Source organism: Malaclemys terrapin, chromosome 6 (genome assembly GCF_027887155.1).
Source record: "Malaclemys terrapin pileata isolate rMalTer1 chromosome 6, rMalTer1.hap1, whole genome shotgun sequence".
NCBI lineage: Eukaryota > Metazoa > Chordata > Testudines > Emydidae > Malaclemys > Malaclemys terrapin.
The window spans coordinates 78,574,699-78,822,170 of record NC_071510.1 but is presented as its reverse complement, the minus strand read 5'-3'; the positions used below and the strand labels follow the sequence as shown (position 1 = coordinate 78,822,170).

General features: G+C 39.1%; 3 long non-coding RNA genes across 10 annotated transcripts; 2 read left to right on the top strand and 1 right to left on the bottom strand.

The window, feature by feature from the left end:
• Positions 1-8,678: 8,678 nt before the first annotated feature.
• Positions 8,679-37,391, top strand: LOC128839480 (uncharacterized). Of its 2 annotated transcripts, XR_008445448.1 has the most exons (4): positions 8,679-8,797; positions 30,185-30,389; positions 32,399-32,454; positions 36,110-37,391. It is a non-coding gene; the product is annotated as an uncharacterized LOC128839480 (long non-coding RNA). The 2 variants fall into 2 exon arrangements; XR_008445447.1 differs by lacking the exons at positions 8,679-8,797; positions 30,185-30,389 and having other exon boundaries at positions 32,333-32,454.
• Positions 37,392-47,826: 10,435 nt separating this feature from the next.
• Positions 47,827-217,749, bottom strand: LOC128839478 (uncharacterized). 7 transcript variants are annotated; one of them, XR_008445439.1, is made up of 6 exons: positions 217,631-217,749; positions 198,314-198,362; positions 146,124-146,229; positions 129,951-130,024; positions 54,642-54,789; positions 47,827-49,582 (listed from the first exon to the last, which is right to left on the bottom strand). It is a non-coding gene; the product is annotated as an uncharacterized LOC128839478 (long non-coding RNA). The 7 variants fall into 7 exon arrangements; XR_008445440.1 differs by lacking the exon at positions 217,631-217,749 and adding an exon at positions 211,209-211,336; XR_008445441.1 differs by lacking the exon at positions 217,631-217,749 and adding an exon at positions 205,496-205,596.
• LOC128839479 (uncharacterized) lies at positions 203,457-221,704 on the top strand. The gene is made up of 3 exons (XR_008445446.1): positions 203,457-203,687; positions 217,444-217,687; positions 221,528-221,704. It is a non-coding gene; the product is annotated as an uncharacterized LOC128839479 (long non-coding RNA).
• Positions 221,705-247,472: the final 25,768 nt, after the last annotated feature.

Genomic DNA, 247,472 nt, shown 5'->3' with positions numbered 1-247,472 from the left:
TATTTTATCCACTGTACAGATTGGACAATCGAGGCACAGAGTTATTAAATTATTTGTTCAAAGTCACACGGTAAGCCAGCGTTAGAGCCAGAATTGGAACCCCAGTCTCCAGATTTAACTTCAAGGCAGCACTGTTTTCTGTGGCCTGGTCTACACCCACAATTTGCACTAGTTTAATTAAACAAATTTTAAAACGGATTTGTTTAAACCAGTGTAAAACTGTGTGTTGACACACACACATTGGTTTACAACTGACCTATATTAGTTTAGCTTACATCAGTACATTTACTTACATTTACATCCTTCCCTCTGAGAGGGGCTGAGGGACCTGCTGCCAAATTGCCGCCGAAGACCTGGACATGCTGCCCCCTTCCATGGGCCGCCCCAAGCACCAGCTTGCTACGCTGGTGCCTGGAGCTGGCCCTGTATACAGTGCTGCTCTGGCAGGATTATGGAGGTTTCTGAAACACAAAACACAGTGAGGGCCACTAGATGACTCATAGGCTATTTAAGGGGATACTACCCCATTCCTATACACTACAATACATAAAATTGTTATTAAAGAAGTGTAAGAGGGAGTTAAATAAATGTGTGATTATGTATGTTTAGACCTAGAAATTGGCTTATTTGGAAATTTTCTAGGATCCTGATCAAATTGGTAACTATTATACAATCCATTTGGAAGGTTCTTTAGAATTCTCACAAAGACATTATCTGCATGTATAGTAACCATAAATTTACTTTGGATATTTTTAATAAGGCACTGTTCTTTGGACTTTTGGCAGAACAGACTCTTTCAGTGAAAAAAGGATGCCTTTCAGCACTGGGGTCAAAAAGACCAACCTTTTCCTGACTGACTCACCAGGCTAAAGAAAGAAGGACTAGGATTAGCCAACCAGTTTGTCCCATGGTACCTCATTAATAGCACCTGTTCCTGTCTCCTGTAAAAGTTCAACCCTATTCTGCTGTGCATCCCTCTTTCTTTTCTTTTTACCATTTCTGTCCTATCATTTTTTCTTCTTCAGGACTTCAAGTCTGATCTACCATTCCAACTGACTAGAGGGCTGTATTCTGGCTGTAATAAATGAACCCAACCTGATCCCGGTACAGGAAAACTGGTGAGGGAAAGGAGAAAAGACTTTGGTTTCACAGCTGCAACCCAAACAATATGACTAGTCATGCCAATTGCTGACCTGGGTGAGAAGAAAAAGAGAGCAGCTAAGTCTCAAACTGCAGAATCCTGAGCCTTCTGCTGTCAAAAAGCTAATTATGAAAGGGACTTTTTCTTCCTACTTTTCTATTCCCCCAGGTGTATGTATGTCTAAATGTAACTGGATCCACCCTTTTGTAAATATTTAATAAATATTTCAAATATGGATATAGAAAAAAAGCAAAACCAAGTCCCTTGTGCAAACCTGTGTACCCAAGTTAGCTGCCAATTGTGGAATATAAATTCAAAAAAGCCTTGAAAATCCTGGTACTAGATAAATACAACAATGTGAACAGGAACAAAAAATAATAAAAAACTTATTTTAATCACTAATGAAAGCAGATATAATTGTGAATACATATTGTACTACAGCTACAAACATAAAACCCAAGGAATTGGGCTGTAGGCTGATGAACTGTGGAAGAACTGGGGAAATGAAATCCCTTCCCCAGCTGACAACAAGGGAATGGGGTTAATGTGCAGAACTCCCAGGTGGCTATTCCAGCCTCTAGATGGGAATAGTAGCCACCAGCCCCTTCACATCACATAACCAGTGTTTTGTGTCCACTGCCCATTTTCTTGCATGCAGCACCTGTTCGGGTCTTAAAGGATGCACAGGCGCTCTCTACTGCAGTGGAATTTCATCCAGGGAACAGACCTGTAGTTACAGTGATGCCATCTTTATACAATGTTGCCACTTTTATAAACATTGTAAATCATATTGGGTGCCTTGGTAAATGGTGTCTGATTTACATACCTCAGGCTCACTGTAACAAACTTACAGGAGTGAGAAGATGCTGTGTTTGAAAATGATTGGACACACACAGCTGAGACAGTTATCTCACGGCATTTTTAAATTCTGTTTTCTTCTTTTTGTCCACCTCTCCTGAGTATTTTTGATCTTTACATCTGCATGAATGCTTATGTAACACTTATTAATAGTGCATCACTTAAAAAACTCATGTAAGTTTTTCAGCAACAGCACTTTCCTGATGCTTCCATTATGCTCTAAGATTACAATAGCACTAGACCTCATTCCTCCATTTATCTTTCATTCTAATGTCCTGAAAAAAGCAAGAAGAGACCTAATAACTAAGCACTAATTATTGTAACAAATCAAACATTAGTCCTGGGAATTGAGTCACAATTTCTTATGGACACTGAGCTCTTAAAACTCTCTCTTTCTCTCTTCCTCTGTCATGTTCAATCATCATTGCCATATACTTTTTAAAAATTAATTTTCTATAAGAAAATGAATCTAAACAGAGCAAACAATGGCCTTCTTCTGAATATTAGACTTAACATGGGAATAAAATTACATGTTGCCTTTTGATGTCTGATCCATATTTACTGTCAACTTCAAGTCACATTTATATAATATGAATATTTTAAAACAAAGTCATTACTATAGCTGAGTACTTACTTGAGTAAATATTTTACAACCCTCTCTTCCACCATATTCTTTTAAATGTATATGTTTGCTGATTAGCCATCTGCCCATACAGTGGATGAGCAGAAAATCAGATAATAATGGGAAACTAAAGTGATTAGATGGCTTTGTTTTGGATATTACCTATTCCATAGCAAGAAAGATTCTTCTGAGTTTACTAGCATAGCACTTGTAAGAGTTGGTATTTTAAAAATGGGATGATCACCTTCCCATTTTTACATTTACATCAGCCAAGGTGTCTTTTGCCTTACAATTGCATTAAGTACAAGACAAAAGATATCTTGTTATAGAACAAGGTAAAGGTCTGGGGAAATGCTGAAACATATGAGGTCATTTTTGGAGCTTTAAAATGAAGTTAGATATATAAATGAAAGCTACAATTACAAATGTTAAAGTAAAACTGATGGTTCACACTTAAAATTATCTCATATTTATGTTTCCCTTGTTTCTTCTTGTAGTTGCCTAGGGGTGTATTACTGTGTGTGTCAAAAAGGGACTGCAGTACATGTACTACTAGGCAGTCAGTCAGTTATGGTCACTGAATTTCATATCAAATAGAATCATAGAATAGAATCATAGAATCATAGAATCATAGAATATCAGAGTTGGAAGGGACCTCAAGAGGTCATCTAGTCCAACCCCCTGCTCAAAGCAGGACCAATTCCCAGCTAAATCATCCCAGCCAGGGCTTTGTCAAGCCGGGCCTTAAAAACCTCCAAGGAAGGAGACTCCACCACCTCCCTAGGTAACGCATTCCAGTGTTTCACCACCCTCCTAGTGAAATAGTTTTTCCTGATATCCAACCTGGACCTCCCCCACTGCAACTTGAGACCATTGCTCCTTGTTCTGTCATCTGCCACCACTGAGAACAGCCGAGCTCCATCCTCTTTGGAACCCCCCTTCAGGTAGTTGAAGGCTGCTATCAAATCCCCCCTCATTCTTCTCTTCTGGAGACTAAACAATCCCAGTTCTCTCAGCCTCTCCTCATAAGTCATGTGCTCCAGACCCCTAATCATTTTTGTTGCCCTCCGCTGGACTCTTTCCAATTTTTCCACATCCTTCTTGTAGTGTGGGGACCAAAACTGGACACAGTATTCCAGATGAGGCCTCACCAATGTCGAATAAAGGGGAACGATCACGTTCCTCGATCTGCTGGCAATGCCCCTACTTATACAGCCCAAAATGCCGTTAGCCTTCTTGGCAACAAGAGCACACTGTTGACTCATATCCAGCTTCTCGTCCACTGTGACCCCTAGGTCCTTTTCAGCAGAACTGCTACCTAGCCATTCGGTCCCTAGTCTGTAGCAGTGCATGGGATTCTTCCGTCCTAAGTGCAGGACTCTCCCTATATACCACATGGCTCTCCCTATTGGCCCTAAAAGGGGAGTTCACTTTTGTTTGTTGGTGCTGGATCAGCACCTTTGAGTAGGTAGAGCAGCGTGAGACCAGATGCTGTCCTCTGCCTCCCTCTGGCAACAAATTGTTGGTACCTCCACCCTGCCATGCCGCATCTGACCTGCTCAGAGCTCCTTACCCATGTTCTGGAGAACCCATTGGTCAGAGCATGTTTCATGTCCCCTTTTGGTTTTGAATGTGAGTCTATTACAGCTACCAGCTAAAGAGCCTGACTTTGTAATTCAAAGCTGTAAAGGCTCATGTTTTTAGCTCGAGGTCCCCTGTTCAATTCCCAGTGTGTTAGCCAAGATGACTGCCACACTGGGTTTCACCTATAACGCGGTAAGATTTTTTGGTTTCCGAGGACAGCGTTATATCGGGGTAGAGGTGTAAACAAAACTCTGTACAACTGTTCATGAGTCATGTACCCGAGTATTCAGATTCTAATACCTAAACTGTATTGTTAAATCTATTCACCTAAATTTGGGTTATTGCTGATTATGTACTCTATGTATTACATGACTTTTAAAAACTAACTTTGTATTTGTGGCTAATCTAAGCACTATACCCAGATGTACAGACAATCTTTTCCCAACCTATATATTATATATTTTTTTAAAAAATTAGCTTTAATAAATATTTTAAATACTTCACTGAGTTTGCACCATTTCACCATTATGTTGTAATTTTATATTTATTTATTAGCACATGTTGTTCTTTCTGTTTATTTACCATTGTGTGCTGGATTATTGTTCATCTGTTCTTGGAGCTTGGAATGCTAAATTAGAACAGTCACTGCACCGGCCATGGAATCCAAGAGCAGCCAAAGTGGCTTTCTGTTCTGAGCACAGTTTGGCTGGACTGGAGAATCTGGGCTTTAAGGCTGAGCCTGGGTAAGAACTTCAGGATTTAGCCTGACATCTCTATAGAGAGAAAATGTTTCTTTGTGAAATATTTACTATTCCAGTCCTGAGAATAACACTAATGCTTGATGAAACTCTGATCCAGCTAAGAGCCTCAGCTGCTGACATCATAAACTGTTTTCCCGAGAAAAGAGGAGTGTGAGAGCTTCAATGGAATAATGCAATGGCAGTGGAATTCTGAGATCCATTTATTTCTTGGGTGTTTAGTCTTAGATTAACTATCAGTGCTTGGAAGATCGTCCCCAGCTGTACAGTAAGAATGGCAGACTCATGAAACCACTGGGGAAGAACAGTTTTCCTTGTAGGTGCTGAGGCAGGAGAAGAAAGCTTATTGAAACATGAAGGCTAGAGGAGGGTTTGGTGGAGGAGTTTTTCTTACTAATGGTAATGGCTGTGACTGGGGGGGGGGGGGGCAGGGATGAGCTATTGAACCTGGAGGGAAGGGCTATTGAATTTACTACTCAAAAAAATCCTGTTGCCTGTGTAGGGAAGAGGAGATTACAGAGCACGTGACGCAGGGGGAGCAGGAGGAGGATTTTCTTTGGATATGACGTACCAAAAGGATTATTGGACCTGTGACATAGTAGAAAGCAGATTACAAGGAACATTAAGAAGCCTTTCATGGCAGTAATACAATATAGGCATTGCATCATCAGGATCCTAGAGACCTTAGGTCTCTAGTGATCTCAGTCTGCTAAGAGGTGTTTTAAAGAAATATAAAGAATTAAGGAGAGTGACAGTGCTTTAACGAGACAAATGTTTGCCTCGCAGATGCCCCGCATCAGCGAAGATTAAACTGTGTGAGGATGGTGCTGTGTCAGTACCGGAAGAATGTGGAGATGAGCAAATCGACTGTTACAGATGATTTGACAAATTCTGATTTGCTTGTAGGAAAATGTCTGTTAATCCTATTAGGGAGGGAGAGACAGAGCGAGTGAAAGTCAGTTACTTGGAGCAGCTAGAAAAGTTCGGATCACAGGTGTATTTGATTTATTTTCACGCGAGTTTTTTGTTCTTCCGATGCTATTCATCAAAATCCCTGTAATTTCAGATGTTCGATCAAAGAATCGGTTCCTCTAAACTTCTCCAGCAGGTGCAGGAGTTGTGTACCGCCAGCCACTCCCTCAGGAGATGTCCGCTCTGACTAAAGAGGAATAGCATTCTTCCGTTCTTCCCGTTCTCAGCCTAGAGGGAGGGAGAGGGAAAGCGGACCTCTTTCCCTTTGCGCGCTTGGGAAACGTTTGTTTTAACACTCCTTCCCCAGTGTACGGCTGTTCCACCGGCAAGAACTGATTTAGAACCACTACTATGGCCTGAGATGGAGACACATTAGTTCTAATGTACATGTTTATTTCTATACGCACAGGGCGGGGGGATGCATTTTACCCTATTTAAGGCTAGTTTTCAGTATCAAATGTTATCTACATCTGACTTTCAACGTGGGAGTCAACACTGCTGGGGTTGCAGGCTGAAGCTTTGCCCGGTCTATGATGATTGATAAGATCTTACTGGGGAGGCTTATATTCCCCTTGTGTTAGTCCGTTTGGTATTTATGTGTGTTGAGTCTGATAGAGCAATGAGGCCTTTAGGTTTTTACATGTCTCCTGCCCCCTTCATGCCTTAGCCAACGTGTTGTTTGTCTTTGGGGCTTTGTCGAGAGGTGGTTAAGGTCAATCCTCAAAGGTGTTGGTTTTTTTTTTTGCACGATTGGACTAAATAATAAAAGGAGCAAAACAGCCGGATATTTCTTTTTTAAACGTTCTGATTTCGGCTTGATGTTTAAAGAGCGGTCAAATACATGCCCCCAGCCTGCCATTTCAACGTGGGCTGTACTGTGCAAACGCTGTACATTTAAAAATAAAATCCAGGCCAATAAGGACAAGGTAGACTCCTCCAGTGAGTAATATACAAGTTTGTGCACCATTAGGTAGCCTCACACACAGCTCCTGGAAGTGGTGCTATAACTCATTTACGAGGTTAAGGCAAAGAGAGAAAAGGAGAGAGGGACCAGCGGTGTTTCATTTTAAAACCCAATCCGCTGATCTTTTTGGAAATTGAAGTTAGAGATTAAGGACCCAACACTCTCCCTCACCCCATATTTGCCCAATTGTTCCGATGCCATCAGTGCGGCTATGTACAGAGTAAAGCGCTACTCCGTGGGAGTCAAAGTGGCAGAATCTGGCCTTACATTTTCGCACAAGAACGCGCCAGCGTTCGCTATTTGGGGACTGAGTGGGTTGTTTGTGTGCGTTTGGGATTTTTTTTTCTCCCCTTTGGGTCTGCCTGGCATTTTGCATGTTATGGAGCAGAGTAATCCCATAACTTTTAAAGTTGTGCATTCAGAGCCTAGACCAAAGAGAAATCGCCCATTAAAGTGAAGTCGTTTATTCCGTGCTTTCACTCTGCGTGTGTATTTACACCTACAGATATCTATAGATATGGACGCACACTTTGAACTAATCCCTAAGAAAGTTCCCTGGAAAAATAGGTAGCAACTGTTCTGTTTGTAACGTTTTGCTGCCTGTTCTCTTGCTAGGCATTCAAATATTACATTAATTATTGCTAATGCCTGTAACAATGTGGACTTCATTACAGTTCAGGGGATTTTTACCCACCTTCAGCTAACATCCATAGAAAAACTAGCTGCATTTTGTACACACATAAATTGATGGATCTCTTTTTTGTTTTGTTTGATAAAGGCTGATTTTGAACTGGAGGGACATTACAGTTGTCTTGTCAGTTAGTATGATTTGAAAGTGAGTCTGTGTAGTGCTTTAGCATGCCCTCAGCAATCAGGCTTTAGACTCACGAGGCTTTGATTGTAGGAGTTGCCTTATTTGCATTGATGAGGATGAGCCAGCTGCTGGAGCATACAGAACTGCACCTGACACAATCACTGAGTTCAGGATTAGCACAGGGAATCAGGAATCCACTACGCTATATGGCAATCTCAGCCCTACATTAGAGTCACTCATGCAAAATGACCCAAATTTGCAATGAACACAATTAGCAATCCAAAAATGCATGTTAATTTAGGGGCTGACATTTTCTTGCGTTTTACTTATTAAATATAACGATTATGTGCAGTTTAGTATGCAAGGCTGAGAAAGAATATTAAGCTTCCACCCCCCCCCCCAACCCTAATAAACATTTGAACTGTTAGATTCCCCCTTATATTTGGGAAGGCACTAAACTTTGTATTCTGCAATACAAAGGCTCTTTTTCTGTTATTTGCTTGCAATAATAAAATAAGGAACAACCGGTTTTTAAAGGATCATTTCAGATTTATAAGATAAAAATCCTTCTGTACAGTTTTCCTCCTGTGTTCAAAACCTACACACACTTAAATCACTCACTACTCTTCTTCATAACAGGAAGATGTTTCATCAAAGTTAAACTGAATGTGTTAGAGTCTAACAAAGTAGGGTTTTCTTCCCCACAAGATTGTTGAGTGTATATTATAAAGAAAAACCCGAGGTATGTTTCTCCAGGAATTTAGTGTAGGTAGGTATTGAAATTCTTACCTATGCTTTGAAAAAACATTTTGCAAAAATTGAATAAGTGATAATTCGGAGCAAAAGCTTGCAGTTCAAAAGCTAAAGCTCCCATTGGAGAACAGAAAATTTAATGAGCTTTTAATGGAATGCAATGCTCAGAGTAGTAAATTATTTGTTAGTTGACGATGCAATCAGCATGCTGATTAAGGTTGCTTGGTTTTTTACTAAACATTAACTGAATGAAAACGGTTAGTCCTTGTTGTTCTGCTTGGGGGGCTTTGGTGAAGCAAATGGACTTTCAGAACAGAGATTGTCAATAAAGGTGAGTGCACTCCAGGTGTCATTTGAATATGGTGATAAAATACTTCTGATAAATATTTAAAAGCATTTTAAATCCACAATGTTCGCCTAGTGTATTGTGAACTCTGTTTAAAGAAACAGTGGGCCTAGAAAGGCCTCAGGACAGATCCTGTTTCTTTCTCTAGATATATAGATAGATTTTATATTTCATTGCTAATTTAAAAAAAAATGCAAGTTTAAACATAAATATATGTCAATCATAGATTTTGTAGAAGTGAGCCTGCAATAGGAAAAAAAAAATTACTAGGACCCTAAAGAAAGAATGACTATTCTCTCCACAGAGTAGAAGAAAAAGTATAAATAAGCAATTTTAAATCTACCTGAATTTTATATGTAATAAAATAAATAACTGTGAAAATATTTAAAATTTTTGCTAAAAAGATGTTATTCTGAAGGAAACCCCATTTTTATATTTCAATTATATGTCTTCTTTTAGTGAAGGGGGGGAGTGGCATTAACACCACAATAGAGAGGCTGTTTATTGTTCTCTTATGTCTGTTGACTGTAAATATTTACTCCATTGAATTTTTAGACAAGTCTTAGATTGCATAGATCATTTCATGTATTGACTGTGCTTCTGTTTTGAAACAATGTTCATCCTTTTGGTCATCTGTTTGCTTTGGTCTGTAGATTTATGAGAGACAAAGGGGAATTTAAAAAAAAAGAATTATAGACGAGGGGCTTTCCATTTTATGTTAACGATTACAAAGTTCTTCTATAAATCCCAATTAGTTTAATCATCGTGTTGTCCACTAATAATGATCAGGTACGCTTAAAATCCAATAAATAACTATCTATGTGTTTTAACTATTCCTGTTTATGACCCAAGAGGTTAAAAGCCTTTGACTGGCATTTGACTTCTGACCTCATATAAATGTTATCTTATCAGTTCCTGCTTGTTAGCTTGTATTGAGTGCTTGTCCCTGATGGCTTTTAGATAAAGGGGGTTTTATTATATTTCCTATTGAAACTGAACCATTTGCTTTGTTCTTAGTCTGTAGTTTCAGCCCACATAGAAACCTTGTAACCTAACAGTTTTGCTGAATGGTCTAAAACCCAACTATTTACAGTTTATATTCAGTCTTATTTTTATCTTAGTTCGCTGGGCTGAATCTAATGATATTGTCATGTGGCCATTTTGTTTTGTTTTTATTAATCTTAAATTTAGATCCTACCTACAAACTGAGTTCTGAATATCAGAGATTTTTTTATAGAGAATTTAAAATAATTGTAGGTTTGGTCAAGGTGAGATGAGTTAATCATGTCTGGAAACCCAAATCTCAGCAGCTTAATGAAAGAGCCATTCGATATATTTTTAAATTCTCAGATATATTATTTTAACACTATATTTTATAAGCTTTTAAAAGAAAAGAATGGTGTAATGTTGCCCACGTCTTTCCTTGTGTACTGCATAATAAAGCCAGGATCTCTTTTTCTTGGCGTGTTTTTCTGTTGAACTGTGTGTGTCACACGTACACACGTATAGAGTCGTATATATCGGTATGATGACTGATAGATACAGTAGGCATTGCTACTGTCATACACATATGTAATGTGCACTTGTATTTATATATACCTAAATGTATTTAATACTTTTTATTATCATTACTTGCAGGGGTTTTGGGCGGCGGTGGGGGGGGGGGGGCGGAAGGAGAACAGCTCTAGTTCCTCTATCTGATTTGCAAAAGAATAATGTATTGCTAAAGAATAGTTTAGATTGATTTTCCTGTAGAAATTGGACTATAATCATAGGGAAAGGATGAAAAGGCAGCCATCTTGTGGGTGTCATCTTGTACTTTTTATCCTTAATTCTTTTCCAGTCAGCCTTTCTTTGCCTGTGATATTGCCTTTCACCTTAATTAGTCTCGAAGATAATACATGATATATAAAATATATCTACATCATTCCTTATGCTAGAGGAAAAGTTGCCTTCCCCTTTGGCACTTCAAGCAATCACTGTCTAGTGGTTACAAGAAAACTACGTCTGCCTTGATATTTACTCATACATATGAATGAAACATCATTTTTGCATTGTGAGGATCTGTGTTGAAACGGATTTACAAAAAGCAAATATGTAAGCAAAATTTTATTCTTAGGAACAAGATTAATTTGTCTGCAAACTAATATGCAGATATACCACTCAAGAAATAGGAAATCTGCAGCATGCTCCCATTTCCAAATTAACTTTGGGGTTTCTGATTTTATGATACCTATTGCTGGATTAATTAGTTATTGTTTTAATTGTTAATACGTCCTGCGTTGGCACTGATCAGCATGAGTGCTGTCAGTGTAGACTGTATTGAGATCATATTTTAGTAAAAAGTATACTCACTCCCAATTCCAACTTTATATTTCAACTATTATATTTTTAATTTTGGACATAGGTTAAATATATCAAGTGCAAAAAGAAAAATATTCTAAAAAATACTGGTTCCTATGTAAATTAAGATATGATCAAGTGTTACCTTCTGCCTTCATAAACAAAAATTCTGCATTCACTGATACGTTTTTGTTAAAGACGAAAACCAGAAATACTAGCTCAAAGTTATACCAGTAAACAGGTGGAGATATTCATCAATGGAAAAAAATGTAGTCAGTGCTACAGTCATTTAACACGCAGACACTTTGGTTCAGTATAAATAGCCACAGAGCGTATTGATTATTGGCAATTTACAAATAAACTGTAAGAAGTAGCATGAAAAGTGTCGGTGGGTTGTTTGGAGACCTGCAAAAATATAGTGGAGATTAATTTTTAATTCTTCTTTCTAAAAACTAGGCTTGAAAAGCAAAACAAAATAGCAGCACTAATTAGTGTTTGTTTGTTCAGCCCTTTGTAAATGCAAAGCTCTGTCGAAGCGCTAAGTGTTATTAATAACTCTGAGTACACAGATAATTCGTGACTGTGGAGTTTTCAGAATAATAACATACACACAGAGTCTACTTTCCATCCTCCGGGGAACATAAACCAAACTTTTGTTCCTTCTATTTCGGGGGGATTTTTAGAAAGGTTTTGCAGACAGTAATTGCAGAGATCTATTTCCAGGAGGAAAAATAAATGCGGATTAGGAGGCAAACAATGATACTTCCCCCAAGTAACCACTTTCTAGTGTGTATTAATAGTGTAATAGACAAAAGTGTCTTTTTACACTTTTACTTATCAGATAGTCCCTCTGTCTGCTTTGATATGGACCATATTCTAATGATACTTAACCATAGGGAAATGGTTTGTTTAATTTCTAGTGAATGTGGAATTAAACTAAATACGTTTCACATCTATATTTCATCTTATTCTGTTATGCCACTAAAAAGTCACTCTATTTCATCAGTACCAAAAACTGAGAAAGTGTAGGTCTAGACAGAACTCTTTAATTACTACTCTTACTGTGTTCTATTACATCCTCTATCATAGTACAAATATACAAAGAGAAATCCTTCAACTCTTTTTGTCTTCAAACACTAAATTTACTGTTGTTCTAGAGATTGTTGTGCAGTGTTCTTGTAAACGTGTCAAACTTTGCAGTACGTTATGCGCTTGCTTTTTATTCATCAGCTATGGTATTAATTCATGTGGCAGGCTCTCCTCCTTTCTTTCTTGAATAGGAACAGAACACCCTACAACGGATTAATTTCCTTGTATGTATAAGGATAATTAACTCATTCTCTTCCTTTTAATGGTATTAGTATTAACGTTCTGTAGGATGCATGTGCATATTTCTCTGAATCTGTTCATATTCCGACTCCACGACCAAGATAGTCTCAACTAAGTTCAGATCGCTTATCTGATTGTCTGACTACTTACAAAAAAAGACAATTATTTTCAGGTTCTGCACCTTCCCCACCAAAGAGCCCCAGTTGCAATGCAGAGAGCTAACAAAACAGGTTTGTTTGTAAGTTGAACGTGCTGAACTTTCGAAAGCTGTAAAAAGCCGTTTGGCATAAAGTCCCCTAAATCAGACCTAAATAATTTTTCCGGCTAAGAGAGAGGAAAGTAGTTAGAGAGTCTGGTGAGATACGTAAATCTTGTCCTGGGCTTTGTTCGGGCTAGGGGTGAGGGGTTGCTTCTCAGTAACTCCCAGTGTGTATAGTCAGTTATTTATGTCCTGGGCCCCCTGCAGTGGGTGCTACCTTGTTGTGTGTGCGAGTTGCTGCCACCCTTCCAAAACACCGCGCAGCTCGGGAAAAGTCAAGCACGGAAAAGTCCTGATTTTCATTTAAATAGTCAAAACCATGATGCATTTGGGCTATTATGATAGGACAGCTCCCATGAAAAGATTATTTGAACTACAAAGGCATTCATTTAGGCTCGCGATGCTGCAAAAGGGCCTGCTAGAAATTAGCAGCCTGTCCTGGTATTTGGAGAGCAAGAGTGACAACTTATTGGAAGTTCTCAAGGAATCATTTATATTTCACACTCCACTAGGCAGCTGATTTGAGATTGTCTGTTAGCATAACAAAGGCTCTGAGCCTGTGAACTTCAGAAACCTTTCGACCTCTTAGCTACTGGCATGAATAGCCCCCAGCCCTGCCTATAGAGATCTCCCAAAGCTCCCCTGTTCGTGGCTAAATTGTTAATCAGGGTAATTTAATATAGTTTTCAATATGCCCCATCTCTTATTGGGCAAGGTATTCACAGATTTCCCCCCTCCCGAAAAAAGTTCTCTTTCATTCAAGTGTGAGAGGGGCAGCTGCAGAGAGAACCCACCCCCACTCCCTTCGAGTCCCCCTTGAACTGCAATGTAGCCACCACGGTGGAGATCAGAAGGGAAATTCACAAGCAGCAGCAATCCCTTTTCCTGGACTCCAACCTGAACCTGAAATTCCCGACTGTTTACCCCCGCCTCCCCAGCCCTCCCTCCCAAACAGACACAACAAAAAACTCAGGTCCAGCCATAACTGAAGCAATTACACCGCCACAAGTTCACATACGCCACACCTCCCCTCTTCCCCACACAACGAAGACCCATCACACACAGCAAGTCATATAGCCACCTTGCCATTTGACACTTATTTTTTTATATATATATATATATTTGTTTGCTGAAAAGAGACTTATCACACATACATTTATTTTAAGACAATTAAAATTAAAACCTAAGAGGCCTTGTAGGACTTTATTCAATGGTATGAAAAACATGTATGAAATTCAGATTTTGCAATACTTATTGATCTCAAAGGAGACAAAAAATGCCTTTCCTTCAGTTTTCACCACTGCAGCTCTGAAGGAGTAAACCCAGCTACAGATCTCTCTGTGCACAGACACATTAACACAGGACTCTTATTGCAAATCATGCTTCTATTTCACATCAAGCTAAATTAGAAGAGCTGTTTCAAAGGGGAAGAAATACTGAAATCGCTATTTGCATTTTCCCCACCTCCTCCCCTCAAATTTAAACAGGCTAATCCATGGCTTCCAACTGGGCAAGTGATTTCAAAATTAAAATCTACACTTGATTTTTGTCCTTTCAGATATCTTCTTTTAGTCTGTGTGGTTCTTTATGCATATTTTTTGTTCTTCCTTGGTATTGCCTGAGTTGGGGATCAGTATATTGCTTGCAGTGCATTCCTGGTTAACCCTGGGGCAAATCCCCCTCTCTTTCTCACACCCCAAATCTGGTTATTTTAGTTTTCATCTGTGTTTTTGACTCATTGTGTTGACAAAGGTTGCTGAGCCCAAAGTTTCCCCGGTTCAAACTTTACACAATGTTAGAGGCATTGATTTTGGATCCCCATCCTCTGGTTTTCTGACACACACCCGATTGCTGGCTACACTGATCAGAGCTGCTGAAAGATGGGGGGACAGTGTAGATTATTTGCTTACATTAGTCAAATAATCATGGGGACACAGGGTCTATTGACATCAACTGGAAATTTACAATTGACTTCAACTGCAGCATGTTCAGGCCTTAGATATGCAATATCAGTGGACATCTTTATGTTTTTAACATCACATACTTCTTGTACACAGTCTAATCTTTATTTTAAACCCCTAAAATCATACCCCAGTCACATTAATATCTAACAAATAAAGGCAGCTTTGAGAAAAGAACAAAGAAAACATAGCTGTGAATATAACATGTTGAAATCTCAAAAACATTTTCAGTATTTTACTTTCCAAGAAATAAAGCTTTTGTTTTTCTTTGCTTTTTAGATTTTAAATGCTTTTGCATCTGGCGTGTATAGTAATAATACAATGTTCTCCTTAATTTTGAATTTCCTTATTTAAAGTCTACAGTTCCCTTGCTGTAATACTACTGTCTACCACTAATTTCCAGTTTTGGCAAAATATGTGCATAAATGTTTCCAATAAATAGACATAACTTTTACTTTCCAAAAAATGTATATTGAAGATTTTAAAATGAAATAAATAAGATTGCGTCTTTTTATAGAAATTCACAGAGGAGGGAACCTCTTGTTTCTTTTAACTATGAGATGGTGAAATGACATCATTTACATTTTTTTCCATGCTTTTGCTTATTATCACTTTTCTTTTTTCATTAGCTTTTTTCCTTCATTAGAATTTATGATCCATAGCCATCATTACACTTTCACATCTCTGAGTTTCTGTTGAATTTTCTTTGAGAGGTTAATACACATAAAGGAGGAGAAAGAATGTCTTTGCTCTATAGCATGCAAAGGTACATTGTATTAAGAATTTTTTAAATTTTTATTTCAAATTATTTCCAGAGTCTTAATCAAAATAGTTATAAACTGAGTTGGAAATCAAGTTTATTTGGGATTAAGGAATAATGTGAGTTTCCTCCCAGAAAATAAAGAACTGTTTTGCTGCACATCAGGCTATATTTTCTTTTGGATGTTTCAAAGCTGCTTCCATATAGTGGTACAATTTGGGCCTGTTGTATTTGAAAATAAAGGATGTATATTTGGGATGGTGTTTGACAGGGGGAATGAACGCAGACACCAGAACAATTATATTACAATCCCATTGGGAATGCCAGCACCAAATTTAGCCAGACTGATGGGGCACTGTCTAGACGGTCCCTTTTGTGTATCAGCTGTTTTTTCCCTGCTTTATTGTCCTCTCTGAATGTATGACTTGAACCTGCATATGGATCCCAAACATAACCATTCCTGCAACCCTACTTTGCTATAAAAACCTCTTATCAGCATCAGGATAATAATCAAATGCTTTGTGTATATAATGCGCACGCACACACATACAATTATACAAATAAATAATAGTATTTTATATGTATACACAATTATACTATTTATTAGTGTAAGTGTATATGCAAAAGTGCATGAATACTAATAAATAGTATAATATACATGCACACTTATTGTACTAATATATAATACACACACACACACGTCTTATAATTAAAATGCAGTTTGGTAAAATTATCAGTTGAAGTCATAAGGCTGATGAATAAGAACCCTATGTAGTGGCTGTGTTTCTGGTGTATGTCTTTCTTATTAGAGAAATGTAGATTAGGGTACAAATGTTGCTCTCTTTTCATATACTCCACCTCTTCCCTAAAGAAGATAGGAAATAAATAAAACAAGCAGGTTTTGTGAAGAGGCAATTAGGAACTATCTTACATGTAAATTACAACCTTTCATTTTTGAAAAGGGCAAAAGGATAAAAAGCAGGAATATTTATTAAATGTTTACACTGTAATTAACAGCACAGACTGCTCAGTTTTTCACTTACTAAACCTAATATAGATCTGGAATTAGGCATGTTCTAATAACCCTGAGCACTGGGGGCCACTTGTTTGAAGTTTGTTTAGGAAAAAAAGGTGCAGATAGCCTATAGGGGTAATATCTGAGGGGAAGTGACTACAAAACTGAACCGTATAATTTAATATGTACTTAATCATGAGGGGGAAACATTTATAATAATCTGAAGGCATCATGGCTAGAAACATCCAATGAAGAGATTCTTTTTTAAAACCTCCTAGATAGTATGAGCAATTTATGAGACTCTACTGCACACAGTCTGGAAAAATCTGTAGTAGCGGGCCCCAGCATATGGAAATGTGCAGTGAACTTTCCAACCCCATACCTTCACCATTTGCAAATAGCCCTGTATTTTTAGGTACTCCCTGAAACTATTTACTTTGGTACTTATGTGCCATGATTTGCTTATAGCAAGTTAATAGCCGTATTAACTTAGTATCTGTTTTCTATCGTTGTTTATCAAGGATAGTGACCATAGCATTTGGGCTTTGCTCTGGCTCCTTGCACCTTTTATTAGACCACATCCTTTTGGACTTTACAAATTCATTACAGGTATGGCAATGCAATTTCTGAAGTAGAACGTGAGTCACGTATTGTAGTAGTTAGTGAGGTTCTTCAGCATGCCTGCCAAGAGAACATCTGATTCTTGGGTACAAAACTTCTAGACATGCCTTTGACTTCAGTATTTTTGTTTCACCTATGTTCCCCCTTGCACTGCCTGGCACCAAGGCAAGCTATAGAGCAGAAATCCATGCCAACAGAAGGCCTAATTCATAGAATTAAGGAGTGGTAACTCTGCAATATGTTTCTCCCTTTCTCTGTGTTTGCAAAAGCCCTCCATGATATACACTGTGACCAGGGCTTCACAGGGTTTTGGGGGCCATGTCAGACAATATGGAAGCAGGACTAGGGCAGCACCATGCTATACAAGTAGATATCTATGCAGAAAATATTACTGCTTCTTGCATGCCTCAGTGTTCCAACTGGATAAAATCAGGAGTACAGCTTAGGTGCCAATGTTGAGCACCATTAGTTTAAAATAAGAACTTAACTGAAATGAACCCAGTGGACTCAGATTAGTTCCTAGTGAGCCACAAAGCATATTTTAGTGAGCATCAGTTTATGGCCACCTTCATCCAATTCCACACTTAATCTAACAATAGTTCTACTTGCTGCATTAAAGCATAATAAACCATCAACTGTACTTTTAGGTATTTACTTTTTTCAGTCTAAAGAAGATGTCTCTTGTAGGTTGCAGAAGAAAAAGAAACTCCTCGGTATAAAGAAACTTGCATTTTGGCTGTATGCACTATACTTCACCTGTGGATAAATACAGGACTCGAGATTTCAAAATCATGATGCTTCATCCCTTCCTGCTCCCTCATGGTCTATCACAAAATCTCCTGCTCTGGACAATTAGGATCTGATCCATTTTTGCGCAGGGGGGAGGAAGAATGTTTGCTTCCTGATTCAGTGAATAGGGAAGGATACACAAACGTACTCAGTGATTTACTGTATACTCTGGCATGTCATGTGAGTTAAATGGTTGTAGAATTATGATTGTGATTATAAGACTTGATGCCTGAAATCAAAATCGAAGTACAAAAGTGGTATGGTCCCCAATGACTGATAACTTCACTGTGGGCACTGGTGTGAGGAGGTGCTGAGTATTACTGACACAGGGCCAAATAGGTTTAGAGGAAATTCTGGAAAAAAGCTGCTCCACAGTGCTCACACCATTCAGAATATCAGGGTAAATCAGATTCCATAATTCATTGGGAAGTCCTGGTCACCTATACAGCTGTTTCACACATGGTGAGGGCCGTGGGATCATCAGTGGAAGAGTCCGCTGCTGATGGGTAGTGACCAACTCCTGTAGCATATGAGGAATAGACACTCAATCACCTGTGGGAGAGTAAAGATTCACAGGTTAGCAACTGCCCCTGGTGTAAACCATTGCCAGCTACAATGATATATGGTGCACGGCCAGAGGCACAAGACAATGATTTTTCAGAACTGCATTGACAGGAAATGTGGGCAAACTAGTAGATTCAGTTGTCCCCTCAATTGCCCATTTTATATGTGAATTCAGCTGTAAATTGCTATCAGATCCCATTACATGTATGGTATCAATTTGTTGAAGTGGATCTAAAGGCAGAGGAGGCCTAGAATTACTTCAAGTCAAAGTTGCAGAAATTATCAGAAGCCTGTATCCCAAGAAAGGGGAAAAAAATTCATAGGCAGGAGTTGTAGACCAAGCTGGATGAGCAAGCATCTCAGAGAGGTGATTAAGAAAAAACAGAAAGTCTACAAGGAGTGGAAGATGGGAGGGATTAGCAAGGAAAGCTACCTTATTGAGGTCAGAACATTTAGGGATAAAATAAGAAAGGCCAAAAGCCATGTAGAGTTGGACCTTGCAAAGGGAATTAAAACCAATAGTAAAAGGTTCTATAGCCATATAAATAAGAAGAAAACAAAGAAAGAAGAAGTGGGACCGCTAAACACTGAGGATGGAGTGGAGGTTAAGGATAATCTAGGCATGGCCCAATATCTAAACAAATACTTTGCCTCAGTCTTTAATGAGGCTAATGAGGAGCTTAGGGATAATGGTAGGATGACAAATGGGAATGAGGATATGGAGGTAGATATTACCACATCCGAGGTAGAAGCCAAACTCGAACAGCTTCATGGGACTAAGTCGGGGGGCCCAGATAATCGTCATCCAAGAATATTAAAGGAATTGGCACATGAAATTGCAAGCCCATAAGCAAGAATTTTTAATGAATCAGTAAACTCGGGGGTTGTACCATATGACTGGAGGATTGCTAACATAGTTCCTATTTTTAAGAAAGGAAAAAAAATGATCCGAGTAACTATAGGCCTGTTAGTTTGACATCTGTAGTATGCAAGGTCTTGGAAAAAAATTTGAAGGAGAAAGTAGTTAAGGACATTGAGGTCAATGGTAATTGGGACAAAATACAACATGGTTTTACAAAAGGTAGATCGTGCCAAACCAACCTGATCTCCTTCTTTGAGAAGGTAACAGATTTTTTAGACAAAGGAAACACAGTGGATCTAATTTACCTCAATTTCAGTAAGGCATTTGATACGGTTCCATATGGGGAATTATTAGTTAAATTGGAAAAGATGGGGATCAATATGAAAACTGAAAGGTGGATAAGGAACTGGTTAAAGGGGAGACTACAACGGGTCATACTGAAAGGTGAACTGTCAAGCTGGAAGGAGGTTACTAGTGGAGTTCCTCAGGTTTTGGGACCAATCTTATTTAATCTTTTTATTACTGACCTTGGCACAAAAAGTGGGAATGTGCTAATAAAGTTTGCGGATGACACAAAGCTGGGAGGTATTGCTAATACAGAGAAGGACCGGGATATCATACAGGAAGATCTGGATGACCTTGTAAACTGGAGTAATAGTAATAGGATGAAATTTAATAGTGAAAAGTGCAAGGTCATGCATTTAGGGATTAATAACAAGAATTTTGGTTATAAATTGGGGACACATCAGTTGGAAGTAACAGAGGAGGAGAAGGACCTTGGAGTATTGGTTGATCACAGGATGACTATGAGCCGCCAATGTGATATGGTTGTTAAAAAAGCTAATGCGGTTTTGGAATGCATTAGGCGAGGTATTTCCAGTAGAGATAAGGAGGTGTTAGTACTGTTACACAAGGCACTGGTGATCCCTCATCTGGAATATTGTGTGCAGTTCTGGTCTCCCATGTTTAAGAAGGATGAATTCAAACTGGAACAGGTACAGAGAAGGGCTACTAGGATGATCCGAGGAATGGAAAACCTATCTTATGAAAGGAGATTCAAAGAGCTTGGCTTGTTTAGCCTAACCAAAATAAGTCTGAGGGGAGATATGATTGCTCTTTATAAATATATCAGAGGGATAAATATCAGGGAAGGAGAGGAATTATTTAAGCTTAGTACCAATGTGGACACAAGAACAAATGGATATAAACTGGACATTAGGAAGTTTAGACTTAAAATTAGACGAAGGTTCCTAACCATTAGAGGAGTGAAGTTCTGGAACAGCCTTCCAAGGGGAGTAGTGGGGGCAAAAGACATAGCTGGCTTCAAGACGAAGCTTGATAAGTTTATGGAGGGGATGGTATGATGGGATAGCCTAATTTTGGCAATTAATTGATCTTTGATTATTAGCAGGTAAATAGGCCCAATGGTCTATGATGGAATGTTAGATGGGGTGGGATATGAGTTACTACAGAGAATTCCTTCCTGGGTGCTGGCTGGTGAGTCTTGCCCACATGCTCAGGGTTTAACTGATTGGCAAATTTGGGGTCGGGAAGGAATTTTCCTCCAGGGCAGATTGGCAGAGGGCCTGGAGGTTTTTCGCCTTCCTCTGCAGCATGGGGCACGGCTCACTTGCTGGACGATTCTCTGCACCTTGAGGTCTTTAAACCATGATTTGAGGACTTCAATAACTCAGACATAGGTTAGGGGTTTGTTACAGGAGTGGGTGGGTGAGATTCTGTGGCCTGCGTTGTGCAGGAGGTCAGACTAGATGATCATAATGGTCCCTTCTGACCTTAAAGCCTATGAATCTATGAATCTAAGTACAACCAGCTGTTATGGTTCCCAATAGAGTGTAAATTGCATTATGCTGGTGTCATTGGCAAGCTTTTCCTGTGTGCAATGCACTGTAGGCAGCAACTCTGGTAATCTGGGAACAGTAATTTCCTTCCATTGAATAACTTGTGTGTAATAGAGCCTTCTTTTGGGGCGTAGTATAATGCTGGCCCTAAAGCAAGTATGTGATGGTCCATCTGTGATGGTCCAGATGAGAAGTGAATGCCATACAGTCAGATCACTTACTGCACAAACACATTTTAGGGGATGGGGAGCTAGGATATGTACACTCTCCATTCAGGCCTGCCCACTTGCCACCTCACTTGCTCTTGTGGAGCATTTTCTCCGGTGAGGGGTGCAGAGGTAGCTGTGCAGGCTGTTACTGAATGCAACGGGCTTTACACCTCCACACATGTCAACTGATTAGCTACAGGAAGTACAGCAGTTTACAAGTAATGGTCTCCATTGCTATATAATCAGGTATCCAGTTGAGGCTATAACTGGGAAAATATAACAGGGATACCAAGTGCTCAGATATCATGGCAATGAGTGTAGTATAAATGCCTAGAAAGATAAACTATATTATCAAACATTGTTTTAATAAAATGCTCAGAAGTCTTCCAGAGAATCAATCTAGGTTGAGTTGAGGAGTGTGTATAATATGCACCCTTTTCGTACAGTAATGCTTAAATATGACAATGCTGAAGTTACAAGGGTACACATGATGCACAGTCACTCTCTCCATTTTTGTTTCTCCACTCCCAGACAGAGCAGCAGTCTTCTTGTCTTTCTCTTTGCCCTTCTTCTCCTTTCCAAAAGAATCCTTTCAAATCAAAACAGCTAAGAGTTTTTATGGAGGTGGACCCCCACCCTGCCATAATTCTGTTTTCCAATAGCCCTGTTTATTTAAGTTAAAATAAACCTATTGAAATCAGGTTGAGAACAGTTTCTTGTAATCTTGAGTTATTTATAGATAAAATGATTTACATATTTGTGAACTATCTGCTGTGAGCACAGTATTACTGCAGGTTTTTCTTTGGGGATTACAACACCGTTTAAGTTTATTTTCTTGTTTTCTACATCATGTTGTGATCTCCTAAAGGAAATAATTTATTCTCTCTTTCTTTCTCCTTGAGATAAAATGCAACTTTTGGCTACCTGTTTTCAATAGAGTAATATAGTTTATCAAATAGCTTTGTTTGAGCTAGGATTGGAGTTTGTATATGGAGAGTATATGCTAACACACACACACACACACGGAGTTCAGGAACTTTTCCTCTTATGGTATAAGAAATCCAGAATATCTTTATATGAAAATGTTGGTATTCATCTAGCACTGAATCTTCACACTCTGGGCTGGATTCTGATCTCACACTACCATAAATCAGGATGAACTCAACTGAATTACACAGGTGAATAAAATGGTGAGAGATCAGAATCAGGCACATATTACAATACAAAACTGGTATGCAAAGACACTCTGCTTAAGTAAAATGGTTACAACACAAGCCACCCGTCTTAGGAAATTATCAGCTCAGAATAGGGTCCCCTGTCATAATTTAATATAATTGAGAATAGGTATTGCCACACACATAGGTAGGCATTTACACTGGAAATCACAAGGTCAGCTCTGGGGCCTATCTTCTATAAGCAAGAATTGTGCCTCTAAATAGTTATCTAACAGCCAAGGAAGTTTGTTAGAAAACTGTTTTGAAAAGTGATAAATGAAGAGACAAAAGACTATGATGACTCCAAACAACAATAGGATTGTGATGAATTTCTGGCTCATTACTGGGTGAAGTGTTAACCCCCTAGAGCAACTGCTAGTCAGCAGAGAACTCCATAACCTCCAGAGTAAAGGAAAGGGAAGTACCACCCAAGATCAAAATGGACCAGGCTCAAGATACAGCTGCAGCTGCGCCACAGCAGTGCTTCAGTAGACACTACCTACATTAACAGAAAGGGTTCTCCCATCTGCGAAGGTAATCCACCTCCTTGAGAGGTGGTAGCTAGGTTAATGGAAGAATTCTTCTGTTGACCTAGCGCTGTCTACACCAGAGGTAAGCTCAGTTTAACCACACCGCTCAGAGGTGTGGATTCTTCACAGCCCTGAGATACAGTAGCTATGCTGATGTAAGCTCCCAGTGTAAACCAGCTCTCAGGATAGAGTTGAAGGCTGCTTAAAAGCCGGGCTGGCTCTAGGTTTTTTGCTGCCCCAAGCAAAAAAATTTTTGGCTGCCTCCACCACCCCCCAGCCCTGGGCGCTCTCTCTCGCTCTCCGTCCCCCCCCCCCCCCAACTGCACCCTCCGGCCGCCCCAGCCCTGGGTCACTGGTAACTCGCTCCCAGGGTGGGTCATTCAGCAGGAATTTTGAATGTGCACAGAACACAGACAGGATTGGTTCCCATATGGTTACAGAACAGCAGTAAAGTGGAACAATTTTCAGCTTGTGTGATTGAAGGATATCTGGATGCATTTTATAAGACTGTCCTAAAGTTGAGGTGCCTTTATTATTCTTTTGTTCCATTCTTTGTTTCTATGGGGAATTTGCCAATGCAATATCACTGTCTTCCTTTTAAACAAATAAAACTAAAACTTAAAAACAAAAACAAAAAAACAATGGCTGTTGAAAATAGCAATTCCAATCCTAATAATCACTGGGAAGCATTTCTTACTCAATTTATTCTACTTTTTCTACAGCAAGTTACAGTGGATCAGTATATTTGATTTGGGAGAAATGAAGTAACAGCTGCCCAAATTGAGCTTGAGCACTCCTGAATTTTGAGGGTGTTCAAATCTGGAAGGCAGGTGCTGGATTCCCTTTCTGAATATTAGCTAAATCTGGAAAAGAAAAGTCAATTTCTGCTTCCATGGCTCAGAAGTATAAATCCTCCTATGTGCCTGGTACTGTATCTAAAGCTGCCCATGTCCTAGTAGAGCCTCCCCTCCCTTACTTTTCATTTTAAATTCTAGTGGGATCTCCCTTGCTAGGCTTCAGATAGAGAGGTGCACTGTCCATTTAGTCCACCCAATTCTTTCTTTGGGGGAGAGCCCAGGGCTGAGGTGGCAGGAGGTGCAGGTGGGGGACAGAGCTGGGGCAGCAGGGGGTGTGGGCAGGGGAAAGTCCAGGGCTGGGGCAACAAGAGGTGCGGGGGGGGGGAAGCCTAGGGCTGGGGGGGGGGAAGCCCAGGGCTGGAGTGGGGGGCGGCAAAAAGCCTAGAGCTGGCTCTGTTCCTACCATTCACAGCAAGCTGCAGCATGAGGTTTCAGTTCCACACTCCTTCCCCCTCCCTTTCCTGTTAATTGCGGCCAAGGGAATGCTGGGAAATATAGTTCTTTCCCTGCTCCAGGGCCGGCTCTATAGGCAGGGAGCGAACCAAGGAACTACAGCTCCCAGGGCCCCATGTTGGTTCTCAGCTCCCAGGCTGGATTCTTGCGCCCCTGCAAATTTGCCGCCCCAAGCAACTGCTTGCTTTGCTGGTGCCTAGAGCCGGCCCTGCTTAAAAGCAGGAATTGCTAGAGACAGCAGTCTGGGAACTGATTTCAGAGAGAAAGCAGGTCAGCTGAAGAGCTGGGATTGAGGGCATGTCTACACAGCAACTAGGAGCAAAACTCCCAGCTAGTGCATTAAAATAGCAGTGTGGATGTTGTGGCACTGGCAGAGGTTCGGGCTAGGCACCCGAGCTTGGACCCACCCAGTCCTCTGGGTCTAAACTCAGGTAGCTAGTCTGAGCCTCCACCAGTGCCACAATGTCCAGGCTGCTTTTTTTTTTTAGTGCTGTACATTGAACCCTACTAGTGTGAGTGTGTCTGAGAGGCTCACTCCTAGCTGCAGTGAAGACATACTCTGAAAGGCTGAATGCCAGTCCTAGAAGCAGCCTGTTGCTGGGGAGGGACTCAGCGGTAGCCGTGGAAAGGAGGGTATTTGGAAGCAGCCTGCAAACAGGAGGGCTGTGTGCATGGGTCCAAAAAGATGGACAAAGGGAATGAACTCTGGCTGGGGAGGGCCTGAGGTCTGTGTTCCTGGCACTTGGCCGGAGGAGTCCCACCTTACAACCCCTGGACTAGCCTGCCCTTAGATGTTGAATTGGGAGCTGTTAGTTACAAACAAAAGGTAAATCTACAGCAATGTGCCTGCCGTTTTGAAGGTGTTGTATAAATACTGCAGTTTTTATACAACACCTTCAAAACGCAGGCCTGGGAATTTAAATTCCGAACTCTACTAGACACCAAAAACCATGGACAGGGACACTAGTTTTATGGTCGTTATAACAATTTCAACAATTTGTAATACACCAGGCTGCCTGTTACCCTTAACTGTCCACTTCAAACCCTTTATGCATAACAATCTAACCCCCAATTGCCCACTTCATTTCAAGTGACCACCTCCAACATGCATTACCCCTTCTGCTTAACAATCTGTCCCAACTCTTATTCAGCTAAGGCTTGATCTACATTAGTAACTTATGTTGGTGTAACTACGTTGCCCAGGGGTGTGGATTTTCCACACCCTTGAGCGATGTAGCTATATTGACTTAAGCTCTGGTGTAGACAGCGCCATGTCAACTTGGAGTTTCCTTGTTTGGTAAAGGCGGTTTTAAATGTGTTAAAGTGTATATCCCAGGCTTTCTCCTCAGAACATACTATGTGGTATGTGAGGGCTTGGCTATAGACAGGGACGGCTCTAGGCACCAGCAAAACAAGCTGGTGCTTGGGGCGGCACATTTTTAGGGGAGGCATGGCCAGCGCCAGAATGCCGCCCCTAAAAATGTGCCCCGGCCGCCCTAGCTCACCCCGGCACGCAAAACAGCTGATTCGCGCGCCGCTACTCGCCCTCCCTCTCAAGCCTGGGAGGGAGGGGGAGCATCGGCACGCGAATCAGCTGTTTCGCGCGCCGCAGCCGCTCGGGGTCTCCCCCTCCCTCCCAGGCTCTCAAACCTGGGAGAAAGGGGGAGATTCCGAGCGGCCGCGGCGCACGAAACAGCCGTTTCGCGTGCCGCTGCTCCCCCTCCCTCCCAGGCTCTCAAGTCTGGGAGGGAGGGGAAGAAGCGGCGCCCGCACCCGCGCCGCAGCCACTCGGAGTCTCTCCCTCCCTCCCAGGCTCTCAAACCTGGGAGGGAGGGTGAGATCCCGAGCGGCCGCAGCGCGGAAAACAGCCGTTTCGTGTGCCGCTTCTCCCCCTCCCTCCCTCCTAGGCTTGAGAGCCTGGGGGGAGGAGGCAGAGCTGGGGATTTGGGGAAGGGGCGGAGCTGAGGCGGGGCCGGGGGTGGGATAATTAAAAAAAGGGGGCGGGAGGGGGCGGCCAAAATTGTTTTTGCTTTGGGCGGCAAAAATCCTAGAGCCGGCCCTGGCTATAGATAAAAGATTTCTTGGTATGTTTGGGGTGGTTACTAAATCTATGAAAGTAGGTGTGGTGATTTGTGGGTTTTTTATACTAGTTGTCTGAAGGGCCCCACTGTTGAAGCTGACTTGGTGGTGAGGAAGTTGATGCTTGCATGGGAATGTTCCAGAGAGAGCTTAATGCATAAGTGCTGATTGTTGAAGTTGTTCCTGAAATCTATGAGGGAGTTTAAGCCATGTGTCCAGAGAATGAAAATGTCATTGACACATCTCAGGCATCTCATTGGTTTCTTGGTGCATTTGTCCCGAAATTCTTCTTCAAGGTGGCCCATGAAGAGGTTGGCATATTGGGGAGCCATCCGAGTACCCCTAGCTCCCCTGGGTTCTACCTTGAATGGCCGCTTACAATATGTGCTAACTACTTATGCTAGACAATCTGTTGCACCTTGCATTTTTCTGTGAAGCTGGGAGTACCTTTCCCAGACCTGAAGAAGAGCTCTGTGTTTGGCTCAACAGTTTGTCTCGCTCACCCACATAAGTTGGTCCAAAAAAAGATATTACCTCACCCACCTTGTCTCTTTAATATCCTGGGACTGACACAGCTACCACTATACTACATATAAGTGCCAGATTCTCATTAACACATCACTTTGATAGCGTAAGAATTATTTCTTCACACTCTAGGGCTCTTTTACATTGACAGAGTGATGTAAAAGGGCCAGAGTGTATACGAGAATCTGGACCAATATATCTATGGATAGAGATACATATATCATTATATAACATTACCATATTTTTGGAACTTAATATCATATTCATACTATATAGGCTCATAAGAATGAGGCAAGAATTGTGTATCAACCATAAGTTTGAACTGCTTAACTCTTGATGGATTTTGTCACAACTTGACTGCCATCTGAACTTAGTTTTAATGACCTTTCATGGTATTTTTTCCAAAAGGGAAAAAAATCTTTATTCAAAATGTATGCGCGTTGTCACAAAACAAGATAATAATGGCTCTTCAGGAAACCATGGCAGTTGCAAGCAAATCTACATTCTTTGAAAGACATATGACTAGGGCTAGGTACTTCCTTTACGCCTACCCTTCAGCATTTGGACTGACTATATGGTTACTTCCCCCATCACAGATCCTTCCATAGCTATTTCAGCCAATACTGTTTGGACCTGATAGACAAAATTCATATGAAAATATTTTTACAAATTGAATCTATCATCTATGTCTTAGATAAAAAAAGATTGCAACAAAAGTGAATTAAAAAAAGAAGTGTGTTTTGAAGACCTTATTTAGGGAGTTTTTAAATCATGTTTTGTTAGAACTCCCACAGTCTAAAAACAGAAGACCTTTCTATGCTGGGTGGACATTCAAGATGATATAGACATTTGTAAGATAAAGTGTTTGCTCCTATGTCCTTTGCCCAAATGACCTCCTCTGGCCACTGTAGTGCAGTGTGTTGTTTGCTTGTAGACTGTCATCATCTGCACCAGAGGTCTGTTTTATTGATCTTGTGTGGTTTTTTTACACACACACACACACACACACACGGTTTCTCTGGCATTCTGTCAGTATAAAATATATCACTATTACATCTACATTGGGGATGTTTTGGGTGGTGGGGCACTGTATAATAGGGCTTTTGACTCACTTTAGTATCATATTGTTACTTTTTTAACATGCAAAAATCAATTAGATGACAATTCAGACAAATCATTTTCCAATCTTCTTTTAAATATTGTAGCACCTTTTAACTTATAGGAACCAAAAAGTTATCTTACACCAGAAAAATTTTATATTACACTCACTTTATTACAATTTGAGATAACTGGAAGCTTTGGGAGAAGATCATTCCCTGGCATCCAGAATTTCAGCTAGGAGCACATTTTGTTGTCCTGGAAAATGTTAAAAAGAAAATAATTTTTCTTATTTATAAATTCTACAATGCAAAATTAACTCCATTTTTAAAAGCAAGGTGCAAAATAAATAGAAGTTGGTATTACATTTTAAAAGCTTTTATGGCACTTAACACAAAAACTTCAGGTCCTCAAACAAAAAACTCTAGAAAATGTTCAAGAGAAAAAAATCCTACATTATTCAGGAGATGAACTGTAAGACATGTCTTTTCTATCTCTAACATATGTTTCCTGCACATGATTCATGGAAAGACCTTCATAACTGATAGCAGGGGGCAGATTTCACTCCTTTGTAGGGATGAACCAGAAGGGAAAAGTCTGAGTGTCTGGCAGTTAAGAACTTAGGGTAGATGAATTTGGAAAGACTCAGGACTGGAAGAGTTGTTGAGGTCACCCTTCAAGAAATAACTAAGCTAATGGAAGTCCTGGTGAGGTCTCTATGCTTGTAGGCTGGTTACTGGTTACTGGTATCAGGGCTCTGAGCCATAGCAGCATAGCATTAAGACACAAAAGGTAGCAGGCCAGACAGTGACAGAACCCATTACTCGTCCAAGTGACCTCCATAAAATCACAGCTAGTCAGTGACAGAGACAGGAATAAACCCAGTCTCCTCAATTTCCAAAATATGTACATAATTTTTTTTCTTTATGGGGAAACTCCAGAATTTCTCAGAAGTTCTTCAGAAAGAGTGTTCATGTATATGTGTGCCTGTGTTTATCTATCTATCTATCTGAATATAATGTTGCCTGTCTATTAATTGTGTATTAACTATTTTGATTACTTAAGAATTCCCCATTAACACTTCGATGTTCGGTAGGTTTTCATCCCAAGATCAAGCCCAGTATTATTAAAATTACTGTTCTCTTTGGAACCCTAATATGCATGGTTGCAACACTCACACTTAGGAAAATGCTTTGTATTTGTGATTGTTTTATTAACCCAGTTAGCAAAGTTACAACCCAGCAAGGTAGATAGAGATAACACAGAATGAGTGTCTGAGCATTTATATATTCACACTATCCCCTGAACAACCAGAAGTGTTAGTCATTATCTTCCACTTCCTCTTCCTCATCCTCTTCCTTATCACCATCACCAATGGTCGTCATCCTGGTCCTTCCAACAGTTACATCTTCCAAATCACAAAGGCTGGGATACGACGTTTATAATGTGTTCTACTGATACCTATATACCTAATGCATATTCAATAGGGGCTTTATCCCCTTTTCCTTATTTGTATTTCCTGACCTTACTAATTTTGGGATGTCCTTCTGCCATAGGTTACTAGTCAATTTACCTCAAGGTCATTAGCATATAGTCCATTGGTTACCATGGCATTCTTGTGGGCAGACACCTACTTATGTTCCTAACTTAAAAAAATATCAAAAGCTGATGTAAACTAGCATCTGTGGTTACCAGTCAGCAGTTTAGTCAGTACAGTCTATTTTGGGATAACTTATGATCTAGGGTTATTCCTGGTTAACTACTTATCCCTGTTTAGCTAAGCTATTCTTTTACAGGCCTCAGGCCTGTAGGCTCATTGCTTTACTGCCTTAACTTAGGCCTGTGCCTGACCTAGTAAATACCTATATGCTACATTAACCATGTGATAAATTAATTTAATATGCCCTTTTGTTCACCTCACCTTCATGCTGCCCACTGATCTATCTCCTCTAGGACCTTTTCTAACAATCCAAACAGACATAATTTACAAACAAAACAAACAAAAAACAATCTGCTAGAGATACGTTTCCTCCTCCTTCCCCCAGATATGGATTTCCCCTGCAGATTTACACCTTCCCAAGAGGATGCATCTGGGAACCAGTAACATTTTCTTTTATGAACAATATTATGAATGTAATGTCTGATATCTTAGCACATGGCTGCTTCTACCAAACAGGAGTTGTATATCATTGGAAAACATGCATTCCCAATGGGAGTTGGCACATGCTTCGAGCCCTGGAAAAGCCTAAGGTAAGACTTTCTAGTCATCAAACTTTTGGATCCAGAAAAGGTATCTTACATTATGTTTAGAAGTTTTCCTGGCTGTTTCTGAGACTGCTACAGTTGGAATGATAGTCATCTAAGAAACTTGGCTTTGTAGATATAAAAATGTTAATTGGGACTATTTTTGTAGTAAAAATATCTGTAAAACATTCCTAAAATAGGTTTTGTAATAGCAGATTGTATATACAAAATACCAGATGGTGTGGTGCAGTGTAAAGATTTCAGTGGCACTCGTACGCAGTGACCTACATAAGTCACTCATGGCTTTGTCACTCACATGTAATGTGGCTAACCCAAACTTAGGTAAATAAAATCTTTATACAAGATTATACAGTGTGTCCCGTGTGTCTGTTTCAGGAAATATGTAAGGTCCTTCTGTCACTTATTTTACCTAATACATTCCACTAGTAAAAGTTAAAAGAAAACAAGAAATATTTCTTCTTGTCTTTTGCCTCCTTCCAACTTCTTTTCCCTCTCTGCTCCTGCCTACTGTCTCTTATCTTCTTCTTGCAGGTCCTTTCCATTGCTCTCCTTTCAGCTCCCTGTGTCTGTCTTTATGTCAATTTCCTTTATTCTCTTTTCCTGTCTTACTGTAGGTATATCGTAAATGTTTGGATCACATTCCTAGAAGGGTTCCCACTAGGGCAGGGTTGAACGATAGTATAGGAGAGCTTGCACAACTATTGCTTGCACTACAGCTGCTCTGCAAATCAAGGCTTTTGGACTCCAGACGGTCAATCTGATATCTTTCAAGAGCACTACAAATAAATACATAAATAAAATAAAGAACTTGAAGAAGAGCATTGGAAATGTAGTGAGAGTCCCAGATATAGCATGAGTTAAAAATTCAAGATGATGCAAGAACAGCAAAACCACATTACAGCAAGTAAATGTAATACAAATATTATGGCTGATTGCTCAAAGGACTCACATTAAGTTGTTTGACACAAAAGCAAAGCTGGTTAAGATGAGAAGATAACTTTGCCTTCTTCCCTTTTGAAGCAGACCACTGTAAACATGTTGTAGTTAAAGCTGGACCAAAATAAGGGAAAAGATTTTGCAACTTTTTTTCAAGTGTCAAAATTTCAGCCAGATCTAACTGAAATATAATAGTAAATGCTTTTACTGGCTGATTTTAGAACAAACATATTGGCTACATTTTATATATTGTAATTGTCTTGGAAGACTTCTGTCATTTTTAGCAAAATGTTTGGATTCCTTTTCATATGGCATTCTTGTCCCATTGTTCAAGTTCCAACAATAAAAACTAATAGTGGTGCAAGAGCCAACTACCTATCTTGTGTTCTCTTTTCAAGTTTGATGATTTTGATAATATATCATTGTAAGCATTCCATTCACCACCATACCACTCCTGGCATTAGGACACAGCATTGCAAGGGTCTTCCACTCTAGTGCCCCTTTTGTCAACCAGTCTGATTCTTCCATGGTTCTCTTCTGGGTGATGAAGCCCTTCAGCCAGGTCACGATTTAAGTTCAGGCCCCTTTTCAGGTAACAAAAGTCCAATTAAACAACCAGACAAAACATCCAACCAACCCTGCTTCTGCTCCTCTTGGGCCTGAAAGGTTTCCCACTGCCTCCCAGGGATGCGAGCAGCTTCTCCCAGGAAACTCCCTGTTTCTTGTAGGCCTGATCTGAGGCCTTCCCACAAGAGTCTACACTGCTTTCTGTGGTTCCTATCCCAGCTTCCTCCTGACTGTGTGCTCTTAAGCCTTTTTAGTATGAAGCCCAGGTGTTCACTATACTAACATCTGACCCCCTTAGTTCTGCCTTCTCAGGCTTGGATTCAGTGGATTATAGCATAAGTGGAGCTGTCTGAACAGGGTTGAGCTACCCCCAGGCCTCCTAGCCCTTAAAAAGGCAGGCCACCCTGATACAATCATATTCTCTGACTGATATTTTAATGGCTATAGTTATTTTTTAATAATCTGTTTTTTATTCCTGTTATGTATCTTAGAAATATAGGTCTGGGAAGGAACAACAGAGGTCATCTAGTTCATCCCCCACACTGAGGTAAGATCAAGTATACTAGAACATTGTCAAACACATCTCCCTGGGAAGCCTAGTCCAGTGCTTAACTATCCTTATGGTTAGAAAATATCTAACCTAAATTTTCCTTGCTGCACATTAAGCCAATTACGTCTTGTCCTACCTTTAGTGGACATGGAGAACAATTGATCACCATCCTCCTTATAGCAGCCCTTAACATATTTGAAGACTATCAGGTTCCCCCTTGTTATCTCCCCCTGTTATCCCCTAAACTTTTTATCGTTTTTGTTGTCCTCCTCTGGACTCTCCAATTTGCCCACCTCTTTCTTAGAATGTGGCATCCAAAACCGAATACAGCATTCCACCTGAGGCCGCACCAGTGTCAAGTAGAGTAGGACAATTACCTCCCATGTCTTACATACAACACTCCTTTTAATACACCCCAGAATTATAATAGCCTTTTTCACAACTGCATCACATTGTTGGCTCACATTTAATTTGTGATCTACAATAACCCCATATCCTTTTCAGCTGTACTACTGTCTTGCCAATTATTCTCCATTTTGTATTTGTGAAGATTTTCCCTTCCTAAGTGTAGTATTTTGTGCTTGTAATTATTGAATTTCATCTTGTTCATTTCAGATCAATTTGCAAAGGTCATTTTGCATTCTAATCTTGTCCTTGAAAGTGCTTGAAACCTCTCCCATCTTGGGGTCACCCACAAATTTTATAAGCATATTCTCTACTCCATTATCTAAGTTATTAATGAAAATGTTGAATAGTACCAGACCCCAGATAGACCTCTGTGGGACCCCATTTAAATACACCCTCTGAGTTTGAAAACAAACCATTGATAACTACTCTTTGAGTATGGTCTTTCAACCAGTGATCCACCCACTTTATAGTAATTTCCTCTAGACCACAATACAATAAATAAAATGTTAATATGACGTGGGATTTAATACATCAGGACTTGGCCCATCTAAACAATTATGGAGACTGATCAGCGTAATAGCAATGCTTAGCCAGTTCCAAGCAGGTTTAGAAAAGAGCTAGTTGCAGCATTGCCAACCTCAAGTATTCAAAAGTCACACGTCAGGCCTCAAAAATGAGGAGATTGGTTCGTTGGTTGGTTTTTTTTTTTTAAATCTCATGATTTTTAAGATAAACATTTTGGGTTAATTTTATTTGTCTTTTGTTTTCTGATCCTTTAAAATCTACTTAAGTGATGTTTCCAACCTTTTCTGCAACCATGAGAGCTAGAAACTTACTTTAATCTTTTAAATGAAAGCTAAGATAATAACATGATTCCAGGAGCTGCAGATTTAAGACAAACAACATGGGAGACATAATACAATTGTGAAAATGGCAATACCATTATTACTAAACGTGATCCTACATGAAGTCTATAAGAGTTGCACCTCCTTCTCCATTATTATTTATTGATTTATTTATTAAATTCAAATTGACTTGTTCCCACCCAGTTGAGTTTACAACAGACAAAAAAAGGGAAATTTAAATGTGACAATCTTTTCCCAATTTCTTCCCTGTATTTCTTTCCCTTATATCAATAAGTTTTATTCTTTGGAAGGCTATAGTTTTATAAATGGAAAACATTGTGTACAAGGTACAAACTTCCATTGAGGTGTTTTGTTTCAGTTGAGATGACTTTGCAATGTGTTTCCTCTTGGTAGTGCTGGGTGTCAGCATGGATTCTTTTAAGATTATGCTGATTAATGCAAAGTTACTGGTTATAAAAGCTACCATCATCATATCTGTCTTCATAGAGCCTCATGTCTACATGTAACTAAAACGTTAGAGACACAAGGTGGGTGAGGTAATATATTTTATTGGAACAACTGCTGATGACAGAGACAGGCTTTCGAGCTTTTTGAGCTTGTCGGATGACATTGCAAGGCTTTGGTTGACACAGGTGTTTGCAGCTGGCTAGAGGAAAAATTCAGCTTGAAGTGAGGGAGAATCATGAAGGTGGTATTTGCATACTGCCTCCAATGAAGGAAGTCTCTCACACCAAAACTAGAATAGTTAAGCGTGACCATTTTGTATATGAATCTCAGAGTGGGGTTAAGTAGGAATAGTGATTTTGTGCAGATCACCATGCTGCTCAGATGTGGTCTATCTGAGATTTAGGATAGCACTAGTTGCTTGGATTATTGTTCTGAGTGAAGTCAGTGTCCATGTAAATGAGACTCTTCTGGTCTATCCCAAGTTCTTTGGCTTGCATGACAACCATGGGACTGTTGCAGTTGGTTTCTCAAATTCTGTAACTGGCCACACTCTATATCTTATATTTTGAGCTGGGATCGGTGTGTTTATACCGTTGTTATGGCCACTGTTTTGTGGTCAGGTTGCACCTTTTCTGTTAGGAACTGTTTAATGTTTCACCCTGGAGGTTAGTGTATGCCCTTGGTATATTTGCAGATAGTCTGGATGGAGAATACTCTCTGGCCAGCAGACCGCTCTATCATTGGCGTTGTAAAATATTATAATGATCTTTGTGCTTAACTATTGATATAGTGGCCAATAAATGCCCTTTTCTTCAGCTTCATCTGCACAGGTTGTTGTGATTTATAGATGTTCTGTGGTGGATGAAGCAAGAAGGTAGACATCTAGGGTGCTAGTGGAAGGAGACTTGTGCAAACCTGGCTGATTGTGAAATCAAGATTTATTTATTTATTACATCTTATGCCATAGTTGTATAGGAGGTGAAGAAGGTGCTAGCAGGGAGCAACTGTGCAAGAGAATGCAGGAACTGCATCTGTAGCTGTTATATGTGCAGGGTGCAACATGGGGGAAGCTTCTTGAGCTTACACATGCATGAATTGCCAACATTTTGGCCCCTTGTAACAACCTAAGGTCAATGGCAAGAACATTATTGCTATAATTCTTGGTATGGTGTCACTCACAGCCTGTATACTTTTGTGTGGAAATGTCTGTGGATGCAATGACAGGACAACATATGTGTAGTCCCGGGATGATAGGAAGAAAGTCAGTGACATAGAAGCCTTCTCAGACATTCTGTGGCAACTCTGGGAGTGTGCTACCATGGTGGGCAGGTATCAAATGGGCATCTTATCACACCTGAGATGTGACATCCTCAACTACCGTTTGGAAACATTTTGTCCTTTATCTGGAAAGGGTTTATATAGGATGGCAAGGTAAGGATGACAGTTCCTGCCATTTCTGTGCTTCCCACAAACAAAAATTAGTATAATGTTATGTGTGATTGTGTGGATAAATGTGTGTCTCTCATTGTGAATAACTGTGTTTCAATACAGACATAACGGCTGTCTAGCTGTCTATAACTCAGTCTCAGTGTCTATGTATTTCTCTCTCCGCTAGAGTGTAATTTCACCTCTCTATTTACACTATTACAGTCTCAATTTTATGCCTGTTTTCTAAAAGCAGTTGAATTAGAGCATTTGACATTTCCTCGTGGTAACGTACTCCTGTACAGAGAGAATCCTGGATCAGGGAGAATATTCATATTGCTATGGGGTACAAAAATGCAATGGTAAATGCTAGAATAGCATCCTGTAAAGTAAACTGCAATTCTGGCTATGATGCTAGAACTACATGAGGTGTGAATGGGGGTGGTGATCATGATTAGTGGTGATTAGTTATACCATTATTATTTCTTATTTCTCTATTGCCGTAGGTCATCACCATTTGTTACAGACCATGTAGGAAGAAGAGCTGACCTGAAGAAGAGTTCTGTGAGCTCAGCAGTAGCACCAAGGGGCATGGAAAGAGGGTGCATTATTAGAATATGTGACCACTTGACCTTATAACTGTTACCCTCATCCTCCCTCCCCACCTCCCGTCTAGTATTGCTTACCGCACTTGCTGCAAGTTGTTAGATTGCAGACTGTTTGGGGCAGGGGCTGTGTCTGCTTCTGGGCTTGTGCAGTGTCTAGCAGAAAGAGGACCCAATCCTGCAAGAGACCTCTGAGCATACTGAAATATGTATAATAATAAAGAGCTTTTGTAAGTAGCTGAGAGAGCAGTGACACACCACAGCTGTGTATATTATGTGAAAATCTAGATTATTAGGGCACAAGTGTGATCAGAATAGGGCCTTTAATGCCTTAAAAGTTCACTTTGATTCTGGAATATATAGATGGGGCTAGCTAGTGGGAACAAATTAATGTGATGAGGTGTACAGTATGCATAGAAAGAACTGCAGCTGTCAGCCAGGGTAGGGAGCAGGGATGCTATGATCTGTTACAGCTTTCATTAACTATTGAATTATTTTGAAAATACTTTTAGTAGGATTAATTTCTTTTGGTTTCCTTCTTATTTTCCTGGAGCACAATAGAAAGCTGACTAAAATGAAACCTTTGAGGAGTGTTTCATCATTTGAGATCTAGGTTAAGTTAAAAAAATTGAAATGAGTTGACTTATAGTTGTTTCGATTTTTTTTTAAATTATTTTATTTTATAGCAAGTATGGAATTAGTTTGAACTTGTCGTTGTCTTGGCAGGGAAAATAAACATTAAATAGAAGCAAAGTCAATCACATTTGAACATTTGCATTTTTACCATTGAGTGTGTTTACCTGAATTATCATCTTGTAGCAAACATCTTTGCTTTGCTTTGATCTCATGCTACCAAAGATATTTTACACGAAGCAATCATTAAAAACCCCACACACAATTATGACAATTTCTGAAAAGCTCATCAATTAATATAAGGTGCAGGGGCTTTTCATTTTAATTTTAATGTGCTGTAGTGTAGAATTAAAAAAATAATGAAGTGTTTTAAAGAATCCTTAGATTTTTACTTCCTCCTAATATAGCAGCAGGAGATGTGTGCTTGATGTGAAAAATGATGGTGAAGGGGACTAGATTGGACAACTTTTAGGACAAATAAGGTACCGAATGATGAACCAATAGGGTACTGTGTGCTATTGAGTTAATAGAAATAAAACATTCTTTGAGACTTGTGAGTCATTAATTCAAATGCTGGTGTAAATATGGTTTAGTTCATCATCACCTCTTTAAATTATATTTATGTACATTTCCTGCATACGACTTCTACTGCTTTGTGTGAAATGCCATTGACTGAGCTAGCATTTTCATTTATATAAACAGTATTTCCTGTGTTGCCAGAAGATGGGAGAAATAGTAATCTCTGGTTATCAGTGATACAGATGGGCCATAGAAAAGTCCCATTAATTTCAAATTAGCTTTCTGAATAAATTTAAATTAAATAATTTCCTGGATTCCTCCTAATATTTGCATGATTTTTATAATGATGTATATATGTAATGCACTATTAAACATCTTTTTAATCCTAAAATAAAAGGTCTGATTTTTAGCCAGGACTCAATCCAGCCTCTAATACTATGGGCATGATGGCATCTCTTTAGACACCTACCTGTCTTGTTTGCCAGTGTAGTTAGGTATATAATGGGTGCGGGTGCAGGCATAACTGAATATTGGGGCTATCCCTGTGTGTGAATGAGTGTACAATGCAATATTTCCAAATTACAATTGCACAGCTGTCTGGGGAACAAACAACATAAACTTGCATATACTTTCCATGTGCAGAAAAATAATTGCACATAAAGTGGTGACTTTCTTTATATTTCCATGCTGAAGACAGCATCTTTGCCTGTCAAGGGAGTATCAAACCCTATGCTGAGAGAAGAGAAGTACAAAAAAAGTGGGGAGGATGTCATCTTATGCGACCGTTATGTACAGATAGAAGAGGCATTTTTCTTGTGAAGTAAACTGTACTGTTGGAAGAATGAGAACACAGGTTTCATATAGGGTGTAATCCACTCTTCTGCATGGCCACTGTACCCAAGATCCTCTGCATAGTCCCTATGCAGGTGAGAAGTGGTGTGGAGGATCCACTGCGCCATGGGTAAATTGAGCACATAATCTTGACTTTTTCAGGGTGGACAATGCCAATAAAGGGATCAAATTAGTGGCCTATGATGTAACACTCGCACACAGGGGAATAAAGTGATGAAAAGCACACCCTCACTTTTCTGCACCCACACTATGGATAGCAGCAGGGGGCACAGAGGAAGGGAAGGAGTGACCATAGTAAAACTCCTACTCCTTATGCAACACAGGTGGGTAGGAAGTGGAAAGATCCTTGGGTCAATATTCTCAATTCACCAGACAGTGCAACTGTACCAGCACTCTTGCGGCTGTTTGATGCATTAGGCGTAGGGGTTGGTGCAAGGTATGTCTCAGCTGGAGCAGGGGGAAATCTAGGGGCAGATTGTGACTCTGAGTCACCATCTGTTTCATAGGCTGCTCCTGGTGGTGTAGAACACAGTGCTGCCTAATTCACAGGGCTTGTGGCAAAGCCACAAATTTAGCCCAGAAGGATTTGCCTAAATTCCATCTCTGGATTCATGCTGTCACCATATACAGTGAATGTGGCTATTGCTAGCCCAGGACTATTTTTTTAAAAGAACTACCTTCAGTCAAATCCGCCCTTAATGGCTTTATGCAGTGTGATAAAAATAGTCACAATACCAGGCAGCATGCTCACTCCTCAGAAGTTACACAGCAAAGTAAAAGATATAGCAGGTAAGGACAAAAGCTGTTTTTAAAATAGCCAAAAATGTAACCAATATATATTTCTAAAAATGTGTAGAAAAGGCAAGCCCCCTACTATGTTTTATGTTCTGCATCTGGAATGTGCATAGCAAGCAACTTTGGTTACACTGATATGCACAGCCTCACTTGGGCAATAATTTTCAAGGGATGAACTGAACAATATTTCCACTGTTATGCACAAATCAGATGTGCACATCATTTTCTTTTAATTATTAGAAATTAATGTATATTTATTATGGTTAATACAAACCAAATTCCATTCTTTAATTCTGTTTGAGATAACCCTCCCACACTATATTAGGCCTTTGGCAGTAATACCATGGTGATGAGGATGGTATAAATATCTACATAGAGACTCAGATTTTTTTTTGTTTTTTGTTTATACATGACGATATTGACAGAAGAAATGCAGAATCTTTTTCCATGTGTGAACTCTTTAAAATAATCTCTCACTTAAAGGATCCCTGGATAAATGATCTGTCTGTTTTTGTTTATAGTGCTTATGAAAGGAGCCAGATCAACATATCCTTGGAAATTAAAGCCCTCCAGTTTATATAGGAAATAATCATACTGCTGCTTTGCAGGACTAGCTCTTTCATAACAGGTTAACATTGGGTTGTCTCCCTTTGGTAGTGGAAGACCTGGAATGTTTCCTTGACCCCATCATCTGAGAGAATTAGTGCTTCAAACACAATAGACACTGACTCTCTCTATTTTGGGACATCAACAAATGAATGAATGTGTTGTGTTGAAAGAGTTTTTTATTGTTAAGCTGCAAATCCAAATTATTCGTGGATATAATGCACTGGTGGAGGCTTTTTATATGTGTGAAGAAGCTGAAATATTGCTTATTTCAAATAATTGTATTAATTTTAATATTGCATATTTAAAGTACTCCTTTTGTGGGGAAAAAAGGAGTTTTCTTAGCAAATAATTCTACAATGCTTTAATGGCTACATTTTGCATCTAGGTATTCTCCACATGCACCCTCACTTTGTAGATGCAAACTCCTGCATGTACTCTTGAATAATTCTAACATCTGTGCCCACACAAGAATTTACACTCACAGAAATGAAGCAATGGCATTTTCAAAACCCATCTGTCCACTACATGAAAGTGCTTGCAGGTGGTAGACTAATGCAACAGTATGTGCAGGTATTAGCACATGCAAAGTGTGTGCACATGTATTTGCATGTGCAATTTTGCACACACACTGCTGGAGGTTGAAAATCCAGCCCTAAATATAAATATTTTTACCATGTCACTTAGAATTCTTTATTGCTATACCTCTGCATTCCGTGGGCTATATTTTCATCACATCATCTTAATTTCCTTCTATGGTCATTTGCATATGCATATGATGTCATTTAGTGGTGAGACCACCTTATACGTCAGAGATATCAGGTAGCTAGATGTCTAAATGGTACAGTTGTATCTACAAAACGGTGGGTACAAAAGAAGGGAGGCTGTGTTGAGGCCGAGATGAAAATCAGATTTTCCTAAGATTTAAATGTAAAATCCATCTTTTGTTGGTGTGTTCATGATGAAAAAATGTTTGTTTTCATTTTCTGGAAATTAGTGATATATGGAAGACTGAATATAATTTCCCAGTTCGAGTGTAACAATTATATCTGTGAAATTTCACACTGAATGGCTGGCTGTCCTGATAACTGATGAGATGCAGACCTCATAAACAGGAAAAACTCCACTGACGTTCATTATGTCTAAATTCAGTGCATAATCTTAAAGTAGGAGGTAATCCATGCACAAAGTATTCTCCTTGTATCACTGAAGGAAATAATGAAATATTGGCTTTGGATTTATGTTTTCTTATTGTCATATCTGAATTAAAAAATCAGTCATCTTAGGACAATGTGAATTACTTCTTAGCCCATCGTCTTTTTCTGCTTGCTACAGGAGGAAAGCCTTGGGTCTGTGTGAAATGTCCTTATTCACACATGGAACTCCCACTGGAGTCAGTGGGAGCAATGGGTTGACAGCTACACATTGGACCTGATTCTCTTTTGCCTGGCTCCTTGTGCAGCCATTTACACCCATGGAAAGGGAGTGTAAAATGCTACAATATGGGCTATGATGTGTCACACACGGGATTATGACTTCACTGCAGGATAGGATCAAGCAGGAGGAGGAGCTGGGCTAACAGGGACACTATTTTTCAAATACAAATAATTGAAATATTAGCAAAGGGAAATCAGGAAATGATTTGCTAAATAAATTGCTTTTTGTATAGTCTTTTTTTTGTAAAGGTAGTCCCTCCCTGTGAAAAGGACTCCTTCCACCATTCATATGGGAGTTCTAGATGCAAAGTAGGGCACTGAGTGTAGTACCAGTATGCTACCATAATAGGTGCATTACAAATGCCTACAGAGTATGACTATTTGCATGCCAGCTGGGAAACCTATTCTATAGCCTATAGTGGCTGAAACAATGAAAGGGTTGGGTTGGCTTGTTCCATCTGAAGCCAATTTCTGTAAAACAAAGTAACAGAATCTGTTTTTTAATCTTCTATATTTCTATTTCCATTTCTGTTTAGGCTAATACCCACAATGAAATATAGGTACATTTCTTCCAGCTGCACAGTCAATTCCATTTTGGCTAGGTAGCTATGATTTTTCTTCTTCTAAGAAAAATTGGACCAAAAAAGGAATGCCATATTTGGCATGCTGCAATTTAGATGCTGAAATAAACCCTGTCCTTGAGTAGCTGACACTGGAATCTACACATTGAAATGCAAGTGCAGTACACTAGCTTGTCTCTTTTGAATAAAATCAATACGTGCAATATTGACCGTTTCCAAGTATACAGTTCTACAGTTGCTGTCATTATAAGAGCAGTGAGATAAAAAAATTAAAGTTCTAACAAATTAAAGGGAAATTTCATTAAACTACAGTCCCATACTTTTTAACCAAAACTTTTGCTGGTGATGTTCTCAATTGTTTTTAATATGAATGAGCTATTAATTTCTTATGTTTTGAATATTTAGGCCAAATAAAGTGTCAGGGATTGGGATGTGGACAGTCTGACCTAGTGATTAGAGCCAAAAGTTGGGCTCGTGGTTAGATTTGGGCACAGGAACTGGGAGTCAGAGCAAGGGGTCAGAGCCAGAGTCAGGAACCAGAAGGCAAGCCACTCATCAGAGCTGCAGTCAGAAGATGAACAATGGCGCAGGACAAGAACAAGGCAGGAGCAGGTCCGGAGAAAGGTTTAGAACAAAGCAGGCACAGAAGAGATCACAGCTACAGGCTGAAGCATTGAGCAGACAGTGACTATCACTGTGGCTGAGCTTAAATGCAGACTGGTTGGCTCCTTGCAGCCAATCAGTGGGCCAGACAATCAGGCAATTCTGCCACAGCCTAGCTGGATTTATTAACTGGCCTGAGGGCTGAGCCAGCTACCCTCAGGCTCAGCTGAGGGAACTCAAGCCTGTATATCCTGACAGAAAGGTCTGTTTCCTCAAACATTTTGCTATGCAAACTACACAGGAATATTTCCATCATATTAGGTAATTCTCTATCAAATATACTTGTGATTCCAAATGGTCTGGCAACATTTCAGCAGAATGTAACCAAGAGAGTCAGTGTTAACGCTGTGTAGGGTTTATTGTTCCTGTGTGCTCTAAAGCAATCAATTCTGCAAATGTTCTTCAAAGAATACATCTAAAATGTTACTTCATTAAACATCTCCTTGGCCCTCATTCTATTTTCCACTTTGAATTGCCGTATTTAGTTTTGAATGACCTTTTATAGCAGTAAGATTTTATTAACTCTTTGATCTACTGGCACCTAGATGAAAATAACAGTGAGAAGGGAAAAACAAAAATGCATGCTTTGTAGGTTGCCTTATACGGAGAAGAACATGAAAAGGAAATAAGGTATCTCAGTAAACAGATTAGACATTGTTTGGTGTTTCCTTTATCCGCTTAGCATGTTGATGATCAATGTCATACACCAATACATGTTTGCTTTATGGCTTTATGATAAATAAAATAGGGCAAATTTTACTGTCTGATCCACTCTTATAATTCTCATTTACGAAGGGGGCCGTGCACATGTATCTGAGGTGAGACTTTTTACACCCAATAATAGCACAAAGATAAATACAAGTATAGGGCCAGATCCTAGCATCATTACTCATGTGAATACTCCCTACACAGTTGCATAGGGTTAGATTGGCATCTTGAGTAAAGAGCAGCATGCATTTACAGCAGTGGTGGGCAACCTGCAGCCTGTGGGCCGCATGCGGCCCATTAGGGTAATCTGATTGCGGGCAGTGAGACATTTTGCTGATGTTGACCATCCGCAGGAATGGCCTCCTGGTTTGCCAGTTCCCAGCCAATGGGAGCTGTAGGAAGCAATGGGCTAACAATTTCCCCCTATCCTTTGTTTCCTATCTTTTAACTAGTTACTCATTTATGAGAGGACCTTTCCTCTTATCCCATGACTGCTTAATTTGCTTAAGGGCCTTTGATGTGGGACCTTGTGAAAGATTTTTGAAAGTCCAAGTACATTATATCAACTGGATCACCCTTGTCCACATGTTGGTTGACTCCCTCAAAGAATTCTGATAGATTGGTGAGGCATGATTTCCTTTTAGAAAAACACTGTTGATTCTTCCCCAACATATCATGTTCATCTTTGTGTCTGATAATTCTGTTCTTTACTATATTTTCAAACAATTTGCATGGTACTGTAGTTTGGATCACCTGTAATTTTCAGGATCGCCTCTGAAGCCTTTTAAAAAAAATCAGCGTTACATTAGCTATCATGCAATCATCTGATACAGAGGATGTCTTAAGTGATAGGTTACATACCACAGTTGTTAGTTCTGCAATTTCGTATTTGAGTTCCTTCAGAACTCATGGGTGAATACCATCTAATCCTGGTGACTTATTACTGTTTAATTTATCGCTTTGTAGTAAAACCTTCTCTACTGACACCTTAATCTGGGACAGTTCCTCCGATTTATCACCTAAAAATAATGACACAGGTGTGGGACTCTCCCTCACATCCTCTGCAGCGAAGACCGATGCAAAGAATTAATTTAGTTTCTCCACAATGGCCTTATATTCCTTGAGTGCTCCTTTGGCACCTCAATCGTCTAGTGGCCCAACTGATTGTTTGACAGACTTCCTGCATCTGATATACTTATAATTAAAATTGCTGGTAGTGTCACACTATCTGGAGTGATTCAAGACCATGAGTGCCAACCTCAGGTAGAATCTATAATTTGATTTTACCAACCCAATAACAAGTGTGAACTCCTAAACCAATATGACAGTCTTACCATGGAGTCACAGACAGTCCCTTTGGGCATTTTAGTCTATCTAGCCATCCAAGCCAGATGGACTTAGTGGTAGTTACTACACACCAAAGATCACAAAATGTTGAGGTTGCCATAGGTGTCGACTTCCCCTCTACCTGGGGGGTGCTCAACCCTGCCCCTCTTCCCAGGCCCCACCCCTATTCCACCCCTCCTCCCTGCCCCCACCCGCCCCTGCTCCACCCCTCAAACTCCCGTTCCACCTCTTCCCCGCCTCTTTCCACCCCCTCCCCCGAGCACGCCTCATCCCCACTCCTCCCCCTCCCTCCCGGAGCCAACCTTCATGGCACGAAACAGCTACTCACTGTGGGCAGGAGGCACTTGGAGGGAGGGGGAGGAGTTGGTCAGTGGGGCCAGCGGTGGAGAAGAGGCGCTGGAGAGGAGAGGGAGGAGCATGGCTGCCGGTGGGTGCTAAGCTAATTTTTCTTCATGGGTGCTCCAGCCCTGGAGCACCCACAGGCTCGGCACCTATGCAGGTTTCTCCCAATCCCAAGAGACCAGTCACTTACCCCAGGTCAATTTGTACCTAAGATCTCACACCAGAGACAACACTTGTAGCCAATCCTATAGTACGCTATCTAAGGATTTATTACCTAAGATAAGAAATAAGAGAGTTATTACAAAGTTAAAACAGGAAAACATGTATACACAGATGAGTTACAGTCTATGGTTTCAAAAAGTGACAGAGTTGTAGTAATCTGTCAGCTCTGAATGTCTTTTTGGGCTAATCCTGGTTGACCCTGGGGATCTCTGCTTCCGTTTATTAGCTCCATTTCTGTGAGAGTCCAAAAAGCAAAAGAGATGAAAAATGTTCCAGTCAGATATTTTTGTTTCCTTCTTCCAGAATTCAACCTGATGGGACAAGCCCTTTTGCTCCTAGCCTCTTCAAGAGTGTAAAGGGACAATTAACAAAGTATTTGTATTGTGGTGTCCCACAATAGCCCATTTTGTTTTGCTAGGCCTTCTTGATGGGCAGGAGATGATCCCTCCCGAGTGACGAACAATTTTTACAGTTACAAAGCAAAAACTTAAATATTACTTTATTGCATGTGATAAAGAAATTATATGTGAGATTAATGCATGCAACATTGTACAAGCATGTCATAAAGTCTAAACACATTGGTATAAGTTCAATACCCATCTTAACCATACTAACACACTGGTGAAACAGACAGGTTTCCAGCAATGGATTTGTCAGTGCGTGGCTGAGGCCGAAAGCCTTGGCAAGAGCTAGCATTTACTCTGCCAGCATCACAGTTAGTTTTTGTGTCTTTTGCTCTTCAAATTCTTTTTTGGCCTGCCTAATTATACTTGTACACTTGCCAGAGTGTATGTTCCTTTCTATTTTCCTCAGTAAGATTTGACTTCCAATTTTTAAAGGATGTCATTTTGTCTCTAACTGCCTCTTTTAACTTGTTGTTTAGCCATGGTGGCATTGTGTTTTTCAGTCCTCATACTGTTTGTTTTTTTAATTTGGGGTATACATTTAGTTTGAGCCTCTATTACAGCATTTTTTAAAAGTTTCCATGCAGCTTGCAGGCATTTCATGCTTGTGACTGTTCCTTTTAAATTTCTGTTTAACTAGCTTCTGCTTTTTTGTGTAGCTCCCTTTTTTGAAGTTAAATGCTACTGTGGTGGGTTTCTTTGGTATTTCCCCCCTTATAAAGATGTGAAATTTAATTACATTGTGGTCACTATTACTGAGCGGTTCAGCTATATTTAACTCTTGGACCAGATCCTGTACTTCATTTAGGAATAAATCAAAGATTGCCCCTCTCCTTGTGAGTTCCAGGACTAACTGCTCCAAGAAGCTGTCACTTATGGTGTTTAAAATATTATCTCTGCATCCCTTCCTGAGGTGATGTGTACCCAGTCAATATCAGGATAGTTTAAGTCCCCCACTATTATTGCATTGTCTGTCTTTGTTGTCTCTCTAATCTCCCTGAGCATTTCACAATCACTGTCACTATCCTGCTGAGGTGATCATTAGTATGTTCCGATTGCTGTACTTTTATTATTCAAGCATGGAATTTTTATCCATAGAGATTCTATGATATAGTTTGATATATTTGACTCTAGGCTTTCTTTCACATATAGTGCCACTCTCCCATCAGCACGACCTATTCTGTCATTCCTACATATGTTGTACCCTGTTATTACCATGTCCCATTGATTAGCATCATTCCACCAAGTTTGTGTGTCGCCTAGTATATCAATATCCTCATTTAATACCAGGCACTCAAGTTCATTCATCTTAGTATTTAAACTTTTAGCATTTGTATATCAACACTTATAAAACTTGTCAATATTTTGGTGTCTGTCTTCAAATGATGTAATTGGATGGGACTCCTTTTCATTTTGACTGTTTCTCTTCACTTCCTACCTGTATTTTATCAACTTCTATCCTCTCCTCTATACTAGGATATAGAGCATCCCCTTTAATAAATTCTCCCCTAAGGGATGGCTCTGTCCAAACCATGTGCTCCTCTGTACCTGTCGGCTTTTCCCCAGCCCTTAGATTAAAACCGCCTCTAGAACCTTTTTAATTTTACATGCCAGCAGAATGGTTCCATTCTGGTTTAGGTAGAGCCCATCCTCCCTGTATAGGCTCCTCCTCTCCCAAAAGGTTGCCCAGTGCCTAATAAACCTAAATCCCTCCACTGAACACTATCGTCTCATCCATACAGTGAGACCCTGTATGGTCAACATACACAGCCATGCCTACACCTATGGACCATTCTTCCTTACCCCTTACTCATGCCCTTGTTGGGAAGGCCCTGCGGGCAGCTTCTGCATTTATTTGCAGAAGAGCCAGAATGGAGGCAGCCATATTCCATTGTGTGCTCCTGACGTAACACAGGCTTGTACACTGTTTTTTCTGAAATGAACGTATGTGCAAGATACACCAGAATTTAACGCATACTTTGATATAAAGGTAGAACTTCAGTATGTTCTTTATATTGTATCAATATATATTGCCCGCATCAATAAACATCATTATGTCAAACTGGTTATCTTGTGCATTGTGTATCTTACAAATACTTTACTTAATGTCATCTGTTACGGGGTGGCCAAACTGCGGTTCGTGAGTCACTTTTACAGTTAAAGTGCAGCTCACAGAGCCCCCGCCCCCACCCATCATTCTCTACTTACCAGACTGGTGGGGGGAGCTCGGGACCTCTGCCTTGTAGTGGGGTGGTGGGATAGGGGCTTCTGCCCAGTGGGGAGGAGGGGCTCAGGGCTACAGCCTTGTGGGGCACACCTGCTGCGGTTCGGGGCTTCAGCATTTCATTTGATAGCTCAAGTTCAAAATAGTCATTTTCTCAAAATCAGGACTACATATACCAACCCCCGCCCCGCTTCATCACCAAATTAACTTCCTGCAAAAGACCAGAGATGGGTTAAAAGCCTGGGGACTCCAGGACTTCAGTTAATGAAAAGTCTGACCAGAGAGATGTCTTAATGTATGCACTTTATTTTATTACAAAATTTGGAATTATACATATTAATTACACCACCAGTTAAACTAGACTGGTGGAAAAAATGTTCAGACAGACAATGGTAAGAAAAATTATTTAAGGCTCTGTTACACTCATAAAACTAAGCTAAAGGCTCAACCTTGAAATCCATATCGAGACAATTGACTTCTCATTGATTTCAATGGAAGTTTTATCTTGAATTAGGAATGTAGGATTGATCCCTAACAAACCAATTACATTTCAACATATAGTGAAGGCAGAAATATCAACAAAAATAAAATTCTATTGACACTATTTTAAAGGTATTTATTAAATACAATTTTAAATATATTTTGATTGAAAACCATGAGTATAAGAGATATATTGTGATTGCTGAACATGTGAAACAAAAAGTATAAATATCAGAAAAGGTAAAATATAATGTGAAAGAAACAGAGAGAAGACAGAAAATTCTGCAAAATCTTTTAAGGAGTGGTAAATATATATTTTCTATAACCATATTTTTCTTGAACTAATAAAATATAATCTTAAAATATTGGAAAAGTCACACTTCACCTATCAGCAATGAATCTGGTATGTTTTTCCTGTTGATTGTAATTTTAAAATTATAAAAAATGAAAAGGTTTCTAATGAACCAACTTCAATTTCCTTGATATCTATTTGTTCATTACACCTAAGAGATGTCGGTAAACAACTGGACTGATTAAAATGGCCATATTTAAAATGACACAAAATGTCCTCCACCCATTACGCATCTCTCAGTATCATATGCATGTGTAATGCCAACAGACCCTTGTCATCGGTGGGCAGGATTGAACCGTGGATCTCTGGAGCTTAGTGCATGAGCCTCTACCACATGAGCTAAAAGACAACTGGCTCTTAGCTAAGGCTGTAGAGAAGACTCATTTTACCTCTCTCTTTAAGTGTTCTCAGTGCCATTAGATGGGACAGAACACCACACCCAGAAGGTGTGTGGGTTACACATGCAGGTGTTTTATTTCTTTGACTGAATGTGCACATGCGTGTGTGTTATGGGTCCTATTCCCCTTTTGCTTACATCACTGTTTTACCTAGGTCTAACTCCATCTGACTTCAGCAGAGTCACTTCTGTTTGAAGGCTGCTTCCCTGCAATCAGATCTGTGTGGGCTGACTTTTATGCCTGTCTGGACCTCCACTGAAGTCAGTGGGCTCTGCACAGTCCCCAGGTACTGTTCACACATATCTGACTACCAAACTGGGGCCTTATATTTCTACAAGATGAGAGTCAGGCCTTAGGACTATATCTGCATTGGGAGTGGCACACCTGATATATGAGCCTTTCACAGTTTAGCTCCAAGAGCTAATGATAAATCATCAAAAATAAAATTAAAGCAACAATCCAAATAGAATAAGATAAATATTATTATTACTGTATTATTGTTTATTTTATGGGAGCATCTAGGATCCCCAATCATGGAGTAGAACCTCATTGTGCTGCATGCTGTACAGGCCCAGAACAAAAAGACATCCCCTGCTCCACAGACCTTAAATGTTACATTGCAGTTAAGTACAGCCGTTATGGTACAGATTGGTAATAATTATTTCCTTCAAGCTAATCTGTAATATAGATAATCAAGACCAAGCTTTTCTTTTGGTTTCAGAATATTTCATTCAGTCAAAGCTCTGGAATTGTTCCTCAAAAATCCATGTCATTGTTAACCAGCCTCCATAAAAGAGTTTAAGAAACTTCATCTGTAAAACAAAAGAGAAAAAAGTTAGCATTTTACCCTTTATTACACAAAAGACAAATACTGTGAAGTAAATTACTCTTTTCCCCACAAGTGAAAGAACTGATTCATGGCTAAAGTGTTCTCTCTCTTCTTGCTTTCTACTTCATATATTTAGGAAAGAAAAACACCCAACATCTTTATTTTATTTTTTTACATAAATGAGTGGAAAACCTTTACTGATGCTACTGCTAACGGGACAGAATTTATATACTTACTTATGCAACAAACAAAAGGATGGAAAATGAACTATACACTACTTCTTTACTTATCATTTGAAAAAGAAAAGAGAGGTGTTCAGAATGCTAAAATTTTTGATTGACTAAAATGTTGTCTATCAAAATCTCCTCCAGTTAATTCTTTATTCCAAAAATAATTTAATACAAATATGTTGCTGCAATAGGAAATGTCTAAGTGCTGGAATATAATAGCTTTTGTAGAACTAATAACCTTTTCCACAGTGATGGTATATAAGATTAATTTCATAAATTATCAGTACAGATAAAATTATTTTATTTTTCTTAGCATCTGTCCAGCAGAAAAGTAGCTTCAGTGGTTTGTGGCCAATAGAGACTCTGTGAACCTCTGTGGCTACGGTGACTTGTACACTGCTCCCTACTCTGAGAGGATACTTCTTTATTGGTGGTAGCTTCACAATGCTGTTTCAGATATTATCCACTCAAGACTGTCCCTTCCCCCGGGAAAGTCACAGACGCCACCAAGTCTGATTGCAACTGGGCTCATTGGGAAATGCACTGAGTATGATTAGTGTGTTTTCTGACTTTCAAAGATGGAGGCAGGTTCTCCCTAGCTGATTGACATTCCACTTCATCCCTGTCAGTCACTCAGGAAAAAGAGAGGGCCCAAGCAAGTTGCAGGCACCTCTCATCCAGACAAGGGAACAAAAATTTGAGGGGAGACTGTTGGAAGTCTTTTTCTCTGAGTCTCCCATCATCTGATTCCTGCAATTTGGTTTGGCACCTCCCTATCTAATTCTTTCAGGCCCCCATTTCCCCAAGACTCGGAGTGGTAGCGCTCCCTTCCCACAACAGAAGGAGATTCTTTAACAAAAAATTGGTCTGTCTCCCCACTCAATAAAGCTGTGCATTGGGGTTACTCCGTCCCAGCCTCCTACAGGCAGCACAGTCACAGCAAGGGGAGACAGACTGACTGAGTAAAAGGAAATGTAGAGTACAGGAAGCAGGTTACATTTACAGGAGCTTTCCACAACACCCAGTACTGCACAGAATGGGTGGTACAGCATTTGTTTTGGTTTTCGGGGATTGGCCTTGGATAGACTGTGAGCTGGTTTTATTCCTGCATAGTTTGGCCAGAGGCAAATCCAGCACTTGTGGCCTTGTATACAGGCAGGGTTTGGAATGCTGTAGTTACCCTGTGCAGAATAAGATCCACTTATCCTTTCAGTAAGGTCATTGTCATAGAAGCTACAATGCATCTTAAAAAGCAAGTATAATTGTAATGCAAAGCTACAGTTTATATTTCCTTAAAACTTACTACATGCTACAAAAAACTCCCTTTTTATTGTCATGTTAAAACTGATGGTGGGTTTTATTAGCTTGCTCTTGGAAAGGCCTGTCTTGTGGAAACTCCTTTCCTTCCTGTGTGCTAGTCTTACTTCTCATATTGCATCATATTAGATAATTATCAGCCCCAAATGAAGCTCAGAAGTTTTGGTTTTTTCTTGGTTTTGGTTCTCAGCCTGAATTTCAGTTTGAAATTTTCATAACTTCATCCTAAAACTTCAGAGCAAACTGCTAAGTTTAGCTTTATGTCAAGGTGAATAAGCTTTGCACCTGTTTACATCTGAAACCATAAATCAGATCAGATTTAACTGAAACAGGCTTAGGCACTTAAACATCAATGATGCTGGTCCAACTTTCAAGGCTGTAATGAAACATAACCCAGGAAAGTTTTGTCTGGCTTTGAGTTTAATTCTGAAAGTTTGGCAGAGTACTGCCAACAATTCTCTTTTCTTTTCCTCCTCTTCTTTAACCCATGCATGCTATGCAGTAAAAATCTCCACCCTTACTTCTTGGATATATCCTCTGACTTGTAACAGCTTTTAACACAATTCAGGGAAAGTAACTGTCTACTTTCAAAGAGTTGCTGAAATGCCATTACAGTTTTTGTACTTAAAATTATACATTACATAAAAGCAGTTATGCTCATGTGAAATGATGATAATAAGAACAAGAAGTAGACTTTTGAAATCAGATGCCTGTCATCTGATCTTAAACATCAGATGAGCTAAATGGAAACTGAAGTAGCTTTTGGAGGTCTAATTTGTTAACTAAATGTAAAGAATTTTAAAAATTGTATCATATCTTCAAATGGAGAGTAAATTACATTGGATTTTTTTCATAATGTTGATATTGTAGCAGCACTGACATCATTATCGAGTAGTCGTGTTAATCTCCAAATGCACTGTGTATAGTGTTTATTATATTACATAGATATCCAAGAATCTGGGATGGTAGGTCTTAGTATCAGTTCTTTATTGTTATCATATTATTACTCCTTTATAAAAAGAGGGCAATACAGTTTATATTGTAGTCATATTTCTGGCTGTTCGTATCTTTGAGGGTCAAACAGATTGTGTCTCCTGCAGAGAAAGAGCACATAATCTAAGTTAAGGGGTTTTGGAGTTTTAAGTGTGACTCCTCATTGAATGAGCTGGTTTATAGGAGTTCTCAAACCTTTTCTTAGCATGAACTAGAAAGACTGTCTCATGGACACATCTTCATCCATTTGTTATTGCACGACTAACTCGCCCCTCCCCCCTGCCCATTCATCGTCACGTAATATTCTTGAGGGAAATTGCAGCAATTGCTTAAAGGAAAAGAAATATTAGTAAAGTATCTAATGTATTTTTACCTTTTTAAATTAAATAAGTAGATAGAATATTTAGCATCTTGGGCTAGATCCACAAAGGGGCCTTAGACCCAATGTTGCAACAGATAACTTTAGGTGTACTATCACTTAGTGGAATCCAGCACCCTGAATTAGGCACCTAGACTCCCTAGACGAGGCGTGGGAAGAGTTAGGGATTCACAAAAAACAGCACATTCAGTGGGGAGTTGCCTAAGTTAGTCAACAGAAAATGGTGAGAAGAGAGGTGTGGCCTTAAGCCCTGTACCTCAAAGGGACTCAGGCACCTAAATACGGGCCAGAGGGAGGCATCTCCCTGGAAAGAGTCCAGCGGAGGGCAACAAAAATGATTAGGGGTCTGGAGCACATGTCTTATGAGGAGAGGCTGAGGGAACTGGGATTGTTTAGTCTCCAGAAGAGAAGAATGAGGGGGGATTTGATAGCAGCCTTCAACTACCTGAAGGGGGGTTCCAAAGAGGATGGAGCTCGGCTGTTCTCAGTGGTGGCAGACGACAGAACAAGGAGCAATGGTCTCAAGTTGCAGTGGGGGAGGTCCAGGTTGGATATCAGGAAAAACTATTTCACTAGGAGGGTGGTGAAACACTGGAATGCGTTACCTAGGGAGGTGGTGGAGTCTCCTTCCTTGGAGGTTTTTAAGGCCCGGCTTGATAAAGCCCTGGCTGGGATGATTTAGCTGGGAATTGGTCCTGCTTTGAGCAGGGGGTTGGACTAGATGACCTCTTGAGGTCCCTTCCAACTCTGATATTCTATGATTCTATGATCTCTCTCCACTTGGGAATCACAGCCATGAGCCCTCTCCTGGAGTTAGGCACCTAAGCCAGGTCATAAAAAAAAATAAAATGAAGCAGAGCCTCTCCTTTTATCGAAGTGGTTAGAATACTGACCCAGGCTGTTCTCCACTCTGCCTGACATGGACTGGAAACGGGTGCTTGTACATTGCCGGGATTGCCCTGACCACTTAGTCAGCCTTGCTTTCTCTTTTTGGCCAAATGAATATTTATTTAGTTATCCAAAGTGGAATAGTTTCACCAGGAGACAGTGACCACTGCTATAAAGGGACATCTCTGCTTACATTTTGTACAGGGCCTGATTTAGTAGACATGTTCTAAGGTACCCTCTTAGTGTTCCTATCGGATCAGGACCCACAGGTGGAGATAGGTGGAGAGTACTGCTAGCTTGTAAATCCTGCCAGAGGCTAGGCATGAGCTAGGCACTGGGTGCCATGACTTAGGTGGCTTTGCACATGCTCACTGGGAGACTTCTAGGGGACTTTACCCGTGGAAACATAGGGAAATGTAGGATCCTTCATGGTTAGGCAGCAGCTGAGTGAGGGTTTATAGAATCTAAATTTTGGATTTAGGTGCCTAAAGTGCCAAGTAGATACCTAAATCCCTTGTGACTAGCTATCTCTTTATACACCACCAGCAAGTGCTCCATGGAGAACCAGCATTCCACAAGCTGTAGTTTGAAATCCACCGCATTAAGATAATCAGTCATTTAAATACAAGATACAGAACTTTTGTGGAATAGATGGTTCTTATGAAATTGAAGGAACAGGATGGGGGAGAGGGATGAGGATTGTTTTTGTTTTTTAAATTTCTTGAAGTGAATGTAGGAATTATGAAAATTCTGGTTTAACCAAGAAGAAGTATAATATAAGAAGCCACAGTAACAAGCTTCTGTACACTGCCCTGTCAACATAGCTCAGTCTTGGCGATCCCCTCTGCAAGCTGAATGAAGTTTTCTTCTCACTGCTATCCCCAGTCTCACCCTAGGCAGGTCTAGGTTCTATATGCTTGGTGAGTGAAGTTATCCTCATCCTCATGAATGCAAAGACTGTTCCTGAGGTAGAATGATACTTGCCTTGTAAGGATTTTAAAAACAGGACCAGAATCTCAAACTGGTGCCAGTGGAGGATGTAAAGCATCATTGCAACATGTATTCTGTGACTAGTCTTGCTCAAGAGCTTGACAGCTATGATTTGGACAAGCTAGAGCTTCTGGTTGGCCATAACAGATAGCCCTAGTTAGAGTGAGCTACACGAGCTATAATGTATTACAAAATCTTTTTTAATTTATGGGGAAAAGAAAAGAGCAAAGATTGTTTCCACTAACCTTAACCACTTTATTGGTATTAAATCATATTAAGCTACTTTTATTTTCCTGAATTTGGCATTGTCTTCGGGTTGTTTATTCTGATTCGCCTTGGCCTCCTGCCAAATGTGCATCACGTGTCAAGAGTCAGTTCTAAACTTCATTTTTCCTATAAAAATGAAGAGATATAATTATATTTAAGAGCAGTGTATAAAAAAGTACCCATAATTTACCTCCTTTTGGATAAGTATAGAGTAAAACAATAGCTTTAAATAGACATGCCATGTGAGCTGCCAGAATGGGCAATATATACACTGCACTTTACTGATGTATAATACAAGGGATCAGCCCCTGAATATGCACATTACTGGAGTAAGTAGCTTCCTACAATTAAGCATTTAGAGACTAATACTGAAAAGTACAGAGTACCACATGTGAGGTGATGGGTTCTTCTTCTCCCATTGAAGTCAATCACATGATTCCCAGAACCTTGCATGGTTGGAATCTGAGAGAACTGAATTTTTATATGCTAAGTTTAATATTTTGCATGTTCTTCAAACTAATACAAAGAAAACTTTCATGTCACACAATCCTGGGGCCTGATTCTCAGCTCACATTCATGTAAATCAAGAGTAATTCCACTGAAGTTTAACTGAAGTAACACAGTGGAGAATCAGGGCCCAGTTTTTATACATCTAAATGTCATTAACCAGGGATGAAATTAGCCCTTACGTTTACTACACAGTCTGAAATAAACTGGTGAGTGGACTAAATCTTATGAGGTTTTCCAACCCCTAATTAATCTGGATGTACTGCTCTGTAAAGTTCAATATTTTCACCTCTTCAGATGCATAAAGTCAAATTATGCAATTAGCCATTTTTGTTGTTTATTTATTGATTTATATATTGCTAATATATAATTAAATGGAATAGCAACACATTCAATCTAATGGGGTCAGATCAAGCCTAAGTTTCTCTTATGGACAGACAATAAGGAATTATGCAGTTAAGCAAAAGATACTTAACTGATGTATGCATTTAAAGTTTCCAATAGGAGTTAGGGAAATTCACCACCTTTAAATTCAGACCAGTTATAAATAGTCCACTATGGATTTAGTGCCTAATTTTAGGCACCCACGTTAGACTATTTTGGCCTCTGGCCTTTTAAGAAATATGACTAATGTACATATATTAACTGAAGTATACTGTATTCTTATTGGCTGAGTCTCTCCTTCACTCCTGTAATAAACTCTCCCATAATTAATGTGAAACCAAACTGCAAATATTAAAAAGCACTTAAAAATGATTCCTGGTAAGAGTAAATCTCTACTAAATATAATTTTGCAATTATAAATAAACAAGTGGAAAAGGAACAATTTGCCTACGAATTTCATTAAAAATTCTTACTGAAATTCCTTTATATAATCAAATATATAACATTAACACAATGGTCATTTTGGAAACAAGAATGTGTGTGAATGAAAAAAATTGTTATTGTGCAAGTATAACTACACAGGACAGGACAGGACTATCATCCATACAAAATGGAACAGCAAGCATTTTATTAACAGCAATGGTGAACTTAAGTACAGTTATATAGATTCCTTCCTGCATATCTTAAGAGATTGAAAACAACTGCCTTTGGCTTCAAGTTTCCTGTGTGTTGTATGGTTATCCTGTATTACCAACCCTTTGTAGGGTGCTATTTACACTACACAGTAAAGCTGTGAATATGGGTACATATATTTTGGGATTCTCATGACACCATGAGGCATTTGAGTTTTGCTTCTGTGGTTACTATTCTGTATAGAGAAATGATGAAACATGAGAATTTCTTTAGCAAAATTCTAACTCTTATCTGAATGTGAAAAGGACATAGCAAGGGTGTATAAGGACTGCTCTTGTGAGGTGTTGATCACCTCTGTTGACCACATGTGAGTTCAGGGTGCTCGATACCTTGCAAGACTAGACCTTAAGAAAACAAAACAGCAGTCTAACCATACAGAAGGAACCACACTTCTCAATCTGCTCTTTGGTCCTGTGCTATCTCCATTAATTACACTAAGGGCAGGTTGGAACATTGCCTACAACAATATATCACCTTTCACTTGTTCAAGGTATGTCTAGTCAACAGGGGCACCATAGCTCATTGGATTCCAGTTTAACCCATGTGTGACCTATGTAACAATTAACCCTTTAGTTTCCAGATTAACACTGTTGAAGTCATATCTAACAAATACCATTGTATCAATACCTGAATATTGCACAGCAATTCATATATCTGAACCTCTGGATATTAACTGAAGTGCTTTGGCCTTTACTCACAAGTTCATTGCAACATCCATTCTAAATGTTTTTGGATGCTTATATGAACTAAATAGAATCTGTAAATCTTTTACAATTTATTATTGCTAGCTGTCTAGTTTTCTGCCCAGAGCTAATAAAGACAACTTAATTTATAGTACCATCTTGTGACTTATGTTTTTAGTCAATGATGTCAGCACCAGTAGCCATGTTCAGCAAATCCTCTTCAGCCTGCCTGTTTTTATGAGATCATTCACACTGTCTAGCAGATTCACCTACCTCATCCCACAGTCAAAATGTTAGTTGAAAATCACTGTTTCACATATGTGTTTGTAAAATTAGTTTTTAAACTCATTCAGATCTACACCATAATTGAAACTGATATACTAAGTTTTAGAATTCTTTTGTTGACACATAAGTACTACTAATGGACATACTAAACAGCCATTTAATTAACATTTGGATTCTACAGCAGCCTTAGCAAGGGGTCCCTAGCTTTTAGCTTGGGTTAGCCTTAAAGGACATTTACAGCTTGCACATTATAGCAGCTGCTATTAGCTTTTGGAACCTAAGACTGTATCTCATTTGTGTGTGTATGTTTACCAGCTTTAACCTTGTAAATATCACTCACTTCCTTTTCCTAGTTAATAAATCTTTAGTTAGTTTATTATAGAATTGGCTGCAGCCGTTGTCTTTGGTTTGAGATCTGAGGTACAACTGACTTGGGACAAGTGACTGGTCCTTTGGGACTGGGAGTAACTTGAATATTGTTGTGATTTGTGATATAAGGGACCATCTATCACAAAAGCAGGCTTGCCTGGGTTGCAAGATAAACTGGAGTGTCTAAGGGGACTGTCTGTGACTAAGGCTGATATAGAGCTTGAGGTATTCACACTGGATGCTTGGTTGGTGAAATCTAACTACAGAACACACAACTGAATTGGGGTTTGTGCCCTATGTGTCAGTCTGCCCTGGGGTTGGCACCCACATTCTGAGTGACTACAGACAGTTTGACAACAAGGCAATCCAAATTAATTTTTCCCAATATGGCACTTATAATTGTGCACATATAGTCAAAATTATATCCTATTTTACTCCACAGCTTCATCTTTTCCCAAATTTTTATTATCCCCTGTGGGAGGGTGCTTCTTCAAACACACCTAATCAGCCCCTGCCATGCTAGCCCCAATCAAGGGGGAAAGATTGGGACTGGTTGAAAAGCCTTATGTCTGCCTGCCGATTGGCAACACCTGCCAGCCTGATAGACCAGGAGCTATAAAGACTGGGAAGGAGGAGGCAGCCAGAGAGAGAGAGATGTCAGTGAGGGAGGGAGGTGGAAGTCCTCTAGCTGGTTACCGACCCACCTACTGTGGTAGGTGAGAAACCAGCAAGGATTGTATATAGTTGGACACTGGTGGTGGGAAAACACTTAAAGAATGAAGGACACAGGTGTTGTACAGAGCTGAAGGTCTCCCTGGCCTTATTTGGGAGGGCAACCAGGCTCAGAAGAAGAGGGGCTGGCCATGCACCCCTTATTAAAAAAATTAATGTGCTCCTCTAGCATGTGCATTTTGATGAACAAACATTCAAAGTTTTAGATCTTTTAAAAGTGAAATGCTGCAAATCCAGAATGGAAAGCTTGGATTTTGGGGATTTTTGCAAGGGTTATTTTTTTCCTATTTGTACCCACGTCTCAAATTTCACATGGATGAAACTCCAGGATATTGTTCTAGTTTATAATTTTTTTGCCAAATAAGAAATATTAACATTTGAAAAGTTTGTTTTAAAATTGCATTTTTAAAGCATTTCACTTTCTCTCTCATTCCAGTTTGATGTCTGTTTTTGCTACCTGCATTTAATTGTAATACCATTCAATGGTGAACTTTTGATGGGCACACAGGGCCCAAGATCAGTTGTCCTAAAAGTGCCTGAATACATCACTGGCACATGGACATATGTTGGGGTGTTACATAAGATTCCCCATATATTATCTAGCACCCAAATATCAGTCATCCAGCTGCCTATCCCACATTTATGCCTGCACACCATGGTGAAGCACCTTGGATGAACTCAGAACCATCTTTAGCCAGTGAGATAAAGCATGGCATTCAAATGTAACTGGCTCTGGCTCTGTTGGAGAAGGGACCTGGCAGACACTTGGTCAACTCATACTAGAATGAGCTTGCTCAACAGAGCAAGGAGGTCAAGGCTCCATTGTAGCCAGAGACAAGAAGACTCTGTCAATTGGTTGGGACCTAAGTGTGGGGTGAAGGTCTGTTACAATTAGCGCTAAAAAAATAATCTGGGTGTCACTACTGCCTTGTAACTTGCTAGTGATGGCTCCAGTCTCTGCCTCAGATGGCTCCAGTGTCCTACTGCTGTTGATAGGTTGAAAGGCTTGGGATCTCTCTCCTCTCCTAGAGCTGGTCACAAAAACTGGACAAAATGGGGGTATTTGGAACAGGGCATATTTTCCTCTTCTCTCTCCCTCCCCCCCAAACAATGGACTCCAAGGAACAACTGGAACATGTAATGAACTTTGTTTTCTTTCCTTTAAAGAAACCATATATCCTTCCCTTTGTGTTTAATATCATGCTATATATATAGCTTTTGTGATCTGCAAAGTATGAATTTGCTCCATAATAGAGTGCAATGCACCAGTCTGGATATTCTAGGAACACAATGACATTGTGCCTGTCTGGGCCAGTAGGAAATGTGTAGTCTGACTGAAGTCATTCCCATGTGTAAATCCTTGCCAGATTGAGCCCTCTACCTGTACTGTCAGTGCTGATAAGGCACAGAACATCACAAATGGTACTGATAGCAAATAAGTCACATACCCATAACATAAAAGCAAGAAGGAAAAATATATATAGTTTGTTGTTGTCATTTGAATGTTCCGTTTAGGCACATTGAGGATGGATTTAGTTGCTCTATAGGTAACAATGTAAACAGACAGCAAAGAAGGGGCACATCTTTGAAACAAAGTTTAAAAAAATAAATATATATTCCCCTTGTTCCACATCTGTCTAGGCAGGAGTTTCAGATTCATTACAGTACAAAGTCACACTACCTCCTTAGTATTTCAATATACTAGCTCCTTAGCTAATAGTCACATCTCTTCAATACTTATAGAATGTGACCCATCATGTTTAAGCTAGCAAATTCGGCCCCACATCTAGCTATATTGTGCATGAGGTCCTTTGACTAGATCACTGAAAAACAATAACTACCTTAAAATTAAGTTGGTAGTGAAAATAATTCAATTACCACCACATTCCTTTCTACAAGTTATTTTGGCTATTTCAACCATACTCCATGCAATCTCTGTTCTGTGTGCTTTTGAAGTATGTTTTTGCCTATCTTAGATATGTGCAGAGCACCTGACACTATAGTATCTATCTATCTCACTTAAAATATTGCCTCCTCAACCAACTGTAAAGGAACAAAATATCAAGCGTAATAAAATGTTTAATCATGCTCAGAGTTTTCTGTGAGTTTTAATCTAGGGCCAAATTCTGCATTCAGTCCTTGTGTGGAATTTTATTGACTTCAAACTCCTTGAATTAGGGAGTAGAATATGGACTCTAGAAATATTCATTTTGATCACCAATGTAATGGAGCAGCCACCTCCCAAGCACCTGCCTCAGGGTGGGGATGGCTCTGCAGCAACCTGACTCAGTTTCCCTCTTCAGGGCTCCTTAATAAACTCCACACATGTACAGGTTAGTGCTGGAGATGGCTCTTCAGTGAAGTCACAAAGTCAACCCCTTCTAGGAGTAACAAGTCCAGCTCTGTCCACATATCTATTCAGGGGACACCATCATAGGATCTAATCACATCAGCCACACTATCAGAGACTCATTCACCTGCACATCTACCAATGTGATATATGCCATCATGTGCCAGCAATGCCCCTCTGCCATGTACATTGGCCAAACCGGACAGTCTCCACGCAAAAGAATAAATGGACCCAAATAAGACATCAAGATTTATAACATTCAAAAACCAGTCGGAGAACACTTCAACCTCCTTGGTCACTCAATTACAGACCTCAAAGTTGCAGTACTCCAACAAAAAAACTTCAAAAACAGACTCCAATGAGAAACTGCAGAATTGGAATTAATTTGCAAACTTGACACCATTAATTTAGGCTTGAATAAAGACTGGGCGTGGATGGGTCATTACAAAAAGTAAAACCTATTTCCCAATCCTAATTTTTCCCTCTACTGTTACTCACACCTTCTTGTCAACTGTTGGAAATGGGCCATCCTGATTATCACTATGTGACGGGTTGGATCACAGAAACCCCCTTGGGAGCTGCCACCAGACATGCCAAGACTACCCCTGCTCCTGTTTTCCCTGCCAGCTCAGGACTCCAGCACCCCGTCTTGCTGAGCCAGACACTCCTGTTTGGCTCCAGACACAGATCCAGGGTCTGAATCACTTGTCCCAAAGCTGCAAGTTTACCTGAAAACAGCTTCCAGAAGTGTGCTTGTCTTTAGCACTCAGATGCCCAACTCCCAGTGGGGTCTAAACCCAGATAAATCCATTTTACCCTGCATAAAGCTTATGCAGGGCAAACTCATAAATTGTTCGCCCTCTATAACACTGATAGAGAGATATGCACAGTTGTTTGCTCCCCCAGGTATTAATACATACTCTGAGTAAATTACTAAATAAAAAGTGATTTTATTAAATATAGACAGTAGGATTTAAGTGGTTCAAAGTAGTAACAGACAGAACAAAGTAAGTCACCAAGCAAAATAAAATAAAATGCGCAAATCTATGCCTAATCAAACTAAATACAGATAATCTCACCCTCAGAGAGACTTCAGTAAGTTTTTCTCAGACTGGACATCTTCCAGGCCTGGGCACAATCCTTTCCCCTGGTACAGCTCTTGTTGCAGCTCAGGTGGTAGCTAGGGGATTCTTCATGATGGCTCCTCTCTCTCTCTGTTCTCTTCCCCCCTTTATATATCTTTTGCATAAGGCGGGAACTCTTTGTCTCTCTGGGTTTCCACCCCCCCTCACTGGAAAAGCACCAGGTTAAAGATGGATTCCAGTTCAGGTGACATGATCACATGTCACTGCAAGACTTCATTACTCACTTGCCAGCACACACATATACAGGAAGACTCACAGGTAAATACAGCCATCTGCAGACAATGGGAGTCATCAAGATTCCAAACCATCATTAATGGTCCACACTTTACACAATTACAATAGGCCCTCAGAGTTACATTTTATATTTCTAGTTTTAGATACAAGAGTGGTACATTTATACAAATCAGATGATCACACTCAGTAGATTATAAGCTTTGTAATGATACCTTACAAGAGACCTTTTGCATGAGGCATATCCCAGTTACTTACATTCACTTATTACCGTATTTTCTCTAAAACTATCTCAGTTACATTATATTGACTTATCAAGTTTTTATAAAACCATATAGACTGCACAACGTCACACACTACAAACGTTTTTTTCCTCCTGCTGATAATAGCCCACCTTAACTGATTATTCTTGTTATATTTAGTATGGCAACACCCATTTTTTCATGTCGTCTGTGTATATATATCTTCCTACTGTATTTTCCACTGCATTCAACTGATGAAGTGGAGTTTAGCCCACAAAAGCTTAGGCTCAAATAAATTTGTTAGTCTCTAAGGTACCACAAGTATTCCTCGTTTAGGGTTACCATATTAAAGGATTTTAAAAAGAGGACACTCCACGGGGCCCTGGCCCCGCCCCTTCCCCACCCCAACTCTGCCCCTTCCCTGTCCTGGCCCCGCCCCAACTCCGGCCCTTCCCCAAAGTCCCCGCCCCAACTCCGGCCCCTCCCCTGAGCGCCCCACATTCCCCTTCCTCCTCCCTCCCAGCCATGCGAAAAGGGCTGCCCAAGCGCTACCGGCTTGCTGATACAGACTAACATGGCTACCTACCACTCTGAAAAAAGTCCAACTAAAAAGTACCAGCAAACAAACAAACAAAAAGATTCTTCAACCCTTCCTGGGATTCTTTTCAGATTATCCTATGGACCCTGTTCTCAGCCACATTTGTGTCTTTCCTCCGACCCGCTATAGACCACTCAGCCCCCAGACTGGTTCCCCTGGAATATCATTCTCCTGCAGACCCTGGCTCAGGGCCTTCACACCCCCTGCACTGCATAGTTCTACTCCCAGACTGAGCTCTCTCAGGCCTTTTATAAGGCTCAGGTGTCCATTAAGATATCAGATGAGCCTCTTAGTACCAAGCTGGGGAGCAGTTAATTAATTATGGCACAGGTTGGGCTGGTCCCATCTCCCCTTAAAGGACAATCAGCCAAACCCAAGCAAGTGTTACCATTTCTTCTGCAACTGCTGTCACACTCAGTGTCACTGGAGTATAATCATTAGAAGTATGCATCCTGAAATTCAGCTGCCAGAGGTTATAATATTAGTTACATGTAAGGCTTACTGCCCCCCCCCCCCTTTTTTGTTTTAAACTCAATCACTAATGAAACTTGGAGAGCACTTCGGTCAGCATAAGTAGTAGTAAAGAATTTGTGGGTGTGGCACAAAGTTGTAATGAAGTGTTATAGAACCTAAGGATATCTAATTTCAGGATATATAGATATAATTGCTAAAATAATACTACTGTATTGTTGTTGAGACAAGTAAAAAAATCTAAAAGGAGCTCAGCTTATCAGACATGGAAAATTAAAATAAAGGCACTGAAGGCTGATGAAAAGACAAATCTAAAATGTATTATATCTTATTAATGGCGTCAATAATCCCTGCAGTGAATGATGGTAAATATAGTGTCACGTGTCCCCCACTATTTAGATTTGTTAAATAAGGGTGGTGGTGTTATTATTATTTACTTGTGTTATCACAGTGCCCAGGAGCCCCAGTCATGGACCAGGCCCCCACTGTGCTAGGTGCTGTACAGACACAGAACAAAAACACAGTCCTTGCCCCCAAAATGCTCACAATCTAAGTATAAATTAAGAGGCAACACAGAAACAATATGACAATACTGTCCAAATTGACAAGACAGACACAGGGAGAGGTAAGGGGTAGAACACACAACAGAGCAAACAATGTGATAGCTGCAAATGCCGTGTTAGTTCATCTATGGGGGTGTGTGGTTTACTTAGGAGGGGATCAACTGAATAGAAAGGGAAGAGAAGGGAGACAGGGCAGGGGAGGAAAGAGTAGGGGTGGCAGGTCTGCAGAGAGGCTATGGTGAAAAGACTGTGAGGGAGAGAGAGAGATGGAGGGTTGGAGCAAATAGCCCATCAGCACAAGGCAGAGAAAGTCAAAGAAGATTCTACAGTTTTGACTGCAATGTCTCAAGGACCCTGCTTTGACTAGTTCTGTTCCAACCAACTGGAGCTTTTGGCTGGCTTCTCTGTGCAGTTTGTCCCAAAAAGCCAGGGAGGGAGAAGGGAGGTAGGCACCATCTGGAACCTAGTGCCCTCAGAGTATGTATGTGGGTCCTACCCTACACCGTTCTTGTCCAGAGTATTGCTGGAAGAGGGCTGGTCCCATCTGCACCCCATCTTAACCTCCTCCCTCCAGTGGAGTAGTCCGTGCTTTGACTACTTCTGCTCCTACCAGCTGGAGCCGTGTATGATAAACATTACTGAAAATATAAGAGGGGCCGCACAAAAGTTCTGTGGGCAAATCAGCAATTTCATAAAGGCTTTAAAAAAAGAAAGAAAAAGAAAGTCCAGGCTCAGCTATAGGATGAAAATAATATTACAAAATACTAATTAATCAGAACTCCACATTCAATATGCTTCTGGAATCACAAAAACCTGTATATGCCTGTCTCAGTAAACAGGAGATCATGAAAGCATATACCTTCAGCTCCACTCACTAGAATACAGGTGTTAGTTTAGTCAATATTCTCTGCCTATTTCAACTGTCCTCTCAAGAAGTTGACAGTATTATAAAATATTAGTATGAGCTTTGTGCTGTCATTTAACCAGCATAATCCCCAGATGAATCTGACCCTAGATATAAATTTTATCCTGAGAGGGTAAAAGAAACTACTACATAACACCGTCACCATGAATAATTTGGTCAACCCACCTTTGATCATTTCTGTATGTTTACATGATCACAACATTCAGATCCAGGAAATACTGAGTCTCCTAGATCAGGTCTGTGGTCAGAAGAAAAATCTACATTTTACAAGGACCAAGCAAATTCTAATAGGAGATCTTACTGCCATGGCAGGTAAGATACATTATTATTGGCTCTACTTAGCACACTCACAAGCTGTTATATTCCCTATCTGTTTCTGAGTGGCAACAAGTATAATCTTCTTTCCTGCAACTCAAAAAGGTAAAACATTCTTTCCTATGTGAAAAATCAAAGAAATAACTTCCAGTCTAATTCTTACAACTGAATGCCAATTAATAAATCAGTGAAAATGAGGCAATATAACAAAAGCATCATAACACCCATCTTTTGGAAGGTAAGATTTAAACCATAGAGATGAATGATCACTACAAGTAGTGATCAGTAAAACTGAATTCTACAGTATTAAAATAGTTACTTCTTCATGTATATCAGCGGGACCTGGGTGAACAATAGCATCTAAAGCTGGTAACTCCCATTCCCACATCTTTCTGTTGTGCAGCAGGTTGATAAATTGGGTTTGCTTCTTTTGACATTTCTACAGAATAGGGCAGAACTACCCAGGCAAATTATTGTAAATCTGGGAAATATTTGTTAAAACAAACAAACAAACAAACAATGAGACTTTTAATGGAATGGGAATTTCTTATTTAAAAAAAATTCTGAAACATTTTCAAATTATAAATCCACTTCTCTAACCTATGCCACTGAACATAAATGTAGCTGACCAGGGAATCAGCAAGAACAATTACATTATTTCCCTATATATTGACACATCTGTCTGTGTGTACATGCACAAAACACCTGTAAGTAGCCACCCCAAAATATGACAAAACCAACCTCTCCACCGCCCCTCCAAACACAAAACCAGACAAATTTTTCAGTGCTGGCCATAGAGCAAATGCCTGTAAAAACATTTGTTTATCAAACATTTGTGGCTATATGAGTGCCATTGCTCAACCAGAACATATTGCAAGTAAGTTGACTGACTTAAAATATATTGGGTGGAGGATAAAGTAGAGAGAGAATAAATCCACAGAAATTATTTATTTCTTCACATTATCTCCCTTTCGTGTTTTTTTCTCTTTCTCCATTCCGAATCTAATGAGAAAACACCTGATACAATCCCAAATAGTTCATTTTTCAGATATTTTCTCTAGATACTATATGCCCAGCACACTCTTTTTTAGAGGTACAAGGCAGATTGGGTATCATCAAAGGCTTTTAGGGTGTTTTAGGTACCTGTCCATTTTCCAGATTCAGGATCCTGAGTTAATGGTAAGAATGAGAAATGTTTTTTTACCAAGATCAGGAAATGGATAAAACATCAATGCATGCTTCAGATATATACTTAAATAAGGACATTTCTTGGTAATACAGTATATTTCAAATATTTTCAAAGACAAAATACAACATATTAAGTAAGACAAACTCTTCCTTCATTTAAACTAATGAAACATCAGTAATTTAGGAATACAGAGCTTAGCACCACAGGGGTCCTGGTTCTAGGGCTTGTCAGTGCTATGATAGTAAAAATAATAAATAATAACAATAACAATTAGGGTAGAATTTGGCCCACCATATTTTTTTTCCACAGTGTTAGCTCAGATTATAAGCAACCTGCAGCTAGACAAGTGTCAGTTCTTTTTGCATTAATTTGAATTTGTGGGAGGGGGGAAGGAAATATTTCAGTTTTTAAAGTTGATTTGCTAAATATCTTGAGAATTTGCACAAATTTTGTCAAGAAAACAGTAAGATAATCAAGAATGACAATAGATAAAATAATGGATAATAGAGAATTGAATTTCCTTTTTATGTGTAAATTTTCCCCTCCACTTTTTGCATCTCATCTCAATCTAGTATCTTGGTGGCATTGGCACAGCCAACACAAATGCACATAGAGAAGACATGAATTTATAAATATAACTATGCAATTACATCATTAATCTACTGGATCATACAACATTCTTAATCAAAGTATTTGGCATGAGAATGAAAAAAATTAAGGAACCTGAAGCATCCTAAAATAACAAAAAGTACAGTATTATTCAACTTAATACTCTATAAAACTGATATTGTTAATGATTCATTCTTGACACTGTTGAATCACTTTTCTATATTATGAAAAACTCCAGCAGGAAATGCAAAGTTTTATTTTTCCTGGTATGTTCCCCATTCAGTACTATTTACAATCAATGGCTGGACCTAACTAAAGCATTGAAATAGCACAAATATATTACCATGAACAACTATCATATGCTCCCATACATTTTATGTTTTATCTTTTAAAAAGCTTCTGCTATTTAATAAGATTTAGCCTCTTACTTTTAATCTCATATTGCAATTGCAAGAAAAGACCTAGTTCTGCTCTGGCATGTTACAGTGTTGTCATGGATACACAAGTATGGTGTATTACTTCCACCAGTAAATAAACAAGATTCTCAAAGAGTGCTTGGTAGGATTTACTAGCCCTGTAGTATTGTTAGCTGCACAGAGCTTTAAATAAGCAAATGGTTTGTAGTTTTGAATAATATCCAGTGTTGAGGGGAAACATATATATGCTATATATATTTCTTTAAAAATAATAAGATACATGCTACAATGGGTAACTTTACTGTCCTCAGTTTTTAATTTAATTTAATTAGCCTTTATCTCATATTTTTCATAAAATATTTGCACATATATGGGACCATTTTCTAATATTCTGTACAATTTGAGGCAGTCATCTAATAACTGCTTAAATAGATGCACAACATGTTTATACATGCAACTTATAAAGGACAGATTGATCATTCTTATAGCAGATAGTGATATTTGTAATTTAAAAACAGTATTAGGTGATATTAAAATTGTGTCTTTTCTAAAAGAAAGTCCTCTTTCCATTCACAGTCTACAGAGATGAAATTCAATCAGTCTTTCTAGCATATATGTCAACAGCTACAACAGACTTGACTTGATTCTAACAAATCAGTATCTTATGTTGATGAAGGGATGTAGATTAGATGCCTTAAGCTTATGTTTCAAGAAAGAAAAACACAGATTGTTAAGAATGCTATATTTAGTTCTCTGTGTTCAACTTAACAATAGCAAAAGTCTGACTCATATCTAGACACTTCAATTTCTCACAGAAATGAACACAGAAATATCTAATTAAATCAGGTAAAAGTCTCAGGTTTTACAGCTTTAGAAATATAAACCCTTATCATTTTAAATAAAATTCACTGAAGAAAATAACATAATTGTGTTTTATGTAAAATTCATGGAACTATGTACATCGTTCCTTTCCTGTTCAGAAAGCCTGCATTGTATAATGATGCATTCAGGCACCCCCTCTGTATGTATATGGCTAGAATGTTCTGTTGGGTTTAATTGTTGGCACAACTTTGCTGATTGGACTGAGAAAACCTAATTTAAGACTAGACAGAGCGAATAATTCACAATGAATAATTTATTTGTTAAATTTAGCCATTTTTTCAACTCTTGTCATGTCTGCAAGCAGATTGCAAGCTAGGATGTTTTTTTTTTTTTTTTTTTTTGGTGGGGGTTATATATCTATCTATATCTATGATACAATTACGAATATTCAAAATTTGAGCTGTGTTGGTTAGTTGTGATTGGCCATATAAGACATATGGTGGTGTCTCTGTTCTCTTACTGGGGGTTCAATCCTGCAAAGTGCAGAGCTCTCTGCCTGCAATCCAACTAAACACAAAGGATCTTTAAATACTTTAAAGTATTTAGGTGCCTAGTGGGCTTTTCAAAAGCATCTAAGTGCCTAACTTCTATTGATTTCAATGGACGTTAGGCACCTAGATACTTTAGAAAATCGCAGTAGAGGCCTAGATACCTTTAAAATCTGGTTCAAAGTGCTTAGCTTTAAGCACATATGCATTCCCATTGAACCCAGAATGTCCAGCACCCTGCAGAATTGAGCCCTGGGTGAGCACACAGTAAAAATTCTTCTGCATGCAATATAAAATTTGCTTTACACAATATTTCTCCAGTAAAACTCAGTTGTGAAAATGTTTACCAAAAGTGACACAAAAGGGTCATGAACACAGCCAAATTGAATTAATGAAATAATTGGAATGAATATTTGTGATTTGTTGTTTGTTTTCATTACTTACTATTTAAGATACTGCATAATAAGTCATATGGATTGCTTTTTAAAAGATACCAGCACAGCATTTTGAGCTCCTTGGGGGCAAGAACATGGCTTCTTTTGTGTTTGGAAAACCCGTAGCACACTGGGGGGCATTGCTGAAAATTAATAAATAATAATAATTAGTACAATCTTGCAATATTTATTCACGTGAGTAATTCTTACACATGCAGGTAGTCACACTGTAGTCAAAGGATCTATTCACATGTTCAAGAATTATATGTCAGTAAAGGTTACAGAATCAGACCCAATACATGTAAGTCATGAGCAGCTGAAACATATTATGAATGTTCCATGAATCACAAATTTCTGTATTTAAGCATTTGCAGTCTGGTAGAAAAGAGATATTTAATGTAAGCAGCCTTCACACCTTACGGATTATAGCAGCAAAAACCTGAAATACTGATTTATTTCCAAATTAAAGCTACAGTAGAGATTTTGTTTAAAAGAATACCTTTGTGCTTCCTAACAGAAACAAGGCATCAAAATAGCTCCTTCAGAAATTAATCTGTTTAGACTATTGCTTGGCAGGCCTAAATATGGCTAATAGTTCTGTTCTTTGTGGGAATGATGTTATTGTCATTTAGTAACCACAATTTCTCTTTTCCTTAGATACTTTGAGTACTGTTTGAAAAGCTGTGCTTTAAACGAGGAGTTCAGTGCTGAGGGAGTTAATTTAAATTTGATAACAAATGGCTCTGCTTTTGAAATGAATGTAGCCTGGCAACTTCAACTGAGAACCCTTCATAGGGCCTCAATTATGTATGCAGCTTCTTTGAGAAATAGTTTCACACATCTGACCCAAGGCCCACTATGTTGTTGCCATGAAATAAAACTGTATGTAGGCAATGTTTCATTTCTGTACACTCTTCACATAGGCTGGCTTTGCCCCCTTCCCCCCACCTTGTGCGGATGCGCACACACACAAACACACACAAAATCTTTTATTCTGAACCCGTTTCTTATATTTTTCTATGGCTCACGTCTGAATAAAAATATAAAAGAAATAATTGATGGCCCAGTACTTAATGTGTGTGCTTATATTTTAAGAATTTCAACTCATGCTTCTAAGCTGCCCTAATCAAAGCAGTAGTGTGAAACCAGACAGACAGACAAACGGTTAAACATCCACACCATTTCATTTTTTTTCAAAATGGCTGCTTTGTCTGTGTGCATACACCAATAGCAAATGTCCTTCTGTTATTGTACAGCCAATTTGATGTGTCAAGTATTCATATGCTAATAATGGTACAGTTTCTCACTTTTTTCACAGATAAATTGTAAAGATTGTTACAGACAGTGAAACACAAGAATAAACAGCCTTTATTTCAGAAGTGATAAATTACTTTCGATTCAAATAACATGCAACACATGCTGCTGACCATTATTGTTTCCATTCATTGCTAGTTTGCCTTCTGTTTTTTTCCCCTTAGAGTAGTTAGAAAATATTTAGCAGATATAGCCAGACTTGATACAAATGACATGATTTCATTAATTTGCCTTGTGGTTTCATGACTAGAACTTCATTTTTTACTCAGTTTTTACAGGCGATGAAAGTTTGTGATTGGAAGACATTGTTCTCCCACATAGAACATTCACATTTTTTAAAAAAAACCTGTAATGTGCAGGATTTTAAGAGTAGACTGTCTCCCCTGCCATTTTTACAAAAATGCCATAACATACCCCCAAATCATTCTGTTTAAAAATGCCATTAGTAAAGAGTTTCCTGAATGTAATTTAAGGTAGAAGCCAGAACAAAATCAAAAAGCTTTTGTTTGGCTGGAAAGTATAAGTCAACAACTAAAAGGTACGTAAAAAAGAAAGCTAGATCATTTTTTTTCTAAATTAAAATATAAACATTTTCACAAAATTATGGTTTATAAATGCAAAAGGAAAAGAAAAAGGCATAATGCTGAAATAATCAATATGAACAACAATATGGCACTGACAAAATAAACTTGCTTTATATCAAGAGGCACTTGTTTTTATCAACATAAAAAATGAGCATGCATTACTACGGATTAAAAAAGGTGGAGTTACACATCACAGTCAAGGATCATATTTGTGTCCTCAGTCCAGACACAAAAATGTATTTACATAACCATGTGGTTGTAAATTCAATCCATAAATGTAAAGACATTCAGAGAAACACTAGGAGTCCAGACTGACAGACACTGTTAATTAAATTAGCCACTGGAATGTGTAGGTGCCACTGTATTGAAGTCAATTGGCCTTGTTCTTTAAATCCTTGCATTGTGCCTATGTACTGTGAGGGGGCTGAGGTTGGTTATGTACTATACCATGCCTGGAGAAATTCTTAGAGGGGAGCATTTGCTTGTCTTGGTGGGTTTTAAATTTGAATGTCAGCTAAATTGAATGCAAAAAGCTGTGTTAATTAATGTTAAGTTTGCACTGTTACAATCATATAAAGTTAGGTAATATAATTTTTTTCCCACAGCAAGATAAGTCCAGCCATATTGTACTGTCCTGTATGTTTATAGTATATTTTTAGCTTTAGCAATATAAACAGTATTACATTAAGGTACATATTAAATCAGAAAAAACAGGAATAGAAAATACTATATATGTTAAGTTAATGTATTCTCTGTGCTGGGGTAATGTTGTTTAAGTTTAGAAGTTCCTGATCTTTCTTATTTTAATAGTGCACTCTTTGAAGTTGCATTGATCTTGGAGGTTTGTTTTTGAATTTAATATTTTAGGCACAAGGAATTTTTTTGTTTTAAAATAAATGAAAACTGCAAAGGCAAAAGTCGGGGGAAGAAGGCAAAAATATTCACTGACCAGTTGGCCGATCAACTAGTACCTGCTCTGTTCCTTAGAAAAGTGAACGCTGGCTTAGTTAAGAGTCAGCAGCTATTATGTATCATTGAAAAAAGTGTACATTCCTGAAAAGATGCATACCTGTACAATGTAGCAATCCAAAAGAGAGAACTCTCACATGCAGTGAAAGTTTTCAGCTGTACTTGACTAGTACTGTACAATATGTAAAAGTTCATAACTTTGTTAATTTCTTGCCAGTTTTTCCTAAAAGTTGAGCCATTTTATTCAGATGTCTCCTCCCAAATCAATATGGCGCTAAATCAGGATCTCAAGATGGAATTAGAATTAACCATATTTAGCACTCAATCCTGCTGTCCTGCTCAGGCAAACCTATTGAAGTCAAAGACTGAGCCCTCAGGGCTACTTCTCAACTTCTTTTGCTATGGAAGTGCCATAACCCAGCAGAATTGCTGTAGTTCCATGGTGAGAGGGGTTGGGATGAGAAAAGAATTCAGAGCAGTGTGAAGTACCCACATTTTGTTTGGGCATAGTAATGGTTTGCAGCCCCTAAACCAGCTCATATCCTGCCATAACAGCAATGGAGGAGCTCTACATGAGCTTCTGGAGACTGATGATTCATTGCTAATCCTATGCACTTGCAAATGAGCACACTGCCTGTTTACTAAGGCTCTGATCCTTCAAACACTTCCACATGTGCTTAACTTTAACCATGGGTGAGTAGACCCATGAAAATCAATGGCAACAGCTTGTTATGACAGTGGTGTGTTCTTGCCAGCATATCAAGCCTAACATTAAGAACTAGTATCAAGGTCCTGGTATGATGAAGATGCACTTAGAAAAACTAACATGAAGCATATTATTTTTCAGACTTGGCCATGGAAGTTTTACTCAATAAGGACTATTTATATGCCACATTTCAAGTTTCAAAGTGTAGCTGGTTTTGAGTTAACTATGGGGGTGGGGGAGAAACAAAAATGTAGGGGAAAAAGTAAGCAATTTTCAGCATGAATGTTGTATTTTTTCAGACACTCAGAATTCAAAAACAGCTTGAAGCGATTTTTCTCAAACATGTTAAAAAATAAAAATAAATCTTTGTACAGAGACTAAGCACGAAAAATTTCATCTCAAAAGGAGAATTCTTCAGTAAATTATGAGGAAGTGAAAACATGGGGCTATTATTGAAACCATTTTGCAACCTTAAAAATAGTGTCCACAGAAGCAAAGACTATCATTTAGTTTTTTGATAGTTAATTTCTTTTAGAGCCTGATCTAAATTACATTGACTTCAGTGGGAGTTTGATCAGACCCTTAGGTAGTATATTAAAGAAAAGTATCAACGGCATGCATTTGAAAACTCCATAATTTACAGTATGACATTGTGGATTATTGGGTAACTATGTTACTGCTTTTAGAAATACCATAGGCCATCAGGGAAATACATAGCTAAAAAGCATTTGAAATATGTAATATTAACTGGATCCAGTAAATACATAGGGTGTGTTAATACACCCTAGATCTGAGCATGGAGAGGACCCTGTGTGTGTGGTTCTCTTCTCCCCATTACAAAAGGTAGCCTGCAAGGCAAAAATCCCTTTCTTCCCCAGGCCCATGGCACACACTGCATTGGACTGGGGGCCAGACTATAGCCTGTTCCACTGTGACCTCTGACAGAATAGTTGGGGAGAAATCACCACAAAGAGAACCTCATGGTTCATGATGTCATCTCCTTTAGCCCCTTCCCTTGGGTTTTCCTGAAGGAGGAGCAATCAGGCCCATAATTATGGCATTTTTAAAATGAATCTCTTTGGAGTTGTTTTTGAGATCTGCCACATCAAGACTTAGAGACTTTTAAGGTGATAGATAGTAGATGTTAATGTCTCAAAAGGAGATGTAGCAGGTCAATGAGGACAAAATGTGTCTATGGTTAAATCAACATACACTAAATAGTTGTGAAATTTTCATTTTAAAACCTGATTGTAGATGTTCAATGACTATCCTGTTTTTAAGATGAAATGCCATAATCAATTATATTTTGTACAAATTACAGAAAGTTATTAGCTCACACTGCTGACTAATTACCTGTTGCCCACACCCTTGCAAGTATGGAATGCTCCATTTGCAACAGACCTGTGTGGTAACACTGCCCAGGACTGGCAATATACGGGGAGCCCACACAGGAGGTGCAGATGCCTCTGTGAAGCCCTATCACAGAGGGGAGATTATGAGGGTGGGACCAGACCAAAGGAAGTGTAGGACCCTAGAACCCATGACTACAAGGATGCATTCAGTCAAACATCTCTCCAGCCCACCTAAAGAGAACAGCCCTGAGGCTGGAAGTAAGGGCCACCAACTGCCAGTCCAATGATTAATTCATCTTTATCCATCATAATGATGTACCCAAAACAGAGTTTACCTAGTGTTAGGTCCAATACCTTTTGTATTAGAAAATTATCATCTATAATGTATAGAACCTCTAATAATGTTTTACTACTGGCTGGGGGAGATGAATCAGCATTCATGTCACATTCCCTGTCAGTACCCAGCCCAAGCCAGGAAAGCTAATGATCCAACCAGTGGACCAAATTCAGTGATGAATCCTGGTCATGTGCCACCTGAGGCACGTTGTGCATATGCTAAGAAGAAGACTACTGGCTGCATGAGCTCTCCAGAATATGTCTCCCAAATCATGAAATATCTAAAATTTTCTTATGCTCTGTTTTTGTTTTACACTTTTACAAATGGTTAAATTACAAATAGATTTGTAAAATGTGGGTCTTAGTTTTATCATGACTTGAACATTAGAGTAAAAGGATTAGTTTATGGTAGATGGAAAGGAAAGAGACATCTTTTGTTTTCTGGGACTCACATCAGAAGTGAACTTAAATTATTTTGTAAAATGAAACAAAGTAGAACGCATAAGAAGCTATTACAAGAATGTTACATTTTTAATTCAAAATAGAACATCTGTCACAGCTACCGCATTTCTCAGATGAATGTTATTAATTTATATCTTTTCCAGATAATTATGAAAGATGAAATGAATAACTTTTTGTATCTATTGGGTTTTTTTCATTTAGTGTCTCGTTATCTATGTAAATATAATTACACCTCATTCAGGGTTATGCATTTACAATATTTGGGTTTTTCAAATTCCTAGTCCTTAGTGCAATTAGCACTTTATTCAAAAATAGATGAGTCAACCACATGAGTTTACCTCTATCAACTACCTCACATCTCGTCTATCATTTTACCCTCAAGCACCATTGTAGTTTGCTTTTGGGACTGCCTTTTAAGTGTAGTGGTTTAACATACTACCGTGAACTTGAAACAGTGAATACAAGGTTATTTCAGGATTAATTCAATGTGTGTCAGCTTCTTGAGATATTTGATCTTTCATAATTTACTAATGTACATGAAAACTAGGCAAACTGATCTGTGGTAATGTAGCAATATTCTACGTTTAGCAACAATGGTCCCATTATAACGAAGGTCTCAATTAAAAACAAATAGGAGGGAGGGCATAATAAACTGAGAGACTGTTAATGGACTGCAGAAAACAAGGCTTTTGTCTGCTTGCCTCCAAAAAGTGCAGGTTCTAGGTGTTAATTACAAAACAGCAGAAACTTATAGCGAGTGACTTGGAGGTAAGATTTCCAATTTACGGCAAACTATAAAAAGGAAAAAAGAAAAGAATGAGGGACATAGGTGTTTATGACCCTAGAGATTCATGAAGCTGAATACAGGTTTTATAACTCTTAGACACTTTGTGAAAAAACGAAGTTTTCAGCCTACTTCAGTGTGAATTCTACATGTGAGGGGGAAATGAAAGAAACAACTGTTAAGAATGACAAATGAAAAGTATTGAACTTCTGTTTTCCCATGAGAAATCAGCCTCCTTGAAACTTGACCATTGTGCCCAGTGGTGCTGGAACTAAAAGTGCTGAGGGTGTTGCCACACCCTCTGGCTTGAAGTAGTAATAACAAACACCAAATACATGGTTTCCATCATAAGCACCCCCACTATAAAAATTGTTCCAGTACCCTGATTGTGTCGGTCTATTCTGCTGCCCTATATAGATGCTACCTCAATGATATCTAAACCTATTCTTATTACTTATATTTGCCTTTAATTTTATATACTGGGAAGCTCTTTGTGATACTTTTGAATGAAAACAAATAAATTGTATTGGATTATACTTACAAAGGTCAAAGTGACAAAACTCCCAAACCTCTGATTCTAGATTCCTCCATTTCTCAGTAATATTCTCTGTTCACGTTGCTATTTCCCCCTCTAAGTATGTCACTTGCAAAATATGAAATCATTTGTGTAATGTTTGGATACAACTGAAATTGGTAGGCCAAGGTCACATCAGTGAAAATAAACAATATAGGTATGCACTATGCAAGATATAACTTCCCTGAGATCATCCACAGTCTCTACACTGATCACATTTAAGTCCCACTTAAAGACCCCCTTCTGCTGTGCTGCCTGCTGTGAATTTGGTTGACTTGTATAAAATATTCGTATTTGTTTTCCCAGTGTTGCCAACTCTCATGATTTTATCAAAAGTCTTGCAATATTTGGTGTTTTTCCTCAAAGTCCCAGCTCTTGGCAATAAGTGTTTAGGGGAGAATTTCAGCTTTCATTTAAAGGAAAAGTTTCTAGCCCTTATAGTTGACAAGAAAATCCTGAAAGTATGCACTGAGTTAACCCTGAAGGCTCAGAAACCAGAAAGCAAATAAAAATTAATATTTACTATTTTTAAAAAATCTTGTAATTTTTAAAATAATGTAATAGATTCATAAACTTCCAGGCTGAAATCTCATGGGCTTGGGTCCTGACTCACGATTTTGAATGTTTGGCAATAAACTTTGCACAGTTGTTCATTTACCCTTAAGCAATGATTACGTAGGTCCAGGGACCATCCTTTTTTGAATGTCTGGGGAGCACCTAGACCATTATAAGCACAACAAACAATATTTGATTACCAGGTTATTTGAGCCAATTGATTACCATTATTTTTGCCCCTCACCTGGGAACTATTTTGCTAGTGCCTCTGGGGAAATATGAATACTAGCAAATCAGCCACTCACAGCTTAATGAGCTACACTGGGGGACACAGGTGGGCAGCCTGACTGGAGCCCAGTGATAGAAATTCCCACCATTCTCATAATAGTATGGTCCATACAGCAGGAGTGGAACACCAGTGGAACATTTTCTTTCTGTTAGTTACCATTATGCAGCATACCATGTGTCAAGCTGTCCTGCAGTGGCTCAAGAATGCGACTCCCAACCTCAGGGCAGACTGTTAAGAAGAACAGCACAAACTTCAAATTGGTTGGGAGTTCTATACTTAGATTTTACCAACCAACTAGCAAGTATAAGCTCCTCAAGCACTATAACTGCCTTAACATGGAGTCGCATGCAGTCCCCTTGATTCAGTGTGTTCATCTACAATTCCTGCAGCCTCTAAAATTGTAGGAGTGTTTTTTTGTCACAGATGGTTGCCTTTACATCATCTGTAACTACCCATAACAATTGCTTCTGGAACATCAGATCAGTTTTCCATAATCACTTTCAGCCCCACCCCCATTATCTATTTTCTCATAAAATTACGCACTTTATGTAGATATTCAACATGAATGATATTGTCAAACATTGTGAGGTTTCTATACTTTAATTGGGATATTATGCTTCTGACATAATTTCTCAAAGGTGGACACGAACTCTTCTATACAGTCAGTTTCTTTATAAATTGGGCAGACTTTCTCCTACTCCCTTGTGTTGTGGAGGTTATACTGACTGGCTCCTTTTGCTGCTCCAATATTCTGAGCTACATTGCTTGGTCGTCCATTAGCGTCCTGTCTGCCCTTTTCTCAGCTTCCTCGTTGACTTTGACTGCTGCTATTTGTTCCATGCAACTTTGGTGGGCTTTCTCCTTAGCTACTTCCCTTGCTTTGGTTTTCCTGATCCGCAATTCTGCCATTAATTTCTGGTGCTTGTGTTCTTCCTGGGCTCTCAGTTGCTGCAGTCAGGTCAGTTCCACTGCAGTGATCTTCTCTGCAGTATCTGTGGCAAGAGGGTCCTCTCTCTCTCCACCAGGTTCCCTTTGGTCAGAACTTATGAGCAAAGCTCTCAGGTCCTGAACTGGGGTTTCCTTTTTATGGGATAGTGCCCTGTCCCTACATAATTGTTCAAAGTCTTTTCTCTCAAGACCATCATATCACTCATTGTGTCTATTCTTTAACCTTTAAAACTCTCAATGTCAAGTTTAAACTTTAACAGCATTGGGGTTATGATCTATAACCTTAACTGACCTGTGGTATGTGACTCCTGCCGAGACTATGCCAGGGTCAAGCTGTCCTGGAGTGGCTCAAGACATGGGTACAAATCTCAGGGCAGATTACAACGCAGGGCACAAACCCCAAATTGGTTGTGAGTTCTATGCTTAGACGTCACCAACCAGCAAGTGTAAAATCCTCAAGCAATATAACAACCTTAACATAGAGACACATACAATCCCCTTGGGTATTTCAAATCTATTTTGCCACCCTGGTAAGCTTATGTTTGATTGATCATCCCTTATACCAAAGTTCACAGCAATATTTAGGTTACTCCCAGTCCCAAAGGACAAGTTACTTATCCCAGGTCAATTCTACTTTAGATCTCACACCAAAGACAACCCGTGGAGCCAATTCCATAATAAACTATCTGAAGGTTTATTAGCTAGGAAAATGAAATAAGAGTTATTTACGAGGTTAAAGCAGGTAAATATATATACACACAAATGAGTTCCAATCTTAAGTTTCAAAAAGCAATAGAAGTTTCTATAACAAGCAAGCTCCATATGTCCTTTAAGGCTAACCCAGGGCAAGCACTGGGGATCTTTTGCTTACGCTTAGTAATCCTTGCCCCTCAGAGTTCAAGCAGCATAAAAGATACAGTCCCTGATTGTTAGTACTTTTTATTCCTTCCCCCCTTCTGCTTCCAGTCACAAATTCAGCTGTTGGGAGGAATTCACTTGCAAGTCTCCTCTTCAGGGTGGGGGGTTGGGGGCAGGAGAGGGGCAGTGAGCAATAAACAAAGTCTTTTGTTCTGTGATGTTCTACAATTGTTCATCTGGTGTTGATGGGCCTTCTTTGTTGGACAGGAGATAACACCTCCTTTTGGAAACTATTATTTCAGATTCGTTAATGCTTTTCTTCTGTCTGGTGATTTACAGTTACTGAGCAAATGTAATGCCAACAGACCCGGCCGTCCATGGGCGGGATTGAACCTAGGACCTCTGGCACTTAGTGCATGAGCCTCTACTGCATGAGCTAAAAGCCATAGAGCCCTTAGCTAACGCTGTAGAGCAGACTCATTAATCTCTCTCTCTAAGTGGTCTCGGTATCACTAGATGGGACAGAACAACATATGCAGAAGGTGTGTGGATTACACAAAACACTTGAATATTATCTTATAACATGGGATACAGATATTATAAGTGAGATTAATGCAAGCAACAACTTACAAGCATTTCGTAAGTCTGAATACATTCTCATTATTCTAAAACGTATTTAAACAATACCAGCAGACAGGTGAGCCAGACTGGTTGCAGTTAGTATTTGTCAAGGTTCAGTTGAGCCCTAGGGGCCTTGGCGTGAGCTGGCACCTGGTTTGCCAGAGTCACACAATGCAGCTCCCCCAACAAAGGCCATCAGGAGCATTGCAGCTTCTGTTACACCTAAGTGGCCAGCAAGCCTTTTCAGGAAGTATGCCAGGCCCTTACTGTAGTCTGTCTGGGCTCGTGAGTCAACAAGCTAAAATGGGTATGATGGGGGAACAGTCCTCATTCATTGGATGCAGTCTGGATGCCAGAAAAAAGGCACTAAGTCCCCACCCCTCCAGTTGATTACGTAATCATAGTTCAACTCCTCCCTCTTGAACTATGAGTATAAGCATTAATTAGGGGAACACCCACATGAACTACAAGTACCAATGTCTTCATTTTCAGAGTGTTGCTGTGGGTGTGCAGCAAGAAGCACAATCTGGAACTCCCTGATAGATCTGCATACGTCCACCACACTGCTCTAGTCCAGCAGATGGGATGCTTGGAGACACAATATTGGGCATTCATGGAGATATTTCATAGAAGCAACATATTGAAGTCCTTCTCTTTAATGCAGCATGAATTAAGAACAGATGTGTAATGGTGTGCAAAAATGTATAATACCATTCAACCACTCGGTGACACTATGTGTAAAACACCTTATTTAAAGGAACCTCTGCAATACCTCACAGAGCATTAAAGGAGCTTATGATGAATACATCTAATGTGTTTAAGAAAGCTCTGTGACCAGTACATAGCTGGTACAAAAGAACATGACATGGTGTCAGGAGTAAACTAAGAACAGAAACGGAATTAAAACAGCAACAAAGGTTGCAGAACCACATCATCATGCCACTTCTCAATACCCCAGAAAACTTCAGCTTTGGCAAATCTTCAGAATGGACAGACTGGAAACAATATTTTTCAAGATTCTGCATTGCAAACAAATGCCACAAAGAAACAGGAGATATACAGATATCTTCATTAATTTATACTATGGGGAAGCAAGCAGAACATATCTTTACATCCTTTGACTTTACTGAAGTCTGTCATAAAGACGACTATGAAAGGGTTCTGGCTATGTTTGATGCACACTTTATACCCCAAGAGAAATGTGAATTATGAAAGAGCATGTTGTAACCAGAGAATTCAAGAACCAGAGGAAAATGTTGAATGTTTTATAGGAGTGCTACATACATTGGCTGAAACTGTGATTTTGGGAATGCAAAACATGAAAATATCAGAGACAGGCTGGTTATTGGGTTAACAGATAAAGATCTTTCACAGCAGCTACAAGTGAACAAGATTTAACCCTAGCCAAAGCTATACAAATAACAAAGCAGACAGAATTAGTTAAACAACAGAACAAAAGGCAGAAACAACTTAAAAACCTGAAACTAGCTTAGAAGCTATCAACAGATATTTGAGTGTTAAAGTCATTATTGTAAAACCCCTGAGGCAAGGAGAGAGAACTCCCAGGCTAAGAGGGACATATTCCAGCCTACATGCACAAGGTGTGAAAAAAGGCATATTCCAAGAGATAATGCATGTCCAGCCAGAGACTCATGGTGATATCAATGCATGAAATATGGACATTTTGCAGCTGTTTCCCACACCAAAGCAGTCAGAGAGTTGACTCATATTACAGACAATCAAGAGCCATTGTTTCTGGGATTTATCAGTTGTGAAGACATAGAACTTGCCTGGAGAGTGAAACTGAATATTCATGGCAAGACTATTGACTTCAAAACTGACTCAGGAGCTGACATCACAATCATCTGAGAAAGGACTTACAATCACCCATTAAAGGATTTTATGATGAACACATCTGGTGTGGATAAGCAACCTCTGTGACCAGCCCATCTCTGGAAAAGACAAACATGGCAAGATAAACACAGCTTTGGCTGGTTAGGAGGGGCTTGATTTCCAGTGAGTATTTTGTACACATGTAGAGTACCTAATGATGGTACACAGATTGGTCAGCTTCTTATAGTTTTCTTGAAATTTCTGTCAATTCTGGTAGTGGTCATGGTCTAGGCAAATTGCATTTCTAAAAAAATAAATGGAGTCAGGATGAGCAACCAAGCCTGCAAGGCATCATCAACAAGCACCAATCAACCAGAACAGGTAATGCCTGTGATTTAAATGTCATCTACTTTAACGCAAGGTATGTTGTCTTATAATTTCTCATTATTTTATATTATAGTAGCAACCAGAGGCCTCAGTCAGGACCAGATTCCTGTTATATTAGGGACTGTACAGATCCTTGCAGTTAACAACTGTATTTTTGATGTTATCTTGTTTGCAAACAGACAGTTTAGAACACTTCCACTGAAGGACAGTGGAGATCTTATTTGATTGCTTGACATCACTTGGGCACTTGACCATTAACTTTGGGTAGGATGGAAAATATTATTTTCCTAGGCAAAAGCAAAGTGCTTGGGACCCAATAATGGGATACAGTTATTTGTCTGTTTCAGAGATAAAACAGGTAACTATGTGCTCAGCTGGTACAACCTGGACAAGTTTGAGGTTTCTGGTGACCATGGCCTCCCTTTCCAGTTGGCTGAGATTTCCCTTCATGCACAGATAATCTTGCCATATACAGGATGATGGAAGATGGTCAGGGAATGGAGTCAGGTATAAAAGAACAAGCACCAAAGATGTCTAAGTTATCGCAGTTGCTTCTCTGGATGCACAAAAGGGTTTTTTATGTCAGTTTTCAAGTACTGTACATTCCACATGGCTTTCTTGGAAGCCTTTTTCTTCAGCCTTCCAGAAGAGGCCAACAAGTTTGGAGCGCTGCATCTGGCCAACTACAACTACAACCAATAATTTCATAATTTTTCATAATAGAACAATAATGATACGACTAAAATAAAACTCAGCTAATTACTTGGCTTGGGACTATAGGCATGCCTCTGCAATGGCCTATTCTGGATCTAAACCAGGCTACAGTCTGGAATTGGTTGTTCCATTGCAAGGGTGTCTAGCATGTAGTTGTACCGAGACATAGGGTATGTCTACACTGCAATTAGACATCCATGGTTGGTCTGTGCCAGCTGACTCAGGCTCGCGGGGCTCAGTCTGTGGGGCTGCTTAATTGCATTTGGGCTTGGCTGCAGCCGGAGGTCTGGGACCCTCCCACCTTGCAGTGTCCTAGAGCCTGGGCTCCAGCCCAAGCCCAGATGTCTACACTGTGACTAAACAGCCCCACAGCCCAGGCCTTGTGAGCCTAAGTCAGCTGACATGGGCCAGCTGTGGGTTTTTAATTGCAGTGTAGACATACCCTAAGTAACATTTCTGTCTCTGAGGTGATGGTTTCTGTTTTGCAGGGTTGTATGGAAAACAGTGAGATTAGAACTTGACAACGACATCCTGCCCTTCCTCTCCCGCCAGGTTACTGTTATTACTATGTATAATGGTGGCCATGTTTTCCAACCAGTAGTTACAGTCTTGTAATTTGTGATGTGATCATAACAATTCTATTTGACCTGTTCAGATGAGGAAGTTAAGAACTTTTGTATCTGTTTAGATAGTTTGCCTGTAAAACAGAGAAAATACAAAACATACTTAATTTTTTAAAATGTAATTGTCTGCTGACTTTTATAGCTTTTTAGTTTGTTTGGTTTTCCACTCATCATCAAAAGAAAAATGGAAATGACATCTTCCAAGTAATAGTTTATCTTCCTATATTATTGCTGCTGCTGGAAAATGCACGTGATATGCATCCGACAAAGTGGGTATTCACCCATGAAAGCTCATGCTCCAATACGTCTGTTAGTCTATAAGGTGCCACAGGACTCTTTGCTGCTTTTACAGATCCAGACTAATACGGCTACCCCTCTGATACGTGATATACTAGATCACCCTCAGATAAATGAAACATGCAAGGTATATTTAATTGCACTGGATGTCTCTGCCAGGTCATTCCCCAGCAAAGTGTCTGTTTATTTTTATTTACTCAAAATATATATTGTTTCTGTACAGGATATGCGAGATGCATGTGCTATTCATAATATAAATACATTTGGTAACTAAATCTAAGATAACACAATGTCAAGTAACTCTCCCCATCATAAGACAGTAACGATCTTCTCAACTCAACTATCACCTCGCTGAGGTTCTAATCCTTGGAGGGGGCAGATAGGATTTGCAAAGTGTAATTAATAGTGCTGACATTTAGGAGGCCATTATTAAGATTCAAAGTTAACATTCTGTTAAAATGAATGTGAAAGTTCACACCTCTCCTGGTGTTGTTATAGCCTCAATATAGACACGAGAGTCAATAAGATGGCACTGTATCAGTTTACACTGTGAAGGTTAACTTTTCAACCAGAACAAAAAAAACTTCATTTTTCTTTTCAAATAAAAAACTTAACTTCTGGTGACTACAGCAAAATCTCTGATAGGATCCTAATTCTATAGGAGTCCATGGATTTTCTTTATGCCTAAATTTCTAGTGTTCACGTTTATTAAATGATCCAGGCCTGATCTTGAAATTCTTGTTCACATGGGGCTGCAGGATTGGGTCATATAACATTATCAAATTGATATTGTCAACAGTTATCCATAACTGCATTTGAATTTTGTAGTAAACTGCAGTGTGAGATAAACTGTTTAATGTGTTTTAAGTGGAGGATTATTTTATTATCCCAAAGGAAGAGAATAATATGTAATTTATTCACTACATGACCCAAGTATTTAATTGTCCAAGATAGCGATACTGGAAGATAACTCCAGATAAGCAGAAAAAATGTTTGAAATCTAAGGTATTCTAAACTAATCTACCTGTCCGTGTGCAGCCTCCATTGCCAGGATATCTGGGTGCTCACCAGCTGACAATTATCTGCCTTATAGTATACAACAAAACACCAAACTTTGAACATATGCTGTAGGACTAGAAGTGCTATCGGTGAACATAATGTAGTTTGTGAATGTGATACAGTATCTATACATATCAGAATATGTAAGAACTGGAAATCAGTGCCTATCTTCCTATAATTTCAAATGGCTTCCAGGAACTGAAGATTTGGTGGAGGATGGGAGAGCAACAGAGAGAGAGAGAGAAATATATTTTATTTCTAGAAATGGACAACTTTTTTTTGCCTAGAGTTGCTTTTGGTTTTCCTGTATGTTCAGTGTGTGTATATATATATATATTTCTTTTATGGTGTATAGGCCTGCTTACAAGTTTTGCATAAGTACAATAGAAGATCATTTCTAAAGGAAATATTTAAAGAGTAAAGTATATTTACATAATTTCAGTAATTCCTTTAAGTAATAGTAATATGATAGTTTAGAGGGATTTGAGGCAGACAACACAACAAGCAGATACATAAAGCTGTGCAAAACTTTTATAATGAAACTCAAAACCAAGTGAAATTTATTAGGTGTCATTAGAAACTTGAAATTTGGGCCAGGGTTGTCAAAACTCTGCCAAGGATTGTGAACCTTTCAGTGAAGCCGGGCTGAATTTTGAGTAAGCCTGGGCCAATTTTTGAGTGAACCTGGGTCAGTTTATAGGTTTGGGTATAATCCATGCAAATCAGATTTGGAGACGAGATACTCTTCAGCAGCAGCCAGATGGCTGCTCTGGGGCTGCCATATCCCCACTGTGACAGAACTGGTCAGCCATCAAGGATGGGGAACTATCAGATCCAAAATTCCCACTTGTCATCCACAGGAAATTAAAATGAGGTTTGCAGCCAAGGTTTTTTGGGATCCATTCAACCCCTCCTATTGTATTGGGCTCTGACTGAGTCTCTTCTCCTTCTAGTCCCTTCTCTCTTCCTCGTGCAAGTGGCTCAGTTTGAGCTAGCGTAATCCAAGGATTACAACTGCCTCCACAGGCTGGGAGCGGAGATAGAGAGGTCATGATCAAGTTATCTAGGTTCTTATATAGCCCACATCTCTAAGTGCCTTTGCAGTATCTGAGTGTCTCTGTAGGTGAAAAGGGAACTCCTCAGCCTCTTCTGGCCCTCCACACATCTTGACCATAAAGCAGCTGATGAGACTCTCTAGGCCAGATTCATCCCTGTGCTGATGCAGGTGCTTGCACATGACCAGAGGGACACAATTTGTGCTTCCTGTTTTCAAGAGTTGCAAGGGCCAGTGTGGGCCCTCAACAAGCAAGCTGCACTCCGGCTTGAATGAACCTTATGGGGCTTTGTAGGGATGCAGAATTTCATGGGCACAGCCTTTCTCCCCACCCCAGCCAAGCCTCATCCAGACATACATCCAACCCCCTCCCTGCTCTTGGCCATCCTGCCATGAAATCCCCTCTGCTCCCAGTGCTATTGCTGAAACTATGCAGGGCTGGTGGAGATTAACCCACCAAAGACAAAGTAGAGAGATGGTTTGTGACAAATCAGACATCTCCAAACACAGTGGGATTTAGGGTATCCATAGTTTGTAGGGATATTTTCCTCTCTACTATTGGTAACCTGACTTTTTGAAGGTGCTTCTCTGAACTGACAACAGTGATGAGAAAAATATTTCCTACATAAATTAATTAATTTCCTTGCTTCTGAAGCCACCTCCAATGCTCCCGGGTACACACACACACACTCTACATTTTCTTTTTCTGTCCATGAGACAAACAACATTGTGTCTTGGCATCAGGGACATACCTCTTAACTTGCCAAGGCCCATGTGTGTACACAATGTGATACAGGTATGAGACACAAGAAAAATAGCATAAAGGAGATCAGAATCAGGCTTTCTATTTAACCCCATATCATTTTCCCCTCATGACAGTAGGGGTAAGAAGGCGTGAGCAAATGAAGAGAGAAACGATGAGATTTCAACACACTGCTTGGATATTTTCAAGGATACCAGTCCTATTTCTTCAGTATTTAAAGGCATTGTTGGAAAACCATATAATTTTATTTCTTTATGCATTCCGAAAATTACATGTTTATTTGTTTTTTTAAAATGCTTTCCAAATTTTAATCTTGCTTTCCAATGAAAATTTCAGTTTGGCTGCTCAATGTCCAATGTTCATGATTAACTGACAGGTAGAATTATCTGGAAAATTTGAGCATTTTGCTTTTCTACAGGTAGCAGCTTTTAAGCGCTGGCATGTTTGCTTTACATAATCTATATTATGTTTTTCTGCAGAAGAAAGAATCGTCTGATCTAAGCAGTATAGGAGTGGGCTACTACCATAGCAGCGTCACTGTAGGTCAATGTTCTGCAGCACTGGGTTTCTGGTCTTTTAGTTACTTTGTATGTTAAGACTACAGTATTTTAAAGGAGCTTTTGTTATACAAATGTAAAAAAGAATATTGCCCTTGAATATGTGATAGTAAATTAAAATAGTAAATTATCTTGCTAAATTCTGTCATTTCCCCTCTTTTTACGCAGGCTGGAGCTCAACGCAAACCTAACTAAGGCCTGATGCTACATTGTGATCCACACAGAAAGACTAGTGAGCCTGAATTTAAGTGGTGAACTTTAGTGAGCCTAATCTTCAGTGGTGCTTCTCAGGGCTTCAGCAATCCACCCAGTTGATAGCAACTGCAGGACTGGGACCTAATAAAATAAATGTTGCATGTCAGTTTTGATGGCAAAGGGGATTGAAGGTTTTTCTCTCTTACTTTCTTTTTCTTAAGAAATTGGTAACTATTTCAACTCTGTTTCATAGCTTATTCTCTCTCTGCCTCAGGAAAAAAAAGTTGTTTCACTGGATCCCATTTAAAGTTATTTTTCTGTCCAGTCATGTGATATCAGTTGTTTTGCCAGAAATGCACAACAGGAATGGAGTTTTCCTTTCTTGAGCCTAGAGAAGAGGTGTCACATCTGTATAGCATGAGAGGTACATATTCCCCAGCTTTTCTGGAGTCTGGACTGTGTTGAAAACTAAATGAGTCAGATTCTTCTGTGCCATGTGGTCGCTTTACACAGTGCTGTTTTTGTAATTTGGTACCTAATACAAAGGTGATCCTCCCATGGTCTAGAGCCCATATAAGAGTTCTTACATTCCCCCAGTGTGGTCTGAATAGCAGAGAAAAAGAGGCATTACAGATGAAAGGGGGTGAGGTCCAGATGCCCCTGCACCACACTAGTACTTGGATTCATTTTGGCCCCTTGGGGGTATGGCGGCATGGTAAGCTAAACAGCCCTACACAGAGCTACTGCAGGATTAGGAGAGGATAAGCCACTTGTGTACAGCACCTCTTGACCCGCAGTGTGCAATTTAGCCATACTCCATGATCTGGCCCATTGAATTGTTTCTGTTGTTACAGTATGGCTAACTTCCACAATTTTATTATAAGTCTGATAATGTCTGATTCGTTACTTAAAGCCCCAGTTCCTGGAGACAAGAGATTGTGTAAGAATCTCAAGTTTCATTTAAAATAATGTAGCCTTCACGGTTGTGGAAAAAAACTTGAAAATGTGACCTGATTGCATTCTAAAGGCTCAGACACTTGAAGGCAAATAAACAGAACTCAACATTTATTACTTTGTAAAATCTCATAACATTTAAGCCAATCTTATGATTTTAGGGTACCTGATTCATGATTGTTGAAGCTACAGGGCTGGCAATATCGAGAAACAACTCTCCCCTTCCCAGATCTGCCAACTCTGCAGTTTTCCTCATAGACTAGGGCGGGGGTAGTCAATTATTTTTTGTCAAGGTCCACATTTCTTGGTTAAAGGTATAGTGTCAAGGTTCAGAGAAAATAATAATAATAAAAACAATGATAATAAGTAAATTAAAAGATTTTGGGGTCCATTCAAAACCATGTGGCAGTCCGGATTTGGCCCACAGTTCACCTGTTGACTACCTGGTGGACTAGAGGTTTTCAGATCTCCTACAGTTTCATGAGAAAAACCCATCAGTTGATGGGATCTGAAGAGACTGCCAATGATTTGAATGCCTGCCCAATGGCCCTGCCTCCTGGGAAATGCGACCAATCAGATGTGGCAGCCAGAGCTCTTCCCCCATCCCCTTCCTCACCTCAGGAACCACAGGGATTTTTCTGTAGAGGAGGGGGGAGAGGAAGCAGAAAAAGCCCAGAAGATCAGGGCAGCTCTACTCTCTCCTTCCCCTCCCCTCCTGTGAACAATAACTCAGCACACCTCTGCTCCTCCCCACTTCCCTGTTCTCCTCCCTGTCACTCCAGGTGTGGGAGAAGGGAGGGGGGTTAAAAGCCCATGGAACTTGCCCCCCAGCCTGGGAGTGGGGGTGAAAAACCCCTGTACATCTCCCCCCAGGCCAAAACTAATTGATTTGGGGCTGGTTTACAGATGGGCAGGGAGGTGCACCATTCATTTGGGGCTGGGAGCTCAAAACTGGTGTGGGGCTGATGAGATGGGCTGGGAAGTATATAATTAAATGATATAGGGATGGTATGGGTGCAAAATGAACTGATGTGGGGTTGGGGAACAGATAGAGATGAGGCTGGAGTGGCACAGAAATTGTTATTTGTGGGTTGAGGAGAAGTGAGAACCCTTTGCATTGTCCAGCAGAGATTTATTCACATTAGCTTAATTTACACAAAGTTGTGTACTTTATGCAAATTAAAATCTACTCTTTGTCATGAGGCATTGGCAGGTGTGCCTTTAGCTTCATCCTACCACCATGGCTAAGTTTTAGCCTCCTCGGTCCAGATTGTCAATGGAGCTCAGCTACTTTTAGCCCCCAAAACAGGCAGCCAGATTTTCAAATGTTCTTTTTTAAAAATCCAGCCAAAAGCAGCACAGTGGGACGTGACTGGTGCTGAGCTCTTTTGAAAATCTGGCTCCAGCTGTGGGTATTGAGCACTTGAAAATCTGTCCATGAGCTGTTTTGAAAATACGGCCCTAAATCCAGCATACAACTGCAGGGATTCAGATATCTGGTGCTTCCCACATTCATAGGCATTTAGGATTGCCTTGCATACCTAAACAAAGCTCCACAAGAGTTGATGTGGTGTCTGTACCTTGGTATGTAGTGGCTTTTTGCTTGTGTGTGTGTTTGTACTGCCCCTTCAAATCCCTCTCCCTGCTTCCATTGTGTGTACAGTGCAGAGTTGACACACACTGTATGCTCTTTCATGGAGATTTTACTTTTGTTCTTTCTTGTTTGTTCTTTAAATCTAAAAAAAAAAAAAAAAAAAAGAGCTTGAAGCTGAAAGTATATTTTTGCTTTTCTTTATATGGAGCACATGTACTTGCACCTCTGAGTTGGGTGGAGGAAAAATACAGCACAAATGTAGGGGAATTGTCATGATGTGTACAGCTCAGCTGAGCAATTGAGTGTTCTTTGTATTCAACCCTTGTCATACATCTTCCATTCTCCACCCTTTGTTTGTTTATTACCCTTGTGACCCTATGCCCCATATTCTTCATAGATATGCTTATGATATGAATATGGCATAACTAAGATATATTTTAGACAAGAGGGGTCATGTGAGATATCATTGGAAAGGTTATGATTTACTGAATATGATTATTGTATTTGTATGCATGTATCATTTCTGTATCTGAAGTTAGGAATATTGACTATGTAACAATTACAACTGTGTTTACACTTGGGAAACTCTCAGCAGACAATGTGCAATCAGCATGGATGGGCCATTAGGAAGGACAATAGGACTTTGAAGATGCTAATCTCCCTCCTTCCTGAGAAGTTTCCTGGAATGTTGCTTTGACACTTCAGGGTCAGGTGATCATGTCACCTGGTACTGGACAACATCTTGGACTTCTAGTGTTTTTCCACCCAGAGGGGGTGGAGGTCAAACTGGGAACCAAAGGATTCCTGCCATATGCAAATCCTATTTAAGGCTGGGGAGTGAGTTAATCTAGGTTCTTCTCCACTGCCTCCCCACCCAAGAAGGAAGACTGTTGAAAACACCCAAGAAAGATCTAGCCTGTGAAAGGAATACCTGGAGATTTAAGCTGCAAGCAGTGTAGTTTACCATCAAGAAACTCTGCCACCTGCATAAAACAACATTTAGGGTGAGAATTTGTTACTACACCTCTACCCCGATATAATGCTGTCCTCGGGAGCCAAAAAATCTTACCGCGTTATATGTGAAACCACGTTATATCGAACTTGCTTTGATCTGCTGGAGTGCGCAGCCCTGCCCCCCCGGAGCACTGCTTTACCACGTTATATCCGAATTCGTGTTATATCGGGTCAGAGGTGTATTAACTAGTTAATTTAGTGTATTAAGTTTAGGTTGTGTATTTTGTTTTATTTGCTCAGTAATCTGCTTTGTTCTGTTTGCTATCCCATATAATCACTTAAAATCTATGCTTTGTAGTTAATAAACTTGTTTTTGTTTATTCTATAACCAGTTTGTGTAATTCATAACTGGGGGGGGAGGGGCAAAAGTTGTGCAAATCTTCTTCCACATTGAGGGAGGGAGCGAATTTCATGAGCTTACGCTGTATAGATCTCTTTTTGGGTTTCCATTGCAGGGGGGGTATGCACTTGAGTGCTGGGCAATCCCCAGGATGAGTCTTCTCACACAGAGCTGATTTCAGTATATGTGTGTCCTTTTGCAGCTGGGTGTGGCTCTACCTGTGTGTGTACTAGAGGAGGCTTGAGGGCCTGGCATAGCAGGACAGGGTGAGGGAGCCCAGGCTGGTGGAACAGGCAGGCTCAGTGGGACCCCAGTACATCAGGTGGCACCCAGAAGGGGGGTCCAACACGTCACAACCCTCATTTGTGTCCTGTATGAATTTTGTTTGTAAGTTCTTTGAGGAAGAGAGAGTGTCTTTATTTGTTTATGTAAAGCTCCTACTATGTTTTTATGTGCTCAACGGTAATAAAATAGAGAAAAATAGTGACCTCTTCATGGCATTTGGAGGTTACTTTTTCAGCAACAGTAGTGCCTTATCCATTAAAAACTAGCCAGTACTGATCGTGACAAGTCTCTTGGACCTCACTGCCTCATACAAATTGTCTTCAAGGTATTTATAGTGACTTTTGGCCTTTCTGAAGCTTCAGAATGGCACAGAATCAGTTTAAAACATTGTTAGGTTATCTGAAGCACTTAAAAGTTTAATGACCAGAAGGAAGTATGAGCTTCTAGGATATAAACACTAATTGCCCTTAGGTAGCACTCTGGCTGGGTACTGTGCAAGAAAGAGTAGGCTGGTGGAAACCGTCATTCACATTTTCATGACGGTGTTAATATGGAGGTTAAGGAATTGACTGATTGAGTGTCAGGAACCTGCAACTCATTCTATTGGCATGTTGTACAAATTGTGGAGTGTAAGCAAAAAAAAAAAGATCTAAAATGGCAGCAATCAAGTAAAAGATTAGAAAACTGAAAAGACTAAGGTGGAAATATCTTCTAAAAGTGTAGAGTTGTTGTAGCTGTGTTGGTCCCTGGATATTAGAGAGAAAAATGGATGAGGTAATATCTTTTATTGGACCAACTTCTTTTGGTGAAAGAGACAAGCTTTTGGGATACAGAGAGCTCTTTTTCAGCTCGGGGAAGGTACTCAGAGTGTCAGAACTAAATACAAGATGGAACAGATTGTTTAGCTTCAACAATGGAACCCTACAGACAACTGTATACAAGAAACCCACAGATCACCACACTTACCTTCACAGATCCAGTAACCACCCCAAACACACCAAGAAATCTGTTATCTACAGCCAGGCACTCAGATACCACAGAATATGCTCCAAGGAGAAAATTCAGAATACATACTTTAACACACTTAAAACCACCTTCACCAAACAAGGACTCTCCACCAGAGAAGTAGATCACATGGAACAGGCCACCCAAATATTCCAAGAGAACCTGCTGAAATACAGGGGGGAAAAAAGTCGAAGCACACACCCCTAGTTGTCACCTACCATTCCACACTGGAACCCATTTGGATTATCATTAAACAGTTACAACCCATACTTGATGGGCACCAAATCTTTCTCTAGCCCCCTATTCTGGCCTTCAAATAATTCCCCAACCTCACTTAGCTCATCATCAGATGGAAGCTCCCCACTGACTCATCAACTCAAACCAGCACCAGACCCTGCCATAACAACAGATGCAAAACCTGCTACAATGATCAATACCTCCCCCCCCCCCCCACAACACAACTTTCAAGATCCGTGGGTCTTACACATGCCTATCACAACATGTGGTGTACCTCATCCAGGGTACTAAATGACTCAGTAGCAGCTATGTGGGTGAAATCAGACAGTCAATCACTAGGCTCTCCAATGAACTCCACACAGAAAAACGATAAAAGACAAAAACACCTTATCACCTGTGTGTGAACACTTTTCCCCAAACGATCACTGCATATCTGACCTCTCAGTCCTCATCCTCAAAGGAAACCTGCACAACACCTTCAAAGACAAGTCTGGGAGCTTAAATTCATAACTTTGCTAGACACTAAAAATCATGTTCTTAATAAAGACACTGGATTTATGGCTTATTACAACAATCTGTAACACATTAACCACCCCCTTTTTTGTTCTGTGACTACAGAGACATTAAAATGTCACTTCACTTTGAATGGCCCCTTAGAATGCTAAACAATCTGTTCCACCTTGTGTTTAGCTCTAACACTCTGAGTAACTTTCCCAGACCTGAAGATGAGCTCTGTATAGCTTGAAAGCTTCTCTCTTTCATCAGCAGAAGTTGGTCCAATAAAAGATGTTACCTCACCCACCTTGTCTTTCTAAATGTGTAAATTTTGGATCCTAGGGTGGATGCACTAGGGAGTGATCTAATAAAACATTGAAGTCAATGGAAAGCTTCTGCTTTGGATCAGGGCCAAAGGGATTAAAAAGGAGAACAGATGTGCAACAGGTAGATATTTTGTCAGGTGTGTGTGGATGATATAGTCATAACATGAAGGAGGCATAAAATAATAGCTGCTAATAGGTATTATATAAACGTTTATCAACAGTATATCTTATTTTGGTTTAAATATATGTCAGAGCAAATATTCAATAAGAAAAAAGTGGTTATTATACACTATAATAGAGATTAAACATAAAAGCAAACATACACAACAAAATAACCATTGTACCCTAACAGCAGCACCTAAATAAAAGTTCAGGAGTACTTGTGGCACCTTAGAGACTAACAAATTTATTAGAGCATAAGCTTTCGTGGGCTACAACCCACTTCTTCGGATGCATATAAGAAGTGGGTTGTAGCCCACGAAAACTTATGCTCTAATAAATTTGTTAGTCTCTAAGGTGTCACAAGTACTCCTGTTCTTTTTGAGGATACAGACTAACACGGCTGCTACTCTGAAAGCTAAATAAAAGTTGTCACTACACCATTAATATCATTTAATGTCAAATTTTCCTGCAGTTGTACACCAAAGAAAGGATTTTTTGTTCCTTCTTGATTGGTATAAACCATATTAAGTACAGTAAAGTTAATTTATATCAGATTTAAACCTATGTAAAAGGTGTTCATAAAACTCAATACACTGCATTATAGCAATTGTACAGATATAAGCCAAGTGGGGAAGGAATATGGATTTAGAGCTGAACTGACTAGTGAAATTAGCCCCTCACAAAACAAAATCCCCACTTGTGAGTTCTACCTTGCACTGGATTTCAGAAGGTCCGGCTTTCAATGAAAGATATTAAACTGGAAACCAGCTCTAGATTTAGCTTTATTCCTATGTGAGGAGTAAGATATCGCTAAAACATGCACCCAGATTACTTCCTCTGTTCATAAAGCAAGAGAATGCCTTTCTCCTGACCTAGGTTTATCTATGGTTTAAAAAGGAGCTTTCCGCTGAAAGACAGAAGATCAAACATTTTAGGTAAGCATCTGGTTACATCTTTAACAATAAAGAGTATTGAAAATAGTTCTCAGCATAGACATGGCCTAACCTCCCCCCCCCCCCTTTATAAAAATCTAAAGAAAAGTAAACATTTCGAAAAGTAATAAATAACACAAAAAATACTGAAAAAAAGAAGAAAAAGAAGATGACGATGACGAAATAAATCTGTCTTTTAGAAAACTTTGATGGCTATTTCTCTGGAGAAAGGTAATATTTATAGTATTTTTTCTTCCTTAAGAATTAAATATTCCTCTTTCAAATAGCATTGTAATTTTATTTTTCATGGTATATGTCTTCTCTTTTCATCTGACAAAGAACCTCAGTCAATCTCAGTAGTTTGGAAATATCCCTGACCAATTTTTTTAAAATTGCTTTCTAGTGTATATAATAATTAGAAATATCTCTATATTAAATACTTTTTTCAACTATAAAATGTAATAAATAGAAAGTACAGTTATGAAATTTACAAGATAACCCAATAGCTTATTCACATGAACTTCACTTGAAACATCGGTTTGAACAGAAAGGACAGTTGTCATGTCTATGTATTTTACATAACAGAGAAATGTTGTTATCATTTCAAGAAACAAAAGATGCAATTGAGATCAAGTTAACAGTTAACTTTATTAAAGACATTATAATATTCCATCCAAAAGGAATGAAACTTTAAATTCTGCAATTGAAAAATTCACCATGAAGTAACTCAGTTATCATAACAAGCACAGAGACCTCAATATATGCCCTGGCAAGTATAGATTACTTTGCAGCAAAACAACAAATTGAGTTGTCTACTATGTAGGTGAAATTTCAATTGCTTTCTTTTTCCTTTAACAACTGTTTGGAGGGTGGGGAGAAGAAAAAGAAGAAAGAGAAGTTAACAAATGCTCTGCAACTGTTCTACATGGCTTGGAGAGTTATTTCAAGTTAAACGTTATTTGAAGAAAGTATCTTATCAAAAACATAAAAAAGATTTCAAGACTTTTCTATTTCTGTCTTTGATATATTTCCATGGGGAAATGTGAACTAATACAAGAAACAACAAAATGTAGGCAATTTTATGAGATTTAAGAATAGAGTCTGGTCCAATTTTATTAAGTTCATTGATATAAGTTTACCAACACTTCCATTAAAAGGTTTTTTTTGTTTGTTTCTTTAAAAAAAAAAGATTCAGAAAAAATAGTGGGTTTATATCATACAGTCTTAGGTATAATATATTAAGACACCTTTCTAGATTATAGCACACTGCAAGTTCTTTGATAGCTTGACAATGATACTACATTATTTCAGGTGTTTCTTATAAATTGTTGTCTCCTATAGATGCCAGATACAATCAACTAGAATCTTTGAGACAGAGCACAGGTTTTCTTATTAGAAAACCAGAGTGGGTCAGGTATGATTTCAAGGTTTATTTATAAGTACAAAGCAGAAAACAAGAACAATATGTAAAGAACCTTTTTAAACAACAACCCACACTCACAGCTCTTTGCCTCATCTTCCATTGGATGAAGGCTTTAAAACAAGTGTTGTATAAATTGTCCCCTGAACTGCATCCATGAACTAGCAGTGAACAGACTTGCTCAGTTTTGTTTGTGATCACAAACTGTCTTTAAAAGCTTTTTGCTCTATCTGAATATCTCTGGGTTTCCCTCCCCCCATACACACACTGCTGTTCACAGTGAGTTCAAGTTCATACCTGGTTCATTGAGAAAAATCACACAGAGCTAGTCACATGATAGAAATCACATGGTATTATTCTTGTCTCTCTGACTGGGTGAGCAGGACTGGCTCAACAGAAACTATCCATCAGTTGGTTTCTCGGAGAGAAAGAAAGAGAGAGAGAGGCTGCAGTTCTGCTAAATTCTATGATCCTCTTGGAAAAAATCTCCTTTCATTCAACTTAAAAACTAATTTATTTTGCAATATTCACAAGAAGAGAGAAAAACAATCCCTTTTCCCCAACACCAAGCTATCCCATCTTTGGAACATTTTCTATGTGCCTTTTAGCTTGATAATAACACCTCCCATATTTATATAATTGTAAGCAATTTGGGGAAAGGACTATCTTTATTTTTGTGTGCTGTATGACACTGAGCATATTGTCAACACTAAACAATCAATAGCAAACCCAGAAAAATAAATGTCCTCGTATTTCTATCCCCCCTCCCCCAGGCCAAATTCATCCTTGATGCAACTCTGTGAAATTAGCCCATCGTGTCTGTTTGGAATCTGACACACAGTGACCTACTACATTGATTATCTTCTGTAAATCCTGTGGGAACCTTCATATTTATATTTTACATTTAGCCTGACATAAGTATCCCTGAGTTTTATAGGGAGATATTTATACTGATATCTCATTTTTGTGCATCAGAATGCGACCGACAGGAGTTAAGGGAGAGATGTGGGCTGAGGGGGATACACTAGTCCACCTGTCTCTCTGAAGTCCTGGTCTTGGACCCTGAAGGCTGGACAGCTATCACAATTTGTTCACCCAAAATTTCCTGCCTTCCTCAGACGACTGCTTCTCCCCTCTTCAAAGCCAAAATGTGGTAAACTACAGTCCAGACTGCAGCCAAACTGAAAACATGCACCACCCTTTGCTCCTTTTTCATAACAGCAGTGTAAAAGAAAAAAAGTACATCCCTGCCTGTTACCAGGCTGAAAAAAGAAAGGATGCTTACAAACAGTTCAGTAATGTTTCCTTAGGGCTAGTCTACACTGGCAACGCTAAAGCACTGCTGCGGCAGCACTTTAACATGCCTTGTGTGGTCGTGGCGCACTGCTCCCAGCACTCTATAAAAACCACCTCCAGGAGGGGTGTAGGTACCAGCACTGGGAGCACGGCTCACAGCGCTGGTGCACTGTCTACACTGGTGCTTTACAGTGCTGAAACTTGCTGTGCTCAGGGGTGTGTTTTTTCACACCCCTGAGCGAGAAAGTTGCAGTGCTGTAAATTGCTAGTGTAGACAAACCCTTAGTCTGTCACATTGGCTGGCCAACCACTCCCAGCAGCTCCCTTATAAATTCTGCAGGAAAGCTAACAGACTCAAGCTGCTTCCTGGCCCTGATGGTTAACCCTTGCCTTTCCAAGGTGGAATTTGAAACCTTGCTGACACAGTCACCCTCCGCCCATCGTCCTCTGGACCCAAATGGGTGGAGAGACACTAACGCAGTGGACCGAATTTTAAAAACTTGAGACCCACACGCAAAACCAAAGGTGTATGTGCAGTTGTAGGGCTACATTTGTGTGCGTGTAGAGCCATGGGAGAAAGAGATACTATTTCCGTTATTAGTGTTTAGTTATTTTGAGTGTGATGTTCTTATCCTAGAAGAATGATAAAAAATGTTAAATTGAGAGCTCTGGCTTCAGCTGCTTTGCTGCTGTACTCTACCTGCTAGCTCTTCCCTGCACATAGGACTCGGGGTGGGACATAACACATAGTGTTCTGCCTGATCCTTAGCCAGTGCAACAGTCTCTCTAGGACCAGTGCAACAAACATAATCCTGATCACCTTTCAACTGTTCTTTTGGTTCCCTGATGGCCCAGGCTTAGCGCTACCTTTCCCTCTGCTCTGATTTAGCTATGTCAGGTTCACACTTGGTGCAGGTGAGGATCAGGCCTTGATTATTTCCTTCCAAGAGCAAGTTAAAATGGGAGATGTGGTTCCAAAGTGGACCACTGGGGGAGGAGTCCACTAAGCCTCTGTCTGGCATATGGTGAAGGAGGAGAATGGGTGGGGGCAAATAAAGCGGATGAAAGAAGGGAAAATGAGAGTGAGACACAAGGGCCACTGAGCATGTGGCCCTTTTGAATTACTGAGGACTTTCCCTCTTCATTGAGTAAATGTTTGGATTATCAGAGAAACTCATTCCAAAATGGATTAAGGGTGAATCAGGATTTGGAAGAAAGGAGAATCTTGCCCAGGGAAGGAGCACAAGGATAAGTTACTGTAAAAGAGACTGTTTCAGTGCAGTTCTGTTCTGCTTCTCAAGTGATTGTTTCCCAACCCTCTTTTGATCCCAGATTGCAATGTATGCATGAAGATGAGAGAGAAGGACATAAAGTTGTCAAGTTTGAGAAGAGCAAAGGTGTTAAAGTGGGGAGTGAAAGGAGATGAGAAAAGAGAGTTAAGGAGGAACTAGATTATTCTGGGCCTTTGAAAGACAGAACAAGGATCTAAAATGTGATATGGAAGATGAAAAAGAAGGGTGAAGAGGGGAGAAAACTTTCTCTTTGAAGAATTTGATGAGATCTTGGAAAGATATGGGAGTGGTCTCTTAAAAGAGACATGAAGGTGGAGAAGCAGCAGTACTTGATCAAGCAACAGAAGTAGGATTATTTTATAAAGATAATGGCCTGGATGAGGAAGGTGTGAATAAATGTGCAGTAGAGGAAGGCCACTTGGTACTTTGAATATATAGTTCTATGGCATAAGAGTAGAAGTACAGGAAGGGGATGGAAGGGATGGGTAAAGTTTGTGGTTTTTTGAGGCAAAAAAATTGATAGCGAGGAGAGCAAAGGATTCTAGGGCAGGAGGAGAAGGGATGCAGTTGTAGGTGGCAATTATGGAACTGACTGAGAAGGACACTAATTCAACAAGGGGAGGGCAAAATGCAACAGCGTAATTGGTGACATTAACAGGTAGTAATTCTTGAAAGGAATCCGGGCAAGAGGTAGAAGAGGAATTTAAGTGATCAGAGAGAGGAACAGTTTCTTGTCCATGAAAGGCTGGTCATGGTAATGAATGTGGGATTTGATCCACAGTAACAGGTAAATTATGAAGTCAGGGATAAGAAAGGAGAGACAGCAGAATGGAAGGGATCTTTGATGTGGGAGGTGAAGTGACCAGTGATGATAGCAGGGAGGCTGTGAAGCAGGAAAGAGGAAAAGTCAGAAGGTGACATCAGAGAGGAAGCAGGAAGAGGAAATGGTGTAATGACAATGGTCATGGTAGAATACAGCTATAGAAAACTATAAAAAGAAGAACAGGAGTACTTGTGGCACCTTAGAGACTAACAAATTTATTAGAGCATAAGCTTTCGTGGACTTCTTCGAAGAAGTGGGCTGTAGTCCACGAAAGCTTATGCTCTAATAAATTTGTTAGTCTCTAAGGTGCCACAAGTACTCCTGTTCTTCTTTTTGCGGATACAGACTAACACGGCTGTTACTCAGAAAACTATAAATTAAACTGCAAATGCCATAACTATATTGCACTGATATCCTAGCTACTACTATAAATATTGTCAAAACCCTATAAATCTGCATAATTAGCTTCAAATATTTCACCTCACACAATTGCCTAGTTGTACAAATAATATGATAATAAGAAGTTATCTTCAAAGCCCTTTACAAACATTAATTAATCCTCACAACACCTCTGTGAAGTAAATATTATTATTCCTGCTTAACAGATACGAAACTAAGGCTGGGTCTACACTACCCGCCTGAATCGGCGGGTAGAAATCGACCTCTCGGGGATCGATTTATCGCGTCCCGTTGGGACGCGACAATCGATCCCCAAATCAACGCTCTTACTCCACCAGCAGAGGTGGGAGTAAGTGCCGTCAACGGGAAGCCGCAGAGGTCGATTTTGCCGCCGTCCCTACAGCGGGGTAAGTCGGCTGCGATACGTTGAATTCAGCTACACTATTCGCGTAGCTGAATTTGCGTATCTTAAATCGACCCCCCCTGTAGTGTAGATGTAGCCTGAGACAGATAAGTTAAATGACTTGCCCAGCACCACAGAGAGATTTAGTATAAGTGCTTAGATTGCAGTTCAGAAGTTTCTAGCTCCCAGGGCTGTGCTCAGACCACTAAACACACCTCTCTTTCAGTGGTGTCCTATGTCTCAATGTCTCAGTGTGGTACAGGCATTTTGGTCAGGAAATTTGAAAATATGTCATTTTTCAGAACTTTGATTTTAAAATGTATATGTGTAAACTTTATATAAAAAATTAGGTTTATGCTAGACTCTCCAGATAGATTTGAATCTAATATGCAATGAAGATTTCCTTTCTTAATCCTTTTTTGGGATTAGAAAGGACAAAAAATATAAATTATTTTCCAAATGTGGCTGAGGGACTCCTATTGCATCTCACGTGATAAATGAAGCAACTGCACATCTTAGGAGTTCCTTATGAAGGGGAGACCTAAAAAGAAATGCAATTTCCTGGAAGACTGTTCTGATGAAAACCAGCTTTGGAATAAAAAGGAGCAATCCCACTTTCTGAAGGAAAACTTGGAAAGATCCAGCGACCTGATGAATGCCCCTCTGTCTGATGGAATTGAGATTATAAGGGACCTCGGTGGATGGTAGTTTAAGAAATATTTCTGCTGTGTCATTTGGTACAGTCAAATTTTTCCTATGCCAGGTGTTGAAGCAGATATAATCTATTGCTTTGTTTTCCATTATTAATGTCCCTCACTACCAGCATTTTAAAGATCCTATCAGGTTTCTATCCAACTGGTAATTCTGGAATGGCAAGACCTTCCTCAGATAAGCAAATAGCTACTGAAACAGTTTACAATAATCTGGAAATGTAGTCACAAAATGAAATAGTCTGCCATGATGAATGAAAGACTGGTCTCTATGTTCCTCTGAGAGTCTTTCACATACTCAAATTTCTCCTCCTCTTCCTGGATGACTGTATCCCTCCAAGATTCAGGAGAAGAAGAAGAATGTTTATGTGGAAACCTTTTCATGAAATGGTCTCCTATTGGATAGGCATACAATGGCTGGAGCCCCATGGCTACATAGGGCCCAAAATATAAGGATAAAGGGTCAAAGGTACCACAATAAAAGAAAATCAAAATAATGTAGAAGTTCAAGGGGGAAGACTGTGAATGCCCCAGAACAATTAGGAGAGATTGTCCAGTGAAACTCATGTCTTGGTTTTGACCCCTCTTGGGCCTAAAGGATCAATCAGTTGTCATGGGCAGCCAGATCCGTGACCTTAATGGTATTTATGACCAACTGGTGAGTTGGGAGAGTGCTTCAGTCTGTGGCAGTTCCTACGTTCAAAGAAGGGCAGAATTGAGGACTTCTTATAAGATGGTCTCAGCAGATCATTTGTGTCTTTCAAAGGTCTTGAATCTGACAGAACTGAGAGCCTGCTCTTTAGATATTTTGATAGACTTTGGTCTGAGGTGTGGTTCCCTCACAGCGTTCAGCTGAGCATTCTACACTTCTTCAGTCCATAGGAGATTAAGCTGCTCTTGCTGATGAAGTAAGACACAAAGGGTAATGCTAATACAAATCTCAGGGACTGGTCTTTCCTGAGGCAACAAAGTTTTTTGCACAATTTAAACCCGGATTGTCTATCTAAGTTCATCACAAGGATGAAGGACAAAACAGTAAATAAGCACTATTCTGGAACTGGAGGATAAAATAGATTACTTCAGAAATATGCAATGGTATAGACCACAACTTTTCTGGGATGTCATAATGCCTTAGTTTTTTACTGTCCTAAATTAAATTCTAAGGGCACAATTGTGCCTTATAAGTATTAGCCTTCATTGGCAGTGGTGTAGAGCTCATGCCCCAAGCAGGAGCTCTAGGTCAGAGCTCCCTGATGCACAAAGAGTATGCCACAGCTGCACCATATCATGTCCATTACAAGGTTGGTAAAAATTGCTAGAAATAGAAAGGAGGAGCCAGCCTATCTTCTGCCACCAGAACCACAGCTGCATAAAAGGAGGAGATGTATTGAGAGCCCCCTCTCAAGAACCAAAGCAAGCAGCAGGATCAGAGCCATCAGCCACCAAAGGTCTGGAACCCACCGTAAAAGAGAAAAGCCCCAAGAAGCATGAAAGAAAGGAACCTGGCATCCAGGCAGCATTGTGCAGAGAGTGGGGGAGAAGGAAACAAGGTGCCAGGGAAGAACATACAAGCGAGAAGATAAGAAATGTACCAAACAGCAGAGAAGCATGTGTAGGGAGAGAAGACAAGGTAGTAGAGACACTTATACAGAAAGGCAGGAAGTAGATAGTGGAACAGAAGGCACGTGAGGTCCGAGGGGTGTGTGTGAATGAAATGAACAGCAAAAAGAGATGGTGCAATCCATTTTTTTTTCAAAATGAACACAATATTTGAGGCTAGATTCTGCCACATTCACTCATGTTAAGTAGTACTTGACTTCATGAGCAACCCCTTTTAAATCTTGGAGTAAAGAACCACTCAGGGTGAGTAGGGGTGGCAGAATTAGGTTGCTATTCTACTAAAGGCAGTTAAAAATACCTTAATGCTTTCCTAATGTTACTTTCCATGTATACAATTGCTGCAGTTGTCACAGGGAAGTTGTGTGATCATCACTGGAATTGTGTTTGGGAGGTTGTGAAGGAAAGTGGTCCATGACAAAATCTCTCTATTAAATTGTCACTGGAACTACATATGTGAAAAAATGTTCCTCAAAGTGAGAAAGGATTGCAGAATCACGTCTACAGATAATGCACATACAATATATTGCAAGAAATAGGATAATATAGACTAGAGAAATAGGCCTGAGCTGCAGAGTTCAGATCTAGATCCTGATACAGACTTTCCCAAAGATCAGGAATGTTGGATCATGCTTTTGGTTCAGAACCATCTACTGTTTTTACAGTAAATGATGTAATATGGTCAAACACCAGAAATCACACAAGACTATAGTCTATTGGTGAAAGGGGTTTCAGATTATATTCACATCTTTGGTTTCAAATACAAAGGGCTCAACTCTGATGTCCTACCCAAACACACATAGCACCAAAAAGTGGAATGAAGTATGCATTAACAGAACTGATAGCAGATTCTGCTAAAAACCCTAACCGTGCTGGGATTCTGCTGTCCTCTAAAGGTACGTTAGGATGCCCAAACATGTTGAATGTGCTTGTGCTGACATATCCTGGAAAGGATACATGGAAGGTTTTGGCCCCTCATGCGAGTTATTTGCATACTGCTGTCTAACAATATCAAGAATACATTTCTAAGTGTTTGCTGAAATAAACAACACACATAAGCCTTCTCAGATGTATAGTCAGTAGAGTTTTTTGACAACATAAGATTCCAAATGCTAAATTCAGCACTAAGAGACATCATTTAGATTGTGACTCTATCTGAGAAACTTTGGATCCATAAACCAATAAATGGATTGCCCTAAACTATATGCAATTTTAGATTTCCACCTCTACCAGATATATTATGGGTGATATTCTCTGTTTAATAACTAATGCAAGCATTATTCAATACAAGTTACTAATATATATATATATATATATATATATATTTAAAAAACCCTTAATTGTATTTAATTGTTTCAGAACACCAAAATGAGAAACAAACAGAACAGAAATTGCTTGTCAAAAACATGAGAGGGAATTATAATATTTTCTGGCACATAGCATACCTTTCAATGAAGTGAAAGGCATGTCACACTCCAGTTTTTCACAAGGTATGCTGCAGCTAAAAAGCCAGCTTTGTAATAAGACTTTTACAGCACCAAGATTATACCACCTGACAAAAATTCTGTGGACCTGATTCTAATTTTGGATATATCAGAGTTAATTAGGAGTAGCTCTTCTGAAATCAGTAGTGTTAGATCAGTGTAAAATTAAGTACTACAAACCTTACTTCAAAATGTTGCAAAGCATGTTGGAGTAGAGTTGGTTAAAAAATGCTTTATTTTTCCAACCCCCCCCCCCCCTTCCCAAAACATTTATTGTTAAGTAAAAAGTTTTGGGGTTCAAAATGAATCACCATATCTTTTTACTGAAATTTTTTGACCAAAATGAAAATTGTCCATGACAATTTTGGTCAAAAAGACATTTTTATTTGAAAAAAATGTTTGGATGAAAAATTTCAGTCAGTTTTAGCAAATAGCATCAATGAACTTATATGTAATGTTTGACTGAAGCAGTTACCAGTAGGATATTGAGAATATTATAGAGTTTGTTTCATTGTCACACATGTATGTTTGGAAGCTATGACTTCAGCACAGATTGCGTATTCCTTGATATTATGCTAATCTCAGAAACTATTCTTGTCTTCATTATCTGCAATAAAGAAATAGCTAGGGAATATCATCTTGGATTGGAAAGAGAGAATGCAGTAGACAGTAGTGCCTAAGAAGAAAACCAAAGCAAATGTATAATTTAAACACGATATAATTTAAACCTTTGTTTTGAAGTTGTTGTTTTTCCAAATACAAATCAAAATTGAATCCTGAGGCTCTAATTTTGATCTCATCCTGGTGTAAATCAGAAATAACTTTATTGAATTGAATAGAGTTATACCTGTAGCAAACTGATGAAGGTGAGAGTGGAAGCAAGCCTTAAGTGTATATATTTTTGCCTGTTACATGTGAACTGAATATTTGTGGAAAAGCCAATGATTCTGAAACATTCATGAATAGTTTTAAAAAATAAAAATGTTGGAAATAATTTTAATATAGTCTGTCTATAAAAATTATTCTGTCAAGAAAAATGGATCTAGTCTACAATTTCAGCTGTAAGGCTCTCATGGGAATGAGATCTGATACAATAAATAGAACCAGCGTATTGTTGTTGCTCTCTAGTCTTTGACTTATCTTTGCCAGAGTTTTTCTGTGTTTCTGTGAGCACATACATCAGTGCTACTGGTTGATAATTGCAAAAGACATAGAAAGTTAAGAGTTTATTTTCTCTGTAAAAAATTCAACTAATTGAGAAATCTATTTAACAGATATTTTAGAAGAAAAAAAAACCCAAACAAATTATTGCTTAGATGAGTCTCCCCAGGGGGGGAAAAAAAAAAGGAGAAAAGGAAAAAAATGGCTCAGGCTCAGTGAAAGACTAAAAAATGCACATGAATCAATTATGAAAAAGAGAAGGTCTCTTTGAATAAGGAAAAGCTGATTGGAATTAAGATAGGCTTTGTTCATATCTGCGAGGTACAAGGAGAGGACTTTTCAGTGGAACAGAAAAGGGGGATTTGGGAGTGTTTGGCTGCTTAATGCTATAGTGCTTCAGAGCCCATGTGAAAATTTGCTGCTAGCTATTAATCATCATTGTGTCCCTGCAAAGAAGCTGTTACAATGATGACTATATGTCATTATATTCCCACTGTAAGTAACGAATCAGAGAGCTGGGAAAGTTGGATATGAGCGGCTGGCAAACTTTTAAGCGGTGGAATCTATTTAAATAAATTTACATCACATTTGGTACTTTCTCTGGTATGGGAATCATACTTTAAAATGAAACAATATGCTGTGTTCATGGGCCCTGGTCTTTTATTCTCCTGTCTCTGAGCCTACTTTCCAGGTCAGACTTTGCCAGCGCTGACAGCACGCTTTTCTCATAGCCTCTCCTTCTCATAGCCTTTGGTTGCTTTCAAGTTCAATTTAGCACAATAAAGTTGTTATGCATGACAGTTTGGAGAGCAGAATAGGTGGTGTCTGAGCCCGCTGTGTCGCTACAAAGTGGGTTCATTCTCTGCAGGCCAGCTCAGTTACTGAAGCCTTGCTGGTGGGACACTGCAGTGGACTTCCAGACGTTCCCATCCTGACAAAAACAATTAGCTTCAAACTGCAAGAAGCCGTGGGGTCACCCTCTCTTTCAGTGAGACTGCGCCATTTAATATGCTGCAGTGGATTTCAGATTCATGTTGATTTATCCTGTTGTACGCCTCTTTTATGGTCTTTATTTACAGATGTGTAAAGGACAGGGAAAGTTTGAGTCTCACATGATTCAAGAGTTTTATTAGAAATCTAAACCATTGTTTTATGTTTATTTTATAAAGAAACAGAGTTGAAACATGTCAGGCTTAATTCCATTAGGCTGAACTGCCTAAAAGAGAGCCCTGAGGTTTTTAGAACAGAATCTGAAAGGAAGTGTCTCCTTTGCTAAGCATCACCAACAAGCTAAACAACAAACAACCCTAAAACACTAACATTGTCAGCACACTTATCTGTTATAAAAGATATATACAAACTCCACTTTTAACTTAAAATTTGCTAAATTTAAATATAAAAAATTAATTTTCAAACTATTTAAGATAGCATAAACCAGTTTTATATACTAGCAATAGAACAAAATAGTCTATAGTATTTATTGCTAGCTACATTCTGGCCCAATGTATTCAATAGTACCAGGCAGATATTCCCATAGGATAAATATTATTTCATTTTTACATTACTTTAGATACTAATACAGTGCTAGCTTTCTTTTTTGCTACCAGTCACTACTAGTATTCATATAACAAAGCAAGTTGTGAACTACTTTGAATCTGTCCTGTGACTGATGTATTCAGTCTCTTAGATCTCTCAGTAAAATAAATCAGTTGCCTTGATTACCACTCTTGCTAATTACAGGGTAAACCTATCAAATAAGTCTCCTTTTGAATTCAAAACTAACTCAAAGATTATTTCAACAATCCTTCCATAAAATAGTTTATATCATGATAGTCATTCTCTCCCTACCCCTCCCCCAATATTTTTTTTCTGGGGGGGCGGGGGAGTAATCTGGAACAGAGAAATATCATCAGGAGGTCTGCCTTGCAAATTGCTTGGTTTGGCTGTGGGTTATTGAGAGGTAAAAGAAAATTACACCAGTGAGTCTTTTATCTCTTTAAAAAAATGATTTCTATTTTTCTAAAGAACCAGATAATGTAATTAAAATGTCTAGGTTTGATCAACACAAAATGCTATTATTACAACTGAAATTCTGTTACAATCTGGTCTAACTGCAGTTTGAGTTTCAGAAGGTTGGTTTTTACCACTGTTAATTAACCTTCCTCCAACAATATCTGAGTAAGACTTGGTGTAATTAGTAGGCCATAGTAGAAAGAAAAATAATCAGTAATCCATTTAAAGTATATATAGACCTCTTAGTCAGAAAAGAAGAGAGAGTTTGAAGGCTTGGTTATGGTATATTTTAGTTCAGTATGACAAGACAACACAGCTATTCCAACTCTTAAAGGTTTGGAAGGATTAGATTTTTATCAGTAAATGTTGATTTCGCCATACTCACACAAACCAATGAAAAAATATTTCTATTGATAATAATTGAAATTTACTGATAGGCAAAGAAAGAAAAACGTTGCTTGAGAACTTATTAGAGTTTTGATTTGATATTTACTTTGCATACTTTGACATGTGATGTTGACAATTTGTGTTATAACAGCTTTTTGGGTCTCAACATTTACTGTCATTAAATAATTATTGTCTGCCCTCACCCCAACTCCATAATTTTTCACAAATGTGAACATGTAAATAGATAAAAATTAGGAAAAATGCTTAAAAATAATCAATATGGTCAGTCAAAAATCACAAAAAAAAAAATTGAATTCTACCAGCTTATTTACAGTGCTGCCTTCAGACTTGCAAGGGGCAAAAACTCTATGCACAAAAAGCTGATCACATTATTTAGGTGACATTGTGGCATTTAATCAGTGACTTACTTAAATAACTGCCTCACCTGCACAGGAGAGAGGTCTGAGTGAGACAATCACCACACCACAACTGGGGTGGGGGACATTTTCTGGGCTTGCCGAAGGAAAGCAGAGAAATGCTTTATGGCCGGGGGGAGAAAGGAGGTCAGAAACTGCTGCAAAAGGTGAGTGGTGGTCAGCTTTGTAGCGCTGACTCACCCCCGGGAATGTGAGGTCGGAAGGCTATAAAGGTACAAGGCCTGGGTGTTGGAAGCTAGGCAGCATCCACCCTCCCTGCCCTAGAGGTGGCAAATATCAGGTTGGATTAGGACCTGCTGTGGGCATTGTTCTAGTCACTCCTTTTTAGGGGGGCTGGGAAGGAATTTTCCCCTCACCACCAGATTAGCTTTGGTGGAGTGAGGTTTTTTTCATCTTCCCCACAGCGGGTGTCAAGGGGACCATTTTTGGTAAGAAGAAAAGGTGGTAGGCTATATGTCGCAACTTATTTGATAAGTGTGGGACAGATGTCCAGTGCAGGTTCTCCATAGGGAAGGCAGCCAGTGACCAGATAAATGGTCTGGTAAAGGACTAAAAAGGAGGTGCTGGAAAAGGAACAGAATGAAGGAGGAGATTAGGGACTCCTGTAATTGGTTTGGCAGGGGGCCAACCCCAGTTCTTATTGCCCACCTTAACTCTCCTACGAGGGCGGGTGGATGGCAAGGTTCAAACCATGGGTTGGCTTGGGAACCTTGATGGAAAATGAAGAGGGGCTGGTGGAAGCCCCAGGTAACTACTTGAATAAACATGGATCCATCTACACAGATTTAAATATAAAAAAAAATAATTTTCCAACTACACTATGGGTAGTGTAATGAACATGGGTTCATCTACACAGAAAATGAAGGTGTGATTATAGAGCAGGTAAGTACACCCATGCTCACTTTAACCTAGCTAACACTGGTAACAATAGAGGATGTGGTGGCACCGTCTTTAAGCATTCACTGCGCTGCATTCACACCTTCATTTCCTGTGTAGACTTTCCCTAAAATGGCTAGTTTAAATAGCCACCATGGCTTAGATCCACAAAGATACTTTGGCTCCTAACCTCCATTGATTTCATGGAATTCACTGAAATCAGTGGAATTTAGGAGCCAAAATATCTTTGTGGATCTGGGACTATGTGAGCTGAGGTAGTTACTATCTGATGTCTATTCAGTGGCTTCTGTGAAATTAGTTTGGTGGTCTCAGCCTGGTTCCTAGTGGACCGGTGTCCCTATCACAAAACCCACCATGACAATGGTATCCTTGTCGCTGTCTCAGCAACTCTGTAACCTCTAGAGGTGGTCTCTGCAGATCAGAGTTGAGGCCCAGTGGTAGTGCAATGTGAGGGAAGTTTGTTTTGCTTCTGCCTGTGCTACACTTGTTCTGTAAATAAATAAAGGATGTCATTCTCCAGAGCTGTCAAGCCAGTATGTTTCATAAGCAATAAAAGCATACAAAAACATTAAGGGATTTTTTTAAAATGTACAAATTTTATTTTTTTCAAATGGAGAAACTGAGTGGTGTATGCAAAGCAAAGTGTTCTACATACAGTTCAAGGCTTTGATCAACTGTCAAGCCAAACTTTTTACATAAACTATATTTAATATATTTAAAAGAAGTTAAAGAAAATAAGTTCAAATTTCCACTCAGTAAAGCCCCATTTCTGCAAATGACAATAGAAGGCACTCAGGAGTTTCTGAGTGTTTCCCTTTTAATACCTACCAGTAGGCTTGGATTGTTGAATTATCATGTATTTACTTCTTTTTTGCTCCACCATATACTAGTTTAATTTGATTATTTCTCAAACATTTACATTTTAAATAAAAGAACAGCATTTAGAAGTGCAGTATATTTGTGGAATAAACATTCTTTAAACATTTGTTGGTTTTTCTAGGCAAGTAGTTAATAAAGACACGTATGTGCTGTTTCTGTAACCACATGCTTTACTACCAGGCCTTAGATAAGCACCATAACTTAAGTTGTCTTCCACACAAAGTTCTGGCAAGCTTCAATAGATTCATTAGTGAGTTTTTCTGTAGGACTATTGAAGCTCAAAGAGTCCTTAACAATGGATTTAATCACTGTCTCTTCCCTGATCCAAACTTACGTTTTCCCCTTTTTCACTATAGACTCTTATTTCATTTCTGAGCAACTGGATTTCCACGGCACTCTAAGAACAAATAAATATCTCCCTGTTCCTTACATTCCTGTGTATTTTTCCCCCCTCTACGACTGCCTGTATTTAAACTGGTGTCGTAAATGGCAGGATTCTTCAGGTAATCTTTCATTGGACACAAATGGCCTAGCATTAAAATGCAGATAATGTTACCTCAATTAGAGAGTGCTATGCAAAACTTGAAAAAGACATAGCTAAATGTTTGGACTAAACAAGTAAGCGTACGTTGTTAGAAGTGGGGTTGGGCAAGTTGAAATTTCAATGGCTCCATTAATGAATAAATGTTAGACTGTATCAACAGTCCTGAACAAGCTTGTGGTTTGTGTGTGCATGAAGTGTAATGGTATCAATTGACTGGTTCTTTGTGGTTGCTATAAAGTACCCTTGAATGTGTCAATGGAGAGAAGGCATGCAGACAATAAAGCCATGACAGCTGAATGTCAGCAGTGACCTTGAACCTAAACTGGTTTCACCATTCCAGTGATTTCAGCTACAGTGGAGATATTCACTGCAGCTGCACCTTCAGCATTGCTTGTCATTTCCTCTGTTCAGAATCCAAGCATTTAACTGACAATTTCACCACATTGCTAGACCCTGCTAATAAGCATCAGGGAACGTTCACTTATTAGTGATGGTGCTAACGATATGTTCAGCATTCTAATCAGGCTTGCATTGGCATTTACAAAACATAAAGCACAGAGCAAAACAAAGCCAGTCACCACTGATCAAATACTTCATATGTGCATATGCCGCCAAAGAAGGCACAAGCTGCTCTGTTACGAAGCAATGTTTTTCTTGATTTGAATGTTGCTTTACATACCATGTACTTTTTATTGCTGTAAATAACATGTTATTATTTAAAATATAGTAGGGAAGATTAATTAGTATTTGGGATGCAGTATTTCTTTAATGAAAAACAAAAAAAATCTCCTAAAGGTTACGTTTGTAGTTTAAATATGCCTTCAGCATTAATGTATGTTGTTATTAAGATAGGCTCAATGTGCAGCAGAGCACTACAAAGCCTTTTGTGGCAAAGCACTATTAATACCTGCAAGTAATGGAATCCTTTTGCTAATGCTCGAGTTGAGCAAGGTTACGGCAACCCAAGGAGACTGATCATACAAAACATATACACTGTCACAGGCAGTGACGAATCAAGAAAGAAGGAACATTGATTGGTAGCAGACTTTCAACCAGGTGTACACAGGAGAGGGCTGAAATGCTGTATGTTGAAATTTAGGTACAATAGGAATTTCAGTGAATGCCTACCCTCCCCCCACGTGTAGGAAGGGCTTTGGCCTGGCTGTCAGGGGAGGGAATTGGGCTGATTTCCAAAACCCAACCTTCCCTTTTACACATAAGAAGGGGAAGAAATGGGCTTGGAAGGCTTTTTTTCTCCCAGGGGAAATGATGGGTTTGAATCCCACTGGCTCCTCACTTGTTCTTGTCCTCACTTTCCTTCAGGGGCAAAAGGAAAGGGGGCATTCTGTTCCTGATCCTCACCACTCTCCTCATTTGGTTATGTTTACATGAATGACATGGCAACATTAAATTTAACTCGTGGGGGGGGGAGTAGGTTTAATGTAGCTGGGATCTCTGGTTTGTTCTGAATCTTAGCTGGTTGCCAACTTGATGTCAGAAAATAATTTTTCCCGGCTGCAGATTGCCATGTCTATTTTTTCTCTTGAGCAGCCAGTAGATTCAGCCAAGCCAGCTGGCCAGACAAGCAGCATGGTTGTGTGTTTGCAATTTAAAGTAAACCAAGTGGGCCAGGTGTATTTGTTTACTCCATTGTAGTAATAGTGGCTTATCATGGCTGGAGCCCAATCCCAACCCTTTGCATGAGGCTGTGAGTAAGTGAGGCCAAGTTATGAGGTTGGGGAGGGGTGGGACAGGGGAATGTGGTTTGACATCCATCACAGATCATGATCCTCCCTTGTAGGGGCTCAGATTTTCCACAGACAAAGAGTTAGTTGGGGAATTTTAATTGGGACCAAATCCCAATGCTATAGAGCAAAACTCAAGTCCCATTGGGTCATGGAATTGTTGGAACCAGAGAAAGGAAGGGGGGAAAAGGGCCCACTAGGCAAAAATTACTTCCAAATAGAGAACAGGAAGTGTTAGCAGTTAGAGACAGGGGTGCTGGAACAAGAGGTGCTGAGGGTGTGCTGCACCTCCTGGCTTGAAGTGGTTTCCATCATATACAGCAAAGGTCAGCACCTCTGGCACATGGCTCACCAGAGTAAGCACCCTGGTGGGCCGGGCCAGTTTTTTTACCTGCCACGTCGGCAGGTTCAGCCGATCACGGCTTCCACTGGCCGCAGTTCGCCGTCCCAGGCCAATGGGGGTGGCGGGAAGTGGCGCGGGTGAGGGATGTGCTGGCCACTGCTTCCCGCCACCCCCATTGGCCTGGGACGGCAAACCGCAGCCAGTTGGAGCTGCGATCGGCCGAACCTGCTGACGCGGCAGGTAAACAAACTGGCCCGGCCTGCCAGGGTGCTTACCCTGGTGAGCCGTGTGCCAGAAGCTGCCAACCTCTGATATACAGCGTTTACAGTTTGGTTCAATGGCTCTCAGCACCCCCACTATACAAATTGTTCCAGCACCACTGGTTAGAGAAAGAGAGAGAGAGATTAATATTTTGAAATGGTTCAAAAGATGCCAATTATTTTTTGAGGGAAATTTCAACTATTTTACATATTTTTCAAAAATTTCTCATGAATTTTTTTTGTTTTTCAATGAAGAACCAAAAACGGAAACATCTTCTGTTTTAGGAAACCATGTCTGGTAAAAGTTTTTGGTTATTGGTAAAAATCTTGGGGGGGTTGTTTTGTTTTTTAAACTGAAAACTGAAATGTTTTTAATTGGGACCAAATCCCAATGCTATAGAAAAAGTTTTTTTTACAAAAAAAGTTCTGTTTTGAATTTTATTATTTTTTGAAAAATTAGTTTCAACCAAAATTAATCTTTTACTGAAAAATTTTGTTGAAAAAATGTTCCAGTGAAAAATATTTGATCAGCTCTCATAATATTACATGCTTATCGAATCAATATATAAGAACTGAAACCTTGGGTTTATACCAGCAAACAGTGTGTGTTTCAGTTATTTCTGACCTCACATGACTGTGACAAATCAATTTTGCATAATGTTAACTGCTAATATTACATGGTGGTGCATTAAGAAAAATAGAATTTATGTTAAGTGAATAATACTATGTAACAGATTACATAGACTTTGTACTTCAAGTGCCAGAATTTAAAAGTGTTAAAGAACAACAACACATGAGCCTTCTGCTAACTGAAGGTCTTTTATCCATACACTTATATGCATAGAATGGTGTGAATCAATTTCAAACCGTATGCAGTTTTCTATTAGATACTGTAACTTAAACAGTTTGGAATATACGTTGAAAGGTTCATATATCACCAAAGTTCTGAAATTATGGTCAATAATGGCAAGTCGCCATATACATTTTTAAAGGCCACACAATTTTGTTTTAATTTAAAACTGGTATTTCCTTAACAATTGAGTTGCCAGTAAAATAAAGCTCTGCTATACGTTGAAATGAAACATGAAAGTATGTTTTCACTTTTATTTTTTTATTACTTAATATTTATATTATAACAGCACCCAGCCACTTATTCAGCAGTGGGGTCCCATCAAGCTTTATAAATACACAGTTAACATCTCTTCCCCAAACAGTTTATAATCTAAGTGATATACAAGGGTTGGAAGAGATTGATACAATCCAAAATATACAATTTGTATATAACTATTTTTAATATTGAGAAATATTAGCCAAAATATTGCAGATGTAGTTCTCTCTTGCTGTTCGTGTTCATAAAATAAAATGTGTTTATTCATGTACAGTAATATGATCTGCTTCAATTATAAGCATTATGTGATTAAATGTTGTTATAAGTAGCTATCCTTAGCTCAAGGATTTGATCCTGCCATCCTATTTCAGCAAAACTCCTTTTAACTTGAAAACTTTAATGAGCGTCTTCTCCACATAAAAACTGCAAGGCTGGACCCCAAGTACATTAGAGGAATTTTTAAGGGACTTTGTTATTTTTTATTATGAATACTTACTTATAGCTAGAGCTAGTTAGAAAATAGAAATTAAAATGAAATTTTGAACAAAAATAGGAATGAAAAGTCTTTGGAAAAGAAGTTTTCTGTTTTTCAACCAGCACTATTTATAACACACATTAGCTAGAAGTTTTGCTTTGGCAAACACAACTGTAAATTTCAGAGAGATCAAGAGGACAAAACATCTTAGTCACAATAAGACCAAATTATAAGATGTAACAATGATCAAAAGTCTCTAAGGGCATAAAGTAACAGAAATCAACCTGATGCTCCCCTCCCTTTAAGTAGGGAGAAGCAAAACCAGGGGCAGGGGAGGCATATAAAGGAGAGAGCAGTACACGAGGAACCTCTCTGCAGCAAATCTATCTCAACAGGTTCCACAAAATGGAAGCAGGAATAGTTCAAAGCTAATGAGCAGATTACTGTCAAAGGCATGCTTCCCCTGGTGGTTTCAGCAGAATTTTGCTCGGAAATCTCCTTCTATCCGCATTAACACCCTCCATTGCTTCTGCATTTTTTTCCAAGTGGAGTAGTGCCATCCAATTGAGGTATTGCCAATGACAGTATGGTTCCTAAAGAAGTCATACTGCCATTCATGTAGAGAGTCTTACAGTCAATCTGAGACTTCCTGTATTCATGCATTTGCCCTCTGCCTTCACAGTTCTCTTTGGGATTGGCTGAGTTTAAAAGTCTCATCCCATCCCTATTCCACTAGGCCACAGACTCCTTCTCTTGGAATGGATAATTCATATGAAATTATGAGAAGAACCTTATGGCATTTCCACTCAGTTTTCCCCTCCAAGGTTGTTTGTTTGTTTGTGAATGGACTATCTGGTCCAATATATTTAATATTTGCATGTTGGACGTGGAATGGGCAGAGAGGTCTGGAGAATGGGCAGTCTTATCTCTATGCCCCAAACTCACAGCTGAGCTTTGGCAGGGGATAATCTGCTATTGGTAGAGATCAGATGGAGATTACTACACACAGGATGGAAGCAAGGGAAGACATAGTAACTTCCCTCAGGTCTTTCGGGGGGGGGGGGGGGGAAAGAAATCAGCAACACACAACCACTTACACAGAGCTGGTTGTATAAGCACTATCTAGCCCTAAAAGAAGAGCACTTAATTAGCATGAGTGTACAAGTGTTTGTTTTTATAACATACTCATATGTCTGCTTATTAACAATTTGTAAATTCACGTAAATTGGCATTTTAGCAGGATCTCTGTGACTGATGACATCACTTATCAGCTTTTCATAATTTTGATCTTTTTTGAGGGGGCTAGGATTTTTTTTGTATTGGAGAGATGACATTATTAAGATGCAATATGCAAATACTTAGGAACAGGAGTAAGTTTACTCACATGAGTAGTCCCACTGAAGTCAATCAGGCTTGCACATGCTTAAGTGTTTGCAATTTTGTCTCCACCTCCTTTCATTATGAATCCCCAAAGTTCATGTGAATTATATTTACCCCAAAAGTATAATGTTTTTTTTTAAATATTTATAGTGGCATTTGAAACATATATAGTTATGACATAAATTTAATGAATACCAGTGAGCAAAATGGCTTTTTTGAAAATACCTGTATTAATCCTGAAGCAACATGTCTGCAAATTGCTGTACTGTATCTGTGCCCAGTCCTGCAAACAGGTACTTACATCAGTAACTCTACCCATGCAAGTAGTCTCATTGCATTCTTAAGGCCCAAATCTGCAAAGACTTACATACATTAGTAGTCTCCTTACATAAGAGAATTTTCTGAGTAATACATTTTCACTCGAGGAACTTACACACAACAGTGATAATCTCCATTAAAATGTGTCACTTATTTTTATACTGGGTAGAAGCTTACAAAAATACATAGATACATGAATAAATAAAATAAGAATTAATTGCCAAAATACACATGGCTAACTAAATTAAATTTTAAATACAGAAAGATTTAGAAATGAAATTCAGGTTAACAGGTCACCACAGCACCTACAGCTAGAGTATTCATTTTTGTTAGCCTACATACAGTCAGTAGATTTGATTTAATATAAATGTATGTGGTCATATCTGAAAATACACCAGCCTTCATAAAATAGTAAAGAAGCATTTTTCATGCACTTGTATGACACCTTTGCCTAGAAAAACCATATAAAGATGCACAATATTTCACTGTTATTACGAACACTTAGTGGACCAAATTCTTCCCTAAAGTATACGATTACACACGTGTAGCTCAGGATGAAATTCACCCCTCCCTTAGCAGAAAGCCCAAATAAGTAGGTTTTGTATTGGGAATTGAATGGTGAGGATGGAATATACCAGTCCCTCAGGGCTGCTATTTCAGATTATGAGCTGCTTTCCCACCACTCCCCCATGTGCTAGGCATCCTGGCCACTAGTTCCACATAACCATGGACAGAATAACCGCTCCATACATGTTTACATGAAAAGCAGTTTGAAGAGTATCTCTTTGCATGTATGGAGCTCAGAGGCCTTGCTTTATGGACTATTCAAGAGTTCAGTGTGACTTCTACGGCATAGAAAACCTTGCACAGGACCTCCACAAAATTTGACTCTCTGGTGCAGAGTGCCTATCAGGGCAGAATTTAGCCAGAAGGAACCATTGTGGACATCTAGTCTCGCCTCCTTTATAACACAGTACCTAGATCTTCCCCAAAATAATTCCTACAGCATATCTTTTAGAACAGTGCTTTTCAACCTTTTTCATTTGCAGACTCTTAAAAATTTTCAAATGGAGGTGCTGACCCCTTTGGAAATCTTAGACAGTCTGCGGCCCCCCCAGGGGTCTGCGGACCACAGGTTAAAAACCACTGTTTTATAGAAAAACATCCAATCTTGGATTTAAAAATGGTCAGTGATGGAGAATCCACCACAAACTTTGGTAAGTTGTTCCAATGGTTAATTACTCTCACTTTTTTATGTATTTATAATTTTTTAATTAATTTTTCCAAATATAACATATAAACCAAAATACCAGATTCATCATAATACACAAAGTAATTAAAGAAAGTTAGGATAAAGGGAGAGAAGGGAAAGCAACATATCTATCTTCAGGGTCTATGTTAATCAGAGCCCTCTAAAAACTCAGTCCAAATTGCTTTGAAGTTTCCGGGCATTCCCTTTCTGCAGAATGCCAGTCATTTGTTAGCTGCAAGGTCAGCCATATCACTGAGTCAGGCATCAATATTTCCTGGGGATCAACTTTTCCATTTTTGTAGGATTAATTTTTTAGCAACCATTTCTGCCTGTTGGAACCATGCAGCCTTGTTTCGGGGTAATCTCCAGGTATTAGGAATACATCCAAGAATGAAATTTAAGGGGGATGGCTCCAATTTAGCATCCAACATCTAAGTGATCCTTTGACCCACCTCATACCAGAAATTCTTGATACAGGGGCACTTCCAAAACATATGAGCTAATGTAGCACCAATGTAGTTACAATTTTAATAGTGATCAGCATTTATGGAGGTCCATTACCATTTCCATATGGGCACAAATATATTCAAAAAAGTGTCTTTTGGTGAAAAAGCCATAGTCCCACGTCTACAGTTGCTTTTTAAACATTGGTTAAAATTGTATTCCACTGGATCAGAGATACTTGTGTATCCAAGTCTCTGTTCCAAGCAACTCTCAAATTATCAGCTCTGCCCAGATATGTGATCAAAGGGAGGAGTGGAATTAGGCCCCACAGAGCATCTCCCCAGCATGCTCCTCCTGGTAGAATAGATGGCCACCTTGGCCAGCTCCAGGAGAAGTTTGATGAGGACTTGCGACTTCGTAAGACCACAGATAGGGTTTGCATAAATCAGGAGGTGTGGGGGATAGTGCAGCCAGAACCTAAGAAGAAGGTTGTGAAAGTCCTAGAAAAGGGGTGAGGTTGATGTGCACCTAGTTCTTCCTTGTGCCACAGAAGGGACAGGTGTTGGGGAGGGAGGTGAATCACACCAGGTACACACCCATGCTCACGGCTCCATGAAGGAGCTGCCAACTAATATCCCCAGTGGGCCGTGGGACCAGGGTGGAACACAGAGTGGCCCACTTGGGTTCCTCACTCTGCACAGGTGGTAGGAGGTCCTGACACTTGGTATTGGGGCAAGACATGAGAGTGTTCTCCACCCCCAACCAAGAGAGCAGCAACTTGGGCCTCTGTGACCTATCCAGCCACCAGAGCAGTTACTAATCAGACCTCTGAGTCCCCAGGGCTGAGTATGCCTGAAGGTAAGTGAGGGTGGGTGAATGACAATGGGTCAGTGAATGCTGGTGAGCAGATGAATGAATGGATAGGAGCAAATAGGCTATATTGACTATGGAAGATCATGGAAATGTGTGACAGTATAGAGAGTAATTGTATCAAGAGAGGTATCCGAAAGGGTGATTATGAGTGACTGTGGGTGAGTGATTGGGATAGCTAGATGGATGAGTGGGGAATGAATAGATTTGATGGGACAGAGGAGGGAAAGTATGAGGGAATATTTTAGAAATTAGAAGTAGGATGAGGAGCAACAGATTTAGAGTGTTTAGGAAGGAAAATAAGATGATTGAAGTAAGAGGGAATAGGTGTGAGAGAGACAGGGAAAGAGATTGAAAACACTAGAAAGCAAGAAGAGGACAGTGCAAGGAAAGGAAAACAGAACAGGAAACAAAAGGGAGTTCACAGGAGACAAGAAAAGAAAGAACAACATTGAAAACAGAAGAGGAAAAGATGTTCAAGATGTACAGAAACAGTAGAGATAAGGAGAAGAAAAAGGACAAACGAAATCAAAGGAGACATAGTAAATTACATTTACAAAAAATGATTTAATAGAAAGCTGAGTGTCGAAATATTACAATAAAATTAACATGACTGACTGTGTAACATATAGATAGATATAGCACTATAAAAAGTACAAATGGACTGTACAATAGTTACTGCAAACTGTGCCAAAAAAGAAACAAAACAATAAAAAAGTTCCTGCCAGAAGAGCTTACAGTCTAAAGACTGAATGTGTTAATATTTAGATTTCTATACCAATGTTCAATTTGAAGGGGAGAATGGAGTGGTAAAGATATTGTTGCCTCTGGTGTTTATACCCCTCTCTGTAAATTTCTAAACTAACCCTGACAGAGCTGACTTTTAGTCTTAGTTCATAAAGAGTGATTGTTTTGCCTTTGGAATACACTAAATAGCAGGTATTTCCAAAATATTTCCTGAACGTAGAAAATCTGAATTTCGTCCAGGCATGTTAGGAATCTTCCCACCCCTGCACATTAATTTCTGTGCTCTTCAAAAGATATTGTCCAGATTTCTTGAACTTGCCAGTCCTATGATCCTGTGTATTGGGAACTCTGTAAGGGTTGAGTGGAAGCAATTCATAATACCTAATGCATTAACAAGCCACAGGCTGTAGATTTGCCATCTACTGTCACTGTTCCACACAATGGGCGGGACCCGCAATCACTTCCTTCTCCTACAACCAACTCAGTATTGGCCTGATCAGAGCTGGCATAGAGCTCTGGCTACTATGGCCACTCCTCCATTATGTTCTAGACCATGGCCACTTAGGGTGACCAGATAGCAAGTGTGAAAAATCGGGACAGAGTGGGGGTAATAGGCATCTATATAAGAAAAAAAAACAAAATATATCAGGACTGTCCCTATAAAATCAGGACATCTGGTCACCCTATAGCCACTCCACCCACATCTGCATGGCATGTCACTCCATCCAGCAGATCGATGCAGCTTAAATTATGTTGAGGGCCTCCACAACTGAGTGAATTTCATCAACAGAAAACTGCTAAAGTATATGTGTACATACAGTCCATGCATGGACACAAGCAGACACACTCCTAGGGCCAGATCCTGCAAGGTACTGAACTTTGGGAGTTCAGGGAGCTCCGCATTTCACAGATGGTGCTAAGCAACTCACATGCTCATTCCCATACTGGGCCAAATTCAGCTCAGCTCACTCACATAGTCACACTGGAGTCAATGAGATTACTTGTGTGAATAAGGTGCACAAGATCTAAATCATCATCATCATAATACTTAGCACTTATATAGAGACTCTCAAAGTGGCACATAGATATTAACAGATTAAGGGCTTTAACGCCCTTGTGAAGCGGGTAAGATATTATTCCCATTCATTTTTTGTGGAATTGCATCTGTTTAAAGTAGCATTTGAGACATACCAAATTTCACACAGAAATCTGTTGCAGAGCTGGGAACAAAACCCAGAGTACAAACTCAGAATCCCATGCCTTAGTTTCCTTGTTCCTATCCTAAAGAAATTTTATTTTTATCATAAAATTATAATTATTTATAATGGAAAAACTTATTACACAACACATCTGACATCTCAAGAAACTCCTTCTGACTACAAGTTAAAAATGTTTAATACATTGTACAAGATAATAGGGCTCAAAGTTCTGTTCACTTTCAGCTTAATCATGCAAATGCTTAATTTTAACTTAGCATATACAGGACATTGCACATGCCTAAAAATGTAAGCATGTTCTTAAGTGTTCTGCTGGATGGGGGCCCAATTGCTCAACACCTTGCAGAATCGAGACTTTAGCACCTGACCCAACTTCCACTGAAGACAATGGAAAGACTCTCATTGATTTCTTTAGGATTTGGATTATGCCCTTGGTGTACAATTCAGCAACCCTTACACTGAGAGGCATTTACTCACACAAGCAGTTCCCCTGAAGACTATTCATGTAAGTGTTACACAAGTGAGTAAGAATGGCTTAATCAAGACCCTATAAATGGTTGGCTGCAATACCATTTTATGCCATGTTATTGCTTAGCTACTTACTTGAAAAGAGAAGCATGCAAACACAGATGAACCTTATAAATTATTGTTAATTTTTGCCAATTTTTTCAGGTTCTGTAAATATGGGATCATTGTTATATATCATGCCTGACTTTTTGTAGCAAATCATCAAATTTTTATGGCAGTAGTGTACTGGTATATGAAAAACACTGTACAGTAGCTTATTATAGATACAAGTTCTTTGAAGGTACATGCAGAAATATCTCTCTTCTATTTTTTAAACATATTTTCTGAATTTTTAACACAAATTGGGCCAGATCCTACTCCTACTGAAGCAAATGGTAAAATTCCCACTGACTTCAATGAGATCAGGATGTGGCTCACTGTCATCTCATTTATTTTGAAGACATTTTTACAACCTACTTAAAAGGCTTTTCAGTTCTTCAGAAAGATAGCTTTGCCTATTTAATTTAATTTTCTGCAAAAATTACTTAAAATGTAAACATTATAAAATGAGTGGTGTAATCTGCTCCCTGGAATTTGAGGGTGGCAGTACCACTCACTTACCAGCAACACCCTGTTTAAAAAAATGACAACGGTGCCTTAATATCCTCTCTCTAAATAGAGCTTCATTAATCATATATGTAAACGTATGATGTACATATGTGATAACAGTACTGTACTGTAACAGTACGGTAAGCATTATTTCTATGTGCTTTTAGCATGTTATGTCCTCAGAACATGAATCTAATATACTATGTGTTGGATGAACAGCACTTTTAAGGTAGTGTATTTATCTATTTTATAATGGTGTGTTTAAACCACAAAGACTTTAAGAGGTAAGTATTTACTAATGCAGCCACATTTTGTATAATTTTGATACATAAATGATTACATCAGCTATAATTCAGCTGATATCTTTATTTAAGTAATTAGTAACAATGTTAGATACATATTTTTCTTGGTGTAAAGAAAAAACTGTGGCCTCATTTTACTTGCTAACTGCACAAATACTGATTTTAATGCTATTGTACAGTGATACTGACATTTGGAAACATCATGCGAAACTCTGTTGCCCTTAATTGAAAACTGAACAAATAAATATTTTTTAAAAAGTCATATACGTCTTCATCATCAAACCAGCAGCTTCACAAATATAAGTCCCGTGATCACAACAGTGGGCTAGTGACTGGTAACTGCAATACCAAATAATGTCATTTAAATAATTACTAAAAGCATGCTTTCGTTGCACAAGGTCTTTCTGGGTCTATGAAAGTATTTTGGAGATAAAGATGATTCACTTCAATAGGCCTTCAATCATAAAAACCTTTTTCAAATGATGGTACTTTTTGTGGTTCAGTAGATGTAGCTCATTTTCTTAACAGAAAGACAAAATTTTCTTATAGAAGTTATAATAAGAATAATTATGTCAAATAATACTATCCCAAAATTGGTACTGTAAACATAAGCATACATTCATTGAAAACTTAGGGGCTAGAGTCCTTGTGACATGGGGCCTTATTTTTTGCAAATCACTTGCTTCATCTACAATAAGCACTTCTTACTCTTCTTGTCACGGACACAGCAGTGAGTCAGTATATGAAAATAAACACATACAAAGCCTGCTTTTGCCTAAAAAACACTTTAGACTTTTAGAGTCTTATTTTTTTTATATGTTTACGTCCTCAAACTATGTATATGATTGATAAATATAGATATATTTAAATATCAGTTTATTTTATTTAATAGTTTTCATAGCAGAAAGAAGTTGCTTACTGGAAACAATTCTTAAGTGTCCCTTACACAAATGTTGCTGAGACACAGCCTGTCATTATGCAAATAGAAGAAAAGAAAGTATTTTGCTTATGGAACATGCACATAAATTGTGCAAAAATTTGTAAGAATCAAATGTTTCTCAGAACAAGGTAATGTGCACATTCTTCTGCATCACTGTCTTCTAGAAACATTGTCTTCATTGAACATTCATCTAAGGTTTTAAAGCTATAGATCTATTATGGATCTTTTTTACATGTACACTGTGCTACATGGTAAACAGATTATTCAATTAAAATTCTCTTGATTTCTTTACAGTATTAGCATTTAAAATATACCCTACCAATATCTGTGTTTGACAGACAGTTAAATGTAGCATTAACCAATATACATTTTACATTGCATCTACAGTCAATTCACCTTTGTACTCATTGAATGATTGCTTATAACAATAAAAAATTGTAGCATTATGCTCATCTAACTTTCTGGTTACTTTAATGTAAACCTACATATAGTGTAAAACTACCAGTATATATATATATTTCCTTTTTCTCAAATGCAATTAATAGAAAACCAAATCCTGAAGTCCCTTCTGAAAGTCTGATCTTGAGGGCTATTGAGTGCAGGTTTCTGTCTGTTACGCCTATCCTGGCTAAATTCCAGTTGCAGGCAATGAAGTTTTCTATGATTAAAGACTGAGGCCCTGATTTTTCAAACCTTCCGATCACTGGATACCCATGGGCTTCAGTGGGAGTTCCACATGCAAAAGGATTGCAGGATTGGACCCTGATGAAGGGCATCATAAATTTAGCTCACTGAGGTAAAATATAATCAGGGGGCCAGACTATGAGCCCCTTGCTCACAGTGAATAGTATTTTATCCCACAAGTAGTACTATTGAAATCAGTGGGACTACTCATGAAGTAAGGTTCTGTTCAATGTGAGTAAGGGGCTCATAATCTGGCCCTATAGTAATCTGGAGCCATCAAAATATAAACATTTAGCCTTGAAGAATGGATTGTCTTGAAAAACAACACAAAGCACTGTGAGTTTACTTTCCAGAAGCATACAGTGTTATTAGTAAAGTATGTAACTAAACACTTCAGATGGAATGAGGTACAATATTATTAATATCAACATTTTTAAAGTATATGTTTATGGACTCTGACAGTTATTGACAAAACTGTTTCAGATGGAATTTTTGACAAAGCTATTTGCTAGTTTATAATTATGTGGCAATGGCATGATCTAAAAAAAAGTATTTACAAAAACAACGCCTCATCAACATAACTTTCCTCCATTTAAAAAAAAAAGAATGAGTTCTGTAAAGCAACCCATCTATTGCAGTTTTTATAAGAACAAATGAATGCAAGTGTTAACAAGGCCTAATCTTCTCTTTTGTATTTGTTTCTTCATTAAGCTCTAACTATGCTTTTGCCTCTGTATACTGAAAATTTGATGAGAAGATAGTATGACAGGCTTGGCTTCTCCCAATGCAGCTGGCACTGCTGATGCCAAAAGCCAGAGCCTGTTGTAGTGGGATCATGAGAGATTCGTTCAGAGCACAGTTTGCCTGTCAGTTTCCCATCCGCCTCGGAGTGTTCAGCTCCATCTCTGAATCCCCTTAATGAGAAGTGGAGGACAATACCAGTATTGTTGTTTCTATTCGGAATCTTGTGGAAAGAACAATCGCTGTTTACCCAAGCATTTGTACTACCCAAACTCTGTCGATAATTACTTCTAGAGCCCCTGATTAACTCTGCTCTTCGCTTCAGCCCAAAAAGCTATTGAGCTAGACACAGGCCAACCTTTCTATCTCTCATAGCCTTTTAACAATTTACTGAATATTGCTCGGGCCTCATCTTTTTCACAGAAACAACAATGTACCTACATAATTCGCACTCGGTTCATCAAAAAAATAAGAAGTCTCTGCATTGGTCTTGTACTGGAAATGCAACAAACAAAGCGGTTTAGAAAAATACTCCTCTGCTTTTCTCATTGCTGGTTCTGTCTACAACTGTCAATAGTAAAAAAAGAACCTTCAAATTAGCACTGGCATGTCTCAGCAGTTTATCCTTGTTAACATTTTATGACAAAATATGTAGTAGAAATTTTCTATTTATGTAATTATTCTATGAGTACTACTATGGGTTTTGTTTTATTTTTATAAACCAAAAAACCAAATGGAACTGTTGCTGTGTCTGTTTCTAGGATGCTGGTAATAATTTTAATCTGTCAAATCATTCAGTTTTTCTTCACCCCTCTCCATCTCTCCACATTCAGTCAGCTGCTAGTGCTATGCAAAACACCATCATGAATATGCGTAATTATGGAGATTCATGGTAATTTTTCAGGGTTATCCGATGTGACGTTTATAGGACAGCAGCATACATCAATTTAAATGAGAGTGACAAATATCTTATCCTTTTTATTTCTATAGTATTTTTAATATTTCCTTGATCTCTCTTGGGAGCAGTGAGAACTGGTAGGAATTTGAATAATAAATTTAAAAAAAAAATCAAATACAAAGCATACTACTTTTTAAAGCTCCATTTTTTTATAGGGTCTTTTATATATATTTCACAACCTGTCATACACAAGGAGGAAGGATGATTTACTTACTTTAAAAAATTAAAGCTCTACTTTTGTAGGTATTTTACATTATGTTACCTAAGGCTACAAAGCTACCGTAGTAAAATTTTCAACATATGTTTGGTTTTCTAAAATGAATCTGATCTGTCTAATTGCTCTAATATTCTGAGTGCCCACCTGACAGAATGATTTAGCAAGCATCACCTACCATTGTATTTTAAGAATAGCTTTTTGGAACAATAACATTCAATTATCTACTGGCAACTGTGGCATACTGGAATTTTGTTCTATATCTATTGAACCTCCTAGAGTTTTGTATATGATTTTTAATTCAGAGATTAATTACGACCTAGTCTAACAGTTTCATGCTTACATTGATTACCAATTATGATTAATCTTTGCTCTTCTATAGATTTGTTGTGAATAACTTATAGGGCCAGATCCTCAGCTGGTATAAATCATCACAGCTTCATTGACTTCATTTAATATCAGTGAAATTATTCACAGGGTAAGGTACAGTGCAATGCATTGGTGGCTGAATCAGGCCTCAAAGTACTAATAGATAATACTACACATTAATATGCTACAGTAGCATTGAGGAGCCTAGCTTTTTATAAAACACAGAATCATAGAAATGTTAGAATCATAGAAATGTATACTTGTCTATTACACTGCTAATACTGTATCATTGTATATTGCTTTAAAATTAATTATTTTGCAAAAAGTACATGATCTTTAGACAAGCACACACCTTAATAAAATGTTCACACTTAAAAACATGCAAATCAATACTGTATAAGGTCTTTAGTCCAGAAAAAGATGATTCAATGCTATATCTTTACATTGAAAAAACTAGCATTTTGAAAGCCAATAGAAAGGATTAAACAATAGCTCTAATCTGTAATTTTGCATGTTTTGAATAAAGCTTATTAATTTTTCATTAAATGAAAGTGTGCAGTTCATTACATAATAAGCATAATACGCCACTGCAGTTACACTTAAACAGAAAGATTTTCCATCCTTTTGTCTTACTCTTTATGTCCTTTGGATTTAAGATACAGCATTTCCAAAAGGTATATAAACTAAATCTTGCTCTCACATGAACCCATCTAAGTTAATGTGGTGGATGTGTGGCTCCCTGAAAGTTCTTCTTGGATTCTGTCATCACTGTATTAAATTACAATTTTAAAAGTAGAAATTGGACAGAAGGTAATGAAATATTTGAATATGAGAAAAACCTCAATGGTATATAAAGTAGGCATTATCAAGTGTAATATTTTATATACATTTGTTTTATATGTGATATCTAGATATAGATATCACTATATAAATTGAATGTCACACATTACTGAATGACCCTAAACCTGTGCTATTACTTAAGAAAGGAATATATAGAGTAATGTACATGTCTCGAAGTGTTATATCCATACAAAATAATAAATCTCACTAAAGCTATATTTTTACATAGTAAAATAATTCACAGTCTGTCATACTATCCATCAAATTAAAACATTGGTGCATCTGTCCTAACAATTTGTTTTCACAAATTATAAATATCAAAATGTGTAAATATGTCCCAGGTTTCCCAGTTTACTTTGAACATATATTTAAAATAAAACAATTGTGCCTGGACTGGCTGACATTTACACTGTTCAGTTCTATGTTAGGAAGGGGTTCAAACCTGGGAGGTGCTGAGTGTTTTCAACCCATGTTGGTTTTACATTGAGGTGCTCAGTGCCTTCCAGGAACAGCTCAAAAACACACATATTCTGGGGAAGATTATCAGCTGCTGTAAATTGTCAGAACTCCACTGAAATCAATGGAGCTATTACAATTTACACCAGTTGAGGATCTGCCCCTGTATGTTTTCAATGTATATTGGAACGTTACTGCATATCAAGACTTGTGGAATCATCCATTTAAATTGGGCCTATTTTAAGCCTTTATTTTCAGTTCTCAGACTGGCCTATGTTTTAAATATTATTCAGTAAACACTCAAAATTGACAAATGTTTCCACTGGCTATACTTACAAAGTCACTGGTCCACCAGGATGCCGAGCATCTCACACAAGGTGCTGAGTACCCTGTTTCAAAGTCACTGGGAATGATATTTGGAGCATAGCATCCTGAGCAATTGTGTCCAAATATTTTAATATATTTCTTCAGACTAGTGACATGTCAAATTATTTTAGATTTGTTCATTAAAACTAAAGGCTTGGTTTATTTAACAGTTTATTCAAATATAGGGCTATGAGTTTTTATCACTACCAATGATTAAGACTAGAACGCTAAACATTACTGAAATATTTTATGCACCTATTAAGTGATGAAAATGAACTAATGATATGGTATAACATCAGTACATATGGCTTTTATGTAGTAATCATTCACATTTTACATATTGTGTATAAAATTGCTAATTGATGTATACAGTATGAAGAAAAATTAATCTACAGAAAGACATGGGGCAGGTGTAAAATTAAACCTGTCCATATATTTATTTGTAGCTTTTGTTCCAAAAATTGTTTTAATTTGGTTTTAAAACCAACTGTCTATTTTTTATTTATCGAAAATAAACTTCCAGAATTAAATGGACACATTTTATCAATGCCACATAGCGCATGTGATAGATATTATTCTTTGGACTTGCTCAGGAGCAAAATACAATAATTTTGTGGAGAACATATGTCTGGTAATCGTATAAGATAAATTCATATGAAATATAGGAAAGATATTTATTTACTGTTACTGCTAAGCCAGCCTTTATTTATCTTAGAAGATTTTTCATCTATGAGTAGAAAACAAACTTTCCTTCAAGAGGTCTGTGAACCAAATAATAAATGTCAGGTCTAAATCCTGTATGAAAATCAGTTCAGTTTAATCCTGGATATTCTTCAGCATGCAAATGAATGCTAGAGGTTTCCCTTGGCCCGCTGTCATATAGGCAGCCAATTTACAGACACTGGCACACTGTATGTGTTATGGGTTCTCCTTCTGCCCCTCCCCCTCCATCCTAAGACTTGGTCTCAGCTGCCTGCCTTTCACAGAAAACCACAAACCAAGGAAACATATCAGTAATAGCGCCCTGTAAATTAACTTGACATTTGATGCAGAAAAAACCCTAAAAGCTTACAAAAGACATTGAAAACAAAAGCCACTCAGGACACACACTACATATATTGTGGATTTAAGAGATCTGGAAGGTGGTTATTCTATTGTAACCAATACATACAGCCTTCATCTTCTTTGTTAAGACAATTCAGTCATTCTTTGTTAAAGCCACAGTGTTCATCAAACAAACAAAAACTTCCTATATTTCTACAAAACATCCCCCATAAATCCAAAAAATATAAAAAATATGGCAGTTAAGGGTTTTCTTTTACATTAAAACTATGCATTACATTTGTATTATTAAAAGGGAAGTTAGAACTATCAATATTCATTTACCTAGTAAAAAAGACAGGCTAACAATGCTAAAATATAAATAATATAATGCTAGTGTGCTATGATTGGCATATACTGTGTTAAATGTGTGATACACAAACATTGTCTTAAAAATATGGTTACTCTAAAAATTTCATTCCCCCCACCCATTCAAGCTACAAATCTTTTTTTATAAAAAGTATTTGGTTCAGAGATGAACTATTGATGAAATATTAACTGATCCTTTGATATTACTCGTAATGTGTGGATATAGTGAGGCATAGCATATTTAAGCTATTAGACATGCAGGAATGTTATTATGCTTTATTGTGTCTGCCTGTCCCCACCTCTCTCTCTCTCTCTCTCTCTCTCTCTCTCTCTCTCTGCAGAGCTGGCAATACTGCATCTTACAAATGTCTGGCCTTATGGTTTACAAGCATAGAAACTGTACTGGTAAAATGCATAATCTTAGCATCTCTGCTTCTTGATATTCATGGATTTATTTACAAGTCCCTGTGTTCTACTTTTTGACTGTTTCTATGGTTTATATTACTGTCATGCCTATATTCTTGTGGGAATTTCAAATAAGAATCAAGATATAACTGGCAAATATTCTGTAATGTAGTCTGCATTTCCATAATTTAGACGTTTTTTAAAAGAAACAATTTTAAGATGCTATGCATCCGAAGAAGTGAGGTTTTAACTCACGAAAGCTTATGCCCAAATAAATCTGTTAGTCTTTAAGGTGCCACCAGACTCCTTGTTGTTTTTGTAGATACAGACTAACACGGCTACCCCCTGATACTTGAATTTTAAGAGGTGTGTGGACTTATGGATAAATGAAGAATATTTTGATTGGCTTTTTAGTCTTCAACTACTTAAGGTTCAGTTTGTGTAAAATGGCTGTAATAAAGTGAATTTATGTACATATATATGCTTGTGTATATGTAAATGCATTTGGAAAGAAAAAGTTCATAAATCCCTGTCAATTTTGCTGATTAAGCTCAGTACTCTCACACTGACAACGTTAAGATATTTCACAAAAGAGTTAACAAGCTGAAGAAAGGGTTATTCATTTTAGTTTTTCATGTGGTATCAACTAAAGAAAGGTTTTAAACAGTTCAAAAGAAACCATTCATATTCAGCTAAATTTAAATGTAAGAAAGCCTTTCAATAGTACACTTTACAAGTACCACATGGATATTTTTGAAGGAACTTCCTTGTTTTATCATAAGGGAGTGATACATTTTATCAATGATCTATTTTCTAAATATTTATAGAATACGGGCCTGATCCTGCAAATGCTTACATATGAGTAACTTTACTCACGTGACTAGTCCCAGTTGATCTCAAGTGAACTATTCAAGTAAAGTTTCTCCCACATTTGTTTGTGGAATGAGGCCCTAAAATCAAAAAAATGATATTAATATAGATTCCACATATATTGTTCTTTTTCCAGAGATTCACACTTAAAAGTTAATTAACTGCTTTCTAGGGATAGATATTAGTTTAACCAGATTACAGTAATATAAAAAATAGTAGAAGGTATACTTAGCATGTACCAGTACATACATTATTTTTGTATTCCTTTTGATTCTAAGTTGTATCTATTCACAAATTCATTATATATAAAATACTCAAGCTACGAGGATTAATTAAATTAAAACACATGCTATTCAGTATATATTATTAAATGAAATTCACATCCTTTTTTTAAAAAAAAAAGTTAATTCACAGACAGGAGCTAAACCACTCAATTTAACATGGCTGTCTAGTGGTTTTGTTTGTTTGTTTGTTTTGTAAAGTATCTTTGCAAGGCACTGTCATCAGTAGTAAAGTAATTTACAGCGGAGAATATTTTTAGAAGATGTTCATTTAAGAGTCCATAAAAAGGTCATGCAGTAAGATATACATGTATTTGTAATTCATATTGTTCTGTGTTTCTATTGTACTCTAAGCTTCCATCATGGCTGAGAGATGGGAAGCTGGCATGCAAGCAGTGCAGCAGGGCAAAAAAAAAAAAAAAGGAAAGCTCTTTGAAAACACAAGTAGCAGGGCTTTTTTCCCAGCTGCTAATTATAACCAGGCTTCTTTTATTTAAAAATAAATAAATATTTGTGGCAGTGAAGGTATATATGGACATTCTTCAATAAGCCATCCATTAAATATTATTAATAATACTTTTGGCCCAAAAGGAAGACGTTTTCATTCTGGCCTTTCCAGAACCTCAGTCTACCCATTCAAAGAGATGACAGAAAAATGAGCCTGAATGTGCAGGCATTAAACATTTAAATTCTCTACTCCTTGGTCATTACATTGACTGCCATATTTTACATCTTCCCCTCCCCCACTATACTTTTGCTGATTTTACTTAATTTGCATGGACTCATTACGAATATAGCCTTTATTCTACTGATATGGAATACAGTACAGTGACAAAGCAAAACCTACAAGCAGAGAGAGATTTGTTCACCTACTGATATTAGCATTTCATTTATCAACATGATTCATTAGTTAAACCAGAGGCATTCTTTCTGCTTGTAAAATAATAATAGATTTACAATTATTTCTAAAAGTGAATGCTATTGTTTAAAGCCCCTCCAAAAATCTTCCTATTCCAGTTAGTTTAAACATAATTAGTGATAGGTAAGCAGTAATATTGCATTTATGACAAGTGGGCGTGTCTACTGTTCATCTATCTGTATGGATTTAGATAAAGTGGCCTTATAAAATGTATTTCATATTCTGTATATACAATTCACTGTGGACAGCTAACCTTTAAGTTTAAGGGTTGTCTCTTTCCCATTATCTTAAAATAAAGGGATTTGACTCTGTAAGTGTACTGTAAATTTCAGGTTGTTCCATGTTGTAGCGTACCCAGTACTTTTTAATTTTATGGAAATTTTGGGGCTGATTCTTCAAAACTTACTCATAGATTTCAGCGGGTCTACTTACAAGAGGAATGATTATTTGTATGAGTAAGATTTCCCAGATCAGGTCCTTGTATTATCTATTAACAAAGTATCCAACTGAAAGTGATAATGGGGTCTGATCCAGCTTCCATTAAAGACAATGACAAAACTCCAATTGACTTCAATGTGAGCATGATTGGGCTCCTAGTGTAGAAACATACACAACTTTTTACCATAATTTTTTTCCCCTTTGTGTTCAGAGGATGATTAGACTGCACAGGGAATGTCAAGTCAGGTCCCTTGATCCTGAAAGGTGCCTGGCACCCTGCCCTTCAGTGGAATTATTTAAAGAAGTGCTCCTCATATTGCAGGATCAGCCCCTTTTCTTTGATTTGATACAATCAGTGGAGGCATTAGATTAATCAACTTTAGTCTAATTAAACTCCTTTTTGAACAGGAAGACTTTTTAGTGGCACTAATGCTATTCTGCTATGGTAAAACACAAACACAAAAAAGCAAGCTGTTTCTGAAAGTAGAATCTCTTTCATGTTGTTCATAAAGGGGCCAATCCTGCCCCCACCTCCATGGCTTCAGAGGGTCCCTGGCAGAGGAATTGATTACATTTCATTGATCTGATTTGCCTCACAAAGCGGATCCACAGCCCTCTAAGCCGTAGAATGGCAAAATCCCTCCCTCTCTATGATTACTCCCATGCAACTGCCTATTCACCAGTTTGGACTGGGTGCTACCATGAGTATTTGGCTCCAAGAGAGTTACATTCATTTTATATTGTCTAATGCAACAATTTATTGTCTTTGCTATTGTGGTTATTAATTCTAATCTTCAATTATCTCAAATGTTTCTTGCACTGGTGAATTTTACCATATTTCACAACATTTGATTATGCAAAAGCATATGTGAGGTATATGATGTTGTTATTCAATCCTTGTATCCTAGTAGCACCCATGATGTGCTGGGCACTGTTCACATAAACAGGAAGTTACAGTCCCCGCCCCAAAGAGTTCACAATGTAAGAATATGCACATTTAGGCTTCAGTTCTGCAACTGATAGCACACAAGCAGAATGCTGCCCCTGCAGTTAGCCTCTTTTACTTCAATGAGCTTTGTGCGAGTGCACCAGCCCCATGATGTGCAATCAATTGTAGGACTGGAATCTTATTCTCTATGCCAATAATATATACCAGTTATTAATAATATTTAGAGATTCAATCCTAAAGGCATGTATAATAAATAATAATAAAATAATAATAATCCTACTTTGCCATAAGTGTGCCTGGGTGATAGAAAGATAAATAAAAGATGATGGCCCAGATTCTTGACTAGTCGTAAATCAAATTGAAGACAATGATGAACCTAAATCAGTTTATGCCAACTGAGATCTGACCCAATATCTCTGCCCAAAGGAGCTTACAATCAAAGTACCAGGCTCTGTGTGGGACTTAAAGAGTTTGAAAAACCTGGCACAAGGAGTCTCTACCACACCTTGTGTAGCCCACATAAAAAACAAGCAGATTTGAAGTCCCTTCATTCAGGAGAGTCCAAAGACTGCTGCTCCCTGCCAGGAGCATACCACACTCCAAAGAGAGTGAGGAGGGGGAAAAGAGGCATGGCTCCACCTTCTCATATACCAGCTAGTGGGACTGCCCAGCACCTCATGAAGTGGGCATGTTCTGCCTCTGTGCACCCAGAATGCCTCCTTGTGCTAACCACATAGCTGTGTGCTTCCACACTCAGGGGTGCTGGAACAATTTGCATAGTGGGGGTTTTGAGAGCCATTGAACCAAATGGTAAGCCCTGTATATAATGGAAAACACTTCAAGCTGGGGCGTGCGGCAGCACGCTCAGCATCCCTAGTTCCAGCACTTATATCCACACTTCACAAGACACAGGCATGGGTAAACCTAACGACAGATGTAACAAGATGCTTTGCATGATAAGGAATGTAGGATCAGATTGTCAGGATTGAGTTTCAAGGTCAGATTCTGCTCTCAGTTAAATGGTTTTTTACTTTGAAGCAAATCAATGGATCAGTGTACATGTAAGTATATTATAAGAGTGTAACTGAGGGCAGAGCCTGGCCTGTAATGATTTAATTATGATAAGTGCTAAATATCCTGTTGGGCACCTTACAGTTAAATATACATGGGCCAGAATCGCAGTTGTTGAAAAATGGTAACGCTGTGATTTCAATACCACTATGCCAATTTACACCATTTGGGATCTGACCCATATATTTAATTTTAAAGGTTATAACAGTGCAATTATTCATCATTATGACCTGTCTTGGTAATTTGCAAAGAACCATTCTAGAGTACCTAATTGAGCCTAAAACTCACTCTGCAGGCCTTGTACACCTCAGTGGGCTGGGACTCAACTCAGTTTGATGAGTTTTCTATGGAGTTACACCAATATCAAGCTGGTGAAACAGAGTAGGGACTCAGGCTCCAAGACTTTGAGGTCAGCTCCTATTCCATGATGGAAGTATAACTTTTGTAGTGCTTACTGAATGCTGCCTGGGGCCTTTCACAGACATCCTGCACCCAGGACCAGTCTGTAACTTTAGGGTAAACAAAGCTCTTGGGAATTATACTGGGTGGGTGGGTTTCCACAATGAGTTATTCCCCGGATGAAAGATCAGTCAGTTGAGGAAGTGTTTTAAAGAATCTGTGGCCATGAGTCTTCAGGCTTTTCCTAGCTGATAGTGTTTGTTTTGAAGATAAGACAGAGAGACGTAGAAATGGGCCAGAAACCCAAAGATGAATCTACCCATACACTCTGCCTCGGTCCCAGCATATTTAGGTGTGGGTATCTCAGTTATAGCAAACTATTTTCTTGGGTGTCTCTCACTTACAGGAAATGTTAGGTCTGCTTACAGTGTCCAGCACAATGAGATCCTCCTATTGCAATACATATAATCAATAAACAATAGTAATAGTGATTCAAGGAAGCATCCAAAGCTGTGTCATCCTCCATTTCAGGGTTTTATAGGTGAGTCAGCTGGAGTAAGTCATGAAGCCTGCTGTGCCCAGTGTGGGGAGGTAGAGCTGGGTAAATATTTTATAATTAATAATTTGATTTATTTCACCTCTTTCTGTTCATTTTTGGTTCAATTGTCTGCAAACTGATTGTGACTTTTTAAAAATATATTTATTCATAATTATTTGCTGAATAATTTCTTCACATAATTCTCTGTCTGTAGCTTTATTAGTGATCTTATTCAAAGTTTAACCTGATTTGATTGGGCACATAGGTAATAGGGTATGTTTCTTTTCTCAGATTGGCTTAACGTAACTCTTCAAATCAGGCTCTTGGTGCAAATACTCTCCATGAATATTCTGTAATATTTGCTTAAAATTTGCTGTTCTAATGACCATTCCTGCCAGTAAACTTGTCCATTAGAACATTCACAGCAAGCAAACATAAAAGAGGAGCAAACACAATTAAAGTCAGTAGTTTAAAAATGTGAACAAACATTCTCAGAAAATGACGTGCAGTATTCACCAAGCTCTACTGCACGGACTGGGTGGATAGTCCCGAGAACTGAGTGTCCTCTGTGTGAGCATGATCCTCTCCTAAGCAACTTTGCAATTTGAAAACAAGGAGCTGGGTTTGTTTATTTGTTTTTGGCTTTCAGGTCAGGTCAACCTTATTATTGAATTGATTGGCCTATAGTGAAGCCAATACCTTTGGCTTGTGCAGCTCTGAGGCTGCAGGTTATTTCATCCTATTTTATCTGGTGACATTTAAGTTTAAATTGTCAACATCCAACCTCTATTTATGCATGTGCAAAAGTCCATGCAGACACATATGCTTCCACACTTTATTAGTGCAATTACCTGAATGTCTATTTCAATATTTCTAAAATATGCACAACTATTAGTATTCTTCACAAAATGTATTGAAACAAATCAGTTTTGTGGGTGCAAATTATGCTGTTTATGTGCAAGCAGGTGCTAGATTTTTTTAACTGCAGCGGCTGGTACTTGCATCTGCAAAGTGCTGGCATCTCTATGTATATGCACAAGTAGAGACCAAATATAGGCCCGGCTGCAAAGTTGGACTTTAAACTACCAACTCGTTCTCATTCTTCAGAAGTTCATATTGGAGAGGATAGAGTTGTCAGTAATAAAGATTGTGCTGTGTTACTGTGGACACCAGGTGGATTCATATATGGCATGCACCAATAAATTACTTCCTAAATTATTAGTATTTATTTTTATAAAGTGCCTTGAACAAGATACATAAACAAAACTAAAATATAAACTATCACAAACAAAAGATTTATAATAAAAATATTTTAGCACGAAGTCTAAGCTAACATTTAGAACAGTAGCTGCAGCCAATTTTGCAGCCCTCACTCAGGCAAACCTCTCACTAAAGTTAATGGATATTTTCACTGACCTAAACAAATAATAGGGGCTATATTCTGCCCTCTCTTCTACACGTAGAACTCCTATTGAGGCTAATGGGAGTCTTGTGCAGTAAAAGGGCAAAATTTGGCCCAATAAAAGTTTAACAGTGTTGACTTATAAAAATCCTGGGGGTTATTTTTGGAAGTGCCATAAAACCATGATTAAATTGCCTCAAGCTAATAAAACATAGTATGGAATTGTTCAAGGTATAGATTTTGTTTAATACATAATTTCCTATTATCATCACTTTTTTGGTTTGGTGCATTTAATTTTGAGTTTAGAAAGTTAAACCAGGAAGGGCTTGAATCTCAAAACTATGCACACAATTATGTGCATAATGATTAGTTGTGTCCCAGAGGTACTGGCCTGCACTGGGAGCTGAGGAGAACTGTACAGGCACAAGATGAACTTCAGAAAAGTGAGGAAGAATTTTTACCAAATTCCCCAGTATAGCACTCAACTCTATGGCACCTGCCCACATCTCAGGTAAAATGTCAAACATTTTTGAGTGATTCTCCACCATTATACCCTTAGGCAAGGAAGGTGCACTTAATTGGTCCACAGGAACTGGTCTAATTTCTTCTAACTAGTTCTGTATTTCTGTTCCGTTCACAACCCTTCCTTGCCAAGACTTCAGGAAGCAGGCAACTTTTTATTTTGCAAATAAAGTCAATCAGAGGTTATCCCTGGTCTCATCTACTCAGATACACTGCCTTTCAAACTGGTTATGTCAAATCTTGTTCTTCACTATCCAGTCTGTAACTGCTGCTCTAACGTCCGGACTAAACTTTACTCCCAGTACTAGGAATAGAACCCGCAACCCTGATATCCAACCTTTCACAGCTGTTTCACAAAGATGTATAACACATTGACAAACTATGCGTCATGTCTCTCTCTGAGAGTTGATCCACATAGCAGAAAACACCCTACCTCTGCTATTAATTACTCCTTTAGATCCAGTAGAAGAGGCTTTGCTGTATTTTTGAAGGTCCTATGTTCAAACTATGCTGATCCCACATGTGAGAAAAAAATAGTATGTGATCATATAATTAAAGACTGTACCCTAATGCATACAAAGAGGCCAAATTAAGTTGTACAAGTAACCTTAATTCTTGCATTTCCAAATTTTCAAGAGCTTGACTTTTTACATTCTTCTTTTACTGTCATTTGCTGTATGTTTTATTTTCCATAAAATTGCAACAATTGCAATTATTTCAGGGTCCTGCCACTAATTTAGGAGGGGGTCCTCTTTCTGCTATATAATAGCTAGCTAGCTAGATGTAAAGCGAGTGAGATGGGAGCTCCTCCTAAATTAGTGTTAGGGCCCTTGAATAATTTTTGAAATGTTTTTAGATTGCAAAACACTCCATATAGAAGTGATTTTGGATTTGTATTCACATTTGTTTTATTGTTTGTCTGCATTTTGGGTAATAGGAGCTCTCTCTTTAAGAGCAAGAATATTTAATTGTAGATGGGAGGGACACAATTGTAGAGTATGCTTGAAGAAGCCTGAAAACAGTGCACGTGGTAGGTTTGTCTGTGTATTCGGAGAAAGGAAGACCCTGCTTATATAAGCACCAAAGAGGTCACAACTCAGTTTAATGCTCTTATTTCAAGAAAGCAACACCTATTTTTGAAGGTATAACATTAGAGATCTGTAGGCCACCAGTCTGAATTCAGCCTAGCTTAGTAGGGATTACAAGTTGTTCTCAACCTATGAATGCTTGGTAGCCTTATATGATATGAGTTTCGTGGGTCTCTCAATTCCAGATCCTATGTCACAAATTCACCACCATACTTTGCACTAATTGGCAGATTCAGAAGATAGGTCAAGAACTGCATGGGCCATGGAGAATTAAATATCCATTTTATCTCCATAGACATTCCCACAGAGATTAAAGTTAAGGCGTGCTGATAGTGCAGCGGTTATGGAAATCTTGGCCTCCTGTTAAACAGAGGACTTCATACACTGCAGCTTTGAAACCAATACTTTCACCAGCACTAAATCCTCAACAAAGAGTAAACTGAAATGTGTAGTTGTATGCAAATTATTTTCAATCATGCAAATTATTTTAAATATTAAAAGATGAAGCTTCACAAAGTTTAACAATATATTCCCTATTGTGTGGCCAGCCAGTTCTGCTGTCCAGTGCAGAGATCAGGGCAAGACTATGCCCCTTCTGCCTCCCACATGCTTTCAGGGATCTTATACCTTCGGGAGTCTTCAGAGGTTCTAAGGAATAGTCCGTGCACTCGGGGGGTTGCAAGGACAATAACTGTGTCAGGCTGATGTGATAGGACACAAAAGTGGAGAGAAGGCTTCTTGTGCTCTCCCTTTGCACGCCTTGGAGCAGTCAGGCATAATCTGGCTCATAAACTGCATATGCCAATACCATGATTATATACACAATAAAGTTTCTGTGTATACAAATGGTCAATTAAATTACACATTTATGTGCCAAATAACTGATTTTCACTTTTAATTATGGTAATGGCAAGTAAAGATCAGGCATGAAATTTTGCATACATTTTTGTGTGTATAATTGCACACATTAGATAGATAAGGTAGGTGAGGTAACATCTTTTCTTGGACCAACTTCTGTTGGTGAGAGCAACAAGCTTTCGATCCACTCAGAGCTCTTCTTCTGCTCTTGACCTGAAGAAGAACTCTGTGTAAGCTCAAAAGCTTGTCTCTCTCACCAATGGAAGTTGGTCCAATAAAAGATATTACCTTACCTACCTTGTCTCTCTAATATCCAGTGACCAACACTGCATAATTGCACACATCATTTTTAAAAATGAGCCTATAAACTGACTGGAATTGAAGATTTTAAATACTTTAGTATTGGTGATTGTTATCATTTTATTATTATTTTTATTAACTCTACTATTGAAATCAGCAAACAAACTTTTGCATAGTTATATGCCTTATCTGCCTTTGAAACCTCCAAAACCCATGAGGTTTGCCCATCACTCAGTACCTGCCTAGTGGTATATCTTTTTGCTAAAACTTTCCTATTTCATTCTCATGATTTTGATTCTGTGTTTGTATTATTGGAATGGTTTTTACCCTGCTCTATATTTCAAAGATGGGCCCAAACCAAAATCCTAGTTCCAGACTCTTCCCAAAGGATGTTCAGATTTGGATATTAAATTCACAGCTGTAGCATCCCTATGTCATACAAACATGACTGAAAACTTCAAGTCTGAACTTCAAGAAAATTTGGGTCTACATATGAACTATGTGATTCAGGCCAATTTCTTCTATAGTTAATGCCTGACAAACTCAGTAACCCACAAATTACTCTGAATGTTAGTTTAAAAGTGACTGTTCTGAGGGACATAAGAAAACATTAAGAAAATAGAACATTTGAGTCAAGGAGACCAAAACCTAATCTTGACCATCCTTTCTAGATGTTGTCTTGAAGACCTCCCATTGCTGTCAGGTAATCACAGAAAATTATTGTATTCAGATACCTTCAACAGCAGCTTTTGGGAATCCAGTGGGTAGAGCGGTTAAAATCCATCCATCCCAAATACCTCAGTGTAATATCTGAACATCTAAGTTCAATAGATGTTCAGCAGAGTTGTTCATTTTAGCAGAGGGGGATAAAACTCAGAAAGGTCAGTCTTGGGAGAGAATTCATTCTAAAGTAAAGAGCGTGGTTTTTAACACTATGGAGATCTGAAAGGAGCCTGACACAGACAGAAACTTGGTAAAATTTTAGACCTCTTCATTGTAACTAAGATGTTTTTAAGAATTTCACTAATATGTATTAAGCTTTCCTTACCATCATTCTCCGTGTTTAAATAAATAATCACTTATATTTTCTGTACATATTTCTGTGATGTACCTTAAAAGAAATACATCTTTTGCTTTATATAGTCTGGATGGAATTGGACCACTTTGTTTGGACCACTTATAATTTCTACAGAGAGAATTATTATTTGCCTGCCTTCAGTTCCAGAAAAAAGGATCAAGGAAAAGGGGAAAGTAACTGTTGATTTGCTAGGTCATCCTCATAGTAACTGTCAACAACCTCATAGTAATTGTTCTTTTTCAACCTAGGGATAGGCTGTGTACCAAAAGGTTACCTCTGGGTGGTGACAAGACAGTTTCATTGAGCTTGATTCTCTAGGACTAACAATACAGTTGGGCCTCATAACAAGGTTTTGAAAGGAGTGAGGAAGAGATGGGAGCCAGAGGCCAGTAGTGTGGTCTCAGCGGGAAGGGTGGGACATAAAAAAAGAAGAATTATCTTAATGAGAGATAACTGGATAGACATTTGACTAGCAGAGGTGGCTATGAATCTGAGAGGGGCACATCATTCAATAACCAAATAAAACGAATCCCAAGGAAATGAATTCAACTGGCAAATTTAGTTTTAATTTCAATCACAAATAGCTTCATTACCATGAACAGGGGTTTACACAGTTATTCCCATTAATGTTAACAGGTGTAACACATTAAGAATACAGTAAGAGACAGATTGTAAATAACACTAGTGTGCAGGTGCAGATGTGAGGAGGGAAGTACCATAGGCACCGACACCGGTCCTGCGCTGGAGCACCCACGGTAAAAAAAATGGCGGGTGCTTAGCACCCACCGGCAGCCCCCCATCAACACCTCTCCCTCTCCTATCACTGCCGATCAGCGCCTCCCCCGCTCTCCCAGCTCCTACCGTCTGCCACGGATCAGCTGTTTCACAGGAGGTGTGGGGAGGAGGGCAGAGGAGCGAGAGTGCAATGCACTCGGGAGAGGGGGCAGAACTGGGTGGGGTGGGGCCGGGAAGAGGCAGGGTGGGGTGGGGCATTAGGGTGGGGTGGAGCATTGTTTAATATCTTTATTAATGATCTGGAGGATGGTGTGGACTGCACTCTCAGCAAGTTTGCAGATGACACTAAACTAGGAGGCGTGGTAGATACACTAGAGGGTAGGGATCGGATACAGAGGGACCTAGACAAATTAGAAGATTGGGCCGAAAAAAACCTGATGAGGTTCAACAAGGACAAGTGCAGAGTCCTGCACTTAGGACGGAAGAATCCCATGCACTGCTACAGACTAGGGACCGAATGGCTAGGTAGCAGTTCTGCAGAAAAGGACCTAGGGGTCACAGTGGACGAGAGGCTGGATATGAGTCAACAGTGTGCTCTTGTTGCCAAGAAGGCTAATGGCATTTTGGGCTGTATAAGTAGGGGCATTGCCAGCAGATCGAGGGACGTGATCGTTCCCCTTTATTCGACATTGGTGAGGCCTCATCTGGAATACTGTGTCCAGTTTTGGGCCCCACACTACAAGAAGGATGTGGAAAAATTGGAAAGAGTCCAGCGGAGGGCAACAAAAATGATTAGGGGTCTGGAGCACATGACTTATGAGGAGAAGCTGAGGGAACTGGGATTGTTTAGTCTCCAGAAGAGAAGAATGAGGGGGGATTTGATAGCAGCCTTCAACTACCTGAAGGGGGGTTCCAAAGAGGATGGAGCTCGGCTGTTCTCAGTGGTGGCAGACGACAGAACAAGGAGCAATGGTCTCAAGTTGCAGTGGGGGAGGTCCAGGTTGGATATCAGGAAAAACTATTTCACTAGGAGGGTGGTGAAACACTGGAATGCGTTACCTAGGGAGGTGGTGGAGTCTCCTTCCTTGGAGGTTTTTAAGGCCCGGGTTGACAAAGCCCTGGCTGGGATGATTTAGCTGGGAATTGGTCCTGCTTTGAGCAGGGGGTTGGACTAGATGACCTCTTGAGGTCCCTTCCAACTCTGATATTCTATGATTCTATGATTAGGGAAGGAGTGGAGTGGGGGCAGGGCCTGGGCAGAGCCAGGGGGAGCACCCCCTGGCAGATAGAAACTCGATGCCTATGGGAAGTACAAAGGGTGGGATTCTCTAAGTGACTTAAGCTGAGTGCCTTTTATGTGCCTAGAAAATCTCACAAACCATGAGTTAGGCACTGAGGCTCCTATGCAATGAATGGAGAATTAGGCACTTTGAGCTACTATCCACAAAAGCCAGCATGCTAGGCAGGGAGCTACCTAAGCTAGCCACTGGAAGATACCAATGAGAGGGATCTGTTCTAAGCACTGCCTCTCTTTTGCAGATAGGTGCCAAAGTCCAGAGAGGTGCTTGTCTCTGCTTAGTGATCCACAAACTGTAGGGTTACCATACGTCTGGATTTTCCCGGACATGTCCGGCTTTTTTGGGCTCCAAATCCCTGTCCGGGGGGAAATCCCAAAAAGCTGGACATGTCCGGGAAAATCGGGACCGGCGGGGCCGGGCCGGGGGCCGGCAGTGCCTGGGGCCGGCGGGGCCGAGCCGAGCGCCGGGGGCCGGCGGTGCTGGGCGCCGGCGGGGCCGAGCGCCGGTGGTGCCGGGGGCCGGGGACCGGCGGTGCCGAGCGCCAGGGGCCGGCGGTGCCTGGGGCCGGGGACCGGCGGTGCCGGGGGCCGGGAGGCGCCGAGCGCTGGCGGTGCTGGGGCTGCCGAGCGCCGGGGGCCGGCGGTGCCAAGCGGGCCGGGGGTGCTCGGCCGGGGGCCCGGGAACTGGCAGTGCTGGGCGGGCTGGGGGTGCTCAGGCCCGGGGCCGGCACCCCAGGGCCCGAGCCGACCCAAGCTGGAGAGGCTGGGGGGACCAGACTGGGCCGCGCCTCCTCCCCCCACTTCCCCCTTACCTGCTTCAGGCTTCCCGCGAATCAAATGTTCGCGGGAAGCAGGGGAGGGGGCGGAATTGGGGCGGGGACTTTGGGGAAGGGGCGGTGTTGGGGCGTGGGCATGGGCGGGGCTGGGGCCCCATGGAGTGTCCTCCTTTTGGAGGCTCAAAATATGGTAACCCTAACAAACTGGGGGCATTCAACTGCCTAAGTTGATGCAAGGCCTGAAACAAAAGAGCTGGGAGTAGGCAGAAAGGGAGGAGGTCTTTCATTATAAACTTTAGCTTAGGTAATAGGGTACCGGGACCCTAATAATACAAGAAGGCAAGGGGCTCACTGGTGTCTGTTAGTGAGTTTCAGCTGGTCTGATCAGTTCAGTGTACCCCAACTCAGTAATGTCATAACCTGTGTCTAAAAGGTGCCATGTAAGATATCAATAGAAAGCTAATAACATATTGATCATTAATATTATTGTATGGTGCATGTGCAGAAGACAAATTCAAAATTATAAACATATTGGGAAAGATCTTGTTCAAGTGTCTGCCAGACTGGACTGAAGTTACCCCACCTAGACAAAGGAATGTGGTTCTGCCACCTTGATGGTACTTGATGGCAGAAGGCATTAGGAAGGAAGGGGAAGGGTGAGCGCAGAGCACACTCAGGGGAGGGGATGGGACAGGGTGGGAAGAGGGAGGCAGGGATGGGGGTTGAAGGAAGAGGTAGAGTGGTGGGTCAAGCATCCCCTGGCAATTCAGAAAAATGGCAAGTCTGGGGGGTTGATTGCCAGGTATAACCAACGCTGGCATATATCAGACCATGGCTGTGATGTAACAAGCAGGCTGCTGGGATCAGAGTTGCTGGTTCAGAGCTGCTTGTCACACAGACACTCAGGGTATGCTTGTCTGTGGGCTGTCAGCATCCAACCTGTGAGCCACAGCAGCAGAGCATTGAAGGCACTCAGGGTTACAGGGCAGGTAGTGACACAGATCCTCACTGGTCTGGACTGCATCCCAGAACATGACAAGTACTCACCCAGGAAGTGGGAGATTCCCAGTTCAAGTATCCCCTCCTCATGAGGGAGAGAGGGGATTTGAACAGAGATCTGCCACCTCTCAGGTAAGTGCCCTAACCACTACATTAAAGATTATAAGGGAGCTCCTCCTCCCCCAGCTGTTTTGTGTGAGTGGCTCAATCCAATAGGTGGACTCCGAGCTCATCTACCATATTGGGTCCCCAGACAATACATAGGCGGCTGAATGCCTGTCTTCCCCAGTTCACTAATAGGATGCAGTACGTGTTCTCAGAGGCAAAAACATAGGTTCCTCAGGAGCTTTTTCTGTAAAAACTTAAGTGCCAAGTGAGGTTAGGTGCTCACAGGATTAGGTGGCAGCCAAGCCAGAGTTTTGTGGATCTCACCGGTGCCTAAAAATGGGACTCAGGCACATGAGTACCTTAGAGGATCACACCCAAAAGCCTTTGTCCCACTTAGGGTACGTCTATACTTACCTCTGGGTCCGGCGGTAAGCAATCGATCTTCTGGGATCTATATTTTCTCTCAGTAGATAAGCACATATATGCATTAGTGTATTGCACATAAAGTGAAAGATTCTGTCCTTTAAAGTTATGGCTGTACCATAAATCATCAGCACCCGAGTTATGCATAATGAACAAAAGACTAAGGTGCATAACAGCATCAAAATCAATTTGAGATCTCATTAAAAACTGCAAAGAATAAGACTAGTGCTACGATTAAAAGTATTAAAGAGAGTAAGCATCTTTTTGTATTCTAAATTAATAAAATATTGTTCAAGTGAAGTGCTCTGATAGTAGTAGATGGGCAGGGCATTGGTGTCACAGAATAATATAACATTAAAGAAGTGCTTCAAAACAATCTAAACATTTAAGTGGATTCTAAAATTAGAGCCCACTAAAAACTAGAGAGTATATTTCCCTTTTCAACATATGCCTTATTCCTAATAACATTATTGAGCATTCCATACTTGGATTGGGCCAAAATCCGTCTCAGTTAAAAGCACCCAACTTCCACAAAAGGATACTGTGTGCACATGTGTGCAGCATTTGTCTTTAAGAGAGGATAATACACCTATAAATCTTACTGGTGAGATCTAGTGCACAGGACATTCATTAACTTTAAATTAACTTGCATATACATGGATACATATCTAAAGTGCCTGATAAAGTTATGGGAAACTCTCATTCAAACCATTTTTTAAAATCCATCGGACTGTTCCTATTTTCATGCCTATTGCATTTTTGGTATTTTGTGCTTTGTAATACTAAGGGCCCAGTTTTGCTAACCCTATGTTTATAGAACAAGTCAAACCTGCTGAAGTAAATAGGATTTCTGAACATTAAGGATTTGCAGTATTGTCTGTAATATGTTTTAGAATGTTTTAAATTTATTATTGTATAGCAATTTGAGTACTTTGGTGGGGGTGTTTTATAAATAATAAAATTATTAATTTATTTATTAATGTGAAGGGTTTTTTTAATAAGATGACAAAAGCATAATGGCATAATATCAGTAAAATCATATTGACTTTATCTCACCAAAATTATTACCAGAGACTGAATACTTTATTTTGCACTGCTGACAACTTAACAACCATTCATTATCCTTTACTATTGTCAACACAACCAAGTTTTTTAAGTACTCAAAGGGGAGAAACAATTAGTGAAAGTTATTATATAATAATATCTTTTAGAGACCAGATTGATATATAAAGTGAAGAGGGAGTAGATAATTTATATAATCTCAAGGAAGCAGAGTCAGACAGAACAAGGTATACCTCAAACTTCAATGTATTTTCTGCTTCTGTACAGATACAACTTAAAGAAAAATCACACTAGTTTTGATGCATATTATATGCGAAATCCTGTTACTTTACTAACTGGGCCTCATTCTGCTCTCATTTTATACCAAGCTAACTCCATAGGCCTGATTTACACCAGGATAAGGGGGATCAGAATTACGGTCACTGACTCCAAGAGGGCACATAGCCCCTTGCAGGATTGGAACATCTATGATTAATTGTCCACTTTTTCATTTAAAACTGACTGTGCGGTTTTTTTTTAATGGGATTTGTGATGTTGGAAAGTTTTTCTCTACAAATGAACTGAAAACTAGCATGTGATTGTATTTCACGTTCTATAATAGGTTGATTGGTAAATAACTCCTTGGCAGTTTTCACTGCAACTTCAAGATGCTAGCTTGTTGTGACAGAACTTTTGACTTTAATTGTCAGTAAATTCTGTACATCAGCTGACGACATGTAGAAGGTTTTAATATTTCTTCTGCTCCCATTGACTAAATACCTTTTAGAAAGGAGTTTGTGTTTCCCATGTCTCACAGAGTGATGACATCCCATGTTTATCCAGTTTCCTGGCTCTTTTGGCTTCAGGCATAAGGAACTTTTGCCAGGCCTCACACTGTCAACACACAGTCAGCTGGACATATATCACTTTGAATTTCTTGCCTTTCAGCAATATTACCTTAGATTGGCAGAGAAGACCTCATTCTAGCCTAATTCCAGAATAATTCCAAACAGTCATTTCAGTCATTCTTCTCTACAACATAAGTCATAAACCATCTTCTATTCTGAAACATAGAATTATTAAACTGTATTAGAAAAAGTTGTTTGTTGCAAAGCATGTTCATTTTTCTGAGTAAAAAATAACTTTAAAGGACAGAATCTTTCACTTTATGTGCAATACACTAATGCATATATGTGCTTATCTACTGAGAGAAAATATATCTTTCAGTTTATAGATAGCAGGGCACAAAAATAATTACGTATTTTATGTTTCAGGTAATTTTCTCTTTAACATAGTTGTTATAACAAATCTATATATATAGTAGTAAGAGAGCACATGAAGTAGCATTATCAAATGGTCTGAGTGTGGGAATGGGCACCGGGAAACCCTGGATCTTAATCCCAGCTCTGACACTGACTCGCTCCAGGACTTCAGGTAAATCATTCTACCTCTCTCAGTCTCATTACCTCTGTAAAATGGGGGAAATGATGATGATATACTACCTGCCACATTCCCTATTGTGGAGCATATTACCTCAGTGTAACTCTAACCTTTTTTATTATGTTAAGTGCTAGATATTCTATTAATAAAGGTTAATGCAATAGACTTCTTTAAAAATACATTTACTGTGCACAAAAATCAAATGAGATTATGAAATGCAGTGAAGTGAATAATTAGTAAATAAAAGAATGAACCTGTAAATATAACAGTTTTTTCCTGTCATCAATCCATCTCAAAACTCCCATTGACAGCCATGGGAGTTCCATATGTGGAACAATGGCATGAAAGATGGCATTAAGCTCCAAGTCCTTCCTACAGACCCCCATTTAAGTAACTTTGCTGGGTGCTGGGGAATTCTGGAGGGCAAGCAAAATCTATTTGTCTTAGATTTCCATATTGTGTTTGTTACCATATCATCAAATGAAGTCCCAGAATAGTTGGTATCTAAGCAAAAGGGCTAGAATAGTTTCCATTGGAATTAGGCATCTAGGCACTTTTGAAAATCTCAATAGGCACCTATCTGTATCTTGAGGTGCTTACATACCTTCAAAAATCTGATGTACCAATGATATACCTGAGATACGTTAATGATATTATCATCCTCTAGGCACAAAACCTAAACTCCACCACAACTTTAACCACCATCATCCATCCATCAAACTCTCTTTGGAATACTCCTGCACCAACATCAGCTTCCTGGACACCATGATCAACTTCAGCAATGGAACCCCACAGATCCAGTAACCACTTCAGATACACTAGGAAATCTGTTATCTACAGTCAGACACTCAGATTACACAGAATATGCTCCAAGAAGAAAGTCCAGGATACACACCATAATACACTTAAAATTGCCTCCACCAAGCAAGGACACTCCACCAGAGAAGTAGATCACATAATGGAACGAGCCTCCCAGATGTCCCAAGAGAACCTGCTTCAATATGGAAAAAAATCCTCTTACCCTATACACCTCATTGTCACCTACCACCCCGCACTGGAACCCATATAGGGATATCATTAAGGAGTTACAACCCATACTTGATGGAGACCGCATCTCCCCACAGACCAGAACACAGACCAGAACACGCAAACTCAAAGCAGCAGCAGATCCTGCCACAACAACAGATGCAAAACCTGCAGACATTATCTCCACTGCTACAGCACACCCCCTTAACCTACTTGCAAGATCTACGGGTCCTATACATGCCTATCACAACACATGGTGTACCTCATCCAGTGCATCAAATAATCCAAAACTATGTGAGTAAAACCAGACAATCACTTTGCTCTCTACAAACTCACACGGAATAATTATAAAAGACAAAAACACCCTTTCTCCCATGGGCAAACACATTTTCAAAACTGATCATCCATATCTGACCTCTCATTCCTTGTCTTCAAAGAAAACTTACACAACACCTTCAAAAGTAATCCTGGGAATTTCAATGGATAACTCTGCTAGACACCAAAAATCATGGACTCAACAGAGACACTGTTTTTATGGCTCATTACAACAAATTGTAACTTTCCTTTGTTCTATGACTGCAAAGGTATTAATTGCCTATTGCACTGTAACTGGTCATCAGCAACTTGTGTTAACCCATTATGCTTGTATGAAGATGTGATACTCTGATTACTTTTCCCAAACCTGAAGAAGGGCTCTGTGTAAGCTCAAAAGCTGGTCTCTTCCACCAACTGAAGTTGTTCTAGTAGAATATCTCACCTCACCCACCTCGACTCTTCAAAAATCTGGCCCTTTGTATCCTCTCACTATACATGCAGTGGAACCATATGGTCCTACTGTGTCAATGGGGGAGTATTTGGGCTTAAATAGGTAGCACACTTCAGAGTAACAAGAAAGAAAGAAAGCAAGAAAGAAAGAAAGGAGACTGCAGGAATAAATCTGTAAAATCACTTAACTTTTGGTGTCTCGACCCAAAATGTAAGATGTTCTGTACAAAACAGGCTTCTTAAATGGGATGCAGTGAAGTCCAGTAACTATGCTATTAGACATGGACTCTCTTCTTTGGTTTGGGCACTGGCCTAGAAGTTGGGAGACACAGGTTCAATTCTCTACTTGCCACAGACTTCCTGTATGATCTTGGGCAAGTCACTTAGGCTCTGTGTGCCTCAGTTTCCCATCAGTAAAAATGGGTATAATAGCACTTCCTTACCTCACAGGAGAATTGTGAGGAGAAATGCATGTAAAGATTCTGAAGCACTTTGAGAGCTACAATGAAAGATGTTATATAAGAGCAAGGTAATATTATTTCACTGTGACTTTGAGGGAAATAAATCACATGCTTCAGTTTCCCACCTGTAAAATAGGGGTAAGGGTACCTTCCTTTGTAAAGCACTTTGAGACCTACAAACAAAAGAGCGTTATATCAGAGCTAAAGATTATTTATCTCATACTTCTGACAAGATTAGATATGGATTTGTAAATTAATAACATTTGTATATAGGAAAGTCAAGCATTTAATTTGTTTCCCCATAGCAGTGTTTTGTAGCACAAGATAGCACACAGTGCTGTATTGATGTAGGGGAAATCCTGCCTTCCTTCCTTATTGCCACAGAAGACTAACTACAACTCTATGTGATCCCTCCCCTCTTTGAGGGCTGCTTCTCCTACTACTTAGGTCAAATAGACTAGCCCCTTTCACAAGCACTGAATTATCACACAAAGTAAAAGCAAATTCTGACAATTAACTGTGGTCTACAGCGGAGAGTAGGAAATAGCACCACAAAAATCACATACATTCAGGAAAACATGAGTTTTTTGTCAAACACTTTCTTGTCTGGGTTTGAGTAGTCTGAGTAATGTCAGAAAATACACAGACCTGGGCCTATGGCATCTTTAAGAAAAATGTTCATTTAACAATGTTTTATTATATATCATTGAATAAAGTCATAACACAATATTGCATTTGAATACTGTTTTGACATAAGAACATTGGGTTATAATGATTTATATAGTCACATACAGGATAGAGGTCTTATATAAACTGGATTTATTATATTATTAGGGTTAACATTTCTTAACTACTATCATACACTGTGTAAAAGAGGCAACATATTTTAACCAAGGTTTCATGCTAAAAGATTCGCCATTTTGTTCTGTGATATGTTGCACTCTCAAAATATTGCCTTTCTACAAAATTTAAGTACCATGAGTTTGAGTGACATCAAAGTATGTAATAACAAGATATCCAAAATATTGCTTAGAAGTCATAGTGCTTTCTAGCTATTTTTGAAATATTTTCCTTTGTGGGTTTTGGCAAGTAAATTGGAGATGAAAAAAACCCAACAATAACAAATGTAACTAAAAATGTGGTGTCAATTCTTCAAATACTAATTTGCCTGTTGTGTCTTTTTGATTGTAAACCCCCCAAGGCTGGGATTGTCTCTTTTCTGTGTTTGCATAACGTCCATAATAATAATTTATACTCCAGCCATGGCTATCTATAAGACCATCTCCCCCATTTGAGCTCAATGGGATGACTCAAGTGTGTAAAGTTAAGCATGTGCGTAAGGTCCTAATCCAGCAAGTGACAACATGTGGGCATACTGCTGTGTTGAATCCACACAGAGCTCTGCTAACTTCATTGGGACCCCATGTGGGTACATAGTCTGCCCTCAAGCAATCAATTGCAGCAGGGGCGCCCAAGAGTTTACAGGATTGGAGCCTTTACAATTCTTTAAAACAAAAGTCATTTCATCTAGGCTAGGGCTTTTTAGTTGACCCTTAATTAAACTAATGATTTCTTCTTATTATTTCATTTTCTACTAGTGTAATTTAAAAAAATATATAATTAGATATTTTTTTCTGATTATACATTTAATTACTCTGAAACAGCCATTTAACTCTTCCTATTGAAATACTATCAGTTACAGAGAAATTGCTGATGTTTTATTTCTCCTGCACATTTTAACGATAGGAATAAAACATCTACATAGATGATCAGACCAACTCAGAAAAAAAAAATGAATTGGTCTGAACTCCATCCAAACACCTAACAGAACCCAAAATTTTGGGAGGGTTCTGGTAAGTTAAATTAAGTAACACCCTTACTAAGGATATTAATATAATCAGATATTTTTTAAGTAATTGTTTGCAATAGAGGATTACTTTATCAAGTACTATTTTGATATATAATTTGATTACTCATCTAAAAGAAGCATAATGGAGACTTCTTTCAGTTACTTTTCTGTGCTGTCTTCTCATTATTATTACTATTATTTGTTTTGTGATATGCCTTTGAACCTCAGTCATGGACCCAGGGTAGGATCTACAAAGGTACTTAGGGTATTGGAAAGTTGAGCATTGGTGCCTAGAAAAATCACAGGAGCAACACTGTGATCTGCAAAGCCTGAGTTAGGTGCTCCCTATCCTATAAATGGGGAGACATAGGTTCCTTAGACAGGATCTACAAAAGCCAGCATGCTATATGGGGAGCCACCTAAATTAGCTGAAAGGAGATGCTGAATAATGGGGTATGTGCTAGACCCTGCCCCTTTCTCAGAAATAGGCACATACACCCAGGCTGTAGGAATGTGACTCTTTCTGATTAGTGATCCACAAATGGGAACCTGTTATCTGGAGTCAGTGGATTCAGGTGCCTAAGAAACTGTGGATCTGGACCTAGAAACTCATTGTGCTCGGTGCTGCACAAACACAGAAAAAAAGATGGTCCATGCCCCAAAGAGTTTACAATCCAACTATGAGAGAAGAGACATCAGACAGATACAGACAAACAGATGGGGGAGCAGAAGGAAACAGAACAAACTCCTGTGTAATTATGTAATGACTAAAATCTCATTATGCAATTCACACACATGGTACATCAGTCTGAAGTGCCCAAGAACATTATTGATAAAAATGATTACGTTGGTATATTTATTTTGTAAGAAAATAATCAGAAATGTAACATGGTACTTTGTGCATACAGCAATCCATATTTTAGAATAGAAGCTTTTTCAAAAGCAGTTTTATCAAACCCACCATATCCTTTGATCCAAGGGTTGTTTTTACTCCGTTATAGACCAAAAGTTTAAAAGGGCCTCGGTCCAGCTTCTAATTTTATGCTTTCAACTGGTTCTAAGTTCAAAATTAAGCCTTCAGCTAATTAGGTGATTCTGATAACACTTAGGCACGTGCATATATTTACTCAAGTGAGTAGCCCCCCTGAAGTCTTTGTTTGCCTAAGAGTAGAGCATTAGAAGCTCTTTTTAAAAGTTGTCTCTATATTTCACAAAATCCATGGTGCAGGATCTCAATAGGTCTATCTAGATAACCTGATGGGCCAGCAGCTATTTGCAGATCTCATGTGCTCCAAAGGTACTGCAGGTCAGAGGCATATTAATGTATTTAAGGTATCAATGAAAATAGGAAAAGCTCCAGAGTGCATAATATTCAAAAACAACAGGCCACCCCTTAGTGATTTCCAGACTTGCCAAACCCTTATCTTTTTCAGCAATAGTATGGGTCTTGATAGTAGCAGGAAAAACTTGGAAAGAGTTAAAATGTAACTCTACCTTGAGATGTGACTATAAGCATAGCATCCCAGGTTCCTTATTTATTATCTCCTAGTTGTTCAATATCAATTGAGTCAGTTTATAAGCAACATTTTTCTAACTACCATCCTCACAAACTCTGTCTTGGGATCTGAAAGTTAAGAGTGGATAGGATAACACCTTTTCATCAATAATAAAGGTTTTACAGGTTAAATTCTGGCCTCAGTTACACCTGTGAAACTATATGGCCTTTAATAAGGTGGCACAGGTGTTACTGTTTAATCTTGCAATTGAAATTTAGTAAACAAGGCCTTGATGCTGCAAACACATAAACACTTAACTTTATGCATAGACTTCAATTAGACTATTAACATCTATAAAATTAAATACAGGTGTAAGTGTTTGCAGGTTCAGAGACTAAGTCTATTTTTGATATTCAAGAAGGAATAGACTCCAGCTCAGTCTCTCTTAACTATGTTGACTCTGCAAGACTAAAAGAATAAAAGGTTATTTTTGTCACTAATTCACATAGTATTGTTTCTATTCCCTGATTGGATGACCAAATCTTTATAAACAGGATGATGGGCTGATGAGGGTTTTGAATCTCCCAGGAAGGTGGGATAGAAGAGGGAACTTGAGAATGAGCAGTAGATAAATAAGTTTAAGGAATTCTAGGCAATGTTAAATCTTTTCCATACAGAAGATCATTGTACTTAACTATGTACGTAGATCTTAGATTTAAAAAAAAACTAGGGTTCCTCCTGGCTGAAGGAAAGAAATAGACATATATTTCCAATAGAAACAAGATTTATTTGACTTAAATTGTTTAGCAGACTTTAAAAATGTTTATCACACACATACATAATGTTTTTATTAGTTAGTTAAATGACTGGAGAAATACAAAAGATTCTAGGAATTGTATTTCTTTAACTTCTTGAAAGCAATTCCTGGAAAAGTCATTCTCTCAAATGTTGTAAGAAAAAACTTACAAGCTCCTAGAAAACGAAATACTGCAAACATCAGTGCTCACTCTGTCTGACACCCTTTATATTCTGGATGTCTTTAACCAAATAAAAAAGGTTCCTTTGATATTTAAAAGAAAAAAGGAGGGGAAAACTTGTTTGCAGCAGATGGGTCACATGAACGGATCATTTCAAATAATGTGTAATGATGTGTAATAGTTCCTGGAAAGCATTAAACTACAACTAGTAATATTAAAGTAGAGCTATAACCATTTAAACAATATCTTGCAAAATTTAATTTTTTAAAAGATCTTACTGAATAAAAATGGAAAGCTAACAGTACTAAACAAATAAAATTATCTCTTTTCAATGACAGTGCTAAATCAGTCCTAGTATATGGTCCAGTGTGCATAGCAAGGGGAGCTCCTTAGCAGCAAGTTCAGGACAGAGTTATATGTCCCTTATCGTCATCCTCCGAGGAAAGGCCTCTTCAGTACCTTCCTGTATGTCAACATCCTACTGCTTCTGCTGCAGACACTGAACCTCTTCTGGAGCTTGGTCTTGCACTGACAGTAGCCTCAGGACTTCATTGAAGTTCATCCAAGTTCCCACTGCCTTCTAATGAGCGTGATAGCCAAGTGAGTGCTGTTACACAGGACATGCTGGCATTAAGCACAACATGTATATCTTCTTCCACCACATTCTCTTGATGGGGTTTCTCACATACTTTCTACTCTGGTGCTGCTGTTGCTTGTTTTTCCTCCACAATACGCCATTACAAGGAGCTTGTCTAGCCCTTTGTGACTCGAGCAGTGACCACTTCGGACACAGTGCAGCACATCCCTTTAAATGCCTCCTTCACAAGTGGTACCAAAGAATATCATTTATGAGGCAATCATTCCATCACAATGTCAGGATGTACTCCAGGCAACAATGGGACGATTAAATATCTCTCTATCCCAGAAGGGCTGCAGGAACACTATTGTCACAGCCCTCAACAATTCTCACACATACTCAAGACTGCTGTTCATTTTATATTTATATGTTTTTGTTTCTCCTCCTTGTCCTCTGTTGAAACCTCCCTCCTCCCATTCCCACTTTTCCAAACCCACAAAGTTCTTTCAAGATGGCTATGCAAACACTTCTACTGGAAATACTCATGTAAATACATATGTATTCAAATATCGGTGGATCTCTTTCTGCAGCTTTGCTCATACAAATATTAATGGAAAGAAAAATACTGAACATAAAACCATCAAAATAAATTTGCAAGTTTTAGTTGCATGGATGGTCTCAATTTTTTTTACAATACTGGCCCGGCCCTATAAATAGGAAACATAAAATGAAGTACAGATATTCAATGAGAGGGAAATAAATCACGTGGAAAGCAGTCATGCTCCAAGAGACCTATGGTCTGCTTTTTTAAAGTTCAGGGTGGTTCCCTTTACTTCAATAGAAGGTTTGGGTGCATAGCATCTCTGAAAATACAGTTGACAATCAACAAGAAATTAGAAATAAGGTTTTTCAATACAGTTTGGCAGGGGGAAAAAGCTTCTTCTATCTTGGCCTGAATACAAAATGTCATTAAATCACATGAGTTGGGAAGGGATATTTTTATCTACGTGGTTCTGATGATGCTATATCTAGAATATTGTGTACAGTTCTGGACAATTTAGGACCAAAAATATGTTGATAAACTGGAAGGAAAATAGATAAACATGAAAAAAGTTTACAATAAGTGTACTTGATTTCATAACCATCTCCAAATATTTAAGAAGAGTCAACACTAAGGAAAGGAATTTTTTAGGGTGGTACAAGAAAATATAATTATCGGCAGCCAGCCTGTCTCAAGATTGGATATTAACAGATCTCAGAAACTAAGTGTGGATGGATCAGGTCAGTGTTTGTATGGAAGACACTCAGGTGCTACCAGAAGTTTTTTTGTTAATCAATAGGTAGCATGAGTGAGAATTAAATCTGTGTCAACATAGTGCATTATTTTGTCAGAAGAATCATGTTTTGGATGAGTATAAAAGCAAGGTCATTAGATATCCCATGGTAATGGATTTCACAAGAATAGGGTGAAACTCCCAAATCTAGTTATCATAGTATTTCATTAATTTACCCACCTATCCAATGTGCATATGAATTGCAAACTGTAAAGTCATAAACAATTTGAGGTCATGTGAACACAAAATTTATGTTCACATTCACACAAAGTGTGCAGTCACACATCTGTAAGTACTTATATTTTATAGTGGGCTGTTCATTCTAGCAGAGAAAGCTATAACACGATCCAATGGCTGGAAGTTAAAGTTAGACAAATTCAGACTGGAAATAAGGTATAAATTTGAAACAGTGAGGCAATTTAACCATTGGGATAATTTTGTCAAGGGTCACGGTGGATTCTCTATCAATGACCATTTTAAAATCAGGATTAGATGTTTTTCTGAAAGATTTGCTCTGGGAGTTATTTTGGGAAAATTCTATGGCCTGTGTTATGCAGGAGGTCAGACTAGATGATTACAATCGTCCCTCCTGGCCTTGGAATCTATGAATCTACACACATGCATGTGAGAAAATTCCCCTTTAGGACTGGGAGACAAGTCAGGCAAAACATTAAATGGTAACAATACTAATACTCCACTAATTAGGGAGATTACAAGCGTGTGTATGGTGTTAAGGATTCTAAGTTTGATAGTGCAAAAGAACTCTGATACACAGATATCAGTAAAACAAATGGATTTCCTCCTTGTAAAACCAGGAGATTCTTTTGTCACACAAAATATTAAGTGATGAAAATTTTAAGACATTTCCCACTAATTGGAGGAATTACAGGAAGGTGCACTGTCTCTGTCCAGGAATAATACAACACAGACCTCTGGCAGATAGTACAAAGGAATTTAGATAGTGCAAAAAATAATGTCCCCTTATAAAACCGACAGATACTTATGTCAGGTTAAATAAAAAACAAAAATTCCCAAAGGAATTACAGAAGGTAATAAATGTCACACAACAACAAGAATTATAGCTAGTACTAGGAGAAAATATTTTCTTCCAGATTTTTATAGCAAGATCAGAAGGCCCATCTTAAATGTCATTTTTCTGAGAAATCAAAGGAAAATGGCACTTGATCCCTCACTTGGTCAGGGATACCAGAGACACCACTAAGACCTCCATCATCTTGCATGCCTCATGTGACCAGTACCCTACAAACCAAGCTAAAAGTAAAAATATACCAGTCACACATGCCAAAAAAAGTTTGTGGCTATCCATTTGGAGAACAATAAATATATATATCAAAAAAGATTCTACAGACTTTTTAAAGACATACATAGCATTTGAGTAAACCACTGACGATTTGCAGATGCAGTTCACATTCCAACATTAACTGATTAAATGTACTTTTGCAGTTCAAGTCAAACAGCTTAATCAGTGCTAGACATCAGTGATGTGACCAAATTCCAGTTTGGGTTGTTCTTCAACTCCAGTCTTGAATCATTATGTACTGTTACTGTGTACTGTAAAACAGTTGCGACATATAGCCTCAGAGGTACCTGCACTGCAGTGATGAATAAAGTGATCACAATATACTTTATTGAGCCATAACCTCTCTGCTGAGGCAAAATGCCCAATAAAGTCTACAGATTTTTTCCTGTTTAGATACTTCAGGATCAGGCTATTAATAATAATAATTAATATTCATTGAGCATACAAAAGTGTGTATCACACAATTACATGAAACAAAAACAGTCCCTTCCTTAAAGAGTTTGCATTCTGACACGTGCAACAAAAGGATGACAAAAGTGTCGGGGTAGGATGCAGGAGGAGAAACAATGCCCATAACAAAAGATTGTGGTTATTTAGAAAAAGCACGTCCACAGCATGGCTGATTATATTTTATATTACAATTTACAAAATGAAAAAGTTACTAAGATAAAAAAAATTGTCTTGATTGACTCGGTGGGTGTTGCGGAAGAAGTGGGCCTTACGGAGAGATCTGAATAAGGGTAAGGTTTGGTGAATCAGTCTAGGGAGGTTCTTTTAAGCAGAAGAGTGGGGGGCAAAAGGTGCAGAGAGATTGTGAGAGAAGCAAACAGTATCAAGGTTAACATCAGTGGGAGAAAAGAAGAGATAGGGACAGATCAAGAGGCTAGGCCAAATAAGGTGGGACAATGTTATGCGGATGCTTGACTGCAAAGGGCAAGAAGTTCTAATTTGATGATGAATGTTCATTGAATTTAACAAATGTGGAGGGACTCTCATTTGTGAGGAACTCATCACCTTGCACGATTGTATTTGAGTTAGTGATTTTCAATATCAATGGAACAACTCACATTAGTAAGGGCTGCGGGATCAGGCACACAGTGCCTCAGGATGTACCTGGAAATAAGATGCTATATAACTGTTAGATTATCATTAATAATAATTAGGAATAACAAAATGAAATGACAAAAAGAAAAAAAAATTAGGCTGCACAAAAGGAAACACTTCCTAATGGTGAGCTCTATTACAGTGTGGAAAAGCCTCCAAGGAAAGTGGTGGACTCCCATTCTTTGAGACTTTACACCACCACCAGACAGATTACTATAGAAAATAGTGAAAGGAATAATACTTCAGTAGCAAGGAAATAGACGAGATGAATAACTAGGATTTTATCATCTCTGCCTTCTATAATTCTCAATATAGCTGGGCAAATATAGATAGCAAAAAACACCACAAATATCCTTTTTAATGATGACTGTGGGTTGCTTCACTATTGTTGGTATGACCCCGTTTACTTGCTTTCCATTAACTTTCATACAGTTACATCTTTATTATGTTGGCAGAAAGTGGAAGGTATTTCATTTTTGCATAAATGTTCATGCAAATATATTTTTCCTGCACGTTTTGTTCCAGAAATGCTTGTTCAGCTGTTTTGAAAATTCATTGTAGGTGTGTGAACTTGAAGGTCATCCAATCAGAGAGCAGAAACAATAGCATGTGAATTAGATGACCAATCACATATGAGAATCTTAAATCAGGAGTGTTGAATACTTGCATGAATACTTAGTCCAGTGTGATCAATCCACAGGATGAAGAGTGTTTGCACAATGGATTGGTTGAATAATTAATAGTGTGGGTGGGAGGCGCGTAATAAAAACAGTCTGACTGTGGAAAATTACAGAATAAATTGTGTTGTGAATAATTCATGAAGCTCTAGTTCTGAACTTTTTTTCCTCAAAAAATATTTTTAAAAGATTTTAAGAATCTCTTCTGTGGAGGTGTCAATGAAAATGGTCACAGTCATGTGGCACAGTGTGAAGCTACAGAAAGGAAGTGTGGCTTGATGTGAAAACCAGCAACTGGAATACTGTTATCACTTCTGGATTTACAGATTTAGACCTATGAACCTTAATTTGAGAAAGTATAAGAAATGGCATTGTTCACTGAGCAGCATTTCATTACCATAACGCCCTGATCTACAGAAGGAAAGTTGAACTCTGTCAACTCTTCATTCTCCAGAAAGTAAACCTTACAGTACCATAAGGAAGGAGTATGTGGAGGAAAATATATTCTCCTCACTGTTCTTCAGTTCCAGGTTTTATTTTGAACACGTGATGCCACTTTTCTCTAGAATAATACAATGAATGCTAAGCAAAACTTATTTGGGCCATCCTGGTTTTCACTGAAGGAAAGGGTTACGATCAATAGCCAGGATTTAAAATGTCACACAACCAGTACAAGGTCCTGATTGCTATTGTAGTTGAAAATTTTCACAATAGTACTGTATATGCCATTCATTCCACTTTGATTCATTGTTATAATACTTGCACTTGTTTTTCTTAAACTACCACAAAGAAAATTTCAGGGATCATTCCTGTAGGGGTGCAATTATCTTAACTATGTAGCACATTTCCTCATCATACATCTTACAGTTGTAGTTGGTATAACTCATCTTTAATAAGACAATGTTAAATTGTCTTCTGTAGCTTTTGAATTTCAGTTCTCACTCAGAAGCTTGAAAACAGCATTGCTTTCCCTGGCAGTGTTGTTGTGTTCAGTTTGGCAAACATTACATTTTTCCCCTTAGTTTCTTGCTTTTGATATTTCTCACTAAGTTTGTTACTATTGTGAGCAACCACATAAGAAAGAATGCAAAACACATTCAAGGAAAGATAATGTATAATGGAGATCAAACTCACATGTTTCTGACACACTTGCTTTCTTGTTATTGCTAGCATCATTAATATCATTAATAATTTCACCCATGATCTCAGCATCGTTTTAGAACTAGGGCTTGCAGGGCAAAATTATTGCAGGATGTGGTTATTTTTAATGTTTTAATATATTTAAATTAATCACTGGAATCCCATTTTACTATATATTTAAAAATATACTTGTTCAAAATATGTGGGGGAATTTTCAATCCATGTCTTTGATATATCCAACAGAATGCATATAGCATACATAATATAGGGCCTCAGCCAGAGCAGCTCAGTGAGAATGGCAAGCTATTTTAAACAGCTAGCTGGGGATTCCCATTGCATAGGGGATTACCTGGATAGCATAAAGCCAGTGTAGCCAACTCTACACCACCTATTCTTGTTTTACCCTCTCCATGGCATAGAGAGTGGGAATGGGTCTGACTAGAGCATCTTGTGTTTCACTGATTCCCTAGGGGCCCTCAGTCTGCCCTGAGTTACAATGGAGGTTGACCCAACCCCAGATACTCCCAGGATAAGAGTGACAGAAAAGTGGCTACCTCTGCCCCCCTTCCTCTTGTCTTGTGCTGAGCAGAGGTTGGCTCTCAAAATTCTGACTAAAAAAGTAACTGGCATTTGTGGGTTAACAAATTAAAGTAAATCCATTTTTGCCATGGTGCTTGTAGTGATTGTTAGAGAGTTGGTTGAAATGTTCTGAATTTCTTCAATATTTTTGTCCAGAATTTGATGAGAAAGAGAGAAAGAAAAAAGAGAGAACATTTTAATCATTTTGGGCAGTTGGGGGGCAGCTCATATTTAGCTATCTTTTTACTCACAGATTCCAGTGCCAAATACAAAGGTAAAATAACTTCTCATTACTGGATCTCTCCTTTAAGTGACTTCCAGTAAACTGGGACACAACAGAATCACTGAATGGAGAAAAGTATTTTATGAAATTACTCCCAATGAAGTATATTGTTTGGATAACAAAGCAAATGAGGTAAAAGATTTAGCCCACCTTTAAAGTCTCCATGTTCTGTAGTTTTAGAATATATAAGAACATGTCAAAGTGATCTTGAGATGTTTTGTACTATGCAGGATTGTACATTTGTCTCACCTTTTACTCCTTGTCTGATGGTTAAGCATATATAAAATGTACTGTGATTTTGGTCTTGTGAGTCTTGTCACAATTGAAAACATCTTCAAATAATACTTCCAGCAATTTCTACTCATGTGTAAAATGGTCTGATATCAACAGACTGATGTTAGGATTTGGTGGTTGGTACAGCAGATCACCATGTAACCTTGTGGAGTAGGTGATCTCGGTTCAAAGATACTTCACAAGCTGAGGAAGGGATCATTCTGGTGAGACCTCTGTCTCAGACTTGAGTGGGAAGAGGAGAAAGGTCAAAGGAGAGGGGGACATGGAAGCATGTGCTTCACAGAGTCTCAGTGAAAAAGAAAAATATATGGGGGAGTATAATAGGGGAAATGGAACTGGAAGACAGAACTGTGTGAAAATCAAATAAAAAAAGAAATCACAAGAAAACGTCTGAAGCAGAATTTATCTCTGAGTTCCCACAGGAGCGGTGCAAGTTCCACACTGTCCTTTACTAAGGGCTATGCCTAGCAGGCACAATTGAGAGCTCTATGAACAGCTAGTTGTGAGTATTTGAAATCTGAGCTGCTTTGATTAGGACAGGTCACATGATATGTTTCTGTTTCCTGTCTGAAAGAACACAACTCTTGGAATTAGTCTTCTGGTACAAATGCTTGAGATTACGGACTAAAAATTGCTTTACTTCAAACATTCTGCCATATTTGCTTAAAACCCACTGTTTCCAAGATCATCCCTACCAGTAAGAAAATTTCCTAAAGTATTTGCAGAAAGAGATGCAAACACAACTGAAATATATTATTTAAAAATTCAAGAGAATATAATGGAAAACATTCGTAATAATTCCCCATACTGAGTCCCCATTATTCAACACATAGTTCAGTCCAAAGTAGAAGGAAACACCCTGTTTCTGTAAGTAAAAATTTACATTTAGAAGTCCATATTTTAGTTTAAAATGAAAAAATATAAAAGCATTATTTATGGAAACCATACCTGAAGATTTATATGGGGAAAAATTGTTAAGTTTTACAAGTAATTCTTAGCAGTATAAAACTGACAAAATAAATGTAAGGTATTATCATATCTTTCTTCTGAGGATCAGAGAGTGTTTTAAATCAATTAAGATTCACAACATCCCTCAGAGGTATGCATACCCCAAATGTCCCTCATTTCAAATACTGTCACTCACTTTTGTTCCCAGAGCATCTACATTCCACTCAAATGCGGTGTCCCCCTCAATTTTATTGTTGAAAATTATTCACATCTGAAATAAGGAACAGAAGTTGGTCCAATAAAAAAATATTACCTCACCCACTTTGTTTGTCTGTTAAAGAAAGAGTCATTTATCCTAAGGGTATGTCTACACTATAGTTCTTAAATTCAAGTTAATTAATTGCCAATTAACTTGAGTTAATTGACATGTTTGTACATACTAGTCTGGACCTCCACAAATGTTTGTGATTTATGTTTATGGTACATCTATATTAAGCCTATGGCTGTCCTACATGATGTCTGTGTTGAGAGAATTCTTTCCTGACTGGCTACAGCAGTTTTATGGCTCTTGCACAATGCCTCAGTGATATACAGGGTGTGTGTGATGCACTAGGAAGTGTGGAAAATTTCACCTCTAATTTTTCTGCTGACTCATTTTGCATATCATACTACTCTTCCTTTTTCCTACTGCTTAAAAAATAGCAGATATCAAGCTTTTCAAGAGCCAGATTTCTTTCTGTAGAACTTTTTTATCCAGTTTAGGTATTTGGCTCCTTTTTGCATAGTCAGTACCTATTCCTATCCCACTGAAGTCAAAGACAAAACTCCTATTGATTTCAACTGGAGCAGGACTAGCCCTCTGTCAAAGCCTGTTACAGCTTTGTAGCAACTTTAGGGTCTTTCAAGTAATTCAATTGCTGATCTACCACATCTTGGGCTCTTGGAACTCTGTTTCAGCTGACCAGGGATGTTTGATCCTCACCTCTTCATCAGTAAGTATCCGTGTCCATAAGAAAGGGGAGGAATCCTTAGCCAACATAATCAGTATTTTCCATGACACATATCTTTCTCCTTCTTGTACAGCTGCTGTGGAGGCAGCAGTTCTGTTATCTCAGGGATGGGATTTGTTTGTGCTGAGTCCTCACCTTCTCCATACTGTGGAACCTACCTCTGCAGGAACTCCTTGTACATAGTGGCACCCCATAGGGTTTTAGCTTGGACAGATGGAAGAATAGGAGCAGGGCTAATGGATTCACTACTGCAAAGATCTACCACCTATTGCTACTTGTCAAATATCTGGGATTATGGCAGCCTTCAGAGCTGAAGAGCAACTCCACTTCCACTCCATGCCTGGACAGAGGGGGCAGAAGGGAGATCCCTTTACTCTGAGTGCCCAGTGAACTACCTGAATTAAGTCTAATTACTTTGTTCAGTTAGGCATGGCATTGAAGAACAGGATTTAACCCGTCAGTGTGCCACCTATATAATAATACACTGCCTACTTAATTTTGCCCTACATTTTGAGTGAATCAGAACTAAAAACCATGTAAACCCTTTGCCGTGTATTGTTCTCTGGGATATGATTTTGTTCACTGCCATATTATTCTCTCAAAAAGCAATGATTGTCTCAAGTCCAAAAGGCATTATCTATATTATTGATTAATATGTTAATGCTTATGCAGAACTGTGACCATACAAAATTTATAAGGGCTAAGAATTATTATTAATTATTATTATTTGATTATTCCTATAACTCTGAACAATAATACATATATTTTTATTGAGGTTACATGTACTAGAAATTGGTGTGATTCCATCACTTTATTTTCAGAAAATCAGAAAGATGCAGGCTCTGTGTTTTAGGCTTTCATACTTTACGCCCATGAATGTCACAATCTCTGCATGCCTAAGGCCATATCTGTCAAAGGCAAACCCATTTTTAGCAGAGCATGTTAGCATGTACATTACAGAAGTGAGTCTATATGACGATATCCTTCCTAGGAAATATACTGCATGTCCTAAGCTGTTTTAAGGAGTTAATGCTGTGCTTTGTTTTCACCCTATATTTCCTTAAAATTTAAGTATAGATTATATCAAAGAGGTCTAATCTGTATGTGGATTAAAAAGTATTTAATTACCATCAATAACTTGTAGGAAAATATAAATATAGTAGGAGAATAAAATATTAACCTCAGAATTTATATACTTAAAGTAGCCTCATCTGAACAGTAAAATGTTAGGGTCCAAGCCTGTAACTTTTACTCTCATAGGTATCATTCGTGTGTAGTTCCTCTGGGATCTCACACTGGTATAAATCTAAAGCAACTGCACTGACCTTAATGGATTTACTTCACATTTAAAACACTGCAGAAATAAGATCATAATTTGACCTTTTAACCTAAGTGGGACTGCTTGTGTAAGTAATATTATCTCATGTGAATGCAGGTTATAGGATCAGATCCTAAGTATAAAAACATTATCACTAGGGAACTGTTTAGAGAGAGGTTTTGGGAGGAATGCTTGGTCAATAATTGGGCTTAGTGAAATCAGGAGCGGTCTTATTTACAAATAATGGCAGTTTTCTTCTGATCTTTTAGTTACTCAATCCCTTTTCTTCCAAAAACATTCTTTAGGTTTAAAAATATGTGCTGGAATACAGAACAAGGTTAAAGGCAACATTTTGTCTTTGAGGCCTTCCTCAGGCTGCCAAAGAAATAGAAAAAAGTTAGTTTTTTAGACCATGGCCTGAAGAAACCCCAGAAGCCTTTAACTTGGATTCTATTTCTAAATATTGTTTGCTATCAAACCCTCTTTCTTGTTTCAGTCTACAGACTGATACCATACTGTCAGTACTTCAGCTTATTCTAGTTTTCATAGAGTGTTACATTGAAGAGTCTCACAATGGTCCAGATCGTGTCTTTGATTTTAAGCAGATCTCCCCATTAAAGTCAATAGGAGTGCTGGTTAGAAATCAATGGCATGATCTGGCCCAATATTACTAAACATCTCTCTGAGAATAATATCAAATGAATGCCAGCTAAAGAGGTGGACTGAATAGACCACGCTGATGTTTTGAATGGGCCCCAAAACTTGACAGTCATGCTAAAGTGTATTCATATTTAAAAGGGTTTTTTTGAGACAAATCCTGCTTACTTAACTAATATAAGAAAGAGAGACAGATTTGTCCTCCGTGGGTTACAGAAAACAAAGACTATGCAAAAAATAAAATTAATATAAATTACCTATGAAGATCATTTGCTGTATTTTAGACCATACATTTTTCTTATGATACAAAAATGTCCTTGTAATCATTAACAGATGTCTGTTCTGGATTTTGGAAGTGTAATTCACATTAAAAAATGACAGAGCTACAGCTGGTAAAACATATTATTTGTAATTAAAACAACTGTTTCATAGCAACTGTAACACTTTAACATACCAGATTTGATTTGACATTATATACAATGCAAATCAGTATAAATCACTTTATATTATTATAATTTATATGCATTAATAATTAATAACAATGTTGCCTAATTTAGAAGTGAGAAAAATGTAAGTATCGTTTTTCTATTTCTTTTTCTTTGTAGTTTATAAATAATAACCAAAGTAAAAGTGGCAGAATGATAGCAGTTTCAATTTTAAATGGTTGTTGATACTTATGAAAGTTACAAAAATCACAATCATGTAAGATACTCTTCTATTTATTTTACAGGTCATTGGATGCAATTCCAATGCAAGAGGCTTCTCAGTGCCTAAAGCTGGTGATTTAAAAGATGGTAGAAATTTAGCTTCTAAACAAAGTAAATCCAGAAACTCATTGTCTAAGAACCAATATACTTTTAAAAAATAGGTTTTTAATATCTAAGATGTGTAGCCATGATTTTAATCTTCAAAATTTGTTTTACTTAAACATTTCAAATTGGTTTCTTTGCTTGATGTCAAGATAAAGTTTGCAAAGACTATGACAATCAAACCGGAAAAATATTTTCTTTCCTTATTTAATTTAGACCCGTCCATTTTGTGAGGTGAGTATGTATCAGATAACATTTTTCATTTTATTGAAATAGTAGACTAGACAAATAAACAAGAAAATCCCATTTTTATTTTAAGTTTACATGCAGATAAAGCATTTAAGACTAAAAATGGCTATGTTTAATAGACAAATTAGACATGCATATCTGCATTGGACTATACGCACAAAAGTGTGCATGCACTTTTAAAAGTGCATGGAAGATAGGTCCATCAATGACTACTAGCCAAGATGGTCAGGGATGCAACCCCATCACTTGGGGTGACCCTAAACCTCTGACTGCCAGAAGCCAAACGTGTAAGACGGATCACTACATAATTGCCAAAACAGGATACTGGGCAAGATGGACCATAGTCTGACCCAGCAAGGCAGCTCTTATATCCTTAAAAAGGCAGGCCTGATTCCAGATTCTTGGTTTGGGAGAGTTGTTTATATGACTCCCCCCCAGTCTATGGTTAAAAGTAACAATGAATTCTCAGAGTAGCACTAGTTGTGAAAGGAAACAAACAAGGATACCCTATTTCCTGTTTAGAGCCAGATTCTGCCACCGTTACTCACATGGAAATCAGTAGGATTCCTCTCAAAGTACTAATTACTATGTGTAGGGTGGCAAAATCTGGCTTTTAATTACATAGGCCTACATTTTCAAAAGTAGCCACAGATTCAGAGTCCTTCAAGTTTTGGCTGCCCAACTTGACAGAGGTTAGTATCTACTTGGTCACAGGGGAGACTGCATTCCATCAAGGAAGATGTAATCCAGCCAGGAGAGAGCCCAAACTACAGCACCAATGAGGCAAAGCATAACAGGAAAATGCAGTTGAATGTTGAACTAACCCAAAATAAAATATTTTGTCAGTTTTCCCAATGGAAAATCAAAAACTCAGTAAAATCACAATTTTCCCACTACAGAAGCAGTTTGCTCAGGTCTTAGGGAAAGGAAATCATTGTGGTGTTTGCTCTTGAGCAACCACAGAACAATATTCACAACCAGCAAATTAGATACAGATCTTGCAATTTAAAATGTGTCCAGCATGCTTCAGTTTATTAACATAAAGAATTCAATTGTATAACAATCACAAATATAAAATAGATTTGTTTAGGTTTTTCATATTATTTCTAATAAATTATAGTTACATAATATTTGCTTCTCACTCTGGCAAGGATTTACACCAGTGCGCAATAATTTTTTATCTCCCTGCTGTGTTTAGGATAAAGGTTCAGGACTTGGAAGGAAACAGGCATTATATGTGATAATTCAGCTCTCTGCATCCATGGGGAGGACACTTGCTGAGCTCTCTGGGATTACTGGGAGATTTCATTGTCTATAACACAGCCTTTGGCCACTGTGTGAAAATTTGTTTGTATTCAGCCAGTCCATATAACTAGTAAGGGTGCCTCCATCAAAAGATAGAGACTTCTGACAGGATGTAGAAGCCCATCCCAGCTCCATGTTGGCAGCCAGCAGCAAATTTCCCACTCACCTTACTCCCCCTTTTCTTTGTTATTGATCGGTATTTGGTAGTTACCACATATTGTTGTTAAAGGACTGAAAGGAATGCAGAGATCAGAGTTCATAGGATCTCTGATGCTGTTTGCTGTGTCAGAGATTCCTGATGTCATACAATTAGGTTTACTGATTGCCAGATTTAGATCAGGAAAATAAATTTCCTCCAGGGCATATTGACTTGGTCTTGAGATTGTATTTTCTCTTTCTTTCCCCTGTTGCATTTGAGAATGCAATTTAAGACTTTTGAGGTGCTGAACACTTATTGCAATGTACTGAACAGCCTTGACACTCTTTAAAATTAATGTGAGCAAGTCACAGGAGGTACTCAGCACCTTGCAGATTCATTGCAGACACACTATGTGGGGTCCAATGGAAACTAACTTCACCTTACTACACTGTAAATGTTTTCAAGAGATTTTAGATCTGTCCAATCTGTACAGTGCACTTGTTGGTGTTTTTCTGATTATAACATGCTTTTATTCATTGTCATAACTTTAGGAGCCGCAGCCCCTTGTGATTATGTTAGAGGGTTTAGCCTTCATTAACTTAATAGGGCTGGGGATTGAGGACCAGGAAGGCTAAACTCACAAATCAAACTAGGATCTGGGTTGAGATCTTCAAGGTTATAAACAAGGCCTTCTCAAACATGAGCCTGATTCTTCCTACATGCAAAGGGCTATTTCTTGATTCTTGGTTTGGGAGATGACTCTCCTAGAAAAGCTAGTCATAGAGTTATGCCCATGCATGGTTTGTGGGAAGATCTGTTGGAATGCACTCCAGTGACAGGGAGATTCTGTCATGTAGTTATTTGCTTTCATTACTTAATTTACGGATAAAGTTGCAATGTACAGCCTTAAGTCCAATTTCACTTGTGTGTGCCTAACTCAGAGGACAACCAAACAAGTTTGTGTCCCTGACGATCTTCATTCTATGTCTGAAGTATTAACAAGGCATTTTCCAGGTGCCTTCAAGTGAGATACGCTTTTAGACAACCTTTGAATTAAGACTTCTCTCATTCTCCTTCAATGATGTTGGTGATATGTCTCCAGAATAATTATCCCCTGGAGATTTATTTCATTTATTTTTTTGTTTGTTTTTTAAATAATATCAGGGATCTCCAAAGTTGAGTTTTTATGAAGAATTATATCAGAGGAAGATTAGAATGTTATTGTATCTTTAACTAAATCAATAATAGATTTAACTAAATATAGAAGACAGTATATGTTGGGATTCTTCTCAGAAACCTTTTTCATAGAATCATAGAATCATAGAATCATAGAATATCAGAGTTGGAAGGGACCTCAAGAGGTCATCTAGTCCAACCCCCTGCTCAAAGCAGGACCAATTCCCAGCTAAATCATCCCAGCCAGGGCTTTGTCAAGCCGGGCCTTAAAAACCTCCAAGGAAGGAGACTCCACCACCTCCCTAGGTAACGCATTCCAGTGTTTCACCACCCTCCTAGTGAAATAGTTTTTCCTGATATCCAACCTGGACCTCCCCCACTGCAGCTTGAGACCATTGCTCCTTGTTCTGTCATCTGCCACCACTGAGAACAGCCGAGCTCCATCCTCTTTGGAACCCCCCTTCAGGTAGTTGAAGGCTGCTATCAAATCCCCCCTCATTCTTCTCTTCTGGAGACTAAACAATCCCAGTTCTCTCAGCCTCTCCTCATAAGTCATGTGCTCCAGACCCCTAATCATTTTTGTTGCCCTCCGCTGGACTCTTTCCAATTTTTCCACATCCTTCTTGTAGTGTGGGGACCAAAACTGGACACAGTATTCCAGATGAGGCCTCACCAATGTCGAATAAAGGGGAACGATCACGTTCCTTGATCTGCTGGCAATGCCCCTACTTATACAGCCCAAAATGCCGTTAGCCTTCTTGGCAACAAGAGCACACTGTTGACTCATATCCAGCTTCTCGTCCACTGTGACCCCTAGGTCCTTTTCAGCAGAACTGCTACCTAGCCATTCGGTCCCTAGTCTGTAGCAGTGCATGGGATTCTTCCGTCCTAAGTGCAGGACTCTGCACTTGTCCTTGTTGAACCTCATCAGGTTTTTTTCTGCCCAATCCTCTAATTTGTCTAGGTCCCTCTGTATCCGATCCCTACCCTCTAGTGTATCTACCACGCCTCCTAGTTTAGTGTCATCTGCAAACTTGCTGAGAGTGCAGTCCACACCATCCTCCAGATCATTAATAAAGATATTAAACAAAACCGGCCCCAGGACCGACCCTTGGGGCACTCCACTTGAAACCGGCTGCCAACTAGACATGGAGCCATTGATCACTACCCGTTGAGCCCGACGATCTAGCCAGCTTTCTATCCACCTTACAGTCCATTCATCCAGCCCATACTTCTTTAACTTGGTGGCAAGAATACTGTGGGAGACAGTATCAAAAGCTTTGCTAAAGTCAAGAAATAACACATCCACTGCTTTCCCCTCATCCACAGAGCCAGTTATCTCATCATAGAAGGCAATTAGGTTAGTCAGGCACGACTTCCCCTTCGTGAATCCATGCTGACTGTTCCTGATCACTTTCCTCTCCTCTAAATGTTTCATAATTGATTCCTTGAGGACCTGCTCCATGATTTTTCCAGGGACTGAGGTGAGGCTGACTGGCCTGTAGTTCCCCGGATCCTCCTTCTTCCCTTTTTTAAAGATGGGCACTACATTAGCCTTTTTCCAGTCATCTGGGACCTCCCCCGATCGCCATGAGTTTTCAAAAATAATGGCTAATGGCTCTGCAATCTCACCCGCCAACTCCTTTAGCACCCTCGGATGCAGCGCATCCGGCCCCATGGACTTGTGCACGTCCAGTTTTTCTAAATAGTCCCGAACCACTTCTTTCTCCACAGAGGGTTTTCCACTTGGTTTCCAAGAAATTAGCTTGAATCAGGACTTGTCACTAGGGGTTGTTTGTTTTGTTTTGTTTTCAATTGGCATACAGCAACACTACACTACAGGGGGGTGGGATGGCTCAGTGGTTTGAGCATTGGCCTGCTAAACTCAGGGTTGTGAGTTCAATCCTTGAGGGGGCCACATAGGGATCTGGGGCAAAAATCAGTACTTGTCCTGCTAGTGAAGGCAGGGGGCTGGACTCGATGACCTTTCAGGGTCCCTTCCAGTTCTATGAGATAGGTATATCTCCATATATTAAATCATATTACACTGAGATGATCAAGCTCAAATGCAGTGGGGTGGGCATAGAGGTTTACTACAGCTCCAAAAGAACATAATAATAAATCAGATTATGTACATAGACTAATGCATGCTCATTAGATTTTACATTGTATTACATTTTATGACCGGTTTACTAATTTTTGCAAGCAATCTCTGTACAGGTCCTAAATTGTCTACAAACTACAAAATATGTTAGTAAACAAAGCTGCATCTGCAAACTTATCACTCATTTTTGCAAACAGGGGCTGCTAACAGGGAGTTTTGCAAGGGAGTTGGGAAGGGGAGTGGGAAGGGAGCGGGGGTCCCTTGCCGGTTCTATCTGTTTCCCTTTATTCCCCTTAAAACCTATAAACCAAACTACATTCAAAATTTCTTGCTTAAACAACCCTTTCAGCAGACAGGGGACTTTGAGAGGGAGGCTTACGATGGTTAGGAAGACCCGCAACACCTGTGCCAACACTGCTTCTGTCTCCTCCACCTGCGCCTGTAGACAGACAGAGCGCCTGAGCATGGATACTTCTACCCAGATCCTGGTGTGGTTTTGCAGAGACTATAAATTGCAATTTCCACTTACTGATATCTAAGCTGGGCGGACCATCCAATGTGAAAGGTGCCTGCTGGTGGAATCTCTCAGGCAACAGGTAGGAGAGCTAAGGAGGAGGTGGCTAGGTTGAGGACCATCCGAATCCACGAGCAATTCCTGGACAGTGTCCATGTGGAGACAGCTGAGGTAGCTGTCCCAGTACACAGGACTGCTGATACACCACTGGTGGAGGAGGAAATGGCTCAGGGTGGACACTGGCAGCTGGTTACTTCTGGCAGCAGGCAGTGCTCCACCCCTGCTCCGAACCCTCCCGCCATGGTAATAGGTAACCATTATGCTCTTCTTGATATAGGAGAGAAGGAATCACCCCATACAGTAAAGGAGGAGAAACCTCGTACCCCTAAGGCTGGGAGGTCTGCTGCCACCACTGCAAACAGGAAATGTAGGGTAGTGGTGGTCGGAGACTCTCTGCTGGGGAGGACAGAGGCGCCCATCTGTCGCCCTGACATTTCATCCATGTGGGCACAAATGATACTGCGAGGTGTGACACTGAGCAGATCAAGAGTGACTACCAGGGCCGGCTCCAGGCACCAGCTTCTCAAGCAGGTGCTTGGGGCGGCCGCTCCGGAGAGGGGCGGCAGGTCCAGGTATTCGGTGGCAATTCGGCGGATGGTCCCTCACTCCGCCTGGGAGTGAAGGACCTCCCGCTGAATTGCCGCCGCAGATCGCGATCGCGGCTTTTTTTAGATCATGGAGTTTTTTTGTTGTTGTTTTGTTTTGGCTGCTTGGGGTGGCCAAAACCCTAGAGCCGGCCCTGGTGACTACAGGGCTCTGGGAGTACGGGTAAAGGAGTTTGAAGTGCAGGTGGTATTCTCTTTGATTCTTCCTGTCAAAGGCAGAGACAGATGCATCATGGAGGTGAATGCCTGGCTGCGAAGATGGTGTCGTCAGGAGGGCTTTGGCTTCCTTGACTATGGGATGCTATTTGAGGAAGGACTGCTAGGCAGAGATGGCGTTCACCTTTTGAGGAGGGGAAAGACCCTATTTGGACACAGAGTGGCTAACCTAGTGAGGAGGGCTTTAAACTAGGTTCAACAGGGACAGGTGAGCAAAGCCCACAGGTAAGTGGGGAACATGGAGACCTGGGAGATGGGTCGGAAATGAGAGGGAGCATGGGCTATAATGGCAGAGAGAAAGGAGGGTCAGGGCAAAACTGGGAGGCAAGATCAAACCAGTATCTTAGATGCCTATATACAAATGTGAGAAGTATGGGTAATAAGCAGGAAGAACTTGAAGTGCTAATAAATAAATACGACTATGACATTGTTGGCATCACTGAAACTTGGTGGGATAATACACATGATTGGAATGTTGGTGTGGATGGGTACAGCTTGCTCAGGAAGGATAGACAGGGGAAAAGGGAGGAGGTGTTGCCTTATATATTAAAAATGTACACACTTGGACTGAGGTAGAGATGGACATAGGAGACGGAAGTATTGAGAGTCTCTGGGTTAGGCTAAAAGGGGTAAAAAACAAGGGTGATGTCATGCTAGGAGTCTACTACAGGCCACCTAACCAAGTGGAAGAGGTGGATGAGGCTTTTTTTAAACAACTAACAAAATCATCCAAAGCCCAAGATTTGGTGGTGATGGGGGACTTCAACTATCCAAATATATGTTGGGAAAATAACACAGCGGGGCACAGACTATCCAACAAATTCTTGGACTACATTGCAGACAACTTTTTATTTCAGAAGGTTGAAAAAGCTATTGGGGGGAAGCAGTTCTAGACTTGATTTTAACAAATAGGGAGGAACTCATTGAGAATTTGAAAGTAGAAGGCAGCTTGGGTGAAAGTGATCATGAAATCATAGAGTTTGCAATTCTAAGGAAGGGTAGAAGGGAGTACAACAAAATAGAGACAATGGATTTCAGGAAGGCGGATTTTGATAAGCTCAGAGAGCTGATAGGTAAGGTCCCATGGAAATCAAGACTGAGGGGAAAAACAACTGAGGAGAGTTGGCAGTTTTTCAAAGGGACACTATTAAGGGCCCAAAAGCAAGCTATTCCGCTGGTTAGGAAAGATAGAAAATGTGGCAAAAGACCACCTTGGCTTAACCACGAGATCTTGCATGATCTAAAAAATAAAAAGGAGTAATATAAAAAATGGAAATTAGGACAGATTACAAAGGATGAATATAGGCAAACAACACAGGAATTCAGGGGCAAGATTAGAAAGGCAAAGACACAAAATGAGCTCAAACTAGCTACAGGAATAAAGGGAAACAAGAAGACTTTTTATCAATAACATTAGAAGCAAGAGGAAGACCAAAGACAGGGTAGGCCTACTGCTCAGTGAAGAGGGAGAAACAGTAACAGGAAACTTGGAAATGGCAGAGATGCTTAATGACTTCTTTGTTTCAGTCTTCACCGAGAAGTCTGAAGGAATGCCTAACATAGTGAATGCTAATGGGAAGGGGGTAGGTTTAGCAGATAAAATTAAAAAAACAAGTTAAAAATCACTTAGAAAAGATAGATGTCTGCAAGTCACCAGGGCCTGATGAAATGCATCCTAGAATACTCAAGGAGCTACTAGAGGAGGTATCTGAGCCTCTAGCTATTATCTTTGGAAAATCATGGGAGATGGGAGAGATTCCAGAAGACTGGAAAAGGGCAAATATAGTGCCCATCTATAAAAAGGGAAATAAAAACAACCCAGGAAACTACAGACCAGTTAGTTTAACTTCTGTGCCAGGGAAGATAATGGAGCAAGTAATTAAGGAAATCATCTGCAAACACTTGGAAGATGGTAAGGTGATAGGGAATAGCCTGCATGGATTTGTAAAGAACAAATCATGTCAAACCAATCTGATAGCTTTCTTTGCTAGGATAATGAGTCTTGTGGATAAAGGAGAAGCTGTGGATTTGGTATACCTAGACTTTAGTAAGGCATTTGATACGGTCTCGCATGATAGTCTTATCGATAAAACAGGCAAATACAATTTAGATGGGGCTACTATAAGGTGGGTGCATAACTGGCTGGATAACCATACTCAGAGAGTTGTTACTAATGGTTCCCAATCCTGTTGGAAAGGCATAACAAGTGGGGTTCCTCAGGGGTCTGTTTTGGGACTGGCTTTGTTCAATATCTTCATTAACGACTTAGATATTGGCATAGAAAGTATGCTTATTAAGCTTGCAGATGACACCAAACTGGGAGGGATTGCAACTGCTTTCGAGGACACGGTCATAATTCAAAATGATCTGGACAAATTGGAGAAATGGTCTGAGGTAAACAGGATGAAGTTTAACAAAGACAAATGCGAAGTGCTCCACTTAGGAAGGAAAAATCAGTTTCACACAAACAGAATGGGAAGAGACTGTCTAGGAAGGAGTACGGCAGAAAGGGATCTAGGAGTTATAGTGGAACACAAGCTAAATATAAGTCAACAGTGTGATGCTGTTGCAAAAAAAGCAAACACGATTCTGGGATGTATTGACAGGTGTGTTATGAGCAAGACATGAGAAGTCATTCTTCCACTCTCCTCTGCGCTAATTAGGCCTCAACTGGAGTATTGTGTCCAGTTCTGGGCACTGCATTTCAAGAAAGATGTGGAGAAATTGGAGAGGGTCCAGAGAAGAGCAACAAGAATGATTAAAGGTCTTGAGAATATGACCTATGAAGGAAGGCTGAAAGAATTGGGTTTGTTTAGTTTGGAAAAGAGAAGACTGAGAGGGGACATGATAGGAGTTTTCAGGTATCTAAAGGGTGTAATAAGGAGGAGGGAGAAAACTTGTTCACCTTAGCCTCTAAGGATAGAACAAGAAGCAATGGGCTTAAACTGCAGCAAGGGAGGTTTAGGTTGGACATTAGGAAAAAGTTCCTAACTGTCAGGGTAGTTAAACACTGGAATAAATTGCCTAGGGAGGTTGTGGAATCTCCATCTCTGGAGATATTTAAGAGTAAGTTAGATAAATGTCTATCAGGGATGGTCTAGACAGTAATTGGTCCTGCCATGAGGGCAAGGGACTGGACTCGATAACCTCTCGAGGTCCCTTCCAGTCCTAGAATCTATGAATCTATGAATTACTCTTGCAACTATTTCTTTATCTACTAACTACATGTTGTTTGGAAGGCCACTTGTGAATTCATGCTTTGTCTATTGTTAACCCCTCTGTTGCCTTCTGTTTTCTTTCATTGTTCATGCAAGGTATACAATACACTGTCTTCTTTTCTTTATGGCCATTCCAATAGTATCCTTTGACCATATCAAGAGGATCCCCAGACTTAAAGTCCTCTGCTCTGTAGTGAATTTCAAATAGCAAACTTGGCAGAATCTTATAGATCTTCATGGAACATTTGAACCACTTATAATCTACATCACATTTTGCTCTTTTAAACCTTAATCGACTTAGACCCCACAAAAACAAATATGAAACTAACATGATTTATTTTCTTCTCGGATACATTATAAAAAGCCCATGAAAAACAGGTATTTTGTCTTCTCTAAAAGGTCGACGCCCAATGCTTCTTTAATTGAGAAGAATTGAGTTTGTTGCTTCTTTTTGATACATAAAGTTGGCTGCTTGTTTTTTACAAATAGAAATATCAAGAAGATAGGAATGTCAAGTTTAGTTTTCTATGGTTTTGCTGAAGGACATCTTAGGATCTGAGAGCATGTGTACTGTGAACAATCGTAACTTAATTCAAGCAGCGGGGGAGATGAAATTTTAGCAAAGATATCTCTTCTCTGAAATGTACATTAGCCATTGGAATGAAGCAAATTTTAAAATTAAATGAAAAACAATGAGCTTTTAAAAGTCTCATTAAAAATCCCTTTTTCTCTATGTTGTTTGGTTTTCAGTTTCTTAATTCTTGTGATGTCATAATTTCACTGGTCACCATAAGCCTGTCTACACTTTGAAATTTTCCCATTGCTGACAACAGGAGTTACCAAAGGTACCGATGAGCCAGTTATAAAAACAGTTCAGCTGAAAGTTTGGGGAGAACCAGAATGTTTTCAGGCCATCTCCAAGCAAGGTTCAAATTAGGGCATCTGAAAAAGTGTCGAATATGATTTGGTTCTACCTACATTTGTAGTTAGCCATTTTCAGCATCAGTTCAACTGCACCAGGTGCTGGGCTAAGTTCTCTCTCAGCAACAGGTGTATTTCCTTGTGGAGACAAAGCAATATAAAATCTTACAGGGAAGACAAGAGCTAAATTTCTAATGTAAAAAAATTATTAAACATTTTTTTTAATAATCAACAGACTTTTCTGGCCTTTTGTATATGTCAGGTAAAAGCAAAATAAGAAACACAGATTTTCATTTTCCAGGGCAGCTCTAAGATGTATAATGAGTTTACTCTTGAATTCAAATGAAGAAAGGCATCTATAGAATTAAGAGAGATTTACCTGCTTTTTAAAAAGTTCACAGTTGGTAACATTTATGCATATGTCATGTTTTAAGGTTAATTAATAAATGTTTGTACAGGATTTTGAAATTTTGAAGTGCTTTATGAGTGCTATATAAGTGGTGGTGATGATTAAGCATAATTTGGAAAGTGCTTGGATATAAAGAAAGAGAGTAGCCTTTATTCTCATCCTGACATACACTAGTGTAAATAAGAAGAAAATCCAGTCCTTTGTAATGTTATCCTTTATTTGGATGCCGCAGAAATTTTAGGATGGACAAAATTTAATAAATATTTAAAAAATATTCATATTAAAATATTATATCAGAATTGAGCCATGGGGGCAGGTTAAAAAAAGAGACTAGTATTCTTCCCACAAAACCACACAACATTTGATTCAGATGTTGCAAGTATTTTTTGTCTATCTGCCTCTGGTTTTGTTTAGTTGGTTTGGGGTTGTTTCCTATTAGTTTTTCATCTTTGTTGACAAGACCTTGATAGTTTATCTTTTGAAATCTTAATTATGACATTTTAATTCATCTATAATCTGCCTCCAATGTACAGTGTACAAAGATTAATTAGTAATGTATAATTTGAAGTAAGACAATAAAGCAAAAACAGAAACCATATCAATTAGGTTTCCGCTTACTGTTAAATTCGCCTAGTCCTAAGACACTGAGAGATAGGGAAGAGAAAAAATAATGGTATTTATAATTATTTACTAACTTGTAAAGATTAAGAACTTTATAAATTACACAATCATAAATTAACAGATGTCTAGCCCTATCTACTACAGTAAATTAAATAAAATAAACAATTAATCTTTTTTCCACATATACCAATGAAAATATATTTTCATACACATATAGCTGTTAAGTGAATAAGATGTTATTGCTAATTATAATGAAATAGAATTCTATTTGGCAATCACTGTTCAGAGATGCTGTTCAGTTACTGATGCTAAACTACTGTAAACAGTTTTTTCCTAGCTGTGTAATTCACCAAACTCTGATTGGCTGAGGGGTTCTGATTTGCATAATCACTGTACAGTTATTTCTCCTTAAAGAGTATATTATGCAAATCCCTGAATGCTGGCTGACAGATATGATTAGCCAATCAGAGAGCAGGGATTTGCATAATAGCAGTATGGTTATTTTTCTGTAACCTCTCTCTCTACTCTTATGGCAGCTATAATCTCTCTTCTTTGATTGGCTCCTGCACAAACAATTTTCAGGCTGATTGCCAGCAGCAAAGATGCTTCCTCAGTTTCTCATTCCCTTTTGATGAAACAGGAAAACTGCAAACTGTTCATGGAAGAGAAAATTAAAAAGGGTAAAATGTAACTAAAATGGGGCTAGTGAAATGCTGAAATTAAAAATGGGGCTTGATTCTGATCTGACTTAGATCAGCACAAATCCAAGATATCTCTATTAAAAGAGGGTACACCAGCACCAAACCAGTATTGAAAGATCAGATCAGCCTTTGTATTTAAAGGTTAAATTCTGTGACTCGTGTCCCTCCTGCATCTCAGGGACTTAATTTGAGTCCCTCCTGTTCCCCACCCTTCCCTTCAGTCCCCAAAGTCAGCAAAGCTCTTATCCCCAGAGTAAGTGCTATATATTTGCTTACCTTGCTTATTTACATTGGGAGAAGCCCTGACTGCTCCGTCCCTATTCATTTTTGAAACACAATGTAAACAAATTATATGACAGTTCTTTTGGAAATAAGATCCTTGCTGACCCTGTAGAGAGGGAAGGAATGCAGGTGGGGAAAGGAAATAAAGGAATGGAAGGAGATGGGGAGGCCTTATTCTCTTCCTGAGAGATTTAAACCAGTGGGGAAAGATGTAGAGTAGGGGGGATTTAAAACCCATTTTAAAGCAGTTTTCAGCAGACTGACAGCTCTTTTCTGTAATTTTTCTTGTTTCTTTTTCTCCTATCTTTTTTTCTATGTTATTATTCTTGATTTAGAATGTGAATATTTCATTTAAAATATCAGTAAAATAATGCCAACTTCAGGCTCTTTTATCTTCAGGGCTTATTTGCTTTTTGGCCACAAAGCTTGTAATTCCAGGATTTGGGGCCAATGTATACGATTGGACATAGGTCTTATTACCATCAGTAGTTCCATTGACTTCAGTGTGCACATTCATTGAAATTCCCTGAAAAAAACTATGTTAAAATGGAGTTAATGTTAAGAGTCCATATCTATAACATGCTGGGGTGGGGGGCACATTGTACTGATGTTATAATTATTCCCAAACCAAACATTCTGAACCCCAGAAATTAAGAGTTAAGATTAAAATTAAAAGAACTTCAAACATGTAAGGGTATGCAAATATACAGTCAGGGCACCCAAACAACCTTAACTCTGCTCTGTAGTGAAACCATGCGAAATGATTAAGGCATTTTAGTGTTTGTGGTCCCAGACTTTTAATGACTTTTAAAGGTGGGGGTTGCCTCCTTCGTGATGTTCTCAGTTAGAGTAAAGCCAAATTACTGTCAAGATGTTGGTCTCTGTGCTGTTAGAAAGCAGAGACACCCAGTCCCATTGAAACCTGTGGGACAGAAATACTCTTCTAAAAAATGCCATCAGCTATATGGAGCTGTCTTCAGTCCCATTGAGAACAATGGGAGATGGCAACCATTTTGAAAGAGGGAAGTTCTTTATTGAATTCCCTTTACAACATTATTTTTCAACTTTTGCTTCAGTTATGAAGAATAATAGGTAAAAATGACCATTGATCCTAATAAAAATCATTCAAATATAGACTATGGATGTGGTTTCAGTGAGTTTTAAATATATGGGGAGTTTAAAGAGTCTGTGTTATTTTGTTTCTAAGAACACTAGGACAAAAAAATCATCTGCTACAGGGTGCTAAATTTCTTTCAGAACCCATTTTTAAAATAATTTTAATTAGTAAACTAATTAAGTGATTTACATGTAAATTCTAAGATTATTCATTCACTACAGTAAGTGCTGTAATTTTAAGTCATTTACATTGTGTCCTTCATATATAACAAAGTGGTTGAATCCCTTCTTTAAGTGCAAACCTAAACTTAACTATGGAACATGACTGGTGCTTCTGTAATTAACCTGACTTGGCACTAGGTGAGTGTCTGTCTATAGATAATTATTTTAAAATGATTCCAGAATTAATTATGTTAAGTTTATAAATCAACACAATGGAAGATATAGATGCATAGGTCTTGAATTTGCACCATTGCAAGGTTTTTCCCTTGACTTCAGTGAGAGCATGAGTCAGCCCCAAATGAGCAATACGAATTTTTGGGACACTCTGACTAGAAAAGTGTATATTTAAATTCTTTTCATTTATAAATATATATCTTTCTTACATTGTATTTGTAATGCACTTGTTCACATAAAAGAATAATTCTGAGGAACTGTTTTATAGGAAATGGTGAAAATGGCAAAGACAGTACATATCTATCTGTGTCAAATAAATGGGAATAATGTGCCTATGTCTAACATAATTACACCTTTGGGATCTTCAGCATAAGGCTGTGCATCTTAAACCAGCCATTTTCATTTCTGATTTTTAAATTTATATTTCAGGCCAATCTTTCTATTCCCATTTCTCCCATGATGGTACCTGGGCAGCAAATACTATCACACTAGGCTTCTATCATTGGAGTTTCTCCAAATCTCTTTGTAAATGAATTATTATGAGTTATCTTTAAAAAGCAAGATTTTATTGGAGGATTTAACTGTAGGCAATAGAATCACTTGGAATCAAATTAGCAGAGAATAATAAAAATGAGAAATAGAAAAGATCTATTAGGTGATCTAGTCATTCCTTTTTCTCTGCAGGATTGTAGCCTACAGTGTATTCTCTGGAGCTTTCTCCACTTTTAGGTTTAAATGACTCAAGCAAAGGAGCCACCACTATTTCCTTTAAGAGGCTATTCCAAAAGCAAATAGGCCTGTCTTGTTAGGGAATTTGTCCAGATATTCTGCCTAATTTTCCTATGTTCAGTTTCTCCTAGTATATTAGTCCTAGTTATATCCTCTTAGACCATAATTCCTTCCCCCTCCTGAAGATCAAATTCTGTTTTCAAATGAATCCACCAGGCTTCAATTGAAGTCAAAAGAAAGCCATGTGAATGAACAACCAAGGACATAATTGACACTCTGCCAGGGCTTGGAGATTTGGCATTTTCCCCTCTATTTTTATTCATCAGTTAGCCAACTTAGTTCTTCCAATATTTCATCATTAATCAGTGCCTGCAGCCCCTTAATGTTATGTTTTTTGGTTTGGTTTGGTTTTCTTCTGAATTCCCTCAATTTGATTGATATACCTGTACCCCGATATAACGTGACCCAATATAACACGAATTCGGATATAATACGGTATAGCAGTGCTCCGGGGGGGCGGGGCTGTGCACTCCAGTGGATCAAAGCAAGTTCGATATAACGCGGTTTCACCTATAACGCGGTAAGATTTTTTGGCTCCCGAGGACAGCGTTATATCAGGGTAGAGGTGTACTTCGGATTCAGATTTGTCCTGAAGTTGCCCTATATGCAGTATTCTAGATGCAGTCTCAATGCCATGTGGAATTTATTAATTCCCAGGTTCAAAATATGCCTTTATCTATGCTGCATAAAATTGTATTGCATAGTGGGTGTGTGTTGGGGTGGGTCTGTGTTTTGCTGCCATACTATATAACCTTATATCCAATTTGCTCCCCACCTTAATCCGAGCATCTCTTCCAGCATTATTGCTTTCAAACTTTCTCCCTCCCATTGAATATCTGTGTTTCAGATTATTTTCTCCCAGGTGTGTATTAGCTTGTATTTTTCCAAGTTGAATCCCATTTTGTTATTTCTTGACCATACATTTAACCCCTCCTGGTTAGTTTTTATTATATCTATCTCCTCACTGGAATTTACAGTGCCTCCAAATTTAGTATCTCAAGTTCTGTTTCATGTGCCCTTTTCCATATTATTGTAAAGATGTAAATATAGTAAATTATACCAACATAAGTGGAGATGCATATTTATAAATTCAGTAGTCATAAGAACTAGATATCCCCAAAGTCACTGACTGTTACTCTATTATAGTTTAGTTATCTGAAGTGCTAAGGGATCTTACTTTGTACACTTACATGTTATAAAACTTTCACTGGAATAAATAATTCATCACCTCACCCTTTAAAAATTCTCTCTTTTGTCCTTTGCAGGGATTAAGAAAAAAGATAACATATATTCAAAATAGTAGGCTATAAAATAAATGTAACATTTCCCACTTATCTAATATTATATAAATATTTGATTTCATAGATGTTTTTGAAAACGGCAGTTGCTCACTTACAGACTGATATAATGTTAAAATTAAATACTGCTTTATTTAATTGTAAGTTGGAATCTACATATTGCCGAATGTGCTTTTAAATATCCTCCCTGCCTTTAACGTTTCATTTACTTAATGACTGTTTAACTACAGGACTGGGTTTCGTTTGAGATAGCAAAACCACGTAGATGAAAACATATACAACGCAGATAAAAATGGCTACCTTACTCAATTTTAAAATTCACATTATGTAGCCTTGCTTGCATTAATAAACTGTTTTCACTTGATATACTATAGGCCCAATCTAGACACTGTGCTTACTTTAATACTGATTTACATGAGCTGTCCCATTTAAGTCAGTGGAGTAATTTACATAAATAATGATTACTTGAGTAACTGAAAGTTGCAGGATTGGGCCCTATATATGAATAATGGCTTTTGTAATGCCCTTTCATTTGGTAGTTTCTTTGCCCTTCATTCCTGTAGATATTGAAGTTGTACATTAGTTCTGTTTGCTAAAACAATTGCTTAGTATTTTAATTTACATTTTTGTTAGGGCAATATGCTATAATATTTTAAAATAAATGTTAAGTTAAACATATATTATTTATATTATGTATCACATGTGCAGTATGTGTATGCATATATACATGCTATATGTTATTAAAAAATTGTGCTCATATGGCTGACTTTTATTTACATTAACTGTGACTTTTTTTCCTCATAGACATACTGTTTGTTTCAGATTGAATCAGAGATATGAATAAAACTAATGAACGATTCTAAGCAAAATGCCTCAAAATCTCATACTTTCAAAGTGATGGAAATATTTAATTTCTTTAAAGTGTTGCATTGATGTTAAAAATAAAATATTTCAGTGGGTGAATATACATGTTGTAGCATCATTTATCAATAGTGTTTAGAATAAGATATTTGTATCTTTGAAATGCAGCGTTTACAAGTCACCACTTGTCATTAGATGTAACTGTATGTTCAAGAGGTTTGTAATAATAGCCTTTAATTAAACTGGGGGCCATTAGAGGGTTTCTGTTGCTCTTTGAAGTTCTTAATTATTAGTTGTATCCATCCTTTTGTGGCACACTTAAGGTTAAATTAAATAATTAAAATATATCTCCAAGAGAAATATCAAGACTTTACAAGTTTTAATTTAATCTCTGAATTTCAGGGTTTTTTAAATAATAACATATGTTCTGATTTTCCTATGATGGTGTAGTAGAATCCTACATACATTAAACAAAAAATTGGTAACTTTTTATGGGAATAATCGCTAAGCATGACGCATGTAAATGAGCTATTTTCTATGCATGGCTGGCAAAAGTGCTAATTAAATAGTTGGTATTCAAGGCTATGCTCGTTCATTGTTTAGTGACACACAAATCCAGCGATGTGTGCCAGCAGACATTTTAAGTTGAATGTTTTCTCCTCTATGGTCTTTGTCATGAAATGGTGGCACCATGATGAGAATACTAGTGTAAGCAAAACACTGAAATATGCTTTAATAATGTTATAACCATGTAGCAACATTAGTCTAGTTTTCTAATGAATTTTTAATTCCTTTCTTCTTATAAGGATGTTACGAGTTATCGCTGATGCATATTAAATCATATACATGAGTTATTTTCTCACTAAATTTGCATAAAATGGCTAAATGCTAATGCACCAAATGGGGCTTACTATATATGGTACAGTAAATATGCCCTTGCAGGTTTTCTGCAATCAATCTCCTGTATTTCATTAGCAGCTAGATAAAGGTGTGGCCTGAAAAAGAAAAAAGACTATTGTGTATAAACTAGACACTTATGATACCTATGATGATTTCTACATGATGATTAGAATAGAATCTTTAGAATTAGAATTTGCACAAGACTAAACATGAGGTTCCCTGAAAGGTGCAGTGAAATGGGCTTTCTGAAAGCAGTCTACTGCTTTCAATAGTCACTAGTCTGTTCACTGTGACTTTTCACATTTAGTACAGAATGTCAGTTTTAAATATAGAAAATACATCATTTTAATTTTGAAATGCTTGCTTTGTTGTAGATTTAGTCTATGACTAAATCTGTCAACACTCAAATCCTGCCAGTTCCCCACTATACCTGTGTGACTGTTAAAACAGATACTGTTTTGTTACTGATTATGGAGTCTTCTTATGCCCCATATTAATTGTGCTTTCTAGTATTAATGATAACAGAAATCACATCTCTTTTTATCAAAATTTATATTCTAATTACCAGACTGGTATTATGGTCACTGTAAGAATGGCATCACTGTGACAATATTATTAGGCCAAACAAGAATCTGGCATTTAATGAGAGAAACTTCTTTTTCTCATTCCCCCCCCCCCCCCCCCACACACACACACACACAAAATCTGGAACGTTTTTGTACCTGGTCCAAAAAGGGCGATTTAAAAATAAATGTATGCTTTGCCCTACAGTTATTTTGAATTAGTCTTGATAAATAATTAAGTAATGCATAATATATTATTTAGATGCAATGGTCTTAAGAATTTCAGTAGTATTTCAACTACAATTATAGTAATTTATTTATCCGTGAAAAATTTACATAATCACACTTCAAAATCCAGTGGACTGAAGAGATATCAGAAAGACACCCGTGAATGTGGTAATAAGTCTGAGCATTAGATTAACTTAATAATGTAGTTATGTGCAAGATGTTATAATATCTAACTTTGCTAAATTTGATGAATCATTTTTAAATGATGAAATTATAAATATTGTTTTCTCCTTTTAAGTTATATTCTATGCAAAATGTAACTTTTTAGTACAAAATAGGATTAGAAATCCCCAAATCAAATAAAATATTATTTCTGCTAGAACAGAACTAAAGTTAAATATAATCAGTTATAAAATCTTTAAGACTCACTTTTCCAACAATCAGTGGAAACATTTGTTTTATTAGAGTAATAATCTCTAAATATTTACTTGATTTTGTTTGTTTGTTTTAAATGATCCTATTGATCATGAAGGTTAAAGGACAGTATATGAGAAATTGAAATCCTGTCTTCTAGCCAGTGCATATAACTTGGCAATGGAGGTAACTGACTCTGTGTTACCAGTCATACTATGTATCTTTCCTTAGTAGCTAAAGTAAATGTAGAGGTAAATTTATCAAAAAAGTTTGCAACATTTGCAGTGTTCTGCCCAGTTCACTAAGGTTTTGTAAACTCATTTCACTTAATACCTTCATACAGGTACTGAGTATGGGTCTTTAAAGGTGAAAATACACTTTATGCCTAAACCACCCAACAACTGATGGTTTCAATTTGGTTCATTTATATGTTTATAAAATAAAATGCATCTTTTCCTTCTACATGGTACTCATGCATTAATCTAAGATTTAATATGTAAATCAACATATTTATTGCCACTTTTACATTATGTGTAATTATATGAAGATATAATATTCATAGTCATATTTTCTAGCAATATATTTATGGTTACTGGTAAAATATTGGTACCTCATAAAATCTCTAGTAATCAGCAAAGCACAACCTATATGTATGGCTCCACCAAATGCTTATAAAGTCATAAAGAAGAAGATTATAAAAGTGCTGGTTTGAAGCACACATTTCTTATTTAAAAATTTGTTAATAATTAGTATTAATTCAATTTCAATCCTAATACAAGGCAATACTCTTTCTATGCAAGTATGGAGAAATCATAGGTGGTCCAATAGAAGCTGCCATCTGCAATAGAAGGTGACTAAGAATTATACTTTGTACAAAATAGTGTTAATTTTACATTTTCTGATGTAGCCCCAATGGTTCCTGAGCTATACAGGTAAAGGAAAAATTACACATGTACATTCCACCCTCACTATACAGGCTTTCTGATGTAGGTCTAACTGGCTCTGGCTCCATCATATAAGGTTATTGTGTCTTAGATTCTAATTACATTAACCATTACTGTTACTCTAATGATAATAATATTCTTTTATAACACCCGAAATTCTTGTTTCCCAAAGATAGTATACATTATAATGGGAGTGAAGTGTATTTTAGTTTAACAGTCCTTTCAGTAAACTGACATGGACAGAGTAAACGTATCCTATTTTATTTTAAAATAAAAAGTCTGGGTTTTTTTTAATGTAATTAAATCCCCCCTTTCATGTGCACACAGTTTCTTTTAACGTATAATGATCCTTATCAGCCCATATATTCCTTCCTCTTATACAAGTCCAAATCCTGGTCCTATTCAAGTCAACTGGGAAAGCTCTCATTGACGTCAGTGACCAAAAACGTGGCACATTTGTTTTTCTAGTAGACATATGGGGAAGGACCCAAGACTTCTTCCTAGGATCTAGCGAAGGTAAATTACTGTGCGTTTTCCACTGTCTCTTAGTTGTAGCTTTTTGTCCTGTTTCCTACTTTCCCAAAAATTATATATAAATGAGAGGCAGATGTTCCCTACAGAAATCTTTTTATATTTGAGCAATGTCTTTACTGCTGCTGCTGTCTGTCATACAGGGCTCGGCGATCCTGCTCATTGAAGCGTTTTTACATATTACAACTTTACTTGATGCCGAAAGTTTTGCAGGATCATCGGGGCCATAATTTGCTAATCATTTCCAAAATAGGAAACAAATAGAAAAGGACATCTATTCGAACCATATCACGCTTTAAAAGGTATGCAAAATGTATGTAAAATAAACTTATAAAAAATTCAGTTTATGATGTTCATTTGCTTTCCAATGGCACGTGCCTCAGATTTTAGTAGAACTACAAAGGATTGAAAGACACATTCCCAACTCCACACACACACTAATTAATCAAGACCTGAAAGAACAACCGAGTTTTAACCGTGGACTTTCTGTGCACGTGTGTAATGTATAATTAGTGTGTGTATTAATGCTTGTGTTCTGTGCTCCTAATGTGTGTTTGCCAGGGCCCGCCTGTGTATACATCACTTCCAAAGCATCTCACTATAAATTATTTCACGGATACCTCGAATCTAGGTCTTATGCTCAAATGCAACTCTCTCTTAAAAATTCAGAGAACCCACGAAGGTATATATTGAACCAACACCACTACAACACTTCAAACGAATTCAGAGAATAGCAGTAACCAGTATAAAAATAGTTAATATTACAAACACGTAGCTACCAATATATCGTTTTAAAAATACTACTTTTTCCCCCTGTATGATACCGAGCATGTCTATTTTTGTATGCCAGGAATTCAAGCTCATAACACCCTATATAATTGGGCCTACCCTTACAGCGCAAATCCAATGACAGAAACGGTTACTGTTAACCATTCAGAAAAAAACAGCATTTCCATTGTATCAAAGCCTGCGCACAGTTAATTAAACCAAAACAATCTAGTATGCAGAAAAATTAGCCTTCCTAGTCAATCTATTGCGAAACCCCATTACATCAGAATTCTATGATATATCCAATCTGCTGCTGTATTTACCTATGAAACAAGAAACAGCTTCGCCTTCCCGCTTAATAGTCAACATTAGTCGTTAAGGGTGTATTCTAAGGACGCAACATTAATCTGAATACTATTGCAATGTTTACACTGGCAAATTTAACAAGCCTATTCAATATCTGTAACTGAGGACAACTTAGTATCCCTTTCCCTGTCCCTCTCTGGACAGGTATCATGGTGCCTTCTTTGGTTTTTCTCCTCTTCCTCCTCGGCCCACGCAGTCAAGGAGGAAGGCAGCCTGTTTGCCATACTGAGGTGGATTTAGCTCCCAGTTAAAGAGTTAAGATGGTATCATTAGCTGCGCACAGCGTGATTTCTCTCTAATCCTCTCTGGAACTTACAACAAGTTTAAATGTCCATGCATGATGTTATTAACTGGCTTTGGTAAGTACTTAAGACCCAGATCTGGGAGGGGGTTGGAATAGCACTCTCTGGACAAGTTATACTGTATCTACCAACCAGGGAGTTCGATCTTTCCACCAAATCCCATGCCAGGGAGAGATGAGCTGGGACGAGTGGGAGGTGGGAGGAGAGAGAAATTCTGTGAGAAGCGTCGCTGAACCCCAATGTAATGTTCCAGTTTAGAGCAATAACACACAATTGTGTCTGCAAAGTTTCACATAACTGCACACAGTAAACGTGAATCATAGCCATTGCAGACTGTCAATCGTTTATCTGCAGATTGTTTGTCGAGTTAATTGTAGTTTTGCAGTGGGGTTACCACAGGCGGAGTGATAGAGAAAGTCACGACTAGCCTAGTCGTCCCAAAAGAAAGGGGTTAGACTTTGGCTATTAGATAAGGAGCAGGCGCAGCCAGAAGGGAAATGCCTTGTTCTTTTCACTTCATCCACAGAAGGAGATTTCCACATGCAAATGGTAACACTGACATGATGACAAATCAATAGTAATAATAACTCAATTACTTGGCGATATGATATCTGGTAGGAGGAGGGGACTTCGATAAGGTTTTTACGAGACTGGCAGACACTAGTTAATGCCTCTTAGAAAATAATTAATAATGATCACTAACAACAATTAATAGTTGTCATTAATAATGCAGACTACGTGGTCCTGCAAACCAAAAAACCCTATGTGATAAACTATTACCGTGGTGGAAAGAAACTCAGCAACCCCCGGGGAGTGGGAGATTAGGGAGCGAGCTTTGACATGACCAACCTGACGATGCAGAGGACTGGGAAACCACTGTGCTGCCCTTGTAGGGGCTGAGCCTGCGCTGGAGGGAGGAGAAAACAAATCGAGTCCAGGAGATCAGCCATCCTGTCTCCCGGGAAACACCAATCAGCGCTCTCGCCAGAAAGGCAGGGGATCGCTCCTCCAGGAGGTGCTCAGACTGGTGCCTGTCACACAGTAACGTGGTATTGCCCAGCTACCGGCTCGCTGCCGCTGCTACCCCAGCCCTCTCAGCAGGAGCAACAGTCTCTGTGGGAGGCTGAGTGCAACCTGCATTCTCAGTCATGCGCACCTCCTGCACCTGCTCAGCTTTAGGAGGAAACAATACATTCACCTGTTGACAAACAGGCTGTAGGGTTCTGAACAAAACAATAGTTTTTAGCATTTCCTCGTGGTTAAGTTTTCTGAGTTTACACACTTGAAGCACCTCGCCTTCTCCCTTTGCTTTCCCGAGCATAGGTGGTAGCCACTGTACTGCTACAGGCCAGCTATCCGCATTTGTCTAACCATCCTTCAGTTTTATAGGACGTTCAGCATCTTACATAAAGAAGTGCACTTAGCTCACATTGCACAGTGCCAGTGCAAAGCTAGCAAGAAGTGTGTGCTGACAATAATAGCAACAGTGGTCAGTTCATTTCTTTGCCATGCTATGGGACAACCAACCTTTTAAAAAGAAAATAAAATCCAATATTTTGATTTCCCCCCCAAAATCAATATGCTTATTGTTTCCTAAATATTTTTCCTCTCCCTCAAGTGTTTATCTGCTAAAGACAATACATTAGAAAAATAAGACAAAAAAACCCTACTTTATACTCAGTCTAGCAAACTAGACATAGATTACAACAGATTTCTCCAGTTAATATTGTCAATATCATACAGGATGGGCATCCAAATCAGTTAAGTCCAACAGTTACTTTTACAGCCTGATCCTATTCTTGCTTAAGTAAATGGAGGGGAAAAAACATAGACTTCAGTAGAGGCAGGACTGGGCCCACGGATTTGATTCACTAATGGCCTGGTCTTGCCAGGGAGAATTTTCCTATTGATTTCAATGAGAGCAGGAGTGGGTTCCAAATATTTCAGTTGGACTTCCCTGATTTGAGGTCTGATCCTGCCCTCAGTAAAGTCAATGGCAAAACTACTATGCATTTCCTAGGAAATTATAATTGTCAAATATTCATGTTTCCTTTCTTCTAAGGTATAATAATGAAAAAAAAGTGTTTTTGTTGTGCTATCTATGAAAATGGTGTGTGTTTTTACAAATGAATGGAGTTTTCTCTATAGTGTTTCTGTAGGACTATTCTGCCCCTCCCCCATTTCTGGCCAGCCAAAGGAAATGAGAAGCAAACATTTCAATCCAAACAAGAAATCCCACTAACAAGCAACTAACAAGAGAACACACACTGTTTAACTACATAGTGAAACTAAAACAGATTTAATGAAATGTTTGGTTAAAACTATAAATAATAAATTTATCTCATTTTAATAAATATCAAAGGTAACTTTAGTAGGGGGTAGATACAGTTACAGTTATGTCCATTCATACACTTTCTGTAGTGGAAAATATAGTCTGTTTGCCATTTTTTGTACAATATTATCCTTTTATTACTGCCAACCAAACAGTTCCATTAGCATCATGATCTGCAGAGTGTTTTAAAAGTTTTGACTCTTCTATCTACCTACTATGAATGGAATTTGATTTCATACCTATGTCATTATGCTCTCTGTATAATTGCTACTATTTTTCTTAATTTAAAAGTTGTTACAAGAGAAGTTACCACTATTGGTTAAGAAAATGTAACTTTTCCAACATTAACTTTTTACAAGTCATTTTGGCTAGTCTCTCTTTCATTATTACACAGTAGGATTCAGAATGTCAAATACTGCAATTAATGTTCCTGCTTATACTAGGTAATGGGCTGGCACAGATGTATTATTAAGCAAAAGTACAGTTATTCATTGTTTTCCAGTTTCATGTTAAGAATTGTATGGCATTTTGCGACACACTAACAAAATTGCAGTCAATTAGATTTAAAACATAGACATTCTAATAAAACATATATAACTAACTCCTTGTAATCTTTTTGAACTATTTCCTTGTCTCAGTCTGCATTGTGTATGCTGCCAATTGATATATGTGAATGCTAAATGCAAGACTAAATTGATTAGCATTTATAATAGAACTTATTATCAAGTGAAAAAAATAATCAAAAGTAAGAGAATTGGAAGCATTTCTTATGGTTCCTGCATCTCAACTGGGAAGTACTGATGCATTTCTGCAACATCTGCAGAAATATATTTCCCACCATTGTGTTTATTAACTTCAGCCTTATTTCTAAAATATTCAAAGAGAAATCTTTCTCTAGACTCAACTCAGAAGAAGCGACCCGGGTGATATAGAGTATACCTATTAACGTTTTAACGGTCCCATGCTAGACTGTTGCAATAGTTGCAGGATACAAGTTGTTTACATAGTTTATTTTCTTAATTATATAAGAAGCAGTTTTGTAACTCGAACTTCTCAGGAAAGGATTATTCAGTTCTACATGCCGAATTAAAGTTCCCATCAGAAAATAAAAAAAATTGTGCTCAAAATAACTTGTAAATGAACTCATTTTTTCATTTCTCTTTGTATTTTGTGCATTGTAGACCCTAGCAATGATATTAGTTCTAGTGTGGGAAAATATTATAATTGAGATCTGGTAAGTTATTTGCAGACTTCAAGTTTTTCTTTACACTGTGCTGACATTTAGTACAGCCCCGGTGAGGAAAACAATACTACCATTCATGGCTCTAGACGTAGATTTCAATCGACTTAAGCGGGCACAATGAAACTTGGTCATTCACTGGTTACCCATATTGTGTTCTCAAATTTTCTCTCAGCAAAAGTATAATGACTCAGTATTGTATGGTTGCATAGACAAGGGCTCAGAACAAGAGACACTAGTTTTGTCTGACGGTGTGAGAAAGTCGTGAAGGGATCTTTTCTTCCAGATGGTGTTAAATTCAGCTGCCTTTTTAACATTGGCCTTGCACAGCAATCTGCTACTCCCTTTTCACAAAGAATAAGCCTGGGTTCCTACTAGTTAACATGCATCCTCACGCAACCTGCAACTTCACGCCAACTGTTTTACAATGCAGTGGTATGCTAAATAAACTTGATCTGGGCTATGCCAATGTTAAAACTAGCTTTCAAAAGCCTACTCAACTGATATTTACAGGATTTTTTTACTTAAAACTGTACATTATTTGAATATTTTAGGTTTTGAAGAAATCCCATCTTATTGAGAGATCATTTTATAAAACAATGTTTACGAGTTGAACTTCTGGAAACATAAACTTGGTGGTCATTCTATAGTATTTTAATATAATTTCTTTCCCCCAAACCAGAAGTTTAATGTGAAATGTCAAAGAAAAATCTGGGACATGTTGCAGCGGAGCAGTGGAAGAGCAATAATAAAAATAATGTAATATAACATTGACATGTATTTTATTGATTGATCGTCATGTAACATTCACATGGTACAAAACAATTTTGATATGACAATGGCGAACACATAATTATAAAACTGATCATTTTCCTTAGATATTTTCCTTAACAAATTTACATAAAGGACCAAGAAGTAAGCAAAAGCTTAAGTAATTTGACTCAATTGAATGCTTTCAGTAAACAATAGGTTTCCTCAGAAAACATCTTATTGCCTTAATTGAACCTCTTTGAGGAAAAAAAACCACACACTTTGTAATGTAAATGTTAATTGTACTAGACAATGGCTCTAGGTAAATAGCACCCCTGGACATGCAATAAATGAAAGGCATACAGGCACTTAACAATGAAAGGTTGTTCTCACAAACAGTACTTCTAGAGTAAATAAACAAGAGTCTTCTCAACGGTCACTACAGTAGTAAAACTCCGGCACGTGCGCAGCAGCCAAAGTGGGAATTTATGTAAATAAAGTCTGTCTGGAGTTCTAGCTGAAACTAAGTTAAAAGACACTAGTAAGCTCTTTAGACATAAAATGACATCTATTTTACAACTATCGATAATATTTTATGACCTTTAAGGTAAATCTTCTATTTTAAATAGAAATAGCCATAAACACAATATGTATGCTCATGTATGCTATTTCTCCACTCCTTTCCCCTCAGCATGTGTGATGTGACCAGATATGATATAACAAGGCAAATATATATACATATAAATATATTTTACTTGTTCCTTCTAATTTGTAAAAAATTCTCAGTCTGTAGAAGGTTGGTCCTTCAGTTTATGAAGAAGGCTGAGAACTATTTTCTTCTATCTTATGTTCATCTACTTTTGAGAGGGTCTATTTCCAATATAGTATTATAAAATAGTGTGCCATTGGAAACATAGTTAGGGCAAGTCCAAGGAAAAGTGCTACCCTTCAGAATTAATCCTGTTCAAATGCACTTTTAAAAGACACCCAAACTGCGGGAATTATAATGACAAATGTAATATATATAGGCATTTATTAAAAACGTGGGACAGTTGTAAGGCCAAAACATTATGCCTGCGAATTTGTCACTGGGGAAGACAGGAACCCTGTAAATAAATTGACTTCTTAGAATTGCTTCATATTAGTTTCTCTACCTTTCTTTTCTAAATATTCTGTGAAACGTCAACCACAGAAAAAAGGCTAAACTTGATTATAAGAAGCTTAAAGAGTGGTTATAGAATTAGCAGAAACAGACAGTATGCAGCTCCAGAACAGTTGGTGTTCCCACTTGGGAGCCTGCAGATGGCTGTGGGTGGGAAATGCCTCTACTTTCTTAAGCGATGGAGATGAGTATGGTGTGGTGCACTTGATGTTTTTTTCATACCCCAACCCCCAACAGGGCTGTCTGTCATAGGCTGCCGGGGCATGGCATTGCCACTTGCCCCCGAGCGTGGGAATGGGAGCGTCCAGCCGTTCACATCTCCTGCATTCCGTTTAACGGAATCAATTAGGCAAGACAGACCCTCAGATTCCCCACCCCCTTTCCATTTTTGTCAGGTCTATATACGTCCTAATTATTTCAGTTTGGGATGCCAGAGCAGTTTCCTGGATAGATCTGATCATCCTTAAACAAAAAGAGAGGAGGCGCACACGTGGGTTTTGGAGTAAATGTCACTTTCATTTCCAATGCTAGACGCAGAGTAAGACACAGAACATTTTTTAACACTTTGACAAGGGGGGAGGCGATCTCGTCTCCATCATGTCTTTCTGCTTCAGTAGCTTCCTCAAGGAAACCCTCTTGGAACAGAGAAGCATCTGTGCTCGCATTTTGAATAGAAGAATAAAAATCAGCCATCACTTTTTTCATCTTTGTGCAGCTCCACCGAGTTCTCAGCAGCTATAAATTATTAAGCTTGCCTACACTCCCGTGTAAACTTTTTTGAAAGTCTGATTTCATATCATTTGAAATATAACCCCAACTGTTTTGTTTAAGATCCTCCCAGGCAGATTTTCCCAATTTAGTCCACATCATATTATTGTCATCATCAGCACTAAGATCTTTATTTTTTCGTCTAAGGCCTTTTAATTGCATTGAATCATTTTGCAAACTGATACTCAATTCTAAATGTCTTTCTAAAAATTACTTCAGCCCTTCAAATATTAACTTGTTGTATTTAACAGCAAAAGTTGCACATGCATTGTTTACCAGCACCATTTCCTCTTTGCAGCATATTACTACCCATGCTATGGCATCTAACAACTTCATATTTTGGAATGTGTATGTCATCTAATTTCCTCCACTCTCACCTTTAGCTGTAAAAGTGTTAGATTCAATAAGCATTCCTGACCTTTCTCGGTTTTTACTGTCTCTTGATGTAGTCTTTCATTTCCACAGGCTTCACGATGATCATGAAGGAGTTTTTACTTTCGGTTATCTAGCTTTATGAAGACCAACACACTCATACAGCTAGATAACCAAAGATAACAACTCGCTTCCTCACAGAATTTTTATTTATTTAGATTTATTTCTTTGCTAGAATCCAGATTCTTTCTGAGAAACAGACGTGTTGTTTCCTCGAAGAAGTACTAGCGGTGCTTTAAAATATTCATCCTCTTATGCAATTGTGACCTGATTTTGTGTGTGTGCAGCTAATACACATCCAAAAGAGATCTGTTGCCTTCAAAGTTTATTCCGAACTTTTTCTTTCACCCAGTAATTTCCGGCAGCGATAGCCAACAATTCATCTGTTAATATCAGAAAACAAAACCAGCTACTGAGGTGCATCAAGCTGTTAAGAGTGAGAAGCATCCATCCCTTCACAGGCCTCTATTTGCATTGTAAATTGCTTCAGTCTTGCGAAAGACTCTTTAGCCTCTATGAAGATGTAAAGCCATCGGCAATTTCCAGCGCAGTGTAAGGAGGAAAAAAATCCCATTTCAGTAGAAAGTGACAAGATGATTCGAGGATCCAGCTCCTGATCCGTTTAGATTATGCACGGTATAGAGCTTTTTACCAAATGGTGGCAGCTTGATTGCAAATATCTTGTGTGTATGTATGTTTTAGGGGGGAAGCTCCTCGATTTCTCAGGGCTCCTAGAGCTGGGGAGAAGAAGATGCGGTCTTGCTGGCTTGCTGCTGCCCCCGGTCTGAAAGAAGGAGAAAAGGGCCATCATTGGAGGGCTTTCAGTGCCAAAATGTGGACCAGCCCGGCAAGGTCAGAGGTCCTGGACCGCGGGAGACCAAGGTAATGATGATGTCATGAGAAATCTCAAGTACACACGGTTATTGATATGCATGAGTGATCAGCAATCTGCCCCGCGCCATCAACAACAGCAGCAGCAGCACTGGAACAATTCCTATTCTCTCAACCAACATCTCCTCCTCTAGCACTACAGACTGCAGGAAAAAATCAACCCGCCGCCTTTTACCTTCCTTGTTGCTAGCGTAGATCGCTCTAATATCCAAAGACTGGAAGAAATCTCCCTCTGCGGACAGATAAAAGCGTTTCAGATCTGGATAACGTCTTTGCCTGCATTTCTCTTCTGGCAGACCCTGGTTGTGCAGGGAGATGTGAGGCACTTTGCTATTGCTTAAAGCAGGGCCTTGCTTTCTCAGACTGGGAATCAGTTCTGTATTACGCAGTGAGTCGATGTGTAATTACATTGACAATTTGCTCTGGTGTGTTGTGTTTTAAGGGCTTCACATCTCAGTCATGTTTTGTATCTATAGTGATTTGCAAGTACAGTACTAGCACCATGGCGATTGTGCATTTTTGTTCTGTATGTTGATTCGGAATGCTGCAAGCAGCAGACTCCAGCCTGGCTCCAGTGTTTTATAATATCTATACTCTCTCTCTCTTTCTCTCTCTGTTAGAATGCAATACAGGTGAGCATTGCAGCAATATTTTTCTAACATTGTATATCATTTTGGGAAATGCCTTAATAAAAATGCTGATATATTGTGGTTTTTTTTAACCTCCTACATATATTGAAGAACCACATGCTTATATCACTCAAGGAACTGATGAGGCAAGTATTTCTAAATTGTTAAAATGCATTATGTTCGGTTTTAGCATTTGAATCTCTCAACTCCCCCTCCCATGAAAAAATACATTATACTTTGAATTATGTAGCAGTATAATTGTATAGCGTTTTTAAGCCTAAAGTGCAAACTCTGAAAGGTCTCTCAATTATATGTGATACAATGAATCTTATAACTGAGATCTACACTGTTTACTGTTCAGATTAAAAAATGTACTTCAGCAGCTCATCCATGCTGCAGTTTATATAAGATGCATATTGAAAAATTCAGCATAGATATATAATATTGAATGCTCTCCACTTATAAATGAATTATGAGTTAAAGATCATACTGGTACTATCCTTCTATGGTGTAAAATAAAACAAAATGTAGTATACTACTTATGGCAGTATTATTTATAGGAAATTCTTCAGAATCAATTTAAATATGTTTTGTAAATTAGCCTATATTTTCATAGGTTGATTTATTCAGGGTAAACATTGCTTTCACAATGTACACAATTATATTGCAACTCGTGCTGCATTAATTCTATAGCTTGCTTACAGGGTAAGGCATATACATGTGTGCATGTGTATGTATGTGGAGGTGTTTACATGTCTATATATGAGTGTGTGTATGTGTGTGTGTGTGTCTATATGTGTGTGTTTCCAGTGTAAAATGAGAACTTTATAAAGCAGTTGAATAGCTGATCATAGATTCATATTGGAAACAACATGAAAATGGGAAATCAAAATAATTTAATAATAAGACCAGGCCCAAAATTAACTAACTAAAATACTGCCACCCAGAAGTGACCTGAATATATTACTAATATGCCAAATATTGCATTCAGAAATACTACTACTTCTGAAACCATTCATGTGTTTTTGAGATTCTCAACCTTTGAACTGAGCACTGTACTGTTAAATATATGTAATTAAATAGCATCACATTGAAAACAAGGTTATTTGGTATCCAGACATGATATATAATACAGTATGACCTAGTCATGCCTGTGATTTTTTTTTCCACATTTTTCAAAATCAAGCACAAAATAGTTAGAATTCTTGTGAACACTCTATATTATGTAGTTACTATGTTTCATTATCTCCCAGGCTGTACAGGCACAACAGGGACCACTGAATTAGACATCTGATATATCTAAAGGCACAGGATCATTTCAATATTATGTAAAACTCGAATGAGCTTTTCTGAATTCGCAGATAGAAAGATTTTTCCCCAATGGCTAGAGGCAGCAGTGATCAGGCATCTATTACATAAAACAGGCTTGTGAGCTGATGCATTGAATTCTTTAAGTAACAGACATGAAAATTCAAATAATGTTTGTGTGTATATGTATATGTCTACACATACACATATGTCCACATTAATTAATGCTTTTAAAACATGTAACCATGTGATAGAATTATCATTAAATGCAAGGCATGATATATCATATTATTTTTATTTTAAATTAAGATGTTTGAAAGATACAAAGCATAGCATTAACATATTAGGTTCTATTCTAAAGACCCCTCACTTATCACACACTATCTCAATAAATAACTGTTATACACAGGTCACATTTTGTAGATTCAGTGGAGTTCTTAGAAGTAAAAATAGCCAACATGAGGCTTATAACCTCACTGTTCATTAGCCATATTATCAATTAAATTTTCTACTTTTCAGTTAGCTAACAGGGCTCTAAGAAATCTACAGATGTCCAATAAGGCTTAGCCACAAAATACTTGCTTATTCTGAATATCGCAAAGATTTATACATCAATTGATCATATGCATTTTCAGTGACTGTATTACTGTCTAAAATGTGAGACGTTAAAGCAATTGCAGTTCAGAAGTTACTTTCATATATTTAATGTAAATTATCAAGAACAATTGTTAACATGTTTTCAGATATTTCTGATTTACTTGATCACAGAAAACTTATTTTACAGTTAGAATGCCAATTTAGAAATAATCTGCATATTGGAAGATACTGAATCCAAACAGTTACATTTGCCTGATCACTCTCTAATAAATTCCCATTAATGGCCTGTAGATGAGGATATGATTGCCATGCTTGTTTTCTAATCTTTTTATAGGTCTCCAGATGGCTGTGACGTAAAGTCGAAACATCCTGCATGGATTTCTTAGGAATAAACAATCTCTCACATTAAAGTAGAAAGTTGATGATTTTTTACTTATTAGAATCACAGTTTTGTTCTAATGCCAATCTGACCACCTTGTTACCAGTGTATAGGATGCATACAGGAATTCTATTTATATTCTATGCAGTGCATAAGGAATTAGGTCATTGCAAGAATACCCTTTTCATACTTAGTTTGTATATAATTCACATAGATGTGAACTACAGTCCACTAATACAATACAGGCAATCATTTCCTGTATAAAAGCCATTTAATTACAGCTATTTGTATAGCCCAAGTAAGGCACTTGACTGGTTTGCTTTCTAATAAAAGTGTCCTCTTATTTATTGTGTGCAGAATTAATTTTTATAGACAATTGTAGATTATATTTCATTGTAGATTATATTTCTGTTATGTTTGATATATAACATACAGAGGGCTATATAATATAAATTCAAACTACAAAAAGACAGAAAGATACTTAGACTACTGATAATTTTAAAAATTGGGCTGTTAAAGAGCAAATATTTGTATTTTATTTTTATGTTATATATATTCTATTGGTTGGATTTTATTAAACATGAAATTTTAAAATTACCATTTCTTGATTATTGCCATCCCTTGTGATCCTTCTTCTTAATCTGAATCTGAAAAATAGCCAAAAAAGCAAATGATCATAATTTTAACACTTACAGTCCATGAATTTTGTATGTATAGTGTGTTTGACTATGATAAATATATGTGTGTACAGAAAATGTGGTGTATCTCGATATTTAATATAATCAAATAATTGACTAAAATATTTTAACTCGCTATATTTCCTGCAGATGATCTAATATGCCATAAAGCAGATATAATGAGTCGTGTACTATGGTATCTGAAGGGTTAAACATAACTAACATTTAAATGGAAATAATAATTAATAATAGGGAGATAATACCCACAATTCTTTGGAAGGAATTTTATGATTAAGAATAGCAAAAATATTTTGGGGTTGTTGAGTAGAGGGGGCAAAACTGTGAAGGCAGATCAGATATTTGCATACTGTAAGCTGCCAGTTACTTGATAAAGGATAGAGGCTCCACCTAGCCTCCAGTTTCAAAATATGCAAAACACATTATGCCAGTATTTTCAAGCCAGAATTTTCAGGTGCTTTACATCAGTGATGTCTTAAAATCAATATCATAGGCTATATTTACGGCATTACTGAACAAGACATTGTATGTGTGAATCTAAATAATGTAATCATGTCAGCTAAATTAGTAAGAAATTAGTGAAAATTAGAAAATAATTAAGACATTCATTGCAAAGCGATATGTATTCCTTTATACTTGCATTTGAAGGATTTCTTTTTTATCCCTTTCATGAATGCTCAGTGTTTTTTCTTCTTTTGGAAGATGAACACTAGTGCATAAGTTCATTGCCTTTAATTATGCTGCCTACTGGCGCTCTCAGTCCGGGTGTGCGCTGTAATTACTAGTATCAAGGTTGGGGGTAGACAGCTTGCCTGTAGACTGTATAGTCCGCTATGTTCGGCCTAAGCTGCAACCTGTGCAGCAGCCTTCAGTTCCGGGAAGGGCCTCTGACCGTGGCCGTGACATACTGGGACACTCTTACCCAAGTTCTGAGCTATTCAGCTGCTGAAGTGACCCTCACAGATATTCCCTGCTCAATAACCCACAGTTACACTAGCAATAGGAAATCCAGAAAGACACCAGTGTAAATTGATTGCTCTGCGTCTACAATATTTCACTCCTCTGCATACGCATACTACAGAAAGGTGTAGATTTGAATCCGAATTTAGTCTGTGTTAAACATAATATAGCTTCCTATGCTGGGTTGTTCAATATGTGAATAGTTATAATATCATGCAATCTATACCAATCACCCCGACATAAAATAATACATATTTTGATCAGGGTGCCTTTTGGATAACCCAGGAAATAATGGCTGCTCGGATTGGCGCTTCCCCACTAAACACGGAAAAATATTAATCTTATATATCAACTACATTAAATAACCCTTTTCACATTTACATGAACAAGCATATGCTTTCGTTATCGGATTTTAAAAAAGCTTGAAAATTTGAGAGCAATCAGTTTTAGTTACAATGCGCTAATGACAACCACTGTGAAGAATATTTTTATGTTGATACATTTTCAGAAGATATTCTGGCATTGCTAAAAAGCTTTTTCTCTCTATGCTTAAACGTTAATGCTATCCATTTACTGTCAATCTGTTTGATAATTAATAGTTCACAGACCTAACTACGTACAGGACCAACAGGTTTAGCATCACGCGTACTAAATCAGTTAACCAATATAAGTCATCATGTAAACTCATGAAACTCTGTCCTGTTAATCAGATTTCCCTCACAGTCGTCACTGCAACTTATGAGAGTTCTAATAAGGCAACGTGTCCAGCCTGTTACCAGAAGAAGCAGCTACTGCCCCCGAACCTGACATAGAGACACTAACCGAGCTCAGATTCATAAAGACACGTTTCTGGAAGCACATGTGTGATATGAAGTTGTTTTCTCCATTTGACAAAGAATTCCGATCCTCTATATTCCCCCAATTATACTTACTTTTTTTCTTATAAGAAACATTTGACCCCCGATCTAGATGTAAAGGCTGAATCTCCGACTGCAACAAAGATCCCACGGTCAAGCCCCCTTTAAAGCATAGACAGCGGGTTCCTTCACGTCTCCAGAAACGCAGTTCATCACCTTTATTTGAAACTGCAGCTTAGTTCCATGGTATAATTCTTGCATGGTTGGTTTTAAAATACTTAGAAAGAGCTTCTATCCAGAAAAACGGAAGAAACAGAAAAAAAAAAGTTTTTTCTTCCATATTGCTTCCTAAGCCCCAGAGTAGAAAGTGAAGTGTTGTACGTGAGGCTTTGCAAGTTTTTTTTGGGGGGGGGGGGGGTGGCCAAGGTCTAGTCCAGCCCTCTCTGCTGAGGAGGACGTGCTCTGAAATTCAACCAATTTCCCCAACGCTTTTGTTGCTGATGAACTGAAGCCCTATTGTTCATCCATTGCCATGGTCTTTTTCAGTTCCTACTATACGTTATGCGTTGCCAGAGATAATGAATTTGCACCAAACCCTCTCATAGTCCCCTTCTGACAGACGGAACAAATTAGAAATGTCTAGTCTAAAGAAGAGCAATGGCTACATTGTCCTATAGTAGGAGGGAAGCACTCATTTCTTTGGAAACTTACAAAAATTGCCCCAAGAAGTTGCGTTTTCTAGCATGTTTTCATCCAGTTAACTTTTGAGGAACAGCTTCTTCTGCGTCTTGTTTCGGGAGGCACTGCCATTATGTGTGACTTTTGTCCAAATCAAAACAAAATGAAACCAAAACCTCTTTCACTTGCAAACTTGTAGAGGGACCTCACGTCATCGCATTGATTTCTGGAAGGAGAGTTGGTTTTGTTTTTCAGTGCTTTGGGCTCAAAACAAGAAGGACAGCATCAACAGTTTTAGAAAATGGATTTTAGGATGGATTTATGGAGCTTAGTGAGAGAGAGAGAAAGAGAGAGAGAGCTAGAAGGGGGGTGTTTTAAAAAGTTGGGGGGAGGGGTTGAGCCTGTGGAGAGTGTGGAGAGAAAGAAGGCCGGGTATTAGTGTGTGTGTGTGTGTGTGTGTGTGTGTGTACAGATATGGACATGTATAATGCGAGGACTCACTGTGTAGAAGCATGGGTGTTTGCGAGAATGAGAACATGAGGGGTGTGTGGAAAAGGTGTGTTTGTGAAGGAAGGCTGTAAGAACCTTTGTATAGGGTGTGTGTTTGTAGGAATGTCTGTGTGCAAGGCTGTGTGTTGATGGGGAAGGGTGTGCGTGTAAATATGTCTTTGGGTGGGTGTGTTTGTAGAATGTATCTGTGCATGGATAAGCGTGTTTTCTCTATGGTGGTGAGTTGCTTTATTGAATGTGTGGGTGTCAAGAAGTGTGTGGGTGAAGAGTGTGTCTGTGTGCAGGGCTGGGTATTTGTGACGAGGGGAGGCGGGCGGGGGAGGGGCAAAGTAACAAAAAAAAAAAAACAAAAAAACCCAGCCCACAGATGAGTATCCTGTATGGAAATGTGGCTGCAGGAAGATGGGAGGGAGACGGTAAAGAGAGACGCAGACTGAGAGCACGGAGCACTCTGCCCCCAGATTTCCCGCCAACTGTAGCCAAAGGACAAACGGTCACTCGTGTCCTTGTCAGTGGCCACCACTTCAATCCCACTGCCACAATCACACTCACAGCCACACCATGGGGATTGTAGGTGCTGCTTTTCACCATAGGCTATGACAGAAGACAAAGAGTTGTGTCCGTGTGTGTGTGAGAGAGAAGTCGCTAGCTTGCAGCTTACATATTTCATCTGGTTTACTATAAGGCTGTAAAAATCTACATAAATGCCATGAAACATACCACTGGCACGAGAAAAGGAAAAGTTAGATATTAAGGAAAAATGTCCATGATTTTCTAAAACTTGACTGCCTATAATTCTGAAGCCTAATCTCGGGAAATCCCCCTGCCCATAAAGGTTCTTCAGGCCTATGTATATATAGGGAGGAGCAATAAAAGATAAAGTCAGAGAGAAGAGGAAGCGCAGCTTCAGAAAGCATTTCTCACATCTGCTCTCTTCTGTCTCCGTTTTAGTTAATAAGGCACCTTCAGACGTTCAGAATTCAGGGTATCCTTAGATTCAGCCTCTCCCTTCAGCGGGGAGACATGAATGGAAAACCAAGAGAAGTGCTTATGGCCAAGATTCACTTGCAGATCTGTGCCACCTCTGGGTATAGCAATTAGGTTTACAAGGCATGCGAGTGAATCGCTACGAGCCTAGCGATTCTTCTGTTTTCTGTCTCTTCTTTCCAAACCGACATTGTTAGCAGCAGTCCCCTTACAGCCACTGTACATAACACTGTATCAGTAACCAGGTACCACAGGAAGCACACTGATCACTTACGCTGACGATTTACCTGCACCCATTGAACTCACGTGTATCTTTTAATATTTGGGTTTGCTGCTGCTTTTTGGGGGGTGGAGGGAGGCGGTTTGTGAAAGTCGACGTTGTAGATTCCCGCTCATTATCTTCTGGAGAGCAGCAGCAACTATGTCCCATTTTTGTTGGTGGGATCATTTACAGGACGTTGCGTTTGTTTGCTTTGTTTCGCTGTTGTTTGGGGAGGGAGGGATGGATGGAATTGTTATAACGTTTATTTTACGGGGTAGAAGCGCTGATCAGTTTAGGTGGGTTGCAAACGGGGATAGAGACGAGCAATGCAGCTGAGGAAGGCTCTTCACACGTGTCCAGCTGCCTTTCCACGGCTTCTGCAGCTCAAGATGCTGCTGCGGCTGCTGGCTGGCTCCTGCCTCCGCCGCCGCTGTAATATATCCCCTCTGCTGCTTTTGCCGTTTTCGAGCTGCAAGGCTGCATCTCCCCCTCTCTCTTTCGTCTGTTTTCCCTATCCCAGCTTCACGTTCAAGGTTTAACAGCGAGGTCACGTCCATTGACGTCAGCTTGAGTCTTACTGTACGTCCGGCTGCATTTACATACATCAAGGAAATTAGGGCATTAAAAATATGCAAATCCTGCTGCTTGAAGAAGAGACTGTAGATTCCCGGAGCGATCGTCCCTGTTATTGAAGATTGTAATTAAAGGAACAGAAACAAACCAACCCACCCCCCCCCACCCACCCCCCCCCCCCAAAAAACAACAACAACCAAAAACCCCGAATGACAAATATCTGTTAGGCACTGAGAAGAGGTTTCTGCTGCTCCGGTTCTGTGGCTGACTGAGGACTGCCGGCCTGCAGCACTGCACGGAGAAGAGAACAGGTTAGAGGAGGCTGCTCCAGACGTCTCTCTATGCATAATCAGAGATTCACCGCTGCGCCATTCTCCTCTCCTCCTCCTGCTGCTGCTGCTCCTGTTGGTTCCAGCGTGTATTATTTTTAATACTGATGCATATGTAAAGGTATATTTGCATTTTTTTAATTTACTGAAAGTTACAGGCTATCGCATTTTCTTTATATTTTCCTCCTTGATTTAAAAAAAAGTCTTTTTCTTTTATTTTTTGCAAGACTGCTCTGCTGTATGTGCTCTATATACAGTTTCCTCCCTGCTTCTGGTTGTATAAGGTTACCATATATGTACATTGTTAATACAATTCAAGCTGCACAACATTCTTGTTTGGTCTTAAAAGGAGAGGCACATATTACTGACGTGTACCTTGATCAGCTGTAATGCCAGCAGCTCGCGAGTGAAAGTTTGCTCTCCTAATTAACTTCATATTAGAAAAAATACCATTTTAGGGGACAAGGCAATCTAGATAACGTGCGTAATAGGAACTGTTTCAAACGATTTATAATATTTCGGTGCTGAATTACGACCTATATACGCACGTATTTCTCTGTTGATTTCAGGAATCTTTGATTTCAAAATATTCTCTTTAAATTGTGTAGATCTAGGTATGGTCAGCTTTCCCCAAGGAAGACATTTTCAACCATGTTGTACGTTCTGTCTTAACCGCTACATTAATAATGTACTGCATTTTATTTTTAACGTGTGTGGCTTAAAACCGACACCTATGTGATTGAAAAAGCATTTCCATGTGTTGTTTTAAAATATTGCCGATATCATTACATTGTATTTATCCTAGAATCCACAGGCCTTGAAGTATGTTAAAACAATGTTAGGTTATTTCAGTTTATTTTAATGGGGGAAAATATTTTTAAAATCGCAAACAAATAGTTTAAACTGTTTAAAAATAAAATATTACAGTCTTTCTAGCAATAGTATGCTTTAAAAATGTAGAATTTCGTACCATAAAAAGAACAATGCCCGCGTGTACACACACATTTTTAAAATTAAATAAGTCTAAGCATATGCAGAGGTAATTAGTTACACTATGAATGACTTACCTGCACGAACGAGTAGGGCAAAAGTTAGCCCTCCGCAAGGATTGTAATGCATATATTTCGAAATACGTATCAGAGTGTAATTTTCGTTCTACATTATTCAGCACCTGTTTCACAACATGTATACTTTAATTCTTTAGCGATTCTTACGGTATTTCAAGCGCTGCCTCTTGCTCTAGTTTTACAAGCCCTACACTAAAGTGCTCAGATGATATGTCACCCAATAAAAAGTGGTCAGATGGCCACACGTAAAACATTAAAAAAAAAAAAAAAAAAAAAAAACGGAAACAGGCACTACCATCCATTAGGTTAGTTCTTACCTTACCATATATAGCACCAATACATTAGGAAAGTACATTTTCTACACATTTTTATGAATAACTGTTGGACTCCACAACTGATTGCAGGGTTGCTCATTTACATGTAACGTTGGGGACACCTAGCTGGCTAAAACAATTCAGTCTTCTAGGCTGATTTTAATGAAAACCTGTGAATCATAGCTCTCTGCCTCTATATTAAGAGAGAGAGAGAGAGAGAGAGGCACACTTATGAGCACGTACATATGTGTGTGAATAACACGCATAACTTGTATAGGCACAGGTACATGTTTGTACATATAGACATACATCTGTGTGTATGAATGCGTGTACATAGGTCTGCACGCTACATATATCACTGTTATATAATGCACAGCTCTCTGTGTCACACATCCGTCTGCGGTGTACACGTTATGTCTATATGGGTAGATAGATGCTGTAACCATATCTCTATCATCTCCTTGTCTGTGCCTGGTCTCCCTTAGTGGTGCAAGGCAGTGCCCGATGCGCCTGGATGGCTAGTTGCCGCTGCGTGTGCTGCTGCTTACCCCGGGGCCGGTGGGTCGCTGGGTGCCGCCGCTGGAGGGTGGGGAGAGCCGCTGCCGCGCTGCCTCCGGTGCCGGTGCTCTGTCCCAGCCGGGCTGCCTCGAGAGCGGTGCCTGAGCACCCCCCATCACCCGACACCCCCCCGCCTCACACACCCCCGCCCCTCGCCCTGTATTACCATACGGAGGCCGAGTCCCTGCGAATCACAGCAGCAGCGGGCGGCATTTGAATAAGCCCCGCATCCAGCACAAACCCCAACTCCTCCGCACGCAGCTCTATCTGCAAGGGCCACTTTCCCGGCCCTCCTGCACCTTGCAGCCCCTCCCCCCTCCAAGGCATGTGCCACAGGGAGAGCAAGGGACAGCTGTCTTGCTTCAGTCACTTGCCACTTTAACACTAACTTGGCGAATAGAAGATGAACAATAAATATCGCTCCCCCCATTACGTTACACATTAGTTATCTAATACTGAGCATTTGCAAGCTAAAAATACAGGGATATATATTTAGCGCCACATCCATACATTTCACGTGTGTTTTTTAAAATGCCACAGAAGGATCATTATTCACCACATATTTTACGCAGAAAATACCTAGAATCTGGATAAACATTGGCTCTAAGAGATGGAGCAAGGTGTTTGTAAAAATAAATTTTAATTCTTGTTACAGCTTCTTTTCCTTCTTGCTTGCTCTTTAAATGTAAGAGATACATTATTTCACCCGATCATACTGTAAATAATAAGACGTGTACAGGCACACTTTACAGGTGGGCACTCATTCTTTGGCATTCTTTACAGCTTATTTTAACAGAGAGAAAGAATACAGCTCTGGAGGACTGTCGTTTTCACAACACCCAAACCCTTTACTGTAAGCATTAAAAAAATGAACATCAATGCCCTACATTTTAAAAGCGCCTGCACTTTTTCAATAAGACACAGTTCTATTTATTTATTTATTGCCCCCACAACATTACTAAATTAGGACAGTGGTTTCCCTGTACAAAAGCTTCCCTTAACTACGGTAAATACACCTCACTAGAGCTAAATCCTCTCCTTTGGAGACAAAAAAAATCAAAACTACCCATCTTTTTGCTGATTAATAATCTCTTGCATGACATCCCAAGGCAGAAAACAAGAGCAGCGGCAGGAGAACAGAGGACAAGAATTTTAATACCGGGGAATTTAATTCACATTTCAAATAATGGCAAAATTGTTAGATTTTTCGGAACTGGGGGCGGGGAGCGGGGTGACGTGCGGTAAACTCTTTGTTAAATACATTTTAGTGAGTCAATAATATTGTGAGGCTTCAAAACGTTAACTTCAGCATCAATCATGGATAAGTAGCCAATGCAGCTGTATTTCTATGCACGCAGTGTTCGTAGCTTTAGCACTTACGGAATAAGCATTAGCCACCTTTTCCTGATGGCTTTTGTGTTTTTATTTTCTTCATCAGTTTACACCTTGGCATAAATATAAATAAAGTTAAGATTTGAACTGATCCATTATTTCATTGGTTTCTATAATAATCTGCCCAAAATGCTGATTAAACCTTTTTTTTAAACCCACCGGGCTCGCTGAAGTCCGCTGCTGATCTTCTAGTACTGTACAGAGATCAAGTGAAAAGATGGCGAGGTTAGGGGTGGGTGGGACAGAGGTTGGATTCATGTCCCTCACCCCATTCATTTCTCTAGCCCCTTCCCAATAACTGACACAACTTTGTGGCCCTGTCCAACAAAGCCCCAGTACGATGGGCAGGTGAGAAAGGTGAGATAATACTGTCACTAAGAGAAAATTTACAGCCCTAATAGGTCCCTGGAGAAGGGATCAGGCGGGGCAGTCTGTGCCTTTGGACGGCTCCGGCCAGCAGGGGGATAGCGACACCTACTGGTCGCTCACACAAACCTACATGGTTGCGGGGGGCTGTGTGGGGCTGAGTTTAAATAAAAGGCTTAAGCAGAGCCAACATCAGGCTCGCTTTTCCTATCGAATACACTCAGTAGGGGAGGGAATAATGAAACCAAGCTCATATGTGTAACCCTTCAAACTCAGATTTTAACAGAGCGAAACAGGGTCTCGTCAAAAGATTTTAACCGAAATAAAAATAAAAAAACAACAAGCACTGGAGAGTCAAAGGCGATTGTGATATTCAGCTCACGAAACGCTCTTTCTAAAAGAAACCGACCTACTCTCCCTGTTATATAGGCATAAGAGCTCCGACCTACATTAAGTCTGAAGTTAAAATGCCCCCCCCCCCCCTTTCAGTGATGATCAGGATTATATTATTCAGACATTACTGACCTGATGAGAATAATTTCAAACCCGTAACTGCGGAGTAGGTTCTTCCCAGGAAGTTGGGACAAAGTGGGTACCAGGACCGAAGAAGGGCAGCACTCGCAAGTCCCCACCTCACCCTTTCGTTCACCCACGACTGTGCCCAGGTTGAGCCTTTGTCCTGCTATGGTGGGTGTTTTTAATGGGGGTGAGGGAAATATTCTAAAAATCATTTCAGCAGGGGCATTTCCCCAAGGCTTTAGCTTTCCAGTGTTAGGACCAAAAGATAGACATGTAACAGTAAACGTAATTTACTGTTAAAGGCAGCAGTATATTTCACAAACCATTTGAGCAGGGATGGATGACCTTGACAATAATATCATAAACAATAGTCTAGTTTTAGTATTTGATCTTCAAAAAAGATAATTTGTCTTATTTAATTTGTATTGGTACTGTATGGAAATAACACATCCTAGCTACTCCCAATGTACATTGAGTAACTTAAGTGTTTCTTGTTGCCGCTTTTTTGTTTGTTTGTTTGTTTTTGTTTGGGGTTTTTGTTTGTTTGTTTGTTTTATCACTCTAAAATTAAGCAAAAAGAAGAACAGGAGTACTTGTGGCACCTTAGAGACTAACAAATTTATTAGTCTCTAAGGTGCCACAAGTACTCCTGTTCTTCTTTTTGCGGATACAGACTAACACGGCTGTTACTCTGAAATCTAAAATTAAGGATCGGGTTAATCTTACCAAAAATATATGTTTACGAATGTAAACACTGGTAAAGAAGTGATAATCTTGTTAGTCTGCTAGCAGGAACATACACACGAAGATGTAGATTATACATTTGATTGGATTAACTGCTTTTAAATGTTTTTGTTATTTTTGGTAGTCTACTAACTGGGCCTTTACACAGTCAGTTTGGATCGGTAATTGACTTCCAAGACTTCATTTTAGCATTTATTTTTAAAATAGGCTCCTCTTTAAGATACAGTAGGAGGGGGAAAACAAGCTTACTGTCATTCAAGGACATTTCTATGTACTTGCAACAGTTTCTTTCTTTTTACTTACTTATTTAGTATTTTAAATAAAACGTCCACCTTTTTAACTATTACGAAAAAGTGTGCCTCGGGCCTATTAAATATGTATTTTAAAAGGTAATGTGGTTGACATATGCTGTTGAAAACGTGTCTGTGCCCCCAACTACCTTTCAGAGGTTTTAACTTCCTTTCATTCTGTACATCCAGATGTAGGTCCCCAAAGCATGTATGCTTTAAATGTGCATTAAGGATAATAAACAAAACTTGGCTACCTCTCAATTACATTATATCTGAGTCTGTATGAGCCCCATATCCATACATAATAATATTAACGTTTTCTTTGTAGGAAATATAATACAATAAAAAGGAAAGATACTGACAAAGATATTGTATCTGGTCAAGGATCTCACCTATACCCACAAAACTAAAACAAAACGAAAATCAGATATGTCTTTAAGTATTGAAGAGGTATCTAAATGCTGGGTGATCGCATCTGCTGCAAGATGGATAATAACACACCGCTTTCCCGCTAATACAACAGTTTATCTGCCTGGATATTTTTGTGGATATTATTGTTCTTTTGTTTTAATGACACCAGATAATGTTGATTTTGTATCTGGCACTAAGGAATTTAATACCTATTATTTTGCATTGAAAATAATGAAGTTCCCCCAACCTACTCACCAAAAATTAGCCATCCATGGGGATTACTGTAGCATATTTAGCAATATTCTTAGAAGCAGCACGGATATGAATTTAAAGTTTGATCTTGTTGCAGAGCAATCGGCTTGTTCTAACATATTTCCACATTTCAGAAGACTTTACTAGTTATAGATGTTAGTACCTTTATTAGAATCCTTTTTTGTTGTGGGGTATGTGCGCGTGTTAACAAATAGTTTCAGGCATCTCTTAACACATTCTCGTGTCTGATAATATTTATTTTACAAAACACCACGGGATATTAAATACTATAAACACACGGAATCAGCATTGTCCTTTGTTCCAATATGTTAACTACAAAATTCATTTTCTGTATTAGGTTTTCCCCCTCTCTCTTCTTTTAAAGCTTTTGGGTAGGAATGAATGAATAAAGAAATAGGGCTAGTGATCAGCAGCGCAGTCGACATGCATTAATCAAGTCATGAAAATGTAAACCTCTAACAATTCCCATCGATAAATTGGCGTGCTAGCTGGGCAGGCTAATTGTGGCAGCAAGCGTATTGCATAAAACCCTGGGAGTGGCTGGCCAAGGGATGTAGATTGCAGGCACATGATCAAAAGAATGATGTTGCGGGGAGAGGGTTGGGTCATCGCACCTTAACCCATCTTTCCAGGGGAAAAAGCCCCAGCGCGGAAGTGAGGGCTTTTTTTTTTTAATTGAACATCCCACTTCATGTGAAAGTTCTTTCTGAAGCCATATCTGTTTTGCCAGTTTGCCTAAGCAAGATATACGTTTCTTTCTTTGAACCGACTTTGTACCTTTCTCTACCCCCATAGAGACTATAGAACTTGGCTCAGTTGCATTTCTGTTTCCTCCAGCTAACAGAAAGGTAGCCAATGCCATGGGCAGGACAAATGTCAACTTTACCCCTACCAGAGCGATCAGGCATCTCGAGTACACACCCTTACAAAAGTCAGCCCTTACTTCTTCATTAAATAAACCATAGCTAGATGGCTGGCAACTTTAAAATGCGCACGCACGCAGTCTCACACTCATGTGCGACGTGTGGCTATGATCCTGGGCGTTCCAGCTCTCCCTGAACCCGTGTGCGTATAAAGTCTTCTTCCCTACACGTGCTGCCCCTCATTGAATACAGCCCGCAGTGTGTGTGTGTGTGTGCGCGCGCGCGTGTGTGTGTGTGTGTAAATACGCCTATAGGCAGGTCGTCATCAGGTGATCAGACTTGTAATCCAATAGTATTTTTTCGTGTAAATAAGATTTGTCATTAACAGTAAGAAATTAAAAGAAAAGAAAGGGAGATGCGAGCCTGGCTGGTGAAATGGCCTCTAGCTTTCCCCTGCTGCTGCTGCTGCTGCGCCCGGCGCAACTCGCTGAGCCCAGCATTAAACTTTCTCTCCGTGTTTGCAGGAAATCAACGTTTCCTGCGAAGTAGGTGAAGGGACCGAGCGCACCCAGGCTATCTGGGAGGAGTATGGGCAGGGAGGGAGGGGATGCTGCTGCCGATATTCTCACTCCACCTCCTCCGTTCTCACCCCTACCCAGCGCAGGGATAGCGCCCGGACCACCCTCACCAACCAAGTGGGTAAGCATCGCCTCGCCACCTCCAAAGCACACGGGGATTGGGATACACCTTGCCCCCAGGGCCTGGTCACTAAGGGGAAAGGCCATCAGACTCCTGCCAGGTGATGGTCAGTGCCCAGTGGCGGCTGCTGGTGCCCTTGTACTTACCCCAGCGATGCCAGTGTAAATGGTGGCCGAGGCGCTTGCACTCCCACTCTCCCAAGGCTGCCTGCTTGCGAGAGGCTCAGGTCCTGTCTCTTCTCGTCAGTCTCTCCTCATGACACACGCACGCCCTCACTCACATAGAGCATTGACTTTCCGAGCCAAGCCCTGCTCATTCAGCCTTCGCCAAGAGCGAGGGAGAGGGGAGGAGGGGGGACCAGGATGCTGCCTGCCCTCACCGGGCTGCAACGTGACGCGCCCCCTTCGCCAGACATCAACCACCCACCCCTGGACGGAAAAAAAAAAAAAAGCCTCGGGGGGAGCCTGGTGTGTACGTCAGCTCCGAGCTGACCAAGGGCCGGGAAGTACAAAAGCCTGTCTGCTGGGCCCCCTTCCTGCCTGTTCCACTGATTAAGCATGCAGGCGTCCGAAAGGGTGGGAAAATCCAGGGGAGCGGGGTCGCGAGCCACTTTCATCTCCAACTCGGCTTAATGAGGGAGATCCTACAACCCCTGCCTCCCTCCACATCCCGGGCAGCAGCAGCACCAGCAGCCGGCGCTTCTCCTGCCTATTTCCCTCATCTCGGCGCAGCAGCCCTTGCATTTCGGGGCTGCTCTCCCTAAGGAGGGCAGTTCCTCCAGCCCCATGCAAATGGCCCTGTACACAGCTTTAGATTGTGCCCAACACATTCGGTGACTTTTTCCTCTTGAATTTATTTTAAAGGATTTTTTTGGGGGGGGGAAGTAACCTCGACACAGAGTCTGTTCATTTCCCCCCGGGATTTGATCCCACACAAATGAGTTCAGCAGACAAACTGCTGCATGGTAGTGATAATGCAGAGGTGTCACTCAAGGTCCAGGTGGGTTAGGGATTCAGCAAATGAGCACCTCGGTTGTTTCAAAATGCGCTCCTTTCCCAGTCGTTCAAGATGTTTCTTGAGAAGGGAGACAAAACACAAAATTAAAAGGTATTTAAAAATGGAAACTGACAGGCGCGGGGTGGGGTGGGGAGATGTTTTAAACAACAGATTAAGACAGATAACATCTGGGAAGTCTTGCCAAAGGGCTTTTAGTGCAAAGTGTGCATAGACACACTCAAATAATTTTGTGGATTTGCTTAGAAAGCTGTCTGTTTATCAATCCAGGCCCACCGTCAGTGCTTTGTTAAACACAATCAAAGCAGGCCCTCATTATTAATTCGATAGGAGGCTTTATGAATTATAGCTCCCTCGCTCGCTCTCTCACCTACACACACATACACACACCTACCTTTTTTGGGGGGGGGGGTGGAGGGGAGAAAAAAGCAGTGGAAACTTTCAGTATTGAAAGACATACTAATTGTCTTCTTGATTTCCTTGTTGAACTGAAGGTGAACTGCTACATTTTTACAAACGATTCATCTATACAAAAACCTGTTTACCTTTATATTCAGCCTAGATGTTACAGCACAGAATACCTAAACAACCCGCTTGGAAAACAAACCCCTACATTTCTAATTGTTACATTTACCACAGTTTGTTAACAATTTACACAACAGTGATTTCATCCGACAAAATCTCCTTTCCTCTACAATGCAAATTATGGCACAATATGATTTGGCAAATAACTGATGGGTGTGCATAGTACAACTGCAAGATTGTGGTTCGTGACGAGTTATGTAAGTGGTATGTGTCTGTACAGAATGGGGGATTGCAAACGTTAAATTACGAAGACTTTGACGCTATGTTTTAAAATGAATTTACCTGGCAGCTTCCATTTCAAAATAACCGAGTTAAATTAAATAGCGATTGTATCAATGATCTTGAAGTAAAATGGATAAACAGGAAGTTAGTTTTATTTTAAAAGCAGACTGGTTATATCAAAATAAAAGTGACGTTTCCTTGGTGTAGAAGGAAAACAAATTTAAATGAGTGTGAAATAAATAATTTAACTCTCTATATAATGTTATAAACCTAGAAAAATCTTTATTTTCCCCCCAAGATTTTGGCATTATGTGAAGTGCATAATGTAATAAGTATAAATATCTGCATATAACTATGTATAAAGATAATTGTATTCTGATATAATTTAAATATTAAAATATCTGAACTATATATTTTTCATTAAAATGATTATCTAATCATTTCCTCATAATTTAACTTATTGTCTTTCAACTCAAATCCTAAAATTTGCTTTAAGTTTTAAAGCTGAACTCGCCTAACACCCTTCCCCCCAAAAAATACACACATAAATATTAATATATTGCAAACTGCTGGATAACAAATGTCTGCATATTGGTTTATAACATACCATAATCTGAAACATGTTACATTTCGACAGATTATCATTCAAACTCCGGGAATTAGCAGAGTAATTTTTCCTTACATTGTCCATAAAAAATTTCCAGTGACTACATTAACTTTTACTAAGGACCATCAGTTGCCTGGTGTATATTTCTTGCTGAGTAGTTCACATTCAGGTTTACTCTTCTCCAAAGCAGTACCTATATATACAGTAACGACAACATACTTTTCAATATATGCCTATATTGTTTTCAGCATACAAACACAGCTAATCTGTTTCTGGGCATCTCAACTGTAGCGACAAGGGAAATGAGTTGCTGTCGATCTTTAGAATTCAAAGAGCCAAAAAAGTGGAGAAAAATAATCAGATTGGTCCTATTGCCATTGAAGTCATTGGGAGATTTTCCATTTAAAATAATTAAATGGGAGCAGGATTGGGCCCACTTGTTTTGATTCTGGCTGAAACGGTTTGTCTTCTGGTTGAAAAATATTAGTTCTAAAGTCAGTTTATTATTACCTGGAGACTTGATTCTAAAAAGAAAATGTAAGTGAATGTAAATGACTTCCTAGTGTTTACAAACGAGATTTAAGACGAAAAAAGTGCTTAATTTTACATGCTTTTTTAAACTCCCGTATTGTTTTTTTCTGTCCATTAATAGTATTATTCACTATTTTATTAAGTATAATGAATCTTATCAAGTGGAATGAGATTTACCATGAGTTTTCTTTGAAGCTCTTTTGATGGAGACAGAGAGAGTCCAACCAGTTTTAAAGTTCTGCTTTATTTCTGAAATGATTTAAAATTGTGTTCTCGCTTATCTATTATTACTTTGGCTTTTGAAAGCTTTACTCTGCTCTTAGTACGTTTGCATTTGTACTTGCAGTTGGCGATGCTCTCTATGGACAATACAGTCTCGATGTGTAGTCAACAAAAATACCATAGCAAAATCGTATTCCTTAGTAAGTACTGGTCATATCATGTCATCGATTTTTAAGCAGAACTCTCCTGTGAAGTCATCGGAGACTTCAGCTTTAAAAAGATGACACTATATTACTCCGGTCTGCATAAGATTAAATCGATTAAACAAAAATAAGTTAGAAATATAAAATATATTATTTTCATCTATGGTAGTTAAACACAATTAAAAATAGAGCTCCGTCCTACAATTTCTACTGACGCAAAACTTCTATTAACTTCAATTGACGTTTTCCCCGAGGAAGGAATGCAAGATCGAGTCCCTTAATTGTACAGTAGCTATAATCAGGACACGTATAGAGTGGCTGAGGATATTTATCTCCAATATATATATATATAATGTTAATGCCACGTCATGTCGTGATAAAAATATATGTTAAGTAATTAATAAAATGCGCATTTCTGAAAATTCCTTGGTTGTAGGTGTTTGACTTTTAAAGATTTGCATATGAGGGTCCAGTCCTGCGCCAACTGAAGCCAAAGGCAAAATTCCTATTGAAATCAATGGTCGCAAGAAGCGCCTTTACATTGTATTTGGTTTACCCCAAAAAAGTTTTGAGTCCATTTCTGTCTGAGGTATACCTACTAATCACGGTGTGCTTTATAACATTCAGAATGGAAAATGAGAAAGGGCCTTATGACATCTTAAGATTTTCTATGTAAAGAAATAAAGGCGACCAGATAAATACCGAGTTTGAACAAATTAAAAAGTGAACATTATACTGCAAAATAGAAAAGTACCAAACTGATCATTCTAATCCGAAATGTTAGAAGAAATCAAACCAGTTTCTGAGTTTTATAATTAATATCTTTTTTTATCTCGTTGTGATTGCTAGATGCACGTGAACAGCTAAATAGAATAGACTTCCGTTGGAATTTTTTTGGTGGTGTCACTTTCCAGATATATTCTGGGAAGAAGAGTTTTCCCCATGGGAAAGAAATGACAAGCGTTATTTCCCAAAGACCTTCCTGTGGGTTTGTGCAAAATGCACATCCACAAAGGTATCTGATATTGAATAAATGATTGATCTCCAATGTGCTTAGTGCCTTTAAGATCCATTGAACTTGACATTGAGGGCGGCTAGAGTCTAGCAGGAAGTGCTCAGCAACTTGGGGGATCGAGACCAGCAACCCACGTTTATATATATATGCTAAGCGTCTAGCATTTTATTTAAACGCGCAAAGCTGGAATGAGCAAGCACTCTGGGCACGTGTCTTGCAAGAACTCCTGCCAGGGGACCCATTCTTTCGTGCACCTGGATCTACTCTTGAGATGAGCTGCATCAGAAGTGAAGAAATAGGAGCTGTCCTCCATCTAGTCCAAGAAAGGGCCCTTTCTCTTGTACAGACGTTCCCAAGCAACTCTGCACTTAATCATTTTCCAACAAAAGATACCTGTGGAAATCAGGTACATTCCCATAATAGAGGGGTAGGGTAGAATGGGGGCGGGGGAGAATCCTTTTGAATTCCGTCTGGTAAGAGCCTGTCTCGGCCAAATCCATGACATAATGCTATTCACAACAGACACCTGTGCAACAAAGCTATAATGTACCTGGATCAGATTTTAATTTGCTAGTTCTGCGGGATAGATCTTCAGAAAAAGAATGAACCATTTAAACAAGTTGCGTGCGTGCATGCTGTGGGCAGTATATATTTGTATAAATGATATACGGATACATACAAATACTGTATATAGCATATAGACATTTAAAAAACTCTCTCTGTGTATATATCTATAGCTAGATGCTGATGTGGCAGATTTAGGTTTCACTTAGAAAACTTCACCACAAAGTGCCACTGAAGAATCAAGGATCACGGTCAGAAAACAAAAATGAGCACTTTTACTCTGGGCTATGCTGCTTTTTGATTTAGACATCCGAGTGCCTCTTCCCCCTTATACAGGTCCCTGTGAGCCGGGGATTAGTGTTTGCCCCCTCTAAGTCACTCTCCTTCTTTGGGACAGAGCTAAACAATTATCCGCTAAAACAGGGACCCTAACCCTATGACAACTTTCCACTTAATCTCCAGTAAATGCTTCCCACCAGATAAACCAGGGACAAAAGGAAGCAGACCCAAGTAATCAACAGTTTTATTCAAAAACTAAAATGCAGGGAAAGCCAGATTTATCTCTGCCTGCTAGGAGAGGAATACAAAGCTAAAGAAAAACAATGCATATGCCTAGCATTTTGTTAAACAGGTTTGGTAACACGGAAAATAAATATGGTAAATTAAATACATTTGTTAAATACAAACGACATAGGTCCCTTTTAAAAAAGTCTATATGATTTTTTAAAAATATCAAGCAGTAAGAAGTGGAACATTTCAAGGTCATGTCATGCTCAATCCAAGAGGATTACTGTATATTCGCTAAGAAAAACGGCCCAAACTTTATACTTCGTATGTAATCTGTGAATTTACTCCATTTTATTATTGCTGAAATTTCTTTCCTTCAGAAATATTTATTGTCCCTAGAGAGGTAATCAAACTCAATAATACGTGTTAAATAAACTTGTCTGTATCAAGCAAACTAGATCACTGGAATATTTATTCCAATCTATGACTCAATTTACCTCCCGACCTCCCATACGTCCCCCCGGAGACCAGCAGTTGGTCTTGTTTCAAATCAACGTGGAAAATGCTTTCGGACATTCTCCTTAAATGCTTTTGGAAACATAGGTATCAAACGAAATACAGATATTTAAAGACCTTTCGGGGATTCAGAAACAGGCACGCGACAGAACATAAAAATAAAATAAAAGTATACACCTATTGCTTCAATAAGTGTTAGCACACATTTTTGTCTGGCCCCTTTGAATTATTTTACAGTAGGAATTAGAAATCTGTTCGTTTTAGTGACGTAAATCTCTGGCCGTTTGTTGCATTGATTTCACCGAATTGAAAGCCAACATTAAAACCTTCCATCGTTTCATTCTCTAATAAATGTTCCCCCTTTACGTTGATTTCTGTTTCTTTTCAACACCTAGGCGGGCAAATTCCTAACACCTTTTCTTAACTGAGGCTAGGAGCACCACTGCATTTGTGTGCTGGCCAGCAGCCTCACAGAGCCAGAGGACGGGAGTGAAAACGCCAGTGATCCTGCACAGGGAGAAGAGATTTCACAGCAACTTAGCAAGCAAACAAGACAAAAGTTAAAGAGTGATGGCACTATACCTTGCCCCCGGTCACTCAGACGTGCGCTTCCCATTTTGTACATGATGAAGAGTTTTGGTAAGTGCTTTTTATATTTGGTTTGGTTTGTCTATATAAGCTCTGCTCCTGTACTGTACAGAGAAACGCCCGTTGATGGACTACAGTGTTAATTAACGCAGTGCTAATTTGAGTAAGAGGAAATGGAGGTGGAACTAAGTGCAGCAAGACTGCGATGGGCCAGTGACCTCTAGTGGCGAATCAAGGACATACAGTTCGGATGAACTATCACAGGAGAATAGTCAGCAAATTTCCTCACGGCATCTTCCCCTTCCCCTCCAACAGTTTACTTGAGGTAGAAGGGTCTGTGCGGTTCTCCAGTTGGAAAAAGTAAACTGTGTAAAGCACCAGCGCGGAAGATGTGATTTAGCTCAAGTGGCTTAATCTAGCTGCACTGTCAGTTAAAAAAAATAACAACATTTCTGACTGACTGACTTTTTCGGGGGTGGGGGAGCAGGGAGGATTTGGAACATTTGGGGTTGGGAAATGCTCAAGACATTTGCGGTCACTGTTAACACCACCCAGGGTCATGCCGCATCAGAAGCTACCTCCCCAAATATCACCGTAGGGGAAACAAACAAACAAAAATGTCACTCAGCAAATAGAGATTAGCAGTCAGGACTTTATTGCAAACTTGAATAAACAAGTAAAATGCAGGAAAAATATTACTTGTGTAAATAACAAAAGTGACTATCAAACATAACCCCTCTTCCTTCTTCCCTTCCTCTCCCAAATTGAAACGATTAGGGTTATTAAAACGTTAGAAAATATTTGAATTGGGAATTATTTTAACCACCAGATAGTTACAGAGCATTATAAATGGCTTCGAGGTACCTTTAATACGAAAAGAGTTTATGGATGCAATCACTTTGTAGCATATTTTAGAGCTTGAGCATATAGTGCAGTGTGTCTGCAACGTGAAACACCTCATGTGTTAAACATAACCACGTATTTAATTCTTTACTTTCGTTGAGCCCAGTAGCAACCAGAATGAAACTTTGAAAATGGGATAGAATCAGTTAAAATAATTCTAAAAAGGCAATTAGAGCAAACTCATGGTTGTGGCTTTTTGGAGATGCCTAATGCAGCATTCTTGTTTAGTTACATTCCATGGCAAATAATGTACTAGGAAATGACAGCTGGAAAAAAAAAGACAATTCGCAATTAGTATTTTAAGGTAATCTTTACAACTACCTTTACTGTAATCAGCCCTTTTTGGGTATGACCCTTTGTGCCTTTATCCCACACCTTGCAATCTAGATCTTTGCACTTTTCTTTCCGCTGTAGATAATAGTTTTAAGATTCATAAGAAAGAAAGAAAGAAAGAAAGAAAGAAAGAAAGAAAGAAAGAAAGAAAGAAAGAAAGAAAGAAAGAAAGAAAGAAAACCACGCAGTGCAGTGGAAAATTAAACCCAGTGTAAAGTTAAAAGTAAGCACAAGGGCAATTTCTCAATATTCATTCTCTGCCAAAAACCTTCAAACCAAAATCAGTTTTAAATCTTGAATATAAAAGCGCCGTTCTGTTAGTAAATTATTAGCTAATCCTAATGCAGAAAAAATGAGAGATTTCTGCCGGGGCACGAGGAGGGGCTCATGTATGTACACTTACTACTAGATATGGAATTACTTCAAAGTCTTGTAATGTCTTGACTTAGAAAACTCTGCTCTGGAAAACAGGAGAAAAGTAGAGCAGAAACTCAAATTAATCAAATAGAGAAAGAGAACATGGTATAGGGAAAACTTGCAAACCACACTAATAAGGAACTGAAGATGTCCGATCGCTTCGGAGGGCGGAACACATTTCAGAAACTAAAAAGGGCAACATACTTAAAAAGTGAAACGTACTGTATGAAGAAGATGGGACAAAAGTCCCAAAATTCGGTTAGCTTAGCTGCCTGGAAAAAAATATTGAGCCAACAGAAATAATTGACACAAAAGTGACTACAGATTTCGAATAAAAGTAGGGAATGTATGGCAAAAATGAGAGAAACGAAAGCATTTAGTCAATTTCAGCGTAAAAACATCACACACAAAGGGGTCTTACTGCAATTAACCAAGTAAAAATGTTGAGATAATGGCATGGGTTAATAAAGAAAACGATGAAGAGAGAATGAGGGGAGGGAAGGGGAAGCCATCACTAGAAACCTTAAAATCTCTCAGCTAGGAGAAAAGAGCTTCCTCTTACTATATTGATTTTTATCTTCTGTTTAACCCAGAAAGAGTTTATACCAATCATGGCAGAAAATTGCCCTCCAGGTTCTATAGTTAAACAGAGGCAGGGTCGTTTTGGTCCAGGTTAGAGATTAAGGACTATTATTAATATACAGTGTAATGAAGAGACTGATCGAAATACCCACGTAGTTACTGATCCAAGATACACTTTTTCAAAAAGTAAGTACAGTAGCCACACCGGTTTATTACATTTTCTATGCCGTGACAGGCAAGAACTGGTTTTTGCTCTTAAATAAGGGAACCAATATCTGGCGAAAAACAAACAAACAAACAAACAAAAACAAACTACCTTTCCTTAAAACAAAGAGACAAAATATATTAACTCCGCCCATACGCTGGATGTTCACCACCAATGTGGGGAAAGGTCCATATAGTTAGGTATCTTTCCCACATTAGTGAAGTCTGGAACTACCACAAGGAGAGAGAACTGGTTTTGCCCCACAGATGTAACAATTCTAGACTTGTTGGGACGTGCACGCAAGCAGTGAACAGTGTGGGTTTTGAATCCTTATTTTCCTAGCTCTGTAGAGAATTTTCGGAACAACCTTTTCTTTCCCATTTAAAGGCAAATGGCATTAGAATTGATAAGAACCGCTGGCACATGAATCTTTTACCTGCACTAAATGAGAGCAGGCGGATAGATCAGAGATTCTTTAAAACATGCAAATAGTGGGAGGTTAAAGCCTAATAATAATCTGTGATCTAGAATTAAAAATCTTAATAGTCATCACCCACTAAATCAATCTACCGACAGAGTCCATCACCCATGTTTTATTTATTAGAGAAACACCTGTCAGGTTATCCTGGGGAAATCTACATATTTTAACCAACAGCTTCAGTACAATGAATTTAGGACTGAATTATTTGCAGTTTTCTTCCTTTCCAAAATCACTTGCACTCTGTGCAGAGATTGCAGGAGCGCTAGTCAGCTGAAGGGTTTCCAGAATATTTATCCCCGGACATAAGTATCCACTTCTCTAGAACTTCATGCCATGTGTCTGGTTACTTTCCTAGCAGTGGACAATATTACTGACACACACATAAGTGTTTGAAGCCGATTTCTGAGCATTAAGATCCCCTCTCGCTTTTCCCTTCCATAAAAGATCTCGCTATTTTGGTGCAAGTACGTGAGATGAAAGAAAGGGGACATTCCGCATGAAAGAATGAAATGCATTTGAAGAGTTCATGGGCTAACATTGAAGGAATTGCTAAAGCACAAGCATCTCCATCAGCATTATCCCTGCCTTGATATTCATTCTCTGGAGAAAGTTCAGAGGCAAAAAGCAAATTTCTAACCCACTTTAAAGTCAGAGGTTTCCATGCGCTTGCATGATAGTTTATATCTATGGAGTTGTATTAACAAAGTTCTCTCTAGTCTTCTTCAACAGTGGATCAAAGGGAATGATAGGACTGAACTGATCTTAAACTGGTTGCTCAGTTGTGATATCCCCCAGTGGAAAAGCTTTAATCTCAGAGAGAACTAGGTGTCCCATGCCATGAAATACAGTATCTCCTCACTTACAAGAGATTTCCATTCATTTGTGTTTTCTCATAGATTCTCATACAGTGATGGCTATTTCTAATGTCCTAATAGCTTCTATTGATTTTTTTCCTTATAATTGCTTTTAGGAAACTACGTCGGAGTCCAATGGATCGTTTTGTTTGTGGAATCAAAGCTCACCAAAGAGTGAAACAAGCCACTGGATATCCTTGAATGCAGTATTTTGTATCTTGGTCACTGATTTAGCCCATAAGCGTGTAAAAATTCACTGGGGCTATTGTATAAAATCTATACAGCTGAGCAGACTCATGTATCTTGTTTATTTAAGCAGGAGAATGATTAAATTTGCGCTAGAGATACACTAGTTTCAGGCAAAAGCATGCAAACTACCCAGTGTATAAAGTTCCCAAATTTAATCAAACCACAACCCCTTTTCAAAATCTTGCATCACAAGTGTATTAGACAAACATATATGCCTTTTAGCAGACAGAAGTTTCCTGGCACAGCTATGGTTCTGAGTGGATGCTGCTGCTAAAACATTGCTAAAATAACCCCAAACAAGTGATACTCCGGCTTGCGGTGCTATGCGTGTGCTGATCAGAGATCAGAATTGAGCCCTCAGTGTTGCGACATCATTGAAAAACTCAAACAAGGGGAAGATACTGATCTTAAAGGAGGAGACTATTCTTTGTGCACAGATATTTTGGTAACTAGTATCAATCAGTAAATAATAAGAAAATATATGAAATAGATTAAAGCAACATACTTAGGCTTAATTAAATAACCTATCTGTCTAACCCAGGATTTCCCGATTTTTTTCCCTTATGGACCTCATTTTATAAGATACATTGTTTTGTGGACCAATTCCTATCCTAAATTGAATTGTTCAGATCACTTCCCCTCCCCTTCATGACTGGGGCAACTACAATTTCTTAAAGGGGAAAGTCATATTAAGAAAGTATCGAAGGTCGTTTTCACCATCTTTTCATGCCATTTGGCAGATGGAAAGGAGAAGGAGAGTTGAATCTCATGACCAGACAGCTCTCTGCAGAACACCAGTAAGTTGTTCTATGGATCAGAATAAGAGTTGCTTGTCTAATTTCCAAAGATATGGTTTATATAGCACACGTAGTATCTTAGAACCTTCTTGTGCCCTCAGTTTATAAAAGGACTCCCCATCACAGACAATAGAGAGTTGTATTTAAAATTCGATGGCAGGTTGTAGCCTATACTGTTTACAAATTATTTCTCTGGAATGGGGCTCTTTAATCACAAGAAGTTCAGAGGTGAATTGACACGCACACAAGCAGGTGCCCTTTATTTCTGCTTCCTATTAGCCTGCACAGTTATGGGAGATCTTCCCCCACATCTCTGCCCTGCCACTGCCCCTTTGCCCTCTGTTTTTATAAAAAAAGAAAACCTAATTCCATGCGAGATCGGAACTCAGAATATATTAATGAATGGAGATTATCTATACAACAGAGAACAGGCGCCTGTCAATTATAGGGCTCTCCTCTGGTTTCTCCCCAGATTGTACCAATCTTTCCCTTTTACAAGACTAAGTTGCCACTGAGAGTAAACTTCGAGTTTGTAGCATTAGCAGAAAACTGCAAAGCCCTCTTTAGCCCTAGCCTGATTATAAACTGCCCCTAATTCAAAGTCAGCTTGTCTTAATTTTACACGGGTAAAATACTCAAATCCTGATTCTGAATCCATCATTTCTTCTTACTATTACTGTTTGCAGTGTTGGAGGAGTTGGTCTCAGGGTAGTAGAGAGACAAGGTGCGAGATGTGATATCTTTTATTGGCCCAGCTTGTGTTGGTGAGAGAGACAAGCTTTCTAGCTACAGAGAGCTCTTCTTCAGGTCTGGGAAAGGTACTCATCCCTCCTGTTCTTCTCCTTTTCCCTCCTCCTGGCACTGTTGGGTATTGAGCTGGATGGAGGGTTTTAGTTTGTTCATTTGTTTGTTTTCCAGAAAAAATTAACAAACATGATTTTGTTTGTTCATTTTCATTGTTTTCAGCAGGAAATGTTGCCTTTTAACTGAAAATCTGAAAACCATTTTTTTCTGGCTTTCTGCAACTGAAAACCAATTTTTTAGGGGTCAGACATCCCTCCAGCCTTCCTCCCCAAATCCAGCCCAAGAGGATGGGCAGTTTCATCTGAACATTCCTGGTTTTGTTTCTCTCTCTGTCTCTCTTTCTCTCTGAAAGCAGACCCTTTTCATGAACACCTTTGTTTCGTTAAAAGCCCATTTTTTCCCAGAAGAAATAGTTTTGAAGGAGAATTTTTGACTGGCCCTATTTGCCTCTCCATCCACTCAGCTTGGAGTGGGCTTTCCTCATTCTCCCCCTTCTCCTCTTTAAGACCCCCTTTCTGCAGAATCTAAGCTTTCATTTTTTTAAAAGTATGTTTCTAGCCCTCCTGTTGGCAAAGTTAATATTCCAAATGCCAAAGGGAGATACTGATGCAGTGTTGCCTTCCAGTATCTGCAGTCAGCCTGACAAAGTGACTGAGCAGTGTGAACTCCCCTCTTCCATTAATCTCTGTTTTTACTTGTCAGCACTTATTATTTCATTGCTGATCATTTTATCAGCTGGAATAGGAGAAGGGAACGAAGCACACGGAGTGAATTGGCAGTTGGGGCAGGGAAAGAAACAGAGTGGAAAGAAAAGAGGAGAGACACAAAGATGGGGAATGGGAAGAGAAAGAAGGGCTATGATAATGGTGGTTCTAAAGATGAAAATATTTCCCACTGAACTAGTGCAATAGGATCATCTGCCTCCAGATTACCCTCTTGTGGCCAAAGGTGCCTCTACTGTGCCCTGCCTCTGTTTTGCCCTTCTTCAGGACTTCTTAAACAAATTCCACACAGTCTTTCTTATCCACTCACAGCCCTTTTTGGGGTCTGGTTTTATTAACACAAAGTTCCAAACACAAACACATTTTTTCTACCTGGTCTGAAGCTGGCACAGCCCATCCTCACTGAACTACTGTCCACTCCTGTTCTCTGAGCAGTTACAGAAGATGCAAAAGCTGGCCTGTCTTCTTCCAAAGGAAAAACAAACCTTTCAGCTGGGTCTTCTTACCCAGCCCCATCTTCCTTTTTCAGGGACCACTGCCAAAGACCCTCTGTCCCTGCAGCTTCACTCTGAACTAGCTCTGTCCTCACTGAGCCACCCTCCCGCCCTTCATAGCCCAGGAGCTTTAATTGGCTTAACTGAAAGCACCTGCTCTGGCACAGGGAAGCTGGACCCCTTTTAATCATAGGGGCCAGCCACCCTGTGACAGTGATGCTGAACGCCACTTAACAAATAATCATATCTAAATAAACGTCTATTTATGGCCATGTTCTGTTCTTGATCGAAGGGGAAATATCCCATTGACAGCAGTGAGAGATTCACTGTGAATCCAGGGGAGTAGATAGACTTAAATCTATACCCTGGTCCATGGATCATAAACGGAACTTGGCTTTCTGCAGAGAATGAGTTTGACACTCCTGAACCTATAGTTTCTGGCCTATAATTACTTTTTCCTGTGGATTTAGGTGCAATGGTCATTCTTGTTCACTGTATTATATTTGAATAGGTATATATTCTAATGGGTTTAGGGAACAGACTTAATGGGCCAGATCCTCAGCACTGATCCACTGAACTAGGCTGAATGACACCAGCTGGGAATCTTGCCCTCTGTATGATTTTGCCAATCAGATAACAGAATCTCCATAAAACTACATGAAAAATCTCTAACATACATAAACTGTATGTTTATGAAAAAGCTAGTTTCTCAGTGGCTGGAGCTTTACTTTATAAATTCCTATCAGTAATTTAGGTTCAGGCACACAGTAATTTGACTGGTTGGAACAACATATATAAGTGTTTCTGCTGTGTTAACAACAGTGGTAGGGTAGGGTGTACAGTAAATGCAGAATTTTTGCATATTTGTATGTTATAAAATGTGGCAGTTGCTCACTAGTAGATGGCTGCGTGGCTAGATTTGAAGAGCTTGAAGATTTTCAGGGATTTACAGTTTGTCCAAAAACATCCAGTAGCTGAAAATTAGAAATTCACACTCTCAGCATAGGAGTACTGCAACACATATATTTTACAAAGAAATCCAATCAGACATAAGATAAAAAAGTAAAGTTTAATGTTTTCATTTTTTTCATTTCTTTAATTAAAACTTGACATTTTAGATTATCTTATTTTTCTAGTCACTGATCAATAATGTGAGCTAAATTTTTATTTCAAAATCTTTTTTACATGAAACTCTGTGACGGGATCCATGGGGTGCAACCTGGGACTGTGGGACTGGTGTGCTCCCTTAACTCTCCAGCCTGGGCTGTCTCTCACAATGCTTTGCTAGTGAGAGGCAGCAAACCACTCCAGGTCCTGTTACCACTCAGTACAACCGCATGTGGAGCCCCACACCCAGCTAGATTGTATGAATGCTCCCAGAGCCACTCATGAATCTCAGAGAAAGGCAACAGCCAAATCCCCCCCCAGTTTCAGACCCTTTCTTGAGCAATGCAAGTTTATTAATTGGTTCACTGCTTCATCAATGGAAAGTGGATATACACCAGCCTTTGTAAACCTGAACAGATTTACTAAACATTTCAGGCAAACTCATTGGTAAAGATAAACAGTAAAACAAGTTTATTGACTACAAAAGATAGATTTTAAGTGATTATAAGTGATAGGAAAAAAGTCAGAGTGGTTACCAAAATACAATAAAATAAGCACACAGTCTAAACTCTCAACCCTATTAGAGTGGGCAACATCTAGATTAAGCAGTTTTTCTTACCCCACTGGATATTGCAGTCCATAGTACACAGGTTTCACTCTTGAAACCCGGGCCAGTCTCCTCTGTTGGAGTCTTCATTCTTCTGAGCAGCCTTGTTGCTTGCAGCATTGGTGGGGGGGAGGAGAAAAGACCAAGCATGTGGCCCCTGTGTTCTGTTTTATACTCTTAGTCCATGTGCTTGGAGAACACAAGTCCAGGAACGTCTGGTGGACATTGCTGAGTCACAAGGTGAAGCAATACCCATGGTATGTCTCCTGTGAGTGAGTCATTGAATTGTAACCAGGGGTGAAAGTAATATTAATTTCTTACCGGTATGGGGGCCAGCTCTGGTCCCTGGAAGGGGTGGGGCCTCGGGCGGAAGGGGCAGGTTCTTGGGGGTCAGCTTCCCCCAGCCAGCCCAACCATGCTGATTGACCCACGCCACCTGGGGCTCCGGTGGCGATTTAAAAGGGCCCGGGGCTTTGGCACTGCGGCAGCGGTGGCTGGGTGCCCCCAGACCTTTTAAATCTCCTGCCCCAGGGCAGCTGCCCCTTTTGCCCCCACCCATCAGCGGCCCAGGGGGGGCAAAAGGGGCCATGATGTTAAAGTTCTGCCATGGCAAAGGGCCACCGAAAGGGGAGGCAAAAGGGGCAGCAACGTTAAAGCACTGCCGCGGCAGTGCTTTAACATGGGCTGTGTATGGGCTGGTACTGGCTTCTTACTGGTACACCATACCGGCCCGTACAGGCCCACTTTCACCCCTGATTGTAACTCCTATGCTGGACAATGGCTGATGATGTCTGTTCAGCACCCACCTGGGTGTTGGTTACCTCTTCCCTTGTCATAGTCTCTGAAGAGCTAGTATCTAGGCACTTCCCAAACCCACAACATATTTTAGTGAAAACCATACACCACAATTCTTATAATTTTATATGCATTAATGAGACACATATTTATATGGAACAATGGGTTTCAGCAGATTGTAACCTTTCCCCTAATACCTCACATGGCATGCTTTATATGCAATATCACAATTATATATAAATGAGGAATATGGGGCTTACAGAGCATTCCCCTGAGGTACAGTGTCAGAAACTCCGCTATCACTGTGTACCAGTGTAGTACTGTAACTTTCATATGCATAATTTATCAATATCATAACAGCTTCACATTCTGACCTGGAGCTGTTGTAGTAGGGTCAGTGCTCCTTCTGAGTGCTGTGTGACCTACTGGTTTATGGCTTGATCCTATCTCATTAAGGTCGATGACAAGACTTCCGTTGATTTCACTAGGAGCAGAACTGGGCCTTTAGCTCTTCCTGCACACCCCTTATAGGTAGAAAATATAGAATAGGTCATCATGATTTTGAAGGAGTTGTTACACAAACATTGTTAACCTTTATTACATTTTAAAATTATGTACACATATATATAGAAATTGGTGTGATTTACTTATTTTACAAAGTAGGGAGTTTGAAATGATAGCAGGATTTACTCTTCAAGAGCAATATCCAATATAGGAGTGGAACTCTTCCAATGGACTGATTGGCAACAAGTATTATAAGTATTCTAAATATTATAAAATATTCATTGATTTTTTTTCTGCTGGCATTTATTGCAGTGGAACACATTGGTGTTGGTAATAAAGGTGTGACACACAGGAGTGCTAGTAAGAAACTGAATTCTATTTCCCGGTCGCTGGCACCTGACATGGATCAGGGTTACAAACATTTATTACCACTGCTACGTGACAGGAATCAATATACAGTGACCCCAGTGGCTGGTGATACTGTTACATTGGACTGGACAAAGATTTTGCGGTCAAGGTGATCTGGCTATCGAACAAACTTTCAGAGATTAGGTGCATCCAGAATCTGACTGTCTTTAGGAAGTGTTGCAAAACCTTTCTCTTCAAAAAGGCCTTTGCACCATAAGACTGACACCCCTTCAATCCAAAGACCCCAATTAACCCAAAAATCAACCAGAAAAGATTCTGAAACAAACAAACATTAAAAACAAATCAACAAAACCGAAAACAAAACAAAACAAAACAAAACTGACTTTGTGCAGATTTTTTACCACCAAAAGGGGAGAATACCAGAGACTCTACCAGGGATTTCACTATTACTATTGGTTTTACATGGAAGTTGCTCACATACTATAGTGATGGATGGCAGTATAACACCCCAAGTTAGACAGATAAAACTGAAGCAATTATATAGGGTGGTTTTGCTTTTTATTTGTTTTAGACAAAGAAGTACTTATTTAGACAGACACCAGTCCCTATATTCAAACATGTTTTCTTTTCTTCCAAATATATTGTCCCTGTAGATTGCCCTACATTTTGAAAAGTGAATTTAGTGTTAATGAACAGTATTAGTTAGGCAGCCTTGGAGAACAAAAGGTCCTTAATTTATCTACTGAATAAGTATAGCATTGGCAGTGGGACTGCAAGCTTTCCCCACCATGAGTGGAATACATCCCTGAGCTGGAGGGACTGTCTCTAAGGATGGAGTGGGCTGGAATCTGTGTTCATGATTGACCTTTGCATTTGCTGTAACTGAGACCAGCCTTGTCAATTAGTACCAGCTATGATGGAGAGGTATTGATCTAGGTGTAGGGATTGATCTGTTCAGCAGCAAAAACAAAATGACCATTCTGAGATGGGTGTGACATAAATTTTTCCTGGTCTGTAAGAATTATTGACCATTTTGCACAATCATTTCTATAGCTGTCATATTATATCTTGATTTGTTTGTAAATTTCTTTGATAAACCACCAAAAGATGGAAGTCTTGTTGATTGACTCCCATCCCCTTTTGACATACTTTTGAGCATTTCTGTATTTCTCAGATGTACTGGTGGTTGTGCTCTCAGATTAAGACTGCTGACATCCACATATAAAATATTCTTTCTATCAGCATATTGTATTTGTGGTAAAGGCAGCTTTTTACCGCTTCCCACCATATTGTATCCAGTTTTAGAAAAAACATAAATTGTCCAAACATTGATTCTCGCATTTGCCACTGTCACTGTTAGGTTATCATAGCACATTATACTTGGCATTCTGTAACAGCTTTCTCTGCTAGTTGCTCACAGCTTGTCTCAAAGGCAGAGGTGATGCAGACTTTGTTCTCCAAATAAACAGCTGAACACTTGCACTCTTTTCACTGCCCCTTTATCCTCTTGTATTAAATATCATGCTTCTTGAGTGTGCCATCAACTGCTGTTGGCTCATCTTCCCCTCATCCAGCTCCCATCTGGACTCCACTAATTAAGTTTACATCTGCCCTGCTCCACTCTACTGAAACGGTCTTCACCAAAGTAACAGTCAGCTTTCTCCTCACCAAGTTTATGACCTCTACTCTCGGCTCCTTGTTCTGTTGCTGATACTACGGATGGCCTTCTTCTCATAGGCATAGTTTGACTTCTATATTTGGGAGGGGGGCAGCCCCAGTCAGCCACCGGGGCTGCACATGGTGGGGCAAATTCCACACCTGCCCAGGGCTTGCAGGTTGGGGGGGAACACCCCCTGTCCCCTCAAACTACTCCTGTGCTTCTTCTCCCCCAAATCCCCTTCTGCCTGGGCTTTGGAGACTCTGCCTTCTCCTGATTATTCTAGCTCAATGATCATTCCTTCAATATTGCCTTGAGTGGATCCTTGTTTTCCCTCTCCTTTTCTGTAGGTGTTCTCTAAGTGTGTGGCCATGGTCCTTTCTCCCCTCCCCGCCCTCACGCCTCTAAATTTACCCCTTAGGTGAGTTAATCTGCTCCCAGCATTTCAGTTACCAATTATCACTTTTACTGAGGTGAGCTTTTCTCATGTCCGTCTCTTTTCTTTCGTCCACTTTCCAGAGCCCTCTTCAAAGTAGCAGATAATCAAGGAAGCTGCGATGGGGGTAGGGGAGTACTAGTGATAGAAATGGTAACCAGCTAAGTAACATTATGCAAATTAGCACTAAGACATTGACAGCATCTTTATGAAAAACCATGAACTGCATAATGTCTCATGGTTTACACAAGCAACCATCGTTGAAAGCCTAGCTGTCTTTCGAAGTGATCTATTCTATTTTTTATCCATTTTTAGTATATTGAGTCAGTTATTCAGGTAAGCAAGAGTGGAAAAACAATGTTCCTCATTAGCTGCAGACCTGGAAAAAGCAGCACATTTTCTTAGCAATGTGTGGATACTGTGAAAAAACTTTGGGTCACATGGAGTCAGAGTTGTAGCAATAGCACTAGATATGGTATCCTTTCCTTGCCAGTGTCTCTTCCTGATGGTATCAAGTAAAGATGCTCAGATCTTCGCTTCCAATCCTGGGTGTAGAGACACATGGAGTAGTTTTATTGTTTGGTAATCAGGGTCCGTTCAAACAAAATGTTCTAGCAAAGCTCAAATGCAAGCTCTAATATTTAGAAGCAAAGAATGAAGATCATACCTTACAGAATGAGAGACAATATCCCAGAAAGTAGTGACTCCGAAAAGGATTTAGGGGTGATTGCAGACAGGCAACTCAACGTGAGCTCCCAGTGCAATGCTGTGGCAAAAAGGGTTAGTGCAATTATTGGATGTATAAACAGAGGAGTAGTGATAGGGACAGGTGAGACTGATACTGGAATACTACATCCAATTCAGGTGTTCACATTTTTAAAAGGATGATGGGAAGACATGTTGTGCAGGGAAGAGCCACAAAATGATTTGAGGGCTGGAAAAAAAATGCCTTACATTGAGAGACTTAAGAAGCTCAAATCTGTTTAGCTTATCTAAAAGATCAAAAGGTGACTTGATTATGTTGTATAAGTACTTTCACGGGGAGAAAATACCAGGTAGTAAAGGGTTCTTTAATTTAGTGAAAGATGGCATAACAAGAATCAATGGCTGGAAGTTAAAGTCAGACAAATTCAAATGAGAAAGAAGGCACACATTTTTAACAGTGAGGGTGATTAACCATTGGAACAAACTACCAAAGGAAGAGGTGGATTTTCTGTCTTCCAATGTCTTCAAATAGAGACTGGATTTTTTTCTGGAAGATCTGCTTTAGTCAAGTTATTGGGCTCAGTATAAGAATAAGTGGCTGAAACTCTATGGCCTGTATTATACAGGAAGTTGATTACATGGTCTAATGTTCTCTTCTGGTCATAAAATCTATTAATTCATAATATAGGTTTGATCTGGCACCAATGTGTGCAGCAAAATGATCTCAGCATTCCTAGTCACTAATTTTGATATTCAAAAATAGTTAAAATTTTCCTTGAAGGCTGTGCTGACACAAGTGATGGTGGGGCAGACTTATCAAGAAATGCTGGTTCTGGAGCAAGTGTGGATCAGACAGGAGAAGCAGAGAGTTCAGTTAAGATGGAGGAAATATTACATTAAGTTAATTGGATTGGGTGATATCAGTGAAAAAGCAGCTGAAAATGGGATAACCCAAGAGGATAATTCATGAGCTGAAACAGGAGCAGATGTCAATAGAAGAATACTTGTCTGGATGTTTGGATGCCAACTCCGTAGCAAGAATAGTTGGGGGCAATTTTGTCAGACAGTTTGTGAAGTTCAAATTAATCTGTGTCAGTCTTTGTTAGGTAGAAGTGGCATTCTGCTATAGGCATTGTTTGCTGAAGAAACAAAACGGGTAAGATGGAACCAAAAGTTATTTTTTTATTTCAAATTCAAGATGCTAAATAATATTCCTTCAAAAATGAAAAATCCAGCTGCAAAACTACAATCCTCCCTTTAGAAACAAACAAAAGCAAATCAATAATATGGTTTTGGGAAAAGGAAAGCAGTTTATTCTAATATTTATTTATGTATTTTGACTTACACAGATACCTGTTAAAAAGGAGCACATATCTCTTTTCTTGGTCACTACTTGATAATTCTTCAATACACAACCATAAAATAAAACACTCCTGTAACTGTCCCTCTTCCCTTCACTGAACCACACACCTTCTGAAGACATATCCTACTTGTTGTCAGCTATAAGTGGAGTCAATACTTACCTGGGATAGCCTCATGATTGCCCTGGTGGCTATGAAGTCTAGATAAAATTCAAAGGATATGTCACCCATGTGAACACTGAAGTTACCAAGCATTATCTGCCTAATTATCTGCCACTCCTCCACAATGGTGAGTGTCGCGGGTCAGACATACCCCATCCCCTCCCGGGGAGGGGCACAGGATTTTATAGGCCTGCAGTCGCGCCTGTGCACCCCCAGACATGGCTGCACGGTCCAGTGGCCAGAGTCAGTCACAGTCAGGATGGGTTGCCACCCCAGGGCGGGTGGTGGCCAAGATAGGGGGACCCGGGCCTTCCCTCTCCACTGGGTCCCAACCCAGGGCCCTGTTGGTGGCGGGGTGGCCAGCCACCAGCTCAGTGGGGATACGGCTGAAACATGCCAAGCTAGCCTCCAGTTGTCCAACCAACTCCCCGCAAGGATTCCCTGGATTACTTCCTACCCACTTCTCCGCATCTTGTGGCTTCCTAGATCCTCCTGGTTCCTTCTCCCTCAGCAGCATCCAGAGCCTGAGGGTTGAAGGTTGCTGTGAGCTGGCTGGCCTCCATGTCGTGAAGTTCCCTCAGCCCTTCAGCCGGAGCCAGCAGCACATCTCCTTCCCCTAGGGCCGTCAGCCCAAACTGAGCCAGGCTACTCCCTCTTGTACTGGTGTTGCACTTCGAGCATGCCCAGTAGGGTCATGCGGTATGGCTTTCTCAGCCCACAGTGAGGGGTTAACCCCCGCAGTCCCAGTGTGGGGCGTGCACCCCTGTCACAGTGAGGAATCCCAGAAGGACTCTGCAGTGCAGTGAGACAAGTGAAAAGCAAAGGCACAAAATGAATTACACCTAGCAAGGGACATAAAAGCAATAAAAGAGGTTATTTAAATACATTAGGAGCAAGAAAAAGATGAAGGAAAATGTAGGTCCTCTACTTAGTGGGGAAGGAGAGCTAATAACTGATAATATCAAGAAGGCTACAGTGTTTAATGGCTATTTTGCTTTAGTCTTCACAAAAAAGGTCAGTGGTGACCACATACTCAACACAAGTACACCTCTACCCCGATATAACACTGTCCTCGGGAGCCAAAAAATCTTACCGGAGTATGCAGCCCCGCCCCTCCTGGAGGACTGCTTTACCACGTTATATCCAAATTCATGTTATATCGGGTCGCATTATATGGGGGGTAGAGGTGTAGTATTAACAACAAGGGGGAAGGAACAGAAGGCATAATAGGGACACAAAAGGTTAAAGAATATTTAGATAAGATAGATGTATTCAGGTTGGCAGGGCCAGAGGAAATTCATCCTAAAGTACTTGAGGAACTAGCTGAAGCAATCTCAAAATCATTAGCAATTATTTACAAGAACTCGTGGAGGATGGGTGAGATCCCAGAGGACGGGAGAAGGGCAAACATAATACCTGTCTTTAAAAGGGGAACAAAGAGGACCCAGGAATTATAGCAATCAGCCTAACTTCAATATGTGGACAGATATTGGAACAAATTATTAAACAATCAGTTTGGAAGCACCTACAGGATAATGGGGTTATAAGGAATAGCCAGCATAGATTTGTCAAGAAAAAAATCATGCCAAACCAACCTAATTTTCTTCTTTGACAGGGTTACTGGCCTATTGGATAGAGGGGAATAGACATGATATAACTTGATTTTAGTAAGGCTTTTCAGACAGTCCCACATGACATTCTCATAAGCAAACTAGGGAAAGGTGGTCTAGATGAAAGTACTATACGGTGGGTGAATAACTGGTTGAAAGACCGTACTCAAATCGTAGTAATCAATGGTTCACTGTCAAACTGGGAGGGTATATTTACTGGGGTCCTGCAGGAGTCAGTCTTGGGTCCAGTACTATTCAACATTTTCATTAATGACTTGGATAATAGAGTGGAAAGTGTGCTTATAAAATATGTGGATGACTCTAAGTTGTGAGGGGTTGCAAGCACTTTGGAAGAAAGGATTAGAATTCAAAAAGACCTTGACGAATTGGAGAATTGGTTTGAAATCAGTAAGATGAAATTCAATAAAGATAAGTGCAAAGTGCTTCTTTTAGGAAGGAAAAATCAAATGTACAACTAAAAATGGGGAATAATTGGTGAGGTGGTAGTACTGCTGTAAAGGATCTGAAGATTATAGTGGACCACAAATTGAATATGAGTCAACAGTGTGATGCAGTTGCCAAAAAGGCTAATACGATTCTGTGTTGTACATAAGATGCAGAAGGCACTTGGCCCACTCTACTCAGCAGTGATGAAGCCTCAGCTGGAGTATTGTGTCCAATTCTGGGTACCATATTTTAGGAAAGATGTGGACAAATTGGAGAGCATACAGAAAAGAGCAACAAAAATGATAAAAGATTTCAAAAACCTGACCTAGGAAAGGTAAAAAAAAACTGGGTAAATTTATTCTTGAGGAAAGAAGACTGAGTGGGGCTCTGATAACAGTTATCAAATATGTGAAGAGCTGTTATAAAGTGGACGATGATCAATTGTTCTCCATGTCCACTGAAGGTAAGACAAGAAGTAATGAGCTTAATCTGCAGTAAGGGAGATTTAGGTGGGATATTAGGAAAAACGTTTTAACTATAAGGGTAGTTAAGCTCTGGAATGGGCTTCCAAGCGAAGTTGTGGAATCCTCATCATTGGAAATTTTAAGGTTGGACAAATACCTGTCAGGGATGCTCTAGGTTTACAATGTCCTGCTTCAGCTCAGAGGGCTGGACTTGCCCTCTGGAGGTCCTTTCCAGCCCTCTAGTTCTATGATTCTAAGATACTATACACTAACACCAGTCCTAACTTAATTTCCACCTAAAATATCTCCCCTCCCCACTTTCTTCATCTCCCCTGACAGCTTCACAGTCACTCAAGTTTGTGAACTTGGAATTATTTTCAATTCTGACCCCTGTCCTTTTTCTTTCTTATCCAGGCTCTTCTCAAATCCTGTCACTCCTTATACAATATATGAGAGTGAGACCCTCAAAAGTCATGAAAATGACTAGTTTAGAAAAAATTCCATTGCAGTGTAGATAAATCAGGTTATTGTTGTAGTGTGACATAAAGCCCTAACTTTACTTTTAATGAGCTCACACAGCCTTCTGTTCTTACACATTTTACTTCTGGGGATGTTAGTTCACATTCTCTGTTGATTGTTTTATTTTATGACATAAAATTCTAAAACCAAGATGAGAATCTAGATGGATTTTTCATATGGCCTGTTTCCTGTGAGGGGAGATATGGGCATGTTCTTTTAACACGGTGCCCTCGCTAATACCACAATGATAAGAGAACAGACACTGGTCATAAACTTTTATCTCCTAGTGTTTTTACACAGAGGCAGAGCTGTTATATTAAATTTATGCCTTGCTCATAAACATTTATATTTCTGGTTTTTGAATGTGTGTTATGAAGTAATAAAGTTACTTAATATGCATTATTTATTATTATACCTTGTGCCTTCTGTAGAATATTTGCTATAAAGCCATTAAGTGCAAACCCAGATTTAATTATTATTGATCCCCCCCAATCTCTTCAAAGCAAAGCAAAGAAAATCAAGAGACTCTTTTTAAGAGGGAATATAATCCATAAAATATCATTGTGTTTCCATTCATAGATTTTTAAGGTCAAAAGGGACAATTTTGATCATTTAGGCAGACTTTCTTATAACTCAGGCCCCAGAAATTTCACCCAGTGAGATGATGGGAGCTATCTGTTTACTAAAAACATGTTACTTAAACTACCAAAGCAGCAGTGGCCACTTCTGTGCCTGTTCTGCCCAACTGGAGCTGCACCCATGTATGTGAGGGCAGAATTGGGCCCATGGAGACCCTAAGCTAGAGTTTTACTTGCAGATCTATCAAAACATATGGCTATTAAGGTAACCACACAGAGAGAGAAAAGCACATGATTGCATTCAAAACTGGCATAATGCTTCCAGCAATGCTAAACTTGGGAACTATAGATCATACAAACAGTAGGATAGTGTCACAACACACATCGTAGCCCTCCCCCACTTTGACAGGTACCTGCTTCAGTAGAAGAAAAGGAGTTCCTGCTGCTTATCCAAGAGTTGGAAATGGGATTGTTAAAGAGGGAAGCAATGCTAAGCTCCCACCAGGGGCATGCGCCACAAGGAGCTTTCAAATCACTATTAAATTGCGTTGTCATTTTTCCTTTGTGCAACTCATGTGTCAGGAGCAGGGATTAGCAGGCTAAGGGGTAGATCATGCCTCTGAGGCATATTAAGTCTATATTAAGGGGTGCTGCAGAGTTTCACCAGCCCAGAGGAAGAACTAGGAGCTGGTGCTCAGGGGATCTAGTGCAGGCTGTTCTACCCCTTTACAGAGTATAGTTTGCCCTTCCTCTGCATGGTCAGCCAGCTCCCTGAACCAGTAGAGAGGGGAACAAGAACATGGCTCTGACTTCTCCCCAACTATTTTAGGGGCCAATACATCTGCAGGGGATGAGAGAGGGAGCAGTCCATGCATTCCCTTGACCACACAAGCCCTGATCCAAAGCCCACTGAAGTTGATGGGAATCTTCAATGAGCTTTGGTTCAGGCTCATATGCTGCGGTTTCACCTCACTTGATACATATGATGTGTGCATGGAAGGAGGGCCACACTCCTTGTATTCTCCTCCCTACTCTGCACCCATGTGATGGCCGTGCAGAGCCTGTCTCTAAGGGAAGATACCTATCCTGGGAAATACTGACTGAAGAAGAGCTGGGTGTAGCTCGAAAGCTTGTCTCATTCACCGACAGACATTCATCCAGTAAAAGATATTACCTCACCCACCGTGTCTCTCAGCACAATGAACACATTTGATAATGGGATGAGTACTGTTGCTGGAAATGTTTTCAATAAAGTATCAGGTATGATACATGGTGTGGTAGAAAGGACTCAGTGGGAAAGGCTGCATTACCTATGAGAGTCAAAACCATGAGGGGGAGATGCAGTCATCCCAAACAGGTGCTGATAAAATCTTTACACACCACAGGGATTTCTCACACTCATACATCCACCCATCACCTCAATAGTATCCGAGTGACCCAAGCCACAGTCATGTATTCTATGTATGTCTCATACCATGACAGACAAGCTATTTTAGAAATGTTTTAAAAGCTTTTATTGGCACTATGTCTTCTACCCCTCTGCCTGAAAATCGAGGCTGGATTAGTTCCACAAGATGTGGCTCTTGTGGAGAGAAAGGAATTGAGTCCAAATGCAGACATGGCCCACCCTCAGATCATGAGGGTTCCCCTTCCCAGCATGTAACCTCGGCCAAGTCACTGATTTTCGCCACACATAAATGGGGATGCTCATTTGTACCCACCGTTGCCAATTTTGGGATCTACAAATGGTGCCCAACTGTATTATTCAATACATTTCACAGACGGAAAAGTTGAGACACAGATACTCTGAATTGCTTGTCTGGATGTATTTGTGGTGTATTTAGTTATATGGATTTAAATAATAATTAAGAAAATAAAGGTGCTTATACAAGGTTCTAGGCACCCGAGCACATAATTCATAATACAATAAAATCCCAGAAACGAAAGTCATCAATTCAAACAGGAACTCCACCAGCCAGCATTATAAAAAACTCCTTTCCATCCCTCCATCATTCTGGGAAGCCCTCTCCAACTTCATCATATCTTTCAGCATTTCCTGACTTTGCATTCTTCACTTTGCAACCTTAACATTCTTTTAATGTAGATTTTTTCCCCAAGTATTGGCTCTATCTATCTACCCACTCACAATATTATCACAATTAATGGTATAATTCCTCAATATTTACATCAATTTGAACTACCCCAGCATTAAAAGAAAATAGGTCATTAGAAATGAGATTTATGGGTGGTGAGGAAGTGAATTTATATGTTAAAAATATGGTAAAGCTCTCATGACTGTAATGTGAGGCACATGCAGGTATTGCTGCAGACAACAGAGGAGATGGGACAAAAGTCAAGATTCAAATTAATTGATTCTCTTCTGAATCACACACACCAGGTGTCTGATGTCAAACTCATCTACAGACCTGAGAAAGAGCTCTGTGAAGCTCGAAAAGCTTGTCTCTTTCACCAACAGAACTTGGTCCAATAAAAGATATTACCTCACCCACCTCATCTCTCATCCTGGGACCAGCACAGCTACAATGACACTGCAAACTATAGCACTGTGACACACTTTTGGTATGTCTTCTTTGAATTGCCATCATTTCAAATTCCAGCCCTTCAAAGAATGCCAATAAATGCCCCCATACTATTCTAGGGTGACCAGACAGCAAGTGTGAAAAATCGGGACGGAGGTTGGGGGTAATAGGGGCCTATATAAGAAAAAGCCCCAAATATCAGGACTGTCCCTATAAAATTGGGACATCTGGTCATCCTATACTATTCCCTTGTGCAAAGCCTAAATAAATAAGCTTTGCACAGGGGTGTTAAGTGGGGATTTGGTTTGAAAGAATACTCTACTCTGCCCAATAGCAGCCTGGAGAGCACCAGTACATATACTTTGTGCATGATATTACAGGCCCTGGGTGACAAGAGTGTCTGCACTTGCTTTCCTTACCATTGCATTGGGCACTGTGTCACTGGACCTGTGTGGACACAGGCCGTATCTCCACCATTTCTCTTCCCTGTTCCCTGTCCACATGTGAGCTGATGTGGAGCATGCCACCCTGGGGCACTGCTCCAGAGCAGGCAAGTGTGGGGAGTCATTCTGCATGACCACTCCATTGTGTACTCCCCTGTAGACCAGAACCACGTTGTCCTCCTACTTTTTGGGGCCCAATGGAAAAGAGAGTGCATATATGGGAAGAGAGACTTTGGCCCACATATTGCAACAACAAGCAATAGAGAAGGTTTTACACTGTAAATTAATCCTGCATTTTGATTGGTTAAATTTATCCTGGCCTAACTTGTGCATTTGGTAATGATAAAGTACAAAGCTTATTTTAAGTAATTTGGCAATATTCCTGCAAAACAGGGCAGAAAAAACATCCAGAAGAGTCTAGCAATTCTTCCCTATTTGGCAAAATTAGCTTCCTCATCCTGTACCAGGTTGGAGAGAGATCTGCAACCTCCTTAGAGGATGGGAAGAGAAAGGATCTGGCTAACACTCTCTCTTCAGCAGCTATTCATAGCTCTCCTGAGGATGATTGACGTTAGCACTCTCAGAAATTGAGCTCAGGTACATGGCCTGACCTCAGGTGGCAGAATAACTATAGAAGTTTTCTTAGAAACAGTAGTTGGTCTGTTTATCTTAGGTAGAGGAAATCGATGTGAGCTCATACTCATACTCTCGTATCTACAAAAGCCTTCATGATTAAAGGCTAGGTCAGGGAGGAAAGATGGAGGGAGGGTTACATTGGCAACTGAGCAAGTAGACCTAGACTAACAAAGGTTTATTGCCTCTTCCATAGACTTCAGTTCAGCTGAAAAAGGTTAGTCAAAACTGTTGACGGTGGATGGCCCAGGTGCAACTAGGGAGGCAAATAAACCAAGCAGGTATGAAGTGAAGTGGCTCTCCAGAGTTTAACCGTTTTTTGTCTCTTTATCCCATTTTATCTTCCTTTTGACTCATGGTGAGTAATCTTTCAGTTACAAAAGAATAAGAATGTGTTTCTATAAATTACTGCATATTAAGGCAGTGAGAGACTAAGGACTTTGAGAGAGATGTAGAGTCCTTGATACAAAAGCTTTTGGTACAGTTTGATTGGTGCTTTTGCAATCACTCACATGGTGACAACAAATGACCCCAAAGCTTCTGACTCTAGTTATAGTAGCTAAGTTGAGAGCCCAGTGTGAAATCCAATCAATAAGTAATCATTGATCTTATTCAGCAGAGAGGTTTCATCCAATGAAGTTATAAAGTCTCTAGATTTATAAGTGAACCAGTAAATCACAATTTCAGTGATCTTTCTTTCTCTTTCTGATGCATATTTCTACTGAGGTGGAAAAATCCTCAGGTTCTCACTTCGTTTTAAGTCAACCCCTGATTTTTAATGGGCGTTCTCCTATATATAGCATAAGTGAAAAAAAACAGATAGATTATTACAGCCTTTACTTTGCTTAGTGGGGGTAAGTCTTCCCCCGCTCCCAGGCTCAGACTGTGGCTCTGTGTTTTGTGGGGAAAGCAGAGCCTACTCACTCATACTCCCCACTATGAGCAAGTGGGAAAGAAAGGGGCAGAGAGGGTTGGGGATGGGAGGAGTACTGGATCTGCCTCCCCTACTTGCAAGTTAGAGTATCTGGCTGGGAGCACAGTGCCGGGTAAATTGTTCCATCAAAAGGGGTGAATTAATTTATTCATTCCTAGAGCAAAGGGGAAGCAGGGGAGGAATTGTGATTTGAGTCTCAATTTGTTTTCTGATCAGCTCTTGGGCTAATACTGCTGCACACCACACCTAACCCAGTACACACTGTAAAATTGAAGTTAAGCTCTAAGCGAGGAACTGAGGACTTGGCCCTTTGGCGATAATCACTGTGATACCGGAGAGGCATTCTAGTTGGTATTAAGCATGGAGGAAAATATTATGTGCTTGCTGGATTGAGTATTCTCTATTGGTCATATATGCTACTGCTGAGTCTTGTTTAGAGTTAACATGTTAATGAATTTTATATGTATTTGAAGAACTCCTGAGACATTGCATAATTTTACTCTGTCAATACCTAGAGACATGACAAAATATTATTTCCCCAATCAATATAAATCTCTCTACAATACACAAACCAAAAACTATGAGCACTGAGCAAAGAAAATTAATAAATCCAATCCAATTTCCATTGAGCAATTCAATAGGAGATGGATTGGGCCTTTAGTTATGTGGAATTCCCCTTTTACTGGTATATAGTATTCTGCACATGCTCACAAACCCATTTCTCCATGGTGAAGCTTTCTTAAACATGTAAAGTGACATTTGAGCAGCACTCTGTAGAATGCCCCCACTAATTCTCAGTTTAATTTTTTTTAATTAAAATGATTTTGCACTGGAAATCTATTAATCTCGCTCTCACGCTAACGTAATAGCATCTGCCTTATGCTCCACAGTCTAGGTTATGTAAAAATATCATCAGAAAAATTAAAAAAGGAAAAGATAGCTTCTCATATACATGGTATATTAAAAAAAGAAAAATAATGACAAGTTAGGTAAAATTTTCAGACATAATTTTGCATATGGAAAGCATGTGAAAACTTAATAAAAATATGCCAGTACAATGAAATGTCCCCATGTTTTAGTGTGTGTGTGAAGGAATGTGTGATCAGACTGGCAGTGGAGAGGCAACTGCTGAGGTCCTGAAAAAGGAGGGGAAGGAAGAGTTATGCTTGGCTGCTCCTGAGCCTACCCTTTCCTAACGCAGCATGCATGTGGACACATGCCTGTGTGAGGAGGGTAGAGGGGTATGGAAGGGTAGAGGTTTTCCTTCCATCCGCTGCTGTCTATCAACCAAGCTGTGGGAGATGGGGAAAGTTAACTATATCTCATGGTGTTCCCCTTGCTGTATCTGAAGTTCTCAGGGCCTGCAGTAACCATTCTGCTATGGTTGATGTTCCGCCTTTCTTGCCCTGTAAGAGAGGTATAGTTTGCCCTGCATTTCCAAGATGCTGTGGGTCTGACCAATCAGCAGCATTTGTTATCAGGAAGAAATTTTTCTCTCTGGGCAAGATTGACAAGGTGTCTGGCAGGTTTTTATACCTTCCTTGCTGCATATTGGAGGACTGGTTTTAGGTTAACAAGGAGAAAGGACAGAAATTTAAAAGCTGAGCATTTAATAGGTGGAGTTTGCAATTTTGTGGCAATGTGCAGCCAGTGTTCAGAGCAGGTGAGTCTCAAAGGGACCAGCTCCCAGAGGTAAACAAAAGAGAGACCTAGGAGTTAACTGGTGGATCCTGTTAGCCAGGAGGGAGAAGGAGAAACTGTAAATCTTCACAGACTGAGGTATGTACTCACTCACATGTACCCACATTTCCCCTTGCAGGGGGAGGGTGTAGACACTTCAGGATTGGCCAAATCCTAGGGATTAGTCTGAAGGGAGTCTGCAATGAATATTGGTTCTATGGGATGGAGGCAATTTAATACTGTTCTGGTCTCAAGTAAATGACTGGTAATTTTTTTGGAGGGGAGGGGCAGTGTTAGCTCCCAATATTAAAATTAAAAGTAAATAGTAGGGGCCTGATGCTTTCATCCCTCTGTCATTATTAGACTTCTGCTTGTCCTAATCAACCCACGCCATCTTTGTTGTTTTGAGAAATTGGAAACTATGAAGCCACGCTCCATCTTTCCAATTTCCTATTCCGTAAAAGGGTATGTAAGGTATGATTATGTAAAGCTCATAAACCAGAGACTAATTACAGTTACTGACAGTTCTGAATAATTGTCAGCCATTTAGACTTGTGAGCCACTCTGATACTGTGGTGATGCAGGCTATAGGTTTATAAGTATCTAGTTAGACAGACCGACAGTGCTTTATAATTGTTCAGGTTTGTTCAATTTTCACAATTTAGATTTAGAACTGTTTAGGTATATAATAGATTTTTTAAAAATCCATGTAACTGAAATGATGTTTGCACACTATTCACTCTTATGAGCTATTTCCCTTCCCCTTCACGGTGTCTGTTTTGTCTGTTGAAACTGTAAGCTCTTGGGAGTGTCTCTTTCTCTATGGTCCTGGTCCTGCAGACTCATGAACCTGCTTAATTTTACTTACTGTGACTAGTTCCACCAAAGTCAATGGACTACTCACACAGTGTGTAAAATGAAGCAGATGCATAAGCCTTTGCAGGATCAAGGCCTATGTTTGTACAATGCTGAGCACAACAGGGCCTCAATCTCAGCTAACCTCTAGGCACTATGGTAGTACAAATTCAGATTGCCGTTTTATTCTTTTATTTATTTCATGTGTTTCTAAGTTGCCTTCAGTTTATAAATTATCACTGATTTCATGGTTAGAAAATTAGTGATATGAGTATCATTACTCATTACTGTGAACTGAGCATGATAACAGTTTCTGAGAAAATCATAACATACCACAGCAAATATTCATAGATCATAAAGCCAGAAGGGACCATCATGACTAGAAGCTGAAGCAAGACAAATTCAGACAGGAAAGAAGGCGTAAATTTTTAACAATGAGAGTAATTAACCACTGGAACAATTTACCCAGGGTTGTGGTGGGTTCTTCATCACTGACAATTTTTAAATCTAGATTGGATGTTTTTCTAAAAGATCTGCTCTAGGAATTATTTTAGGGCAGTTCTGTGGCCGTGTTAAACATAACAGATAAGTTCAGATAAGTTTGCCAGGAGTCCAGTTTTTGACCAGAATGCCAGGTCGAAAAGGGACCCTGGTGGCTGACCAGCTGCTAAAGGTCTGGTTGGCCACAGCGGAGCAGGAAGGCTCCGTGCCCAGCTCCATGTGGCTCCTGGGAAGTGGCACCATGTCCCTCCAGCTCCTAGGTGGAGGGACGTCAAGGATTCTCGGAGAGAAGCCCCCGCCCGCAGGCACCACCCCAACCACCAGCTCCACAGCTCCCCTTGGCCAGGAACTGCGGCCAATGGGAGTTGTGGGGGTGGCACCTGCGGGTGGGGGCAGCGCATGAAGCCCCCTGGCTGCCTGTCAGCCTAGGAGCCGGAGGGACATGTTGCCACTTCCCAGGAGCTGCTTGAGGTCAGTGCCACCAGGACCCCACACTCCCCCGCACCCTAACCCCCTGCCCCAGCCTTGAGCCCCCTCCCACACTCAAACCTCTCCTCCTCAGCCCAGAGCACCCTCCTGCACCCCAACCCCTTGCCCCAGCCCAGAGCTCCCTTCCAGACCCTGAACCCCTCATTTCTGGCCCCAGCCCAGAGCCTGCACCCCCAGCCCAGAGCCTGTACCCCCTCCTGCCCCCAACTCCCTACCCCAGCCCAGAGCCCCCTCCCACATTCTGAACCCCTCAGCTCCACCCCCACGCCTGGAGCCCCCTCCTCCACCCCAAGTCCCTTATGCCCGGCCCCACCCCAGAGACTGCATCCCCAGCCAGAGCCCTCGCCCTTCCCACACCCCAGCCCCCTTCCACAATCCCAACATCTCAGCCCCACCCCCCAGCCTGGAGACCCCTTGTGCAGCCCACAGCCTTCATCCCAGAGCCCGCACCCCCAGCCAGAGCCCTCATCCCCTCCCGCACCCCAACTCCCTGCCCCAGCCCAGTGAAAATGAGCAAGTGAGCGAGGGTGGGGGAGAGCGAGTGATGGAGGGAGCGGGAATGGAGTGAATGTGGAAGGGGCAAGGGGCGGGACAAGGGTGTTCAATTTTCTGCAATTAGAAAGTTGGCAACCCTATGGTAAGACTAAATGATCATAACACAATGGTCCCTTCTGCCCTTGGAATCTATGATCATCTAGTCTGATCTGCATAACACAAGCCATACTACCTCAGTCAGTAATTCTTGTGGTTGAACTAGAATGTATCTTTTAATAAAACATCCAATTTTGATATAAAAACTCAAAGGGATCGAGAATCTACATCCCTTTGTAAACTATTCCAATGGAATGTTGGTAAAAGTAATCAAATGACCCCAGACCTGAACATATTTAATGTGGTTTATTTATAAAGATATTTTTGGGGCCTCTCACTTGGCCACTAATCAAAGTCTCCTTTTATGTCATAGTGTCTGTTTTAAAATTTGATATTTTAGGGACCAATCCTGCATATATTTACATATGTGAGTAATTTTACTCATGATGTATGCAGTCCCAATGAATCAGTGGGCACTTTGCTAATACCCCTAATTTGGCCTTTGTACTCTGCCCTGGTGGTTTAGTAGGGCAGCAGTATGTAATATTATGACCCTGGGTCTAGATCTGTCACCCTTCTGTTACCGCTCCCACCCCCACACTTACTCACACATTGATATTGTCTCATTCTCCTACGTGCACATTAATTCTATCAATCACTCGTCCTTAAATGCACTCATGCATCTATAATTTATGCAGTTATTCATTTTTACTTGCTCTTTCAGAATGTTTAAGCAGGTGCATGTTTATACTTAAGTCGACTGGGTGTGCCTCAAAATATTAAACTTCTGGCAGAGCAGTGGTATGCTAAACAGAAAAGCTTGACATTCTTAGTTCCTGGCTTATTACCTTTAGTATGCATATGAACTTCCTCATGTGTATTGGATACACACCTATTGTAGCGATGCTGAACAACCAATAAATGCAATTTTAAAAAACAGGATTAAAAGAAAAAAAGTGATGGATGCGCTATGTGATTGCTGGACAAGTGCGGTGAGTCATGTAAAGTGGTGAGATTTGCAGAAAGGCTATAAATATTGGGGTACCTCTTTTCAGTAATGTGTCTGTCTGTATGTGACACATGCTAGTTAATTGCTGCCTCTCTCCCAATATTAATGAGCGATTCATGACTGAAGCACCTACTTGAGAATATGCTCTCCATTTGAAGGCCTGCTTCTCTCCTCAGACAATATTAGAAAAAAAATATGTGAAGAGAGGCATACTTGGTATGAGTGGCAGCTTGGATAGAAATGATATGATAGGAATGTACAAGCTTGGGTGGCTAAAGTTAAATGGCTAAAATCCATAATAAAAATCTAAATAAAAGAGGCCTGATTTTCAGATGTGCTGAGCCTCCTCAACTCCCTTTTAGTTCAGTGGGATTGTGAGTGTTTGGTACCTCTGAAAACCAGGCTACTTTTATTTATGTGCCTAAATATGATTTTAACTGCCTAATTTAAGCACCCTAGCTTGCATATTTTGGCCTCAGGCTCTGAGCTGGAAATCCTTTGTAGCTTTGCCATATACACTTGTATATAAAGTAGTAAATTATAAGCACAGGAAGCAGCTCTTGTCCAATAAGCATCTCAGTTTTTATTATAGGTAGAAAATGTCAAAGGAAAACAAAATAGTTCTATTTCAAATACACCAGGCCCAGCTTGGAAAACCTTGTTATATCTTGTATCCAAATGTCTAGCCACATAAAGTTGGGAATTAGGCTTTTTCCCAGATGCTGCTTCCTTTGTGATTGCCTCATCATCACTAAACTTCTCATCACAGGTTCACCCTTTTATATAACATTTTCCCAGCATGCTTTCTGGTAGCTGGCAGTGGTTTGAGGGGGTCAACAAGCATGTGAACAAGGGTGATCCAGTGGATATAGTGTACTTAAATTTCCAGAAAGCCTTTAACAAGGTCCCACACCAAAGGCTCTTAAGCAAAGTAAGGTGTCATGGGATGAGAGGGAAGGTCCTCACATGGATCAGTAACAGGTTAAAGAATTGGAAACAAAGGGTAGGAATAAACGGTCAGTTTTCAAAATGGAGAGAGGTATATAGCGGTGTCCCCCAGGGATCTGCACTTGGACCAGTGTTGTTCAACATATTCATAAATGATCTGGAAAAAGGGGTAAACAGTGAGGTAGCTAAATTTGCAGATGATACAAAACTACTCACGATTATTAAGTCAAAGCAGACTGCGAAGAGTTACAAAGGGAACTCACAAAACTGGCTGGCTGGGTAACAAAATGACAGGTAAAATTTAATGTGGATAAATGCAAAGTAATGCACATTGGAAAACATAATCCCAACTATACATATAAAATGATTTGGACTAAATTAACTCTCAAGAAAGAGATCTTGGAGTTATTGTGGATAGTTCTCTGAAAACATCCAGTCAATGTGCACTGGCAGTCAAAAAAGCTAACAGAGTGTTGGGAATCATTAAGAAAGAGATAAATAATAAGACAGAAAATATCATATTGCCTCTACATAAATCCATGGTATGCCCACATCTTGAATACTGCGTGCATATGTGGTCATCCCATCTCAAAAAAGATATATTGGAATTGGAAAAGGTTCAAAAAAGGGCAACAAAATGATGTGGGGTAAAGAATAGCTGTCGTATGAGAAGAGATTAAAGAGGCTAGGACTTTTCATCTTGGAAAAGAAATGACTAAGGGGGCATATGATAGAGGTCTATAAATCATGACTAGTGTGAAGAAAGTAAATAAGGAAGTGTTATTTACTCCTCGTGACACAAGAACTACCCTGTTTCCCCGAAAATAAGACAGTGTCTTATATTAATTTTTGCTCCCAAAGATGCGCTAGGTCTTATTTTCAGGGGATGTCTTATTTTTCAGAAATGAAAAATGCCTTATTATCGGTGGATGCCTTATTATCGGGGAGGTCTTATTATCGGGGGGATGCCTTATATTACAACGAGAGGCAAAACTGTAAGTAGGCCTTATTTTCGGAGGATGTCTTATTTTCGGGGAAACAGGGTAGGGGT